The sequence below is a fragment of the Hydractinia symbiolongicarpus genome, chromosome 4 (genome assembly GCF_029227915.1).
Source record: "Hydractinia symbiolongicarpus strain clone_291-10 chromosome 4, HSymV2.1, whole genome shotgun sequence".
Taxonomy (NCBI): Eukaryota; Metazoa; Cnidaria; class Hydrozoa; order Anthoathecata; family Hydractiniidae; genus Hydractinia; species Hydractinia symbiolongicarpus.
In genome coordinates this window covers 22,227,759-22,476,409 of record NC_079878.1, presented here as the reverse complement: position 1 = coordinate 22,476,409, position 248,651 = coordinate 22,227,759, and the positions used below count along the sequence as shown (strand labels likewise).

The 248,651-nt window shown below is 34.0% G+C and overlaps 14 protein-coding genes and 1 long non-coding RNA gene across 22 annotated transcripts; 10 read left to right on the top strand and 5 right to left on the bottom strand.

Annotated features, from left to right (window-relative positions):
- Positions 1 to 17,509: 17,509 nt before the first annotated feature.
- Positions 17,510 to 18,269, bottom strand: LOC130642332 (uncharacterized). Its single transcript, XM_057449421.1, has 2 exons — positions 17,622 to 18,269; positions 17,510 to 17,539 (listed from the first exon to the last, which is right to left on the bottom strand). Exons 1-2 carry the CDS (start codon positions 18,267 to 18,269, stop codon positions 17,510 to 17,512), a joined length of 678 nt encoding a protein of 225 aa, XP_057305404.1.
- A 7,867-nt stretch (positions 18,270 to 26,136) lies between these two features.
- On the top strand, positions 26,137 to 38,881 carry LOC130641868 (uncharacterized). Of its 3 annotated transcripts, none has more exons than XM_057448870.1 (7): positions 26,137 to 26,369; positions 34,267 to 34,413; positions 36,733 to 36,841; positions 37,019 to 37,137; positions 37,547 to 37,667; positions 37,898 to 37,970; positions 38,582 to 38,881. In XM_057448870.1, exons 2-7 carry the CDS (start codon positions 34,271 to 34,273, stop codon positions 38,722 to 38,724), a joined length of 708 nt encoding a protein of 235 aa, XP_057304853.1. In that variant the 5' UTR covers positions 26,137 to 26,369; positions 34,267 to 34,270; the 3' UTR covers positions 38,725 to 38,881. The 3 variants fall into 3 exon arrangements, with proteins under 3 accessions (XP_057304853.1, XP_057304852.1, XP_057304851.1); XM_057448869.1 differs by having other exon boundaries at positions 26,137 to 26,373; XM_057448868.1 differs by lacking the exon at positions 26,137 to 26,369 and adding an exon at positions 33,075 to 33,212.
- A 146-nt stretch (positions 38,882 to 39,027) lies between these two features.
- LOC130641869 (uncharacterized) lies at positions 39,028 to 52,644 on the top strand. The gene is made up of 7 exons (XM_057448871.1): positions 39,028 to 39,393; positions 43,678 to 43,795; positions 44,865 to 44,992; positions 47,253 to 47,367; positions 48,852 to 48,945; positions 49,772 to 49,838; positions 51,757 to 52,644. Exons 1-6 carry the CDS (start codon positions 39,206 to 39,208, stop codon positions 49,819 to 49,821), a joined length of 693 nt encoding a protein of 230 aa, XP_057304854.1. The 5' UTR covers positions 39,028 to 39,205; the 3' UTR covers positions 49,822 to 49,838; positions 51,757 to 52,644.
- A 69-nt stretch (positions 52,645 to 52,713) lies between these two features.
- On the top strand, positions 52,714 to 56,034 carry LOC130641867 (BLOC-1-related complex subunit 8 homolog). The gene is made up of 3 exons (XM_057448867.1): positions 52,714 to 52,981; positions 54,535 to 54,726; positions 55,378 to 56,034. Exons 1-3 carry the CDS (start codon positions 52,855 to 52,857, stop codon positions 55,926 to 55,928), a joined length of 870 nt encoding a protein of 289 aa, XP_057304850.1. The 5' UTR covers positions 52,714 to 52,854; the 3' UTR covers positions 55,929 to 56,034.
- A 693-nt stretch (positions 56,035 to 56,727) lies between these two features.
- Positions 56,728 to 68,495, top strand: LOC130641862 (DNA ligase 4-like). 2 transcript variants are annotated; one of them, XM_057448861.1, is made up of 19 exons: positions 56,733 to 57,129; positions 58,125 to 58,202; positions 58,540 to 58,638; positions 58,910 to 58,974; positions 59,573 to 59,723; positions 60,566 to 60,658; positions 61,143 to 61,702; positions 62,102 to 62,202; positions 63,007 to 63,197; positions 64,002 to 64,121; positions 64,688 to 64,873; positions 65,115 to 65,258; positions 65,600 to 65,689; positions 65,769 to 65,857; positions 66,086 to 66,134; positions 66,800 to 67,050; positions 67,604 to 67,640; positions 67,950 to 68,056; positions 68,187 to 68,495. In XM_057448861.1, exons 1-19 carry the CDS (start codon positions 56,959 to 56,961, stop codon positions 68,323 to 68,325), a joined length of 2,721 nt encoding a protein of 906 aa, XP_057304844.1. In that variant the 5' UTR covers positions 56,733 to 56,958; the 3' UTR covers positions 68,326 to 68,495. The 2 variants fall into 2 exon arrangements, with proteins under 2 accessions (XP_057304845.1, XP_057304844.1); XM_057448862.1 differs by lacking the exon at positions 67,950 to 68,056 and having other exon boundaries at positions 56,728 to 57,129.
- A 799-nt stretch (positions 68,496 to 69,294) lies between these two features.
- Positions 69,295 to 70,506, bottom strand: LOC130641866 (SEC14-like protein 2). Its single transcript, XM_057448866.1, has one exon. It carries the CDS (start codon positions 70,427 to 70,429, stop codon positions 69,494 to 69,496), a length of 936 nt encoding a protein of 311 aa, XP_057304849.1. The 5' UTR covers positions 70,430 to 70,506; the 3' UTR covers positions 69,295 to 69,493.
- A 5,077-nt stretch (positions 70,507 to 75,583) lies between these two features.
- Positions 75,584 to 81,378, bottom strand: LOC130641863 (filamin-B-like). Its single transcript, XM_057448863.1, has 2 exons — positions 80,918 to 81,378; positions 75,584 to 77,618 (listed from the first exon to the last, which is right to left on the bottom strand). The coding sequence occupies exons 1-2, from the start codon at positions 81,246 to 81,248 to the stop codon at positions 75,811 to 75,813; spliced, it is 2,139 nt and encodes a 712-aa protein (XP_057304846.1). The 5' UTR covers positions 81,249 to 81,378; the 3' UTR covers positions 75,584 to 75,810.
- A 1,788-nt stretch (positions 81,379 to 83,166) lies between these two features.
- Positions 83,167 to 89,326, bottom strand: LOC130641865 (mitogen-activated protein kinase kinase kinase 12-like). The gene is made up of 10 exons (XM_057448865.1): positions 88,648 to 89,326; positions 87,251 to 87,442; positions 86,772 to 86,930; positions 86,412 to 86,463; positions 86,236 to 86,342; positions 85,604 to 85,712; positions 84,998 to 85,104; positions 84,470 to 84,586; positions 84,277 to 84,390; positions 83,167 to 84,123 (listed from the first exon to the last, which is right to left on the bottom strand). The coding sequence occupies exons 1-10, from the start codon at positions 89,076 to 89,078 to the stop codon at positions 83,667 to 83,669; spliced, it is 1,845 nt and encodes a 614-aa protein (XP_057304848.1). The 5' UTR covers positions 89,079 to 89,326; the 3' UTR covers positions 83,167 to 83,666.
- A 1,181-nt stretch (positions 89,327 to 90,507) lies between these two features.
- On the top strand, positions 90,508 to 100,843 carry LOC130641861 (DNA polymerase eta-like). The gene is made up of 9 exons (XM_057448860.1): positions 90,508 to 90,672; positions 94,160 to 94,405; positions 95,184 to 95,445; positions 95,786 to 95,889; positions 96,054 to 96,173; positions 96,484 to 96,607; positions 96,698 to 96,763; positions 97,691 to 97,851; positions 99,418 to 100,843. Exons 1-9 carry the CDS (start codon positions 90,527 to 90,529, stop codon positions 100,205 to 100,207), a joined length of 2,019 nt encoding a protein of 672 aa, XP_057304843.1. The 5' UTR covers positions 90,508 to 90,526; the 3' UTR covers positions 100,208 to 100,843.
- Positions 100,844 to 101,633: 790 nt separating this feature from the next.
- On the top strand, positions 101,634 to 105,078 carry LOC130641859 (uncharacterized). Its single transcript, XM_057448859.1, has 3 exons — positions 101,634 to 102,015; positions 102,369 to 103,658; positions 104,324 to 105,078. Exons 1-3 carry the CDS (start codon positions 101,932 to 101,934, stop codon positions 104,840 to 104,842), a joined length of 1,893 nt encoding a protein of 630 aa, XP_057304842.1. The 5' UTR covers positions 101,634 to 101,931; the 3' UTR covers positions 104,843 to 105,078.
- Positions 105,079 to 110,417: 5,339 nt separating this feature from the next.
- LOC130641858 (dynein axonemal heavy chain 7-like) lies at positions 110,418 to 163,026 on the top strand. The gene is made up of 78 exons (XM_057448858.1): positions 110,418 to 110,513; positions 112,737 to 112,800; positions 113,120 to 113,204; positions 113,654 to 113,801; positions 113,954 to 114,059; positions 116,046 to 116,150; positions 116,468 to 116,546; positions 116,826 to 116,898; positions 117,628 to 117,753; positions 118,669 to 118,788; positions 120,082 to 120,712; positions 121,972 to 122,550; positions 122,907 to 123,179; positions 124,796 to 125,059; positions 125,284 to 125,432; positions 126,531 to 126,662; positions 126,910 to 126,964; positions 127,597 to 127,683; positions 127,843 to 127,949; positions 128,474 to 128,672; positions 129,411 to 129,551; positions 129,923 to 130,079; positions 130,162 to 130,217; positions 130,296 to 130,405; positions 131,725 to 131,893; positions 133,395 to 133,625; positions 134,057 to 134,140; positions 134,233 to 134,361; positions 134,606 to 134,704; positions 135,009 to 135,143; positions 135,400 to 135,513; positions 135,818 to 135,967; positions 136,355 to 136,537; positions 137,023 to 137,202; positions 137,354 to 137,485; positions 137,565 to 137,660; positions 138,183 to 138,308; positions 138,561 to 138,620; positions 138,904 to 139,041; positions 139,948 to 140,100; positions 140,514 to 140,611; positions 140,736 to 140,933; positions 141,877 to 142,093; positions 143,047 to 143,363; positions 144,077 to 144,218; positions 144,785 to 145,017; positions 145,470 to 145,650; positions 145,945 to 146,174; positions 146,623 to 146,689; positions 146,978 to 147,100; positions 147,463 to 147,718; positions 148,421 to 148,506; positions 148,657 to 148,799; positions 148,878 to 148,950; positions 149,196 to 149,303; positions 149,942 to 150,127; positions 150,674 to 150,837; positions 150,963 to 151,113; positions 151,387 to 151,520; positions 151,626 to 151,683; positions 152,085 to 152,218; positions 152,470 to 152,602; positions 152,869 to 153,071; positions 153,460 to 153,535; positions 154,234 to 154,479; positions 154,769 to 154,861; positions 155,270 to 155,446; positions 155,757 to 155,918; positions 156,442 to 156,642; positions 156,810 to 156,971; positions 157,256 to 157,441; positions 159,231 to 159,368; positions 160,291 to 160,425; positions 160,733 to 160,828; positions 160,985 to 161,210; positions 161,629 to 161,733; positions 162,380 to 162,483; positions 162,730 to 163,026. Exons 1-78 carry the CDS (start codon positions 110,491 to 110,493, stop codon positions 162,934 to 162,936), a joined length of 11,997 nt encoding a protein of 3,998 aa, XP_057304841.1. The 5' UTR covers positions 110,418 to 110,490; the 3' UTR covers positions 162,937 to 163,026.
- An 8,039-nt stretch (positions 163,027 to 171,065) lies between these two features.
- Positions 171,066 to 188,972, top strand: LOC130641857 (condensin complex subunit 3-like). 3 transcript variants are annotated; one of them, XM_057448856.1, is made up of 20 exons: positions 171,067 to 171,355; positions 173,507 to 173,678; positions 174,153 to 174,389; positions 176,877 to 177,149; positions 177,646 to 177,868; positions 178,081 to 178,212; positions 178,355 to 178,568; positions 179,245 to 179,430; positions 179,503 to 179,610; positions 180,181 to 180,300; positions 180,603 to 180,723; positions 181,120 to 181,244; positions 181,599 to 181,780; positions 182,195 to 182,375; positions 182,824 to 182,994; positions 183,411 to 183,489; positions 183,566 to 183,634; positions 187,530 to 187,632; positions 187,944 to 187,979; positions 188,593 to 188,972. In XM_057448856.1, exons 1-20 carry the CDS (start codon positions 171,107 to 171,109, stop codon positions 188,621 to 188,623), a joined length of 3,012 nt encoding a protein of 1,003 aa, XP_057304839.1. In that variant the 5' UTR covers positions 171,067 to 171,106; the 3' UTR covers positions 188,624 to 188,972. The 3 variants fall into 3 exon arrangements, with proteins under 3 accessions (XP_057304840.1, XP_057304839.1, XP_057304838.1); XM_057448855.1 differs by having other exon boundaries at positions 181,114 to 181,244; XM_057448857.1 differs by lacking the exons at positions 187,530 to 187,632; positions 187,944 to 187,979; positions 188,593 to 188,972 and adding an exon at positions 185,244 to 185,411 and having other exon boundaries at positions 171,066 to 171,355; positions 181,114 to 181,244.
- A 1,317-nt stretch (positions 188,973 to 190,289) lies between these two features.
- Positions 190,290 to 216,868, top strand: LOC130641854 (uncharacterized). Its single transcript, XM_057448852.1, has 20 exons — positions 190,290 to 191,242; positions 196,913 to 197,179; positions 197,584 to 197,922; positions 198,350 to 202,237; positions 202,724 to 202,819; positions 203,424 to 203,572; positions 204,696 to 204,909; positions 205,061 to 205,155; positions 206,091 to 206,279; positions 207,038 to 207,118; positions 207,661 to 207,772; positions 212,381 to 212,515; positions 212,741 to 212,816; positions 213,109 to 213,226; positions 213,563 to 213,612; positions 213,746 to 213,872; positions 214,089 to 214,195; positions 214,326 to 214,354; positions 214,621 to 214,823; positions 215,054 to 216,868. The coding sequence occupies exons 1-20, from the start codon at positions 191,179 to 191,181 to the stop codon at positions 216,371 to 216,373; spliced, it is 7,659 nt and encodes a 2,552-aa protein (XP_057304835.1). The 5' UTR covers positions 190,290 to 191,178; the 3' UTR covers positions 216,374 to 216,868.
- LOC130641856 (uncharacterized) lies at positions 206,219 to 243,588 on the bottom strand. 3 transcript variants are annotated; one of them, XR_008982513.1, is made up of 5 exons: positions 243,509 to 243,588; positions 220,586 to 220,704; positions 217,831 to 217,949; positions 211,116 to 212,218; positions 206,237 to 206,336 (listed from the first exon to the last, which is right to left on the bottom strand). It is a non-coding gene; the product is annotated as an uncharacterized LOC130641856 (long non-coding RNA). The 3 variants fall into 3 exon arrangements; XR_008982511.1 differs by lacking the exon at positions 243,509 to 243,588 and adding an exon at positions 224,468 to 224,819; XR_008982512.1 differs by lacking the exons at positions 211,116 to 212,218; positions 243,509 to 243,588 and adding an exon at positions 224,468 to 224,834 and having other exon boundaries at positions 206,219 to 206,336.
- On the top strand, positions 238,031 to 242,176 carry LOC130641855 (uncharacterized). Its single transcript, XM_057448854.1, has 9 exons — positions 238,031 to 238,180; positions 238,410 to 238,485; positions 238,778 to 238,895; positions 239,230 to 239,279; positions 239,423 to 239,549; positions 239,768 to 239,874; positions 240,005 to 240,033; positions 240,298 to 240,500; positions 240,731 to 242,176. Exons 1-9 carry the CDS (start codon positions 238,120 to 238,122, stop codon positions 242,051 to 242,053), a joined length of 2,094 nt encoding a protein of 697 aa, XP_057304837.1. The 5' UTR covers positions 238,031 to 238,119; the 3' UTR covers positions 242,054 to 242,176.
- Positions 243,589 to 248,651: the final 5,063 nt, after the last annotated feature.

Below are 248,651 nucleotides of genomic sequence, written 5' to 3'. Positions count from 1 at the left end.
AATGCTGAGATCTTTGTGAGAAAATAGGAGACAGGTGTCATCAACAAATAGGAAAGTTTCTGAGTTAATTATTGCATCAGAGATGTCATTGATATGGAGTAAGAAAAGGAGGGGTCCTAGAACAGAACCTTGTTGTGGTACGCTTGTGCCCACCTTGAGTTTTGTTGAAATATATGTTGATTTCAAGCCCTCCTATATTATTTTTTTCCAATTACTGTGTTGTTCAGATAGATTGTCGATATAAGCATTGCCCTGGGGAAATTAGACTATCCAGAGGGCAATGAGGGCAAAATCTATTATAGCTGGCTAGCTAACATGAAAAACTTTTGCTACACCATGCATCATCTAAAAATTAGTGGCCTAAAAGATAATAACATGCATGTCCAAGAAATCTGAGCTATTATGCTAAGTTAAGACAATGATGATTAAGTCAAATTGTTGAACGATTTTTTGGCTGATAAAACCTAAAAAATGCATAATGCGATACGCGTGATTTGATTTGATTGGTATTTGTTATTTTTTGTTTCCAACTACATACATAGCTACGCTACCATTTTTCTCTACATTTTACCGTGTGCGCAATATACCGCCCTGGGCGTTTATAAAAAATTTTAAGGAAAGTGTTTGTTAGAGACGGGGGCGTTTAATAGAGTAAAAAGGCGTTTACTAGAGGGGGCGTTTAAAAGAGGGTTTATTAGAAAAAATACAGTACCGTAAATGTTCTGACGCCTGGGATGATATTTATTGTTAATGAGGAGGAGGAGGACGATGAAAAAGAGAAGGAGTATAGCGTAGAAGGGGTATGCAGAGGATGCAAATAAAAGAGGAAGAAAATGGGAGAAAAATGGACTTGAATGGAAGAACAGCAGAAGGAAATAATAAAAAAGGAGGAAGAAATTGCATAGCTAAAAAAGGAGATGGAAAAGTTACAAGAGTTATAGATAAGTTAACTGAATAAAATCAAGGAATGAGGGGTGAGGGAAAAAAGGAGAGCAAAGACAGGGATATTGAATTGGAAATAAAGATAGGGAAAAAGTAGATTAGAAAAAAAAGAAGAAGTGGACAAATTGAAAAACTATAACTAAATACATTGATAGGATAGGGGAGGGGCAGAGAGAGAATAGTAAGCTGGAAGAAAGATATTACAAATTGAAGAAAATTATAGTAACGCACTAGAAATAAACTAGTCGATAAGGCCCGTGGAAAAATCCACTAAGGCAGGATAAGAATTTTGATGACGTCAGCAACTCATCCACTAAAAAAATTTAGAATTTTGTTTTCACATTGCCTCTATTGTGGAGAGCTTAAAGCGCTGATCAGGAAAATGTATATGATCATGTGCTTTTGATGAGCGGTTATTGAGATAGGAGGGTTTAAAAATTTTGCTGACGTCAGGAATGACCCGTGAAGACAAAAAAATTTTTTGAGAGATTTGTATTCCTGCTGCCTTCATTGTATAGATCTGGGAACGCTGATCAAGAGAATGTATAGGATCATGTACTTGTGACAAACGGTTGCAGAGATATTAGGGTTTGAAGGATTTTATGTATGACGTCGTCAACCGTCCACTCCGAAACGGATTTGGGGCCCAGGTTTGGAAAAGTTACCCAAATTGGTCCTGGTGGTCCCTAGCTACCCACCCGGCAAAAAATCACTGACGTCATCACCTCGTTTCCAAGTTATTTGCCCTCAAAGTTTTAAGTGCACTGTAACGGCTTCATTAATTTAATATAGGATATTGACGTTAAAGTAGTGTTATTGACGTCGCGCCGTAATGTCATAAAATTTAACATTTGAGACATACTTTTTTCGGCAACTTCAAAGGAAATTTCGGCGACTTTAAAGGAAAATGACGATATTAACTATGACCGTCACATACACTACGTATTATTATAAGAGACAAAGAACTGGAATGTAAAAAAGCAGAATAGGAGCGAGACTGAAGTGACAAAAGTGAGTGAAGGAAAAGCTGAAAAGAAAGAGGAAAAAAGAATAGAGATAAAAATGCACATAAGAAAAAAAAATGAAGGAAGAAAATGATGAGCTGTTAGACAAAGGAAAGAAATCACAAAGGAAGCAAAAATATATAAATACAGACAAAATAATAAAGCCATCAGTGAATCTATAACAGAAGAAAAAGTACTGCTTTCTGCAAAAAATGGAGTGTGTAAATATGGCAAAGCGTTCAAAGGGAGATGTACAAAACATTATTATCATAACAGGCCCGACGGAGCAATTTTAAAAGTGGAGGGGGCTAAATTATTCAATGTCAAAATAAAATAAGATATATTTTTAAAATAAGCAATAGTAACATCGAAGCAAAATAAAGATCATGCAGAGAAAGGCTATAGTATATGACAACTACCAGTCCTCCTTTGTAAATTTTCCGATTACTCGCTTTCTGTTGTCGTCTGATGGAACAAATGTGTTGGCAGTTTTGATTAGGTTTAGTTTGTCAGTCCTATCTTTGTTGAAATTGGAACGAGCTGAAAGCATTGCATACGAAGCATATGTATATATTGATCAATTAATAATTGATTAAAACACATGACAACCTTGTAAAATAGATATCTCTTCTTGGCAAAAATAAGGGATAGATAAACACTTATCTTATTATTAATGTTGATAATGAAAACCCAACCTCGTCCCTAGGGTTCTTGTTTTTTTTGACATCCAGAGGCTGGCGGCGAAAAAACCTTTGATACAGACTGGTAAGTTCTGTAATGCGATTGTCTTACATCTAGGTTATCAGAAAAGATACAAGATGCCCTGGGGAAGATGTTGGTATACTCAATGAAAATTACACAACTTCCAATCTGCTCCGTTTGACAACACAATATTATCGAAAAATAACCTTCTTCGTAAAACACAAGGTCCTGTTCGTATGTCCTCAGAATAACACTATTATGATTTTTAAATAATACTTTCTTATAAATTGTTTCTTGCGTTTTACGGTGAAGACTAAAAGGAAAAAACTTATCTGGGACCACCGCGCTAGAAGCTGGCTGCCTTACAAAGGTATTTTCAAAAAAAAATGACCACCTGCCAATATGACTATTGTTTAAGTCTCCAGAGTGGCCGTCTTATCAAGGTTTGACTGTTTTACCAACCTTTTCCCTAGGTTTTTTTTGACTTTTTAAGGGTAAGACTGGTTGTTTGCCGCCAAGTAAGCACTAGCTGCATTGACATTAGACAACAGCCCTAGGGGTGAGGTTGTGTATTTTCAAATCCTTGTACCTTTAAAGTTGCATGAGCAGTGGTTGATTCCGTGATGACTTTCCTTTTTGTGTTTAATTTATTTTATTACTTTCTCTTTATTCTATTTTCTCAATGTTATATTAAACACCTTTTATATTTGAGTTTCATGCCTCTTTAAGATAATAATTAGATAACGCACGAAGCATGTCAAAAAAACTTTTTAGAATACTTTATAATACAGAATACTGCCCGTCCCCAACCTCGTGTCTTCTTAAATTGATGATATTACTCCCGGCGCTAAAAATGCTAATGAAATGGTCGGTATCCCGTGTCCACGGTGGATCGCCCAACAAGCGTATTATCATATTGTAGAAGAACTACTTTTTCATCACTAACATACTGCTTGGCAGTGAGCGGGATTTGATCCGCGGTCCCCAACCCGCTATACTATGTGCGGCAATATGTTAGTGATGAACTCAGATACTTTATCCGGATGATGTGTATACATAGGTGAATATTTATTATAGCACATCCGTATTTCATTTTCAACAGAGAATGCTTCACCCCGATCATGACGGGCGAGTATAATGCGTGTAAGTCATATTGTAGAAGAACTACTTTGTTCATCACTAACATACTGCCTGGCAGTGAGCGGGATTCGCGGATCAAATCCCGCTCACTGCCAGGCAGTAAAATATAATAACTTTTTTAAAGAATTTCCTCAGGACTTGAAACTTACAAGACAACTCTATTTCGTCGAGGGGGATCTTTTTGAGAATTTTAGAGACCAGGTTAATCCGATTACCCGTTTTTTCGGATTTTACGCATAATTCGGAAAAAAAATTGTTCAACTTTTGGCATTTTTTTATGCAAACTAAGTAGAAAACGAAAAATATGTTAAACAAATCTTATTTGGCCGTCAGAAACTTTCAACAGAAAGTAAAGATTCGCCGTAAATTGAATTTTAAGCAGTTAGTGGTATATTAGAGAAATTTTTAAGCTTCCGATGACATCACAGAAAAAATACTATATTATTAGTGTGCCAAGTTTGATTCAATTTGGACAGGCCTGTCGCACACGTTATCGCCCGGGGTCATGATATGTTCGACATATTCCGTACTGAATAGGGTTAAAAGAACGTAGAAGTATCAGCATAAATGTTAAATTCTAACAAAAACCATATCTTGGGACAGAAACATAAGAATATTAAAAAAAGTTTTGACTTAACAAAAAAAAAGAATTTAAAAAAAATATAAAAGAAAAATCATTTGTAATGTTTATGTTGTCTTTAAATACAAGTGAACTACTTTCAGCATATAGACGTACCAAAATAGATTCTACTTGCTCATTAAGGACACTGAAGACACAAAAAACTATTTCCTTAGAATGCGTAAAAATCAACTTTTTGCTTTACTCATTGCCGTTTTGCATAATTTCCAAATCAGGAATAACACGAAACCAACAACAGGTGTACTAAAGAATTCCATAATATCCAATACGATTGATGTTAACCTGATGTTGCCCTGATATTCATGGCTGTATACATATAAAAACGCGCGAAACTGATTCGCGCCAACGAGAAAGCAAAGGCTCACTAACGAAGTCGTTTCTATCCAGTTGATAAACTTCGATTTATATGGTTTCACACGTAAATAACTACCAGTAGTAACACCATGATTGGAAGTATGAAACACAATCGTTGAATTGGATCAATCAAAAATGTCGCAAACACTGCAATGACGAGTCGTTCGTAGAGTCTCCATGTATCCCAAAATAAACAACTTTTGCCATTCTTATACACACGAAATGGCTCTTGGAACATGTTGCAAATGTATTCATTTAATATGGTGTCGTTTGTTACGTTCTGGTGTCGAATGAGCTTCCTCATGACCAAATACGCAAAAGCCAATGGTGGGAAACACATGCAATAAAAAAATTGCCGGGCAGTGATTTTACAATTTTGAAGAAGTCGAACACTGATACATAAAGTTAGTGGAAATGGTAGTATCCATAAAAGCAGAAACGCAAAGTTGATCTTTTGTAACAGATTGTAACACGAGATTTCTCCATTTATGATGTAAAGGATATATTCTCCATTCACGTATCGACACTTAAGCAATTGCAGAGAAATTTTGGCCCAAATTGTGTACCCAAGAAGAAAAACCTACAAACCACAAACGGAGGCACGAAGCAAAAATCTGCGATATTGCTAGTAATACATTCTTTTCATCCGCATGACATAGAAAATTGCCGAAATACGCAATAATATAAACGCCGCCAAAAGCATACAATGAACGAACAAAAACTCTTTAATAATCATTAAGGGTTAAATTCTTTTTAGGGCAAAATTTGTTAATAAACTCTTTTGGTATATTAAGATTGAACATTCCAAGTAGCAATGTATTTAGAACATTAAACCTTTCTTCAGTTTTGATATCTACTTTGACATGTATTAATCCTTTGATTTTGTAGAAAGCTACTAGCACTTTCAATATGCTAGATATTTGGCTGTTTTTTTTTTTGTAGTAATTCTCAGTTGATGTCATTACTTCTTCTTTGGCGGGGGGGGGGGGGGGGGGGGGGGGGGGTAAGTCGTGAACGACAACAAAATCATCACCATCGACCATCGTATATTCGTAATGATTACTGCCATCTGTGCTAAGGTTTAAGACATCTAATGGCACTGTATCGTCTTGCTTTGTACAGTTTTTTAATTCTGAAGCTTTTTTTAAAAGTACCATAAAAAAGTATTTTGAAAATTTATCTCTTTTATGTACGCCAACAAAATTGCAAAGTCAATCCGAAAACGATATAATCCGTCCAAAACGTTCCTTGACGTGCGCATGCGTTTGTAGAAAGACAACGGTTGTCAAGATAACTTACTTCATAGCGACTTTCGCACAAACCACATATTTTTCCAGTTCTGTGTCTCGCACAGCTTTGGTTACTTGTACACTTACCTTCTGTACGAGAACAGTAATACTGCTTCAGACATGGAAAAATTGTTTGTTAAGATTAATAATTTTTTTTTACTTTATCAATTTTAATCCGCTGGGTCGAAGTGTCAAGTCGATATGTACCCCTAGAACAGGGTGCACAAGAAAAGGTATCAGGATATGGATTACCGTATTTTGAAGGTCTAAAGTTTGAAGATGCGTAGTAGTTTATCGGACAAGTATAATTTAACGATATGTTAACTGGACGTGAATCAAAATCAAAATAAATGAGTTGAAATTTGTCCTTGCTGCCTAATAACGTTATATTAACATTCTTAATGTATACATTCACTCTTGGAGGAAAGAATACGGATTCTTTCCTCCAAGATTCACTTTAGAAGAAAGCCCGAGTAAAATCGACAAAACATCGTATACCAAATGCTCTTCAGATTTTTTGCTATTGACATTGTTTATTTTAAAATTTCGTCGATATCCTGTAAAGGTTTGTATACCATCATAGTATAAATCTTGAGCTGAATTATCATAAAATTTCGCATTTTCTATTGTGACGCTGCTGGATTTACAATACAAACCCCCAACGGTATTTGCTCCATTACCTTGAATTATTGTTGAATATAGCTGAAGTTGTGATAGATGGGTTATAATAGCACCACCTTTTATGAACGCCCATTTGTGTTTACTAGTATCACCCTGCTCTCTTTATGCACGTAAATACCTCCTCCGTGTTCCGCAAGGTTGCCCATAACTTCGCAGTTATTAATACTTACGCTTGAATTGAGAATAATTATGGCATCCCCTGACACTAAAGATCGATGTTTAACAAAACTTGAATTGTTTATCAATATATCGCTGTGCTTTATGTACAATGCTCCCCCATAAAATGCCGCTTCGTTCTTTTTAAATTTTGACGACATGATTTTTCCATTTGTGTATTCATTATAAAGTGCTCCACCTTCTGATACCGTGTTTATCATGGTATGAAAATTACAGTTATTCACAAACATATTACTGTGTGAAATCACTATAGTAGGTTCGACTCTGTTTTTGATATTGAAAATATTAAAGATTCCACCTTCTTGAAAAAATGGAGTTGGTGTCATTTTAAAACCGGATGCAGAAGATCGAAGCCTCGTTTGAAAGTTTGTTTTCAGTAGAGTTATGTTGGTGTGAGAGGCAAAAATAGCACCAGATTCATTAAATTTACATTGCGTAAATTTTACAGAAGTAACATCGAAAAATAATAGTGCAAACTTTGATCTGTTGAAAGTTGCGTTTGTGAATATAACGTCTATCTTGCCTGTTATGGAAAGAAGAGAGAAATCTCCTCCAGCAAAAATAACGTTATGAAACTTCACCTGAGATATAATCTTCCTTGCCACATTCGCGAATGTAAAATAAAAATTAAAACACGTTTAAAGAAAAAAAACTTAGAATTTCTTAAAGCGATGTTCAGCGTAGATTTTGTGATGTGTACAACCTACAAAAAAGAAGTAACGTTTTTGAAAAACGCAGTCATTAATATCAATGTGTACTGATATATTCCTTTGACTTGCATAGATGCTTAAGAAACTGTAGTTTTGGGAAAACAACATGTTGGAGAAGGTCATCCCATGTAAGGACAAATAAGTGTTGTTAAATCTTGGGATGTGAAAGAAGTCAAAATCTGTAGCGTGATTTTTTTTATTATTGGTCTGAAGTTTTTGATTGAATCAAGACGATTTGTAGAGATATTGTGTTTATTTTAAGACATATGTCATTTGGGTACATTTTTCACCCATGAAGTATAATGGTGTCGCCTTGCTGTTGTATTTCTATTGCATATGAAAGCGTTTTCCAAGGGTGTGCTTCCTGTCCACAGGACTGAATATCCACACCATAATGAGAAATGTGAATGGCGGTACATAAAACAACTTAAAAAGGAACAAAAATATGAAAAATGTTGAGGATATTTTGAGGTATTTGTAATAAAATAGGTTTTCTTACCAATCAGACAAGAATTTAGTATTGAAAACAACAGTTTTATGGCAATGCTAAAATAAACAAAAAATGATTTGATCAATTTTATGTAACGTTGAAATTTTCTCCGTAATGGAGGACTATTGAAATGCGTGATCGAAAGAGCGAATAATGTTCGGGTCGTGATAAGCTGGTAAAACGGGGGTATTAATATTGTATAAATAAAAATCATTTTATGATTATCGTAGGTCATAAATGCGTTGCGGAAGCTACTGATTTGCAAGTGGTTGTTTTGACAAAATGTTTCTTAGAAACTGCATTATCAGCATTACATGCAGCCTTTAGCAGTAACAAAGATTGAAGAAAATGGGTATATTTACCCCCTGAAAATATTCAGCATGTCCTTTCATCAAAAAGCTTCTTTTTTAAAAAACAAAGAATAGAAACTTGAGCGCTACGAAAGATACATGCGTAACTAGAAAACTTTTTCAGGTGGTGATTGTATTGGCAATTGGTAAAATGTTCTTTTATTTAATATAAAAATGTTATTTGGTTGTGTTGTTATAAAATAAGAAGAAATGAGAAACCGTGATCGCGCTCAATAGCTAAAAATACAAAGTGGCAATGTTTTAATATGGAAGTTTATTTCCTGGAGATCTCTTTTAAAAGAATTATCTGTGAAGTGCGCCAACCAAATATAAAAACTTTGATCGCTTGGTAGATCACCTGCACGACGTATTTTGTTTAGCCATTTTTGTTTGAGTTCTTTCTTTTTCACAGACGGGATTCTGTGAATACTTACTTCTTTACACTTCTCTGGTCGTTTGGTACATCGAAACGCAAAACAACTAACCATTTTCTAAAGATTTAAACGTAAACTACATACAAAAAGCGATTTAATGTAAGCTATAGGTCTTAACATGAACGTTCTCTGCGCTCGCTTAAACTTTCTGCACGATGTGATGTCATTATTTATAACCGGGTCCAGTCCTAAATGAAATCACGCCTGTCTGTTTTTTTATGAGAAAAAATTGAATATGCGAAGGCTAGTACAACAATTTTAAATAAAGAAAACAAGTGAAGTAAGTTTTTTTGATTTCTTATGCTTTTCTGAGTACGTATAAAACAAAAAAGAAAAAAGTGATTTTTACTGAAGTTCCCCTTTAATATTACCTGTTCATATCTCTACTTTTTTTCTATTTCTTTCTATTTCTTTCTGTTTCAAACACTCCGTAATTTCCTTACTCCTTAAGTAGTAGTAGGGAGTAAATATAACCAGTTTTTATTCCTCCTATACCTTTCAATCACAAAACCCCGCTTTCACCATTTCCACCACCACCTCATCCAAGTAAAAAACGAAATCATATGACGTCATCAACGCATACGTGAAATGATAATAATACAGAATACAAATGCCAATAACCAACACAAAATAATATTAAATGTATATAATAGTGTATATACTCATATTATACAGAATATGAGTAAGGGAAATTCCCAAAATATTCAATCCTTGACCAAACAAAATTTTATGGTTGAAAAGAAAATCTGTATATAATAAAACAATGAGTTGGTTTAAAAATGCAATAAGTAAACTATATAATACCGTGTCGGCACCAGTAGCGGCAACTCGCGAAGCTCTCGCTAAGCAACTAAAAAGCGTTCGGGATACCGTTAGTTACTATTATAACAGAGTCAGGGATCAATTTTCAGGAACACCAACTCTCCACGATGAGATCCAACGGGTCACCATCGAAGATGAATATCAAGGAATTGAGGACCTCAAACACATGTTCGGGAAAGAATCGAAGCAGGCCACGAACTCAGAGGTAATCGAGGATATTCAAAACATTTTTGATGATGACGCGGAAATGTTTGAAGAGGGGAACCGCATCCAGACATGGCGGTTCAACAAAAACCTTAACCAGCCATTGACAGATACCATTATGCGAAAAATAACATCACACGTGGATATGCGCGTGAAGGTAATATACAGCTTAAGCTGTGAGATTTACAGAGGCGGTGGCGATGTGGGCAATAGACCTTTCCCGAAATTCTTAATTATGTCAAACCGAATTAAAGCGGTCGATACTAAATTGGTTCTTATCCCTAAGTTCCTTAGCAAAAGGTAGAACAAATTACCTAATTTTATAAATATTTCTGTTCGTTAAGTGCCTCACTTCCGGGCTGAAAGTTACGGTCAAACCCTTTATATAGCTGAGCTTTCTAAGAATAGCCTCATTCTTAAAATAATTATTTTCTTCAAATCTAAATAAAATGCAACCAGAATATTATATTGCTCTAAAACTACAGTTTTTGTCGTGATAATTTGATATTTTATCTGAATATCCTTATTTGAAGAGCATAGAACCATTATAAAATTTTAGATGACGTCATAATTATTATAATTTATGAAATTCGGGAAAGGTGTATTACCACAAGACAAAGAGCTCAAAGTAAATATCAAGAATGGCCGAAATCGAGGTTTTCATGGATGAATGTGAGATGAAACGCTTGGATCTGGAAGATGCGGAGTTTTGGACGAAAGCATACTTGCCACCCGATAGAACTATTGAAACACCAGGTGCATATGAAGGTAAAATAATATTCAAGCACGTTCAGATCAAAATAATTTCTACGAGGGAACCACTACTTGGATATGGACCCCTACCTGATTGGTTGCGCGGAAAAAGATGTATCTATTCCATGGACGGTGAAGATGCTAGAACGGACAATCTATGCTTTTGGAGATGCTTAGCTGTAGGGGAGAGAGCGGATGTAAAAAGAGGGACAGAGTTCCTCACAAAAACGGCCCTAAAATTAGCTCGTGAATACTATGACGAACCTAAATTAAAGAGGGAAGAGGTGCGTGCCACGAGGCTAGTGGATTTGGAGGGTATTGCCAAACGATTCAAGATTAACATAAGGGTATTTGAACCAAAAGAAAACAACAATAAGGCCTCATGGCGTCTCGTCTATGGCCCAAATTAATACAAAAAATACTTAGATACGATCAACATTGGTATGTTAGGTGGTCACTGTTTTTTATATCAAGAAAATGTAGGTCTAACGCAGCATTGGGAATGCGAGGTTTGTACACAAAGATTCAACAGATCGGAGAACCTCACACGACATAAACAGAATGAATGCGAAGGTATCAAGACCAAGATCATTTGCAAAGGTGATAGGGTTGAGCGCATGTAGAGTAACTCCGAAAAGATATTCTATCCCGATAAGGGTTTCAGTTAGGCGGCATGCCAATGGATTGAAGCCATGTCAAAGCAAACAGGTAGGCGTATACATCATGCTCTTTATGGGCATGGTGGAGAACGTGTGATACGCGACGGCAGTAAGGCTGTATACAAGATTGATGGGTATGATCCTCAGACAAAAACGGTATACGAATACCACGGCTGCAAATAAAAATAATTTTAATTTCACCAAATTTAAAGAGGATCATATTCGGAAACTCGGCTATAATCTTGTCACTGCATGGGAGTGTGAAAATCCTCCCAAGGTTAAGAGGGTATTCAAGAAAAAATTTCGACCATATCGCCACTTCATTGTCTTTGATTTCGAGGCTCTCCTGGCACCATTGAACCAGCAGCAAACGTCTTATCTAACATATATATCAGAGCATATACCCGTCAGCGTAGCCATCCACGATAGCCTACAAGAACATCTTACCTTCATCATGAATGAAGACCCAAAGGTGCTTCTGCAAAATTCGTCGAGCAATAGAGCAGAGACATATCCGGATTGTTAAAGAAGTTGAAAAAATATATCCCAAGCCGGATGATTTCGATATGCTCCCGGAACAAACTTAAAATGCTTGGTACGAATGGATAAATCAAGTGACAGTGATAGGCTTTAACAGTGGCAAGTACGATATCAACATGATAAAGAGGTATTTTGTAGAACGAATTGCGGATGATGATAATATTAAAGTAGCGAAAAAGGATAATGATTACATGTTTCTAACCACCTCGAGGTTCAAATTTATCGATATAAAAAACTTCCTCGCACCAGGTCTGAGTTATGAAAAATGGTGCAAATCGCTTGATTGCTATCTCGAGAAGCTCGTGTTCCCATACGAGTGGTTGTCCTGCTACGAAAAGTTGAATCATGTTGGCCCAGTCGATCATGATGCATTTTATAGCACACTCAGTGGTAAAAACACCCTCTCACCCGAAGATTACCAGACTTTCAGGAATGGTTTTTTTAAAAGAGAATGCGTCACGATGCTGGATTGGTTGGGTGAATACAATATGGCTGACGTTGTCACATTTATCGAGGCTGTAGACAAGACCCGTAACACGTACTACGAGGATGAGATTGACATTCTAAAAGATGCAGTGAGAATCCCGGGTGTGTCAATGCGCTACGTTCTGAATAAATCATTGCGGTTGAACCCGGATATAAAGCTTTATGCCCCGGGTGATCCCTGTAAGCATAAATGTGAGGCTCGTTGCACCAAAGCCCGATGCGAGGATTGTAAACAGGTTCAAAACGCTTGTACACTATGTACAAAGAACGAGGCGTATAAACTCCTCCAAACGGGCATGGTATGTGGCCCCGCGATCGTATTTTGCAGGTACCACGAAAGTGATCTAACAGGTATCAGATCGCATATTTATAACGAACCGAAAAAATGCAGAACCATCCTAGGATATGACGCCAATATGCTTCACCCAAGCACACTACTCCAAGATTTCCCTTGCCACAAGGAGAAGCTAATAAAATTGGCAGACCCTGCTGAAAAAATAGATGATCTGGTTCGAGACATTCTTGATGGATCGCTTTCGGGTTTGCTCAAGTTGATATTGAGGTGCCTACTGAGCTGTACGACAAATTTAGTGAGATGTCTCCGTTATTTGTGGTTAGAGAGATCGCTGAAAATCAAATTCCGCAGCATATGCACGATTATTTAAACAAGACCGGGCGAAAACATATCCCTGTTACCAGGAAGCTGTTGGGAGTGATGAAAGCTGAGAAGATCCTGCTTTGTACTGACCTGCTTAAATGGTACCTGAATCATGGTTTAAAAATTACGGCTTGCTATCAAATACTCAAATACAAACGCGATAAACCATTCGCCTGGTTCCCGGAAGAAATAGCAGATGCGTGGCGCCAAGTTGATAAGAACCCTGATAAAAGTATCGTGGGCGATACAGCCAAGCCAAAGGGTAATTCTTTTTATGGGAAAATGATAGAGGACTTGGCGAGACATAACAATACCACATTTACAAAGGATGAAAAGGTAGTAGATGCACATACCTGGAGGATCTTGAAGAAATTGGAGAAGCGTACGAAGTAAGACGGAGTAAACAAGGCGTTTCCATTAATAGAGCGTACCAATGCGGGATATATGTATATCAATTGGCCAAGCTGCGGATGCTCGAATTTTACTATGACTTCCTGGATAAGTACGTAGATCGAAAAAATTATGAGTAACTTTAAATACAGACTCCGCGTATTTTGCAACCTCCAGAGATAACTTACGTGATGTTGTTCGTCCTGAATTAGTCAAGCAGTACGATGAGGATGTTAAAAACTGGCTAGTCACCGATAAATATTCAAGCCGCACCGGAGGGCTGTTCAAAGAAGAATTCATCGGTTCGAGGATGATTGCATTGACCGCAAAGTGTTATTTCGTCGAAGGTAAAGATGCCACTAAATTTTTCTGCAGAGGAATGTCGAAAAGGCAAAATGAATTGACATGGTCGAGGTATATGGGAGCCCTGAAGGAGAGCTGGATAATGCAAAAAATGTGGGCTTCCGGTTTCATAACCAAGGCATGATAACGTATCAGCGTTCTACGATAAGAGGATAGTGCTCGAGGATGGTATTCATACAAAGCCATTAGAATTATAAGTGATGACTATTGTCCTAAAGTTTGTATATACTATCAATATATACAACAACAAATGGAGGATGCTAAATGCTGTACAAGCTGTAAAAACCTTCTTCTTTTGATAATTTTAAGATCCAACGGAATGGCGAATGGACAAAATGGTGCATCAAATGCCTCGACGGCATGAAGGCGACAAGGGAACGCAATAAATGCCACCATGGGAAACAGCATGGCCATTGTAAGGCATGCGATTTCCCTGGATATATGCATCACCTCATTCTAAATAGGATTCGCAATGCTCTAAACAGAGACACAGAGATAGCATCCACGGAGTACCTTGGGTGTGGGATCTGCACATTTATTGGCCATATTCAGGCTCAATTTCCAGATGGTATGTGCTGGGGAAACCGAGGGCAGTGGTAATTCGATCACAAAATCCCTATTTAATATCAAGAAAATGGTGTTCCTCCTAGTAGGGAGATACAGCACGCGCGGTTACATTATACCAACATGCAGCCATTGTGGAAAAATGAAAACCAATCGAAGGGCTATCGATTCATATCAATACTCCTCCCATACGTAGTAAACATTGCTTGTTTCTATCGGTACAAACGTATAATAAACATGGCTCACGATTTATCGGAGATAAATGTTGATAGGCTGTTGATCAAAAAATTGATCAAAAAATAGACAAACGTCAAATATTGAAAGATATACGAAAGACCAAGCCACATTTACTGCCTAAAAATGTAGCGAAGGTTTCCTGGACAAAGTATCGCCTGAAGTTATCGAGAAAATATATGATAAGTATATATTCAACGCGAACTGGTGGCTAAAGGAGAAGCAACAGCGAGAGCTATCAGCACTCACGCGCTTGGGTTGTATAGCAAAACCATAAGCAATTTTGTACCCATCTATGATGTCGATGCTCTCCGTAAGGATCTAGAAAATGATTTGATCATCCGTGAATCTATGACCGAGCTTGGAATCCTCGTCTCTACAGCATTCGGGAAATTTTTAGCGCCTCTTTTAGTTGCCGCGCACACGATAAATCATACTCAGCTCTCAAAGTCCACTGATGAGAATAGAGAGATTGAGGAGGAGCAATAAAACAATGGGAAATATTCTATCAAAGATATACATGCACAATCGCGAAGTGTTTAAAATTGGAAGCATCATGGCAGATTCATTAGGTAATAGCAGAATAAAATCGCGGTACACGGATTGGTGCGGTATCTACGGTGACTCCTACTCACGCGCTTTGGAAATCCTGACACCAGCAGCTGATCGATTTCCACCACAAGCATGTAATTTAGTGAGGGCCCCACATATGCATCAAATAGGATACGCTGGCAGAAACGGTTTAAAGCCCTCCATCTTTCTGTAAAAGGGAAATGATTTTATAACTCCAACGAGTTATAAAAAATGAGCACTGAACAATCGCAAGAACAGAGGGTCATTACAAAACCAGTGAAGCATTCTGGTGGAGTAGCCCAAGGGCACAAATTAGCCGCACTGATAAAGAAGAGGAAGGAAGATCTTAGACAACAAGAGGATGCTGTACAACCTCCAGTCAAAACCTCTTCTGGAGAAAGTTCTGTACAGTCAAGCAGTGGAATATACATTGGTGGAGGTATTATTGCAATAATCGCCTACTATTTTATTCGTAAAAAATCCGCTGTTACCCAGCAGCCTGCACCAGCGGTTCAGGAAAAACTTACCATGAACCACGATATTGATATTTTTAAGATGAAATAGGATATAATGAACATGTCTACAAACGTAACTCCTCAGCAAAAAAAAATCATTGATATGATATATGAGACTGTGGTTGATCTCGGTTTTACTTTCGCTAACGCAATGCTCGGTAAGCGATTTTTAGGAATCTCGAGTCCTAGTACCGCTGGTCGGGGGTCACGTGAAATAGCAGTGAGTAAGGGCTGGTTGCCCGCTTCCATCGTTCCAAAACCTAAGTAAGCACATACAAGGTTTGTGTATACCCTCGGGTTTACACAAGTTGAATAAATGACCTTGGATATTATACTACAGCCTCACACAGCTATATTCACAGGCTCTACTTCTTGTGGAAAAACTCAAAGAGTTCTCGATCTTTTAGAAAATGAGTACAAGGGTCATTTTCACAATATAGTGATACTCTGCCCCACCATCCGCTGGAACAAGACTTACTTGGAAAGATCTTCACTTTGGAGAGATCCATATGTATTCCTTATTGATCCACGAGATCAACTCTTGTACTGGATAGAACAACTATCGAGGGTTTTAGCAGGTGAAAAAAGCCTATTCATCGTCGACGATATGATCGCTGATAAATCGCTGGATAAGCGTCGACAACCGCTATTGGAATTAGCCATTAGCGGGAGGCACAGGAAGCATTCGTTATGGCTGTTGACGCAATCGTATACGGCAATCCCTAAAATCCTCAGAAGGCAGAAAAAAATGCTATTTACATGGTATCCCTGCGAGAGATCGGACCTCATACAGATCGGTAACGAGAGCAACCTTATCGAGGATCGGGAAGCTATTAAAGCTCAACTCAAAAAGTCAAAGCATGCGTGTTTGTATATTCGACTTGAGCACCCTAGAAATTGGAGTATATTGGAATAAATAAACATGTCATACATCAGAACCTTAGAAAATCAGCTGAAAGCCTGTCATGAGGAGATGGATAGTATCCCTTATCTGGAAAGTCAACTGGAATCCCTTGACGAAGAGCTAAGGGATGTTTTGGAGAGAGAAAGGATCCACAGGAACACCATGTATTTTTTCGGATTCATGTCTGTCCAAATGATCATCCTGGTTGGGCTAATGTAAATTAAATAAAATGTCACTTACCTTATTTAACACATTGCCTACCATTGAGATATTGGTAAACAATCAGGGCCAACCAATGTTTAAACGTGCTGATCTGGGAAGATTTCTGGGTATTGTTGATATAAAGGCGACATACAGAGATGTAAAAACCACACCTCGTCATGAGATAACAGATGGTGCGTTAGCCGCACTGTCCAAGGAAGTAACCGGAGACGAGGCTTTCGTGACATTAGATGGTGCATTAGAGATTGTACATAGATCTTGAAAACCAAGGGCTATTGAGGTCATGAAATGGCTAACTAAAAGAGGTGTGGAAAAATTACAAAATGAAATCGCAGAACATCGTCAAGCCCTGGCAATACTCAGCGATGATCTTCAAGAAAGGGACGTAACTATCGCAAACCTTGAGGAAGACCTCCATGAGAGAGAGAAGCAGCCTGATCTCCGAACATTGAAAATTGCAGGACTCCGTCGAAGATACGTGCCACATGCCAATGATGCGGGCAAGGATAATGTTATTATGATATTTCGCAAGCATACAACACCGGAAGATGATAAGTACAACCATCTTCCGTATTACTGTGAACGCGTTCAACGCCGTGGTATTGTAAAGAAAAGACGATGGATCAGGCTTCAATATCCTGAGTCTGAAGATTAGAGGCGCGTGGTTTTGTGTGTTAAGAAAAAAAAAATCGAGAAATTTACCATTCTTTCACATGCTCCGGAGGTACCTGAACATCCTCTGTTATTAGCATGAGCTCTTCCTCCACAAAAATTCTATCAGGACCTCCATCAAGATAATATAGGAGACGGGTACCAGGTACGATACGATTGAGTCTGTACGTTTTCTTGCTCCACAAGGCATCCGTTGCACGTCTTTTAGCATCACCGTGCTCTTCTCCGGGTTGCAGGAGGTATAAGTATAAGCCATCATCGGGTAGAGGCTTTTCCTCTGGATACTCCTTGCTTTTCGCGAGTGGGACTTCATCAAGCTTAATGGCTTTTGAAGATTTCATTCCGATCATAGCCGTCTTGGTATTATTCATGCTTTTTACGATATTATATAGATGTTTCACCCATGTACTGCTAGTTTCATCAGTGACCAGCTCCTGCGCGTCCTGAGGCTTGAAGAGTTTTTGTGAGAGTACCTTATTATAAGATTCCACGAAGGCTGTAAATGTATGATGGTATTTGGTAGTATCACGTTTTATTTCGACACCCTCGCTTTCAAGCAGCTTTGTCACGTCTGATTTGAATTCCGAACCGTTGTCACATTGGAAGGTCTTCGGGTATCGTAAAGGTCCTGCCTTGTAAATATCCTTCAACATCTCCGCAACTTCACTGGCTTCCTTGGTCCTCAATGGTCTAGCCACTTTGTAGCGCGAAGCTACATCGATGCCTGTGAGGATGTATTTGTAGGCATTTCCATATACTTTATCATGGGGCATGTACAAGAGATCAAATTGATGCATTTGATTCGGCTTTGTAATAGTGAAATGTGGGTAGTTGATACGCTTGGGGCCTTTGATATGCCTGAGCCATAGGAGTTGACGAGATAGTCAGTGAATAATTTTCTTCTTTGATAGACCACTATGCTCGCTGAGCAATTTGATAGCTTTTCTCCCGGTCCAGAGATGTTCGGGCTGGTAGTAGATTTGACTCAGCTTTTCAGCTTCTTCGGCTGTAACAATATGTGATTTTGACATGTTTATTACATATCGAAAAGTTATTACATCCATTTGTACGCTACGAAGCCGCGGAAGGCCAAGGACCATACGATGAACGTGAGTTCACCGTCTTTTTGGCCTTTGCTATGTGTGTAAAAATCTGAGAGCTTTGGGGTACGCTCAATTGTAACGATATAGTACTGTCGCATTCCTTCGTCCAATTCTTTGAGAGATTGCCCGGCCTCCCGCTGTTCCTCCCGCCGTCGGTTATACCAGTCTATTTTTTTCTGTCTATCCCGCACCCATTGGGCTTGAGCAGCTTGTAATTTCTCCGCCGCGATATCATGACGTCTCCTTTCCTCTTCGCCATGACCTGAGAGCTTACTGAAGAGATAATTTTAGCCTGAGAACGCGAGCGCGTTAATCAACGCCCCGCCAGCCATAATCGCGAGACTTGCCATCTTTATTCTATGGTAATACCATAGAATAACGCGTGATACTGAATATCTTAATATTCAACACTATGGAAACGCCCGTCTAGGATGTTAAGCTGCGCATCTTGGAGCAAGTACACATAGCAGCGTATATCCCTAGTTCCGTCTGCTTTTTTAGTTATATGCAAGGTTATGCCGTCCGATAATCTCTGGAGGTGGCGCCCAGAACCATGTAAGCTGTGATCTGGACTACTGCGGAAATCAATTAACAGCGCGTATCTTTCACTAAAGAACTGGCCAATGGTCATATCCGAATCGTGGCTACCAAAACGTTCAACGACGTTTTCCATGTGATCTTTCGGGAGCATGGCGTGTCTATACAGTTCATTAGGTGAACCTTCAATAGTTATCGAGATTTTCTCGATCTTGGGGTTATAGAAGACCTCGTTTTTACCAGCATACAGAACGTGTTGGCGTAGGCCTCGGCTATGGCTTTGTCCTTGTTGTTCCGTGATCACTGGCCTTGACCTGTAGAGCTCTTATGGTGCCATCATTGGGGTTGATCCCCTGCTAAATTAGATTATTGCCCCTATCAAATTTTGAAATCCAAAGATCACGGTACACTGCGAGTACGTTGTAATCTTGTATGTTTTGTATTTCATTTTCGTTCAGCGTAACCCGTAAGCTCTGTACCAGGGCCTTGCCGATATTGCTAATGATGGTACCTTTGGTGTTGGTACCAGTCAATTCCAAGTCGAACAGCAGCTTGATTGAGCTGGGAAATATCATATCATTTTGACCAAGGTTAGGAATGTCCACATACAAATCTTCATTTTGATTGATTGCGGATGGCACGTGAGATACCTTTACTCTCTGTCGTTTGCCTTTCATCCCATACTTGATTTTCAGTTCCTTATGCGGATCTAATTTTGTTCCAAAAACAGACATCTTTATTTATACAGGTACATGGGTTGAAATAAATGGCTGATAATCCAGGATTTGAGGATGACTTTACGCTAGAACGAGATATAGAAGAGGAGCCTGAGGAGTTCAGCATTGAGAGCGAGATTCTTCGACCCGAGGATATTCAAGAAACAAGCACTGAGCCCGCGACACCTTCACGAGGCAGCCTTACCGTGTCATTGAGGCGGGAAATACTGATATCGAAGGTTGATGGACTCTACGAAGCTCTTAGTGGGGAGATCGGTCAACCACTCGCTAGACATTATGATGATTTTGAAATGGATGGTACCGGGTTACCTACGATGGGATAGAGCTTACGAAACAAAATGGTGAGTTGAGAGCCATGGGAGTGATAAAAAAAGCCTTGGGCGCTGGTAGGTTGCGAGCCATGGGATTCGATCAACATTCAACACACAACAAAGGTAGTAGGAAGATGGCGCAGGAACTCCTGAATAATATTGATACCATCAATGACAACCCCGGTGAAATCGAGATGCTGCCGATACTCGAGAATGTTATAGATGAAACGAAAAGCCCGATGGAGGATACTTCCTTTACAGAGGCTTTAGACGAACGTGAAAGAAGGAGGTTTAACCACGAGCTTTAGACTTTAAGTGGCAACCTGAAGACGCTAGAAGCGAAAATAATATTATATGATTCTCAGATCAGAGATAAAAAAGCTAAAGTGAAAGAGCTCGAGAGCAAGAAGGCCACACCTGGAGTATCCAGGGAACAGCTAGCTATCTAGGATAATGATATAGCCAAGACTAAGGAGGACATTGAGCGGTTCAGGGGTGAAAATCAGGCCATTCAAGAAGCACATGGTATACTATCTTCCAACTGAAAAATATCAAAGATACTTTGATGAAGATTGCTGGTGATGATGTACCCTTACGGGAAAAACTGACCATTTTGTTCAAAGAGCGGAGCCGAACTATAGCGAGCATCGTGAATGCCATTGGATTGCTCGTGTCGACCTTGGTCCTTGCACTAACAGATGGTAGTGGTGCAGCAGGAACAGGAGGAAGTACAGGTGGTAAAGGTTTTTTTCAAAAGCAGCTGGAAATACTAGGACGGTTCCTTAAATATCTAGCAGGCAAGGCTGGGACCGCATTACCGGGCATTATTGGTACGATCGTTTCATTCTTCTTCCGGATGGCCATAGCAGGTGCTGTAGGTATAGTTGTGGCTTACGTGGGGAACAGAAGGAGTGGGAAGAGATCATAGATTATTCTGGTAAACCACCTAACTTACCAGACAACTATCTCTTCATCCATATATATGCAAGAATCCATCCTACTCCTGCAGTGATAATGGTAGCCTTAGTTTCCTCGTGAGCTATTGCTGACGATGGAGCTGGTGGAGGATGTTGTACCTTGGAGGGTTGACGTTGATGATTCTTCCTTGGTACAACAGCATGAGGAGCGTTGATATTTGGATTGATACCAATCTTGAAATGGTCCTGACTGATCAGGATCTTGTTGATAAATCCAGCCATATTTCCGATCCTCAGTGACATATCGCTTGGTATCATGTAGACGCCATGGGCAACACTATAGTCGACCTTGCTTCGTGCATATCGCGAGTAGCTTGCCAGGAGCTAAAAATTGTCTCATTTTACCAATCGTGTTCACTACCAGATACGCCAAATTCACGTGCCATTTGCCTGAATTTTTTCATATGGAACGGATTGTTCATGAAATTAAATCGGGAGGAGCCTGGCAACGATACCTCCAATTCTTCGAGGATCTTCCGAATTTAAAAATACACATGGAATCGATACACGGCACGTACAAGAGGGTAATGAAGACGTTAGGTTTTGCATGCTGATTCCACATGCTGATGTCGAGCAAAATACAGCGAAGTTCAATTGTGTTGACCAGAGGCTGAAATGGTGATTTTTCCATTCGTTGATAGGAGGGTTGGCATGGAAAACATAGTCAACGAAGATATCAGGAAATTTCACCTTGAATGATGACCCTTTCGCGTCTATTACTATATCCTGCACTATGAGATCCGAGCCCTTGAGTCTCTCGAGATAACGCCCATGATTGGAGGCATACGTTGCCCGTGAGTTGTATGAGTAAATATTCATTCTTTCTTTAAAGAAAGATGCGACAGCTGTATGTCACAGATATAGAGAAACCTACGAATTGAGAACTACCTAGGGCAGGACGCGAGGATAGCCCTGAAATCCATCAGCATTCGACCCACGTGGCTGAACCTTTACAGCAACAATGATTTACCATCCGTAAGGTAGGGCCCGATCAGACGGTTACTAGAATTGAAATAATGAATGGGTTGTACCAGATTGAAGATATCGCGGCCATCGTCAATACCCAGGCACAGGGCAAGGTACAACTTTTTGTTCTGAAAAATGGACTCTGCAGACTCCGTGTTAATGACGGGTACACGGTGGTGATTCATCGACAACTGCAAGAGCTCTTGGGTCTATCCTACGATTCCAGTAAAAAATACTATATGAAGGGTGACAACGATTCATTTTATATAACCGACCCATACCATAGGTTACGGCTTGTTTGCCCTCAATTAGATGAGAATGATTGCTTGCTGGATGGTAAAAAATCCAAGATAAGAAAGAGAGGAGCTAAACGCATGGGGAGACATACTTACGTGGACTTTTAATACACCGATATATCTTCCTTTGAAAGGATCCACCGATCGTCTCGAGTTCATTTTGACAGACGAATATCACGAGGATAAGAACGTTTCGTTCGTTGGAATTACCATGCACTTGCTCATAGAATAAATGACAGACATTGCTAATCTTTATACAAGCCTACCTTCTGCACCTCTGGAGGGTACGGAGACTGATGAAAGTCAAGTGTACAGACTGGGAACGAAGAAGTGAAACAATACTTGCGGGCCGAGATTAAAGAGCGTGACAAGCTCGCCAAAAAGTTCAAAATGCATGGTACGTGGGTTAGGTTCTCTGACAATGGCCTGCTAGCGGTAAGTGTGATAACTTCAGGCGTTGGTATTGGTAGCATGCTCTCAGGTATCGCTGTACCACTCGCCGTGGCTATGGGAGGAATCACTATCGCCATAGGGTTAGGGCAAGCCGGTCTACGGAACGCTGGGAAGAGGCTAGGTGTCAAGAGTAAGAAGCATGAGAGCATCAGACTACTAGCGAAAACCAAGCTCAACGCTATCGTTGACCTAATCTCTAAAGCTGTGGAGAATGGTGTTATTAGCGACCACGAGTTCAGCTTAATCATGCAGGAAAAGCAAAAGTACATGCCGCTAAAGGAGCAAGCCCGACAACGAACACGCAAAATCGTGGACTCTATCAATGAACGGGAGCGACAGCAGCTTGTCGCGAAAGGGCGTAAGGAGGCAAAAGATGAACTGCTTAAAAAACTTCAATCTGCACAGTATGTCAGCGGTATCTAGAGGAACCACCCGCGTATGCAACATACTCTAATGTATTGTTAATATACATTAGATGGTACCAAGTACTTCACCAGTATTGGCATCAATCATTAGGTCACCTTCATATATAATGGTTCACTTTTGTTTTGCTTCCAAACCTCTGATGTAATCCTCTAGGATCTTCATTGACGTAATTTCTAAGCATGATTTACAATGAGGACCATCGGTCTGCATTGCAATATCTATATTTTTTATCTTGTTAATTGCGGCTATAATTTCACCCTTTTTCATCGTAGAATAACCCTTTATACCAAATTCCCGAGCTTCTCTTTTCAAATCATTCACGTTTATTAGACCACAACAAATGGTTCCTCTTCATCTGAATCAATAAGATGTCGTGTCCTTAAGGGTTGTTGAACAGGCTTGTATTTACACTCCTCAAGCAAGACTTGCGGGTAATGCTTATTCCCTTGTTTATAAATACTAGATATTTTTAAAATGCAGATGCATTCACAAGGTTGCTTTAGTGGTACTGGTTTATCATAGAAATATGTGTTTATTTTACCATCCTATTCTGTGTTGTGTTCAGGTATCTACCATCTTCACTGATGAGGTCGTGAATTTACTACCATACAATTGCTGTATCCTATCCAGGATACAAGTGTATTTTTTCAACCATTCAGGATGCTGATGTATATCGAATGACATGGTAAGCGAAGATCCATCGTCATATCTGGATGAACCATTTGAATACAGCCCCTTTGGCGTTATGATTAGCAACGATGATATCTTATTGTTATGTTTAAAGCCAATGACAGAGCCTTCATCCTTGCCTTTTTTGTTTTGGATGGGATCGCTAATTATTATATTCTCAAGCTTAACATCGTCAATATCAAGTACTGTTGGTTCACTATAGAAATCCCTTGTCTCTACTGATTCATTGTAAAATTTAAACATCCTTTATTATAGTAACCAGGGCACAACTAAGGATTTTTACATTTGCAATATCCTCCGTTGTACGTTATATACATTATATAGTGCTGCCAACATAACATTTTCATACAGATAACTAGCCTTTTACCACAGGAGCATCTCTATCATATTTATCAAGTTCAATATGACATTTATCGCAATATTCCTTCATCGTTTATTTACTCCACAAGAGCTTGAGGTCCGCCTTTTCATCTTCCAAAAAGCACCAGCCTATAACTCTGTCGGGATGCCACGCAATAGGAAGTATCTCCTCCTTAATCCTTGCCTTCTCCGCTTTCTGCTGACGATAAGCCTCGAGCAATCGAGGATCAGTGCTACTACGCATGTCCCGGGTCACGAACCAGTCCGGAACAAACTCGAGTAGATGAGGTCTATCTCGAACCGCCATATTATACATGTCTCGTGTCTTGAACCTGTCAGGAACATGTCTGAGCATCCCTGGATACTCCTCAACTGTCTTTGTGCACATTTCCCGCGTCTTGAACCTGTCGGGGGTATACTTGAATAGCCAGGGGTTCTTTTGAACAACCTTGTTGCACATTTCCTGGGTCTTGAATTGCAATCTTACCAGCAGGGGATTCTCTTCAACTAATTTCTTCCATCTTTCTTGTCTCCAATTCATCTTTATTATTCCGACCTCGGCAAGGGATCCTTGAGTAAGGGACTTTCCTTACTCAATTCTATTTTTTTGTTGATGTCAGCATTATTCCCGTTAGTCGCTATTGCGCATGACGTCATATGATTTCATTAATATGATTGTGTGTTAGTATTTAATATATCTTACATTTAATATTATTTTGTGTTGGTGATTGGCAGATGACGCCATGTATCTTACATTAAATATTATTTTGTGTTGGTGATTGGCATTTAATATTATTTCATATTATTTTGTGTTGGTTACTAATGGGTGACTTAAGGAATTTCCCTTACTGATATTCTGTATAATATGAGTATATATTATATACATTTAATATTATATACATTTAATATTATTTTGTGTTGGTTATTGGCATTTATATTCTGTATTATTATGATTTCACGTATGCGTTGATGACGTCATATGATTTCGTTTTTTACTTGTTTTTGGATGAGGTGGTGGTGGAAATGGTGAAAGCAGGGTTTTGTTATTAAAAGGTGTAGGAGGAATAAAAACTGGTTATATTCACTCCCTACTACTACTCGTTATTTGGTGCAGCTTTGTTCTTGTTGTCATAAAATACAACCAAGATATGGTGAGACCATTTACTCGTTAAATTCGAATCTAAATATAACTATGGCAACCAGATTTCATGTCATTGTTGTTATTACGCATACACTAGACAACTCCTTCATTCCTTAATGATCAGCCTGGTCCCCAGGGCGTTTTGTCTCTCACCGGCCTTATATTTAAACAGCCGACCTTGTTCAGGCTAATAGCCTAACAAGCCTGGGGACGGGGTTTGCACTAGGGCGCAAATAGTAAGTGGGCGTGTTTTAGCTTAAAGGACTATGAACCGGTAAAATGCTCAGACTCCGTATATTCCGCGCACATAATAAAAATCCGGCAAACGCATTTTGCGCAATGAACAGACCAGCGCACTTTGCTCCCTGGTTCAATATTTTTTTTCGAAAAGTATATAACAAAGAAATACTTCAGCAATACTTATCCTAGATGAAGACATTACCAAGGCTGGAAAAGAAAAAAAATTCTAGATATATCTATATGTTTGAGTCTGTAAATTACATACAGGCCGGAAAAATAGCCATTTTTGTTCGCCGCCATCAGCTCGACTGTCGTGTAAGTCACTAAAGTCGAAATCCGACAGCCGTTCCGTAGCCCCTTGAAAGTAGTTTGAGGTAATGATTTTTCGCACCCTGTGTCACGGGATTGATTTTAATCAACATTGTCTTCTTTCGTTTTCGAGACAAAAACTGCACAAATGCCAGGTGTCGCAAGGTATCAACGAACTCCCAACTTCCCCTGTTACCCTTATTTTCTCTTTATAAACAGCCATTTTGACATAGGTGTCTTCTGATTTATCAGCAATTAATAAGACAGCTAGCTTTAGCTTACACCAACACAACTTTCACTTTCGTTGTGATGACAGGGAGCTAGCTAGCAGCTAGCATTATCAGCAGCAGTGTAAGTAAGTAAATAATATATTTTCTTATATAACTGCAAAGTTAGATATGGCAGGTACCTAGACTCTAAGGAAATAGATTCTATATTTACAGATTTACCCAAATCCACAGACAGTCAGGGTAAACACTTAATTAGCGATGGTAGGCTAATTAGGGCATACCACCTAGGCGACTTATTGTAGCCTAGTTAGGCCATATATAACCTAGTTAAGACATTACATTCTTTAATGGCATTCCTAAGAAAAAATCGCGAAAAATCTTTGTTCAGAATGGATAGTCTACACGACCATGATTCCAAAATTGTCACTCGTGCCCTTTCGATATGTTCGCGCGCAAGTAAGAATTATGTTAAAATAAATTATATAACCTAATTAGGTTAAGTGTCGCCTATTGAGGTAAACACTGCAACGCAATGATTTCGACGTATTTACAACAGAAAGTTTTTGTTCGCCTAGTTAGACTATGGGTAGCCTAATTAAACTACATCACGTCGCCTAACTAAACGACTCGCCTAAGTAGGTCATGCCACCTAATTAGGTGTTTACCCTGACTTAAAGAAGATTGTTCTTCAAGTTTTAAAAACTGGTCATCCTTAGAACTTTTTCAATGTCTTGTGGTGATATTTTACCAGTACTGACAAAATAAATGGGTACTTTCATTCAGCCAACAATAACTACTGACTATTGAACTATTGAATAATTTATTAGTCTAGTCGGTTAAATAAAGATCATTTAAACTATATACTAACCAAAATATACTCATCTAATTTCATCTAAAATCTCTAAAATAATAGCTGTATTTTGTCTGACTCTGTTCAAAATCTATCTATCTATCACCACCAGTATTATATATACATAATATAGTAATACAATAGAACGCCTTATTGCTAGTTCAGATATCTCTTCATCCCCCTTCAGTTCGATGTCATCAAATTTAGGTCCAAAGGCCAGTTTCTGGTTGTATGACAGTGGAGGACGCCTAGTTCAGTAAGGACGACCTGGAACCACGATGGAGCTAAAGCAATGTAATCAGCTTTTATTGAATGGACAGATGATGTGATGGTCAGCGGTTTGGTGCATGAGGTATTAACGACATGCTAGCAGGATAGTAATTGGTTAAAGGTTGTGCTGATTGTGCAGACAGTTCTATCATTTGTTAGGGCAGCTGAAGCACTGTTGGTGGCATTGACTGCAGCGTTTCAGTAGACTAAAGTAGTGGCATGGCCAGTGGTGGCATGGAAGTGGCTAGTGGCATTGCTTCAGGTTTTCTATTTAGAATGTTGCCTGTAGGATGAACAGCACAGCTGATGATGTCAGGAAAGACAGGCTGAAACTTCCGTAGAAATTGTCTGTTTTGCCTCAACCTTGGTGGTACCATCAACCTTCAGTGTGTAACTGTCATGGCTGTGTAGTTTAACCACGGTACCAGAACATCATTGCATTAAGGAACCAGCCTGTGTCAAGTGTTCCAGTTGGGTCAGTATTGAAGCAAAGAAGACAGTTGGCACATTTGACTCCTACCTCAGCATTGCTATTGAATTGTGTGTAAATGATACACAATGGAGGACAGACCAACAAGTGAGAAAGCCACTGGTATTTTGTGCTTCTCTCTTCAGCACACCAAGCGTGCGAAGTAGCACTGAAGCATGCTGCATCTATCAAAAGAATAATATGTAAAAACCAAAAAAAAAATTCTGCACACCATTTTGAAGCTGCATGATTTACAAAGTTTGTGCTGAAAAAAAAATTATTATATTAGAAACAAATGCTTTGAGAATTATTTATTTCGCTTTATTGTCACCGGGGCATTCTTATGCAGAAAATGTGTTGAATAACAATTTTACAAGTTCACTTTAAGTAACTAATTAATAATTAAATATCCTCTTTCAATTTCTTGTAAACAATCACATGTCTACAGAAAAAACTTCATTAACAAATCCTCTGAATAATTTTTTATAAACTTTTCGTTTGCCTACTTTACTTAAAAGGGATCTGTCTCAAAAATACCTTAGATGACATCACGAAATTTTCATTTCCGCCTTCACGAGTGTTTGATCTCTAATCGTGTATCTCATTTTAATTTTTTGTCATCGGATTTGGATGCAAAAGTGATCAAAAGAAAAAGAAAAAAAATTGAGTGTTATTTTCATGATCTTATAGATGTTTTACATCATATTTTCAAAACAAATAAAGTTGAGAAAAAAATGAGACACAAGATTTAAAATTCAGACTATGCTGAACATATGGACCTTTTTTTTCTGAAAACTTTTACACTTTTGAGACTAACCCCTTCACAGTTGGCCACACCTACTTTTTAAGACTTTTGACTATATTTTTAATGTGTTACAATATTTCAATTTTTTTGTCATATTGCAGAATAAACTTTTGTTAACAAGTACATCATATACTTTTGTAATGTTTTTTAAGGAAAGTTGAAAAAAATGCTCTATACAGAAGAGGTGTAATTTACCATACCGCTACTTTATAAATAAATCATCGCTTGATTTAAATAATTTTTACGAATCGATTTTTGTTATTGCATTTTAATTGTTTTCTATTTAAGCTTCAAAGAAAAACAAAATTCGTTTTGCAATTCGTTTTAGAATTCGTTTCAGAAGTTTTATTTCAAATTGTTTCCCAATCGTTTCCCATTTGTTTCCCATTCTTTTCCTTTTTTAACTCACAAATTTTATTTTATTTTAAATCGTTTCATAATCGTTTCGTAAATTAAAAATTTGTTTCTCGAAACGATCTGAAACAATTTTATATAATGACGAGGCGATTGCTATCATCATCATCATCATCATCGTCATCGTCATCGTCATCGTCATCGTCATCGTCATCGTCATCGTCATCGTCATCGTCATCGTCATCGTCATCGTCATCGTCATCGTCATCGTCATCGTCATCGTCATCGTCATCGTCATCGTCATCGTCATCGTCATCGTCATCGTCATCGTCATCGTCATCGTCATCGTCATCGTCATCGTCATCATCATCATCATCATCATCATCATCATCATCATCATCATCATCATCATCATCATCATCATTCTTGGCTTAACTTCCGTTTTCCATGCTAGCATGGGTTGGACGGGGTATATTAATGACCCTCTTCCAATCTGATCTAGACTGTGTTAGATCTAAACTCAACTTCCTCTGTATCAAGTCTGTCCTTATAACCTCCTTCCAAGTCTTTCTCGGTCTGCTTCTGGGCTTTGCCCCAGGAACTGTCAAGTCTCTACACTTTCTTACCCAATTATCCCCCTCCATTCTTTCCAAGTGCCCCAGCCAATTCAATCTTCTTATCTGGATAACATCTTTAATTCTACGGATACTTAGCCTGCTTCTTAGCTCATCTGAACTCTTTCTGTCTCTCAGACTGGCATTACACATCCACCTAACCATTCTCATATCATTCCATTCTAAACGGTCAAGTTCTTCCTGCTTCACTGCCCATGTCTCACTACCGTACAACATAACGCTTCTTACACAGGCCTCATACAACCTACCTTTTAACTCAATTGACAAGACTCTGCTGGTCAACAAAAGAAGTAACTCTCTGAACTTTTTCCAAGCAGAACCTATCCTGCAAGTAACACTTCTTCCAACACCCCTTCACTGCCCAACATATCACCTAAGTAACAGAAGTTCTCAACTATCTCTAACAAACCACTGTTGTACATCATTAAAGCTGGAATAACTTCAGTCTATATAATTTCACCTTTGCAACACTTGCATTACAAACTGAATGTCAGCTCTTAACCTTCCACCAATACTAGATAGATAGATAGATGTGCATATTTTACATGGCTAGCCTGACAAATATTGAGTTACTACCAACCCCTTTCCTGCAAACAATCATCACTAAGTGAATCATTAATCCTGACACGACTTCTAGCATTGCTGTACATAAACTGTACCATCGTAACTAGCCACTCATCCACACCTTATTTTCTCATAGCCCACCAAATAACTTTATGTGGCACTCTTTCAAAAGCTTTCTCTAAATCTGCAAAGGCAAAATATAATTCTTTCTCTTTCCTAAATACTTTTCCTGAAGCTGTCTGAGTAAAAATATTGCATCTGTAGTGGCACGCCCTGGATCAAAACCAAATTGCATCTTATCTATATCAATTCTTTCTCTAAGTAACTTATCAATCACTCTTTTAATAACTTTCATTACTTGATCAACCAACTTCAAACCTCTATAGTTATCTCTTTCTAATGCATCACCCTTGCCCTTGAAACAATTCACTATTACACTCGACTGCCACTCACTTGGAATAGCACCATCCTTTATATTCTGATTAGCAAGACTTAATTGATAAGCTCAACTCCAATATATTCAGATGCTTTTACCATCTCTGCAACAATACCTGATACTCCTGCAGCCTTGTCAATCTTCAATTTCCTAATAGCCTCCACTACCCATTCTGTCTTGATCTGCATAGCTGGCCCTTCTACAACATCGTCATCAGACAAATTATCCTCATCCCAATCAAACTCAGTGTTAAGCAACCTTTGATAATAATTCTTCCAAGGTACCCTTTTCGGCTCCTCTGTGCTAGCCAAAACACCTTCATCATTACGTATACACTTCTCACGTACAACATCTTGATTAGTCTTCTTCATTTGCTTTGCTATCTTGAATACCTCATTGCGCTGGTCTTCCCTTCTTAACACATCTGCAAATCTGTTTCTCTCTGCTTCTGATTTTGCCTTATGCACTGCTGTACGAGCACGATGCTTAGCTTCTAAGTAAATATTTTTACTACCACCTGACTTCCACTCTTTCCAAAGTTTCCTCTTTTCCTTTATACACTGATCAACCTCATTATTCCACCACCAGGTCTGTCTATGTCTAGCTGGTCCTTCCGTCCACCCACAGGTATTAATAATTTTAATTTTTTTTTTTCATTGTTATTTTCATTATAATTGAGCCAATAGGATATGGAATTGATGAAAGTAAAAAATTAAACTGTGGTGTGTATGAAAAATATTTCGTTGAAGATGGAGACAATAAATAAAAAAAGAAAGTTGATAGTTGGACGGCAATATGGTGGGAAAACTAATTGCAGAGTGGCAACTACACGAGTGCCTTTTTAACTGAAACCACGCAGAGTATCATAATGCGAGAAGAAGAAATATAGCACTGGAGTTGATTTCAAACGAATTAATACTGCCAGTCAAAGACAGAATAGAATTAAAGTCCATGTTTCAAAGAAAAGTGGAGCAGGCTTTTTATCTGATTATATTACACCTTGCACGGCAGAATCCAACATCAATGTGGACGAACATCCGAATGGTGATAATGAAACTTCCCGGCACTCAACCATAAACAAAAAAGTCATCTAGTGTCAAAAAGATCAAGATGTATCTGTTCCAGACAGAGTTATGTTAAAAGCGTTAGAGTGATTGGATGAGTCCTAATGAAAGCGAAACCCAACAACAATTGTTTGGTAGAATGATTTCAAAGAATTTGTCAAAAATGTAAAAAATATGTACACCGGAGAATAGTGATGATTACGAAAAATTTTCAGCGTCTTGTAATCTTAATTCACTAAGGATGCTATTGCAAGCCCCTTTCGCTTGTCTGTCTTATAACCATGGTCGCACCCAAGAACGTTTGCATTGCTTTCTTTTTTTACACTGACTTATCTTCACTTTTACTGTCAGTGATAGCGCCAGAATTAAAATAACATCTTCTTGTTTGCAAACCATTTTTAAAATGAGCGCACAAAAACTCACATTTGTTCGACAAAACTTTTGAAAGTATAAAAACTTGCACAATTGCTTGTACAAGTACTTGCAGAAGTATACTTGTATGTTATTTGCTATTGGAAACTTTGCTACGTGTAACGGACACTTATGATATATAGCAAATTATATTTGGTTAAATTGAAGACACTCTGTTTCTTAACATTTTTGGGTTTTCTTAATACCAAAGCCGCAGTTTCAAAATTAACCTTTGAACATGATGCAGAGCAATTTGAATTGGAAGTGGGATTCAACTTCACAGTTGTATGTTGATGTTGTTGCCGTTCACTGGCTTTGTTCTTAGTATTAGATGCACATTTCCTCAAAGCTTGACCTTCAGACTTGTGAATTGCAACTATTTTGCTTTTCTCAGCAGCAGATATAAAATCATCTTCTACTTTTACAAACTGGATTTCATACTGTATAGCTGGTGCTTTGTAATATAATTCAAAAATATAAGAAGCTAGTTGAAATGTATTGAAAAAATTCAAGATGATCGCAGTGCCTGTAGGACATGGCATGCCTGTCTCATCCAGGGCATGAGAGTCTATCAAGTAGTAGTGACGTTTACTAGGTATAATTAAAAATGAATATCCACTGATAATGAGCATTTAAACCACTATGAAGAAATCCAAAAAAATCAGCAGCAAAATAAAGTGGCACAATCAAATTCTGTATGATAATAGACCTAGGAATTTCTGTTGCAGACAAAAACATTCCTGTATTTTGAGATTTATACAAGGCATCACCTTTTTCCAATGTGCATTCCGAGTCATTTATTGTCCACCAACTGACTAGTTTAAATGAGAAAAGCATATTCCAAACAAAGTATACATGAGCATTAAATTCCTCGTGTGTTTCCAAATTTTTTGTCCCCTTCGTGAAAAGATGCTTGAATACATTTCTTAAACAAACCAACTTCATAAACTAATAAGAATCAATTGGTGGTGGGGTTTACTTGTGTTGAACCAATCTTGCTGGTGAAATCATTGTGTTTATAATAGTGGTATATATTGTGTTGTGTGTAAATCAATTGGGTCTATTTGGTGTTGTGTTATTAGGAGAACTGTGAAGATAACCTACAGGTTAGTCATACACATATTGCGAGTTTAACAAGTGTAACGTAAATATCCAGGACGTTAAAGAAGCAACTACTTTATTCCAGGAAATTGACGAGGCACAAAATTAACACAAAGGAAATTAACACAAATGCCTGTAATAACTTATAAAACAGAATTTAAATAACCCAACTTAGTTCAACCAACTTAAAAAAAGCATTAAAATAACGCGTATCATAAAATATGTTTATTTTTATTTTAAGAATGGGTTGTGTGATATTGCTTCCATTGCATTTTTTTCTTGCAAATTCCACTAGTAAAAGATGGTACTTTATCTAAATACTAAAACAGTTGCAATTTTTGAGCTGTATACTTTAAAAAACTCCACATTAATTAACAAAAAAAAAGTTATAAACCTCTATGTTTGTGCCAAACTTTGGTATATAATAGAAAATATTTTGTTGACACGCAGGGCTTCGCAAAATATGATTTTACGCATGTAAATTTTCAAGCACACTACATAAGTTAACTGTGCCTGACAGTTTTCGTGCATTTAAACTCGTCCATGTGCATGCAAATTTTACATGGCATTCTCTTGCACAATTTTTGCAGGTTATTCTTACTTACAACGAATCTCACATGATTCGCAAAATAAGCATGGAGAAAGAAATGTTCTTGTGGGCATGAGCTCAATGTAGGCGCTGTATATTTGACATTTTATAGTATGTCAAAATGTTACGATAAAATATTTTTATCATCAGTGGCAGGAATGTGCATTTTTTTTTTAATTTTTGAACTCACTTAATGTTGTTATGCTTGTTTATAATACAATATGATGGGTCTAGCATATTATTTCATTGATGGTGATAGATTGCTACGTGCATGCTGCATTTGACATTAAGAACTGTATCTTAAAGCACAATTGTACAAGTGTATTTTCACCTTAACATATTCACAGTTTACGTTGTGAAGAATAAGAAGCATATTGTTGCCACATTGTAATACATATTATCTGTTGTTACAATTGAGAGACTCAATGCTGGAATATATAGTAATTTTTATTTTCATACTTTCTATTCAGAAAAATGATTTCCATCATTATTTTAATTGTTGCAAATGCTATTTCTTCGACATGGGCATCAGGTGATGGATGCAATTACCAAATAAATGGAACTAATGCGTATATTAATCTCAAACCACTTGTGAAGAATGTAAATCTTAATCCAAGGTAAGTAACAAATTATTTTATACTTTCCTGATAAGTTTGCTTTTTAGACTTGTTAGACTATGAGGGAAATCCATGGTAGAGGTTATTTTAAATTAAAGCTAATTGCTGAAAAAAGAATTTTTTGGTTTTGATTTGGAATTCTGCAGGACTTTTTAAGAGAGACACACATGCAAAATATTTGGGTGTCCTGTTGATATTGTCCTAAAACAGCCCTAATAAGTTTCCACTTTTTTGTTCTCACACCTTTTAATCTTGGAACTTTTTTATACGATCTTGGCAAAATAATTGTGGGCAGAGCATTAAATAACAATGATATAGTTTTGCACCCACTTTTAAAATAAAATTGTCATTTAGAATTCACTTGTCCATGTTTCTGCTGGACTTAGTGTCTCAAACAATGTTAATTTTAGTTGAAGTCAGTACGATGAACCTAGTAGGTTGTTCTGTAATTCAACGGAAAAATGAATGACTATGAATTGGTGTTACTTTACTCTTTATGTTATCAACTGTGATCATTTTACTATTTCACTGCATATGGTCAGCTGTTATTCTCCATAGCTTAAGGCTATTTTGTTTTTTTTTACTATTTATACGTCTGTTTGGAAGGAAAGTCTCTAAAAAGTTATTTATGTAAACGAAATCTGCATCAAAAACATGGTTTTGAGAATGACCATTGACATTTTGCAGTCAATTCTTTGGAGAAGAAACAGGCCAGGCCAGACACTTCAATTTATATTTCCATCACGCAGCACTTTGCTGTTTTTCCTAACCACTTTGTTCTAATAGGAATGTTTTTAAACAGGAATTGGCAGGCCATAAGAGAAAGCACATAAATAAAATTCGAATTACGGCACATTTTCATATGATTTTTCTAAGATTAGCAATTTTTTTTCAGATTATATAAAATTTGCTGCTCTAGTGACAGCCATTCAATCAACCATTATCAGCAATTTTAAATACTTGTTTAAAAAATCCACAAATAATCATTTACACAAAGTAGCGATTCGATGTACTGTCAGACATAATACAGTTATAATTAGAGGTTAAGTACAGTCCTCTCCCTATAAATCATTCTTATTCTTTCCTTGTGTCTACAATTATTGGAAAAGGATTTACATTTACATTTTTGTTTACATAACAGACAAGCTATAGCTAGCTATCAAGTCACATAATGCTTTGCATTAGTTTTATTTAGTTTTATATATATATGTTTCTATGGGTTAAGATAAATATATTTTGTTTCGATTTCGGCTACAAACATAGATTTTTAGGTAGTATAGTAAAGCCAGCTATAGATAGCTTGCTTGTAGCCCATGTTCTTTATTTTTGTGTTATCTTCATCAATCTCATTTTTACTCAGCTGCGCATAGGGTTGTGACTGCTGTTAGCTACCTGTGCCTATAAAGTGAAAGTATATAGCTAAATACAGTTGGCTGCGACAAAATTTTCAAATAATTTTTTTATGCTAAATGCATGTTGGTACCTAAAGTTAATATTATGAAACTAACTTTAGAAAAAACATTTTACAAAGAAAAATAAAGTTTAGATAGCAGCGCTAATGAGAATTTACAAGAAAATGAGAAATCTTAAATTTTGACACTATAATTAAAATCATTTTGAATTAACCCTTGAAAGTAGACATTTTACACCTTACAAAAATTGTAGATGCAAATTTTTAATAAAGTATTCACTTATTATTGGTAAAATATGTGTGTTTTTTGGCGTGGAATTTCAGTTTTACACATTTTTGTCCTATAAGTTGTCACAAAGTTTAATTTAAGACTCCTGCTTTACTACACACAACACAAATCGATTTCACCATCCATTTTAAGTTTTCGGTGGTCACGGTGGTCACTGGGGATAAAATATTTATTTTGAACTCTGACCACTCTGTAATAAAGACTTCACTGGCGGCCAAGGATGCAGAAAATGCATAAAATATGTATGATAGGATCCCCTGTAACAACTAGTAATAAAGACACACTAAGAAGTATATAAATGTGCATAAAAGAGACTTTTTTATGGCAGCCTTTTAAAAGAGGATGTAACAGGAAACAAAAAAGAAGAGAAAACTTTTTCAGAAGAATGGGTTGATTTTTTTTTGCATTTTTTCATTTAATTATATGATACTGCCGTAAAAGTAAGGATGGTGAAGGAACTCACTAAGGGTACACTTAGTAAATTCAAAATGTTATATAAGTGTACAGTAGCCCCCATTTCAGTAGAAATTAAAAATTATTTTTGTCTTGATTATATGCAAAAAAAGAATAAATCCAAATTGACACATAGATTGCTACAATATTGTTATGTTTTTTCTAGATTCATTGCAAGAGATACTGAAAAATGGTACTATGCATTTCAGCCCTGTGGAAAGTTTAGCCTTTATTTGAATATGTCTCTTCCGAACAAGCCATGTAACCAAACATCGGTTAGCACTGTTAATTTTTATACCAACAGTTCATTTTCTTGTTTAAAAGTCTGTCCATCATCAATATCTTACAGTGTTGTTTTGTCCTCATAGTTACAATATTGTATGTGTTTCTTATATTTTACCATCTTGAAACCTTTCCAATGTGTTAATTTGCTGTGTTATACATTGATTTAGACAGCACGTTTCTTTAATGGATCTCTTCATGAATGTGTTGGGCTTGGTAGAACCTGTGACTTTAAAGTGGAAAAACATTATCATAAGCCTATTGTTTCAAATATGACATTAAATTACAGGTATAGGATTTTTTTGTAACCGTGTTACAGTTCTTAAGAATGACTTCATTTTTAAACTTGCCAATAATAATCTATATGCATGATAAAAAAAGTTAAGTCTTGTTTTTTAAATGACGAAATCTCTGAACTATATATTATTATTTTCTTAGTTAATTGTAACATGGAAACAATTAAGTGTATAACTAAATCTTCTAAAAAATTGCGATACTTGAAAATGGGTTATGACACCCAAAACGTTGTAACTTGTTGTTTTTATTTTTCAAAATTCATACTTGCAACCAACAGATTTATTAAGTTGCATTATATTGTTAAATTGTATTTGTTTTCAACATAATCCTTTAATTTCGTTAAGAAAAAAAAAGAAAGATAAAAAATAAATATTTTGACAATAAAGATAATTTTTCTATAGGGATGCTCTATCGTCTTCAAAGGAGGGTATGGTTATATCACTGATATGCAACCATGCTCTGCCATTAAACGAATCTGAATTTAAATATGTCAATGTTTCTCGTGGTACTCAGTTAACTTGGGTATGTATATGTTTTCTGTCGTGTGAATTTTTATTAGTAGATTAGGAACCTGATTTTATTCTTGAAAAAATTGTACCTAAATCAAGGACGCATTTTTAATTGTTTGCTGGCATATTTTGAAAAAATGAAATTAAAAAATGCTGTGTGATGCTATACTGATGTTAATCACTTTAATTTGTATATATTTTTTCTTTAAGAGCCAAAAACCATGTGTTTATTTTTTTTTTCAGTACTTTTCGCTTGAAAGTCGTTGCTGCTGTCCCAATGGATGTCCAAATGAATCTTCAGCAGCTCCAAAAAAAGGTAGGACATTTTAGGATTAAGGTTCTTTATGTAAACATCCAATTGATTTGTCAATTGGATGTTTACATAAAGTTTCAATTTTCATTTTTGAATTTATTAAAATTTTACAGCTTTAGTTGCATGTAAAAATGCTTGATTTATCCTATGCAGCACTTTCCTAACGAAATTACCAACAACTTTTTTGTTTATGTTTTTACGATGTAGTTTTAAGCACAATTTTATAAGGCGTTCTTTTAAATTAAAGTTTAGTGAGTTTATGCTGTTCTTCACTAGTCAGTTATAGATTCTTCAATCTACTTTTATTGTGAAAGCCGTTTCTTTATTTTGTGTTTACACAAAGCAAAGCATTTCCTGCATCTCTTAAGATACAAAAATACGGAAGATTTTTATGAGAGTTGAAAAAATTAAATTTGGCTTTGCAAGTTTTAAAAAAAATTTTAAACTTGTCTTGCATTTATCTTTTTAAGATATCAGATATTACTTCCAACGAATTTACGTTTCCCCACAGCTTCAAATTTGTGCTGATTCAATTTCACGTATTTCTCTATAATCTTATACTAGCATCATGTTTTTTGTTATAATTGTTGTAATTGTTATTTTTTTTTTGACAGGAAGCAATGCAGTCTGGTACATTGTTGGGATAACGGCTGCAGTGTTGTTTGTTATCATAGTTGTGTTTATTATCATATATGCAAAATTTTACCCTTGTAGTAATAAAGCTGAAAGGCAAAGGCTGTTGGAGGAACCTGCATAATATGTGTTTACGTAGTTAAAAATATTTTTTATTGTAATCGGTTTATACGTTTTAATTAGAAGAAGTATAATTTGATATTCATACTTATAAATAATTTTTGTATACTAACTACTGTGTATATAGTAAGAATGGTAATTTAGATTATTAGATGTTTATATGTTTATCCTTTTTTTTTTGGTTTCTTTGTTGGGTAAAAATTGCTCTCTGCTTCTCAGTAATGTAGTTTGTGATTCATGCTTTCACTCCTTTCTGTTATTTACTGCTGAATATAACTTCTCCTTTATAACCAGTAGTCAGAATTATAAACTGAACTTAAAGTTAACAAGTGTTCTTCTACATCTCCCTAACTGCAGGAAGTTTTCTAAACTGTTTATTTTTGAAAAGGGTAAAGAGCTTGTGTGATGTATTATTTGACTTGTGTTTTTAGAAAGAAAACTAATAAAGTTAATTAAAGTGCTTTTATCATCATTACGAAATCATTATGGGTGTCTGGATGTTTATTTGTTTCATCTTTGTTTTAAATCAATTACCACATAACTGTTATGGAGCTACAAAATCTTGTGATCCTATCCAAGGCTTAGCAGGCTGTGCATGCAGGATGAGTGACACACAAAAAATCATTGCATTGAGAGACCTAGTGAAAAATGATACGCAACGTCGAATTCCACGGTAAGTAAAAGCAAAACAAAACAGTGATATAATACTGCTGAATGATTTGTAAGTGCATTGCATATATCCCTGTGATATTTTCACACCAAGTAGTTAGCATAACATGAACGTGGTGAAAGTCCACTTCAATCTTTTAGCACGTCAGTTTTACAAGCGCCTTTTGCCTGGACTGTTAGTTTTAAAATTGGAGGTAAGAAAAGACAATGAGAAACAACTTTTTTTCCATATGCTTTAAATGTATTGAATTTTCTATTGTTTTTTAATTTCAAAAGAATTAGAGTGCGAGGTGTTCCACTGAGTCTTTTTGGTGTAGAATTTACAAGTTCTATTCTTTATTATGTACTTAATGTATCTTGTAAAAATCTAGCTCTAACACATTGCTGTCAAGTAAAATTTGTATGGGAAATATGCTGAATATATGTAGGTAAACATTGGATGAAAAAAGTTTAGAAAAGAGTTTAAAAAGCTGGGTTATTATTAAGCTATTATTACAAGCTCAAGTATACCTGACTGATTAACCAACTGGGACTGTTTAGTCAAAAACAATCACAATTGCAGATTTTAATTCACAAATAATTTATTCACAAAGCAGACAAAGTTTGAAATAAAGTTTTTCATTAGGCACATGCCAGAACCTCCCTGTTGGAGTTGTTTCTCCTTGTGTTTTTTTAATTCAAAATGTGAAAAGTCAAACCACTTTCAAATTTTCATGAGGGCTGCAAGCACTGCAGTGTATGATAAAGTATTTTCATGAGTATGGGCAATGAATTTGCTTAAACCACTGCCATTTTGACTTTCTGCACGCGTTACGGTGGACATTGTCCCGCTAAGATGCACGACTGGGCAGCACTGAGCACATCATGCAATTTCATTTTAAATGACCTTCAACAAAAAATTTAAAGGCTGTTCTTCCTATTTGAGAATTTTCCTGACTATGCTAATGTACCATAAGCACTTTTGATCTTGGCATGCGTTTAATAAGATGAACAGTCTCAATGTTATTTTATAACCAAGGAAATCTGTCCCTTTTTTATACCAACTACTGTGGAAAGTTTATCATTTCTTGAACATGATAGTAGGCGACGTTTTCGGGAGATCCTTCTCCCATCATCGGGCAAAGTAAAATGATGTTGCGCATGTATTTTGCTTTGTATTTAGCTTTTTCCAATTTTGTTATTTCACTCTCTTTTTCATTTTCCAACAGCCACCTGTAATTTCATAAGTTGTGCTTTAAATTTGAAATCATCTGTAAAATGCATCTGAAATTTCAAAGGTTTTCCTCCAGGATTTTATATATCTTAACTGTGTCATATTAAGCTGATGCCAATAATACTAAAGGTCAATATGTTCATTACGTTTTCATCTATAGAATGGCTATTTCAACCAATGAGATTTATTTTAACCTGTCTCTTGCATGAATATTTCTCACAGTGAGTCCCACAGTAGATAGTTTTAATGAAGATTGTTTATTTAATCCCAGCTGTCGTTGTCAATTTTTTTAAACACATTCCACACTTTTTTATAATTTTAGTTGACAATTTGTTATATGGAGTCATAGACGATAACATTACCACTCAGTACTGAACCTGCCAGTTTTAAGTTTAATTGCTATTTTTTTATGCTATTGCTCAAAAACAGAGATGTGATATTTTAGAGCTAAAATGCATACTGTACTTCAGCCTTTTTCATGTTTTTTATTAGAATCTTGTTTTTTCTACCAGTTTCAAGCCTATTTTATTTTATTTTTTTATGTTTTTTTATGCCAATGATAACTTTGCATTTAAAGTCAAGTCAAGTTAAAGGGAATCTCTGTGAAAGTTAAAAAGTAAAACAATTTTACAAAGTCCACCAACAACTGAAGCTAAGTTGAAGTATAAGTGTTCGTTAAAGTTAAATTGATAGCAGCACTTAGCCATGATGTCAGAAAATTAATGTTGCTATTAATAAGTCAAATTGTCTATAGCATTACTTGATCACTCACAGTTATTAAAAAAATATTTGGGTACAGTATAGTTTGTTTACATTCTGTACTTGATAAGAAATTTTAGGGTTGCATGCACGAATTGGAAAATGGTTAGAGAAATGCATGTGCTGTGTGTTAGCTGCGTCAAATGTTTTATTTTTGTTTTTATTAGTATTATTTTGTCTTCAGTATGCAATGTTTCTTATTATTCAATACATACGGCTTGATTGGAGCAGAGAGTAGGGAAAGTATGAACCTGAAGGCTTGCAGTAGCTAGCTAGCACACAAGGGGCTGTGGTAATGATTATATGTGTGGTAAGGAGCATGTGGTGTTTCCTTAATTTTCCTGCTGCTCTTAATTTTCCCGATATATTTTATGTAGCTAGAGTTGAGAAAATTATCTATGTTATTCAGGATATGCGAAGATGCGAAATTTTAAGCTTTCTTTTAACAATAACTATTTGCATCATTTTCAGTGGAATAATTACAACAGGATGTTAAGGCATCATAATAAACAGGGTTTCATTCCATGAAACTCCTCGAATCTCCTCCTTTTCAATTTTCCGCATCAAAACTCTTTCATTCTCCTTCATTAATTCTGAATTATTGATGGTTATTTTTTTATGTTAAAACTTTTATGTTATTAGTCAACCACAAAATTATCTGTTAAAGAATATTTTCCAAGTCCATGAATGCAAATCCATATGAGATAGGTAACAAAAATCCACAACAAAAGAGCACTTTTTATTGTCATGATGCACTTGTGGGGTATCGACATTCTACTATTCCTATACATTGTGAGTCATAAGATCAGGCGAGTCATAGAATTTGTGCTTAAATGCTGACCCAGTAAGATTTATTCATGGATTGTTGGTTGCTGGTACATTGGGTAGACAATAACTCTGAAGCTGTGAAATTCTCAATCCATATTCATGTTAAGCTTGATGTATTTCTGGGTTTAAGTATGGGGATTACGAATAAAAGAGATTGTGAATTATATTTTCAGCAATTATTCATTATATCAGGAGAAAAGCATGTGACCAATCTATATAACTCTGTGCACATGAGCAATAGTTTCAATTCAGTTAAATCTTCTTCATGTAAAGCCTGCCTTGCACTTTCAATTCATGTACTGATGTACCATATATATCCACAATACATGTGGAAGTTACATTGGGAAGAGGGTCAATTATATAGAACCAAAAATTTATTGGAACTGTTAGCCAGGTGATGGCCAAGAGTTTCACCAATCATTTTGATTGAACTCTTGATTTTTAAATTAATACATATCCTATATCATAACACATGTGTGGGTGACTATGTTAAAACTCACGGATTGCCGATTTCTTACATTTTGTGTGAAATTTTGGGAAGGTTATTGTCAACCTTGTTCCCAGTGTTTGATATGCTTTTTTTCCTGGTGTACTTTTGGCATGGGCAAAGCAAGGTTTTGCTTTAGCAGATTTGGCTTTTTACATGCTGTTAGACACCTACGATTTTGATGGAGATTTTGCTTTTTTTTTTTTTTGTGACCATTTTCAAAAATTCAAATTACTGTGATGTATGTTTTGCAAAGCTTTGGACCCCTTACACGAATTCAATAAGAGTTACAGTGGATTTTTCACGGGAATATGGCTAGTTAATGCATAATACACTTGACTTTTCATTCTCGCCTGACTTTGCCTCAATCATCACCTAGAATATTCTCATTGATCAAGTCATTTTTATTTAAAGCATTTTGAGCTGTTTAAAAAGACAAACACCTCAGGATTCGATTGGCTAAACACATTCATGTTCAGTGTCAAAATGATAAAAATTCGCTTGCGCTGTTTTTTAACTTTAATTTGATGTCTAAAAAAAAATGGAAATGATTTGTTTTAACCTAGTATTTGACAGTTCCAGTGTGTTGTTTTGTGTGTTGTAGAAAAAAATAAGTATTGACAATCTAAACTATCTCATAGTTTATCCCGTCTTCTCTATGTATGAAAACAACAACATTCTAATTTGAATTCATTTTATGAAGAAAATTTAGTCAAAACACGAATTTATGGTGTTTTAGTCTTTCTTTCTTTTTTTTCTATATAATCGTGTAATTAGGCTATTTATTAGCATATAACCTGAAAAGTTAAAAATTCCAAGTGCGTTTTCCAAGAGTAAGATTTCTTGTTATTCCATGAATGTGAGTTAGGATTGGCAAAAAAGATTATTTTTATAAAAAAGATGCTTATTTCATTTTTCTTTCAGTTTGCAGTCTTTCTGTAAAGCAGAAAATTCCACAAAGTTGCTGTATACCAGCAATATTATTGCATTTATATTCATAGGTTTAAAACTCAAGATGGAATAAGTTGGGATTTTGGATATCATCCATGTAACAATTTCAACATGTTTGATAACATCACAAAGCCAAGACCAGGCCACAAAAAGTGCGTTAAGGTCACAGTAAGTAGTCATATTTCATTATTTCACTTGTGTTCCTATTTATTCTTATTTTGATAGGTAGTTTTCAATGTTGGCTAGGAATGCAAAAATAGTGCCAAATTTCTTCATTCCTTAAGGGGAAATAATTCTTTAGCTGATAACAAATAATTAGTTTCTGTTTTACCTGAATCATATTAATGCCAGGTTATGGGCAACTACCTTCATAACTCCTATAGGTTAGATTGTAAGCTATAGCGCTTGATATATTACATGAAAATTACAAATCATGCTTAAGATGTAATAATTTTGGCTGGCATCAGCATTTTTTGTTAAAATTCCTGTTTTCAAAGATCTATTGTTTGACATATATTATTGGGGATATTAGCTTCAAATATATATATTCAAAAGTAGGTATTTAGAGCTCCATGAGACAAGTGTGATTGATGCAAATGTGCATGCACCCATGTACAACAGCAGTCCGGCATGCTATTTACCCTACTTTTTCTGTTTCATTTTCGGCTTTTTGCGTAAAAGACGAAAATGCAACAGAAAAACAAGTAAGAAATTAGAGTGTATAGTTAAGTTACCCTTTACAGCAATACGTTAAGAATTTTTTATATAGGGGAAAATTAAGCCTTTGAAAAGTTAGTTCACTTTTGTGATTTTTATTTTAAAATTAGGGTATAGCTAAATAACAAATTCCCACTTCTCAAAGAAAATAAAACATAAGCTCAACGAAGACATTTCTAAACAGTTTTTTAAAACTGTATTTATGTGTGCTATTTGAGGAAGTCGTGCATGTTGTTTTTCTCACTGAAATCTCTAGTATTATTTTGACTTGTTAAACAATTTTTTGAGCCTAAATAACAAATTCACATAATTAATTACCTGGGACTTTCTTTAAGCTGTTTTACAAAATAGTCAAAATCTTCAAACTTTTGATAATAAAACCTAAACTGCCGGGTAAGAATATGTATTTTGAGGCTATAGATCTTAGTTTATGGTTTTAAAAAAAGTGTGGTAGTTTTCAGATTGAAATTTAAATTAACATTTTGTTTGACCTAATGCAATATAATTTTTTATTTCACAGGCAGCACGATATACAAGTATATCAGCCCATATATGTGATAGCCTTGGCAACATGGAATCTGGTGTATTTAAATATGTTGTAAATCCAACGTTTTTGTCAAATTATTCTGGTGTTTCTGTAACTTACCGGTAAGATTGCATTTTATGTTTGAGTGCTTACTGTAAATATTTAGTAATCTCTTTAATAATAGCTGTATTCCGTCTGTTCGTGCGTCTGTGTGTTACAGAAACACGAAATGCGATATATAAAGGATGGGTGACCCCATGGATTTTTCCAGAGGTTAACATATAACCATATCTGTCACGCAAAATGGTACCGCAAGTAGCGACATGCACGTAATGTGGTTTAAAAAGGACAGGCGAACCCGTGGATTTTTCCACAGGCAACCAACTAGTTTCTAATAAAATAATCGGGTTCGAATAAAGCAGGGTCGCTATTAGCAATTTGCGAATTAAAATGCTGTCTTTGTGAATCATTCTACAAAAAAAAATGTTAAAATTGCGAATCCTATTTTTTTATCAATCGTTTGTATGTGACCTACGCAAAGTAACCATTAACAAAGGATTATTGGCAAGTGGCTTACATTCCTCCCTGAGAACAGCTGCAAGGTGGTTTTCTCTACAATCAGCACATTTTTGCAAATGGACTTTATATTTATATTTTGAAAAGTGAAATTATGTTAAAATCAGCTGGCACCTGTTTATATGAAATGTTTTTAGAAATTTGTTGTTAACCCGTTGCCTCCATTGTGTAGAGCCTAATAAGTCTGTGGAAAATTTACTTTAGGCAGAGGAGTAGAGTTGGAAATCTAAAAAAAATTAATTTTTAGAAATTGCTGTTCAGAACTTGATATGTGATGGCAAAACATTATTTGCAAAGACAAAAAACAATAGAATAAATTTTTTCATTATAAAAAATTTACAAGTCTAATATTTACGTTTCTTCACTAGGACAACTTGTAATATGCATGTACAGGATAAGTACAAGTTCTATTAACCTACCTTTAACATTGTGTACTTCGTTAAGTTGTGTCAACTTAGTTCAAAAGGCTGCCTGAGAACTTAGTTGTACAACCGTAATTTAAGAACTGATGGTCGCAGCACTCTTCTAATTGTATGTTCAAAGTAATGATAGTTTTTCATTAGAGTTGTGTATCACAGAAGTAGTCAAGCTTTAAAAAAGCCTGAACCATACAGGATACTCAATAAAAGAGTCCTCAACAGACCTCTCCTTGCAAACAGGAGGACAGGTCTTACAAGTTGCCTGCTGTGTTGTAGAAGAGAGGACTATCATCCTGAACTTTGATACGATATAAAATAGTAAAATTTATAGCATGTTGTTTTGTTGTTAGCTTTACTTAGTGGTAGGTGGCCTAAAATACCTAATATATCTTCTGGGTGGTAGATTTTTAGATAAACATAATACGTGTTGTTGTGTTGTTTCAATAAAATACATAGTGTTAACATAGGACAGCAATTACAACAGCATTGTTAAATGCCACCATTGATATTTGACGCTGGAAGAACATTAAAAAAGAACATTTGAATTTTGATGATATTTGCAATGACCTGTTAATACATGGGTTTTCTTTGTAAGTTTGTTTACCCATTGCCTCTATTGTCTAGACCATGAAATGAGGATCATGTGCTTTAGACCAACATAGGAGATATAGAGTTTGTCTTTTTCAAAAAGAGTTGGGTTTACTCAACTTGAGAAGATTAGTCTCCTTTTAGTCCCAGATGGTCCCTAGTTAAAGCATAGGAGATAAAATAAGTTATTCCTACCATTTCCAAGTTATTTGGTCTCAAAATTAAAAGCGCAATGTAGTAGCTTCAACAATCTTTTTTTAAAGGGAACCCAAGGTATAAAATGATGTTGGACTTATATTATAGAGCTTTCTAAATTTTTTAAAAAGCTCTTTTCGTTCTCAAAATATTCACATTTAAAGAATTTTAGATTTAATTATGCTGCATAAATTATGATGTCATATTTAAGTAATAGCAAATTTTATGTATATGTTTACTCACAAAATTTAATTGCAAACCGACATGCAGATCCTGAGTTATGGGGTCGTCGGAAAAAAATTAAGAGGTATGAGACGAGCAAACGAGTGTCACTTTGGCAAAAAATATTATGTCAAATAATTCACAATAAGAGATTCATTATTTCTTTACATCATAAATAGGAAAAAAGCAATAAAATTGTTGTATTAAATTCACTTCTTTAATTCATATAAAAAAATTATACGGATTTATTTATTTAGTTACTAACAATCTCCTACTAACAATGCTTAATTTACTCCCATTTGACAAGGTATGAAAGTTAATAATATAACAATGTTCTGGAACATAAATCTGTCGTTAGCTTGTTGCTATTTTTGCTTTTAAGGGACGCATCAACAAATGTGGGAGCCGTGATCTATTTGGTATGTAATAAAGGACTGTCTCTCAGTGAAAGCAGATTTAACTATCTGAATGTTACAGAAGGAGTTCAAGAAACCTATGTAAGTTGTGTGTTATATTGAGATTTGATAAAGACCTATATAAGTTGTGTGTTATAATGACATGTGATGAAGACCTATATAAGTTGTGTTTTATAATGAGATGTGATGAAGACCTATATAAGTTGTGTTTTATAATGAGGTGTGATGAAGACCTATATAAATTGTGTGTTATAATGACATGTGATGAAGACCTATATAAGTTGTGTTTCATAATGAGGTGTGATGAAGACCTATATAAGTTGTGTTTTATAATGAAGTGTGATGAAGACCTACATAAGTTGTGTTTCATAATGAGGTGTGATGAAGACCTATATAAGTTGTGTTTTATAATGAGATGTGATGAAGACCTATATAAGTTGTGTTTTATAATGAAGTGTGATGAAGACCTATATAAGTTGTGTTTTATGAGACGCGATTAAGACCTATATAAGTTGTGTGTTATAATGAGATGTGATGAAGACCTATATAAGTTGTGTTTTATAATGAAGTGTGACGAAGACCTATATAAGTTGTGTTTTATAATGAGACGCGATTAAGACCGATATAAGTTGTGTTTTATAATGAGGTGTGATGAAGACCTATATAAGTTGTGTTTTATAATGAGACGAGATTAAGACCTATATAAGTTGTGTTTTATAATGAGACGAGATTAAGACCTATTTAAGTTGTGTGTTATAATAAGATGTGATGAAGACCTATGTAAGTTGTGTTTTATAATGAGACGCGATTAAGACCTATTTAAGTTGTGTGTGATAATAAGATGTGATGAAGACCTATATAAGTTGTATTTTATAATGAGACGCGATTAAGACCTATGTAAGTTGTGTTTCATAATGAGGTGTGATGAAGACCTATATAAGTTGTGTTTTATAATGAGATGTGATAAAGACCTATATAAGTTGTGTTTTATAATGAGGTGTAATGAAGACCTATTTAAGTTGTGTTTTATAATGAGGTGTGATGAAGACCTATATATAAGTTGTGTTTTATAATGAGGTGTGATGAAGACCTATATAAGTTGTGTTTTATAATGACATGTGATGCAACCTATATAAGTTGTGTTTTATAATGAGACGCGATGAAGACCTATATAAGTTGTGTGTTATAATGAGACGCAATGAAGACCTATATAAGTTGTGTGTTATAATGAGATGTGATGAAGACCTATATAAGTTGTGTGTTTAACAAGCCTATGTCAATATTTATACATTGGAGAGCTGTATACCCAAATTTAAGTCAATTTTAACCTGTATGAATCATTTGGTTAAGAAAACTTTGGCTGTCATGTATTTTAAAATAGGCGTCTGCATAAAGACACCAAGGTATACCTTGTATTCAAGAAACCTGTATGCATAAAATATAGTTAACTTTGTATCACCTGATATTTTCTCTTTGAAGACATGTCATTTTTAGTGAATTTAAAATTGATGTGCTTATCAAGCAAAAACATTTGTGTTTTTAATTATTTGTCATTCTGCTTGTAGTACTTTTCATTGGAGAGTCGTTGTTCATGTCCAGGTGGTTGCTATGTCAAGATACCAAAACCAAGCGCAGCTTCGCGATTAAATTCCTGGACAGGTAATTTTTTTTTTACAAAAAACAAGAACTGTCACATACATAGATATAAGGGATTAAATCTGAAAAATTAAAATATTGCATTTTTAAGGATATTTAGCTCTAAAGTGTGTTTTTGTTTTAAATAATGTTAGAAATAGTTATTTATCAGCGAAAGGTTTTACAAATGTTTCTTTTAAAAACTATATATAGAGTGGATAGGTTGAAGAAAAGACATAATTTCTGTTGTTGATAAATTTCTCTTTTGCTCTTTATTCAGGCATCATCAGATTGTATATAAGTAAAAAAACTGTGAATTAAAAAATAATTAAAAATTGAATTGACAATATATTAAATAAAATAAACTGTGTTTGATTTGTTGCCAAGTCCAACCAAATATATATATTGGAAAGGCAGTCCTTTACGGATAAAAAGTTGCACCTCTGGTAGTTAGTATTGTCTTTAAAATTACTCTGTTTAGTCTAAAAAGAATTTGAGCAATTTGCCAGCTTGTGAACCTATATGCTAGCCATTGTATAACCAAAATCATTGTGTCTTCGAAATGCTGTCTATCAATCCCATGTAAAGATTTACAATTCATCGAAGTATATTCTACTGGCAACATTTTCCACTCACTCACATTTCATGTTCCTAGATATTTATGGAGTCACTAATGTGTGTTTCCTTTTGCATAATACCCATAAAAAGTAATTGAAAATTTTTAAGATTTTAAAAAAATAGTGCCAGTGTGTCTGAATTAACAAGAAAAAGTCTCCATTACCACTGCAACCTTCCCAGAATCAAAGAAATACCATAATGCTTTATCATTCTTCATGTCTTTGATATCTAGCTTATGCGTTTGCTTCTTTGGTTTTGGTCCTCTACGCAGTTGGTAAATAAAGTTGAAGGTGGTGATGGTAGGATAAATATATTCTATTTTTGTTTAAAAAATGTTTTCATGTTATTTTTGATTTTTTTTTTACCTAGAAATTTGAATGTTAGTATTTTTATTTCTCCATGGGAATGCCTATTTAAAAGGCGATAATAACCAAAGCACACAATCTTACTTGTGCTGATTTAAGTGTTGTAATTCTTTTTTGCCAGTAATGCCTAATGTATTGTCATCAGGATATGTCTAATTCTTAAATTTGAGGAGATGAAAAACAAATAGTAAGATAACAAAAGCATTCAAAAAAAGAAAATGTTTAAGCCATATTAAAAAATCTTCAGCTAGGTAAAAGTGTTAGGTATTCTAAAAGGTTTTGTAAGCTATCTTTTCTTTCTTTTTCGAAATTGTGTTCAGAATTTTCCATATCTTGTTTTACATTCTAATTTTTTTGGAGTAGCCTGAAATAATTTTTTCTGTTTGCTTTTTTTTTAAAAACCTTTCTAGCAAGGAAAACAATGCACAGTATAATACATATGAAATCCTGAGTGATAATCCTGATAGTGTGTCAATACTTCTGACATCAACTGACAATCACTTGAACGGGCTTAGTGTACTACGCCAGTCTGTTACCAGCCCCATTTTAGGTTAAATGTGTGGCCAGAGGTATAGGGTAAAGTTCGTGTACACAAAAATTTGCTTTGGTGTATGCATGAAGGCTAGAACAAGCCATTTTAACCAAATTCAAAGACAGAGATGGATTAAATTAATGAAGAGAACCACTGCAAAAATATTCTCTGTGTACCAAAACCAAGTCATGATGAAGTGTATTCACTTCATTTTTTTATGAGAAACCAACACTTCAGTGCCCTAATCCTTCCTTGTATTTTATGACACAGCTCCAGTGAATTTGTGACAAACACTATTCCATCACCCTTGTCTAAAAACGCAATTATCTTCATCAACTGATGATCCAAATTCTTTGTTTGATAAGCCCTGTAGTTCCACAGTACTTGGTAATGTCAGTTGCTTATCATATTTTAGGAAATTATTGTTTTTGCCTGTTGAAGATCAAACTTTTTTCACTAAAAAACATGTTTTGAAAAAGGAAGCCTGTATTTAATACAGCCAAAGCATCTATTATTACCCCGAGAAGGGTTACAAGAAATAAAACTATCTTGATGATATTGTTTGAACCTAGGCAGTACTTTTAAATCTTAAACCACCTCTTATCAGTGAAGAAAAAAATACAAATAATAAACACCAATTAAACGGCTATTTTATAACCACAAACTTTAAAAAACATTATCAAGACTATTGCTTTAATAATGATTGCAAAACTCACTGAATGTAAATGTTGAGTGACTCCAGTGCTGTTCATTAAAAGCCACTTGGTCAAAATGTATCCGTGAGGGGTCAAGATAAGAAAAATAACAGTGTTGACAACCTGTAACATCCATTAAAATTAAGTGAAGTACTTATCTGATTCTTTAAGCCTAAACTCTCCTATCAACATTGGTTAAGTAAGGCAAGCAGAATCTTAGATCTTTAGGTGATAAATAAAGTACAGAATAAGGACATTTTACTTCAAAACAAGTTTTTGGACAACAGGAGCAGGTGACTATTCAATCAGGACTAGCACCGATAAACGGTAGATCTTTTTCAAAATACAATCACATCCTACCATTTGAAGAATCAAAATTAACATCTACAAGCCATCCCCTATAAAATAACTAAGCTTCTGAGTTCAATTGATCATGCAAATCCGTATTACTAAGCTTGAGCTTTAGATCTACTGAAAGCACTCGAAGTTTGTGTACAATAACTTTCCCTCAGACCCTTTTTTCTGCACGGTCCGGAGAGACATCTTATTGATCTATTGACTGCACATGATGAAAAGTGTTTGTTCTTGTTTCTGTATTTTATATTAAATATTAATTTCCTGGTAGGTTACACTGAGTTGTGGAAGTGGGATGAGGTGGAGAAATACGGTGTACCCTGCTATTATGGTTTTCGTATTTAACATTTAGCATAAAGTATTATAATGGTTTATATCATCTAATGTAGGATTTTGTCCTTATATATTTTTTACGTCTTAATAGTTTTAACAGATAATAGATATTTTTTTGCATTGTGATTACTAGTATTTTAATGTTTCAGTAATTTTTAGTATTTTTGTAATTGAAACTGCTTTACTTCTTGAGCATTTTGGAAATTTAAACCACAGCATGCAGTACAATAAGCACTTTGATTTACAATATTTTAACTTGCTCATTATTCACTTTCAGTGTAATGTTAACCCAGCATATTAAGTGTTAAACTGCACGAGAATTGAAAATTGAGAATGTCCAAATATTTTCTTACAATCCATTCCAATCTGTTTGATTTTTTTTCACGTTTTAAAGTTTTGTATTGTATTAAAGTCTTTTTTATTATATACAGTAATGTTTGTAACAATCTTTTTGTCGTTAACTGTCTAAAGAAATGAGAATAGCCATATAAGAATGCAATATAGGCATTGTTATGAATCACTTAAGCCTCTTGTTACTGCATAGCAACAATAGCCACAAACGCCCATATAAATTCTCAGGTTTATATGATATATTTTGAATTTTGTGCGTTAATACAAGCAATTGAGAACAATTTACAGTATTTAAGAAGTGAGCTCTGAAGGTTTGTGCGGGTTTCTAATACTGTGCATATTTTTCATCTGTTACATGGTAATGGAACTTTGCACATTGATTTGTTTAATCTTTACATGTTTTTGCGGACAGGTTTGGTTATATAACTGCAACATGCTTTTTTTTAAGCAGAGTCAAGTAAATTTATTATTTTGATTATTTTTTATTTTGTTTCACCGGTTAGTAAATTTTGTGAGAACTAGTCAGTGGGCTGTGAATAAATCAACGAGTTTTCCCCCTTTTTTATTTCTCTGATTTTGTGTGTCTCGCTACTGTGGTTACCATTTTGCATGACAGACAGACATACGGGTATTATAATATAGATGGTATCTTCACAGATTCACTATTTAATAAAATGACTTGAACATGGATGCTGTTGTGTCGTCCAATGCAACAGAATATTATCTTGTAAAGAAGGCAATGGATACTCAAATTGGTGCTTTTAATGCAGCTCGAAGCAAATCTACTCGAGGTATAAACATGCAGGCTACAGGTTAGTAATGCAGGTGACTTTTTTAACTCTCTTCCTGTTGGACTATTTGCGGGCTACTTAATGCTGGGGTAGGTCCCATCAGACACTCCTCTGTGATCTCTAAAGTAATTTTTCATTAGACAAAACTTAAAAGAAGTGTTGCACAGGCCTTAAGTAATAACTTATTCAAACAAAATTCCTGATGTCAGCATTGTTGATAATAACGTCCTTAAATTTACAGAAGTGGGTAAAAATTAGTAAAATTTGAGATTTTTATAATGATATTTAGTCGCACTAAAGTGTCAAGCAAAAATAATGTAGCATTATTTACTAAGGAGTTTCCTAAAGCTTATGAAGATATTTTACATAATTTTTTCAAAAAGAATTCTGCAAGATTTCCTTTTTATGTTGAAAAAAAATCTAGAAAATTAAAGCTAATTAAAAGTTAAGAAATCAAAGTGCAACTTTAAGTTTTGGAAAATAGTTAAAAAAAAGTTGAATAGGGTTAAGATGCTCTGTAAAAAACAACAACACCAAGATTGATTGATTATAGAGGATGTTGAGGATAAAAAAAGCATATATATTTTATTATTTATTTTACACTATGGCCACACCTATAGTCTAAATAACCTATCAAATAAGTATCCTAAAATTTTCTAAATAACACAAAATTTAAAACAATCTATCAATCTAAAGATTGTTTACCTAGAATTTTTTTCCAAATGCCAATTTTAATGAAATTTTTTAAATTTAGTGAATTATTATGAATGTTGTGAAATTTATTTATTTCTAAAGTATGGAATGATTTTTTTAAACGTTTTTTTTCCCAAGCGAAAGACCTGAGAACTCTTAGGCAAAGTTATGTTGATCGTAGTAAACTAAAAGAAACTTTTGTTTAATTCAATTTATGTTGATGTCTAAGAGTGCTTCTTGTGAAGTATTGTTTTTCCTGTGATGTTTCTGATCTCATTATGTCACAAAAAGACATAACCACCTTTCTTTCTTTGATAGAAAGCACATGCAATACATTGAACTGGTTTCCACATACGCATTCTGAAAGTAGTTGATCTAGTCAATTCGAAACACCACTTACCACGCTTTATTTAATCGTTCAGCTCCAAAAGTCATGTGGAGCGCATATCATTCAATTTGCCATATTTTCATATCTCTTCACTCATTTATCACGGAATTCAGTGATATATTTTATTGTTTTCCACATTTTGATCACTATTCCTTCTAATATGTCCAAATTTTAACCCTTTTACTGTGTTACTGTGGAGTTTCTACGATTAAACAAAAAATCTTACAAAAATTGTTGGTGAACTTACAGAAGTGACTCGCCTGGCATTCTTTTTTTTTTCTTTTTTTATTCTCTTTTTTTTCTCTTTTTTATATTTTGCTAAAAAGTTTTCCATTTATAAATCTAAGGTGGTTATGAATAACAATATTCATTATTTTTATTTAAACGATTTCATTCTTTTGCCATTCTTTTTGAGCAGTATTTTTTTGGTTCTGTATTATGAATAAACACTTGTGCATATATTTAGTTGGTATAGTTTTGATGTCATTTTTAGGGTTACGTCATCTAGACCCGGAAACAGATTTTAAAGTACAACGCATAGCGTCGAAAGTGAACGAGTCGATTCATTTGGCTGCAAATGAACCGTCTTTAGGATTATTTCGAATTCAAGAGCATGTCTGTAGAACACTTCCACATTTGGTGCAAAGAAAATCTGAGTTAAAAGCAAATGCTGTACAAATTGAAGGTAATTGATTTTAAATGGACGTTTCATGACATACACAAATAATTTTGCTCTTGTTTTTACATAGAAGATTTTATTTATTGGTTTTCAACTGTTGTGAAATAAATATGTAACCCATTGTTGTATATGTTTAAAAATCATAAAATAGATTATATGTAAAAAGGGGGACTCATAATCTCGTAATATATAAACAATAAAAGAAGAAGAAGAAGAAAACGAAAGAGAAGAAATATATTGTTGAAATAAACCACCTCTAAAATACCTTTTCTAGAAATAACAAAAATCAAGACACTGATTTTTTTACAAATGACGAAGTTTAATGAGTGACTACTGTTTTTCGCTTTTTTTAAAAAACCTTTTCCTCATCTTGAGTTTAATAGCCAAGTTTAATTTTCTTATTAGCCTTGGAAAACTGACTGCTTTAAATAATTAAGGAAGAGTTAATTTTGTAATTTTTCGCAAGTGTCTAAATCTTTATTGACTATATTTTTGTTCTAATGTTCTTTAACTTTTTTTCTGAAAAGGATATGTAAGAAATTAAGCATGAAATCTTTAGAAAACGAGATCTCCGTGTGACATGACTTTTTTTTGCTAAGCTACTTTCAAAGCTCTTTTTCCAACCTCGTGTTTTATCATGGTATTTTATTCATTTAGAAGCTGTTTATGATCTAAATCTGTCGATGAATGTTATTGAGTCAATATCAAAAATCAAAAATTTCACTCGAATACAAGAAGCTCTAAAAACTGCAATAAAAATGAAAAGGGAGTTAAATCTTGTTGAAGAGCAAGAAGCCGCCCGGCTAGAACTAGATTTAAAAAACGCGCAACATGCTAACAGATCTATATCTCAAAATGAACCAGCTGAAGGTTATATCTGTCCTGTTTGTTATTTTGCCCTTACAAGCCAAGACGAATTGATCTTTCACTGGCAAAAGTCGCATAGTTTACAGAATTACGACAACGAAGTCTTTCAGGAAGTTGAATTACCATCAGAAGTGACTAGTGCAGAGAATGCATTCGTTGTGAATGATGACAATGATATGACTGTCATTGACATGCCAGGGAGAAGTCACATTAGTGAATGTGAAGATGTAGTTCGTAGTTTTCGCGAGTCCTCTGGAATGATAACGGAGCGGTCAGATGTTGATGCCAGTGATGGTAGTGGCGACATCGAAGAAGCTCATGTTGTTGCAAATAAATTATGATTTTTTATTTAAATGTTTGTAAAATTTCCTGTGTAGATTTTTTCTTCATAAAATATGAGGGCTTTCAATAGTTCGTAAAATAGAAAAGTATATAATACTTTGGAAACATTGATATATTCAATCATACCGTATATTTATTAGGACAAAACCCAAATTTAGTTTTAAAGCGTGGTCATCTTAACTATGTATCCATTTCTTACCATCATTTTTTAAATAATTTCTTACATCAGTTGGTAGTTTATGGTTTATAATTAAATTGTTCTCAGATAAATTTACTGTGTGTAGTAGTAGCTTAAAGAGTTAAGGTCGACTTTACACTATCCTTATTTTTAAAGGCCAGCTGTACACATTTTGTGTTTTTTAGCTTTAAGTGTCTGTGTCATAACGTTCGCTGTCTAGGAGTTAAAGATGGTAGCTGCGAAGTGACCGTTGAACTTCCGTGGATTTCTTATGGGTTTGTGACTAGTATGATAAAATAAGCATTATGCATTATTTCTTTTGATAATGGCTGCTGTCTAATAAACGTTTGAAATTGAGTTGTTTGTTTAGAACAATATTTTTAATCAAAAGCAGTCTAGTGATGTAAAAAAACAGTTTGGTTAACATGACTACACAATGGCACCATATCTTCGGTACATGATCTATACTATATCCACCTTATATGCTCTCATAGTTTGTAGTTACGTGTGTGTTTAACATGACATCATTGTAGACCACGCGATAATGGTGTAGTAGAAATTATTAAGAGAAAAAAAGTTTTAAAATTTAACATGTTTCATAGTGATTCCTTTTTGTTTCATTGAAGATTTACCTAAAGAACCCAAATAGTACTTAATAATTTCGCTACAAAGGCGTGGCCCATTCAGATATTTAAAACTGTTGTTTGTTTGTTTGTTTGTTGTTGTTGTTGTTGTTGTTGTTGTTTTTATTATTGTTGTTGTTGTTGTTGTTGTTGGGGCAGTGAACTGTGTTTTACTATTTTGGAGAGAAAAACTACTTCGCTCATTATTTTAAGCTTAACTAAATAAAGATGGCAAGTTCAACAACAACCATAGCATCACAAGTTCCGTTCCATGATTTTGCTGTATTTTGCGAGAGAGTTTGTAAAACTGCTGGAAAGGAAAAGAAAAAGGATGTGTTTCGAAAATTTCTTCAGCATTGGAAAACTGCTCACTCGAAAATGCATGGGAAAACAAAAACAGTAAGAATTGTAGGGTTTTTTTTGAGTCAGTTTCCAGCATTTTCAATAATTAATGCTTTACTTAACAATTTGGTAAGAAATAGAATGAGGATATGGCGATGGTAAGAAATCTAAGGTTAACTTTTTTTCTTCTTTTCTTAAGTAATAAGATTGATATGAAATTGAAAATAACTTGGAGTTTGTTCTGTATCTCTCTAACAGGTTAACTCCTGAAAAGTTGCAAAAATGGGAAAACTTCCAGAAGATAAATTTTCAGACTGTATTGATTTCTTTTTTGTTGTTTTTTAGGGGGTTGGGGTGGAGGAAGGGAGGCAAGTGTGGCTGGGTGGGTGGGTGGTTGGTTAGGTGTGTTCACCATTAGGTTAAAACAGCTGTTCACTGTTTTGTTATTAAAATTTATGTTGTTATTAAATTAGCTCAATCTTAGGAAAAAGATTGCACTAGAACACTCTTGAAGATTAGTTTTTGAATATATTAATGATATATTCTATTAACCACCCATTATGAGTTGTCTAATTTGTTGTACACAATTTTTTGCTAAAATTCAAAATGTAAATTTGCAGCAAGTTTTTAACATCTAATATCGTGAAATTTCGTTCGCAGCTTACTTGCCAATTTTTTCTGCTATGCTATGAATTTTCAGGTTAAACGTATATTTTTTTCCATCGTGGATAAATTTAACATACCCAACATAATAGTTCCATAAAGCTGTGTTAAAAGATAATAATATTTATTTTTGCAAAGCTGGCGCTTGTGCTTGCTTTACACTTTGCAAAGTTCTTCAAAAAAAGGTGCAATCGGCCGGTGCATGTTACAAAAACGTTTAGGAGTTAACAGACATTGGCAGACAAACTGAAGTATTTAAATCCGCTTGGAAATTTTCGTAAAATTTTTTCTGATGAAGCAAATTTAATTTCCGATGGCTACTTTTTCTAAGTTACCATTTACACTATGACGTTAGTTTTGATGTTCTGAAGTTTTTTTTTCTTGTTTAGACTGATTCGTTTTTTCCTTGCATGCGATTCATGTTGCCCCACCTCGACAGGGACAGGTTGTCATATGGTATGAAAGAGGTAGGTGGGCGTGGTCACATGGATGGGTGTAATATGTGTGTGTTGAAATGCTGTGTGCTTCCTTGTTTGTTTGGTTTAGTAACTAATTAATTTTTAAGCACATTCTTCTGGGAATTATAAAACAAAGCTATACAATACAGAATAGTGAATTTACATGGATAGGTCATTTATGTCCTACCTTCAGAGAAGCAATTTCAAAAGAAAAAAACAAAAATAGTTTAAATAAAAAACAAAAACTGTAACTTGATTAGTGTTTGCGAATCATTATTTGACGTGGATGAAGTTTCGTTAATCAACAAAAAAGGCAGATTCATTCATTCATCTTTTCTTTGATTAGATTGTGTTAGCAAAATATTATATCGATGCTCTTAACATTGCTAAAGAAAGTGAAGATGCAAAAAGATTGCTCAATTACAAAGCTCCAACAGGCAAACAAGTAAGCTTTGTATATATAACAAGTGACCTCCTCTCTATTTATTTAAAACATAGTAATTTTGACTTACTACCAGGCAAGAGTTTTGCAAATTTTTATTTTAAGCGAAGCAAAATTATAGGTTTTAAAATTATAGGAGTGCATGAAATAACTGCTCTATAAATGGGAATTCGTTTATAAGCTGCTCAAGTGATGTTGTTCTTAGAAACTTATTGTTTTAATCTCAAGCTCTGTTCATGATTATTGCGGTGATGTCAATATGATATTTTGTTAGGATGCAGGTGACTTCGCCAGTGTCGCATTCATGGTTTTGAAACATAGATGTCCTGAGAAAGGAAGGTAGGAGCATGTGTAGATCCATTGTTAGATTTTACTCTTCTCTTAGACATCTGAAGTTTCATTTTGGAATTAAATCATTGTCTTATTTCGGTTCTATTCTAGTGTAAAAATAATTACATGGTTTCGCACGAAATGAAATTCATTTTTATGTTGATTTAAGTTTGGTTAAAATGAGTGAAATAAAATCTTGTTTTGCCCTCGAAATGTTTATGATTTACGAAGCTATTGCGCATGTGTACAAAGCTATTGCGCATGCGCAGTTGCACAACCCCAATATAAAAGAAACTTTATGTAAACACGACATACTATCATTGCTTATTAAATTCTTATTTTGCGTAAATCTCATTTCGAATCCATATAAAGTCACCTCGATCTAAAAATATTCAAAAATATAAAATTAAACAACACATTTCTTCTTCTTGCCTTCCATGTATTTTCATTATGTGCCCACTTTATAGTAAGAATAACTAAATTCAAATGTTTTGAATTTGGTATCTAATTTTTAAGTAAGTTAGACACGTATTGTCTAAAATCTGTTAGTTGTGAATTTTGTTTTGTAGGATTTGTGTTCACATCTGAAATGGCATTTTTTTTTCAGTTTGACTATAGAGGATATCAATTCATCTCTAGATGAAATAGCACGTGCAAATATTGACAAAAGAAGAGATTTGTCGAAAAAAGAAATACAGCGAGTTATTCGTAACACCAGCGCTATCGAACAAAAATGGTTTATACGAATCGTCTTAAAGGTTAGAGGTTGTTGTTGTTGTTGATTTTGCTGCTTTTGTTGTTGTTGATTTGATGTTTTGTTGTTGTTGATGTTTTTTGTTGTTGTTGTTGATTTTATTGCTTTGTTATTTTTTATTTGTGTTGTGATTGTTGATAGACAACATCAAACAAAAGGTCAAAATAAATAAAGGTTATATGTAAAAAAATTTTTAAAAATATTACTGCAAGTATTAAAGAACACTGTAACATTAAAAGCGTTTGTTACCTGTGTGCACTCAAATTTTCTTTTTTAACCGTCAGTTGTTTAACGAGTCTATTTAATTTTTTTAAAGTTCTTTCTGTTCAAAGTTATTCGAATTTAAAGATTTAATTGTGTGATAGCAAATTTTAAAATTTTCTGTGACGAATCTATAACTTAGACGTTCCAATAAATATTCGTAAGGAAGGTTATATACAGATTTTTTGAAAAAGAAACAAGCTAACGGCCAGCTAGAATTAGTTTCTTTATTTTGAAGTCATATTACTGGAAGAAGATTCTTAACAAGGTTCAATCAAAAAACTTTCATCAATATGTATATAAGAAAAGTCCAAATAATCCCTTTTTTGACTTTTATTCATCTTCTTCCGATTGCTACTTGTAATTGTCAATAATAATACCTAAATGCCATTTGAATGCTATTAATTGACGGGAGGCATGCGTTTAAAAAGTTTCTTAACAATTTTCATTTTTACATTTTAGCGTTTCCCCCAAACTTTTACTGCAAGCTGACATTCAAAGTTATGCAGCATAATAAATAAGAGTAGTTATGATATGTTGTTCTCTGTTGCTGACGTATGCTGACGTTGCATTTTGTATCTTTAGGAGATGAAACTTGGTTTGAATGAAAATTCAGTTTTCCCTGTCTTCCATCCTGAAGCAAAGGAACTGTACAATGTGTGCAATAGTTTATCCAAGGTGGGATTTTCTATATTTGATCTATTAGAGGCGAAAGTCTATTTTAATCTTTTAGCACGTCGGTTCAAGGCGCGTACTAAAGGGTTCAATATTGCGGAATATATAGTATCGCTTTTGCACGCCTTGATTGTTTTGTCAAAATCATTTTGGCTTTTTAAAGAGTGTTGTGAGCGCGGCGGTGTATAATGACGTAATTTTTGATTTTGACCAATGAATTTGCTTAAATCGCAGACATTTTAAGTTTGAGCGCGTATTCTTGTTTCAAGTGGACATTGTACCGCTTCGACGCACGACCGCGCGATCGCAACATTAGCCTTAATTCTACACACATTGTCCTTGTTTGTTGAATAGAATATTTGAGCCTTTATAAAATCCGTCATAAATTTTACCATTTTTAACAGAAACAGGTTTAGGATAAGACATATGATTAAGACTTGCAGATATCATATTGCTATCAAATTGATGAGACGTGTTTCTTTCTTAGGTTTGTCTGGACCTGCATGACTTAAATACAAAACTAAACGAAACAGAAATAATGTTAGGCACGCCATTCCGCCCAATGCTTGGTCAGAGGGCGGCTATTGACGACGTGGAAAAACTAATGCAACATAAAGAGTTTATTATCGAGACGAAAATCGACGGCGAGCGAATGCAACTTCATAAAAATGGCGACGAATACCGATACTTTTCACGTGGCTCGATAGAGTACACGCAGTCGTTCGGAGCGACTAAATACAGAGGTACACTTACTCCTTTCATCGCGAACTGTTTTAAGACTGATATTAAGTCGTGTGTATTAGATGGAGAAATGGTCGGCTTTGACCCGCAATCAAATGATTACGTACTGAAAGGTTCTAACATAGACATTAAAGCTGAAAACCTTGGCCCCTTTCATCCTTGTTTCGTCGTGTTTGATATTCTCATGGTGAATGATGAAAGATTAGCGAATGTACCACTGAAAGAAAGAATTGAGAGAGCTGAACACGTCTTTGATGTTAGCAGTGGACGGCTGCATCACGTAGAAAGAAAGCTTGGACGAACAAAGTGAGTAAATATGTACCAGCTTTAAGACTGCAACAACTGTACAACTACGTTAACTAGAGATCTCAGACCCCTTTTATATCGCCCTGTGAGCATCGTTTAGCTAATGCATTCTTATTTATTCTCTTATGCTGCGTATTCCATAATAGCTTCTGTTGTTCTAAAACTGCGTAAAGAATCTCCTTATTTGTAAAACCCAATAAAGTTCAACCGAAATCCAACCTCTATTATTTTTGTAAAAATTAGATATACCATAAAAGCAAAATTGATGAGGTCACGTGTTTTTTAGAAAATTTGACCTTTGACAAAAAATAATGTTTTCTTTTTGAAGGTACATTAAAAACTGTTTTGACTGTTCAGCAAAAAAATGTCAATTTAGTCTCTTTATTTACAATCATTTAGAGAAGATGTTGTGGGTGCGATCAACAAAGCTATTGATCAACGTGAAGAAGGAATCGTAGTGAAGGATCCACTATCAACTTACAAACCAAGTAAAAGGAACGGTGAGTCGAAACTCAAGTACACGAAAGCATGTAAAGGGTAATGATTGAAAGGGCTGAAAAATATAGGTTAACAAAAATCCAAATCTAACAGTGTTAATCTCGAATTTTTGGTCTAGTTAATCATTTAGGATTGGAACTCAAAACAACTGAAAGATATCTTAAAATAATACAGGCCATTCCAGCTTTACAATTGAATTCTAGCTAAGAAAATTGACACAGTGGTCATCGTTATGGTAATCATGAAAAATTTAAAGGTGTCCTGAAAATTAAACAAATTGAGTTTAATTTTTGAAACTTCAAATATATATTCAAATAACAAAAGACTAGTTTTTCCTAAAAGTCCTGAAAATTTGGTATAATTAGCCCATTGATCCTTGAGTTGTCTCATTACCTCGAACAATTTTGTCTTGGAAAATAAAAAAAATTCTGTATGACCTGGAACTTATATCTCAATTTTCTGTAGCCAACATGTTAGATTGGACTCAAAAATAGGTCAGATCATCTGTAGTTTTAATAACTTTAAGCCACATAACAATAATTGTGATACGCTATGTTTTTAAACTGAATTCTTACGTCAGGTCAGATCATCTGTAGTTTTAATAACTTAAAGCCACAAAAAAATTAATTATGATACACTATGTTTTTAAACTGATCTTACGTTAGGTCAGATCATCCGTAGTTGATAACGCTTCTCTTCGATTACTTCAATTGAATATTATAATGTTACCAATCCTCAGTGTCATTCTTGTTGGTTGAAATGTGTTTGTTACTTTTATTTCTCATCGAGATATTGCTTTACTTTAGGTAGTGGATGGTTAAAGTTGAAACCTGAATACGTGGACAGTCTGAGCGATGACTTAGATTTGATTATTTTGGGAGGAAATTACGGTTCAGGCGCTCGTCATGGTGGACTGATATCTCACTTTTTGTTAGGTGTGGCAGCTACTCCAGCAAATCCCGGTGATCAGCCAGCGTCATTTCTCACTTTTGGAAAGGTTGTGTATTCTGTTATTTATCAACTTACTTTCCATTTTTTTCCTCAGTTTTAAAAAAAAGAGAATTCTGTTAAAATTTGTAAAACATTTGCTACTTGTTGCCATGACAACTGTATGCAGCCAATAAGGTTTAAATCTTTGTGTCGTTTAAAGTAGCGCAGCCAATTAACTTCCAATGTATTAGTGTCATAAAAGTTAGCGCAGCCAATTAGGTTGAAATTTTTGTGCCTTAAAAAAAGCACCGCCACTTAACTTTTAATATATTTGTGTCGTAAAAGGTAGGAGAATAGAAAGAGAGAAGGAAACGAAACTCGAATTTAAAGCCACGAACCTATTGAATTCTCTACTTTTTCTTAATACAATAAACACAGGCGAAGTGCTCGACCCTTTTTTTGCGCACAATTAATGAGATGTAACATTTTTGTAACAAAATTTCATGTTGTATCACAACATAACAGAATATTCAGCTTCTAATAAGTTTGAGAAAACCTCTTTCTATCTTCCTTCCCTTTGACTCGTGTCGGCTCTTATAAAACGGTGTGCTTAGCCGAACAGAATCTGGGCATGCTCAAATTGTTATGAATTTGGCTCGGCACGGCTTGATACCCGTATTTTATCTGTCTCTGCACGAAATAGAAAAGGCGAAAATGATGTCTGTTGCGTTACTAGATATGGTTGTTTTCTACTTCTTATTGTCTGTCAATATTTTATCGGGTTTGTCTTTTTAAACCCAATTTTTAATTGCATCAAGCTTGCATGCACTTTCCTTGCGTAATTGCACTCCTTACAAATATCTGTTTTCAGGTAGGATCTGGTTATTCGGACAAAGAATTGAAGTCGTTATTAGGGAAACTACATAAACATTGGCGAAAGTTTGATAGTAAAAATCCACCTAAATGCATCCAATTCAGCAGCGGATCAAAAGTAAGTGTCTCGTTTGCATTGAGGTTTGTCTCGTTTGCTCTCAGGTTGATTTTTCGTCAGTAAATATTCAGATGGCGCGCCAATCTTTTTTATATCAGTAGTATTTGCTCAAAGTGTTTCACCATACAATATGGCGTCTTGTGCTCAAAATAAACGCTCACTAAAATTTATCCGCTACTTGTGATTTGAGTTGGGTTTTTTTCAGAGAATAGTAGAGGTGGAAGATTGGTGTGTTACTGCTCCACTGCTACTTTTCGTGTTACCTGTGAAAACAAAATTTTGCTTCTCCCCAATGTTGCACGATTTTATAAATTATGAGCAAGTGATAGAAAACACGAGGATATAATTTTACAATTTAGGCATTAACCAAGCTATCCACCAACCTTATTATCCCAAAGGGTTTTTTATTACATAGACATCAGCATTAGGGAATTAATTAGCATTGCTATGACGTAAGCAATGAATAAGCCTGATTTTACTAAAAGGTTTTAACCATTAAAATGGAACAAAAAAGTTCTACTTGTCAAAAAATCGTAAAATGTTATATGAATGAATTTTTTGTTCAGGACAAACCGGAAGTTTGGATTGAGCCTAAGAATTCTGTGATAGTTCAAATAAAAGCTGCTGAGATCAGCAATTCTGACAAGTACAAATGTGGCTGTACCATGCGATTTCCCAGGCTGGAGAAGTTTCGAGACGATAAGATGTGGTACGATTGTATGACATATGATGAGTTGGTTGAACTCAAACAGGTAAAAGCATGAGTGGGTATGTATTTGGTGAGGTGAAATTCGCAGAATACATTCTGAGGACCAGTTTTGGCGAGTTTAATAGTAAACATTTTTGTTATGACAAAAAAAAATTCAATTTGAAAAAGTATTTACAAATCAGTCACTGAAATAAGCAAGACCAAACTTCAAAATCGAGATGGACGATACATAAGCGCGAGATTCGCATTGCTTCATCCATAATTATAACTGCATTTTTTTTAAGATAGCTGATGGTAAATTAACGTATAAATTAACGGACGCTTCAACAACAGAGCCGGCTACGAAAAAGAGAAAAGTAGTAGCTATTGAAAAACCAAGAACAGTAGCACAACATTTCAAAGCAGCTGATATTGGTGATGTGAAAGAGGTAAGAGTATTCATTCCTTTGTTTGTTCATTTGTTTGCTCGTTCCTTTGACGTTCGTTCGTCCGTTTAACGTTTGTTCGTTCGTTTAACGTTTGTTCGTTCGTTCGTTCTTTTGTCGTTCGTTCGTTTATTTGTTTGCTCGTTCCTTTGTCGTTCGTTCGTTCATTTGTTTGCTCGTTCTTTTTGACGTTTGTTCGTTCGTTCGTTCGTTCGTCGGTTTGACGTTCGTTGTTGTTTTTTATTTCCTTCCTTATTCACTTGCTGTTAGTTTTTAACATTTTAAGGTCATTGTTTATTTTCAAGTACGTATAAATATAACGTTACACGTTGTTTTTTTCTCAGATATCAACACTATTCTCCCACATGGAACTCTGTGTTGTCAACGGACCATCTGATCGACCAAAGCAAGAACTAGAAAGGAAAATTACTGAGGTAGATTTTTGTTCTATTTTCTTGTGGCTGAGTCAAGTGTTGTGATGTAAGTAAACGTGTTTTGTTTTTTCTGTTTTAGTTTGGTGGTACGTTTGTTCAAAATCCCGGGAGCACAACGTTGTGTGTTATTGCTGAGAAACCAAACTTTCGTGTTAAAAATATGATCGCGTGAGTTAAAGTTAATAGATCTTTTTGTGCATATTTTTCTCTTTATGTATGCATAATGAATCTTCTCCCTTTAGCTGTTTTTAAGAGTACAGGAACTTAGTCGATTACGTAATAAAATTTGTTATCTCGCGGAAAACTTAAATAATCTCGCGAAAGTCTTTACTGATCTTGGTTAAATTTACTGATCTTGGTTTAATTATGGTTAAATTATTTAGTTCCCTTTTTTAGTCGTGGAGATATCGACGTCGTGAAAGCCGATTGGCTGTTGCAATGTTTTGTAAGTACTTGTTATGCGAAGTTAAAACGGAAGAGAAATTACATGTCTTAAAAGGCTAATTTCCAACCTTTTTTCTTTCTCAAGATATTTGCGTTTAGATTTTACGTTCTTTATCCTCAAAATAATTTTTTGTTGTCATATTGATGTCAGCTCAGGGTTTATAGATTTTTACTTGTATACATATTTCTATACTTGGGTACACAGGTCTACACATGGACACATAGGTCTATACTTGCTTACATAGGTCTATACTTAGGTACATAGGTCTATATATGTTTACATAGTACTTGGGTACGTAGGTCTATAATTGTTCACATAGGTCTGTAATGGAGGAAATAGGTCTATACTTCGGTACATAGTTCTGTACTTGTTCACATAGGTCTATACTCGGGTACATAGGTCTATACTTGTTTACATGGGTCTATACTTGTTCACATAGGTCTATACTTCGGTACATAGGTCTGTACTTGTTTACATAGGTCTTTACTTGTTTACATATGTCTGTACATGGGTACATAGGTCTGTACTTGGGGAAATAGGGATACATAGGTTTGTACTTGTTTACACGAGTCTATACTTAGGTACACAGTTTGATGCTTATTTACATAGGGCTAAACTTAGGTACATTTTAAGTTTTGACGCCGTTTTTATTCTATTTAATGTAGAACGAGGAAAAAATACTGCCTTACAAGCCTGACGATATGTTATATACGACCCCAAAGACTTTGTTGAAATTTAAACAAGACTTTGATCGCTATGGTGATGGTTACACAGAAGACACGTCTACCGAAACTCTTGCGCGTGTTTTCTCTAGTATGAAGGAGACACGCGCGGGAATAAGTGTTAGTGAATTCGGAGAGTTAGAACAACGTTACTTTGAAGATGACACGAATGTTAATATATTTAGAACTTGCAGGTAGAGTTTTCTTGCTTTTTTATTTATTAGTTTTATTCTAAGTCAGGGCTCCCATGCTTCCTAAAAGTCTTAAAAAATCTTAAAAAAATTAAAATCCTAGAATTTCAGGGTTTTTTGTGAACACTTCTAAAAATCTCCTAATTTTTAAGGAACATCCATTTGTCGAACGTATTTTTTGTGATGGATTCTCCTTTGTGGAATATATGTCCAAGATATTTATATTCTGCATCAGCTAATGCAGAAGGAAATCTGATCAATCCAACTTGACATCCTTGATCTTGTGATTCTAAGTTACAATTTGACTCATTCAAATTGTCTTAAAATCTCCTAAATGTTTGTCTGTGTTTTCCCCACTTATCGAAAAAAGCTTCAAAAAACAACTAAATTGTAAATATCGTAAATATCGTAAATATCCTTAAGAAATTAATTTCAAAATTAGTGGGGACCCTGTAAGTCTACTTCGTGTTTTCAGCCTACAAGTTACCTAACAAGGAGAAGCTTACATGATAGCACATATGAATTTGTGTTTTCAGGGATTCTTATTTATCTTTAGGTTATATGTGGATGGCATATCTGAAGAAGCTGAAGCGGTATGCTAGATGTTATAGATAGTATAAAATAACGTAAAAGAAACCCTGTAAATTAAAAGTTTTGAAATTTTATTTTGATTTTTAGTTAGAAAGGTTTTTAATTGGGGATAGTAATTTTACTTCGGTGTGTCCTTGCGTAGTTTTGTGGCAAATGGAATGTAAAAATAATTTATTTGAGTCAAGTATCAGTTAGGAACATTTTGTTAAAATACACAGAAAGAAAAGGCTTCTCGGCTATACTGGGGTAGGGGATAGCCCTGATGAGGCTGTCAGTTGCAGTTGATAATCCCTGCTTCACCTGATATTTAGTTTCAAGATGACAATCGAAGCTTCGTCGCATTAGAGTTTCAGTTTTTTGGTGGTGAGATGTGTGTAGACTTAAACGAGAGAGCCAGTCATGTTTTAGTTGACTTGCGGTAAATTTCTTTGTATAAAATTTGATCACTAAAAACTGTTCAGAGGGTAGAAAAGTGAAAAACATTGACAAAATTATTTTTTTTTTTTGTGCTTTCCCTTCACAAACGTAATTAATTTTTTCTATTACAGGAACACAAACAGGTTGACGGAAATACGAGATGAGATACATGACCTTCCGTTGAAGCCACATATTGTGAGTTCCAATTGGATACGAGATTGCATCCTGAAAAAACGACTGTTAAATGCTGCTCCCTACGAACCGGCGTGATAGTCATTTCAACTAATGTAGCTGCAGATATAGGTTCGGACGATGAGCCACTACTACCTGTGAAAAACAAAGATTCGGCAAGTAACCATATAGAATTGTTGAAACATTTCCTGGGAAATAGCTTTCTGTATTTCACTTGTTTTCTGTAGAACACCAAGAAATAACAAGCAGTGCCGTGTTTATAATTTTTTTAAAAGGGACCGTTTTGGACCATTTTTGATATTGCCAAACAGATTACCGACGTATGAAAGCTAAATATTAACTACTAGTAAAATCTCCGAAATTTGACTCTTCTCCAATATTTTAAACAAGGTTGGAGTATGTTTTTCTCTTTGTGTACATTCATCCCTTATGTCAAGTTATTTTGAATGTGGTTCAGCACCCTTGGGTTAAAAGTTAAAATTTTCTGTGTTTCAAGGGTGAGTATTTACGAAAGATGACAGCTAGACAAAACAGCAAATTTTTTGAATTTTGATTGATTCCATCCTGTCATTGATCCACATATTGTTGGCACTGAAACGTACTTTGTGAGCATAAACGTTTACAAAGTTATGATCTTTTGTAAAGCACAAAGATAGCCAATGCTACTGTGGTACCATTTATGGCTGTTAATATGGAGGGAGATCGTCAGTCAATGGCAAATCCACTTGTTCGACTATTGTGCTTATTTCGGTCCTCCGATTTTCGCCCGTCACACCTATTCGGCTATTGCTATTTTATGCATTGTAACACAAAATTCGCGTCTCAACTAGGCGTAAACTCGTAAAAAACCGGACGGGTTTGCCGTCAACATAGTTTCACTCTTTAGGAGTTCCAGAATGAAGCTGTCACGTAACCATTTTAAACAGACTAATATTCCAAAAATCCTAAAATTTTGTAATGTTACTAGGGAATGATTACTTAGAAGTGTTTTGGTGTAGACAAATAAGCAGCTCGTTATTTACTGACATAGAAAAAGAGACTTGTGTGTAAAGCTTTTTGATGGCTTTGCAAAATTTATTCAAATCAACAAAAATTAATGTTTCAATGGTAATTACAGTACCATAAACATAATACTTTACTACAATAGTCTATTTTTATAGAATTAAAAATTAATCTTAATGCATTTTTTGCTGTCCATTTTTTGTCCATCATTCGGCAAATCTCTTATCAACGGCTCTTCTCCATTTCAGCTCTCCTCCACTTTTATCATGTAGAAGACTTCTTTTCCTCTAATCCAACTGTAAGAATTATCAAACGTAAACAAATAGTTCCCTGTTTGTTTACAAGTTATTTCACCCTCCTCCATTATAAGATGCGATGCTTTTTTAGTTTTGGGGTATATGTTGATATTTTCTCCGCCTTCTGTTTCCACGTCGACTGAGAACTCTATGTTATAATCAGACGTGATGAATTGGTATTTAATTTTACTGTTTGCTATCTTAACTTCGTGCGCTATTGTTGCTTTGGAGCCAGCCTTTACTGTGATCGTCTCAAAAGAATCAAAATTAACATTTTCCGTCACGTAATACGATTTGGGCACCTCTCCTCCGTAGCAGATATACTGTTCGCATTTCGGACTGCCGTTCTCGTCTTTGCAAGTGCCGCCATAATATTCTGGGAGGTTGTCCTTATCAATGTATTTTAAAAGAGACTCTTTCCAGTCACTTCCGAAAACTTTGACTTTGTCCTTAGTTGCTTGACTTAAAAAAGGTTTAATAAGTGCGAAGATGATTGGGAAAATCATGGGCGCATTTACCACGATAATTCGTTCGCGTAAGTTGGGAAACTCCTCTTCGTACATGCGAATTACAGCTTGATAAGAATTAAGGCCTGGTTTCCACAAATGCTTTCTTCCTCCACCTTCAGCATCTAACAATAGCGTTGTATATGTAACAAGAGCTTTACCAAGTTTTTCTTCTTGTTTGAAGCAGCGTTGCTTGCCTTCTTCACAGTGTCTTCGCTTAAATTCGACAATGTCCTCTACCTTAGCAGAATGCAAAATTCCAATGAAGTCCACTGTACCTAACGGCTCGATAAAAACAGGTCTTCCATCTTTATCGTTTCCAAAAAAGCCACCAGGGTAATATTTTTGTAAAACTTTGAAAGCAGCGTTGTCTGTCATATCTTGTTACTGTATTCTGACCTGTTCAAACAAACCATTTAGCAATTATGTTGTTCTTTTTAACAAAAACACTGTATATTTAAAATAATACATTCCTAGCTAAATAATCAATCGAATACTTAATTAACCTCGCACAAAAGAAAAATAATTATTTATTAATTGTATTTCAGTTGTCTTCTAATCTATTTACAAAGCAACATATTTTCTTGATCTCCTTAGGGTTTTTTTTTCTTACTAAACAAACCAACTCTTCGTAATCTTTACACAAAACAGAACTACAACTTATCCAGATGTTTTTTAGTGATTTTGATGAGATAAAAACAAAAACAATGTTAAACCCAGAGAATATTTCGCTCGCAAAATATTTCTTTCCCTTTTTTCATGCAAACGAGCGCATTATATTTTGCTTGCCACAATCTTTTTTTAAAAAAAGAGCATAATATAAGCATGGGCAACCTCGTTTCCAGGACTATTTAGGCTTTTTAGGTTCGAAAAGTATAACAAGTCCTGGGAAAAGGGTTGAAGGATATAAGCTAAAAAAAAGTTTATTATAATAAGGCTGGGATTTTTCCCTTACTTTTATTTCTTCCCCAAATTAGGTGCAAGAAGTACTTCAAAGTAAAACTTAAAAAACAATATTGGACAAGGTTAATGTTAAGAAAAAGCAGTATTTATAAAAAAGAGTAATTGGTTAACTACTTTCACATGTATCTTCTTTCAAACTCGTCCCTAGGACTTGTTAAGCTTTTTATATTTAGACGGGCTCTCCAAATACTTTAGGGACAGAAATTTTCGCGGGCATTAACTTTTGCGTTTTTTGGTCATTTTCGCGAAAGTTTATGCCTTTGGAAATTCTAAATCGTCAAAACGCGAAAGTTTTTTCACGCGAAATCATGGACCCTAACGAAATTGAACGGATTTCCAACCGCTATGTCTTTTGTTGGTTCCGTGTAAAAATCTTTAACTAGATCTAAATAACGTGATGGTTTCGCTTGAAGAAGGTAGCTCGTGTTTCGATCACAGCTTGACATTCTATTTCAAGTCCTCCTTGTACTAAGGGAGAACGGCGATAACGGGAGAAAGCGTGCAATACATAGACGCACCTCGATCTAAGAAATACTTTGTTATTCTTGAAATCTTTTTTGGCAAGTGTCCAACAGTTTCTCCATTTTCGCTCACTGTATAGCAAATCTATCGAAGGCGTTTCCATGCTCGTGAAGACAAATAAGTTTTTTGTTCTCTTTTGGTTGCCAAAATCTTCGATAGTAAGCGGCAGTAAATGTATGTTTTTCCATATTGATGAAGAAGATTTGTAGTAACAGTGATAAAAGATGTTATTTTCAAAACAATAAAAAACTTGTTTTTGTATAAGTTCGATTTTTTATAATTTTATTCATTTCTAAAGAAAATTCGATTGGATTCGAAAATAAAAATATTCGATTATTCGCGAAAAAAGAAAAAAACACAATAAATATTTTTGATTGCGTCAGACGGGAATGTATTGATTTTAATCTGCGATGGAGAAGGTATGAGTAGAGAGCTTTCAAAAACAAGTTCTGGGCTTATGTAAACAAACTTACAGGGTGTTTGATAGAGAGCCCTGCCAATATCCTGTCGTTTTATCATGTCGTTTTTAAGAAAGGTGCAGATTGAAGCTAAGAGGCAAAAACAGACAAACCGGCAGACCCTTATTATTAGGTGAGCTTGATAAGATGTTGAGAAAATATCTTCTATCAGTGAGCAAAAGAGGTGGAGTAGTCAATACAACAGTAGCAAATGCAACAGCCAAAGCTCTGATGAGTAAGTATCCTCATGCTTTCGGTCAAGTTGACATCGACTCATCGCGTTGGGCAATATATCTCCATAACGTTGTATCAAAAGTAGAGCAGTACAACATACCATCTGCCTTAATTTCAAATATCGATCAAACTCCGTTAAAGTACGTTCCAGTAGGTAATGAAACAATGGCAGCAAAGGGAGCTTACTCTGTAACGATTGAAGGAAGTGCGGATAAGCGTTCAATAACTGGAACATTTACCATTTCGTTTGATGGAAACTTTCTTCCTGTTCAACTTATTTATGGTGGCAAGACAACGAAAAGTTTACCGAGGTTTGAATTTCCAAAAGATTTCAGACTCAGCACAAATCCCAAACATTTTTCAAACACGGATGAATCGCTTTAGTTCTTGAAAGAAGTCATCAAGCCTTATGTAATCAAACAAAGGCAGATCCTGAAATGCTCTACGGATCAGAAAGCACTCGTCATCATGGATGTCTTTACTGGTCAAACGACGGCAGCTGTACTCGACGCCTTTAAAGAAGCAAACATATGTATCGTCAATGTCCCTGCTAATATGACAAAGTTCTACCAGCCACTTGATCTGACAGTCAATGGTTTCTGCAAACAATTCTTAAACGTAAATTTAACGAATGGTACTCAGACTAAGTGGAAGCGGAACTAGATAATGGTATTGAGATTGATGACGTCCAAGTAGGGTTACAGTTGTCCAAACTTAAACCTGTTCACGTCGGTTGAATTGTGGAATTCTACAACCACATGAGCACGCCGAAAGGGAAAGAAAATATTGATAGTGGATGGAAAAGTGCTGGTATTTTTGATGCTTTCCAAGATATATAGATCCGATGCTAGGTAATGATGTTAAGCAATCTGATGATAGCCATTCCTTAGCAATTTGTGATGTCACGGTGGAGGAATTTGAAGCGTTATGTGGAAGCAAGATTCAAAAAAGTGATGACGATACTGGCTCAGAATGGGAAAAGGCAGATAATTAAATTTACTTAGCCTAAACTTGTATATTTTATACATTTTTGATTTCGGTAAAGACCTTAGATGTGATTTAACGAATAAATTTTTGCCCATTGTGATGGTTTTGCCCATTCGCGAAAGTTTTTTCACGCGAATATGAATCTTATTTTGAATTCGCAAAAGTTTTTTTTGACACGCGAAAGTTAATGCCCGCGAAAGTTTCTGCCCTTAAAGTATAAAAAGCCAAACAAATTCTGGGCGGACGAGGTTAATTATGTGTAGATGACTAACGAATAAAAGTCCGTGTTCGAATAGCCCTAAAATAAAATAGGATAACAATTGTGCGGCTATGTATTTATACAGTGGGTAGGTTATATAAATTTCTTCTAAGAAGTATGTGTATAATGCTGATATTTTTTACATTTAGCGTTATTCGTTCTTAGCTCTTTTTACGGCCATAATATGACGCCACGGCAAGTTAAAAAGATCTGGAGTCGAGGTTGCGTGTAGTGGGAACCACGTAAGAAGAAAAAGGCAATGAATTTGCAATTTGTTTTGCTTAAAAAAAAACATTTTTATGATGTTTGTCCTATAAACATACTGAGATTCAAACTTTTCGGCTTTTTAAATGAAGGTAAGCGCGTACGTTAAGCAATTTTATCAATCTCGTTCCAAATGTCTGTTATTTCATATCGCGGTGGCGAGCCCTAATGTAAAAAAGGGGCGTTGGAATGGAGGTTATAACTTAACACTGATCACTAAGCAACGTTAGCTCCTGCTTTTTCGAATAATTCGTAAAAACCACTTTGTGGCGTGTGACATTGTGGTTATGAATTGCGTCGTGATCACAAGGTGTGTGGTTCGATCCACGTCGTGGGCATATTTAGCAAGTACCTTTACCACAGTTACGGGTCAACTCTTGCTATTTGAGGGAGTTAGAGTAGGCATTGTCGGTGTGTACCTGATGTACACTCAGGACAAATCGGACTCACGTATTTAAATAAATAATCATAAAATAATAATAATAACAATTTAAAAACATAACCTTGAAATTGATGAAGTGTTAGGCTATCATTGGATATTAAAAAAGAGGTTAGGAAAAGTCGGAGAAAGCTAACTAAAATTTTTAGACGTTGACATTTTCTGCATTAAAATATTTTGGACAGTCAATCATCATATAGAATCCAATAATTTGAACACAAAACATTCTGTTCTGAAAACTTCTTAAATCTGTGTAAAAATAAAATAGTGAATATATACAACCTCGTCCCTAGCTTGTTAGGTTTTTTTATTCAAAAAAACCCGATGTCAAAAAATCTATAAAGTGTTGGGAACGAGGTTGTGAAAACATTATGTAATATGCAATATGACCTAGACAACTTTCTTCCCAGGTTCTTCTGCACCTAATCTAAAATGATTTTTTGATATATATTTGATATATATTTATATATGAAAAGCTTAATATTTTTATCTATTTTAACCGAATATTTAGCACTTTTTACCTAGGAAAGAGTAAAATACCTGACATGACCTGTTTGTTTCCACACAATCTTGGGCGGAACTTCCAGAGAGTTGTAAAGAAGAAAAACGATTTGCAAAATGATTTTTCTGCGGCGTCCTGGCCGTGCTTAAGGTTGGCGACTTGCTATTATTTCAAAACCACGTGGTCGATACCTGGGAAATCCTTAGCATTCAAATATTTTGTACATGGCTTTAATCACGTAAGCAAGTATTAAGACGGAAAATTTTGGTTTCAATTATCATATGTGACCCTGACACGAATTATCTGAAACATGGCATTCCTTGTGTGTCCTTTTATTTTGGATTCACGCTTTAACAAAGAACAATCGTCTTTTAAGCTTTCGTCCGAGAAGAATAGTTCTTTCAGATATTTTCGTTTTATTCTTTTGGAACTTTTGGGTGTCAAATATTCTGCGGATTTGGAGGGAGGGGGTGGTTTTGACCTCCCAAAATAACTCTTTTATAAATTAATATTGGTAGAAATGGCTAAAATTAACATAATTAGCTGAAATAAGAAATTGTTCACATCAGCAATTTTGCTGTTTATGAGCCAGTGGGGTTTCCTATATAATTACCTTTAATTAATCGTCTCATGAACAATATAAATGGTGCTGATAAAAAGTTATAAACACAGTATTAAAACACACCAAGGTTTAGCCTCATTTGAACAGTATTTAGAGACTTATAATGAAGAAGGTCATTTAGTTGGGTTCACCCCTCCACACAACCTTACCTTACCCCCTTGGTATACATAGGGTTGAAATTATTTGAACGAAATCAACTTTTTTCTTAATAATAATATATAACGTTCATCATAATATTAGTGCAGTAATAATATCAATTCTATTAGATTTGAAGTCAAGATATTTTCCATTTCAATGTATCTGTGTTTCATCAGATGCGTTTTTAACAATTTTGTGTTGCTTCTCATGTATCTTCTCATGTCAGGTCGTAGAAAATGGCCTATAGTGAATTATCAGATACAGCAAGATTGTTTTGTAAATACTTTAAACGGAATATATACACCGCTCAGCGTTTCTCTGTTGCAACATTTGCGCCAACGCTTCGGCCCTGACGACATTCGTGTGTTTTTTTAATTGGAGTAAGAACTCAACTTCGAAAATGTATGTTTCATGTTTTCAACTTTTTGCATCATTGATGTTTTCAAGTTCCCCTTTCGGTATAGACGCATAAGGTCATTGAAGTTTCCAATATATTTATCGTTCACAAATACGATAGGTAAAATTCGGCTATCTGCTTTTTTAAAGAGCTCATTCCGTTGTACCGAAGAGAGTTCGATATCAACAGGTATGGTAAATAGCTTATCAAACGGATTCTCTTTTCGCAAAACTTTCTCAAGTTCCGATTTATTGTGATGATCGAGCAAACTTTTTGAACTGGCACTGTAATACAGGAAAATGCTTTGCTTGCTTACTAATCGATAAAGTTGAAGTTTGTTCCTATGCGAATAAGTGAATTCTTTCTCCTGCCCGTTATTTTCGACACTATCTCCAACAGCCAACCGAAACGGACTGCCCGGTATTTCCTTTTCTCCCCATCTCACGTCTATTTCGTAAACTCCCGGTTCGGTGGGTACGTATAAGACGTCGTGTACGAGTGAAGCAGGCTGGAGTTTAGTTTTCACACACGGAACAGGCAGCGACATAGCAGGACATGTAATACTAACACTCAACGGACCTTTGTCTGTATTTGGTGTTGTTACGTTAAATGAACCAACAAGCCCTACTTCGCCAACATGCAGACCTGTTCCATACGCTGTTACGCTAGAATTTTCCGGTTTGATAAACTTAGCGAGTTTTGTGTATAAATCGTGCGAATCTTTATCGAGCCAAAGAGGAGGCGAGTTGCGCTCCATGGAACTAAGAGAATCATCGTCTGCAAATGCGCTGTCGTGTTTGCTACTCACAGATCCTGCCGAGTCAAGACTTTTTGTAAGAACATTGACAGTAAGCGGCTCACTTAAAGGGTCAAGACTGATTATAATTTCGTCATCGCGATACTGTTTTGAGAGTAACACTGTTTCTTGGACATCGAGTCGAAACGGACTGTTTGGAATGTGATCTCCACCGCAAAATATACTCAATACATACTCTCCTGGCCGGGTTGGCGTGTAACGCACAATATAACTCGTTTCGCAAATTGGTTTAATTTGAAGCTCAGGTTTGTATAAGGCAGCTCTGTGATCATACGGCCGACATTCAATGGACACTGATAAATCAGAAGCTTCAGCGCCGTTTAAACGCACAATAAATTCAGCTGGTTTTCCAACTTGTCCCCATCGCAGCCCAGCACCAAAAGCGACACATCTTGCAGGCTGGTAAGGTATTCCTTCAGCTTTTATGTACTTCGTCTTTTTTGTCGGCTCGTTTGCGCTTTCGCTCTCGCTCTCCGACGTAATGCTTACATCACTTGTGTATGTTTTTGTTTTTATGCCTCTTTTAATCATTCTGTCAGCACTCCGAAAGAGAGCAACGTACGTCATTATGCTTTTCTCGTCGGCTTTCCCGTTCGCAATATCATAATGTGCAATAAGTTCTGGAATGCCTAATTCGTCCTCTGCGGTGGTGCACGCTAGCCTCACGTTCATTTCCGGATTGTTTGTGTGTCGAAACATACTTACCGGTATAGTATCCGGACGGATTGCATTGACCAAAAGACAAAACGCAACTCCATCAGTCCAGTCAGAAGTAAAGTTTGATATTGAGTAGTTTGGCATCTTGGATTGGACCCATCTCATCAAACTTTGCGACGCTCTTTTGTAATCTAACTCTTTGAGTTTCATTTCTCCTCCAGGGTTGTCGTAAAGTTGATAGCGCAAGATGATATGCCAAACAATGAACACTAGAAGCTGTATTTTTCGTCCCTCGTCTGTTACTGTATCTGGAAAACAAAACATAGGATATTTTAGTACTACATTATGTCACACACTCAACATCATTTTTACTCTTGTCATGTTGGCCTTTGGTCTGCCTGTTTCACATTTATTATTTTTACGCCCTTCTTTATTGATGTATTGTATAGTTTTTCAGTGGCACACCGTCACATCCAAAAAAAACCTGAAAATTAAGGTTTTGTGTTGTTTGATGAAAACGTGGAATGATGTTTTAAATTAAAGCCTTGATAAAAAGCTAAGGAAAGCATTAACCCACCCTAATTTCCAGTCTTAGGACTTTGGGACGGAATACAAAGCCCATGGATGTCCTGAGGAGGATGTTGCTAATTCTTCTTGAAACCTCCTGTTCTTTACGGGCCTGGAATAAATACTCCTGCAGTTGGTCAAAGAAGTAACCGATTAGGTAATAGCTAAAGGAAATTAGTTTTTTAGATTACGTCCAAACTTTTTACTGATTTTTTCTATTTGTATGCTAGACGTTTTTTAAAATTGATGTACATTATCTTCTATGAATGTTTATGCAGGACAGCCACTTGAACGTTTGAAACACCGTTATCAAGGTCCTGTGTTCTGGATGTATACTTTAGATGTACATCGGCATTGTCGATCAGTTTTACACATGGCACGGGTTGACCCTAGCTCTGGTATAGGGACATGCTAAAAACACTCGCGCGGTGGACTAAACATCTCTATTGCGATGAGAACCCAATAACCACTCAACCATTTGGTCGTCTTAAAATTATAGTTCAAGGCATCGTGGAGCTACCAATATTTACACCGTGGACTCACAATTCTCATAGTGCAGACTTAGTAAACCTTATGTTTGGAAAAAGGCTAAGGAGATGAACTTTTGATCTATTGTAACAAATTAGAATAATTTAGGAATGTCTTAGGCTTTACACATCTCTCATCCTAGAACTTTCGAAATAGAATCAAGAAAAGCATTCTCGAAAACTCGCCCCTCGCAGCAAGAGTTCGATTTGTCGAAAGTTCGCAATTCCCTTGTACTTTAAAATTTCTTGGAGAAAGTTTGTATCTCTTCTAAATAATCCTAGAAATAATTTTATTTAAATAATTTTAACGAAAAGTAGAAAAATGCAGACATTTAGTCTAAATATTTCCTTTTGACTTCGAGTTGCTGGAGGGCGGTGTGGTTGGGGATAAGGGAAGAAGGTGCGAAACATTGACATTTTAAAAAAGCGCCTTCAGTCTTCAAAATCCAAGAAAATAAAAATTCACAATTCAGTTTTGTCATAAAAGAACGCATAATACGTGAAATGACTTTATCGGAGACCTTTATAGTTTAGGTTTATACCAACCTTTTTCCCAGGGCATTTTGCCTGGATTTATACTTGTTTAGAAATACGAGAAAAACAAGTTAATATTCTTCTAAGACATTAACTTCTTAACTCTTGATTCCGAATTAAGCCAATTGGCGTCTTAGCAAAGCCAAAACAGCGACATGCCGTTTATTCATCATAACTCGACTATGTGATATCAAAATGAAGACCCATAGAAAAAAAATAAATTTCATCAGACAGTGCTCAGCTTTACCAGCCTTGAGGAAGGGGCTGGCAAGAAATCGGGTTCAAAGCCTAAAGTTTGGTATAAAAAGAAAGAAAATCCTATAGAAATGAGTGATAAATCATATTTTAAAAATTTGCGAAGAAAAACTACAAACCTGGCAGCACTCTAAAAGCTTGCTAAAAAAATGGAAATATTTTCTCTCTTTTGTTTTAAACACGTTAATTTAAAAATTTTATTTCACAAAAAAGAAGATTTTTTGACTTATCAATATTTTATATAAGACAAAAATAAAAAACGCAAAGATCGAAATACAATAAAAAAAAGTTATGCAAACCTCGGCCCCAGGACTCTTATAAGCAGGACAACCCCGTCAGGCTATCATAGGCTTATAAGAGTCCTGGGGCCGAGGTTGCTTATGTGATATAAAAATTTCTCACTATTGTCAACAATTTTATCATATTCAAAACATCAGAGTCTTTTAAACATACTTTTCCTGCCGCAGCAGAAAAGTGACAGATAGTTGATATGCGTAACTTACAAACAAATATTTATCAAAGCAAAACAAACAAATCAACGAACAACAACGAATCAAAATTTCACACACCTGAAGTTCAATTTTTATTCTACGACCCACGTATCAAAAACTAAACTGTACAGTTTTAAAAGTCCGTGATATTGCGATCTCTGGATTCGTGAAAAAAAAATTTAAAAAGTAAATTAACTATAAGTGTGTCTTGATTGTTTTCACACGTGATCTTCTAATTGTTTCCATAGCAACATTAATTACTGCATAAATGGTTTCTGGGTTGGTTTAACTCACAACAATGAAAGTCTTATCTTATTCACTTCATCAAAATCGTTCTTTAAAAAAAAACATTCTCAAAGTATGACTTAAAAAGTCGATAAGCTCTATCATTCAAGCCACTCAATACTGTGGAATTTATTACAATGATACTCTCTAAGATGTGAGAGAAAAAGTCAAAAAAATTCTAAATCTATCAAGGTTGCTTTATTGGCGCAACCTCGTTTACACGGGACGTTTTTTGCCCTCTTATCAAAAATAGTACAGTCTGCGATTTTCTTCTAACAAGAGTAAATGAGACGGAGACTTGGTTAAACTCCAAAAAAGCCAATAGGGAGAAGTGTGGGACTTTTTTACAGCCACGTTGGTTTTATAATATACACATATATTCAGTGTTTTTTCTCTCGCATTTACAAGAAAAATACTTTCAAAAGCAGCACCCCAGCTTAACAAATGTTCATTAATCTCCAGTTAAGTTGGAGAATGGAAAAAATCAAAAGAGAAATAATTTTTTGTAAGACGAAACAAAGAGACGCGTTTATTACCCATTTGTTAAGTGAATGTTGGCTCAGCATGCATTAATATGATAATGCGAGTGATTGATAACATTAAACTGATTATTGTACAATTGGCTAGCTTTGAATATCTAATGCCACTTACGGCAAAGATCATATCAAAAGTTTTTTTAATATTGTACGATTAATTAGAATTATTTTCATTTATGTAGAGAGATGCATTTTTATGTATTTAAAATCATTTTAAGACTCTAAGGCGTAAAATTTAATGCTCCAGCCTCGTTCTCAAGCGTAAATACCTCACTGTTTCAGTAACATAGTCATGAAAATAAACATACAAACGAGGCTTGATGAATTCTTTCTTCCTCCAATGAAATGAGGATGAGATTTTGTTTAATAATAATATTTATCTTAAGATAATAAATTTGTACAAAAAAAATACCTGGGCACTCAGGCACTTGTATATTCTCTTCTTCCAAATACTTTAGAATAATTCTCCAATTGCGTGAAGCCTCGTTATCGTCATAATCAACCTCGATATCATATAAGTTTCTCCCGCTCACGATTTCCAATAAAATAATAACACAAACGCCATCTTGAAGATCGAGTAAGCTATCAATCTCAAATCCTTTTGATTTCAAAAATAGGTTACACCACTGTGTAAACGCTCTTTCTTGTATGCTGACCGATGACATGTCCCAACCTTTCGGAGAATGGTCTTTATACGAAGAAACCAAGCCTGTGATTTGACGCGTCATGTTTGCAACTAACATCACTTTTGTAATCGTTTCTCACTACACTCAAACTTCACTGTTTATTTAAAAATGGTTGCTATTCCCTGCAAGATAAAAGCTTTGAAAAAACTTTTTGTTCAACAAAATTTCTCTTAATTACTTGCATGAATCCTTAAGGAATTTAAATTAATAGCAAGCTGGATAGCTTTGATAAAGAATTCCTTAACAACGCAATATTGATAAAGACATTATAAAATCTCCGGAATAATAACACGATTTTTTTTATCGCTTAAGGCGTGATGATTTTATCGTTAAGAAAAACAGGCCTGGGGTTATGGCTGTGACTATCCTGGAATTGTGTGTGTGGTTAGTCTGGACTTGTGGGTGAATCTAACAACAACCCACAGAAAATTGCTTTTGATTTGCGGAAAGATTTTTGTTTCGTTTTGACCTTAAACTCTCATTATTATAAATGTTGGTCTTGCTACTCAGGGTACACTTTTTATTTATTGAGTCACCTCTTAAAAGTGAATTTCTTTCTTTGTTATGAAATGTGGCAATAAAAGATTTTGATAAAATCTAGGGCTTGTTGTCTAGGTGAAATGGATTTGTTGCAACATTTAGAAAAATGGTCAATGATTATTATACAGAAGGCGTGGCCACTCGTCCTCATGGAGTTCGGCTTATCACTCAAATCAAAGAGAGATTCAAAGGAGTTTCTTTCACCAAATTATATATTTATAATTTATTGTGTACTTTAACTTCCCCCTTTATATCGAATGATCTATTTCTACTTTCCTTTAACCATTTCCTAAAAAACGTTAGGGAGATGTCAAAAATTAACGACAAAAACCTGTGGCGCGCGGCCTAGTGGTTTTGGAGTTCGCTTTGTAATCACAAGGTCCTAAGTTTGGTCCACAGCCCAGGCATGTTTTTCAAGTGTCTTTACCATAGCTACGGGTCAACCCATGCTATGTGAGGGAAATCGGGTAGGCATTGCTGGTGTATACCTAATGTATACACTCAGAACACATGACCCACATTAATATCAGTGTTTCCTACACTAAAGTGGCTATCTTGTATAAATATTCGGAATAATAATTACTGAAATATATAGTATGCACACATAAACCTTGAATCTTTTATCCACACAGATGACCTGTTGCAAAAGATACGTTGTTATGCAGGCGAGTGTCATTGGCTGCAAAATAAAACCCTTGATCCAATAGACACCTGGTATTCAGTTAAGTTTGACCTCGATACTTAGTTTCAACCTCGTCCTCAGGGCACTTTTTCTTTTCCTGACAATCTCGAGCGATGAGATCAGAAGGAGAAAAGAAGCTGTGGGGACGAGGTTGCAAAGTTTCACCTTCTAAAATGACAAAAACGAGCTTCTCCTTCTCTTCTTATGGAACTTTAAACGAGCCTAAGATATTTATTTTATATGCATTTACAGTTCCTATTATTATCATTTTTGATAAAAAGTTGACATGTAAAGTTAAACTTCTTTTTCGCAATATTTATAACAATATCGTTATATGTGCTTCACACCATTACTAACATGTATAAACTGCTTATTTTAGTGCGACTATCATAGCGTTGTCTGATTTCTAAAAGTGAACATGATAAACCAAGTGCCAGGCATGTCCCCGCCTTCCCCTTTTCCTTCTCAATGTCACTGTTACTGACTGTTACTGAAGCTACTTCTGGGTTTTATATTGAAAATGGTAATATACGTGTATTTAGTGAAGAAATGAGACTGTCTGTGTGTTTTCCACCTCTGTAACATAGTGAAATAATACGTCCTCGTTTCCAGGGTCTCTTCTTCTGAACAGCTACCACTGGCCTTAAAACTAAAAAAAGCAGGGAACAGGGTTAGGAACGAGGTTGAGATGAATAGCCTTTTTCTCCACGCCTAACTTGAAACACCAATTTATCCCTGGCTAAATAAAACTCGTTTTTAGCAATAAAAATATTTTTATAAAAACATAAATAAATAAATAAATACAACAGTACTTTCTTACAGCTACGTATGTACATAACCTTAAACACAGAGAAAAAAAATAGATATATTTGAACATATAACACAAAAAAAGGGAAAAAGAAAGAACATACAAAAATACTAATTTTAAATTATCGGGAGTTTTATATTCATCCTGGCTAGTGTAAATAGTACCTTACCACATATAACCCCACTTACATACTTCTCAAAGGGAAGGATGATCTAACTTTTTTTAACATTATCTTAAGAGATTTTATCATGGTACGTCCCACCCTGATAACAACTAAAGTTTATTCATAGTAGTAATCTAGTTGTTAATAAGAAACATAGAAATATGTTATTGTTGTTGTTGTTGTTGTTTGCAAAGTTATGAAAATTTTGCCTTGAACAAATTAAAGACCTAGAAACAAGTGTTTTTTTTATTCCTTCTTAACAGAGCAGACCATGAAAGGCGATTATTTTCCTCCAACATCCCTTACTCTATCTAAATTTTCCTCGTGTAGATCCCACTCTAGGTCATGTCCGTTTTCTGTTTGCTCAAAACTGCACTCTTCATCACATACACTACCATCTTTATCTCTAAAAATTAAAACACTATCCAGACTAGGACTTTTTCTTATGCTGTGTTGAGTTTGAAATGAATTGTCTGTATAATTTTCCCCACCCATTTCTTCTACGTATCTGTAAGATTCTTCCAATATTGCATCGGCGGACTGGGTACTAATTGTAGAATTTGAACGCTGTTTAGTTGACGGAAAAGAGGCTTTCTTGTATTTATGTTTGTATTTATTATACTCTCTCCCGCAGTGTTTATGGTGCTCTCTCCCGCAGTGTTTATGTACTTGTTTTCTTCTGTGGTGGTCTTTAGTTCGATTTTTTAACGAAAATGTTTCTTCATATGAATTAACACAACTAAAAAATAAAAGAATATATTTACATTCTGGGATTGGATACAAAGTTTCTTACTAAGGCAATCTCATTCCCAGTCTCCTGGTTTAAATCATGTAGGCAAGTTAAAAAGCCTGGGCTCATATTGGACATTGAAATTCTGTCTGTATAACTCACTTTTTTAGGTCTGAAATTTGTGGCAAAGTTTCAACTGATCTTCTGCAATATTCGAGTTCTCTCGACATCAGCAATTGGTCTGTTTTATCGTAAAATTTCATATTTAACTCTTTCCTAAAAATATAACAGTTTTACTCGTAAGGACTTATGAGGTCTCAGAACGAGGTTTGTTTACGCTGACATGGAAACCTACTTTTTTAGTTCGCGTTCCCTTTTGCGAACTTGTCTCATGCATTCGTTGAGTTCTTTGTAAAGTTCATTTGCCCGAAGGAGTCGTTCTTCATATTGTTCTCGAACAAGACGAACTTGTCTAATAAAAAGGACAAAATGAATAAAGCAAACAATAAATCAACCTCGTCCCCAGGAAATTCGCTGTCATCTCTCATATCAAGAAGGCAAAAGTCCCTGGTGATTAGGGTGAACAGTAATTAATATAAAATCAGCTATATTTTTAAATTTTTTACAACAGTTGTCCCTTCATAAAAGTTACCTTATCGAGAGAAAAACGTGGAAGAAAAACTTTTGTCGGAGGGTAAGCTTTCGTCACTAGCAAATAAATGTCCCCACTTTTTATTTGGAACTCAAATGTTTGTTTTCTTGTTGATCTGCATAGCTTTGCTATGAAAAATATAAATTGGAAATCGAATCGAAGAGCTTGGAATATTTTTTCCAATACAATTCGATTACGCTCACATTTGTCGCCTTAACACAAAGTTCTTACAATATTTCTTCCTGCCTCTTTTTAATCAAATCGCCATCTAGCGTCAATTGTGATCCTTGAGCTTTCAACCAATCAAAATAATCGTCGACTTCTTTCTTCCATCCAACCTACAAGTAGAGAGATAAAATCAATTAGTATCAAAAATTCAAGTTTTTTATAAATCCAACCTCGGTACCAGGGCTTTCTTAATGAAGTTGATGAATTTGATAGCGGCAAAAAAGTTGACCACTCCGTAATAACGGCTCAGGGGTCACAAGACCCTGGGGACGAGGTTGCATAAATCATGATTACTTCAAGGGAAGACAGTGTTTGCGGAAGCAACTTTTGTTTGTTGTTGCTCTTGCGTGTTTTAGAACTTGATTCCCGCAAATAATTAAGTCAATTTGTAGGCCGTGAAACATTTTCCTGCAAAGCGTTCTGGTTTTACAAAGCTGCAAAAGTTTATTCTTCCAAAATTTTCCATTTAGAAATGGTCTCTTAGAATTTCGCTTCTCTAAGACACAAAACATCAACAGCTTGTGGACACTAGATGAAAAATTTTGTAGAATATGTTTTTTCTGAAAGCACTTCCCTCCCTTTAAGTAATAAAAAAGTTTCCGAGCATACTTGTTGGCTAAGATACTTCTTCTTCGGAATGTTTAAGACATCTGAAGCAGCTATAGTGATATGCATTAATATTTGTCGAAATGTGGGGCGGTTTTTGGCTTTACTATTCCTAAAAATACACATACATCAAAAATACAATTGTGAAAGTATGTAGAACATTATGATATCCGATGTGGGTCCCTCGTGTCTCTGAAATTAGTAGGATAGTACAATTACAAAGTCACTACGCCGTAATGATCAAATATGCACCCGTTTATTAAACAGTCGATTTTTAAAAAGGGCACTTATTTCAGAGGGGCAGTTATTTGGTAGGGGACTCATATTCGATCATTTACTATATTCCGTTCAAAAGATATCTGGTCTTACCAAATAAAACAACAACGATACTATAAAAATTACACTTGGGTTAATTTTTGCGGCTTTCGCGAATTTTCCTTAATTTAGCAAAATTATGGGCTTTGCAAAAATTAACAATAAGCACCAAAAAAAATACGAAAAATTCCACCTTTCAAGAATATAGTTAGTATTTATATTTATGAAAATTAGTCGAAATTACGAAAAAACTTCATTGACAACAATAAGTTTTCGCGAAAATTAATCTCGTTAAGGTACAATAACGCCGTTCAACTCACCAACACAAGCTTAGCAGTAATTTGAATCCTTCAGGGCAACTGGCAGGTACCGGTAACTTCAAGCTATTGTTTCCAACGCCCCAAATTAAAGCAGAATAATCAACGCCCTATAAGATAAAATTAATATTAATGTCTATTTTTAAAAAATACAAGCGCAGAACAATAATCTGACTTACTTTGTAAGGGACTTCTTCAGTCAACAGTTCCCATATCAATACTCCATAAGACCTAAAAAGCACGGCTCGATATCAACAAACGACTTGCTAACTTTACAATTTTCTCAACATACCTCCATTCTCCAGCGTGCGATGATTACGCCCCTGCTTCTCTCCCTTATTCATTGATCTATTTACGACCCTCCATCGTTATTTTTCAACACACTTCCAACCCTTACATCACTCTTCCCCTCATTTATACTGACCCACATTTATTCGATACTCTTTACCGCGTTGGCGCTTCAAGGTATTTTTGGTCATATGAACAAGAAAAATAAAAAGAGCGCTGTAAACGAGGTTTGATTTATTTTGTCGACTTACCAAACATCCACTTTCTCTGAGCACGGTTCATTTCGGATAACTTCCGGTGCCATCCATGCCACTGTTCCAGTGAATGTCATTTTCGCGCTTTTTTCAGCCAGTGGTTTCCATGTACCGAAATCTGTTATTTTTAGCGTTTCGTTTTGAGAAATAAGTACACTATAAGTGAAGAGAAAAAATTCGAATCAAAGGAATAACTAACAATTTGTAATAAACTACAGCTCAGGAAGCATGGAAAACAAACGAACACGACATCGGCCCCAGGGCCTCTCGTACCTTTGACAAAAATACGGACATTCTGGCGCCTGTTTATATAACCACCCAGAATTTGGGTTGTAATAAGTATTAAGATTTTTATTAACTTTCCTTAAAGGTATGTCGTGATAAATCAAAGACAATACAAAATACCTTGGGGACGAGGTAGTATCGAACGAAGCGAAATCAACAGACGCTAAAGAAATAGATAGAAATGTACATACTTTGGTGATTTTAAGTCTCGATGTATTATTTTATGAATGTGCAAATACGACATTCCTTCAGCTATCTGTCGTGCCCAGTTCACCAGTAAGGTTGGTGTGATTTCTTTCCCGCTGCGAATCGCATCGTATAGTTGACCGTAAGGACAAAATTCCATAACCAAACAGTAAGATGGGGATATAGAACAAACACCCCTAAAATTGCATAGAAAGTATATATAGCAGTGTATATAATATGTATTCTTATACAAGAATGCTTTTATTAACAAAGCTTCGTTTAGTATCTCTTCTATTAGCGGCCCACTATTGGGGCACTATTCTGTCCGCTAATTAGAGGTGTCCATTTTCAGGCTTATTGTCAATATATTTATATATTTTAAGCCTTTTTCGGGGGTTGAGTTGTTTTCATAGGATTGCATGAAATAGACGGAGCTATGTTACTGTAAAAACACACACGTGTATAACAACCTCTTCCTCAGGCCGTCAAATAAAAAAACGTACAAGTTCTGGGGACGAGCTTGACGTGTGTAAGGAAAAAGGGATAAAAACAAAATGGAACGGAAATAATTGCTTCTTAGTAATCGTAGACCCACATTTTGCCTGTAGAAATTCAGTACGTGTACGTTCTTAATGGGCGCTTAATTTTTGACAAAAATCTAAGAATAAACGCTCTTATAAAAAAATCATGCAGTAGGGTTACACAGAGAAGAATTATTAAGTAATTTACAGTTAATAATGAAACTTTTCACTTTCCTGTAGACGGCGGCGAGAGAGCGCTCGTGAAAGACAAAAAGCCGTGGGGGTTGTATGGTGGAGTGCACGGTTGTTATTGCTCAGAATAAAAAGGGTGAACCAAAACGGACATTTGCTTGATGAATATATTTTTTCTGATTCAACTTTAACTCTTATATTTGTTCCATTATATTTTTATGTTCGATTAGGCATTCCACTGGATTGGGCATTCCACTGGATTGGGCATTCCATTGGATTGGGCATTCCACTGGATTGGGCATTCCACTGGATTGGGCATTCCACTGGATTGGGCATTCCACCGGATTAGACATTTCACTGGTTTTGTCTATTTTTTTAGAATTTATATACAAAGGTATGCACACTGTCATGCATGTAAGAAAAATTAGAAAACTAAGATTTGACATTCCAGCCAAATAACTCGCACATTGTAATTCTGAATACTTCTGAAAAGATCTTACATTTCATGAAAAGTTTTTTTTAAATATAATAAATCCTCCCAGGTTTTAATATTCCTAACCTCGTTTTAAGGGCATGTACCTTGTTGATGAAATTTAACGGCTCATAGGCCACAAGACCCTGGGGACGAGATTGTAATTTTTCTAAACGTAATCTGGGAAAGCAAAAAAAAGGTCCATCAAAATCTTTACCTAAACTTAACGATGTTACAATGATCCAACTCTTTCAAATGTTTGATATCTGTATCTCTTTGAGTTCGTACCTTCTTTATAGCAACATCTTCACCTCTCCATTTACCTAAAAACACAGCTCCCTGAGCACCAGATGCAATCCACTGCAGTTCACAAATTTCTTCAAATGGTATTTCCCATAGATCATTTGCAACTTTTGATTTTGGTTTAAATATGGAAATAATAGGCGCCAAACAGTTAAAGAAACTCCTGATGAAAGCTAAATGTTTTTTATCACCTTCAGAATTATTTTCTTCTTTTTTATTTGAGGCAGCAATGTCTTTTGAGATTTCTGGACTTCCGACTGCATTATTGGGTACGTCTTTGACTAAATCAGGTTCAAAGTTACATACACGAGCGTCATTGAGAAGTATGTTTGATGAGTTTCTCATAATCTTTGTATTCGTTTGTTTTTGGATGGTATGCGTTAGCCAGCTTTACACCAACGTGAATAATATCATCGAGCATTAAGCGAGTTTTTAAAAAGGCAAGAGGTAGATCTATACCTCCTGCACAGTCTTTATATTTTATTCCATTAAATTTGAAGATGTCTTTTGGAGAAATTCGAAATAATATTTTATGCTCAGTTAAGAATTTTTTTGCGGCAATGATATCGCCTTGGTCACGTGAGTTTATTATGCAGAAGATAGTAATATAAAATGCATATGTGCTCAAAGTAAGTCACACTTGAGCGAGCTGAGCATGAAAAAAAATTCAGTGGAGAGTTTACATGAAATCAAAATAAATCGCCATGCGTTTGCTGATGGCGCGGAAAAAAGGCGTCAAAGTGGAAAAATATTTAATTCTACACTTTCTTGTTTTGCATTCTTTGTTATTGTAAACATGTCAAAAACTAACATGAAATTGAACATATATGCGAAATAGAAAAAGGGAATGGTAATTGAAATAGTTAAGTTGAAAAAAAAGCGTACAATCTCAGAAAAAAATATCGAGAAAAAGGCTTTTTTCATTATTTTTCAAATATGGAGATAAGCGTTGAACGTTCAATGCTCTGCAGGCTGCAAAATCACTACTTTTGCACACACGTATAGATAGACATTACATTACATTTTTGACAAGTTCCAAATTTGTGAATATTTATTCTGCACATTTACTTTACTTGTTTATTACTATTGGCTAGCACAGGAAATTTTGAGTTAAAAGCAAAACAACAAGCTACTTTGACTGAAAATGAAAATAATATGAAATAAAAAAGCTCCTTTTAGAAAATTTGTCTGCATTTTGAAAAATTTATATAATTTAGTGGTTATAACCCTCACAATTTGTATGGGAGACCAGAGTTCAATTTCCTTTGGTGGTGATTCGATATGGGTAGCTAACTGAATGTTACCATAGTCCTGGGTTAACCACAGCTAGGTTAGGGAAATGGGGTAGATGACACACTGTGAGTCGTTGGATGTTGATGTCTAGCAGAGCGAGGACCCTAAATGAATCTACGTAGCTCAAAATGAGCATTAAATACTCTACTCTAGAGTCGCTTTTTAAGCCATGACCCCTCTTTGAAATAATAGACAGGGTATATCCCTCGATATTTGTGAGGCTAGCCATGTAAAATATTACAGCACTGATCTTATTGATTTTATACAAATTATGACAAAAAAAACATTTGGTCTAAAATCCTCAATTTCAGTCCATGCCAAATTTTTTTTGTCATCAATTTACACCAAATTTAATTTTTTTCTACATCATCAAGTTAAATAAACCCCAAAATAAATCACTTTGCCCCATCACCAAATTAAATCTATATATACCTTAAATGTGTACGAATAAGGTATAATGTATTAGCCTTTTGCATTTTAGTTTATATACCTCAGCAAATATGTTTAAAGCAAGCACAATTAAAAAAAGGATTGTTGCATTGGTGGATATGGATTGTTTTTATGTTCAAGTCGCGCAGAAGAAAAACCCTGCCTTGAAAGGGAAACCATGTGCTGTGGTTCAGTATAATGCTTGGAAAGGTGGTGGGTATGTCATATGATTCTATTTATAGCCTAACTTCTTGTTTGGACTTTTGTCTGTTTCATGTAGTGTAACATGTTCAATAGAAATATTAAACTTAATACACTACTATAGTACTGTATAACACTCATAGTCCAAATCTTGCATCATTGGCTGTCTTGAGAAGTGTATCATTCATTTGAGAATTGGTAGCTAAGTCGAGGAGAAGGGTTTGCTCCCTTAAGTTTGTTGTCTAGTTAGGCAGAAATTTAAAAACATTTTCTCAAACAGGAGCTTTAAACACTCAAATTAATGAGGTAAGCATATAAAATATAAGTCACCACTATTAGTCCATATTAAAATAAGGCAAATAGATCAATTGATTTCCAAGTGTGTATTAATATTGGAAGAGGATCACAAGTGTTCAACATTGACACCAAACGTGACACAGTGTGTACTACCTGAAGCTTTAAATGTTCTTGTAATTATAATCTAGCCTGAGTAAACTCCTTTCTGTTAGCTTACCTTTCTTTTGATAATTGAATATACTTCTTGACTTTCTCAAGACTAAGTTCATGATCTGATGTATTTGTTTCACCAAGCTTAACCAACAAAGTCAGTCAAAAATTCATTTATTGCGTATACTTATTTTTTATTTGTTGAGACATTAAGCGTATTTTTTTAAAAAAATTATGACTGGTGTAGGTATGATGATGGGATTTAATGGAGAGGTTCTTCTTGTATTAAAAAAAGCTTCTTGCAAGATATATATTAATAATAACTTTATCTTTATAGCTGTAGTATACATTTTAAAAGCAAGAAAATCCTGAAAAACTATACAATTTAAGTTTTGATTATTGTATGGTTTCATATCTTTAAGAGCAGCATTCAAACTATTTATATTATTTTATTGATTATTAATTCCATTTTCTGCACACTGTCCAAGTGTTACCCTAAGGATGTAAAGTACATGTAGAAGAAACCTTTGTTGTAATCATTTTTGCAGATAAAAGTGGGCCCAAAATGCGTAAATGAATGCACTAAAATTGGAGCATTTATTATCTGCTGATAATTTAGTAATTGTAGTAGAAATAAAGACGGTATTGTGCCTACTTAGCTTTCAGAAATGAAGGTATATCAAGCAGATTACAAGTAAGGTATTGGCTTAGGCCTTCATAAGATCAAAGTATACAAGAAAAAAATAAGGTATGTAGTTGTAACAGAGGAAATAGTAGATTTTGTGCAAGAAATTATTACAGATGATGGAATTTTAAAAGAAATTGTGGAACTTGATTCTTCTACAACTTATTTTTTTTAATTTTTAGTACAATACAGTACCGTTATCAGGAAGCCTAACATCGTGATCATGCGCTACACCCACGATCCATGATCCTATCGTGTCTGTCATGATTATAAAAATATTAGATAGTAGATCGCGAAACTATCTTGATGATCTTGTTCATTGCGATGGATCATGAAAACCATGATAGTTTTGCTATGGAAATCCAGATTCATTTATGCAAATTTCTGTTTTTCTTTAATCTGTAAAAGCTCTCCTAAATTATTAGAGTTGTGAAATACGAATGATTTAGAAGGCTTTGTAGTGCTTAGAGTTAACACAAATCTTTTTTAGAAGCCTATTTAATTGATTTGTTTTTACTTATGGCTGCACTAATTATTATAGATATTGTTAAAAGAATACGGCGAATTTATTATATCTTGCGCTCAGTAGCTTTTTAGTACCTTTAAAATTCAAAATTTAACAGTATTTTAAGCTTTTTATAGACGTCTTTTAAAAAATTAAACTTAAAAAAAATAACTGAAACAAAATAATTAAAACATAAGAAAAAATCATTAACAAAACAGAATATTATTTTAAGTAATGATTTTCATGATTCATCGCTAGCGTTGTTATCAGCCACCGTTCAACTTCGTAGCTTAATTTACATTATTTAATTTACATTACACACGATTTTTTTTATCACCTTTGAGCACAAAGATCGTGTATCGTGGGTGTCGCGCATGATACACGATACACAATGGTAGGCTTCCTGATAGCATTACTGTACTTTTTTACACATTAGTTTTTGTATCTTTATCACATTGTTTTTTCTTAGGGGGGGATTCGTGTGTGATGTCTAACTGAGTATACACCAATAACAAAATATAGGCCATTTTGTGTTGTTTTAAAAGCTCTTTACATTTTCATGTCCAAACATTTTCATGTCCAAAAAAAGGATAAAAATGTCACCCATGACACTTCGCAAACATCTTTGTAATTCTTCCAGATTGATTTTAAATGATTTACTTAAAGAAGTAATATTCTGTGGCTTAGTTCAATAGAAGAGAAGGAAATTCAGCAGACTTCATTGAAAGACAGGGATCTAGTAATACACATGAAAACATAAATTATAAATGTGGTTTACTAGATAGTGGAGGAGCCTTAAAAGCAAGTAAAGTTAAACGTCACTGATGTAAGTAGCTGAAAGTAAACCACACAATACAAGATTAATAAAAGCAGATTCGGTTCCCTTTTAAAGTCATATCTTTTAAGGAATCTGTTTACAGTTATTTTTAAAAAAATGGGATGTATGAGGTTAGACATTGGCCATTAAAGGGTAAATCACAAATTTTATCTTTTTAGCTGTTTCTTATTATAAACTCTTAAGGAATTGCCTTGCTTTTATTGACAGAGTTTACAAAAAGACCTCAGCAGACCGAATATTATGGATGTTCAAATTGTTGCATACAAAAATTTACGAAAAATTTACGTACATTTTTAATATTATTCCCATGATATATATAACATATAACCCACAGTAAAAGTGAACCATGTAATAAACTTGAAACTCATCAACAATTCTTTGTTTGGTTTTAAGTGTATATTTTATTGAAGAAGGTATCAAAAAATCTTTTTAGAATATTGTCAGTCGAACCAGCAACTTTTAGTGATACCGATAAACCACAATTTCTACCTTTTTATTGACTTTTGGTCAACTTTTTTTAAAATTTTTACTTGATCGTGGGTGGAGTCAATCCAACAAAAATGGCTTTTTCTGGCTTTAAATTAGGGAATGATAAATCAGGTAAAAAAAGTATTCAGACATCTTTACCTATGTAGTTGCATAGCATTGGTCTAATTAGTGATATGAGATGCTTAGGAGAAATTGTCATTACTTCTACATCACATTACTAACACATTTTCTCTGCCTGAATATTTAAAGGTTGCAAACATTTAAGTCTACTCTTCTGTTCAAAAAACAAGTTGATTTTATATGAAAGAGCTTGGAAAGTTTGTAGGGAGTTGTTTTGTATCTCTGTAAAAAATTTAAAGTGGATTTTATAAAGAATTTGTAATTTAAAATTCCACTAATTATACGAAATCATCATTTAGCTTTAAGTGAGCTTGAGAAATCAGTTTACTTGAAGCATACATTTCTTTGTTTACAGTTAGCTTTCCGGCACACAGTCCTGCGCAAAACATTTTAAATATAAATGATATATATGTTTTTAGGATTATCGCAGTAAGCTATGAAGCTAGAAAATGTGGAGTAACACGGCAAATGAGAGGAGATGATGCAAAAAAAGTTTGTCCAGACATTGCTCTGGTTCCTGTTCCCGAAAGCAGGGGAAAAGCTGACTTGACACAATTTAGAGATGCTGGGGCTGACGTAATTGAGATTCTTGCTGAATTTTGTCCAGTTATAGAACGAGCAAGTGTTGATGAAGCATACTTGGACTTGACAGAAAAAATAGATCAGTAAGCTTTATGTTTTTTTGTCACATCTACTCAATGTATTTGTTTGTGTGAAACAAATAAATTGAGTAGATTTAAAATGCATACTAATGCTACAGCATAATTTAAAGCAATAATTTGTTCTTAACTTATAGCTTCACCTCAAATATTTTAATTTTTTTTGGAAAAACATAAAAATGTACTAAAATCTCCTCAATTTTTTTATGAAAACACCATCTTCTTCTCTGAAATGGTTAAAAATTCTCATAAAAAGTCCCCAAATCTCCTTAATTTTAGCCCCATAAACTCTGAATCATTTAGAACATTTTACAAGGCACCCCAAAAGTTTTTTCCAGAATAATTTCATAACTAAACCTGTGTTTTCCTTTTTTTCATTTTTAGTTGAATTAGAGAATCATTTTAGTCAAAGTTTGTGATGACTATTATATTCCTTGAAAAACAACTAAAGAGTTGCAAATTGAGAAAAAAAACTGGAAAAGATATTTCTTCATGTATATTATTTGCTTATAGATTCTGTTTTTTTTAGCCAACAGGTTATGGGAACTGTTTACGTTTTGTTTTTTTATTGGAATGTTTGTTTTTCTCGAACTGGATAACTCCTTAAAAGAGGGCACAAAATTCTTGGGATTCTGACTGGAAAACCCGAAAATATAGCTTTTGAAAACGAGCTAAGCCTAAAACAGAGAATTCCTCACTCTTCTAGCGTCTGAGATTATAAAACTGACAGTAACGCACACATACAACACGTTCTTTTTTTAATTTTTAACGTTTTTGAATGTAGGACCCTTCAGAATTATAATGTTGAGGAAGTGGCTATGCAAATTTTCCAGGACACGCATATCATTGGTGTTGACAATATTGATCCGAAGTTACAGAGTAAAGATGTTATCTTAAATTCTGATCTCTTCAAACAATGGTTGATCACATTGAAAAGGAACGACAATTTTCGACTTGCTATTGGTGCTGTTATTGCTTCCAAAATGAGACAAGCTGTCCGACAAAAACTGGGGTTTTCGTGTTCTGCTGGTATTGGACCAAACAAGGTTTTTAAAATTTAAGTTCTATATTTTCGGATAAATGGCTATAAAAGCTTAATGTGAATTTGCATTCGGAAATTAGAAGAAAGGGATCGGATCGAATAATTGTGATTTTAGGACCCTGACCGGCTGTTAAAATGTGATATAACAATCCAACAGAAAGTTGAAATCACTTTTATTGCGGACAGAAATGGAAAAAAAAGTTGTAAAAACGAAAAAGTCATTAGCTAAACAGACATTTAACTTTAAGTGTTATCCTTGTTTCATTCTAATTTTTCATGTTCTTGAGTGGAAACTCAGCTTATAGAAACAATAAATTTCTTACATAATGTGAATTTGTCTTTAGGTCCTTGCGAAAGTTGTTGCCGGCTTTTATAAACCTAATCAGCAGAGCTTAATATTGGAAGAAAACATTGTTGGGATGTTTGAAAGCACTAAAATAAGAAAAGTGTAAGTTACGTGTGTATTTTGCAGAACTGACTCTTTGTTATGAGCATGCATATGAAGCTAAGTTCTATGTGTATTTTGCAGAACTGATTCTTTACTTACATAGTTCTTGTGTTAAAAAACGTTACCTTACACGTGGAAATAGTTTTTGTGGTTTGTTCTTATAGGCGACACTTAGGTGGAAAGGTGGGAGCGCTGTTGGAAGAAAAATTTAAAGTGGAATACATGTCTGAATTGCTACCAATATCTCTACAGGAGTTACAAGCAAATGTGGGAACGAAAGCTGGGTGAGGATTATATTATTCAAATACTGAATATATGATGTTTGTGTAGTAGGTTCGAATATTCATTAGAGAGTAGTTAATAAGATTGTGTGTTGCACACAATATTTCACAGAATCAAGTCCTTCTATTTTTTCTTTGTATAATCTTTGTCTCATATGTAATTTTGCAATGTATAACATAAAAACGGTTTTCTTTTCTAACAATTTTAACTCCCTATTTTCGTTAACCCGACATTTTTCATAACTCGACATTTTCGGTAACTCGACATTGCCTAAGTTATGTTTCTTTCTACCACCTCTTCGTTTTCTTTTAGGGAACAAGTGTATTGGTTGTGTAGAGGGATTGATCACGAACCTGTTCGAGTCAGACAATTAACTCAATCTGTCGGGTGTGGCAAAAACTTTCGTGGTGCACAAAAATTAAAAACAAAAGCAGACGTAAGTGTGTCAAGCCTTTTATGGTGTGTGGTTTGTCCTATATTTTTCCTCTGTATTAGAAATTCCGTAAGAGTGCGAATTTATTTACAGGTTTATAAATGGTTGGGAAATTTTGCCGATGAGATTGTCGAAAGACTCGAAAAAGATAAACAGCAGGTATAAACATAGATAGCATGTTTTTAGTAAGTTTGTTCACATCTTCATAGATCTGTTGTTGGTGATATTCTTTTCAAATCTGTTTGAAAAATAAAGAAATTTAAAAAATGTTGACCGAAATCATTTTTTTTTAATTAACGCTATTTAATTTTCACTGCATTTTTGTTTTGAACGATACATTACAGTCGGTGCTCGAACATCTCAAATACCCATTATCTCGAACTTGCGCTTTGTCGAACTATTTTTTTTGTCTCTTCACGTTATCTTGAAATTTCGAACAAAAACATTCGATTTTATAAAAAGTTCGAAATTAGTATTTTAAGCTTCTTTGGAGAGAAGTAATTTAGTAACAAGCGCGCACTATTATCCATATATTCTGTCTTTTTTTGTTCCTTATTTCAACAATCTAATCAAGAACGTAAACTTTCATAAACAAGTACGGGTATCCGACCTTTAGAGGTCCTCGACGTTAGATATCTCGACTATCCTTTATCTCGAGATATCGAGCATCGACTGTATGTTAATTTGAAAGCCTAAAACAAACCCAACAAGGTAAGAAGTGAAAATTACAAAGAGTCTACATACAATCCACAAAATTTTGGCTAGTCCTTCAAAGTTTGACTTATCTGTTGCTTGCTTGTTGATTATCTACTTCCTTAGCTAGTCTATCGTACTAATTGAAAACAAACTTTAGTTTGAATCATCATTTTCATATAAAATATGTGTAACTTTTAGAACAAGATATGACAAAATTTTGTTCTAAAGTTACATAGTTAGGGTTAGGGTTTTAATCTCTGTTTCTTACCTTTTTTTGTTTGTTTTTCGTTTCATTAATTCTTCAGGCTGAAAAAAAACGTCTCCTGTATCCTTGCCCAACGTTAATTCAACTTTACATTTGAATTGTAGGAATGTTATTGTTATTCTTAGAACAATCGTGTTGCCACACAAATAACTGCAGGATGTGTTAATGATCAAAATCAAAGTCAGTCAAGAAGATGTTCTGTGCTGAGAATAACATCAGCTGACATTCAAGATGAAGCATTTCGGGTTTTATCTGAATTTAATAAAAGTTCTTCTACAAACGAATGGTGAGTATATTTTTAATTTTTACAGTCAAACGCAGACGTTTTTTAGAATCTGTAGGCCTAGCTAACAGGGACCTTACTGCTCCTAGCTAAACCCCACTTACTAGGGGTAGAGGGGTATGAGAGGGGGAGGAGCAGGTGTTATTTACAGTTTTCATTAAGCTATACCGTATTTATATATCTTGGTTTCAAACATAACACAATATTCCTTTTGTTTTTATTTCAGCAAATAAGAATTTCGAGAATAAGAAAATTAAATAAATGGGGGAAACATTTATTTTTTAGAAATGAGAGTTCAAAGGGGGTCACCTAAAAGAGGAAAAAATAAATCTTACTCATGGTGTTTCCGCATACTCTATTTACGTATGAAAAAAAATTCTGTTTTGAGGAAATGTTTAGGGCCCCATTTAAATAAGACGACGTCTTATCTCCAAATAGGGGGAACTTCAATAGACTTATTCCAATATCCATTTCCATTCTGCAAAATTCACAGCCGGAATAGACATACTAACATGAAAACGAGGTTAGTTTATAGACAATTATAATTTTCCAGCGAAGTGATGTACATATAGTTTGTTTACCTTTATTATTTCTCAAGTTAACTTGTCAAATGGGCAAATTATGAACTTTTGGTAAAAAGTAGAACATGACACTTATTTTATACCTATTGGGCTTATTAAAATTACTGGTTTATAGTTTTTTTCTGGTGTTTAGCTAGCTAGCTATTGTTTTTCTTATGACTATAGTTTGGATTTTATATTTTTTGAAACATCTGTAAATAACATTATGACTTGGCTATCCCTTTCCTCTAAGGCTATCCTAAGCATGTTGTGTTGGTGGTATTAGACTAAATATTGGTCTTCATCAAGTTATATATTCAAGAAAATGTAATAAGAGCAATGCAATCACCCAAAGTAATACTCATAAGTATCCTTGTGCCTTGATTATTTAAAAATATGGCCTCTAAGAATGTTATGGTTGCAGCTACAGATAATTGTTGTTGTTTTTTAAATTCACAGAATGTTCTGTCAATAGGTAGTTTTTCTATAAGTATTGTCAGTAATATTATATAAGTTTTACCAGATTGTTATTCCACGTCAGATATAACTATGGGTATTGTAATTTATTTGTACGTAAAAGCAAAGATCAAAAACTTATGTATATAAAAATAATTTTCTTAAGGGGTGCTCTTCTTAGACAAATCTGATAGAATTAACATAAAAACGTTTCTGTATTGTACTTGTTGTCAATTTCCTTTAGTAGTTCAAATTTTAAACCTGGTTTGTATTTCGGGGTTTTCGGGGCGTTATGTCTGTGTTATGGTCTTTGTAAATAGTTTGTTCTTGTGGGATTTTAAATTGTAAAACTTTATTTTAATTTGTTTTTGCATTTCTTTTTTTATATAATAAGTTATATTTTTTAATGCTATTAAAAAAAGAATAAAAAACTTCTTCCATAAATGAGCCACCTTCCTTGAGATGGATTCAAATGGAAAATTTATTTGTATACGGTAAAAAGCTGAATAATCGAGTAGAAACCCGTTAATTATCGTTTCTTCGTTTTATTTAGGAGTCCTGGACTTATTAATTTGAATTTATGCGCAAGTAAATTTCAAGATATTGCTACACCAGGGGTGAAATCGATAAATTCATATATGACGGCGGAAACAGCAGCTACAGCCCTTGCAAATCATGATAGAAAAAACGTGCCTGTACTAGAGAGAAAAAGCTCCCCAAAGAAAAAAAGTTCTGTTGCAATATCCAATTACTTTGCTGCCACCACTCGGAAGTTCAATTCTGAATCTGGGTGCAACAAAATTGATGCACCTACATTGGGTACCAAGATGAAAAACAGATTGCTTTCCCATAGTGAACCAAATGAAGAAAGTTCTGGTAAAAATAACGCTATTGATACGCATGACAAGACTAGAGAGAAATCTTCTCCAGCAAACTTTGGTCAAAATTTGTTTTCAAGATTTTGCAGTACTACAGAGACTTCTACGGCTACGAAGCGATCTAGAGGCGGCAGTATTCGAGTGAATGATAGAATATCAAATATATGCGAAGATGTTGAAGGAAATATTGTTTCCCCTAATTGTTCCGGTTCGATTCAAGATTTGTCGATTTGTGAGAAATGCGGGAAGAGAGTGTTGGTTTGGGACTTGCCAGAACACATGGATTTCCATTTCGCAAAAGACTTGCAAGATTCGATGAGAAAGGACTTCTTAAACCTTTATAGTAACAAGCGAAATGAAAATTCGAACGGAATTCGAAATCAAGCGTCGAATTACACGAACTCTCCATTAAAGAAAAAAACGAAAACTGACGATTCGTTTCGAAAATATTTTTCAGCTAGTTAATCTGGTCTCAAACATATTTCTGTAATGTATATCTTATACAAATTTTAGCGCGGAGAAAATTATCAAAATTGGCGATTTTGATCTAAAGTTACCAAATTCTGGTATTAATCTGGTTTCAAACGATGTCAATGTTGGATAATTTATTCATACAAATTTTAGGGCGTTGAAAGTTTGAAAAATTGGCGATCTGTATCATATAATAATTTTCTACCAATGTTTAACTTTTAATTGGCTGATTTTCTTCATCGCCAAATTTTACCCTCGCCAAAATATAATTTTTCCTCCATCGCCAAATTAAAACACGCCAAATTATAATTTCCCGTCATCGCCAAATTAACCCTCGCCAATATATAATTTTTCCTTCATCGCCAAATTTAACCTTGCAAAAATATAATTTTTCCTTCGTCGCCAAATTAAACCTCCCAAGATGTAATTTTTCCCGTTATTAAAATCAACTCTCCGTCAAAATTATTTTACGCACGGGGTAAATTGTAATGTTAAAGAACCAGTAAATTCTTGTAGAAAGTTAAAACGCTGAATAGCAAAAATTGAATTGTTGACACTATTTTTATTTTACAAAGAATAAATTGTATATGGTTTAAATAAGAAAGTGTAGTTGAAACATCCATTCCTTATTTCAAGATATCAAGGCCTAAATTTCGCATTTAGTTTAGATTTAAAACTCTGAATTGATAACTGAAATCACTGATTGATAAGAAAAACTTGAAATTTTGGTTGTCTATCAACAAACACTGTAGACTTGCATAATTTACAAGATGTTTTTTTAATTTGAGGCTGAGATTATAAGTATCTTCAACTGTTAACACCTATTAAGAATATTGAAAAAGTAAATTGATACAGGGATCTTACTAAAGAGAATTCAAGTGTGTAAAACAGGAGTCTGACTCCTAAATCTTTAGAAAATATCCTTGAAATTTAAGAAACATCTCAGGCTGAACCTAAAAAGTATGTTTTCTTATAAAAAAACAGAATTTTGAGTGATTTTTGCGAATTTTTCTCACATAATATAGAAAATAAGGCTGTTCGCGAAAGTTTATTTTTGAAAAAAATGTTAATTCTCGCCGGATTATTTTAAACCTTGCTTCGTTTTCATATTCCGATTAAACTTAATTGGCTAATTTGAGCAATTCTCAAATTTTTGTGAAGTCTTTTAAAAATTTCTTTTCAGTACATATAACATCAGTTATCAACGATCATGTCAATTGTAGCTTTTAACGCTTTATACAAAATTTAATATATTTTTTATATAATTTTTTCTGTTATCCATACGTTAGTTTTACCATTGCACTGTTGAATCTTGTTTTGCTAAAACTTTTCCACATCTTAGTTTATACTTCATCGTAAAAGTCCTTAAAAGCGTTAATATATTTCGACTCGAATGATATACAAATATTTTACTGCAGTTGATTTTAAATTCATAGTTTCAAAATTAATGCTTGGATGCATTCAGTGAAACTTCCCTCTCACAAGGCGCTACAGATCTCTCACATTGTTCGTGCATTCGACCGTGTACACATTTCTGCATAATGGGGAGAGAAACAGAAAGAAAAATCCAACCATGTGAAGATGTAGAGAGAGAAAAAAAGAATTGAATGGTACTGAAGAGAGTTTTAACGAACACAAACAAACAGCATAAATATGATTGTCAAACGAACGAGATGTTTCTGGTACTTGAGATGAAGTAGTTTCAACCGCTTTGAACAATGCGTCCACATATACAATGTTTTTACACACACTATTTAATGTTATTTATATTATGTGCAACTTTTAAAGAATATATATTTGAGGTATGATTTTTATCAGTATTATTAGAATTCGGTTCTTATTTTGGGTGGTGGTGATTTATAAAACCCAAAAACATTTAACAATTTTATCAGGAAAAAAGACTTCTTTAAGTTATGGGGGTAGATGGGGTGGGGAGTAGAGGGGAGGTTATTAGGGGGGCTTAGCGAAATATTTTTTTGCATGTGAACATGTCATTATGTCACGTGATTCCCATTCTCTCATGGCAAAAATAATTTTATTTTGTACGAGACACCGAGAAGGATAAAGAAATTTAAAAAACGAGTCTAACTCCAAAAATTTTTTATAAGATGTCTCCTTATTCTAACAACAAATTAAGCTCTTTCTAACATTTTAGGACACATTCAGACATGACGAACAAGTTTCGTTATTTGGTGATCTTGGTGACGAAGTACATACGAATTACCCAATCCGAAAGTCCAATATCCCCAACATTGTTGATGACTCGAAGAAACAGAATTTAAAAGACCATACCAATAGTAATTCTGCTCTTCAAGTGCAAATGGAACGTCTAATCAACCCGTTGTTCTATCGTGATTTTATACATACAAAAAACTACATGTCAACACATGAATTATCCAAGAAATCAGACATAAATAAACGTAATGACGTCACTCCACTAAGCGTGAACGAGATTATAGCTTTGAATAAAATTAAGCAGATGATCGATCCCAACAGCGCTCATATCATAGAAGCCGCCAACGATAAGCCGATAATCGAGCCAAACAGTGCTTATATCGAAGCCACCAACGGAAAGCAGATAATCGAGCCCAACAGTGCTCATATCATAGAAGGCGCCAACGGGAAGCGAAATCAATTATCACGCGATCAAGCTGTGAGGTTAGCTAAATCTTTACGCTCAGGAAAAACGCCTCAAAGTAATATGGAAATGAGAATTGAGGCTATGTCCCGCGGCGTTTCTGTGAATCTTAACAAATATAACGCCCCTGTTGCAAGCAGGTTTGCTATAGCCGATTCTACTTCTCGGCAAATAACCAGTGTGCCGTTTAATAACAAACCGGCCGTTAAATCGTTCAATTCTTTTATAAAAATCCCATTGAAAATTGCAACAGCTGTGAATAACGTTCTAGGTAGAAAAAAACAAGACGTACAAGACAGTGTATTTTACAGATCAAAGCAAGTTCCATATAATTCTAATTTCCGTGAAAGCAAAAGAGCGTGGAAAGGGTTTGCCAGTAGTGCCAAAAATGGCGGGAAAAATGATTATAATTTACTGTCTTCCAAATATAGAAACAATTCTCTGTTGAATGATCTATCGAAGGTGACAATGAAATGGACAGGTTACAAAGCTATAGATGCTATCAAACAGGGCAGCTCAGCTCCGACTTGGATGACATTTCTCAAAGGAGCTATGCAACCGAAAGTTGTTATCAAAGATGAGCATCATTCAAAGCAACTAAAAAGCGTCAAAAAACTGCAGGACCCGAAAAAGTCTAAAAGTTTGTCTTTAAAGAAAGAGAGCAATATAATTCCAGATGTTAGTCGTAAAATTTTAGGCATATCTGCTGAGAAGAGGAAAATTAAGGCAGCTCAAATGAAGAAGAAAAAGGACGAGGAGGAAGATGAAAATAAAGAAAATGAAGAGGACATAGATTCTCCACAAGAGGTTAGGAATAAATAAATTACTCTATAAGTTACAGTATTAATGGAATATTCAAAATTGCAACTTGGTACGCTGGGCAATGAAGAGTTCTGTATTTACAGAAATTTTCGTGGGATGAGAATTTTGCTTTTCGAAAAAAACACAAAAATTTTTGCATTTTCGCTATTGGCCAAATTCAATAGATTTCACAGGAATTAATTTTCGCAGTTAACTAAAAATTAATTTTAGTCTAAAAATTATTGCACTAATTAAGGGTTGGAATTTCTCATTGAATATCAAAACATTTTTCGCTACTTTGAAATACTACTTTATGCATTTTTTTGTAATACTTCGCGCACGATCAGTTCAAAAAAACTAAAGCATATCACAAAATTTATGTCGCGGTTGAATTTTTTATATTTTTGCGATTTAAAATTTTGCGGTTGAAACCATAGCACAATATAGCGGTTATTTTTGAATTCCATATAAAATGTAAAAGTTCTTTCGTGTTTACTTCATAAAAAGACATGTTATTTGCTTTTTTTGATGCATTAACGACTAATACGATGAATTTTTGGTCCCTTATGTGAATAAAAGGTAGTAAGGCAAGCCACGATTAATTCTCACACATGCTTGACTGATGTCTTTATTCTTTATCTTTTAACTACTCACATATTTTCATTTTACAGGTAATAAACGTTACCGTTTCTCGTCCTCCACCACAGCCATATCAGTACCCGCCGTATCAGCCCTATCAGTATCAGTATTTTCAGCCGCAACAGCCACAACCACCGCCACTTCAACAACCACAATCACCACCAATGCAACAACCACAATCACCGCCACTTCAACAACCACAACAGGTATTTATCCCACAGCCAGGAGTCATCCCATGGAACTACAACCATGCTGAAAAACTTCCAGATGGACGCATCAGACCAGCCTTGTATCCAATTGCCAAACATATTCCAACTGGGAAATGTCTACCCGAATCATCTTTATGTGATAAAGGTCATGATGAACAGTGTTGTGGGGCGGCAACCTTTTGTGTTGATTTCTGGGGTATCAGTAAATGTTTAGCATTTCGAAGGCAATCGCTTGATGATTTGCATAATCTTTACCAAATTCGAAACAACATTAACTATAAGAATTACCACCGATACTTGACTTCGAGTATTTTCGATAACATCAAAGACGCATCAGATTGAATCGTCGGATAAAATTTTAGCTTGCATTTTGTATATAAACTATTTTTCTATACTTTCTTCACAGCCTTCAACTTTTTCTTTATCACCGTATTTTGCAACTTTGTAAAAATGTAAAAAAGTAAACTGACTTACAAAGTCATTTGATATATTAATATGTAAAGGATATTATATCCTCGTTGCTGCATCTCACTAGAGAACAAAAATCACGAGGATAAAATGATAAATAAATCTGCAAATTTTCTTTCACATTCTCTGACCTGACATTTGCCGTACGGGAGCCTCTATTTCACAATAGGCACAATCTCAGCAGTGAAAAACTCAGTTTCGTCCGGATCCACGATATCACATTGCCCAGGTTTTTTTCGCTGCGATGTCTTCAGCTAATCGATGGTAGAATGTTTGACACTCTTGACCCATTCCGCCATAAATCGAGAATACCAACGGTGTGAAGCATCCGTTCTCAACTTCCAATACTCTTTCGTTGTATTGATTCTTCTTCTCAGCCTCGTTCCTAACATAACATGAGAGCCCGCATTATTGTAGTTAAAGCCAGCCGTTAGCCTCGATAAAAAAGTCAAAAAACCCTGGGAACAAGGCTGAATGAGCCTGCGAAGATAGATAGATAGATGTGCATATTTTACATGGCTAGCCTCACAAATATCGAGAGATATACCCTGTCTATTATTTCAAGGAGGGGCCATGGCGTAGATGGAGAGTCCTAGAGTATTTAATGCTCATTTTGAGCTACGCAGACCCAATTAGAGCCCGCGCTCTACTAGACAACTCCCGGCAACATCCAACGGCCCACACAGTGTGCCATCTTCCCAATTTCCCTCACATGGCTTGGGTTAACCCGGGGCTATGGTAACATTCACTCGCCCATGTTGAATCGCCGTCAAGAGGAATCGAACCCCGGTCTCCCGCACAGAGTACGAGAGCTATAACCACTAATCTACGGCGCCACGAACGTTTATTGCTCCCCTCTCCACTCTCACACGTTAATGTTATCTTTTTGCTGTCACGTCTAATTCTCTTGTTTAATTTAAATTACTTTCCTGTTTTTGTCAATCTCGTCCTAAACGTTTTTTAGGCTTTGCGTACTGCAGAATGATTTTGTGTGATCGCTATCGCATTAACCGCCCTCCCCTGTGGCGTACGTTAAGGCGCGCGCCAACGCGGTACAAGCACAAACGAGCAATCAAGTCAAACGGCGCCAAGGCAACCTCAAATGAACTGTAAACATACGCTCGTGCAGAAATCTTTATTTAAAAAATTGATTATCATTATCTTTTATTTAAATTGAAACGCGATCTTTGTATTTTGCTTATTCTTTAACAGTTTTATTATTATCTTAATCGACTAAAAACTGCTCTCAAACTCTTATCCAATATAATATCCAAAATTTCATGCTAATCCCACCAACAACCCACACGTGTTTTCATGTATTCTGTTTTACAATAGACCTTAGTTAGAAGCAAAGAAGCACATGCTTTTTCCTGCAGCCTAGCTTGTAGGCCCTATTTGATAAAGAGATATGTAAGGTTTTGCTAGCTCACAATGATCATTCAGAAAACAGTGCTGTTTGGTTTGTGGATGAAGATGATAAAAAAGTAGCCCCCTTTACAAGAATACAGAGGTTTGAAGTCAGTAAGCAACTTTATAAGCAACATAAGGATCGTTCTTATAAAAACAGCAACTGGTCATTGACAACAGTTAAACTTTAGGGAACAACTTTAGGATGTTTCAGAATTTAGACCAAAGTAACTTTTCAACATCTCAGTCAGTACCAGTGGCTTCATAACTTCATGGATTACAGATCTTCACAACTGTGTGTCTTCACAGATTTGTGGCTTTATGTTTTTGTGGCTTTACTGTTACGTGGCTTTACTCTTTGTGGCTTTGTTGCAATGTAATGTTTTCATTTAAGGGGCGAAAAATGAGTAACCAAGTATATATATAAAGTCATTGAATTGATTCACAAAGGCAATGAGCCAGAATTTTATTTAGTAGAAAGATTAAAGTTTAGTCTAAAGTCTAGTCAACTTAGAAACGTATATAAAAATTGAAACTTATGGAATATCATCCAAAAAAATAATAATAAACTGCCAACTTTTAAAATTTCTGTAATTAATTATTTAAAACTAGTCTGTGAAAAGCCCGTGAAAAAAATCCACTTAGACAGGATAAAAGTGAAAAAGAACCATTATTTAAGATTTAATGAGGTCAGCAAGGACCCGTCATGACACAAAATATTCTTTTTTAGAAATTTGTTTACTTGTTGCCTCTATTGTGTAGAGCTTGAATAGCTGATTAAAATAATGTATAGGATTATATGTTTTGGACGAACTATACGAGATATATATAAGAGTTTAAAGACAACAAATATGTATACGAAAAAATTTGTCTTCATCGTCTAGATCTTGAAACGCTGATCAAGAAAATGTATAGGAGCAGATCATGTACTTTTGACAAATGATTGCAGTGATATTGGGGTTTAAAATTTTTTCATGATCAACCCGTCCATTTTGAAATAGATTCAGGAAGCCAGGTTTGGAAAACTTACCCAGGTTGGTCCCAGGTGGTCCCTGGTAACCCACGCAGTAAAAGATGACTGACGTCACCACCTTGTTCCCAAGTTATTTGGCCTTAAAGTGTTAAATGCACTGTAATGGCTTCTTTAATTAATTTAGATATTGACATTAAAGTAGATATTGATGTTGCGCTGTAACGTCAGAAGATTTAACATTCAAGGTAATCTGTAGAGGTTGAACTCTGGTCAAAATAATATACAGGATCATATGTTCTCGACAAACACCTAAGGATATCAGGGATTAAAAATTTTGCTCACGTCAGCAAAGACCTGTCACAACATTAAAAAATTTTTTTTAAAAATTTGTATACCTGTTGCCTTTATCGTATAGATCTTTAAACGCTGATCAAAAAAATGTATATGTAGGATGTACTTTTGACAAACGGTTGCAGAGATATAAGGGTTTGAAGGTTTCTTGAGGACGTCATTAATCCGTCCATTCCGAAACTGATTTAGGGGCACAAGTTTAGGAAATTTACCAAAATTGGTCCTAGGTGGTCCCTAGTGTTAAACTCACAATATATGTATGACTAACCTGTAGGTTATCTTCACAGTTCTCCTAATAACACAACACCGAATAAACCCAATTGATTTATACACAACACAATATACACCACTATTCTAAACACAATGATTTTACCAGCAAGATTGGTTCAACACAAGTAAACCTCACCACTAATTGATTCTTATTAGTAATCGCCTAGAATGAAAGATTAACACCTAGTTACCCATGGGGTGAAAAATCATTGATGTCACCACCTTGTTTCCAAGTTATTTGTCCTCAAAGTTTTAGGTGCACAGTAATGGCTTCATTAATATATAAGATATTGACGTAGTATTATTGATGTCACGCCGTAACATCAGAAATTTGAACACATTAGGCATGCATTTTTCGTCAACATCAAAGAAAAATAGACACATCCACTTTGCCTATCACAGACAGACAGACACTCTTAGCGTATTATTATAATAGATGAAATATGCATCCACTCCATGTATCTTCTTTGCAGCTTTTATATGTTGCTCAAGAAATTCTTATTCTTTAAATTGCATCTGCATTGCAGTCTTCATATATTCATATGATTTTTTGATAAGATTTTTTTTAAAGGAAGTATCTGCATTGCAGTTTTTATGCTTACTCAGAGTGTTTGTTCTTTAAAAGTATGTATCTGTGTTAAGATTTTATGTAATGCTTGAAAATTCTTGTTTTTTCCCCCTATCGGTGTTGCATATTCACGACAGCAGCTCAATAAAAAAGACAAATTTCAAAGACAGATAAGCTATATATAGATAAAATAATAGTTTCTCAGAAATGAAAGTATTGTAGAAAAAACTGCCAAATTTGTTTGCTGTCATTTTTTAATATTTCAATATGTGAGATAAATATTAAGATGGGTTTGCATTGTAACAAATACATCCTCAATTTATATTTTGTTTTGCAGTCAGTTGTTTTTATTTAAAAACAACGTTGGAATATCACGCTATGAATTTTTCTCCTTTTACCAACTGCTACTAATTTTAAGCCCCTGTGTGCAAACATACCCAATCTTTGTAATCTTATTTTTAATGCATATATAATGTTGTATTGTTGCATGCTTTGATGAATAAAAAAATACTCCCTAAAATCAAGGAGGCTTTTGTGACATTTTTTTGTTTTTGACTTTGTAACAGGCTAGAAATGACAATTTTCACTTACCAAACTTTGGTCAGGCTTAAACTTAGGCCATGCCTTTTCGCTAAAGGCTGTAAAGAACTCAAGCTTAACCAAAAATTACAAAGAACATCAAGTCTGAAAAGATAACTATGTATAATATAATGGATAATACAAGGAATAACTCTTTTTTGTAATTTAAAGTTTAGTCATAAACTAAAGGTTAGCCATATGTCCTAAATAAAATAGGTTTATTTCCGACCCAAGTTGTTGTAGATCAGAAATTTCAATATTGTATACTAAGTAATTCAAATTAGAATTTATGCAGTCCACACTGTCTTTGATGATATTGGACAGGATATTATATTTTGATAAGTTAGGCTAGCCACATATATGTGTAAATTATGAATTAATGCTCTTGAAATGTTGTTAATTTTGGATGATGAGTTGTGATCGATGTGCTGTTGTACGATTCTGTAATCATGTCTGGAATATTAATTTTCCTAATTTGTACATTATATGGTAATGGGTACAGCATAAGCAATGTTGCATTTGTTGACCAGTTTTGACGCAAGGTTTCCTGTTTTTAAAACCAATATTGGGAAATACTTTAATGGTCATTATTAGCTTTTATTTTTACGTCTGCCGTTTGCAACATTTTCTATATGTACAGCAAGCCATTAAAGAGCACCCCCCCATAGTTTATTCCAGCACAAAGCTTGAAAGTCAGATTCATCAATTGACTGAGAAGCCTCCTTGTTCAATTGCTTTTAGGTAGCTGCTATAGGGTTTATTCAAATCTTATCCATGTTCTTTACTGAGCTTCCATTCTTGTCCAGGGAGTTTATTATTTAATTATTTTTATTTTCTGTTTTTTTTTTTTTTATCTATTTATTATGAGCTGACCCTAGAGGTTGTTGTAACCTGAAATTATTGTCAAAATACACTATACTATACTATACTAAGAATGATGAATTAAGAATATAGTAAAAAATGATTAATCAAGAATATGGATTAGTACTTCTTGACTTTTAAAGAAAACCCACATAGGCCAAACAGAGTTTTTTTAAAGCAAGTGAAGAAGGACATTTTTTATTGTATCTATCCATTAAAACAATGTTTCTTTTGTTTTGATAGTCATTATCTTGATTACTTATCCCAAAAACAGAATGTTGCGTGGCAATTCACTTCACATACATAAATTAAAGTATGTTACATGTAGCATCAAAATTAGACAGTTAATTTATACTGTCTAAGAAATATCATACAAAATCTTGTTTATTTAAAGACTGAAGTGTTTTGTGACATATAACTTGTTATTATTATTTACTATATTTTTAGAAAAGATAATTTATGCAATGTAATTGATAACAAAATGAAACTTGGTTGACCACCTTGCTGAAATAAATGATGGCAAGCACATCAGACAGGTAAAAGTATTTGTGATTGTACGTACACAGACTTGTAGATGATAGATAGATGTGCTTATTTTACATGGCTAGCCTCACTAATATTGAGGGATACACCCTGTCTATTATTTCCAGTATTGTATTGTTAGTTTAGTCTTTACTCCACATTGATATTTTTAAAAATTTTTTTGTGTCTGAAGTGTACCCTAAAAGTGTTCTCTTTTTTCACTGGTGTCTTTATATTAGCAGATTTTTGATATCTTAAAGCTTTGTGAGTAAGTAAATTTATGGTATGTTGCAAGTATTGATTTTTGCGCAAATCAGCAAATGAAAAGAAATTAAGACAAATAATAAAATTTGTAGGTTTTTAAAAAAGAAATATACAATATTATAGTACCAAATGTCTAAGTCGATACAGAAAATAAATTACGTGATAATTATTGACTGATACTTCTGTGCACTCATGTATTTTAAAAACGTGAACTGCAACTCCAAGTGACACCTTTTTTGAGTATTAATTTCCTGGAAGGGGTGATTTTCTAATATTTCATTCGAGTATAAATTTTTGTCTATGAGAGGTTTAAATTTTTTTTGCAGGTATTTGCAAAAATAAGTACCCTTAATGTAATCTTTGAGAGAAGTGAAATTTTCAAAGTGATTAGATGATATGGAAATTATACTATACATTCATCCAGAGTCATGTCAAATTGAAAGGAAATGCAGAAAGTTAAATACTCTGACGAGTTGATCTACACAGCAAACCTGTAGCCACATCTAGAATGTTTAACATGTGCTTTTTTGCTACACATGTACTAACATTAACGGCTTTCTTACATACTGTTTTGTCTGTATATGCTTGTTTTGTCTGTATATGCTTGTTTTGTCTGTATATGCTTGTTTTGTCTGTATATGCTTGTTTTGTCTGTATATGCTTGTTTTGTCTGTATATGCTTGTTTTGTCTGTATATGCTTGTTTTGTCTGTATATGCTTGTTTTGTCTGTATATGATTGTTTTGTCTGTATATGCTTCTGTTTAACTTTGCTTTCTCTGAACTTCTTGTAATCAGGCTACTTTGTGAGAGATATAAATATTGTGGGAAAGCCATTATTGAAAAAAGACATTACATCTAAAAATTTGCACTGCTGTAGTTACCTTCTCCCAGGTGCAACATGACAGAATAGACATATAGCAAATTGATTTCAGACCAAAAGATGTAGTCCTAACCAGAGGTTTCTTGAGGAGGCTAGACTCCCTTGTTGCATGAGCTGATCTTTGATATTTTAGACTGAAACATTTTAAATGCTTAAAGGAAAGGTACTATATATTTAAAGTTCGGTATATGAGTATTATGTTAAAAAAATTTAGAGCAGTAGGTGCATAAAAAAGAGGCTGGAACAGAAGTCAAAAAATAAGAAAAAGTAATGATACCAATAGCTGATTTTTTAAGCAGGCAATCTTATTACATTTTGTAGACATTATTTGCATAACCCATACTTGAGAACCATACGTCATGTGAGAGTAAAATAATATGATGTGTGAAGAGAGTTAACATGACTTATATAAAATAGTGTTTTTTTCTTCCACTTAGCTTAAGTTTTAACAATGTTAAAGAAAATTATGGTTGCATTCAACTTTTTTTATAAGAAATTTGAAATCAATATTTATTATTTTTTAATTTTTTAAGACTGTGATTTGAACATATAACACACTCCTGTCGTCAGCAAAATTAAAAGCAGAGTATTTAATTATATTACCAAGATCATTTATGTAAAGCGAAAGTAAGAAAGGTTCAAGGCCTGAGCCTCAAGAAACACCATGTTTAGTGTTTAAAAGTCCAGATTTATGCTCAACGATTATAATTCGTTATAAGAGTCAAGTTGGAATAATTTAAGAAATTTTTGCACCTGTTATTATTGACTTCTGTGAAATTTATATTTTTAAAGATTGCACCCGTAATGCGTGCACAATGTTATTAAGGCATGTGTTTCAATGCACACCTATACCTAAAATATTGCTGTGCGATTATAATTACTTCTTTGTATGAGTCCATCATCAAGGAAATCACATATTTACCGAAATGGATGTTGAGTTAAAAAAAATAAAATACAATGATTTAATGCTATTTTGCTTTTTTGTTTTTTATGTGAATTTGTTAGAATAATTTTGCCATGCCAGAATGAACAATATGGGAGCTTCAGTTTTTATGCTAATTTTGTAATGCACTGTTCATGTTCAATTTTTAGTTTAATTAAGACAAAATCCAAAGCTGTCGACTCACCCATACGATTCTTACCAAGTTTACCAAAGGTAGGGAACCATAAAAATTGTACTTTTTTTATTTATATGTATATTTATGTGACTGTGCCACCAAATTAGTTTGAAACTTTCTTTAAATAATTAACACATAAAACAAACATTCTAAGGTAAAAAATGACGCCTTAGCACTGGAATGCTGCAAAACGCTTGGGTAAAATTCATATGCATGTCTTTGCGTAAATGTTTTGGTGATGTTTCAAAAATTATAATTGTTTTCGCAACGCCTTTGCTATCATTGAATCGTTATGTAAATGTTTATAATCAAACTAGTTTTGAGAGAAATATATTTAAATGTTATAAAAATTTATAGACACGTCAAAAACCAGAATGGCAGCAGACGTTATTTAAAGGTAAATCAAGATCTGGCCTTAACAGTGGCTTAGATGAGTTGCCAGGTAAAGTATTAAGGATTTTTGCCATTTTAAGGTCACAAATTTTGAATTTCAAATGTACATGTTTTATGGTACAAGAAATAAAAGCTTGCATTACAATATATTTCCACTATTGGAGACTCTTTCACATTTTATATGACTCTTTGCACTGCATTTGTTTGTTGTATGGCATGGGTAGCCGTAATACTAGTGACGCCGGTTTCCACTGTGACGTGACAAGGTATTGCAGTGTTGTTAATTAGGGTGGTATTTATGAAACATAGTGTTTATATGTTTACATCAAAAATTATAATCAAAAGGGTTTAAAGTAACCTATGTGGAAAACCTAGAAAATATTTTGCAGGCTACAATTGTTTAAGCAAATATTTCTGTATTTAATTTACATTAGGGGTCTTTTGGCAATGCTTAAAGCTGGTGTGTTTTGTAAAATGATATTTCTGTCTGCGTTTAAGCTGTGCTTGATGGTAGAAATGCTGTCAGCCAAATGTCTAGTATTTCCCGATCCAAAAAGCAGGGTGGTAGAATTCAAGATAAAAGTTCAATGTCATACCCAAAGAAGGACCGAGAAGCATTTCGCCAGGCTTTGGTTGGAATTATAATGTGAGTATATGACGTGTATTTGCCACATACCAGAAACTTGAATTGGAGAAATGTTAATGTTGCTTCATTTTACGGCAAATCTAAAAAAATAACTGTAAAATTAAAATCTAAACTAAGAGCTATGATAGCATGTACTTTCTTTTGCATTTAAGGCAAAATGAAGATGCAACACAGCCACCCACAATGCCATCTGTAACAGACAAAGATTATATTGCTGAACGCTCAGGATCACCATCTGTAGCTGAAAAAGATATATTGGTAAAACATCTGAGTGAAACCTGTTTTTATATTATTATGATCTAAATCTGTTCAAAAACATTGTTGGAAACTTGATAAAGTTATCATTATACGGTTATCTCCCTAAGAGCGCTTTCTTTCCTGTATGCAAGCAGGCATCTTTCCTGTCTGCGAGTAGGCAACTGTCAAATTCTTTTTGCTTACTATCTAAAAATACTATACTTCAAATATATACAATTGCTTTTTATTCATTCTTCTGATAAAAATATAATATAAACTGTTTTGCAAACATTCCCTCAGACAACCTTCGGGGCTTTTCGGCTTTGCTGTGAAATTATTGTTTGCTTTTTAAGTTTGTAAAAAATATTCCCCGCAATAAAAAAAATATTTTTAATTAAAAAGTTTACCTATTGACGTGAGTTCATCAATTTTTCGTAGCAACTGTCTATAAAATCATAATGTCTTGTTTCCAAAATCCTGCATCGACTAGGTTTTGATTTTGGCGCAATGCAACCTGTGTTTTTAAATTTCTCATAAACGTTAGATATTGCTTGTTGTGATACCAAAGCGCTATCTTCCTTCAATATTGATGAATATTGATGAAATTTCAGTAAATTTAACTTCTAAATTAGTGAGATCTACAACACGTTGTCTCAAGTATAAATTTAGTCCAGGTGCATTTTTGACGTTTAAGATATTAAAAGCTGATAACAACTTCTTATTTGTGGCACAGGAAATAATAGAGACGTTCTTTTCAGTTATAAAAAAACATTCACTTGTGGAAACTATATTTAATCAAAACAAAACTTATTAAATATGTTACTTATAGCCATATTAAAGAGGAAAAAATTTAAGCGGGAATTTAAAACTTTCCGCAGACAATAAATCAAAATTTCCATGCATGCGATCTTATATCTTTAAAATCTTAAAACTTCAAAAAATTTTCAAGAAGGTGAAGTAAAAACACAATTCCTTTATTCCTGTACACCGCACAGAAATTATTGATTTTAGCATAGCAAGCACTTGTAAGGTATGTTCTATCAATGTTCATGTTAACGAAAAATCATGAGTATTTAAGTTATTAATTAAACTTTGTTACTACTTGTGCAACTAAAAATATTTAATGTAAATTAAATTATGAAAAGTTGAAAAGCGGCTGATAACAACGCTAGCGATGCATCATAAAATCATTGCTTAAAATAATATTGTGTTATCGTTAATTATTTTTTTTATGTTTTAATTATTTTGTTTTAGTTATTTTTTTAAGGTTAATTTTTAAAAGACGACTATAAAAAGCTTAAAATACAGTTAAAGCTTGAATTTTAAAGGTACTAAAAAGCTACTGAGCACAAGATAAAATAAATTTGCCGTATTCCTTTAACAATATCTATAATAATTAGTGCAGCCATAAGTAATAACAAATCAATTAAATAAAAAAGATTTGTGTTAACTCTAAGCGCTGCAAAGCCTTCTTAAATCATTCGTGTTTCGCAACTCTATTAATTTAGGAAAGCTTTTGGAGATCAAAAAAGATCGTGGTTTTCATGATCCATCACGAAGAGCATGATCATCACGATAGTTTTGCAATCTGCTATCTAATATTTTTATAATCATGACAGACACGATAGGATTGTCGCGCATGATACACGACCACGATGTTAGGCTTCCTGATACTGATACTGTATGAAATGACATAAACTATATAAAACTGTCACAAAGCTTTTGCAGAAAGCCTAAACAATACTTACGAACCATATTATATATTTATCTTTAAAATGCAATGATACAAAGCAGAAACAGCATATATTGCCTTATAAAACTGTGTGTTTTGTACCAAAGCTACTGGAAAGATGTTTTAAGCTGTCTAAATATTTCCATGTTCTGTTAAAAACTGTCACCAATACAGTAGTGTAAAAATTTTAATGGTGTACGCAGCTTTTTACAAACCATCTGGCGGCGGTTAAAAGTTAAAATTCTAAATTTTTATATGCAGTGTTTTCCATTTAGAGATATTACTACTATATACATCATGGAATTGACACGAAGAATGTAGCACCAATGGAAGACATGTGGATTGATAATGTACTATCTCTTGTTCCAGAGTCCTGCAAGGTTTGTTTGCTTAATGATAATAAACAGATGTTGACAACATGCAGCTGAGCCAACATTAGAGGCCTAAATTTTGCGAATGGTGTTTTTTCAGATCCATATTAATATTTTTTATTTTATCAATATGGTATATAGCCTATTGGATAAATGCATAAACATTTCTATTAGTAAATAGTTCTAGTGTTACCAAGTTTATCTGAAATCTGGGCACAGTGTAGTGAAAGAGGTACTATGTTTCATGAAACATGCTTCCACATTTTGTATTTATGCATCAAAAACAAAATGATGTAAAGGATCATTTGTATTTATGATTTTTATAGATAAATCTTGAGGAGTACATCAGTACGCTGTCTGACGAAGTTCGTGAAGACTATTTGCTCAGTGTGAAAAAAGCTATTGGTATAGTTTTCAGCTTTTTATTTTCAAAGTTTAATTATTATTTAATGATTGTGCCCAGATTGTTTTGTTTGTGTGAGGAATTATGTGCTATGGACAACAAGGTACTAAACTACATTTTTGTTCTTCTGTGAGGTATATTTTTCATTACAACAATTTTTTCGTGAGCCGCAATGTCCTAAGCTTAAACCAACCTGGTCCAAACATGGTCATTTTTATTATAATTGCAGCATAAAAATTGTCTATGATAATTACGATGTACTAAACCTTGTTCTGTTTTAGTTGATTTTGTTCTTCGTGATCCACGAGAAAAAGAAGAAAATATCACAAAAGAGGTTCTGCCCCATTGTATTGAGTAGGTTTTTATTCTAAACATAATATGATGCTGTTTTCTTGTAGATGATAAAATAATTACTATATATAATTTAACTTAGAGCCTGAATATACAAGGCGAGTTGGCTTGGTGTTGGCCCGGTTGGCGGGTCAACCCGCTTGAAAAAATTACGCATTATACGGGAAAAGTCAACCCGGTCAAGACCTACACTGGTGCCGGGTTGAAAAAAAGTGTGTATAATTTTTTAAAAATGGCGGATGTAAGATGTGAACAAACAAGCGAAATTAAATCAAAATTATTATTAAGTATTTTGGTTGCCAATAATTTGTTATTTCAAATCCAAGGTGTTCTGTATTTGTCATTGCTTCGAAGAAATCACCTAATACAGAACATATTGACATATTTTTTAACAAAACGAAGGAAACTCTTAAAACACCAACAGGGAAATCTACGTAATTTGCTCCACAAGTTCTAAAGTCCATTTAAACTTCATGTCTGCTGCTTCGCTTGCCATTATTGTTTTTCCTCTGTTTTGGATCACAATGCGCATGCTCTTCTTTTTCAACCCCGCGCTGGCTCGGCAAAGTGAAATTATATGAACCGAGTCAACCCACCTAACCAACCTGTCCTGGGTTGAAAAAACGAGCCAGCTCGCCTATGTGAGTTGACTCACCTCATATAATGTCAAATATTTTTTTGTAGTGATCTGCCATTATGCCGAGCTGTCTTAATAATTTGTATTGTTTTCAGAATGATGCAAGTACCAAAACCTTGGAAGAAGTCATTTCTAACTGCATGTGCACGTATAGAGCAAAATCTTTACATTACCAACCCCACTATGGCTGCTGTTTTAAACCTATGGCATAGAAACTACGGGTGTGTAAAATTTGGTGAATTACCAAAAGCAAATGCTTAAATCTTTTGTCTATACATCAGCTTCTAATGTTGACATAACTTTTGTCTGTTTTTACATTGCAAAACGTGTAGGTGTTTATAATTAAAATTTTGAATGTGATTTGCTAAAGAGGATTAAGACATACATCAAATTTTCAGATTTAGAGTACAATTCTTAATATTTGGAGTACAAATTCTCACTATCTTCAGTACAAAATATTAAAAAACTTTTCATAGTGGTAGAATCTGACGGAATCTGCAAAATATTATATGAAATAAGTGGCTTACAATGACAGTCAAAATTTGATGAAGTAGGTAAAAACAAAGGCATAAAACACTCAATAAAAAGTCCTTATTTACCTAAACAACCTATATTTATCCTATATTTATCCTTCCCTAGAATTATCGAACAATGCTTTCAAATGTTATATGTATATATGTTTTAGGGATATACTTTGTGGTAACAATAGTTATCCCATTAATTTGTGTAATATATCAGTTTCTTTTTCTTTTTCGGCTTTTGCTGTTATTTTACTTGCCTTAAGGTGTGTAAAATAGTTTTCCAAAATTTAAACTCAAGAACTTATGTAAATAAAATCAACGCTTAGGATGAAAATACCTTGAAAGGCAGTGGTTCTATTAAGCAAATTTGTCTTGTCGAAATCATATTGAGATCTACAAGTTATGGCAGTTATTGCAAATTAAAAAAAACCTGAAAAATGTTGCGTAATGCCAAAATGTTCAAATTTTAAATTGGCTAAAAATGTTCAGATGTTAAACCAGTTCAACTTCTTAAAAAAGTCTGATTATGCTACATATGTATGATTTTTGTATGTTACACAATCTAATTTGATGAGTTCGACAATCACTGCCTTAAAACAACAACTATTCCTTTAGGGAATTAACGTTAATAGATCCTGAGGATGTCAAAACAAGAGAAGAATCAATGGAGCTTGCATTTTTTCAAAATCTCATGGTGAGACATATTGAAGGTGGAAAGGACCAGCTGTTGAAAAGGTAAAAATATTCAACGCTTTCATCCCAATTTAAAAAATTTTATATGCCATCTTAAATTGAAATTTTGTTTGGCAAGAGATTTGCTTTCGAAAACATAATATTTGTTTCAGAAATCCTGTTAGAGAGCTGGTGATTTATATAAAACATTTATATCAGTCCATCAAACAACAACAAACATCAAAATAAAAATAAAATAAAAACTCAAGAATAAATTGAAGCCATCAACTTAGTACAATAATAACCCAGGCTGTAGCACAAATATCACCCAAGGTCCTAAGTCCTAACCTGGCACAAAAGAAAGAAAAGTGTAGTTTAGTGTTTTTACAATAATTACTTCAGGTAAAAATATTCAAAACAGAAACATTCTATGCAGAATTCGAATAGAAAGCCCCTATAGAATTACCCATGTAAACAAAACATTGTGGCGGTATTAAAAAAGAGAAATGTCAAATTGAATGTACATCTTTAAATTTAGTTACAGCTAAAAGTGAATTAAATTTTTCGACTATCCTTAACCAAGAATGGCATTGATTTTGGCGATTTTCATTTTAGCTGAGTAACCAAAAAGTTATTGAATAAATCTAAAGTTAGGAAGAAATGAAGCACTCATAAGTTTGAGGCTAAATAGCTTAGGTGGTAAAATCAGTTATTTCTCATTGTTCTTGTAACTAAGGACAACCTTAAACCAAGATGGAGCCAATTTCCTAAGCTGGGTCAACCCACTCGTTGTGGAATCAACAGGTTTATGATGTCATCAAAAAAAACTTTGAGTCCCAATGTCTTTGCAACCGTTCGTCAAAACGTCTATACATTTTCTTGATCAAAATTGTCATTAAAATTAAAAGAAGCCAGATTTTTTCCATTATTCTTCTGCTTAACTGGATTTTCTACTGGCTTTAACAACAATGTCACATATAATAATATATTGTAGGAATTAGATATAAAATCATTTCTAATTTTTCTTGAAACTTACCAATACCAGTCTATATCGACCCATTGTTAAGAGAGCCAGGTCAATCGGTATATCTGAAAAATCCAGTCCAAAATCCGGATGGTTAACAATGTTTTTTAATAATTGATGTGAATATCATATATTGTTGTTGTTTATTTAAAAATATAATTTGGTTGAGTTTACATTAAATTTTATACATAAGTTTAGAAATTAATTGAGGACACATTTTTTAATGGTCACGCTTAACTGACTTAAATGTCTGTTTAAGTAGATTCTTGAGAATAAAAAATTTTTTTAATGACTTTTAAAATATGAATTTGTTTATTTTTTTTTTATAACAGATGGTTTCCGGAAGTACAAAACATCTTTTATCATGGAAACAAGAAAAGGCTAATCCCAGGAAGTCAACAAACAAGGAAGTTAAATGCATTTTTTAATGCTGCTGCAGTACTTATGAGTAACCAACTGCAGTGTCTCGCATTTTTATCCCTGAATAAATATGAGTCTTTGTTAGATCATGTTCCACATTTTAAAAATATGTTTAATCACCCAGGGTTTATTGTCAGACTTGTGTTAGATGGCGAAGAAGTAAAATTTGAACCAGATTTCCATGATTTTGAAGTCATCTTGTTAAATGTTTTTGATGTTATTGTTAAAGCAGTGATGATTGTGCCATGTATCGAGACGAAATTATATTCTGAATGGTCTGGTCAAAAAAAGTTTTTGAAACCAAATATTGCTGATGAAATAGTTGATACTTTAAAAGACAAAATAAAGGAGTTGATCGAGAATCAAAGTATGGGACCAATAAATCATGCAAAGCTGTTTGATAAATTTGAACAGCTAATCACATTACAAGGTGATGCGGATATTGAGCAGTTTTTAAGAGAAGACCATAGCTTTGATGAATATATCGAAAAAGTGAAAGAATATAATGACTTGGTTGAAGAGATAACATATGGTTGTCAAAAGGTTTGGGGTTACTTTTTTTTATCAGCTCATATAGCTTTTTTGTTGTCAGCTGATAACTCTACAGCACTGTTAGAAAGTTTTTAAAAATTCTGTTGTTCTTTTTTAACCTATTTTCCCTGCCTTGACTTACTAGATCTCAAGTTTGTTTAGCTAATATTTTTTAATTTGATAATACTGCTCATGTGGTTTTAGTACCAGCCGTTAAAACTTCTAACGTAAGTGTAGTCTCTAGAATATTTGGCTCTTCTTTTCTGTTGTTGGTCATCTTAGCAACCCACATGGAGGAGCCAGCTTGAATTTGAATGATTCTAATTGCCAGTTTTAGGTCCCAAAATGCAGTCATGTGTGTTCACTTATCTTTTGGGTGAACTGGCTTGTCCTGTGGTATTTTGTGGCCCAGAATATAGTAAAACTAACTTCTGTACTACTCCCAACTTTTATAATTGGATAGAGCTAGAAAAAAAAAATGAAAAAAATAGTTGTATCAAATTTCGTGGTTGCATTACCACAGGGTTTGAATTAAATATTAAAAGTGAAAAAAATTTGAAAAACATTAGGATAATTTTTCTCCTTTTTTTCCCTCTGATGTTTACGTTAAACAAGATATGGTGTTGTTAAGTTTTGATTGCGTTTTAATAATTTTAGAACAAAATACATTGTTGTTTAAGCTCATTATAATTGCTTTTTGATAATTTTAGAACAACATACATCTTTGTTTAAGCTTAGCATAGCAAATTTTGTTTTGATTATCTTTAAGTAAAGATTGTGTAATAATCGGCGTATTTCATTCTAAAATGCTTAAAATCTCTGTAGTTTGCTTTTAAATGATGAGAAAAGAAACTTAGAGTGCTTTAAAAATTATGAGAACACCTCCTTTCAAAGCATAAACAACGCCATATATCCTTCTGTAACCTCCATTTAAAGCTTTAAAATTGGAGTATCAGAATCATTTTGTGTGAAGAAAAGAATGTCTATTAATTTAAAAATGTATATAAAATTGCAATAGCTGTAGATTTGATATTTCAAAAAATGCTGGTTTAAATGCTGGTTCATATGCTTAAAAACGACAATAATATGGCTGGTTTATACTGATGTCAGCATTCCTGCTTGAATTTTAGAAATACCTATTGCAATTATTGTCATTATTCAAGTGGTTTATGGAAGTTATGCGTTGCAAAAGTTTGAAATGCCGTTAATGTTGGAAACTGCATTTTTGCTTTAGAATTTTTGACAGCATTTTATATCATCCTTTTTTCCAGGTTGCAAAAATAGGCATGTTTGAACTTCATTGTGATGAGCTGATTAGAGCACTTTCAAAGCGAGCAGAAAGTCAAAGGATGAAACTGTTAACAAAGATGTTACAAGATCATCAAACATACAATAAAACTTTATGCGATGCTTACGAGGAGATTGCAGAAAAAGCTTTAACTTCTCCATCTAGCACGGAACATTTAATGGAACTTAAATCTTATATTGAGCAAGTTGAAAATGAAACAATATTTGAATTAGAAACTAAATTGATAAACACAAGAGACCGGTTGGGCTTTCTTCTTGATTTTGTTGCTTTCTCCCCTGCAGATATTCGTATGAATAACAGTGTCTTTCAATGGCATCAAAGAATGCCAGAAGTATTCCAAGAGCATCGCAAGATCGTTAATGCAAATCGTATGCAATATGAGAATGCCTTAAAGATGAGACGTGAACGTTTTATAGAGGATTTGGATGGCTATTCTAGGCAAATTGAGGAATTCCATTCGTTTGGAGAATTGCATGAGATTTCCAGATATCTAAAGAAAGCAAAGGCATTACATTCCAGACTTGAAGTAGCATCGGATAAGGTAATGATTGTTAAAGATAAAGAAAAAATTCATTAAAATATCCCTGTCATTACTTGCAGCTACCATTTTGACTCACAGACATATAACTTATACAATTTTTTTTTACAATTTTATACTTCAGGGTTTTTTAATTTTTATGCCCTTATTGTTATTACATAACATTTCTCAAGCAAGTTTTTTTTTTATCTGTCTCTAATTTGAAAAGTTACAAGTAGACCCTAATCAGAAACTTTACCTTTAAGTTGTGGCACTCTATCCACTAAGTGGTCACGAAAAACTAACTTACCAAACCATTAGTTACATTTCCTTGTATTTTTTCTTACTTCTTTAAGCATGATGACCATATTTCTGTCTAGATTAATGCAATCAATGAAGAGGAAGAAGCATTCGGATGGGACACCACAACATATCCGTTACGACAACAAGTGGTAAATCAGTTGAATCCATTCTTGAAATTATACCAAACAACTGTGGAATTTGAAAATCAGTATAAAACATGGATGGAAGGTCCTCTGGGCTCGGCAGATCCAGATTTTATAGAACAAGAAACAGGAAATATATGGAGAGCTTTTTACAAACTTGAAAAACAGTTTAAAGATACACCACCTGCCCAAAATATTGCTGCAAAGGTAAGTGTCTTTTGATGAAAACCATTGTCAGGGTAAATGGAGTTTAGTAAGTTGTTATAAACATTCAATGCATTTGATACAGAAAATAGGTTTCACAAATACAATCTATATAATAATACGGAGCTTCTGTCTGTGACTTTTGCGAAGTGGATAAAATTTCTTTGACAAAGTCTATAAAACATCGCCTATAAATTTGTTCTGTAAATTAGCAAACTTTGACGTTAAAGCAATATTGACGTCAAAGGAAAGTATATTAAGATTAGTGAGTCCAATGCATTGCACTTTTAAAATTAAGGCTTAATAACTTGGAAACGGGTGGAAATAACTGACATCATCTCCTGCGTGGGTAACTAGGGACTACCTGGGACCGAGTTGGGTAAGTTTTCCAAACCTGGGTCACCAAATCCGTTTCGGAATGGACGGGTAAATGACGTCATAAAAAAACCTTTAAACCCTAATATCTCTGCATCCGTTTGTCTCAAGTACACGATCCTATACATTTTCTTGATCAGCGTTTCAAGATCTATACGATGAAGGCAATAGGTACACAAATTTCTTGAAAATAAATTTTTGGGTTTGACAGGCCATTGCTGACGTCAACAAAATTTTTAACACCTTATATCTCCTTAGGCTTTTGTCGAATACATATGATCCTATACATTATTGTGATCAGCGTTTTAACCTTTACACGTTATAGGCAACAAATAAACTAAACTTGGCCAATTTTTTTTGTACCTGCACTGTTGACATCAGCAAAAAATTTAAAATAACCTATTTTTCCATTGCCTTCTGCCTAAGTGGATTTCTCCACGGGCTTTATCGACTAGTTGGTATTAATGCTGTTTATCCTACAGACTTGATACAAAGGAAGTTTAGAACTAACACAGTCTAAATCAAATTCGAAAAAGGTCATAAATGTACCCTTCCAACGTTGAGTCAAGAATGATTATAATGATGATGATAATTTGTCCTAGAAAAAACTTTCTTTGTCTTGTTAAAAGATCTTTTATTTACTGAACCCAAAACACTTTTTTTGTATTGATTTGTTTTTATAAAAATTAGTGTCCCTAGACTTTCTTTTTGTGATCTTGTTAAAAGAAGACTATTTAAATACTGTTTGTGTCAATTCTGTGTGACTCACATCTTATGTTTAGTGACTTAATTGTTATGCTCAGTGTTCCAGTTATTATTAAAGACTTAGCTTCAATAATTTCCAACAAAGCAATTATTTTGCAGTTTTTCTTAAATGTTATGTTTTCTCTTTTGCAATTTGTTTTTAAAACATTTGTACAAAATCTAAATGTTGAGCTGTACTTGGTCTTAAACTCTAAATGTTCTATTTTGTTGTTCCTATTAACTTGTAAGAAAACAAAAAATACAACAATGATATACTAAAAATATTGAGAATAAATAGAATTTTTAAATTGAATCTGAGGTGATAGCTGTGTTTTATTCGCTTTAAACACAATTCTCTTATTACATCAAAAGTTTTCAACCTACCCTATGCAGTGATATTGCCATAAAAGTCAAAAATTCTATGAAAAAGAAATTGCTATGAATTGCTATGTACTTTATTAAAATCTTTTAGTAATTGGCAGGGTAATTCCACTATTTAGATGAAAGAGAAAGTTGATTCATTCAAAGACCATTTGCCACTGGTTGCGCTTTTGTTCAATCCTGGGCTTCGTGACCGTCATTGGGATGCTATGTCAGAGATTGTCGGCTACCCACTTCGTCCAGATGAAGGATCAAATTTGCAGAAGTTTGTTGATATGAATTTGGAGCCCTTCCTTCAAAAGTTTGACAATATAAGTGAAGCTGCTAGCAAAGAATATTCTTTAGAAAAAGCACTGGAAAAGATGGCTACAGAATGGAAAGATGTAATTGCTGATTTTTTTTGTTTGTTTGTATTGTATTAAACTTTTGAATTTGAAAATAATAATCTGCTGAGAATTTTGAATGGCAAGCAGATGAAGGGGTAAAACCCTCAATAGCTTTTTCTTCTTTCCATTTGAAATCTAGTCCAATTGAAATCAATGTTGGTGACATTATATTTTTTTTTATTGTCAACACACTGCTATTCCTTAACAATTTTTTTCTTTAGATGTCATTTGTCATCATTCCATATCGGGAAACTGGTACATATATTCTTTCATCTGTTGATGACATTCAAAATCTTCTTGATGATCAAATTGTGAAAACACAGACAATGCGGGGATCACCGTTTATAAAACCTTTTGAGGAAGAGATTAAGTATGTATATTTTTTTAGCTAATAAACTTAACTAAGAAATGTGTAATTAAGTCATATTTAAATGGCTGTTTGTTTGCCATAACCCAGCAGAGTCTAGGAAAATCTCGCTAACCCTCAAAAAGTAAAGAGAATCTTTTCTTTTTTTTTAACATTTTTTTATACAAGGTACCATTTCGTAATAAAAAGAGTATATGCTTCAGTAAAATTTCATTAGCATACTTGAAAATACTTACGTTTTTTTCCTGAAAGACTGACCTTAATTTTTCTTTGTACTCTTGGGTTACTGCAAACAAATAATGATAAAGAAAGCTCTAATCTTATATTGAAGGGCAAAATAAGCAGCATGAGTGTATCTCCATATAGTCAAAAAGAGGTTTTCCACGGTGGCTGCTACAAAATCTCTTATGTTTTCTTGCTACAGTAGGCTCTAAAGCATCAGGGCTTCATTAATTAAGATTCTATGCACAGTTTTTTATGCAGAGTTTTGTGGACGCTACACGAGTTAACATGCCTGCAAACTTGTTGTTTTGTTAGCTATCGCAGGGTAATCATGCTTACTATGATTGACTTTAACCCTAATTCTATTTTATTTTAACTTTGACTGATTATCTATCCCAATATTCAGAAAATAAGCAAAATATACACGTTCTTTAGGCACATGCTCAATATCAGCGCCATATTTTTAACATTTAATGACGCTTTGTCAAAATTGTAGCTATAAATGTAATCAGTTAAGAATTTCCTTGGTTTTTAAATTAATTCAAAATTGTTATGCTTGTCCAAAATTCAATATTGGAAAACATGCATGTTATGTTATGTATTCTATTAGGTTGCCATATGCACTTTGTGTGGAATGAGGTCCGTGTAAATAACGATGGTTGACATTTTTCTACCAAGCAACTGGAAAGCGTTTATAAGCTAATTTAGTATACCTGGCTGATAAAAACATATAGCAAATTAAGTAATCTATAGCCAAAAATGCCACATAATAAAGATTAACCTACCAACTACTAAAATTGATTAAAATTCTCACACATTTCTAAATATCAAAACGGTTGTTGACTACTTGGTTTTTAAAAAAATTGTTTTGCACTCTAGAAACTGGGAAGGAAAGTTACTTTTAATACAAGAAATTTTGGATGAATGGTTAAAAGTGCAGGCAACATGGTTGTACTTGGAACCTATATTTAGTTCTCCAGATATTATGGCACAAATGCCTGAAGAAGGGAGGTAAGAGATTAGAATATAGTGTAGAACATTGTGCTTCTGTAGCCAGCTGTTTTAAAAGTCAAGAGGCTAAGCAGAAAGTTGTTAATATGTTGTATGTTGTCCTGCTATAATGTCAATATCAAAAAAAAAAGTTTATCAAGAAGTAGTTCTGAATATATATTCTGTTTCAAGTTATAACTACACTTATTTTCTTTTGTTTGTTTCTTTCTCTTTACTTCGATGTTATTCCGTTAACATTTTATCATAGACGTTTCAGTACAGTGGATAAAAACTGGAAGGATACCATGAAACAAGTCTTGCTTGTAAGTATTGAGAACGTAAAATACGCTGTCACAATATGCTGTTACTTTTATTTCTTGCTCAATCAAAAATAGAATTTCCTTTTTAAACCCAAATTGATAGCAACTAGTAGATGATTAAGAATATGATGCTCTCAGTTGCATAAAAAAGAGCGAGGTCCTTTTTTTATCAAGATGTATTTCAACACATCTGGTATGTTCTTCTCACAAGCCTGGTAAAAATGAGTTTCATTCCAGCCGGGACCATGTAAATATTTATAAAGACTAAAGTACAGACTCAATTCAGTTTCCATTTTGCCCTCAAAACAGAACTATATGTATTCACTGTGGGGTAATTTCTATCCTGCATGTTTATGTTAAAAAAATTATTTCACACAATGTTTTTTTCTTTTTATGTTATTTCCTTTGTTGTGTGTTGTGCTGTATCACATTACTGGTTGTGGTGCATCACATTAACTGGTTGTGGTGCAGCAACATGATTAAGCACCTCAAGGAACTGTTTTATTTTCTGTAGTATGTGTTTATATTAGAAAATATATTTCATCTGAAGTAAAACATTTTATTGTTAATTAGTGACTTTGTTATCACTATTTTATACCTGCAAATATAATATGTTTGACATCTGTTATACCCAGGACGAACATGTGATGGTTGTATCTGAAATAGACGAACTGCTGGAAAAGTTAAAAAAATCCAACGAACTGCTTGAACTTATTTTGAAGGTGTGTAGAATATTGTAAAGACTCATATTTAACATTAAATAGCTTGGACATGCGAACGTTTCAATAATTCAGGTGCTTATTTGAAATGACATAGTGTAGTATTTTAAGATGTGCGTCCATTGAAAGTTTTTATTTCTTTTTTCATTATTTTTATTTTAGGGTTTGAATGAATACTTGGAAAAAAAAAGGTTATATTTCCCCAGGTTTTTTTTCTTGTCAAATGATGAGCTGCTGGAGATCTTATCAGAGACAAAAGATCCTACTAGGTACTAACATGTTTATGGAGAAGCATTCCATGAGTGGCATTGCATTAAAGTGGTGCTATAGCTTTCTGTAATAACTCACTGTAACATTGGTGACAAATATTTTGCCCTACAGACGTTAAACATCTTTGTATGGCTCTTAATATATTGTTGGTTGCTTTTTGAAACTACGAGCTGTCAAAAAATTGAATTTTCCACATAAAGTTCTGTAGACTTATCTCAGGACACCTCTCCCTTGTCCTCTGTAATGCTTTTCTTGGTAAATTACCTAAAAAATAAAAAATCTTTGTAAACAAAACCTTATATGGGGACAACATTAAAGAATAAGAAGTGTCTAATCTTCCTTGATTGTTTCCATAATACAAAAAAAATTTGTTAGAGCTTTTGCATCAGATATGGTGTTTTTTTGAAAGGTCCTTTTATAGGAGTCCTAACATCTTAAACATTTGGATGTTAACACGAACATTTTAGAAAATATTTGTTCTTATGTGTATATGAAAAAAATAATAATTCCCTTCAACTTATAGAGTCCAACCTCACCTGAAAAAGTGCTTTGAAGGCATTGCAAAGTTGGAATTTACAGAGGAACTGGATATAACGCATATGAAAAGTTCTGAGGGTGAAGTTGTACCATTAAATAAAAGTATTTCAACTGCAGAAGCTCGAGGCCAAGTGGAGAAATGGCTGTTAGAATTGCAAAGTCTAATGTTGGAAAGCTTAAGAGAAGTAAGGATTTTTTTTACACTTTAAAACCTGCTTACCTTTTTTCACATGACTGGTGATGTCTTAAAATATCATTAAATCCTTGGGGACTGTCAAACAATAAAGGTTCTTCTTTATCTCATCTGTATTTTGTCTGTTCAAAATAGTTGCGCTAAAGCTGTATTTGAATCAACTGCAGAGTAAAATACATTACTTAAAACAGGTAAACAAAGATGCACAAAATACCGATTCGGGAAACATGTAAACAATGGGCGAATGACTAGTTATAGAATTAGACCGAATAATTTTGACTTTGTTTTCTATAAGCTTTTCTGTGTGATAATTTTGTTTCTACATTTTTATCTTAGTGTGCTATCCTTAAATGAATAACACCAGGTTTTTCTTTTCTGAATTTCTGTTATTAATTGACAAAATATTTGATTTTTTTTTGCAGCGTTTATTTTTTTGAACTGAGTTCTCAGAAATAAAATTGCAGGATTTATACTTGCAAACCTGGTATCTTACGCACATGTCATGTTCATTTGTTTTACTAAATAAGCCGTTTCCAGGAGAACTTAAGTAAAGAATATAAAAAGTGAAAGATTTTTCTTGTTTTGTTAGATTAATTTATGTGAATTTAATTTTGAAAGACTATTTTTACAAAGATTCACAAAATTAATTAAAAGTTAATCAGTATTAGTCAGTTCTCTTAAGGTAAATGTATCACTGTTTTAGTACGTTATGTTTATATTGCTTGTTAAGGTTATCATAGTATCTATGAAGAATTACCCAGAAACCCTAAGAACTGAATGGGTTAGAGCATGGCCTGGGCAAGCTGTGCTTGCAGTTACACAGTTTTATTGGACAGCTTATGTACAAGAAGCAATTAAAAGTGGACCAAAGGTGGGTTTGTATTATGTCTTTAAATTTACTTTATATATTTGGCCATAATTACAAGAGGTTAAAATACTTGTGCAAATATAGGAAAGTGAACATAGAATTTTTTTTTTGACATGCATGACATGCATACTTGTTTTCCATCTTCTGCTTAGAAATTATTATGTGCATTCTACATGATAATTATTTATGCACTATGTATGACAGGTCTACTTTTAATTATTGAAGCTCAAGCTAAGATTAAAAATATAATTTTCAAACCCAAATAAGAAAGACAGCATATTTGTTAAAGTTATCCATGGTAGTATTTTACCTAAGTATTTTCAACACAACCTCTGTAGTCAATTTGTTAAAAAATACTATTCTGTATATTTTAGCAACTCGAAGATTATTTGCAGTTGAATAACACACAAATTGACGAGATTGTTGCTCTCGTTAGAGGAAAACTATCAAAGCAAAATCGTGCCACACTGGGTGCACTCGTTGTGTTAGATGTTCATGCTCGAGATGTGTTGGTTGACCTTGTCAAAAATGGTAAGATAAGTATTGTTTAATTTATAACATCATTTCTCTCAGGAAATACACTGTTGTTAATGTAAACTATCTTACTTTTTAGGAGTCAAGGGAGAAAATGACTTTCAATGGCTAGCTCAGCTAAGGTATTATTGGGAGGTAAGAATTTATTGTTATTACTTTTCAAAAAATTCTAGTTAACTTCGTAGCTTAATAATCTTTACATTTTGTATGCAGGAAGAAAATATGATGACAAGAATGATTAGTGCACAACTAGCGTATGGTTACGAGTATCTTGGAAATTCTGGAAGATTGGTTATCACTCCACTGACAGATCGCTGTTACAGGTAAGTAAGTTAGGCACATTGCCACACAGCTATCGTTTTGACGAATAAAAAAAACTATTGCAAGTGGAAACTTTCCTGAAAGCAAAATGTAAAATTGAAATTACAACTAGTCAATAGTTTAAGGATAAATCCATGGGTTCATCTATATTTTACATATCACACCCCTTGTTTTCATAACACAACTTTTTTTTTGCACATAGACAGGCAGACAGAATACGGCTATAATTAAAGAGAAGTTGGTTGAAATAACGTTTTTTGCAAACAAAATATTTCACAAAATGGATAAAAAAAATAAAATGGAAAGAGGCAGCAATATTCAACTTATAATTCTTAACTAACATTTTATCCTTGTCATATTTAATACCCTTCTTTTTAAAAACAAAACAAAAAAAGGAATGTTATTTGACCATAAACTTCTGCAAATAGGTCAAAATCAAATTTTCCGCACAATAACTTAAGGCAAGCAATATTGCTACACATACTTTTGTGCACCCCACTAAAAAAGGAGAAGAAAATTTGATAACCATTGAAGAATAAATGACTACTTCCTTACGCAACTGTCAAAGTGTACAATGTGTAGTGGAGATCTGTAGACCCTTTAACTCATTATTTTTAACAGAATAATATATCTGTTGTGTGTTGATAATTTATCACTGGCATGTGTTTTTACAAAAAAGTGAGACCTTGATTGAAAAGCACTTTTGTTTTATTAAGATAAGAGTGTAGCAAAATCTACTGACCATAATTTGCAGTAATGTTGCGATTGTTGATTTTGATTGATAAAAATTCAACACAAAAGTTTTTTCAACATATTGTGGGTAAACTTAACGTTTTAGGCATACACAATATAAATGTTACTGTATTAAATCCATTTTGGGTCTTGATCGCTCCAAATTTTCATAGTTGGAACCTCCCTTAAGAAATGATATTTACTTGCACATTCAAGGAAGGTACATTTCTCTTACTGCATTGCTGTATTTGTATGTAAGCCTAAAACATCCGTAATAAAAATAAGATCAATATACCACTTTGTAGATTTTATTGGTTAGACATAACTTTTACGTTAATTTTAGGAGATTTTCTCTACTGTAATTTTTCAGTGTAAAATTTCTGTGTGAATTTTAAGTAGTCGATAGAGGAAGGGAATTTTTTAGCTGTACAGAAATAATCCAAGTAAAAAAATTATATAGAAATGTCAAGGTTGATCGCTACCCTCTGTACACTCAAACTCTCGAGTAAAATTTAAATGGTAAAAAGATCTTAAGCAATATATTTAGTCTGTGTGTGCTGCATTGTAATTTTCTGATGTTACTTTCCAGAACATTATTTGGAGCATTGCAATTACATCTTGGTGGTGCACCAGAAGGTCCAGCTGGTACTGGGAAAACAGAAACAACCAAAGATCTTGCTAAAGCTGTGGCCAAACAATGTGTTGTCTTCAATTGTTCAGATGGTCTTGACTATATTGCTTTAGGCAAATTTTTCAAGGTATATATTTTTTTAATTTTTTGTGTAATACCACACTTTATCAAATGTTTATTAGCTAAACATGTAGTAAATTCTCCTAAAAATATATTTTGCATATAAAGCTATATACAGAAAAAGGTTGACAGAGGATTTTTCTCTCGTACATCCCTAAACATATTTTTTTATTCATTTTGCATCTGTTGATGATGACATATGCAAATAAAGAACTGTGCTTTAGGCAAATTTTTCAAGGTATATATTTTTTTAATTTTTTGTGTAATACCACACTTTATCAAATGTTTATTAGCTAAACATGTAGTAAATTCTCCTAAAAATATATTTTGCATATAAAGCTATATACAGAAAAAGGTTGACAAAGGATTTTTCTCTCGTACATCCCTAAACATATTTTTTTATTCATTTTGCATCTGTTGATGATGACATATGCAAATAAAGAACTGTGCTTTAGGCAAATTTTTCAAGGTATATATTTTTTTAATTTTTTGTGTAATACCACACTTTATCAAATGTTTATTAGCTAAACATGTAGTAAATTCTCCTAAAAATATATTTTGCATATAAAGCTATATACAGAAAAAGGTTGACAAAGGTTTTTTCTCTTGTACATCCCTAAACATATTTTTTTATTCATTTTGCATCTGTTGATGATGACATATGCAAATAAAGAACTGTGTGCACATTTCCAATTGTATTTTGTAGATTATCTGATAGTGTAAGTAGTGCCTTATTTCAAGAGGATTGAAAATAACATATAAACACTGTGACAACAAGGTTTAAATCATGAAATGTGTGGAGTAAATTTGAAAACATGGGCGAGCAGATGAGGTTTTTGTCATTTTTTTTAGTTTTAATTTTTGCAATTTGAAAAATTTAAATGAAGAAAAATGTAAAGAAAAAAAAGATGCAGGATCAATGTGATGTAATTTCTGTTTGTCTGTTTAAGTTGACTTAAGATAGTTTGGCTTTTCCAGCAGTTGTGCTTGCAATATATAGCAATGCTTAATAATAATTTTGCATAAAAAGGGTTGTTTGTGCTTCATGCAACAGCATTTGAGCTGTTTTTGCGGCAAAATGCAGCAAACCATCTTTTAATTTAATTCACATTATTGATAAAAGGACATGATGGCATTAAATATTTTCTAATAACTATGGCAAATAACTGTAGCCTTGTGAAGGTTTTTACGAAGACTTTACTTTCATTTTTGTTCTATGTCTATAATGCTATTTTCTTATAAGATGATCATGCTAAATTAATTGTTTTAATGCTTAATTCATGCTTTTAATTTATGGTGTCAGAGTGTCCTATGTGTGTTGTGTCCTTATGCCAAAATGTGGAGTTGTTTTTGTTTTCTCAGCTGGCTACAATAAATTACATGTATTGCAGATTTGACAAAACTTGAGATACCTCAAATGTCTTAGTGTGAAGATGTCAAGCATGTGAATTTAGCAAAGAAAGTTGTTTCCCTACTACAATAAATTCTCTTTTTGCTTATTTACTCAGGGACTTGCGTCATGTGGAGCTTGGTCATGTTTTGATGAGTTCAATCGAATTGATCTTGAGGTGTTGTCTGTGGTTGCACAACAAATTCTAACCATTCAAATGGGAATCAATTCTGAGTGTGACACCATGATGTTTGAAGGCACGGAGATTAAGTTAGATCCATCGTGTGCTGTTTTTATAACAATGAATCCTGGTTACGCTGGAAGATCTGAGTTACCAGATAACTTAAAGGTAATATATTTTTATCTGTACATTTTCTTTTTTATAATACAACATTTATGGGTGCTCCTGGACAGTCCAATTAACATCGAGTTTAGTTGGCCACTAATAAACCACTATTCTAATTGATCCACTCAGAATTAATACCTCTTTGGATGGAGCATGGGCATACATATTTTAATATAAATCCACCGTATTTAGACAAGCGATAATTGAATTTTCTTTATTTTAGCCATTCGAATATCTAATTGCAAGAATATTTAAACGCAGATCTAACTGTTGATAAGGAGTAACAGTTTCATATCAAATTGAGTAAATCTTGAACATCAAAGCGTGTCAAAAATACTGCTAAAAGTTTACGATCACCTCAAGTTTTAATAAAACAGTTTCAAATTTTTTAAATAAATAGTGTTGGCTTATATATCACTTTTTTTTTTTTTTAGTCACTTTTCCGAAGTGTTGCTATGATGGTCCCTGATTATGCATTAATTTCTGAAATATCACTGTACTCTTTTGGTTTTGTTAACGTGAGTAAATAATGATTTTTCTTCTGTTATTTGCACTTGTTTTCAGTCAGCTCATTTGCTAATCATAACTAAACTGACGAAAATGCTTTTAGGCGCGTCCACTAGCTGTCAAGATTGTGACTACGTACACATTATGTTCAGAACAGTTATCATCGCAATGTCATTATGATTATGGTATGAGAGCTGTGAAATCTGTTTTGACAGCAGCTGGCAACCTAAAGGTTTGTACGTTTCTTTAAAAATTCTGAAATTGAGTTTCTTTATACGAAAGATTACACACAAATAACTCTCTCAGAGCAAACCACGAAGTCATATCAACAAAGTACACTAAAAATCAAAATTATAGTATGGATTAATACTGTAATTTAATTTACGGTTATTAAAGGGAAAAAAGGCCTGCTGGTGCATTTGTACAGAGATACAACTTATTGCTTCTTACCTGTATAAAATTTCTGTACTTCATAGTTAAAATATCCTGATGAAAATGAAGATATTTTGATTCTTCGATCTATCATTGATGTGAACTTACCAAAGTTTCTTGCCCATGATCTTCCATTATTTAAGGTAAATTTACTTTTTGTACTTATAGGTAATAAGTACCTCTGTTTTGTATGTTATATGTAGGAAACATATACCTTTATGAATGTTATTTGCACTAAACTACTAGTACTTCTTTAATTTTCACTTTTTGGGTGTGTTTATTGAGGTATCTTTTATTAAACTTATTATCACATAGACTGTCCTTATTATTTTTAGTAGCTACCTAGAAAAAAAAGCATAAATTTAAAAAAAAAATATCCCACAATTAATTTTAGCAAATAATTTTCTATCAATTCAGCGATGATTTGTATACTCTTTCTAATTTTAGGGTATCACATCTGACCTCTTCCCAGGCATTGTCCTACCAGAGCCAGATTACATGATATTAACACAAGCAATAAAGGAAAATGCCCAAAAATTGAATTTACAGTTGACTGAGTTTGCCCTTACAAAGATATTGCAGGTAGATTGTCTTACAACAAAATTTGGTGTATCTATAATGTGTTTTTTTATTTGGAACCAATTTCTTTGTTAATTCATGTCCAGTCTTTAACCTAGTCCACTTGTTGCCCATTTAATTATTATAGAAATTTGTTCCTGATTTGATTTGATAGGTAAATTACAACGAAAATATGCGACCTCTAATTTTACTACTTTTTTAAACAGGAGTTAAAGTTACTTAGGAAAGCTCGTTTGAACTAGCTGAATCTGTTTCTTAGGTATATGAGATGATGATTGTAAGGCATGGTTTTATGTTGGTTGGGGAACCCTTTGGTGGTAAAACAATGGCATATAAGGTGTTAGCTGGAGCTCTATCTGACATCAAAGAAAAGGTATCTAATTTTTACCATAACACATGGCTAACATAAAATCCTTTAAAAAAGGATTTTTTCAGAAGTTTTTTTCTATTATGGTCGTGGAGATTGCCTTTTTTAATGACAGACCTTTATGAGACATAGTGTTCTCGCTCTTGTAAGTAAGGCCAATCTTGCACCCTTAATTATTATTTTCCTCATGAATGCTTTTTTTCATAATTAATTTGGTTAAAAATTTGTCATTATTTTAACACTGTGTTTATTAATTCGATATTATTTTTACTGTGTATATGTAGTAAGGACATTGTGATTATTTTTGTAGGAATTGATGGGTGAGAACAAGGTGCAGATATGCGTAATCAACCCAAAAGCTATCACCATGGGTCAGTTGTATGGTCAGTTTGACCAAGTTTCACATGAATGGTCAGATGGTATTCTAGCAGTCAATTACAGAAATTTTGCTTCATCACAGGTTAGTTAATAAATCTGCAAAATAAATCTGCAGTTCTAGAGGTTAAAATATGCGTGTAATTTCAGGAGAAACTGCTCTAAAGCAGTTAATATTGACTGGCAGCAGTCGCATACGTTTGTCTTGTTTCTCATATTCCTATCCAAACCAAATCAGTTTTTTGGCCACTTTTCTCATGTCACAATAAGGTTATTGAAAATTAGGTTCTGAAAGTGTTGTTTTGCTCGAAACGTAAAATATAAATACAAAGTCATGCATACGTATTTTGAAATATTATCATTTGGTATATTTCAATGAACAAAAGGCAACCAAATAAATTTCAATTTCTTGATTTTATCTATATGTATCAATGCTTGTTACAAAGAAGCCTGATGTAATATTTATGATTAGACTCCAGATCGTAAATGGTTGATATTTGATGGTCCAGTTGATGCTGTATGGATTGAAAACATGAATACTGTGCTCGATGATAACCGAAAGTTGTGTTTGAACAGCGGTGAGATTATCCAGCTTGCACCAACAACAAACTTAATATTTGAACCTATGGATTTGGAAGTAGCTTCTCCTGCAACAGTAAGTTGCTGTTACTCGCTGTTGTGTTGGTGCTTAATAAAATACGATTCTTATTGAAAGCAACAGATATTGGTTGTTTCTTTGTTTGTTTGTTGCTCCTCTGATCTGTAATGATTAAGTTTCTTCTGCTTTTTATTATAATTATAATTTATCATTTTATGTGCTCCTTTTGTATTTTTTTATTGTTATCTGATCATAATCTATGATAACATTTCTTTCTCTTAATGTTATATATGCTTTAATTGCACTTGAGAGGTAGTACAGATCATAGTCTAATGCAGAAAGATAAGGCGTTAACGTTTTATGCTCAATTCAGGGAAAATGATTTATTTAACTTTTCCTGTAGAAAAATTTAAATGTTGCAAAAAATGAAAAACATGTGAAAGTTTTCTATTCTGTTGTTTTTTATTGCAAAGGAAGTATTTCTTAGACGTGTTTGGTAATCAATTTTTTTTGTTCTATGAAAATTTATTTACATTACGTAGGTAAGTCGATGTGGAATGATTTATATGGAACCTCACATGTTGGGTTGGCGACCTCTACTTTTGTCATGGTTAAACACCTTACCAACAACCATTAATGATGACATGAAAGATTTGATCACTGAAAATTTCGACAGGCTTGTTCCACCAATGCTTAATTTTATTAGAAAGGGTGGAGTAAAGGTAAGAATGAGCATTGCTGTTCATTATTGTATGTTATGCGAGTCCAGGTGCAAGTCAAGTTTTAAAATCTGTTTATAATATATCATTATCTCCTACATCTGTCATACTGTTGCAGCTACTTATTTCTTTTGTTTGTTGCCTTACCTTACAGGAACTTTCTCCCACAACCAACACAAACATTGTCAAATCGTGCATGAATTTGATGGATTGCATGTTGGATGAATTCCAAGACGAAGAATCATTTAAAAAGTTAAACGAAAGAGAAGTAGCATCATGGCTAGAAGTATGTGTCATAAAAATATATATGCTGTTTGTAACTTTAAGATGGATTAAGAAGTTATTATTTTTATTTTATATTTTAGTGCATCCTTTTGTTTTCTTGTGTGTGGTCATTTGGTGCAACTATAGACACTGATGGAAGAACACTGTTTGATAGTTTGTTCCGGGAACTAATTGATGTAAGTATTTCCACTTGTGTATTTAAGCTAGAGAGGTGCGGACGTGCATTTGTAGATTCCTCCCTTTAAGCAGCAGTAAAATGAACTTCAACAACATAAAATTTAAATAGATGCGAATTGTTAGAAAGGGAAATAAATTAAAAAGGAAACATGTAAATAGGTTTTACTTCACACTCACCTGCTTTAACAAATCTGCTTCAATAATGGGGATTTGTCTGGCAAAGAAAAGTAAATTGATATTTCTTTTATAAGAGCAAACATATGAAAACATGAGGCTGTAATACGTCAGAACATTCTAAACTGTTTTTTTATGAAAGAATTGAGCAAAATTAAATAACATATTATGCTTATTAAGTAGTTTTTCCCACGAGCATCTTAAGGCATTTCAGGCTAGGTATTGTTATATAAACACAACGTGTCAAAGAATTTCCTCATAGTTTCATTAACGAAGCTCTCAACTGAACACTGCATTCCATGGCTTATGTATCATATTGGCGTTATCATTATTAACTGTATTTTTAGGGTCCATTGTCATTGGATACTAAAGATAAGTTTCATATTCTTGACATGGTTGATGGTCCTTCGAGACCGTATCTCTGTCCATTTCCAAGCAGGGGTACTGTTTTTGATTACAGATTCATTAAAGAGGTATAACATTTTGTGCATTTATTAAAGTTAAATAGTTGTTCTTTATCGTTAAAAAAATTATGTGTGTCTTGCACCTCCTGGTCTCCCTAAGGCAAGTGTTAACATTTCTCCCTTTAATCAAAGATTTAAATCTTTCTCTTGGCTATAAATTTAAAACTCACAATAATTTTAATTGTGCAATCTACTGTACTTCATGCTTTCATTCTGGATAATTATCGGAAACATAGATTAAATTTTTTTTTACTATTTTAGGGCATGGGAAAATGGGAGTTATGGACAGATGAAATTAAAGATGCTCCACCAATTCCTAAGGTAGTGTTGTGTTAATTTGTGCTCTGTTGTGAGAAGAGAGAAAAAGTGTGATAAAAAATCAATATAGAATAGAAATTGAATGTACCGTAGTGAAGCCTGAATAATATTTTTGATAAGTTTTTGACAATAAATCAAAGAGCACTGGTGAAATAAACATATTTTATCACTAGCATAAAGATAACCCATCTTTGAAATGTGTTCAAGGGCTTGGTAAATTTTTATAAATTAAACAAACCAATTTTTTAGTTATGGTTTTGATTGATAATATTTTTATTTGTTCCAGGATATGGCATTTAACGAAATCATTGTTCCCACCATCGATACTGTTCGATATACATACCTTATTAAACAGTTGGTGACACATGGAAAAAGCATACTGGTGGTTGGAAAGACTGGAACTGGAAAGAGTGTTTACATTTCTGTGAGTTTTAATACCGTATGTTAGTTGTCGATAGTAATCAATGGTTGACAAAACAAAGTATGTTAAAAACACATGCAAAAATTACATTTTTCTTCTCTGTCCTGCCTTTTTTCTCTGAGATATTGTTCTATTTTGTACATATACAAATATGCTATAATATATTTAATTAATATACTTATATTATTATTTACAACACCAGCCTTTTGTCGCTGAAACGTTGGTAAACATGTTTGAATGAGTGTTGATGGTTTTATTTGTGGAAATCTGATCATACATACCATTTCACAGACTGAATGAAAAAATATTGAAAATAAATCATGTTTTTGAACATAAAGTCCAAATAGAAGAATAACTTAGTTTATCGTTTCTTTTCTAATGGCGTTCATTCAACTTCTAATATTGTTTTTTCTTGTGTAACAAAATAGAAACCGTGAAAAATTAACTTCTTTTTAATTTTTTCAAGCCTAGCCTAGGTACACAAAGTTCTAGATTTGTGCCAGTCATTACCAACGAACATAATAAAATTTGTAAAAAGACTGGCAATATAAAATATTATTTGTCAACACCTGAGAATGGATTCGTATGATACTATTTACTAGTAATAGAGACTATAACAACACTGGTTTATAAAATCAAAATTATATAGGGATTTAAAATTAGCATAAGTAATTTTTGTCTGCTCTGTGTATTGTTAAAACAAAAAAACTCCTGTGATGTTTCACACATCTGCAAAGCAGACATCAGTGAATCATTTTCTATGAATCAATTTTTGATCTATGTACTATGTGCTCTTATGTTTTTTATGTTTCACTACAACACTCCCAAAGCTAAAACTACATGATTCATGATATAATCCGATACATTTTGGAGTAAAGTAAGGGTTTAATATTTTTGTATTCTTATTAGGATTTTCTGTTGCAACGTATTGATGAGAAATACAAACCATTGATGATAAACTTCTCTGCACAAACTACCGCTAAACAAACTCAAGATATAATTATGTCAAAACTTGATAAACGAAGAAAAGGCGTGTTTGGTCCTCCGCTTGGCAAGAAAACTGTAAGTTGATAATACAAAAACATGTAATGTTGTAACTTACTGCAACCATTGGGTATCTGATATTTTGAAAATGTCTTGGAAATCAAATCAAATCAAGAAATGGCTGGTAACTGTTTGTTTAAAACAGATAAATTTTTGATAAAAAATAGTCAATGATTAATCATATAGTAGTAATACTTGAAATTTGAACACCAATCTCATTTGAAGTCTTCCAGTGGAATATTTTTGATTGTGCAGCTTTTTTATCATCTCTGACTAATGTGAAAAATTATTTAAAAAAAAAAACGCTCCTTAAAAAGTGAAAAAAAGTCTAGGTACAAATAAACATCCAGGGTGATATCTTTAAATTATTAGGGTTTTAATTATTCCAATCATGATGGGATCGACAATACACTCAGTAATTTTGTTACTAGATTGTGTTTGTGGATGATTTGAACATGCCTGCCAGAGAAACATATGGTGCACAACCACCAATCGAATTGTTGAGGCAGTGGATGGATCACTGGCAATGGTAAGAACGCTCAAATCGACAATCTCCTAATTTCTCTTATCGTTCTAGTGAAAACTTAAATCCATGATTGTTTATTCATTTTGCCGCTATTGTGTGAGTAAACAGACAAGTTTCTAATGTTTAGGTATGATCTGAAAGACACTTCTCCTATCCACCTCACAGATGTGCAGTTGATGGCAGCTATGGGTCCACCAGGCGGTGGTAGAAATCCTGTCACTCCAAGATTTTTACGTCACTTTAATACAGTGACCATCAATGAATTTGGTCCTACTCAAATGACTAGAATATTTGGTCGCATTATGAACTGGCATTTGACAACAACGTAAGTAATTACATACAAACATAAAGGTTGTTTTGGTTTACTGTATGAGTAGCATACCTTTATTACAAGCTTTTTTTGCATGCCCAATGCCTTTTAGCATTAAAAACTGGTAAATGGAGGCATAAACAAGGCATATTTTAACATTTAAATGATACAGCAGTGCAGAGAGAACTAACTTTTTAACAATTATTTATATGAAGTTAAACTAACATGATCGAGGAACTGGTAAAGCAGACAGTAAAAGCCACTTAATTTCACATTGCAGCCCCAGTTTTTTTCAGCTCTTTCTGGAAATTGACAAACAGCATCATTCGGCATATGATACTTTGGCAGGGGTGAGAGTTGAGTAACCAACGTCAAAAATGCGCAAACTGCACTTTCTGCAATGTCTGCGTTATGAAACTATCAGCTCCACCCTAGTGAGCTGTTCGAAATATCGTAAAATTGGGGCGTCGTGACGTCAACAGAACATAGCATCCTTTATATTTTAAATCTAATTAAATGACGTAAGATGCTAAGTATGCTGTGAAGTTCGGAGTTCATGTCACTTAGATAGAAACTGCGTTCTTAATTGCTTGTGGTTGCGACCTTTAAAGTTCCGCCCTCTTTCCCAATATAAAATCGGCTAGGTTGTACCCCAGCCACGGCGTGGAAAGAAATATTTAAAAAGATGCGCTTTTCTTGTACCTAGTTAACTGCATATTAAGTGGATTTTGGCGATATTCTATGAAATACAGAACCCAATGTAAAAGTACAGACAGAGCTTGCGACACAACACTTGCAGGGCCTAAGTACGAGTAAAGGAACTGTCAATGTCAATCTATAGGTGACGATTTGAAATTGCAACAAATGAATCTTGTAGAAAGTTCTTAGTTCCAAAACCTAATCTATGGTTTGTTGTGTTTTGTATGAATCTAACTGTATTTCCATTTTATATTTCTAGTGGTTTTGATCCAAGCTACAATGCTCTTGGTGAACAGCTCATCAAGGCCACAATTTCTATATACAGTTCCGCAATGGACAACCTGCTACCAACACCAGCTAAATCACATTATCTTTTTAATCTAAGAGATTTTGGACGAATAATTCAAGGAATTTTACTATCAAGACCAAGCACTGTGTCTGATGAGGATTCTCTTAAACGTCTATGGACCCACGAGGTATTTACCTTTATATGGTCAATGCAAGTAATATTTTTTGCAAGATGAAAAATAATAAATGATATTGGGGAAAATCTACAAAAGTCTTCTTACTATAATGCTCGAAGAAAAACGATGGTAATTTGAATCTATTAAGTTAAGTAGGGTATTACAGGGTAGCCATGGTACTTAGAAATTCGTAAAATTTGTAGATCTGTAGATTCCCCAGAAACCCAAGGTTTTTAATTATACTTTTTTTTTGGTTTGTTGTTTTTTGTGTTATCCATACTGCCCTTTCCCTTTTTTAAAAGGGGGAGAGGGGGTTACATTTTTAAAAACTTTGGGAAAAAAGGTTGAAAATTGTCAAAAATGGGCAAAGAGTATAAAAAGTGTAAACTTGGTTTACATAGCCTAAAAAGGTACATTTCATAACTGCACCCTGTAATAAATTTTTTTGGCGTTAAGAATTGTGTAAAATGCAGAACAAAAAATGCTAATGTGCACTTTTTTATTGAAATTACAGAATTAAAAATTGTGAATTAGTAACGTCAAACGTCTGAATTGAATTTTATGTTGAATTTATTCGAGAATCTGCAAACAAGCCAGAAATAAGGTAAAAGGTGATATCAAAGATCTTGAATGTTCATTCTTGTTTAATAAATACGAAATTAAGTTTGGGAATACTAGGTAAATACGCAAATATCAAGTTTCCGTATTCTTTTCTTCTGCGTTTATTTCTTCGGTTTACTTTCTGCGATCATTATCAACAAGATTAACTTTAGATTACACAAATACAGTGTGATGAAATATTTGCCTTTTACTGTGTAGTTTTTCTTGAAATTAATAACTTCCTTGAAATTCTCTTAGAATCTGCTCAACAACCTATTATCTCCTTGGTTTAACTTACAACTATGTCTCTGTTTCTACTAGACAAAACTTTCAATCTTTAACTTTGGTTAAAAATTTTTGTTTAGGTCTTTCGTGTGTACTATGATCGTCTCGTTGATTCAGAAGATCAACACTGGTTGACTAATCAAGTCAAAGAAGTTATAAAAACAGAGTTAAAATCAGATTTTAACCAGCTATTCCTGCACCTGGATAGAAACGAAGATGGAGTTATTGATAATAACGAGTTGCACGCCTTGATGTTCTGTGATTTTGTTGATGTGAAGACTGATCCAAGACCGTACCTAGAAGTTCAGGAACCAGACAAAGTTAGAAAAACTGTAGAATCTTTTCTTGATGAGTATAACAACATGAGCAAAAAGCCAATGAATCTTGTTTTGTTCAGGTATAGTTTCTTATAAATTGTTTTATGCTAGCTAACTTACAATCAATTTTGTGTAGTCCAATAAATTTTTTTATATGTCTACAAGGATATTTTAAACGGTCCTTAAATATTTTTGTAAATTATCAGTTGATCATTCTGATAGCAAAATGTTATTGTTATGCCTTAGTATTATTAAATTTTGCGAGTACAAAATTTGTTGATTTTACTGTTTTGACTAAAATTTTTATAAAACATCTCCCACGGAATATTTTTACGAGAAACACCGCTATCCTGAGCTCCGCTAAATATGAAAAAAATGTACTGATTCGATTTAGTAGCTTTGCGGTCCTGGTGTTATAACAGATAAGCTCCTAATTCCCTTGATTTGCTTTTTTATTATTTACGAACGAATTTTATAATATCATCGCTAATTCTAACACTAGATATAATAACCTACATAATTTGCAGGGTGAGGTTGGAATACCATTGGTTGAAATATAAACAAGTCATAAATATCTTAAGATACAAGACCAATATTAAGCTTTTATGTTAGCTTTATATGTTATTATTGCGTGTCAGGAAAATGGTGTGGAAAGCAAATTTTCGGAAATATTATCAGGGAATTGAACTGTTTACAAAAAAGAAAATGTCACTTGATATCTTTTTGAGAGTATTTATCACTAAGTAATACATTCCTTTTTCTTGCACAAATTTAATTATTATGATCTTCATAGATTTGCAATTGAGCATGTGGCACGTATTGCAAGAGTCCTTAAGCAACCGCGTGGTCATTGTTTGCTGGTGGGTGTAGGTGGAAGTGGTAGACAAAGTTTAACAAGACTGGCGTCATTTATGTCAGACTATGATCTACATCAGGTGAATACTTTGACTTCTCCCTTTCTTTTCTGTTTTATTGTTTTCATGAAAGTGTACAAAATTGTGAGTATCGGGGTAACCGAAACAAACCATTATTACCCAAAATATTTTTCTTTTTTTTTATCTATCTTCTTGAATAGCATAACTATATCAAAAACATTTATTAAAGGAAACTAGTGTTGTGAAAAATTAACGTCTTTTAAAATAGCACTCAATGAGATTAACCTGGTAAATTACCAAATAGAAACTCTCATGACAATTAAATTAAGGGTAGTATAATGAAATCAAACGTTATAAAAAGATAAAGAACCAGTAAGAGAATTCTTTTTAGCAATATAAAAAATAAAAAAACTTATGCACTTTTTTCAACCAGTAGAGTTTAGTTCATTTCGCTCCAGCACTAACTTCTGGTGGCTTTTGTAACTGTAGTCTAAATCAACACCACTTAATTAACGCACTTTATTCAAATCGGCGTTAATTGAGTGCAACGTTAATCTCCTATAAATAAGGTATTTGCCAATATGATTGCAATTAAATATGATATCTCACTCGATTCTTTTCACAAGGTTGAAATTTCACGTGGTTACACCAGTGTTGAATGGAGGGAAGATCTGAAGTTGATTTTAAGAAAAACAGTCGAAGGAGAAGTTCCTGGTGTGTTTTTATTTACCGACACTCAAATCAAGCAGGAGTCCTTTCTAGAGGATTTGAATAATTTGCTAAATGCTGGAGAAGTACCTAATTTATTTGCGTTGGATGAGCGACAAGAAATATGTGAGAAGATGAGACAAATTGATAAGTAAGCTTCTTCTTGAGTGTGTTGTGTTCAGTTGTTGTAGTCAAGACAGATTTTCAATCAATAGCAAACTCATTGGATCAAAAACTTGAACTCTGAAATCTAATTGGTTGATAAAGTTCTCTGTCTCGATCTGTTTTAGGTCAAACTGATAGTTGAAATCTTTTCCATAGTTTTAGAAATAAGATTTAAAAAAAAAAATAATTGGCACCATAACCAGCCAAATTAAAAGATTGTTCCGTTCTGTTCTGTTTTGCGGAAATTCAGCTTGACCATTGTTGCAATTTTTTAAAATTTATAATTATATCTTTGTGATCGGCACTAAATTGATCCAGACTGTTGCTGTATTTTGTCATTTTTGCTCCATTTTTGATTTCTTTGCATTTATTTCTTTTCTATTTTTTGTTCTTGTTTTTTTTTATTTATGTGTATTTGAAATGAGGCACTTTTTTTAGGCAAAAGGAGAAAGCTCGTCAAACAGATGGTTCACCTCTGGCATTGTTTAATATGTTCATTGAGCGAACGAAAGAAATGTTGCACATTGTTCTAGCAATGAGTCCTATAGGAGAAGCATTTAGAAATCGATTGAGGAAGTTCCCATCGTTGATTAATTGCTGTACAATAGATTGGTTTCAGGTATGGACTTTGATAAAGGATAAAAAATCTGTTGGGTAGCCTGAAGCATCTCTCATGAATCACTGTTGACCTTTGCAGAGAGATTTGTCACAAGTATGATAAATTTGGTCATTTGTCAGCTAAATTTAATTCATTACCATGTTTTGTTTTGGAGATGTAATGATGATTTTGTTTTTTAAATTAATGAAGAAAACCGAATGAAGCAATCTGTGTTGCTGTTCGCGATATTAGATGATTAATGTTAGCTGCAGATTCATTGACCCCTTTATTTTTAAACTAGTTTCCTCTCTACAGGAGTGGCCAGAAGATGCACTAACAGTCGTTGCACAGAGATTTCTCGCTGATGTGAATCTTTCCTCTCAAGTTATAAAAGGGTGCGTGGAAATGTGCAAAAACTTTCATATCACCACTCGTGATTTGTCTCTCCGTTTCTTCGTGGAATTGAAACGACACAACTACGTCACTCCAACATCCTACTTAGAGTTGATTAGCACCTACAAGACCTTACTCAACCAACGACAGGAGTAAGTTGGGTTTTCTTTGTGAAGCTGGAATTATTCTAATTGATTTGAAAGTTGGTTATCGTGCTGTTTTATTGTACTTTAAAGAAAACAGTTTGAGAAGTGTTGTTATAATGCTGATGTATTGTTTTTTAATTAAACGCATTTTTTATGTTTCCCAACGTAATAAAGCTGACTTCTGGCTTTGATGACTCTACCTTCTTTACATATTCTTCATAAATTTGATTAACTCAAATTTGCAGCGTAAAGTGTGTTTGTGAGAAAAATGAAACTAACTCAGTCTATGCCAGTATTGCTATATAAGCCAAAAAAAGAGAAATGGTATAATTAGAAGGTAGCGTTTTTCTTAGCAGACTAGGTTACAAAGAGTGGCTATATTTAAATTTTATTTATTTTTGGTTCTTTTTGTATTCTACGCGTGTTCTCTTCATAATCTTAATTTAAACTTTAGAACTGTGATGAAACAGAAGACAAGATATGAAGTTGGTCTAGAAAAATTAGCATCTGCAGCATCACAGGTAGACTTTCTCGCTTCGTTTTTTTTTCAAAACATTGATTTATTGTGTTATTTTACTATACCTTAAAGAAAACAGTGAAAAGATTTGTTTTATTTTTCACAATATAAAAACAGAAGAACGTATTACACTTGTGATCAAATCAAGTTATAACCTTTTTAAGCTATCATAAGTCATGCCTATTCGTGGCCTAATTTTTTAAACTAGTATTTCTTTAGCTGTGTATTTTTAATGTATTAAGTGATTGATTTTTATGTTAGTGTACTCACAAACGCATTCTTTTCTTTTAAGGTATCAACCATGCAGGTAGAGCTGCGAGATCTGCAGCCGAAGCTAGTTGTTGCACAGAAAGAAGTTGACGAAGTGATGAAAGTCATTGAAGTGGATTCTGTGGAAGTTGCTAAAACAGAGAAGGTATGCCCTTTATTATCATTGTTCCTGATTTTGAAAAATGAATCAATTGTTTTCGTTCATAAAGAGGCTATTATGTTAGCACTCAGACTGGATATTATAACTCCACCACTTCGTAAACTCGGCTTTGCATAAGGAAAATTAAAATTCCTTTTTAAATAGTATTGTTCTTGTTCTGATTAATTGCAGCGAGTGATTAGAAATTGTGATTGAATGCTACAAATTCGTGCTTTCAGGAACGTTATCTTGAAGTCTTTTGAAAACAATTATAGCGTCTTGTGGATTAACTGATGGGTTTATTGTAAAAGATTGGACTGTTGAGTCTATTCCACATAATTAACTTTTTGTGACCACTTTTTTTAAAGATTGTTAAAGCAGATGAAGCTGTTGCAAACGAACAAGCCAATGCAGCCAAAGCCATAAAAGATGAATGTGATAAAGAGTTAGGAGAAGCAATTCCCATTCTTGAATCAGCTTTAGCAGCATTAAACACCCTGACACCACAGGACATCACTGTGGTGAAAACCATGAAAAATCCACCTGGTGGTGTTAAAATGGTCATGGAAGCAATTTGTCATTTGAAAGGCATAAAACCGGAGAGAGTTCCTGACCCTGCAACTGGTGCGTTGTTAGATTTCCATTGCCATCTTGTTGATTTCTTGCATTTCATATTTGCTTTATAGAACTCACCAGTCGTCATCACTGTTCTGTGTGTGTGTCCTACACGATGACTTTTGCAGCCCTAATATATGTTTTACCCGGAGTTTGATTTAAAAATGACGTTGCTAGTTTGCAAGATACCAGATAGTAGCTCGTGTAATTGAATATTATTTAATATCATGTCAACATACCGTTTGATTTCTCAATCCTAAACGGTTGGATCACTCTCAAGTTTAATAGGTTCCATTTGTCCAAATGGAACCTATTAAAATTCGGTTCTTTTTTACCCATAGAAAGTTTCAATTAAATGTATAGCATGGTTGCCAAGCTTCCTTACAACTCCTCCCTTCTGCCATTTTTTAAATTTTTCTTCTTAAGTCTATTTTTGTCAGTAACTTTTCTAAATATAACTTTCATTTTTTCTAGAGATGGAATTCATTTTAACGATTCTATGGACTTCAGTAATACTATAGTACAATTGACTTAACAAAAATTCTCAAGTCTTAAAATTTTTATAGATATTTTAATAAATTTCTTCAAAAAACAAAAACAAAATTTCTCCGATCTTTTTAATTTTGAAATGTGTGGCACCCTATTCAGTTTATTTACCAACCATATAATATAAAATAAAAATGTTTGGTTAAAAATATTGTATTCTTGCAGGTAAACGCATTGAGGATTTTTGGGGACCGTCTCGAAAACTGCTAGGTGACATGAAGTTTTTGGAATCACTGAAAACTTTTGATAAGGTCAGTAATGTTGGTTAAATGTCATTTTGGTATTGCACCTGCAATACCAAAATGACATTTAATGCCTGCCTGCCTGTTAGTAATTTTTAACGGGCCAACAAAACCTCCAATCAATTACGTTTTAATTATAAACATAATTTAATTTTACAGGACAACATACCAGCTGCATACATCAAAGTCATAAGAGATAAATATGTCAGTGATCCTGAATTTGTTCCTGAGAAAATTCGAACCGCATCCACTGCAGCCGAAGGTCTATGTAAATGGGTGGTTGCTATTGAGGCTTATGATAGGTCGGTTAATAATTATTGTTTTTGTAGTGCAAATATAGTACGGTTGGCTATTATTATTTGTGTAATTCCTTATTGTAGGGTAGCAAAAGTTGTTGCTCCAAAAAAGGCTGCGTTAAAAGTTGCTGAAGGAGAACTTGCAGTTGCTATGGAGGTCGGATATTTTTTTATGAAAACTGATGAGAGCGATAGAGTAACTTTTCAAAATTAGTTGTGGCTTTCCAATTAAAATTGTGTAACTACACCAGGCTAAGGTTTTTTCTGTCTTACCTATGCGTAACGCATTGCAAGTTGTGTACACTCTAAGATTTCTCCCCTGGTTTTTGTTGTGAGCTACGTTATTATAGAAAATGTTAAGCTCCTCACAAATGCTAAGCAGTCTTTGTATTTTACCTGCAGAGCTTGGAAAAGAAACGAAGCAACTTGAGAGAAGTACAAGACAAGCTTGCTAAGTTGCAAGAAACCTTTGAGATCAACACAAGAAAGAAAGAAGACTTGGAAAACCAGGTAGGTACCAACTGTAACTACCACCCTGGAAATATTATTTGAAAAATTATACATTATTTAGCTCCTTCTCGACAAAGGCAAACAGTATCACTTGGTCAGTGCTTTGCAGTAGGCTGCAAAAGTTCTAATTTGTCATGGGTATCGGCCAAATACCCATGCCAAATTAGAATTTTGAAAATGCGCTATCTGCACTTTCCACAATGTCCGCATTTTGGAACGATTCACTTCATCACGGAGAAAGCTCCAAAATAAGGTGGTAGCTGACGTCAGCAAAAATTAGCACTCATTAAAAGTTTTGGCTTAACCAAATAACCTAAGTCCTAAGCCCGCTGTATTGACAAGTTCGCAGTGTGTGTTACTTAGATAGAAACGGCGTTCTTAATTGCTTGTGGCTGCGATCTTTGAAATTTCACCCTTTTCCGGAGTATATAATGCCCAGGGTTGTAGGCTGTGGAATATAAAAAATCTACAAATAATTGTGTTTTTTCAATTTACTTTGATTTAAGTATAAATAATAATTATAACTAATAATTCCTTAATTTTTGTTATTTTAAGGAGCTTTTATGACTTAGTTTTAAGTGTGGGCACCTCCAAGGAAACTTGGTGCATTATTTTACGTACCTCTATTTTCTATTCAGGTTGACCAATGTAGCAAGAAACTTGATCGAGCTGAGAAACTGATTGGAGGGCTAGGTGGTGAAAAAGATAGATGGAGCAAGAGTGCTTCAGAGTTGGCTGTTATGTATGAGAATCTATCTGGCGATGTGTTGATATCTTCTGGTGTGGTGGCTTATCTCGGTGCATTCACGTCGAACTACAGACAGGTAATTTTTGGACCGTCCGTCCGTCCCTCAGAACTGGATTTTTTTACAAAGATAAAGAACAATGGCCCCTCGAATGTGACGAAGTCAGTTTTTAGAAAAAATTTTACCGGCCTAAAAATGACGGGTTTATGCGCAAAATGAGCCAAAACGGGTCCAAAAATACATTTTAAGGCTGATTTACTCTTCGAAATTACAAGCAAAATAAATATGTAAAAAAAGGTTTAGGACAAAAAAAAGTTAACGAGATTCACTTGCTTTTAAAAGTGTGCAAAGTTGTTGTAGCGAAAAAGAACACCCACTGAATTATTTTTTGTAGCGACTTGATTGGTCAATATTTTGTAAGTCCATACAAAAAGCAATACAAGTTGGGAAAGGTCTTCTCGCAAAGACAATTTTTCCTAAAAAAAGCCACAACCTTCAATGTATTTCGCTCGATTTTTCTCTAAACACTTCAAAATGAAAAATATATCCTTTACAGAACAGAAATTTCTAATTCTTTTTTAAATTTTTCTCACTTAGATATCTATCTATATTTCTTTCATATAGGAACAAGCTGACGAATGGACAAAAACATGTAAAGACACAGGCGTGCCATGTTCTGATGTTATCTCCCCCACAGTTACTCTTGGTGACCCAGTGAAGATTCGTGACTGGAATATATTTGGCCTTCCAACGGACAACTTCTCTATTGAAAATGGCATAATTATCAGGTAAAAACAGTGAATTGATGAAAAAAGATTATTTTTGTATATGATCAATTGGTTAGTAGTATCACATGAAGGGCTAGTTTTGCTTTTTTTAATTCCGATAAAGTCAATTTTATTTTGTTCATTAGTAACTCGAACCGATGGCCACTGATGATCGATCCTCAAGGTCAAGCAAATCGATGGATCAAGAACATGGAGAAGGGAGCAGTGCAAGTGATCAAATTATCTGACGCTGACTATATACGGACACTTGAAAATAGCATCCAGTTCGGAAATCCAGTGAGTATGTTTTTCTTCCTGATATTGAAGTAAATTACAAATATTTCATTGCTGCCTTGCTGAAAATATAATACGTCATCGCACCTACATCTGCACCCTCATAGGCCATGGCCATAGTTTTTATCTGTGAGTGAGTTAATTTTCCATCTAACTGGTAAACCCCGGAAGTCTTTTAAATGTTATGCATTATACTCACAATTTTATTTATTTTAGTTCCATCAAGTTTTCATACAAACCTATATAATGTCTTCTAATAAGTCTTGTTTTGTTTAGGTGCTTCTAGAGAATGTTGGTGAGGAATTGGATCCTGTACTGGAACCGTTACTTCTCAAGCAGGTCTTCAAACAGGGTGGTTCAATGTGCATTAGACTGGGTGACAGCACCATCGAGTACTCGAAAGACTTTAGGTAAAAAAACATTTTGTGATTAGCATGTGATTATCAGATATAACATATAAACTTAACATTTCATTGTCCTGTAAATCTTCACTGGCGATTTTAATTTTTTTTTAGGTTTTATATCACAACCAAGCTAAGGAATCCTCATTATCCGCCAGAAACAGCCGTTAAGGTAACAACGCCATTTAACGGCCTTTTTAAATTAAAGCGCCTTTACCCCTATTTTTATTTAAATGGGTATATTGAAAGAGGAAAGAAACTATTCCAGTCTACACGTGTTTTCTTAATAAGAAGCACAATACTTCTCAACTTGAGGCTGAGATTATAGGTACTTTCAACTGCTAACCCGCCCAATATTTAGAAAAAAGTAGATTGATAAAATGAGAGGGATCCTGCTAAAAAGAAATTATACAACAGGGATCTGACCCTATAAATTAAAGAAAGGAAATCTTTAAAGTACAGGATGAACCCCAAAAAGTATGTTATAAAAAACCGTTTTTTAGGTGAAAGCACACTTTTTTGAAGAATGCACTTCTCTGCTCACCTTTAACAGTTACGGTCTGTGTTCTTTAGGTAACTCTGCTAAACTTTATGATAACACCAGAAGGTTTAGAAGATCAATTGCTCGGTATTGTTGTTGCCAGAGAAAGGCCGGAATTAGAAGAAGAAAAGAATGCGTTGATTCTACAAGGTGCAGAGAATAAAAGGTAAACAAACTATTCGATCTTTGACCAGTGGTCAGTTTTTTAGACTGGAAGATGAAATTATGTAGTTGTTTGTAAACAAGTTTGTCCGTGAGATGATATAATTTGTTTAATATGTAGAATTGCATCTCGAAATTACCAATAAAATGAATTATGATGCATTTTGCGTTTTATAGACATCTTTTTTATTTTGATAGGTTGCAGCTCTAATTGTAGTAGAAGCAGTAGCACACGGTTTTGTTTTCGTATTTTAGGCAGCTAAAAGAGATCGAAGATAAAATTCTAGAAGTGTTGTCATCGTCAGAAGGAAATATTCTCGAAGATGAAACTGCCATCCAAGTTTTGTCTTCTTCCAAAGTATTATCCAATGAGATTGCTGAGAAACAGGTGTCTTTATTCATTTCTAAACTTCGTTGTTTTCACTGGTGCTGTTGTCGTTGTTACACTTTTGTTGTTGTTGTTGATTTTGTTGTTGTTGTTGTTGTTTTTGTTGTTGTTGCTGTTGTTGTTGCTGTTGTTGTTTTTGTTGTTGTTCGTGGTTGTTGTTATTGTTTTTGTTGTTGTTATTTTAGTTGTTGATGCACTTTTGTTATTGTTGTTGTTGTTGTTGTTATTTTTGTAATTTAAAATTGATTTTGTTGTGGATTTGTTAGGCTGTTGCAGAAGAAACAGAGAAAAAAATTGATCTTGCTCGACTTGGCTATAAACCAATTGCAATTCATTCTACAGTTTTGTTTTTCACTATTGCTGACATGGCGAATATCGATCCTATGTATCAGTACTCGTTGTCATGGTTTATTAACTTGTTTATCAGCTCTATAGATAACTCAGAACAAGCAGAGGATCTGAACAAGAGGTTTGATTTCTTTTATCATATTTATGTAGTTTTATATGTGGCTTTTTTCTGTGAAGACATGACCGAAATTGGTTTGGTCATTGCTTTGAAACTAGTTTGCGGAATAGGGATGCCTTAATTGTACCTAAAATGTCCTTTGCGTTTGTGTTATTTTTATCTAAAACCTTTGTCACTTTTTATCACTTTTTGTATTTTTTAAAACAAAACTCTCTGTAAGTGTGTAGTTTTCACATCCATTTTCATCATTCTGTAACACTATTTGTGCTCGCTATATTGAGAGCAAAAAAAATTTTTTCGTTGCAGTTTTAAAGATGTATATACAACATTAGACAAGTCTTCTAAGATTTTTTTACACGTTTGGTTAGTTGATTGATTTTTTTACTTTCAGGTTGCAAAATCTCGAGAATCATTTCACATATTCGCTGTACTGTAATATATGTCGATCTCTGTTTGAGAAAGATAAGGTAATGCTGCCTTTCATTCTCTTTTTGTTGTTGTTGTTGGATTCACAAGACATATTTTATGCGGCGTATGACAACGTTATGCTTTTGATTCAGACATTTATGACCACAGTTTGATGGTGTGATTTGCTGCTCTTGTGAAAACTTTAGAATTACGTAATTATTTTATGTAACCGACAAAAGGAATCCACACGAAGTCCTAGCGAAATAAAATGCTACGTGATTGCTTTGTTTCATTTAACATTAAGGCTTTATAAACTTCTGGAAGTACCAGTAATGCTACTATATTAAAGGGGCTACGGAACGGCTGTTGGTTTTCGACTTTAGTGACTTACACGAAAGTAGAGCTGATGGCGGTGAAAAACAAAAATGGCTATTTTTCCGGCATGTATGTAATTTACAGACTCAAACATATAGATATATCTAGAATTTTTAGTCTTGATCATGTTTTCATCTAGAAGAGTCTTGCTCAAATATTTCTTTTTAATATACGTTTCGAAAAAAAATATTGAAGCAGCAAACAAAGTGCGCTGGTCTGTTCATTGCGCACAATGCGTTTGCCGGATTTTTAATATGTGGGCGGTATATACGGAATGTGAGCTTTATAACCGGTTCGTAGCCCCTTTAATTACCAGTAACAAAATCAAAGAGTCGCCTTTTCTCCTTCATCTTAACGACTATTTTCTTTTCTTTTTTCATAGCTTTTGTTCTCCTTGATCCTATGCATCAACCTTCTGAAACACAAAGGCGAAGTAAATGAGTCCGAGTGGAGGTTTCTTTTGACTGGAGGTGTTGGTCTCGATAATCCAAACGAGAATCCAAGTCATTGGCTTCCGAAACAATCATGGGATGAATTTTGCAGGCTTTCTGAAATTCCAGTTTTTGACAAGATCCACAAATCGATAAAGGAAACGGATGCTGGGTGGAAGAAGATTTACGACAGTAACGTATGTGTGACATTTTTTTCTTGTTTTGGTTTTCTTGTTACAACACTTTTGTTACGACGTTTCTTTTTTGTTACGACTTTGTTTCCTTATAACGACCCTGTTTTTTTATTAAAACATTGTTTTCTTGTTACGACATTGTTTTGCTGTTACGACACTGTTTTTTACGACATTTTATCCACAAATACCTACCAATTTTAGATTATAAAAATTAATATATATCCTTGAGCATTTTATAGTGACTTCGATTTTTAAAGTTGTGAAGTAACAAGATGTCTTTTATTATCTTAAGGAACCTCAATTGGTCGAGTTACCACAAGAATGGCATGCAAAGTTGAACGACTTTCAGAAGATCGTTGTCTTGAGATGCATTCGCTCTGACAAGGTAAAAAATGTCGCACTATATTTTTGGTGTCACACTATTTTCTGTGTCTTTTCGGCATGCATGCTCTTTCTTTTACAAATAATAAATGTCTGCATGAGCACCACAAACAGACAGCTGGAGGTTGGTCTCACACAACTCGGTATTATGCTTTATCCTTACAAAAAAATACAACTTTCTGTCGTAGTCATTACATTAGTAAAGCGTTCCAATATTTATCTTGAAAACATAAAAGCATTGATTTCTGTCAGTGCTTCGCTCTGAGTTGACCAATCTCGTTTAAAGTCAAAACAACGGATCACTGTTAAAAATGGTTTAAGCAGAATAAGACTCTGTTTGTGTTAGTTCTTCTGCATACAGGAACTGTGGCAACACAATTTCGCTGTTCAACGTTGTCCTTTCTTATTTCAGATCGTACCCGCCGTTCAGAATTTTGTTACAAACAAATATGGCAAGAAGTACATAGAGCCTCCTCCTTTCGACCTGGCAAAATCTTTTGAAGACTCAAGTTGCTGCACTCCAGTTATCTTTGTACTCTCTCCTGGTTCAGATCCAATGGTTTCACTGTTAAAATTCGCAGATGATCAGGTAAATTTAATTGGTTGAGTTAAAGAGGATTAGTACGTACCAATTAGTTGGGATAGTTATCAAAAGACTCTATATTCATGTAAATGGCTTGAGTTTGGTTTTAACAAAGCACAACAGAAATTTCTTTCACTTTACGGCGCCTTGATTCGACAGGCCAAAATATTACGGTGGCTCACAAACATTGCATAATTAAAATAAGCAAGTCCGTCACTTTATCAAAGTATACCATACTGTCTCAACTAAGGTTTTCTGTAGTTATTTCTAACCTCAAATAACTTGCACTAACGAAGCTTCATGGCATGTTTTTTAGGGATTCAGTGGCGCCAAACTCAGCTCACTTTCACTTGGGCAAGGTCAAGGACCGATAGCAATGAAAATGATCGAGAAAGGTGTTAAAGAAGGAACATGGGTTGTATTGCAAAATTGCCATCTCGCAGTTTCTTGGATGCCGACGCTTGAGAAAGTGTGTGAGGTAGGAATGCATATGATTAGCTTTTTTATGTTTTCAGGCTTTTTTTTTTTTTTTTTTTTTTTTGACTAAGCCATCATGCAGATAAAAGATTTTAAACATCAACAAATATTGATAGTATTTGATATTAAGGAACTATTACGCAGTATGGGAAATAAAAAAAAATTGTCTTTAGCCCCATGTTGAATAAAGATTTGGATTTAGAAATGTTAAAAATTTGTAAAGATTTGATGAAGGCTAAAGCCTTCACAAGGCGAAGGCTTGTTAGGTGGCGCCAGCCATGAGTCTTCGTTTATTTTAAGACTCTGTTGTTGTTCACGTGGAAAAAAGATAAGTTAGCGACCGCACATGAGCTCCAGCTTTGTATTTAAAACGTGTATGTAGGACGTCGGACCGTTTGCTCCCTGCGCCATGTTGGTTTCTTGTTCTGGATTTTTTTAACTGTTCCCTACCCCATGTTGGTTTTTTTGTTCTATATTGTTTCAACTGCTGGACAACTAATCTGTGATTCGTTTTTATTTTTTAGGATTTGGATCCAGAAAACACACATCCTGATTTCCGCTTGTTCCTAACTAGCTACCCATCACCGTCATTTCCGGTGACCATTTTACAAAACGGGGTTAAACTTACCAACGAACCGCCCAAAGGACTTCGTGCTAACATTAACCGATCGTACCTTAGCGATCCTATATGCGATTCAGAATTTTTTACTGGCTGCAAAAAACAGGTAACAATTTTATTGCGTATTGAATCAACATGGCTTTTCTTAATGGATTTGAAGCAAAGATTTAACATCTTTTGCTACGCGCAAGAGGGCTCTTTTTAAACGAAAGGGTTCACAATTGGGGATTGATAAAAAAGCAGACTTTATTAATTAATTGTTGCTTGTTTTAGTTTGAATTCAAGAAGCTGTTGTTTGGCTTGTGCTTCTTTCATGGTCTGGTTCAAGAAAGAAGGAAATTTGGTCCTCTCGGTTGGAATATACCTTACGAGTTCAACGAAACAGATCTTCGAATCAGCGTTCGCCAGCTCAGCATGTTTCTTAATAATTACGACGTAAGTGGTTTTCGTGCATGACTTTTATAACACCCAAGAGATATGATATGTTATATCGCTAAGTAGTTGAATTACTGAGGACGCTTTAATTCTACGGCTGTAAATTGGGTTGTAGTTGCAGCCAACTTTTAATAGATACTTCGGCTGCACCTTAATTCTCGATCATTCATCATTCCAGTCCTTCCTTGCCGGGGGTAAAAAACTGCTTTATATCTCTTTTTGAGGAGGTGTTTAGTTGCCTATTTGACTCCCTGTTACTGACGACTACGCACTTGTAAATTTAGGATGTTCAATACGATGCGTTGAAGTATTTAACTGGTGAATGTAATTACGGCGGCCGAGTGACAGACGATCGTGATAGACGCACTTTAATGACTATCCTGAACACGTGTTATGTTGATAGCATTATTACCAGTGAGAAATATCCCTTTTCTGAAAGTGGATTGTATTATGCTCCACCTGATGGCGAGGTAACATTCGTTTGTTTTGGGTTTTGTTTATTTGTAGATTTATTTTATTTTAACGCCGATGCTATTAAATGAGGGGGAAGGTAGCGATATAATGTCTTCACGAGGGGTAGATTTTAAAAATTAGCGCCTCCAGATAAGACTTATAAAATCGATAAAATCAATGCAATGGATTGGTTTTGGACTACGAAGAAATATAATTATTTTTTATGTTCTTTTTTTTTAAAAAAAATATTTTAAAGTTTCGGAAGGATAGGGTTAATTCGCTCCCACCCCGGCTTTCATAGAGCGTTGTAAGAACTGTGAGTTTTATAAGACATGACATTCAAATTAACTCACCTAGTTAACACATCCGCTGTTTAACCAGTAATTTTTTGTAGCTGCTTTTTTTATAAGCAAGTGAAAGTTCTAAATCACGCTGGGATATATTTATGCTTATTGCGGAAATAAACTGAAGAATTGAATGTTTATGAGCTATAAGGATAGATGAAATAGTCCTGTTTTTACCTTTAAACCAGTTGATAAGACCCGTGGAAAAATTCACTTCGCTAAAAAAGAAACAAAGAAGATCCATCATTTGAATTTTGATGACGTTAGCAATGACCTGTCAAAGCACAAATGATTTTACTTGTGTAGAGTTTAAAACACCGATTAAATTAATGTTAGGGTCACGCGGTTTTAATCAGCGGTTAAAGAGATATACCTTATGGGGGAAAATTTGGTCGGGTTAAAATTTAGTCGCGGAAAAAATTAAGCCACTTTTGAAAAATAAGTCACTTTTCCCCGACTAATTTTTAATTGTACTGTAGATAACCTCACAAGGGGATTTGAATCAATTTTTTTATTTGTTATGTATGTTTTTCGTACAAAAATTACGAGAATAAGTAAAATGTTGTTTATTATTCTCTCCCTTATGTTTTTTATGTCCCCGATCCTTTTTTGTAATCTTCCTTGCAATTTATTAAGGTGGTTTTAATGAGAAAAAAAGTTTAGGATAAAGAAAAAAGATCGGGGAAAATTCTTAGTCGGGTATAAAAAAATCGGGTAAAAGTACTAGTCGGGGAAAAATAATCGAGGGAAATTTTGGTCAGGGAAAAATTAAGTCAGTTGCAAAAAATTTAGTCACTTTTCCCCGACTTTTTTTACCCGATAAGGTAACAGTTTAAAAAATTTGTTGACGTCAGCAATGACCTCTTGTGTAAATTTTGAAACCTTGATCAGGAAAATGTATAGGATCGTGTTGTTTTGACGTACGCTTGAACTGACATTAGAGTTTTAGGGGTTTTCGATGACGTCAGCTATTCGTCTGTTCCGAAACGGACGTGTTAACCCTACTTCAGGAAATTGGTCCCATTTTGATCCCAGATAGTCTCTAGTAACCACGCGGGAGATGACCTTGTGTCTACCTTGTTGCTTCTAAGTTTTTTGCTATTAACGTCAGTCTCAGCCAAGGCGTTCACGTCGTGACGTAACGCAAATAAAATTAACAAATTAGACATAAGTGTGAAGTAGCCTAATAATATAGGCGAAAAAGCATAGCCACAAAACTAAAGGTATAGCTACGCAAGGCCAAGCTCAGACAGTCTAGTTGTGTTAATTATTTTTTATTGAGTATAAGGCAAAAGAACCTCAGAAGTATTCTCCCAAGACTAGAAAATACACTTAGCATATGCTTTCAAAATTACCATATCTGAACTGGGATTTGCTTATAGACGTTGCGCTTACAAAAAAAAAATACAATCCTTGTTTGTATTTCACTGGAACGTGCTCATTTCTTATGATTGTGTTTTAGTATGAGTCATACATTGAATATGTGAAAACTCTTCCGTTGAATCCACATCCAGAGGTATTTGGTATGCATGCGAACGCAGATATTACGAAAGACCAACAAGAAACGAAGCTCTTATTCGATAGCATTTTGCTTACACAGGTATAAAATGTTCTTTTAAAGTTTTTTTATATACTTGGTCACGTGTCAAAATAAACACGTGTTAAAAAAGGGTTTAAATTTCGGTATTACAATTCACTTTTAAGTTGGACAGAAGACGAAATCAAAGAGGATATTGAATCAGCTTTCCCTAACGCTATGTGTAAATTTCTGAGAAAAGTCGTTTGAAATATTTAAAGGACCTCACCTGTATGTGAAACAGTCAGCAATAAGAAACCTGCATTTAGCCTGATTGTCACTTCACAGCGTAACGTAACTACACGTATTTTGTTATAAGCAACGTGACTTGTGACCTAGTACTTGAGTTGCGAAAAAATTAAGTTTAAAGAAAATTTGCTTAATGATTGCTTAGGAAAAAATAGAAAATTTTCCCCCATTATCACAACCCCGACTTAAAATTACCAGTGTTCACACATAATTGTTCGATTTAATGTCAAATTTTACTTAATACTCAAACGAATGAAAATGAATATGTAACACGAAAAGAAGCCAGACATTGCCAAAATTAATGTAAGGCTGGTAAAATAATTTCAAAACCGCGGCCAAAACAAAGTGTTGCTTGTATTCAATACTGTTAATACCAAAGGTGTTAGAAATCTTTCAGATTTTAGTACAATGTTTTTAGCTTATAAAAAAATACGTGTAATTAGATGTGATTGTCAATTCAGCTTCATTCTAAGTTCCCCTGTACGCAAAAAGGTTTGGATAATTCAACTTTTACAGGACGTCAGAACAGATTAGGTTCCAATCGTGTTGCAAAAAACACAGTTTTCCATTACGTGTTGGAATGAATTTTTTAGGATTTAACTTTATGGTGCCTTACAGCAAAAGAAGCTTTACCATGCCTGTTTTCGTTAAATAGGAAGCGACCAGTCTGATACATCTGCATTTTTTTTTCCTTCAGGCTCGTGCAACATCTGGTGGTGGCAAATCTGATGATGACGTCATTGGAGAGGTTGCTGAAGATATTCTCAGTAAACTACCGAAGAACTTCGACACAGAAGCTACATTACGTAAATTTCCTACCACCTATTCACAGGTGAAGCTCTTGGATTTGTGTTGGTGTAAATTTGTTGGTGTAAATTCACTTGGAGGGGTTAACATAAACAGGGGTTTTGCTCTCTAGGAATTAAAACCCTTTTAACAATGATACAGGGTACTTTACTTGCAACTATGTGACCAAGGGCGAAATTTTGTTTCTCCCAATTTTTAGTAAATTTTAATATGATTGCCGTATAGGAAATTTGTTTGGTGCTGTGTGGCGATTTAATTAAATCTCTGGCCATCTTAAAATGACGGAAACAATTCAATCCATCTATTTGTCTTCATGTTTTTTTTCTTCGCAGAGTATGAACACGGTATTGGTGCAAGAGATGAACCGTTTTAATAACCTTACTGAAGTCGTTCGTTCCAGTCTCATTAATCTCAAAAAAGCTATCAAGGTGAGTTTGCACCGGATTGCCATTTAATCTGGAAAACACTAAGAAAATTTAAACGTAAAATTAGCCTATTAATATAAAGTAATTGAACTGCTTCGCCCTAGTTCCAGTGCGATAACCTATTATTTAAAAATGTCACATCCTGCTTTCTTTCTCTAGGGGTTGGTTGTTATGTCCTCCGAATTAGAAGAAGTTTATTCCAGTATCTTAAATGGCAAGATTCCAGGCTTGTGGCGATCAAAATCTTACCCCTCCTTAAAGCCTCTTGGAAGCTACGTCAACGATTTGCTTGCCAGGTTAAAGTTTCTCACAGACTGGTATGATAACGGCGCGCCAAATGTGTTTTGGGTTTCCGGGTTCTTTTTTACCCAGGCTTTCCTTACAGGTAAAGCATATCTTCTTGACTGGGTTTATTTAACCTTTAGTGGTACCTGTATCTTCCCATGCGAAATTCCTATCTATTCTATAAGCACGCCTTTTTCTTTGTCGCCTGATAAGAATAATAAAAAGTTTTTAATTTTTTGTTTTTTGTACCGGAATTGCATTTATACGGAGCTAGATTAACTGTCGATAATTCATTGAAATCTTCCATATTTTGATTTGAACTGCATCAATGTTCTCTTTTAAAAGTCTGTTGGTTTCTGCTGTTTATACTTGACAAAATTGGCGCCAAAAACATGTAAAACCAACTCGTTCCCAACTTTTTTACTTCGATTTTTATCATATTATATTATCAATGCTATCTATTTTTCTATGCGTATGTAAATCTCGCTATTGTTAGACAAAATATTCGTTCTCTTTAGGATCTCAGCAGAACTATGCACGAAAATACAAGATTCCCATTGATTTGTTGGCGTTTGATTATGAAGTGATGAAAAAATCAGATTTTCCAGAACCACCAGAAGATGGTAAGATGTGTTTTTTTAGTGCCGTATAAAGATGTCGTTATCGTTACGACAACCTTGTCAAAATTACGCGTGCTTTAATGATATTAGCCAGTCACTCTGGTCAAGATACATAGGGCCTCCATTAGTTTGGATGGTTTTTTTTTCCATACGAAACTTGACAGTTAAAAATTTCCCAGCAGAAAATGGAATGCCTAGTGGATGGAATCACATGAATTTTGACGCAGTGTGCATGGTTATTGCACAAACAACTCATATAACATAAAATATAACATAAAAAAGGTTTTAGTCCTACTTAATGGCATTTAAGATTAGCATATGATCACGAGATATATTGCAGTAAGCGCCTTGCCAAGCCAGCAGGAAAACCGGCTCACTATATGAACAGTCTGTAATCCTGTTAAAATAACTATTTCGATATTTTTTAAGTTGATTTGGTTTACAGAAGTGTAAGGAAAAAGTTTTTAGCTCAAAAACAATGTTGAAAAAGAACTAGATATTACAAAACGGAAAATCTTTTTGCAATTGTACACATTTTTCTTCCCCATTTAAGATTATATTTCCTTCCGTCTACCTATCGGGAGTTTTTATATTTGTTTGGTGCACATGCCATCACAGCGTGACTTTGTGAACATTTCTAATCTTCCAGGTGTTTACGTGAATGGACTTTTTATGGAAGGTGCGAAGTGGGATAAAGACAATATGGTACTGGGAGAATCTGTTCCGAAGAAACTTTATGACGAAATGCCCGTGGTAGGTAGCTTGAACTATTAGTACTGTGTTCAATTATTGTTTTTAAAATTTCACGTGGGGTTAAAATGGTCACGGTCAAAATCAATTAACTTTTTTCGCTAAAACAAGGAAAAAAAGGCTGTGATGTTTTACTTACTGCAAAAATTTAGTTAATTTCACCAAAAAAAATTTTTTTTTACCATTAAGCTTTTTCGACAACATATATTTTTTATCCAGAAAAATCTCCTTAATTTTTGTTTCTTTTAGATGTGGCTTAAACCTTGCAAGAAGGGTGCGCAAGCGAGTCGCGTTCATTACAACTGTCCTGTGTACAAAACTAGCGAAAGAAGAGGTACTCTCTCCACGACTGGTCATTCAACAAACTTTGTAATGGAGATGAGAATCCCGTCAGCTGTCGAGCCTGCTCATTGGATAAAAAGAGGGGTCGCATTGTTGTGTCAGCTAGACACGTGAAAGAAACTTTAGTTAACTTTGTATTGTTTAAGAATTGTTTTGCATTTTTCTGTAAATATGAATGAAAATAATATATATGTTTTATGAAAATATTTCTTGCACTATGTATACACAACACTCAGTTTCTTACCGCACGCGGCTCGTGAAAACAATTAATCTCTCTTTTTAAAATTCTATAACTTGATTGCACCCTCGTCCCCAGGGTTTTTTTTCTTTTTGATATGAGAGACTAGGGTGACTTGATTGTCCTAATTTAGATTCTCGTTTGCAGCAATTCATTTCTGCTTCACTTTGTCATAGTCCATATTTTTTATCATGATTTTATCAGACAACACCATGGGACAAGGCTGTACATTCAGCGCCCTGCTCTGTCTTTCAGCATTTAATTTCCGCTGATAATAACCGCCCTCCAATCAACAAAGCCAGCTTTTTTAAACCACGTCTGATTGTTTTGAAGTATTTCTGTTATCTAAAAAACATTCTTCCTTGTTTACTTCCTCTTATCAGAATACACACCGCCCACAAACACTACACCGACAATAATTCAGGGTGTTGACGCTATCAGGAATATCCGGAGTTGCCAGCGATTTTAAAAATATTGGCAAAGAGTCAGGAATATGAGCATTTCATTTAATAATCAGGAAAATGTCGGATATGTTTGGTTTTCATTTTTTCTAAATATTGAAAGTTAAATTTCAGGACCGTTTTTAAAAAAATGCTTTTATAGTCTGTTTAATTAATTGCTGTAAAACCAAACAGAAAATCTAATAAAAATGACGTAAATGTCAGAGATCTTGGTCAAATAAAGTCAGAATGTCAAGAAAATAAGGAGTTACTACTGTCCTTTTATTTTAAATGTTCATTCATAGTTCGAATTTTTGCATCAAGTTTGTCATTCTGAGAGTTAATTCTCGGATTGTATAAGGTACATGCCAACCCATTTGGAGCTTGCTTGTTCTTGAACAGAAATATCCACATTTTGAACGGTACTTTCCAATCTTCTTTATAGTAAATATAGGTATAATAGTAAGGTCTTTTTCCCCAGTTGTCCTCAATATCTTTTTATTACAGGAAAATGTTCATATTTTCGTTGATGTTTTTAATACATTTCAGTTGAGTGTTCACTAGTTATTTTAAAAATTTAAACATATGATACATCGGATTTATTTCCATGTTTTCAGAAAAAATCTCGGTGAAGGTGTATTGGCGTGTCGGATCACTTTTACGGCAGATATTTCTTGTCCCACTCTTTTGGTCGAATATTTTTAAAGTAGAAAATCGATCGATGTTGCTTTTTAAGGGGTGCATTTGTTTTTCAAACTCGTCCATTATTTTATTATTACAGTGTAAAGTATTCCCTAATCTGTTTATCTTTGCCTGTACATGCCTGTATGCATGATGGAACTCAATTGACGAGATCCATCGACAACAGAAACTACGATGAAGGTGTCACTCTGCGCTTCTGATATTCAAAGAAGCACTTCTTAATTTTGACTCAGACATTTTCAAGTTTTTTATTCCTTACGTCAAGACCTTATTTTTACTAAGACTTTCCAGGTTTTTTGGCTTGGTGTGTTACTCGGTCCTTTTGGTTTGATATTCGGGCATTCTCGTATAGTCTTCTAAATATTTTATCGTGCTTCAAGTTTCCTAATCCAATCCTCAGTTTCCTAATCCTAAGTTTCCAGTATCAAATGTGTTGAAAATAACTTTTTGCATAATAAGGTGTTTTTCTTTTTCTTTTCTTTTTTTGTTCGTTAGACAATACGTTGTATTTTTAGACCAGCGAGGAATTTGACAAAAAAAGACATGTAGAATTTTACTTCTGGTTTTTAAAGAAATACTATCCGCCGTCTATCCGCCAGTAAAGAAGTCTTTTCCCTAAAATCTCTATCAACTTTTCCTGATCTGACAATCATAGTATAAAATTCATTACTGCAACTGGGTGAAAACACATGTACACAACTTTTTAGCCAACTTAGTCCCTAGGTTTTGCCTTTTTGATATCGAGGCGGTCAAGTAAGCGCTAGCGTCTTTGACATTAAGCAACACACCCTAAGGACGAGAATGCTTTTTTAGGCTAGTACAAACAATAAACCCTTCTTTAAAAGGTTTGGTCTTATCATTTTTAGACACAGGTCTGTGCGAAAATTGAAAAAGCCAGCGTCGATCCCAGAGCCTGTAGCGTTTTTAGATATAAAAAAACGCTGCAGGCCCTGGATTCAAGGATAGCGAAAGAACTGGCAAGGTCCAAATCAAAATTGAGAAGGTCCTTATTGTAATATCGGAAAGACTGAATGACACAACAGGGCCAACGTAAAAGGACACTATATTAAAACAAGTTGGTTTTATCATATGATAGAGCTTGAAAAGTTGTCTATAAATCTTTAATTTTTTTGAAAAATCTTTATTGTTTTCCGAAATATGATAATGTGGGATGGCGCTCAAAAAAAAGACCGCCATCCCCGCCCCATTTATTATTAAAAGTGAAAAAAGAGCCTTGGGGACGAAGCTGAGCTTCCACTTTTGGTTTCAATTTTTGTGATCTTGTTACTTGAATTCGTATTCGCGCCAAAATGAAAATAAAAATATTTACAACTTTGTTGTTGAGGACTAGACACAGAGAAAATGATTTGAAAGTCTGCCAAAAGTCAAACAGAATTTTCTTTAGCAAAGACAGCTAGACTGATTGTTTAATTGTTCCTGAAGCTGGATTATTTTCTTCTTACCTTCTTAAAATTAATTTTTATTTTAGTGAAGCTGACTGAACCTAGCTAGGCTTATATGGCTTACTTCACAAATTTAAAGAGACATACCCTAAGTCTATCCAACTACAAACTAGGGTCAATGGATCAAACAACATTACTTCAGACAACGTGAGTTTAGGAGTGAAGCTAGCACGTAAGAACTGAGCTGCCGACAGCTGACCTACTTATCTTTTAGGTCCTTACCTACACCTAGCTTGGGATTGTTTTTGTTAACATTTTTCATAACTTTTTGTGTTGTGTTAGCTAGAGCTGAGTTAAGAGGTTATTTCTTTAGAAAAAAACCCATATATATATATACTCATATTCCCCCAGTCGGCAAATGTCACATTAAACTTTCAAACTAACCCCAGATTAGTATTTTTTTTAGAATATATATATATAGTCATCATGGTTTAACTCACCCAGAGGGCTCCTGAGCTTTTTTACTGTTTTATGGCAAGTCAGCACCCTCATCTCTTCATACTGTCGGTTAGTCAGAGCTAAATTTTTCGGTCAATCTCACTTTAATTGAATTTATTTTCATATGTAGCTATGGCCAAGGCTAATCAAGTGGTTTTGAGTTTTTTCCAGCTTGCAAGGCATGAAAGCGCTTAAGCGTAAACCATATATAAAAAGTTGAAACTGTTTATTTAAGATTAGTGTATTTTAAGGAATTTCTAATTTTGTTTCCCTTAACCTTGGAGGGTTAGTAGCTGCAGCATTGGGTATGTTGGATATGTTTACACCTACACTAGGGGTTTTCGTATATGACGTAATATATATAGATGTAATGTGTTCTGTTACAGCTACGGATAGCACCTGGTTCTTAACTAAGGTGACACAACTAAGATTACACACTTCTTGAGTCTTTGCTGTCTCAAAATTTTAAAAATAAATAAGGTAATTTATTACTGAAAACGCTGGATTACACCCTGGTAGTGAATTAGAAAACAATTTTAATATTGCTTATCTTTGAGTTGTCACTAATTTAGTTGTTTTTATTTAGTTCTTGTTAAATTAAAATTTCTTCTGTGAAGATTTCTTCATTTTGCTACTCTGTTTTTTTCATACAGAAACCAAGCGAACAACTTAAAATTGTGATTCTTTTTAGGTGGGGTTTACACCAGTGATGTTTTAAATCTAGCTGCTATTTTTTGAATAGGTTAGTCATCATCATTCATCATCATGCTTGGCTTAACATCCGTTTTCCATGCTAGCATGGGTTATACGGGGTATATTAATGACCCTCTTCCAATCTGATCTAGACTGTGTTAGATCTAAACTCAACTTCCTCTGTATCAAGTCCTTATAACCTCCTGCCAAGTCTTTCTTGTTCTGCCTCTGGGCTTTGCCCCAGGAACTATCAAGTCTCCCCACTTTCTTACCCAATTATCCCCCTCCATTCTTTCCAAATGCCCCAGCCAATTCAATCTTCTTATTTGGATAAAATCTAGTTCTACGGATACTGAGCCTCCTTTTTAGCTCATCTGAACTCTTTCTGTCTCTCAGACTGGCGTTACACATCCACCTAACCATTCTCATATCATTCCTTTCTAAACGGTCAAGATTTTCCTGCTTCACTGCCCATGTCTCACTACCGTTCAACATGACACTTCTTACACAGGCCTCATCCTACCTTTTAACTCAATTGACAAGACTCTGCTAGTCAACAAAGGAAGTAACTCTCTGAACTTTTTCCAAGCAGAACCTATCCTGCAAGTAACACTTCTTCCAACAGCCCCTTCACTGCCCAACATATCACCTAAGTAACTGAAGTTCTCAACTATCTCTAACGAGCCACTGTTGTACATCATTGAAGCTGGAAATACTTCATTCTCTATAATCTCACCTTTGCACTGCTTGCATACAAACTGGATGTCAGCTCTTAACCTTCCTCCAATACTACTGCACTTCTTATGTACCCAATGCTTGCAAGTCTGACAAAAAATTGAGTTACAACCAACCCCTTTTCTGCAAACTCCACAACTACAAGGTCACACTTGGCTGCAATGCTACTTATCATGACTTTTGATTTTGCTGTGTTCACCCTTAGCCCTTTCCCTTCTAGTCCTTTCTTCCACTTCTCAAACTTTTCAACTAATTCTTCCATCGACTCTGCTATAAGACCAAATCATCTGCATACAATAACTCCCATGGACAACCTCTCCTGAACTCCATCGACAGCACTTCTAAGATTAGAACAAAGGACTAAGAAAAGAACCCTGATGTACACCAACATTTACACTAAATTCATCACTAAGTGAATCGTTAATCCTGACACGATTTCTATCATTGCTGTACATAGACTGTACCATCGTAACTAGCCACTCATCCACACCTAATTTTCTCATAGCCCACCAAATAACTTTACGTGGCACTCTATCAAAAGCTTTCTCTAAATCTACAAAGGCAAAATAGAGATTCTTTCTCTTTCCTAAATACTTTTCCTGAAGCTGTCTGAGTAAAAATATTGCATCTGTAGTGCCACGCCCTGGAACAAAACCAAATTGCATCTTATCTATGTCAATTCTTTTGTCTAAGTAACTTATCAATAACTTTCATTACTTGATCAACCAACTTCAAACATCTATAGTTACCTCTTTCTAATGCATCACCCTTGCCCTTGAAACAATTCACTATTAAACTCGACTCCCACTCACTCAGAATAGCACCATCCTTTATAATCTGATTAGCAAGACTTGTAATAAGCTCAACTCCAATATATCCAGATGCTTTTACCATCTCTGCAACAATACCTGATACTCATGCAGCCTGTCTTGATCTGCATAGCTGGCCCTTCTACAACATCATCATCAGACAAATTGTCCTCATCCCAATCAAACTCAGTGTTAAGCAACCTCTGATAATAATTCTTCCAAGCTACCCTTTTCTCTTCCTCTGTGCTAGCCAAAACAACTTTATTATTACGTATACACTTCTCACCTACAACATCTTGATTAGTCTTTTTCATTTGCTTTGCTATCTTGAATACCTCATTGCGCTGGTCTATCCTTCTTAACACATCTGCAAATCTGTTTCTCTCTGCCTGTGATTTCGCCTTATACACTGCTGTACGAGCATGACGCTTAGCTTCTAAGTAAATATTTTTACTACTACCTGACTTCCACTTTTTCCAAAGTTTCCTCTTTTCCTTTATACACTGGTCAACTCCATTATTCCACCACCAGCTTTGTCTATGTCTAGCTGGTCCTTTTGTCCACCCACAGGTATCATCAGAAGCTTCTAGAAGACAATTATTCCAAGTAGTGAAAGTACTTTCAACATTGTCACTATCACACTGACCATTGTGGGCTAACTGCTGAACTTTTACACTAAATTGTCTTGCTGCAATCTCTTCCTTCAGTTTCCAGACTTTACGACTAACACTCTTCAAGATAATATCACAAACAAGCAACCTATGCTGGGAAACACACTCTTCCCCCCATATAACTTTCACGTCCTTCACCACTTTCTTGTCTGACTTTCTAACCAGGAAGTAATCTATCTGTGTCTTACAGCCACCTGACTCATATGTTATCAGCCTACTCTGTCTCTTACTGAATGATGTGTTGCAAACCACCATGTCCGTTGCCATTCCAAACTCAAGCAATCTCTCCCCTTCCTTATTTCTGCTCCCAAATTCATAGCCTTCATGCACACCCCTATAACCTTCAGATGACTTCCCAACATGACCATTAAAGCGCACCATGACAAATTCAGTGTCTCCGAACTTTGATGTGACTGCTATTAACTCATCATAAAACTTATCTTTATCTTCCTCACTGAGTCCACACTGTGGAGCATAAACTGACAAAAAGTGACAATCGTATTACCTATCAAAAACTTTATCACTATAATACGACTATTAACACACATAACATCTATTACTTTTTCTACCCACTTCTCTGCAACGAATATGCCAACTCTGCCATATACATCACTATTACTAATCCAAAAAAGCTTATATCTTGCCCTCCTACCTTCCACAAATCTCACTGAAGCTCCTCTCCTGACTTCCTTAACACAACACATATCAACAGATCTAAGTTCTAACATTTCAACTACTTCACCTGCTCTACCTCTCAGAGTACCAACATTTACACTAGCCATCCTCAACCTAGTGTTACCTACCTTGTGATGTGATAGCTGGGTAACAGTCTGACGATGCTCACACCTGACATCTGTCCTACCGTGCACGACACCTTCACTCCTTGGAGTTCCAGCCCCATTTACGCAGTTTGTCTGATCAACTGTTCTTACGGCCATTAATAAAGAGTTTTGGCATTGTTTTACAACTGGATGCCCTTCCTAGCGCCAACCGTTCACAGACCGGACTGGGTGTTTTTTTAAAGTGACACAATCACTGTGGCATTTCATGGGACTTCCACAATCGCCCCTTTTAAACTAAGGTATGGTGGAGGACGTTCAACTCCTCTACAAATTTCCCCTTAGAAAAACATCCAGAGTATTTAGGGTTACGGCTGAGTTTCGGTGTCATTACTGGTAAAGTTAAACTTTTCTTGTTTTATGAAAAGTCAACTACAAAAATCTACTGCAGTGTGTGAAAATGTGTTTTTCAAAGCTTTTTTACAACCAGTAAACTACTGTAAAACAATCTTTAAACTAAGCTTTCCAACTGTAACAAAGATAAACTAGTGTTTTTTTTGTCGTTATTCTTTTTTGATAAAAATATCTGTCTTATAGTACACTAACTGTGTGTGTTTTTCTGTAACAGGAAAAAAGGTGATTTTATATTCCAAAATTTTCTTTAAAAAGTGGCTTCCATAAAAACTATAATTCTATGTATAAAAATTTTAAATGTGTATATGCATTTTTAATTGCTAGAACAAATCATGTGATATAATAAAACGATTTAAGTAGCTAGAAATTGTATTGTATGATGTATAATTTAAATTCACTGTGACTGATTTTCAAAAGCATGTATGGGCAATGTAACAGGCTATTAGACATGTTGTTGTCAATTTTGTTTAAGACAGACAGAAGGGTGAAATGGTCAATACTTTACACCTCTGCTTTTGCACTTAGTAGACCAGGTAGAGAGAATATGAGTAGATTTTTTTAATGTACCCTCATAACAAAATAATCCACATTGCAGCCCACAAAGGTCGCAAAATTCAGAAAACATGGTCGTGCTTACATCAGCAACAACAAAAAAAAAAAGCGTGTTTCAGGAGTATGAATTTAACTAATAACCTATTATCTGATGTCCTAAGTCTGCTGTTTGTCTGCTAAGTTTGCCCTTTAGCAATAGTGGTAGCTGCACAAATACAATGGTAAAATAAATACAGTTATATAGCTGTAAATCTTGAAATATTTTCTGGTCGTGAATATATTCCCTAGTGATGTCATTTATAAATGTATAAAATTATTTTTTGTAACAAAGGACAAATAATATACTGACAATGGCTTCAACTATGCTTGATGTTCGTAAAATATTCAACATGGCACAAGATGGTGTTGTTGCTTCCCGTTTGTGTGACATGATGACCGCCATACAAAAAACTTGCTCGGTTGAAGATTTCTGGTCTGCCTTTTTAAATCACTTGCAGAAGACAATGATTTATTACAAAGCAGACATAGTTGTTGAAAGAGTGATTGACTTCATAGCCACCTTTACAACTCATTCATCAATTCTGAAAAATAAAGAAAAGGTATGTACATATTGTTTTTAAGCTTTTTGTTGTTGTCTTTCATAAATGCTTTATTCTTTAAATAGAAGTAAACAGTTTGCATGTCAACTTTTTTCTCCGGTTGGCTCACTTAAATTTAGTAAATAAAATAAGTCTCACTGGTTTGTTTTTTTGTTTGTTTTTAAAAGGATATTAAAATTCACTTATAAAAATTTCAGTTAAAGTCATTGCAACGTTTTATTAGAGCATATGCATTTCAAAGTTTATATTAACACTTTAGTGCACGTTTCATCTAATTTTTGCTAGCGCACAAGTGAAAACACTCATATTCTAGTGCACTCTTGAGACCTCTGAACAATGAAACTAGCATTGTGGCGCCGTAGATTAGTGGTTATAGCTCTCGTACTCTGTGTGGGAGACCAGGGTTCGATTCCTCTTGACGGCGATTCAACATGGGCGAGTGAATGTTACCATAGCCCCGGGTTAACCCAAGCCATGTGAGGGAAATTGGGAAGATGGCACACTGTGTGGGCCGTTGGATGTTGCCGGGAGTTGTCTAGTAGAGTGCGGGCTCTAATTGGGTCTGCGTAGCTCAAAATGAGCATTAAATACTCTAGGACTCTCCATCTACGCCATGGCCCCTCCTGGAAATAATAGACAGGGTATATCCCTCGATATTTGTGAGGCTAGCCATGTAAAATATGCACATCTATCTATCTATCTATTATGATTAATCATCTCTCAATTCTAAATTATAACTCCCCGCAGCAGAGGGTCTCAGATTTTCATAGAAAAACCTGTGTTGGTTCTATGAAGTTTTTTTTGACACTCATAATAAAAGAGCAGATCAAAATTAGCTGGGACCGTGGAAAAAAAAAGGACAGGAGATTTACAATAACACAAAACTTAGAAGAAGTAAAGTGCATGTATGTATTTTTTATCTATAAAAAACCTAGTACATCTGCAATTTTTTACCAATTAAATGATGCCAGATATACTTTTGCGACCTGACATGCTAAGCAGAAGATCAACTAATTTCCTTATTTGAAGGCTTTTTTCAATAAAAAAACTAATCCTTATTGTTAATTATCGTTATTAATAATTATCGTTTTTATATTTTTTGGTACAAACCATTGATATATATTTCTAATTTTTTTTGAAAAATAGGAAGTAGTGAAAATGTCCAAAATGGATAAAAAAAGTTTGGGAATGAAAGAAATAGTAGGCATACTAGGGGCAACATGAATACATGTTACTATTGCGAAGAAAAAAATAACATTTTAAATTCTGTCTTTGAAAATTAAAAAAAAATCATTTAGCTCTATTTGGTATGGGGACCATTCAAACTTCATTATGTTTTAAAATAGCAGCTGAAGTTTTATAAAATATTTTTCTATCTTTACCTGTTGATGTCATCATAGCTTCTTAGACATTGCTCGTAATCAATATAGGAAACCCTCTAAAATGAAAAATGCTGTGAATCCCGATGTAGCAATCATGACAAAAAGAAATTACTTACAGAAAATCAAAATGAAATATCAAATATTGTCCAGAAAGTTCTCTGACAACAATTCGGATAGATATGATATTACCTATTACAAATGCAGTCACACAAAAAATGCTGGCATCAGCTAATTTATTCACCACATACTTGTGTTAAGTTTTCGTCAGAATTTATAAACAGTAGGCACTTAATACCACCTCCCTCTTACGTACAAGACTCGAAAAAGCCTATAACAAATCAGGTTAGGGATTGGTCGTTTGCAATAAATAATCTGCACAAAATTTTACAATTCAGCATTTTTCAAGATATGGTCGACATATAAATTAATCCAAATGTAATTAATAACTATATAACCATACACAATATCATCATATATAAAATAGTTTGTATCATTTGTGTCCTGCAAAATTTTAAATGCACTTTTCATACAACAAAAAACTTTTAAATGCTGAAGGTTTAACCTTAATTTAAATTACCGTTGTATTTTTTGAAGACACTACAAAAATTATTAATGATTTTTCCTTTGCTTAGTCTAAAAAAAATTGTTATCACTACGCTTTGTTTGTATATCACATGTGTTATCATACAAAGTATAAATCGTGTATGCTTTGCTTTAATAAAATAATTCCTACATTTTTCTTCAACTTGTGTCTTTGTTTTTGTTTTAGGAAAACGAATCAGATAATTTAGAAATGGATGAGTCTTCTATGGATCCCTTTTTAGTTGAAGTGTTAAACTTCCTAATCAAAAACCACAACGCACGTGACAAAGCTGTGCGATACAGATGTTGTCAACTCATCAACAAACTACTTGGTCGCCTTGGAGATGATGACACTATCGGTAGGGTAGATTTATACAAAGATATGCAGGTGCAAACCAATCCAACATCAATAAATTTAACATTCATTGTGTCATGAGGTTAAATTTAAGTCAATTTATTTATCATGAATGTTACATAACTCAATGTGGTTTAGTAAAATCTAATTCTTGTTTTTTTTCTTCATCGTTTAACATGTGTTAGGTTGGAATTTTAAAGCGAAAAAGTGTTTATAATGGCTACTTAATTGAACTTTTAATTTTATTCTCAGCAAATATGCATGCCCATAACGACTAAGCAGCTTTAATTTTTAAACATGATATACTTGACTATGTGAATATATTTAACATGATAGCAACTTAATTTGTTATGGCATATCAGAGCCAAATAACTGCATGTCTGCATTAAATTTTGTTCTCAGCAGTTAAAATAACCATTTAGATTTTTTTTACCCCTTAAATATAAATCTATTGTGAAGGTACATTCCATTTATTTAGATGAAGATATATGTGATGCAATTTATGAGTGTATGATGATTCGGATAAAGGACAAATTTCCATCAATTCGAATTCAAGCAGTTTTAGCACTTGTACGTCTTCAGGATCCTGAGGATGAGGAATGTCCTGTTATTGATGCATTTATTCACTCAATGGAAACCGACACTAATGCTGATGTACGCAAAACCATTCTATCAAACATTGCACTGTCTAGAAAGACTCTACGACATGTGTTGGGTAGGTGTACAAAACATACAGAATCCGAAGTACCTTACCTTATGGCAGAGTGCTACCCGCCAACTCTATAAAAGTTCATAATATCTAAGTAAAAATAGATGATCTAAAATTTCAGAAATATGATGCCAATTAAAACAGTTCAAATACTAGAGAATTTAACATCCATAGATTCTGCATTCCTTAAGATGTACCTATAATCAACGGTTCCAATGGTCTTTACTAACTACAAAGGAAACTCCATGAAAGTTTGTGCTATCGTAATTTTGAGAATAAAATTTCACAGATTTCACTAAAAAAAAATATTATAAACTACTTTTACTGGATGTGCTAAAAACAAAAGAGTTATTTGTCTTTTTTTCTAATTTTTGATGGTTTCATAATAAGCAGTAGGACTCATTAGAAAACCTTTTGGAAATTCACCATCAAATTTAAAGAAAGAGTGTTGTCGTAGCTTCTGTTTGACAATATGACAGAAGAATTTTAGTATAATGACAAATTTAGAAGATCCAACATAACACCACAAGTAAAAATATTTATTAAATTGATAAGTTTTAAAATAAGTTGCAATGTTGTGATGTGTCTAATGCTGCAGATGCTGCAACTTTCTGTGATACCTTTCTGCTGGTCTCTACAAGCTAAAATCGTTTTTCAATTATTATTTTCACACTCAAATAATAAACAAATACATAGTAGAATAATATTGTAAGATTGCATATTTACAGAAAAAAAAAAAATTAAATGGAACAACAGGACACTACATTATAAAGGGTTTTCCTGATAGAATAAATGTTGTATGAATGTTAAATAGTAATAGAAATTTGACCTTCCTTGGTCATTTATATTTCCTTCGCAAATATAACGAGCGAGCATGGCGCTGTAACACCCCCCCCCCCCTAGAAATGCGCTAAATTCATCTCTTTTGACGTTAACCCAACTAATTTATAAATTTTGTGTTTTTCGATTCAATTACACAAATCAAATTATCTATTGTTTCTCTTTATAATATAACTTAATCCTTTTAACTTTTGAAAGGCAGGTGTGTAATCGATAGTATAAGGGAGCTTAACATGATTTCCGTATAATTCAGTTCACTGGTGTTATTAACACGTGGGGAAAAACAATTGTGTCCTGCGGACAGGGAAAACAAACTAATAAACTAATATATATAAAAGTCATATATTGAAAGTAACAATTCGCATGATTTATAATCATGGAAAATATTTTAATATTAACAATAAATTTCAAAAAAAGGTAGGGAATGGCAAAATTAACCTGACAAATTTGACCAAAATTTAGTTCAATAAAAGCAAATCGCAAAAAAACAAATTACATGATACGTTAAAATAACATAAATTTCTACTGAGGATGAGAGGTTTCGTGGTTGAAGAAATTGTTTTCTCAGAAAATTAATAAAATAGGGTAGCCTCATTTAACTGGTCCGAATTGTCATAAAAATATTTTCCTCAAAAAGTTATTTTTTACAAATTTAAAGTCTGGTTATCATCATGATGCATTAGGGAAAAAAATGTTTTATTCAAATCAACAAAATTTGTTTTCTCAAAAAAAATTTTTTCAGAATAATAGGTTCTATTCAGCTGCTTAAAATAAGTTAACTAATATTTTCCTCAGAAAATTAGTTTTTAGTGTAAACTATCATATAAATCAGAATGTCTTAAAATACTGTTGAGACTTGGTGAGATGTGTTTTTAGTTAAGAATTGGGTTGGGAGAGTTAAAAAATAAGTTTGGTTCAGGATTTAATATCACATTAATGATCATTGTGGTTTTTTAAGTTACAAAATGCAGTAAAAAACTATTCTCTCACAATGAATAAAAAGGAAACATAAGCATGGAATGTATGTTAAGTAAGCCGACTGGTACACTTGTGGTAAAACGATTGCCTCTAATGCGGAATATCTTGAGTTCAAACTCTCACCAAGTCATGCCAGAGACTATAAAACTGTAAGTCGTTTAGTCCTTGTCTAGTCAAGCTGCTGTTGTGCTTGCATGACTTTTGTGGCTCCAACTTGCAGTACCCTCATTAAAAACAGTTCTATTATGAACTGAAGAGGCTATCCTAGACCCTGTTAGTGTTAAAAAAGGATTTGAGTTAATTAATAATTTCAATTTTTCTCACTTTAGTTATGGCAGGTGAAAAATATTTCCATTAATAGATTTGACATATATGTAAGTTTTGTGAATTAACTAACGTTTTTAAGCCTATAAAAGCCACAAACAGATTGTTTCACAAAACATCAAATTACAAACATTCACGTTACCGCAGCCATTATAAAATGCCAACATCAGGCAATCCTCTCAGATCCACATCATATTTTTTTGTACCTAATATCCCCGTTGTTTAATTGGGAGGTCCCTATTGCATTTATGTGACATTTCCTACAATTTTGACAAATGAGTCCAATATTTGATTTAGCTCCCTATAACTCGATAAGCTATTTTTAACTATTAATTCTTTTACTTTCTTAAGGTCGTATTCGAGATGTAAAAGAGAGTAACCGCAAAGTTGCGTATATAACGTTGTCAGAAAAGGTTTCTATCAGAGCATTGACCATTGCTCAAAGAATTGACATCCTCAGTGTTGGCTTGAAAGATCGTTCTGTGATTATTAAACAAGCATGTTTGCAGTTATTGAAGTCTTGGTTGCGTTCGTATGATCATAATGTTGTAAAGTTACTAGAGGCACTGGACACTGAAGGATCAAAAGATTGCTCTGAAGCAGTTCTAGATGCATTGTTTGAAGGTTGTTGTTTTCATTCTTTTAATGTTTCCTTCCAAGCTATTCCTTTGTAATCAGCTAAATTTTTATGCGATTTTTTTGTGTTACCAGAGAAAACATTTTTATAATTGTCAGGAATTGTCAGGAATTGCAGGTTAAAGGGGCTACGAAACGGCTGTCGGTTTTCGACTTTCGTGACTTACACGAAAGTTGAGCTGATGGTGGCATAAAACAGTAATGCCTTTTTTTCTGGCGTGTATATAATTTACAGACTTGAACATGTAGATATATCTAGAATTTTTCTTCTCCAGGTAATTTTTTTAATGCAATGATAAATCAATTCCTCATTCATTAAAAGTCTAGTTTCTATTTTATTTTTGATTACATACAGGCCCAACAAAATGATTTTGATAATCTGAGATGGTTTCAAAAATTATGATGATTGAGGTCCAGTTCAAACTTCCTTGCTCTTAAATAACTGATTATGTCATTTACAGCAAATACGTTTCTTTTGTTACAGGTGCTTCTGTTGAAAAATTAAAACAGCATGTTGATGCATTGATAGCATTGTCACAAGCATCTGGTGAAGGAGTAAAAATGATACCTTCAGAATCTCTTTCGCCAGAAAATGTGTTCTACTGGTATATGGTTTGTAAACATTTAAAGAAAGTGGGAGACGATGGTGAAGTCTTACTTCAAACCATATTGCCAGAACTTACAAATTTTTGCAACTATATTCAAAGGTATTCAAAACATTTTTTTGGCCTATCCTTTTTAACAGATCAATAAAATTTAATTTTTTAAATTACAGAAATGTAACATTCCAATTTCCAAATCCTTATTTGTAATTTTTATTTTATTTTATAAAGGTTCCTAAAGGTTCTAAATTTAAACCACGCACATTACATTATGGTTTTCTCTTTTCAGGACTAAACATTTGTCTCTCTTGTTCTAGTTATGCTGAAAAATACTTCATTGATTCTGCGATTTTGACAGCTTTTGAAGGAAGGGAATTACAACCAGAATTTATTTTAGAGCATTTGCTGAAAATAGCTCGCCTGTTGGATTTGTCTGATGAAGTTGGAAGGTATAGTTTTATGTCTAACTATATTCGAGCGTGAATCGTTGCCGTAACTTGCCTTAAAGCTTTTCAAAGTAAATCATTTAAAGAAACTATTGTAAGAAAATAATTTTTATTTATTATAAGCAAACTGGTTATTTTTTTAAAGGAAAAACTTACAGTCCCTGGTTTATAATCTCCTTGTCACTGAAACCATACCTGTTTCACTTGCCTCTGTGTTGGTGTCACTATATGTTGATGTTGAAAAGTCAGAGCAGGTCTTCGTTCAAGCTGTTGTTGAGATCATTGCAGATGTGAAACAACCCATGGTTCAAGTGGTGACTACAGCTATGAAGGAAAGCAATCGTAGAATAGAATTGCAGGTATACGAATATGTTTCTCATCCTGTTTGCTCTATTTTGGATAAAGGAATAAATTCAAATTTTAGAAGCTCCCAGAAATACTCCTTCAATTATTATGAAAATTTTAATTGACATCTTGCCAAAACTCCAAACTTTGCATCACAACTTATTAGATATAAATCACCATAGTAAACTCTCGGAAATCTTAATTGCTACCATTACTGATTGACTAATGATGTGGGTATAAAAGTTGACAATTTTATGTTTATGTTTGAACCTTTACACCTTTTGCAAAGTTTTTCCACCTGTTTAATCTTTTTTCAGAATTTTTATGATTAAATTTAATGTCAAGATATTGTAATGCATTTACATAACTAACAGAATATTAAAACAAAACCATAAAATATTGAACTGTTCCCCAATGCGATTTAAATAGGTAATGGTGTTTCATACTACATTAGTTTTATCAGATAAGTATTATTAGTGAACTGCAATTATTGAAGGATAGGCACTTTGATGTGGTGATCTTTTATAAAGAGGTTAGAAAAAATATTTTCCTTTTAACATATCTCATTTTATGCCTTTTTAGCAAGTGAGATATTTGTGTTCTGTATCAGTTCTTGTAGACGTTCTAAAGTACTATGACGATCCGTAACTTTTTATAAAACTAAGAATTCATCAAAATAACCCCTTTTAGCTTGCTCGGATTGCAATGAACTTAAACGAGTGTAAAGAAGATTTGGAAACAGCTATTACTAAGCAAAACTTTCAAGATGCAGCTCTTTTGAAAGATCAGATAGCTGAATTGCAGGAGCAGCGGGACAGTTTACTGCTGGACAAAAACACTAATGAAGAACGACACCTCCCTCAACGAGTCGAAAAGGTATTAGCCTGTGCCTAGTGAATGAACTCATTTTACATTACTGTTATAAAATAATGTACTATCTGTCCATAGGATGATCCAGAGACTATGTTAAAATGTCTCACTATTGCTTCGTCATTACTTACTCACATAAAAGGGAAAGGCATAAGTCCAACATTGATGACACTCAAAGATGAACTCGTATGTATATAATGTACATTATCTCAATCATTTATTTTTTAATTATTTGCTTTAAAATGTCCCCCCACCCCTATTTGGACATTTAAATTAACTTAAACTCTCAAAACCTTATTTTGCAAATTCAAGGGACCAATCTTCGAAACGAATTAGAAGGAATTGTGGCAAAAATTTAGTTTGCTGTTCCTCAATTCAGTTATCGTCAGAAATGATAGCTTAAAAAGATATGAAAGAATATTAATATTTTAATATTTCTTTCGTGCTCTGTACACTCTTTATTTGAGCACATTGTTGAAACACACTAAAAAGACACTGCTCTATGGTTTGTTTTAAATTGCATAGATTTGTGTATATTATACAAGATTGCCACAAATTAACATTTTTTATATTTTTGCGGAGGTAGGGGGACAAGAGACATAAGGTGTGATCAAGGCCTTGTCCATATAGATTTGGCCGGAATTGTACATAGTAGACGTTACAGTATATCCCAAAAATGCACCAACTGCAGTTGCTTTTTTGAGTTTCAAATATTGTTTTTCTTCTCCTGTCAATTCTATTCTGGTTTATTTTTAGATATTTGAAGGTGTAAAGAATGAGGACCCTTTCATTCGAAATGAAGCAGTTAAATGTCTTGGTCACCTGTCACTTTTGCAGAAAGATTTTGCTTGTCAACATTTGGTGCTATTTCTACAGGTGTGATTCAATTTGTTGATTGCTGTACAGTACGTGTAATTTTTAATTACATGTTACTTAACGTATAATTGTAAACGTCACATGCTGATACAGGGCCTCTTGGCAGAACAATAACGTATATTTTACGACTCAATAATTAACAGAGTGACCATGAAGAAAAAATATACCTTTTTCAAACTACCAATTCATCTGTTTTTTAAGTCCCACACTCTACTCTCCAATTTAATGATTTTTTCATGTGTTTATAGTTGATCACCATACTCAATTCTTAATGCTATCGTTAAAAAATATTTTCTTCTCAGGTTGCTCAAGTTGATCAAGAATTGCTTCAAATAACAGCAGTCCAAATCATTTTTGATTTGTTTATGATATATGGGCTGGAAGCTTTTGATATTGAACCTGACAAACCTAGTGACCAAAATGGTATGTATAACAACAGCATGTGTATATCTTATTAGTCTCAACGTTATCGAAATGGTTAAAAAGAGACTGGATTTAGAGCATGGATGCCAGAAGTGATGATTAGTTCTTTTTTATAATTAAAAAAGTGCATTTACTCCCTGCTTTATACATTTGCTTGAAATAACCTTTGATATTGTATTTATTAATAGTTCATCCCATAAAAAGTCGATATGTGTTAAACAAAAATACGATATACTTAAATAGGATGGTTGTAGACGTTGTTGTAACGAATTAAAAAAAGTTGTGTCCCCCTTTGAATGTAAATTCGATCTCTAAATTCACTAAAAAGGATGTTGATATTTTGGTCTTTGCTATGCAAATTAAGGGTATAGTCTGAACTGTTATGTTTAGAAAAAGAGGAAGATGAGGTGAAATCAGACGTTGTTGAGGAAACACCACCTGAAGAACTCGAAGTGAAACAGAAACATAGTAACGCTGCAGAAAGTGTGTTGGGAATCCTGTTGATGTTTCTTGAGAGTGAAGTAAGTAAACTGGAGGATATTTTTACATTGATAAAAGATTTTTATTAATAAATGTTTTGCTGTTCAGATTGAATGTCACTTTTTTCACAAATGCTATGATCATAACACTAGTTTTCTTATTTTACCCTTGCTTCGTACTAATCCCTTCAGTTGAAGTAAGTTCTCCTAAAACTCCACCTAAAAATCATTAGACTACTTTAAATCTTTTAGATCCCTATCTCTCTTTAAGCAATGGTGTCGGCTTTTTTAGTTTTGCCGTCGTCTACGTTTATTGCGAGCAGCTTGTATTTATAGCATTGTGTGCCAGATTGAGTGTTCAGTTGGATTTATAATTTTCCTTTATTTCTTAATTAGAGTCCAGACCTGCGCACAGTTGTAGCAGAAGGCTTAGTAAAACTGTTGATGTCTGGCAGGATCGTCAGTTCAAAGATTTTGACAAGATTGATTCTGCTCTGGTATAATCCAATCACAGAAGACGATACCAAACTTCGCCATTGTTTGGGTGTATTTCTACCTGTGTTTGCTTTTGAGAACAGGTATAAAAGTCTTAATTTCCTTTGTTAGGTTTCCCCATGTTACAGACTCATGATTTATTTATTCGATCTCCTATTGACCTTTTTACCAAACATGTTATCCAGTGTTGCTAACTAATATATAAGAATAGCTTCGCCTTTTTACAAAGTTCTTTATACGCGCGCACCTAGACAGGCAGAAAAAGAAGGACCACGTAAAGAAAATTTGCACTAATTTGTAGATTTATCAGGATAAAAGATCTAATAGGCACTCTGAATTGATTATGACTGACAAAAGAGCAAAAAAATATATGATATTTTTCCAGTGTTTGTCCTGATAGAAAAAACAACTGTATCAAAATGTGTGTTTGCACTTAAGGACAATATTTAAAGTGTTGTGGTTATTGAATACTAACGCGTTGATGGATTGATTTCTAGAAACAACCAAGAGTTAATTGAAGAGTCGTTCATTCCAGTGTTGAAAACTTTGTTCAACGCACCCTCCTCCTCACCTTTAAGTCAAGTCAACGTTTCCAATGTGGTAGACCTCATGGTGCAACTTACAGACGTTAGGAATTTAGTGGAGATGCAAATGAAGGACAAAACCATCCCGGTTTTTGTAAGAGTCATCCTTAGTTTTTGGTTGTTACTACTACTTCTTAATAGAATTATTGCAATGGTATTTACCATGATGTAGTAATAGTATTCAAGGTTGATGGTTTAAAACAGCATATATAAAAGTTAGTAGAAAATTTGAGATTAAATTACATATATATTGACCGAAAATTCGTGATAATTTGAAAAATTGCAAATTTGAAGTCTGCAGGGAAATCAACAAGGAAGAAGTAGGAAAATCAGTTTTGGGTTTCACACTGGAATATACTTTAAACAATAGAACTTAGCTGTACAATGAGCTAGGAAAAGTTAAAAGCTGAGTTTTTTTGACCCTAGAAAGTAAGCTTATTATGGGTTATGTAAACAAAAATGAGGCATGAATTTTAATTTTCAATGTCTAAGGCACTTTGACTAGCCTTTTGCACTTAAACTAGCCTTTACTTTACTTTTAGGAATCACACGTTCACGATGGTGTAGCAATTAAACTGGCGAATGAAATCTTGTCCGATCCCGAAGACGCTGACATTAAGTTATTATGTAAAACGTTGAATCAACTCCACATCTGTGTCAGAAACACTACAGTTATTCAAGATTTGATGGAGTTAAATATGCAGATGTTGGAAGTACGTTGTTTCTTGTTTTTTCGTTCGTTCTCTCAGTCGCTCCCTCGTTCGTTCGTTATGTATGTAATTTACAGACTCGAACATATAGATATATCTAGAATTTTTATCTTCTCCAGCCTTGCTCATGTTTTCATCCAGAATGAGTCTTGCTGAAATATTTCTTTGTAATATACTTTTCAAAAAAAAAATGTTGAACCAGCGAGTAATATGCGCGCGGGATATGCTAAATGTGAACATTTTAACCGGTTCGTAGCCCCTTAACATTAACTTTTGTCAAACTTCGTAATAAGTATCGTTTTATTTTTTAGAAAAGATTTTTATTGTTTTCATTAACTTTTTTATTCCTCTGTCTTTTTCTGTACTCTAGTAAAATTGAAAAAGGCAACTTAATAATCAACTCTGGTATTATGTTCTAGGCGCTATCACAGAACAAATTGGCGAAGAAAATGATCGAAAAGTTTCAATTACACGTGCAAGATTTGTTTGGTAGTCAAGGTAGAATCACGTGTCATCTGATTTATTAATTTAACTTCTGCGTATTGAGTTAGTATATATATTTTTTTATGTTTAGATAAGTCAGATTCAGTATCACAGTCTGAAGCAGATGCAACTATGACTGAAGAAAACAAGGATACCCACGGTAATCTATTTTTGTCCGTGATACCCACAGTTATATACATTTTTCGTAATACCCACTTAATTTTTTTTTTTGTGTTTCTGTCATGATTGTGTTTGGTTTTAAAATAAGTCCTGACTGCAGGCCTGTAAAAATGACTGGTAAAAATGTAACTTCGTAGCTACACAAGATTGCAAAGAATTTTCATAAAAATTACGACTTTGGTAAAGTCGAAACATGTTAGTAAAAATATAACGTGTCGTAATTTTTATGAAAAAACTTCATGGGAACAATGAATATGAACGAGATTATAAACAAAATAATTCCAAGGATTGATCACGGTCGGAAACCTTGAAACGTTTGCCGAAGCAACTGATCGTGAACGTAAAAATGTCGAAACGATCCGTTAACGACGATAACAGCAACCTTTCTGTACCCGGGGTACTTGACGGCGGTGTCTTGTTAAAAGACGTTCTTAAACATAAAACTTAAGTCGCTTTCGTATATGTTCTGCCTAATCTTGGAACGCCTCCCGTCTTAAGACTGGCCAGGCCAATCTTCCGACAGTGACAAATGGGTGGCCAGTCTAAAGACTGGACTGCCCAATCTATGGACGTACATGCCCCATCTGAGAACAATTGTGGAAGACAAACAGAACAATAAAATTTTTAGAATTTACCTCTTAATTGGAACTTTAAATTGAAACTTTTCTTTGAAAATCAAAAAGCCAAAAATTTATATATACCATGTATTTTATGTATAAAAAATTGAAACTACTCAACCATATTAGCATAGTCTATAAGGTTGTTCTTCTATAGACTATGATATTAGCTACCTGGCTACAGCTCGCTAGCTGGCTAAAGATCTCACCCGATGAAATTAACAGCTAGCTAACTAATAATATGGTTGAATACGATTTTTCTGATTCTTCATGAATATAAACATTTTATTTTTAAAATTTAGCCATTACTCTACAAGCTGTATATAAATGCTAAATGTATAACACGTGCTCTACCAGCTACCTAGCTAGCTAGCTACGATTTTTACTCCACTGTGTCCAAAAACTGGCCGAGTCAATTCAACAGTACCCAAAATATGATGTTTTAATGTGCCTGAGAATTTTGTTGGGACTTGCAAAAAACAGAGCTGATGTGGTACATCCCTTCTTTACAATCTAAAAGGCGCCAAAGATGGGCCTAACATGATCGTTTGCCCAATCTTGTGACGCCCTGCCCAGTCTTAAGACTAGCCGGCCAGTCTTAAGACTGGGCAATTTTATGTCCAAAGATTGGGCAGCGTCCTAAGATTGGGCAGAACATATATATTAAATAATTTCTGCATTTAAATATTGGAGACTTTGGCGACTGTGACAGACTGTTTCCTTATTATGGAAAATAAATAAATTATATTCAGATTATTTTAGAGATTCATTCAAATTTATAATTACTTTAAATATTAGCGTGTTTTATTTGCGTTACAAAAACGTTAAAATTTCTAATGAAAAACATATTCTCCCAACCTGTGCATATACAGAAGTTCGAGTGCGTTGAAAGAAATAGAGAATATGCATTTTCATTTAGTTAAGATTGTGGTTGCACGTCGAGTGAGTCGATGTGTTTTTTTTGTCTTTCAGAAAAGAAAAAAAGGTAGCATCAAAACTCAAGAACGTTCGACATGCGAAAAACAATTCGACTCGTTAAAAAGAGTTTTTTTACAAGCCACCAACAGTTTTTGTACCAGCTTCCATAACTTGTAATAAATTGACGCATTCGGTTTTTTGCATATCCTTTCTCCTAACAGACATTTTAGACTTTTGCTTCATTTTTATTTTTTATAAAGGAAAATTTTCAATCAACCTCCGTGATTAACATTAGCTAAGCTCTGAGTCGATCTAGAAATCTTTGTCATAATGTTTTGAGATTTTGTTTGTTTGAGTATATTTTTGTTTTCATTAAAATTTCGCATTGTTGTGGTTTCCAATCTGTTTTGAAAAGAGTTTTCTCTCCCTTTACGAATGTTGAAGAAGTTTCCTTTGATCATTTTGGTACGTCGGTTCATGTCGCGCGATGCGAAGCGCGAAATAGTACCCGATTATAGTTCGTCATAGTGTCGCTTCATCAACTTGCTACACACCAATAGAAGTCTACTGTATAGTAAACTCCGTCTTTAAATGTATAACTTTTATACACATCAAGGCTGGAAAGTCTATAAATCTTAGCTAACCATAGCAAAAGCCTGAATGGCTTGCTGTGCAAATAGAAACATTTTAACTGTAAAGTAGAATGGCATTTCAAATTCCATATACACAGTGATACATAACGTTAATGATCAACATTGATTTGTTTTGCTATAGTGTTCGTAAATTTGAATGTTGGCAAAATATGCCACAACAATACAAACAGGAACTAGTTCGATATTAAACACCTTTCTTGGGGCTAGGTAAGAATTTATCTAATCTGGGTTTTTTTTCCTTTTTAATTTAAAACATTTTTTATAGCATTTCAGTAAATAAAATACGGATTTCCAAATTCGCCATGTTAAAACTTACCACTCACTTCCATATCTTAAAATGTTCATAACTTTAGTATTAAACAAAAAAAGTATTCGTTTCGCACACACGGATTGCAAAAACGGAAATTTAGCCCGTATTGCAATGGTTTTTCGTGCGACCTAACTTCGGATTTAATTTAATTTTGACGTCATTACGTTGCTCGTGGATGCGATAGATATATGAAAGGTACGAGCAATAAGGAGTTTTTAACTGCTATGCCCCTGTTATGTTTTCAGCGACTTAATGTCCGTTGAAGCAACAAATTCAAGGTCAAAACTTTCGCCTTTGTTGTTATACACAAAAAAATTCCCTATAAGTCCCTTATTGAAAATTCGATCATTTGCTGAACAGCAACGTAATTGCGTCACAATACACCTTTCCCGAGACTTATTCTTTTGATGTGCTGCAACTTTTTTTGTTGAGTTTTATTAAAAACGGACAACAGATTTGAATTCCTTATCAAAAATTTCGAAACAATGAAAATTTCGAAACAATGCAGCAAGTAATGTCCAACCTCTTTTTGAAAACGAGGCGGGACATAGTAACTTGAGCATCAAGAAGACTTTAACTGTGATATATCTCCTCAAAATAGCACTTTCTGTTGGCGTATCAAGTTAAACTTTTACACTTAAATTAAACAAACTATGCTGAATTTAAATATGGTATTCATATTTTAGGAGTTTAAAAAAGTATGACTCGTGGTCTCGGGAAAGGTGTATTACTTTGGTTTACCGCTTTACGCGGGAGCTCTTATTCAAGATGGCGATCAGATTAGCATATAAGTACCTGTTTAACCTTGTTTGTTTTATCTTAGTACTCTATTACAACTTTCAAACCAGGCAAAAAGACATTCTTAAATACTAATGTTATATGCGTGTTTTTAATTTTAAGTTTCGAGGCTTTAATATAACTTACATATAAAATCTGTAGCTAATATTTTAAGTAATCAAAAAATAGGTTGATGTTACTGCTGCTTACAGGATGGTATAACTGTTAAAGGCGTTGTTTTAAAAAAATGCAATGGAATTTATCAAAGTAAAAGCAGTCCATATTGGAATATAGATTGCTTGCGACTTAGTTTATGGTGTAAAAACCTAAAAATAAACTTGAACAGTATTTATCAGGGCCAGATCCATTGTACGTCACTGCCCTCAGCTAACTGACACAACGGAAAGTAAGAAAAAGATTAGGGTACCGTCGTTCCTCGCCCCGCAAACATGGACCTGTGATTTAGCTTTCAAAAATCAACACCGCGTAATTCATATTTAGGATGCAATCAGTAGGACCTTTCCCAGTCTGATATGAACACAGAATATTATTCCAATCAGTTTTTTATTTAATAAGTTGTCATCTTTTGTATTTTTTAAGAGTCGACGACAGATACCTTGGATCAAAAAAAGCATAAGTTAAACTCAACTAGTGATGACACGATTTTGTCGAAAAAATCGAAATTAGATTCAGACTCCACAGGGTGAGTTTTAATGTTTTCACAGTGATTTAATAATCTCACAAGAAATCAGTTAGTTATTAGTCGATTCAAAACTGTTTAAGACGGCTAATTTGATGTTAGAACATTAATCCTGCAGCGGAAAAAATAGGGTAAACGCGGTACACGAATAATCTAGCCAGTTTAGTTATTATTTTTATCTCTCTATTGTTCTAAACAGTAGACCTATAGTTTTTAACTTGAAATCACAGCCTGATATTCTTATAAAGTATATTTTTATAAAGGAGAAAGCGTGTATGCAGGACTGCAGTAATAAATGTGTTTTTATTTTGCAGCATGGATGTGGATTTTAACGTACACAATTCGACAAGGTATGTCTTTTTATATGGGTGAGGACAGTTTACAACGTTCGAAATTAAATCTTGCAAAGGAATCTTTCTAAGAGATCTTGTATTCTATGTACTTTTAAGGTAAAAAACAATCGTGAAATTTGTGAATTTCGCAAATTAAGCGATTTTGGATTTTTTGCGAAAATTAATTCTTGCCAATTTACGGATATAACAAATAAACTTCACACGTTTTTTCAATCAAGTCGAAAATGTTTTAAGTACATCGAATGCGTTTCTGTTATCGCCGCCTCCAGGTAGATCCGTTACTTTGATTGTCTTATTGCAAGAATAAACTTTCGCGATTAATATAAATCAAATTTTTCGTGAAACTAAGTTTGTTTTATTTTGAAATTTTTTACCTTAAAGTATTCGACTGTAATAATATTACCAACTTCAAAGACATCCAAAACTAGTAGTCTGTTAACCGGCACAAGTATATAAAGAAATATACTGGATTGTATATATTGGACCGGTCATTGAACCTACTGGTCCTGCAAGCACGCTGTGCTTTTTTAGGGAAATAGGGCACATTTGCTCTGCTTAAGTGATGGGTGAATGGGGTTGTTGAAAATTATGTTTTCGTCTTTTTTTACAGACCTGATGAACAAGAAAATGAAGAAAGTTGAACACTTGTAGTAGCAAAACACAAATAATGGATGTATAATAGTGAAACGTGGAAAGACACTGATGGATAGAATTGAGTTAATTATCAACCCATGATAGCGAGTACTTACAAAAATTGGAGTTTTCACTCAGCTTTGACAACGTATAGTGCACACCACTGTGGTTAGAACAACCTAAATGTTTTCTTCTTTCATCAAACTTACTTTGATTTGTATTTTAATCGTTGAAAAAATAGTGTGGAAGGACTTCTCCCCTATATGAGCTTTTTCTACCGTGATTTTTCAAACTTCAATTAATTGTGGAATATTTAATGTAAATATTGTCTGAATATATGAATAACCTGTTCTAGCTTTTTTTCTCTCTTTTTCTTACTTTTTACTTCCTTTATCCACAGTAACACTACCGTCCCTTTACTATCCCATGACCCTTTACTATCCCATAAGCGTAAAAACAAAAAAACTGGGAAATAGTGTTGGGGATAGTCAACTAGCCATCAACCTATGATAATAAATACGGAAATTTTCCCGTCTTACAAATTTTCCGCGCCGCTATTTCGTGCATCTTTATATTTCGTGCTTTTGATACCAGCAGTTGATTTTGACACATCGACGCAGCAATAAATTATAGCTTGGGTGAAAGCGAAGACTTGTATTAGATAGAAAATATTCACAGATCTGCCACATTTCGATTTTGTATAATTGTCGCCTCGTCCATGGAGGACGACTGCGTAGTCAAATGAGCGCATAATAAGAATTGGCTTTAGAGAACAAGAATTGCAGCTATGGAAAATGTCGCAGTGAGAATAAAAATGGCTACCAATTTCATGCTAATGTAAGCGCAAGAACAATACAATTGGATACAATTAGCATAAACATGAAAGCGAAATTGGTTTTAAAAGAAAGATTCAGGCACGCTGAGAAATAAATTTCGCGAAAAAAAGAATTGGTTTCATAATTTACTGCTTTTTCAGTGTTTTTTTTTGTTTTTTTCTGTGGGTGACATAAGACTGCTATAGTTAAAATTTACGTATCCATAATATAAGTGCTGAAAAAATCAGAAGATAATTGGTGTAGATCTTTGCGATAATTAATTTTCGCGAAAAGCGAGTTTGTTAATAAATCGCGGAAGTGAAAAACATTCGCGAAATCAAATTAGAATTTCCCGAAGGTAAGTTGAACGTTTGTTTTAATTTGTCGTTCTGTCCGTTCCTAAATGAGTGAAGCTTTAAAGTTCCTCTTTAGAAAAAAACGTTGATATATATTTTGAAACCTTAACTTAAGGGTATAAAAAAGTCACTTTAGTCCGTTCTTTTTTACTTTTTTCTTAAGGTAACGAATAGCTCGTTTTTTAACACTCCAGCTACAGGGTACTATAAATCCTTAAACTTCAACAAGCTGGACGGCCACTAATTCTGGAAATGGAATATACCACTTAAATAAAAGCTGTAAGTATGGTTGAAAATCTCCAAGAAATAATTTTTCTGGATCAATATTTTTCTTTTCGTTTAGGTCTGTTTTTATTTTAGTCATTAGACCATGGAAGCAGGTTGCATGAAAAAGGCTATCCTTTGGTCTGAATCCAGCTTTCTGTTAACAATAGGTTAACAATAGGTGTTCAGCAATAGGTTTTAAACCAGGAACTTTTGTTTTATAATTGGATGGTGTCTCCCCGTGGTATTTCTATCCACAGATCCAATAAAAATTATTAATACGAATAATAAGTTAAGTAGTTTAAAGGAATTAATTTTCGCGGGTTTTTATCATTTACAGCAATTTTTTTTTTTTTGATTTGCGTAGAACTAAATATAATTTGTATGTGAATTTCACCTACATAAACGCTCTTGGAAAAAGATACAAATTGAGAAACAAAATGTCAACAAATCCTTTTCTCACAAAATTCGTTAAAATTGTTTCTCGCGAAAATTAAATTTTGTTTTCAAACAATTTCTCGCGAAAATTATTTTCCTTTAGGTAGGTCGTCGATCATATTTGTGTTTTGTTTCGTTTGTTTTTAAGCCAAAGAGGCTTCCTTTCTCTTTCAGCCAATTCAAAATAAACACTGGAAACGAGGTTGATTTAGAAAATAACATTTAAACTTTGGAATGTAGGTTTTAAAAAAGGTTTTAGGTCAGGAATATTTAGGCCAGGAATATTTAGGCCGGTTATTTAAGCATTTTAGACTGATATAAACTGAAAATTTTTTTTGGAATATTATATGCAGAAAAACAGTCAATACTGTTCAGAAAAAAGTATCAAGTTTTAATTTCGATAATTATTTTTCTGATTTTTCGCGCGCCATGCTAAACATGTTAAAATCATACGCCCTGCTAAGCCATTATAAGCGCAACTAATGTTTCGTCCTGCTTGGTTGATTTTCACAGAAAATATTATGCCGAATCTGAGCTCGTGCAGCTGCAGAGGCCTGCACAAAAACTCATGGAGACTCTCCCTATAATGTTTATACTCGATTTACAATTCTTACTACAGGGAAATAGATAGGGTTGACTCTATGGCAACATCAAATCAAATGTGAACTATTCAACAGCTTAATTATTATTATGGTTGGAATTAGAATATTTATAATACCATGGTTTGTTTTATCTGTTGCGAACTTTCTATACGGTAAGTTTGATTGTTGTTGTTTATAAATTCAATTTATTGAACGCTCCTAGTTGTTACGTTTTTTTTCACCATGTCGCGTGATTTCCGATTCTCCCAACTAATTGCACGTTTAGCTGCACGTTAAGTCGCACGCGTGCCCCGTGTCAGTATACTCAGGTGGGCTATGCATGTGTACAAAGATTGAAATGCTTCTTGATGCATCTAAATATACATGGAATAAACCTCCTTTAAAAAGCAACATAACAACTTCCCATGCCTTCTTTATTGGGTTTTTTTCTGAAACTGTTTTCATACGCCTTGCTTATCTAAACTATTCAATGCATAACTTAAAGAATACCATTGCGTCAATACAGAGAAAAAAGTGTTTACCCTAGATTTTAATTCTCTGACTAAAATAGCGGAGGAAGAGCCTGAGAAACCCTTTAATGTGTGCCTGTAGTTTTATTCCCTTCAGGCAATTTTCGTGATGCAGCTTTGCAATTTTTTTGTTTGGTTTTCTATTCAATGCTTCATTTTTTAAAAAAAATTTCGGTCTCGCAGTGCTTAATAAAAAGCATATACGGTTGACTTTCAGTCAACACAAACAGTGAACTTGAACTTTTCTTATCTCGAATTATTTACTTTGGCACTTCTTTATTATAAAACTCAGTCGAGAACCTGAACTTCGATTTGTTGGATTATGTATCAGTTATTTCATAGTCACAAGAAAAAAAGATAGTCTAGTTGCGTGGACCGTCGGCATTGTTTACGCGAACTATCCTCAATCAGCCTGGGACGGCCCGCTCATCCTGCACAGAAGTTCAAAATGGCGGCGCATGCAGGAGGAGACTACCTTGCAGGCGAAGATCTTGATGATTTATTTGAGTTACTTGAAGGCGGTTTTCTTGATGAAGATGTGGATTTTACTTGGAATTAGATGCTGTGATAACGGAAGTGGAAGCTTACGAAGAAGTTGGGTATCCTTGTCAGGATTGTGATAAAATTTGTAAATCACAACGTGGCCTGACTAGACATCGCAATGTCAAACACACTACTGAAGTTACTCCTGAAATATCGACGAATGCTGGTCCTTCATTACCAAAACTTACTAAAGAAGAACAAATTTTGAAAAAGCTACACCCTTTGAAGTTGAAAGTACTTATCACGAAGAGTGCTGAGATATGCCTTGGTGATCAATGTTTACCCAAATCAACCAGGGAAGTGTTTCGTGATTTCAAAGTTTCTAATGATGATGCGGTCAAACTTTGGGAAAAACTGAAGCCAATCATTGGAAAGTATAACGGTGATGCAGAAGATTTTTATGCAAACTTTTATGGTCTATTGAAAGATAACTTGCTTCCATCAAAATTTGAGGACACTACTTTGAGCAATATTATTCTAACAGAACTTGCAAATCATGTTTTAATTCATCTTTCGGGTAATGATAAAGTTGTCGATTCTGTAACTGAAGCTGTAACACCTATCTCGGAGAATGAACAAAAAAGCCTGCAATATGTGGCTGGATTTATTGTTCACAAGCTTTATACAAAATTCCGTTTTTCGAAAAAGTCTTAACAAAGTGAATTCAACAAACAGGCTGTATCAATCCTACAAGCATGCAAAGTTGACTGTGATGATTCACAGACATTGATCAATATACGCGACCGTGGTGGCTTGTGGAGAGTGAACAAACAAATACAAGAACTTTTTCGAGAATGTGAAAAAATGTTTCGGTTGAAAACTTCAAATTTCAGCACAACACTAAATTGTCAAGACCTTGTTAAAAATATGCTCAAAAACTGTTCTGTACTTTCCAATTTCAAAAGTGTCTGTTAAACCATTGATCCACAAGTCAGTAAAGAAGTCAGTATGAATCTTCTGGAACACATGCTTACTATGTTTACAAGAGTTTGCAGCTTTTCCTATGCTAGAGACATACGTGAAAAACATAAGGCTGCTAAAAAACTTGCAAAGAAAAGATCATTGAGAACTGAAATTAAAAAAGCCAGTAGCAGCAGACATGGGTCACTGATTCATCTAGTTCCAGGCATGAACTATAAAATCTGCCACAATGGCTATTTTTATAGCCACACATGTGATAAAAAAACATTACACATGGCTAAAAATCACAATAAAAATTCATTCCTTTTTTTTTTTTCTTCTGGTTGAACTTCAGACAAAAATCAGGATCCCTCACAGTACGATTTAGAGGTGCCGTGTGAGAAATCCTGTTACTTCATTTACGGTCAATTTAAGATATCAGGATTCCTCTGATTTTCCTGTAAATATATGCGTGAGTAATTCTGACGCGTTTTGAAAAAGTGACAACATTGCAATTTTTCCATAGCTAATAGCTTTCACAAAATAATAGATAGATGGGACATAGAAAAAATAAACATACATACTCATCCAATAACCATCTCCTAAAATGATCCAATGATAGAACAAAGCATCTCCAGTCCCACAATATAAAGAGAACTAGATAAAATTGCCAATTATTAACATTTTTTCAAATGTGTGGCTATAAAAATAGCCGTTTTGTTGTGTGCTTCATTCAAAGTGTAGACTTTTTTTTTTTGGTAATGGGGTGTCATCTATCATGTTGAATTTGCTACCACATCCTTGTACATTCCCAGCAATTGGTCTTACAGAAAATTGTGCTTTTATGGTATTGTCATTATATCCAACGTCTCTCACCGATGGGTTGTCACGTCGCTATCCAATGGCACGCTGCCTACCAAAATAATTTTCCAGATCGTCTTGACAAAACCGTTCAGAAAGAATGTACGGTACACCATGTTGTAAAAGGAATTTCACTACTTTTTTGAGAGAGTTAACTGTAATCTTAAGCCCTTCATGTGTTTGCCAGGAAATAAACATATTTGATTTGGCATTTTTTGTAAAATTATCACCACGCTCTTCAATTGACTCTTTCCATAAGGTGAAATAGGAGAGAAAACCGTCCAACCATGCAAAGCGTTCATCATCAACTGACTGATAAGGTTTTAGAAATGGTTTTCTCTTCAACTCATGTTCGACAGTGTTTTTCACATTCAAGCAGTCAAAAAAACTATCCATCATTAGACAAAATTGTGCAGTACCAGCTGCTTCAGGTGGACCAAACTGATTGAGAACTTTGCCAACAGTTTCACTGAGAACTTGACGTGGAAATGCGACGTCTCAGCTCGTCATCTACCTCCCTATATTTCGTGATGATATTGATGAGCTCCTTTCCCCATTTTTTGTTTACTTCATTATTTGGCAACGGAACTTTGAAAATACTGATGTCTTTATTTTTCCTCGATACAGAGCATCCATATATAGTACAATTTTCACCAGGCATAGTAAAATCTTGTACGAAAAACACCCAAAGTCGAAATAAAAACACCAAACTAAGCACACACAACACCCAAAAAATGCGCCATTTTGAACTTCTGTGCAGGATCGGAGGTTTGGGAGCCACTATAGTTCAGCCGTAAAAACATAGAACAATGGCCTATTGTTTGTTGCTAGACTATCTTTTTTTCTTGTGACTATGGTTATTTTAAGTCAATGTTTAGTCCCTTACAAAATATCTTTTCAAGTAACCCAAAAGACAGAAGCGAATTAAAGAACTTAATAAACAAACAATTTTTTTTTTTCATTTTGCCCAATTCCTTACTGAAAGCATTTATAAATTTACTCCTTCTGGATGGCATACTGGTTCATGGACACATGACCTTAAAGGATGACCCATAACCCAGGATCCTAAAGAAGGAGCCAGGACTCTCTAGAAGAATCAAGGTCCTGGGTCCTGTTTTATTCAGTATGCCCTTCTGGCTACGTTTAGCCCCAAAGGGCATTGTACATCCTCTCCATCACCAAGATTGTACCTTTATCCAGCACTCTTGCGCAACTGTGTTCAAGGCTTCACTGCGAAATCGTTTTAACTTGTACTGACATCTCATTTTCGTTGAAATTCGACGTAAAAAGGGCTCTACACCTAAATGTTAGTTAACTTGGCCTATTTCTTTAACTGGTTTAAAAGTTCGAATTGGCAGAAGTTGGATGTAGATATCTAATAATGATTGGTCGAACATTAGGCTGGTCCCTTAACTTGATATCTATGATTACGAATTTTATATTCGGATTTCCTTCGTAGCTGTTTTTCACGAAGAAATGGATAGAAAGATTAAAATTGAAACAAGTTATTTTGTTGATTACACATATGACATAATTTGAAATATTATGCTGATGTCACCATTGAAGTTCAAAAAAAAAAGAAATCCAACTATTTAAGGGACGATAAAAAATCAGTTTTTAATAATTATATGGTTTTAGATCTTTTCAAGGAGATATTCTTTGTTGAAATTTAAATAGATATACCAAAAATTTATCTTCGGTAATTTTCCTCAATATCCTTGAATACAAACCTACAATCAAATTAAAAATGTCGAACACTAAGTCTTTCATTATTAGGTGACCCTTTAACATGTTATGTTAGAACAAGATTCAGTTTGTTCCTCTCAGCATCCTGACTACGTTTAATATGTCCCCAGCCTCGATCCCAGGATCAGCTGTTTCTTTCAGCATTATTGTGCTGTATTTTGTATATCCGTATATATAAGCACAACGCTGGTTAGAGACAAAAAGCCCTAAGGACGAGGTTCATATCGTCCCTAGTCAATTTTTTAAGGAAGTTAGGCCTTATCTTTTCAATGAATTGTATTTGCGATTGCAATATACCTTACTTGAGAAAATATTGTAGAGGCGTAAACTTTGCAAATTTTTATAACCCACGGCCAAATCAACCCCCTCAAAAACTACAATAAGGGTCGTTACCCAAACCCGTCATTCTTTGTTTGTTTGTTTGTTTGTTTGTTTGTTTGTTTGTTTGTTTGTTTGTTTGCAGCGAGAAATAATTATATAAAAATAAACATTACATTTAAATAAGTACGAAATGGGAATATTTAAAATATTTTTGTCATATTGTTGATTTCCATATCGTTAAAAAGTTGGTTTAAAGGTAAAAAAGTACAACGAAGAAGCATAAAAAAAAAATAATCTGGACATTTGAAAGCGAAACAGAAACACTGTACTCAAGTGGTGTATATTTTATGGTGTGAATTTTATGTCATCAGCTTCAAATTTCTGTATTTTTGTCATATTTTTTATTTTCATATCGTTAAAAAGTTGGTTTAAAGGTAAAAAAAATACATTTTAGGCTCGAGAGTCTGCAACTCGAAAAAGGTGTTCTATAATATCTTAACTCTTCCCAGTTAATTACTTTATGACAAAGAAAACACTATTCGATAGGAAGTTTATCTGGCTTTTAAAAAATATGTATTTTTATATACTTTTATTTTCTTAAATGTATGCAGTATTCTCAACATGGGTAATAGGTGTTTCATGTATCCTTAATTTCAGTATCTGCATTCCATTTCAATAACTGCATTCCATTTCAGTAACTGCAATCCATTTCAGTATCTGCAATCCATTTCAGTATCTGCAATCCATTTCAGTATCTGCAATCCATTTCAGTATCTGCAATCTATTTCAGTAACTGCAATCCATTTAAGTAATTGCATTCCATTTTAGTAATTGCATTCCATTTTAGTAATTGCATTCCATTTTAGTAATTGCATTCCATTTTAGTAATTGCATTCCATTTTAGTAATTGCATTCCATTTTAGTAATTGCATTTCATTTTAGTAACTGCAAATCTCGATGGATTGTGTGAACAGCAAGCTAAAAGTGCTTTCAGTTTGATCATGTTTGGGCATTCTCACGACAAGGATCATTGTCATCGTCTTTGCTGTGGTAAACGCAACTGTCACGTGTCTATTTTCTCGAAGAAACAATGTTTTGGTGTACATTGTAAACATCCCAAACTTTGTGCAACCATCACTAAACAACTGGGTGACTTCGAAGGACATAGAGTGGACAGAAGATCGACATTTTCACATGCAATTCCTATAGGTAGCCTTTCTTACAATTTTGTTTGCAATTGATATTTCTTTTACCCCTAAACAGCTTTCGTTGGCAACTATTGCGGTCATTAGAGATCTTCTTTAAGACAACAATTCTATCCTAATGCTAAGTGCCCATTTTTGTTGTTGTCACCGGAAGAACTCAGCATAAGTTTAAAACAGCGTCCCTGTTAACCCGGCTTGGATTGAGCCCATCGACCAGTACTTTAAATTACGAAAATAAAACAACTACAGTGTCGCGCAACTTCTATTCCAAATGACCTAGTAACGCAATAAATAGCTATGAACTAAATCAAAGTAATATTTACATCAAGGTTTTCTTAAAGCAATTCAAAGATAAGCCTTAAAAATAACATCGAGTATTGGAAATGGTGAATATGTTTCTCTGTGTAGGCAGTACCACATCATCACTTTTATCCCAGCACAATAAAAGGTCTCTAGAAGAAGATGACAGCGATGCCTCTGAAGATGATGAAGAAAATCCTACATGTGCAGCTGATTTTAAAAAATCGTTTATCCCCAGTCGAAAAAAAGGTTTTAAATTTATTAAACTTCCTCACAAAAGCAACCTGCTGGCGTGCAGTGATCAATGCTGTGGGACTGATGAATGTGTTTTAGCATTCACGATTAAAAATTCATGTTATGGTGTGATGTGCTCGCTCGGTGAAAATTGTCATTCGGTACGAGATAAGCTACCGCATTCAAGTATTGCTGTTGCACTGAAGTTGAAAGGTAATGTTTGTTTTGTTTAAGTTAGTAAGCAAGTGCACAAAGTTTATCTGGCTCAACGCTGATTTCCAATGAACTCTTATAAACCAAAAACCTTTAGATGTGGATAAGACAGATGTTTCTATTCTCTTCTTTGCTTGTTTACTCGCAAACAAGAGGAAAGAAAGAGAAAAACTGATGAGAAAGCTCGTTGTCTGAAGACTTGATTCGCACAGAAATTCCATGAAAATTTTTTCAGAAAACAACACTTGGTTTATTTAATTTTCGTACGACGCATCTAAGAAACCTCTAGTGGTGTAATACTTTATTAAAGGGTTAGGGTTAAGCGAGGCAACAAATCTCTTTTATTCCTGTCGTTTTTTGGATCTATCGTTTCTGGTGATTCCTTTCCATTAGATACCCTTTTTTCTTCAACTCTGTTTTATTTTAGAGTCCCTACACAAGAAAACCAAGCACAGAAAACATCAAAAACACAAGAATCTCGAACAATCCCACGATTATGAGACAAAAGAAAATGGTGATAATGATGATGATCATGATGATGCTGATGACGAAAAAGAAGAGGAAAAGCAAAATGAGCAAAGACTAAAAAAGCCCAAAAATCATGAATTTTTTCCAAATTATCAGTTACTGCATCAGATAAATTCTGGCATTTCTCAGTTAGATGATGAAAAAATGGGAAAAGTTAAGGAATCCGTTCCCTTGCATCCGACCAATGTAATGTCGTATAATACACCTGTAGGTAAGCATTTAAGGAAGCACCATAAGCATAAACACAAGTTTGACAGCAACAACCTGGATGAGGAGAGTATGACCCTCTTCTCGGATCAAGCTACAAAAAGAACAAAAGTATACCTTGATACGGAAGGCGAAGATACATCTCGGGAAGAACAAGAAAAGTTGTCTCCTGAAGCAATAGGTTTTGATAAACCTATGGTTACATCTCCTTATCAGCCAACTACAACCACCACCTCAAGAGCTAGTTCTAGTTCTACAACTATGCCTAGTACAACAACGTCTACCTCCACTGTTGCTCCTACCACCACAACAACTTCGACTACTACTACGACGGTGACCAGTTCTTCAACAACAACAACAACCTCATCTGTTGCCATGACAACTAATCAGCATTCGCCAAACGCATCGACAACTGCTCATTCGTCGTCAAAAACCACAAAAAAGCCTACGGAAGACATTTTGCTGAAACGAATTGAGAGCTTGGAACAAAAATTAGAATCCAAAGTTGGACAATCAAAAGGCAAAAAATCTCATCATAAAAATAAAAAAAAATTAAAGAAGAAAGGGAAAAAGAAGAATAAAAAAGAGGAGATGAAGAAGAAGAAGAAGAAAAAGAAAAAGAAGAGAAAGATTGGAAAAAAAGTTGAGGAATTTGAAAGTTCTGGTTCTGGTAGTGGGTACATTGAAACTGAGACTCAATTGAATAAAACTAAAACGAATACGTTTGAAAGTTCTGGTTCAGGAAGTGCGGAAAATATAGATGACACCGAATCAGGCGAAGGAATGTATGAAAAAATAAAAAAGGTTCCCCAAACACCTGTTAAAGTGATAAAAACTTCTAAATCCCACAAAAGATTGCAGAAAAATGAAAAACGGAATAAAATAACAAAGCAAATTAATGGTAATTCAAGTCGAGATTCCAAATCTAAAATGAAGAAAATTGGACGAACTCAAAAGAATCAAATAATTCCTGATAAAGAGGATGATAGTTTTCCTGTAAAGCATCTTCCATCATCTACTCCATTAGACAAGAAAAACTTTACAAGCATTGCTACAAATTATCTTGAACATTCAAAACTTTCTAACAAGGATAGAAATGAGGAAAACTTACTGGAAGAATTCAAAAAATTTAAAAAGCTTTTTGAATCAAATTCAGCACTGCCAGATACTGCAGGTAACGCTTCCTCTGAAAAGGTAAGTATATCTAACACAACGACAAAAGGAAAACAGAATGTTGTTTTGCAAAACAAAAATTCTACTATGAGCAATAACTTAAATCAAACAAAATCAAAATATACTGAAGAGAAATCAAAAAACAAACACACAGTTCGCGTAAATGCATCCGTCAAGAACAAGAACATCACAACACTAAAACATGTGAACAGAACTGCTCACAAGGAAAGAGTTGTTCCAATTGTACAGCAACGTTCTAATACAAAAGGACATAGTGTGAAAAATATCTCCAGGTATATCGAGCCAACAAGAAATCAAATAAAGATAGAAATTGATACAAAACGAACTAATAATAAGAAACTGAAAACAAACGTATCTGAGATAAAATCACACGTACTTAATACTACTGTGCTAACGAAAAAACACCCAGAAAAACTAAATCATTCTGTCAACCATAAACCTACCAATAAACCTACTAATCATAAAGTTCAGAACCATCCATCGACAAAGTCTACTAAAACAACGTCGAAATCAAGTTCTACTATATCCTCTCATGACCTTCATCATAAAGCAACTTTAAATATGCTAAATGTGAACAAACATGTTAATAAAACAAATAAAATGCAGAATAAGATAAACAACAACAACAACAACAAAAAGAACATTAACAATGGCAACAGTAACACCAACAACAATCTCAACAACAAGAGTAACAACATTAACAAAAACAAGGTTGACAATAAAAAGAAAATTCCCACATTAAATATTGCAATTGGTGATGAAGATACAAACATTGCTGCTAATAATAAGAAACATAAAATAGCTGCAGTCCACAAACCTACTGCAAAAGTTATTTCAAATTCCAAAAAACAGGCGAGCATTCAACAAATTAATAATCGGGCAGTTAACAAAAAACCAATGGGGATAGCAACAGGTAAAAATAGGTTAAATGAAATAACGCCAACACCAAATGGAAGGAAGAAGAAAGTTCTGCCACAAAAGACTACTACATTGGCTCCTCCAACACAGAAAAAACCGGCGAAAGCGATAAAGAATACACAGGTTATGCAAAAACCTAATGTAAATATTGCAAAACCAACTGCAAATGTGCAGAAACCTTCAGTAAAGTCTGTTGTGATACTAAAGGTACCGCCAAAGATACCACAGAATAAAACTGCATCAGAAAGTTTGAAAAAAAAAACAGTAGTCAACAAACCTTTAAAAGATTTAAACAATGGAGCGAAACCAAATATTGAGAATCTATCTCCAATAGAAATACATCAACCAAAGAAAGATACTATCATTAGAATACCAGAAACTGCAAATAAAAATGGTGTATTGAAAATAAATGAAAAACCTCAGGCAAGTATGTTGATTAAAAAAGAACCGCATGACTTGAGCAAGCATTTGAATGCATTAACTGGATCTAGTTTACTCTTGCATGGCAATCACACAATTCATAATCAGATTCCTGTCAAAACAACAAATACGTTAAGCCCAATTATAATTCCTGGTGCAAGAATGAATCACATTGCGCAGCAAAATATTCATCCAAAATTAGTTGCACATCAACTGAATATCAACACTCCTGTGTCTCCTGCAAATATAAAAAATATAAAAAATATAAATGATAAAACGAACATAAGGAAAGTAGATGTTGATGCTGTTGCACAAAAGAAGAATCATGCTCAATTTGAAAATCAATTGTTAAACGAGAAAAAAAATCAACATGAAATTAATACAGGTGGAATTCTCCCAAATCGTCTCCCTATGGTTGCACACAATATAGAGAGGTTGACAAGCGTACCTGAGGGTGTCCAGAATGTCGATATTCACAAATTAAATATTGGCGACGCGTTGCTAAAGGAACAGCCTGTGATTCATCAACAGAAAGCAATAAACAAACCAGAAAACAACCTACATGAACTTAAAAACAACATTGGCGAACGCGTTGGAGAAGTTAAAAATAACCTTCCAACTACACCACAGAGGATCAAACAAACCACAAACAAACTTTTGGACGATCTTGACAATTCAATGAAGAAAATCGCACCTATTGAAAAAACAAAGAATTTCATGGATACAAAGAAACTTCAAAAACAAAGCACTATGAATCCACCGATAAACAGAACAAATACATCGCAACGTCACAATCTTCCAAAAGTAGCTATTAACGTAAAACCTAACAAAATAATGCCGAAAGAAACAGAACCAATACATGGGCTAAAACCTACAAAACTGCACAAGAAAGTTTTTGATGATTTCTTCCATGAAAATGACAATAACACTGCTGGCTCTTCTAACACAATTGAACAGTTTCATCAGAAGTCAACAACGCCTGTTCCAAAAAGAGAACAAGACGACTTAAAAAAATTCTTTGACAATGTTGACATAAATGATGAACCAGGTAAGTTTTAGCTTTATTTTTTGCTATGCTTCTTAATGTTGTGTATGATGTTGTACTAGGTGGGGGGCATTGTGTCACCCTCAGTCCTTTAATTAATTAAATCAATTTGTTTTTTTCCTTTCCTAATTTTTGTTTTTCATATGGGATTATTTTTGGTCCTGGGACTAAACCCATGACAGGTGGTAGTGGGATTAAAGTATGTGTATTAATTATACATGGCTAGATTGAGATTACTGAAATGACATTTACTGTGGTCAAAAATTAAGCCGTGATTATTTAATGAGATTACTGTATGTCAAATTGTAGGTATATAAAAGAACTATAGACAAGCAAAGTTTCACATATCTGGATCGGAAACTACAATCTGGGGACACAATCTGCACCTCCCCCTTTCCTTCCTGGTTAAAGGCGCCCAAAAAGCCTAGTAGGAACAGTAAGGCTTTATATTTCCTGATCAGACGCAAGTATCATCTTATTATTTTTCAGTTGAGAATAAAACTCTTAAAACAATCGTCCCTCATGAGATTCACAAACACGAAAAAGAAGATAAAGAAAAACAAAGTGCACTTGAATTACCTAAAGGTAAAAACATACGCTAATACCCTACACATCTTGTCTAACCGAGTTCCTGGTAGAATCAAGGCGATCATGCCAAGACTGACTTACCTTCGCAATAGAGAGATCTTGGGAAAGCGAGTCAAACGTGTTAAATCATATTTTACAAAAAGAATGCTGATATTTTTTTATAGATGACTTTCCAATGTTTACAAAAGTTTGCAGGTTTTTAAATGCGCGTGCATTTCGGTCGGTAAAAAAGCAGGGGTATTTGTGGTAAAATGACTATTAATAATGAAATTCAAAAACTTTTGAGAAACGCAAGATCCAAAACACACTTGAGTTTTTTAAAAAAAATTGTTCTTCTTTTTGAAAAAACGTTTCATTGATTTTAAAAAAATATTTTTTTTGTGTCGCAAACACAATCGTCTTTATGGTAACAAAAGCGCAGATTGTTATATATCTGGACTGGTATAAATGATCACACTGTAAAATAATTAGACTGTGTCGATATGCTAACACTGATCTTACTGGAAAAGGGGCGAATAATATTTTTCCTATCACTTCACCAATTTTCTTTCTAAAACCATTTCGTTTAAATAAAGTGAATATTATTTTTTATTTTTTTCAGATTGTGTATTAACAGCCGATGTCCATAACAAGATTTTCAAATACGATAAAATCGACACGCTTTCTAAAATACCCAAGGTAGACTTTCACGAGTGTGCCAAGGAATGTTGTCATATCAAGAATTGCGCCGTTGCTGCGTTGGAGGATGGGGTATGTGTTATTGACTAATGACATGGTGTAACAAATATATTAAAACGATAATTAGTCCCACCAGAAACTTTACTGTAAGTATAATGTAAAAATACAAGCGTTGATCAGTCCGTTCTGGCCAGCTATAAAAACGATTAAATTCTGGAGAGGCTTTAGTCATGTGGGTCTGTCAATGTGCTGAAGGCGATTTTGAAAGTACAAGGTCTTCTGTCAGGAGAAAAGTGAACATTTAGGTAGATTTAAAAGTGTAGGCATATAGTGGCTTGTTCGAAATGAATCAAGAAAACCTGTTTAGCTTTAGTCAGCAGACTTCTTTAGTGCTACAGCAGCCTGTCAAAATGTCTCGAAAGACAATATGCACTGTTATATCTTTTTATGCACAAAAACATTTAAAGCTTCTTACCTTTTTTATTTTCTTCTTATATTAATTCATTTGTCTTTTCATACAATTTTGGAAAGGAATATGCATTTACACCTTTATGCCCATGTGAATTCACCTTTAGCATAGCTAAAAAATTAACTTCACGATTTCTTAGTCAAAAGGAAAGTTTGTAGTAGTTATCCAAAACTCTTCTATCAAAGCAAAAAGATTGATAAGATTAGAGGTAGAGTTACATAGGAATGGGCTAGCTACAATCTTAAATAAAATATGCGCATGATTCCACTTTTTCTTCTTCCAATTGTCAAATGATGTCAGCTGGTCATTTAAAGGTTTTTCCTGTTTCCGGAACAGGCATTGTTTTTGGCTTTAAAAAAAGAATCCACGGGAAATCGTCCGGGGCAGGCAGACAGACGCGAGCATTAAAATATAGATATTTTATTTTAAACTTATGCTGTATGCATATAGAAAGGTAAAACATTTTCGGAATTGCGTCCACATAAGCAAAGATAATCCAACGAAACAAACCTAACTAACCTAATCAGTCAAATCTTTGAGAGAATCAGAGCTGGATCTGTGTTATAAAATACATAAATTGAGATGCCTTTTTGGTTGATGACAAAAATATATCTCGTAGGTTGTATGAAGGAAGTCATAATAATTATTACATCTTAACAACACCAAATTTTCTGTAAATGTTTCTGTAAAATCGATGCTTTAAAGTTTTCCCCTTATTTCTTTTAGGTCTGCCATTTAGTGCAATGTCAAAACAAAACAATTTGCGAAACATTGGTTGCCAGTAAGAAGAGTACAAGACTGATGTTTTTTAAATCAAGATATGGTAGATCTAATGTCACTCAAGAGTTGTATTGCAAGAAACAACTTGCCACTGGCATTCCGTGGCAGAAAACACTTGCTGGTACTGTTGCTCTGAGAGATTGTCCGCGGGCTGCTTTAGGTGAGAGATTATAAAGACAACTTGACAAAGTAAAGTTTAACTTTCCACCACAGTGTATATCAACAATCTGAACCTGGTTGTGCACGCCTGGTTAGATTAAAATTTTGCCCTCTGCATTAACTTTTACAAAATTATTTACTTTTAAATTTAGGTAAAGCAAAGAGACTTTGTAACCAACAAGGAGACTGGGAACAACCTGATTTCAGTGGATGCATATCTCATGATTATTCGAGAATGTTTGACAAGGTAACTAGACTGTCAATTGTGTCATATCGTTTTTTGCTTCAACTTCACGGCTTGTCACTTCACCCATTACTGACGTGTTTATTTTTTAAACCGTCATCATCGCTGGGGCATGAAAGTAAGAGCCTACATGAAAGCGACCGCAAAGGCTGCATGGACTTTCTGGTGAATGGCTATTAAAGGGGCGCTGGTATAACACTTTATTGTGTTACTAATACCTTGGAAAGTCACTAGCACGGAATATATAATATTATTCTACTCTCTAAATGATCTATTACATTAGGCATTTTTGCAAAAGATTATGCCTTTAGAAATTATAAATCAGCAAAACGCAAAGGTGTGTTTACACCGAGTCATGGATACTTTTCAGGATGCAAAAGTTTTTTCAACGCTAAAAAATAGAAAATAAGGAAATCTCAAGTTTGTTTTAAAAGGTTAGTAATAATAAGAGTCACCTCATTGACTTATTTGATAAACACTTATCAAACTTTTAAAATATGAGGTATATACAAAGAATATGATTACAAAATCTCTTTTTTATATTATAAATTTAACTAAAAATTAAACTGAAAATATCCAATGTTTGTGTGGGGTTATCCATAAAAGAAGTCCACACAATTTTGTCAAATTTTTACCCTTCTCACCCCTTGTCCATATTTTTCCGCATTTTTTTTTATCTTACCACTAATCTCTCTATGTCCTTGCGGATACAAATGTGATATTTGCTTCAATTCAAAGTCAATAAAAATGGATTTTAATTTTAACCAACCTTTCTGCTCGTGAGAAATGCTAATACCAAGACTCTCCATGATTCTCTTCAACGTGATGCTGATAAGTAAGGAACATATTTGATTAAACATTTTCCCCTTCATGGGAATTGCTTAGAACAGATTTGAAACACCTTACACGTCAAAAAACAACGCAAATTTTCTTTCTAGGTAAAACAGCTCGGCCGTGGCATTAACGTAAGATCACTGCTGCAGGAATTGGATGACGTCACAACTCAAACCATTGACAATTCGTTGATATTTGGTGGAGATTTATTAAAGGCTGTGCAAGCTATTTATTCAATCAGTAAATACGTCAATCAAACAACCAGCGAAAAGTTAAACCATGATGACATGCGAGTACGTCTCCTCTCCATAGCATGCAGTATTTTCTCCAAACCCTGTTTTTTGAGTAATCTGAAGTAAAAACATTTAGATGCAGAGTTAAAAACCTACTTGATTTGCATTGTTGTTTTAACCTGTTCCTCTCGTTACAACCCTATATTTTGTGTATAACGTACAGTTAACTCCCTATAACTCGAACCTCCATGGGATCAAGGGAAATAGTTCGACTTAACGAATGTTCGAGTTAAACGAGATTATAGTTCGAGTTGAAGCGATTTTTTTAAAATGAGGTGGGGCAACAGTTACCGGGAAAAGTTGCAATCTTGTCGATGAAAAGGCATGCAAGTCCCACGTAAATTAATTTTTTTTTTATGACAGACAACAATATCTATCTATATTACATCAGTAGTTAATAGCTAAACAAAAATTTCATTTCCTTTTCTCGAGTGAAAAGTTCGAGTTATCCGCAGAAATTAGCCACAGGTGGGACGAAAAATGGGTCGGGTTAACGAATGTTCTAGTGTTTTGAGGTTTGAGTTAACCGGAGTTTTTTATAAGAAAGTATTAAGGAAAGTTCAAGGGACCCAAGAAAATGGTTCGAGATAATGAAAGCTCGAGATATGTGGTGTTGAAGTTACCGGGAGTTAACTGTGTATTGAAACACTTTTATATACGGTTTATGGTTTTTTATACAACGTACAAACATTAACGCCTGATTTTAATTCGTTCTCAAGGATACTAATTCAAAACTTATGATTATTATTGTTTTTTAGAGTATCACACGGTCTGTAAGCAATCTTCTGGACGAAACAAATAAAGATGAATGGAAGAATCTGGGGGCCACGTCAAAAGCGGTAAATACATTTAGATGTCTAATGTTTTTTCTTGATAAATCCAGTTTCATTTTTTTCTTGAAAAAAAATAGAAATTCTATCTAACTGATAACATGACATAGCAATTAATCCCTGCTTCATGTTGAATTTGAACAATAACATATATTCGTAGCTTTTAGCGTTCAACAATTTAATACCACGATTTATAAATTTTAAAAAAAAAGAGATTTTCTTAATTTTAAGAAGTTAATAACCCAATGAAGTTTACAATATTGTGCAATTAAAAATGATTTGGCTTAATTTTCGACATTACCTAACCTATTACCGAGCTAACATCTGAAACCCTAAAAATTCGCAAAAACAACTTTAATCTTTGCCTTAAAACAAATAGGCCAAATGTATTTTTATTTAAAGTGTATAGTTGAAAGATATTACGACTCTGGAATAGACAAGAGATAATTCATTTCCAATAAACCTAATACTTTTGTTTGTAAAGACTTTTGATATGAGTATCTTATTGTAGCTGATAACTAAATTATAACAGCTTGAGAATCCTCTTTCAGAACCCAATAGATCCAACAAAGCTGATGATTTCTCTTGACACGATTGGTTTGCGCGCTGCAGGTCAGCTACCCAGGCCAATGAACATGAAACCTGTCATCACGAGAAGTATTTGTAAGTATATTTTTGTATTATATATTGTCTTGTATTAACATGTTTGTTTTACATCGTGTTTCCCTCTATGTCGTGTTGCCTAAATTATTGTTGAAAAGAGGTGGAATAAAATGGGTGGGGTGGGTATTTGAAAGGAGTGAGGGGGAGAAGGGGGCGAAGCAACATTTACAATGTAGAAAAGTCGGTTTCGGTAGCAAAACAGGCAAAGGAGAACTACTTAAAATCGACGGGAAGTTTACTTATTCAGAGAAACGTACAAGACCAAATATATTTATATTTATAACTCAAAATAATTCTTGTTGTCATATATCTGCAGTAATCAGAGATTTTAACGTAGGAATAGAAAGGAATTTTTTTTAAAAAAAAATTCTTTGATTCTGTCATCACCAATGTGTTAGTATTGCTTTTTCCCTGACGAAAGTTTTCTTCAGCATTATGGAACATTGCAATTTTTTAATTTATTTCTAGATAATTTAGTTTTTGTCTAAATTTGGTGCTTCTTAGTCAATAGATAAAGTTTTTTACCAGACAAAAAAAATTAAGAAAAAGAAAATAGCTTCTTTTCTTAAGAAATATTTGTCAAAGGTATTTGCACGGCATGTTTAATTGCTAATTGCTTGGTCTTATCAATGGTAAGTTGTAGAAATTTCCTACGTCAACAGTGTGGTGTGCCACGAATTACCTCGTCTGTTAAATGACAAATGATGGCACAGAAAGTGCGGAACATATCACTGCGGATTTAAGTGAAAAATCACACTAAATTTTTTCACACAAATACAAAAAAGGCAATTCGCTTTAATAATTCGCTTTAATTCGCTTCAAAAATTAGTTAGCTTTAAGCCAGTGATACACGATCCGATTAATCGAATTCGATTAATCGGATCGTGTATCATGTAAAAATCGTATGCTTTCGGCATGCTCAGACTTGTCAAATTCGATTTTTAAAAACTCGGACCGGTTCAACTTTTTCGATTAATCCAAAGATTTTTAGCCAACCAAAATGCTTAAAATCTGTACATCAAATGTGCGCTCAGAAAAATGTGAGTTTCTATGTCAAAAATAAACATTACTAGAGGACGTTTAAAAACAAAACAAGAAGCCCTGGGGGCTCTAAGAATTTCCGCGCGCTACCAAAATATTTGATGAAAACCTGCTAATTCGTTGTGTTATTGTGCCAAACATTCGAAGGGGTTTGGTGCATGAACCTCTGAAGATAAAGCACACCAGTGACATTATATCTTACAACAAACACAAACAAAACGAAACATGTCATAGTAAACTCACATTTTAAAAGAAATTGCTAACAAAAAATACAGCCTATCATTCATGGTTGAAAGTCTTACGATTGAAACGTTTATGGTCTTAAACGGCATTAGTTGACAAAAAATCAAAATTTTGATGTGACCATCATTTTCAGCATACTTTTTTTATTAACTGTGTCAATTTTTGTCGAAAATAAAGCAGTTTTAATTTTTGGATAAATTTTGACCTGAAATGTTCATTTAGGTGACAAAAAATCAAACTTTTGTACCATCATCATTTTCAGCATACTTTATTTGTTAACTGTGCCAGACTTAGCCGAAAATGAAGTGGTTTTAATTTTTGGACCAATTTTGGCCTTAAATGGCATTTAGGTGACAAAAATCAAAATTTTGATGTCACCATTATGTTCAGCATACTTTTTTTGTTAATTGTGCCAAAATTTGTCAAAAATAAAGTAGTTTTAATTTCTGGACCAATTTTGGCCTAAAATGACATTTAGGTAACAAAAAAATCAAAATTTTGATGTCACGATCATGTTCAGCATACTTTATTTGTTTACTGTGCCAAATTTTGTTAAAAATAAAGTAGTTTTAACTTTTGGACCAATTTTGGCCTGAAATGACATTTAGGTAAGAAGAAATCAAAATTTTGATGTCACCATCATGTTCAGCATACTTTATTTGTTAACTGTTCCAAATTTTGTTGAAAATAAAGTAGTTCTAATTTTTGGACCAATTTTGGCCTAAAATGACATTTAGGTGACAAAAATCAAAATTATTATGTCACCATTATGTTCAGCATACTTTGTTTGTTAACTGTGCCAAATTTTGTCGAAAAAAAATACCAATTTTGGCCTGAAGCGTCAATACTAGACTCAGTAGTTAAGGAGCTTGGGTACGAAGTTTACATCTGTGACGGACCAACGTGAAATCCCAGGGTCGATTTTTTTCTCAAAAAATGCTCCGGAAGAAAAAAACGACGGTTTTAAAGAATTTCCTACGCCCTCGGGCGCGGAAAATTCAAAAATGTACAAAAAAGAATTTAACGAGATTTTTATCGAAAAAAATTAAAAAAATCTTCTTGCTCTAACCGAAATTCGTTTAGCAACAAATAACACACTCTGTTTCTAACGTTTTCTTAATATTTTAGTTATTGTAATAATAACTGTAACAACAGCGAGTTCAACTCGGTCTTCACTCTCTAAAGACATTTTATCGAAAGTAAATTATCAAAAATCTGTTCAATTTATATTAATGCTCAATATAATTTCGATGAATTGAATTGATTAATTGGATCGTGTATCACCGCCTTTAGGCTTATAACAAGAACGTAAAATTGGGCTAAATTCTTGTGTATGGTGGCCAAGAACTAACACATAAGAAACGCTTTATAAAATTGTGTTTTTAATTGATTTGTAATTTTCAAATTCTATTTTTACTTTCAATTTAATTTACTTTTAATTTGCCTTTTTTATTTTGGTTTTATTTTAAATATAATTTTAAATTGAATTTGAAAAATGAAATTCAAAATCTCGCATGACGAAGAGCTACCACAGTATACCGTAATGCATTTCGAATACCTGGTTTCTGTATTGTCATAAATACATGTATTGTTAGACACTGTTACAACCTCGCGCTAAGGCCCCTATCTCACCTCGAAGTTATTTTAAGAGTGGTGTGGTTTATATTTAAAGGTTTATATCAAAGAATAGAGTCATGGAAGTATGGAGGTGTATTTTAAAATAAATAACACATAACAAGAATTTCGCCATCCAAATTTTTTATAACATACCTTAATACAGGAAGTTAACAGAGCATGAAATTAACGGATTTTGGCCTTTTTCGGGTTAATTTTATGCCGTGTTCATTTTTAGGGCCCGTAAATTTGGTGATACACTGATTAAAATGGTAAAAAATACGGGACATGTGGTAAAGGGTTTAAATTACAAGTTTTCTTTTTCTTTAAAACTTATTAACTTTTATTCATTTCCTTCACTGTAACTCTCACTCTCTTTATTTTCACTATCTTCCGGCGGATTGGCCATAATTTTTTTAAGATCGTGCTAAATTCATGTACTTACAAAACACGTGTTGTTAATAAACTGCTCCGTTAATATCATGTACAAAGGTATTTGTAGGCTTCGAGGAATTCTTTAGCATCAAGTTCGGGAGGATTTTTTGAACAAATTTGTAATGATCTTCTGTCTTCGGTGCTTAGAAAATCGTCTTTAACGACATCAAGACCTGATTGAGTCATCGCCACTACGATTTGAGTAATTAAAGTGTGTGTCCTACAAAATAGAACACACCATTTTAATAAAATATTCGAGCAGGTAAGTATATAATCTGGTCATTTAGGACACTTGCCACATTGGGTAAGACCAAAATTTTCAGGAAACTCGTATATATATTCCGGAACTCCAGATGGTAGGAATATGTCTGTCTGATGTCTTATTCGTTGTGTGTTTCATACTGTGGCTCGAAATAAATCTAACTCTCTTTTTATGAGCGGAATCATAATATACCAGTCGGTGGTTCGTGCGTCCTTTATATACCGCATTTCGTGTGTTTCGCTACTTGAGGTACCATTTTGCGCAGAGACAAATAGAATATGGCGATTATTATAGCCAAGATGTAAAAGCAGCCCTGGAAAAAAAACGAAAAATATAGCAGATTTTTGTTCACAGGACTACCTACATCTTTTGTGTTCGCGAAAAGAAATGTTTTACCGGTTTTTTTCACATGTAGAGTCGTAATGTATCAAAGTATTTCAATGCATTTAAGCCAGTTTTACAAAAAACTTTCCAGCCTATCGGGAAGCTCCCTCCACCAACATTCAATCTATAAATACCGCTGTTTAAACAGAGACGCATTTGTGAGGATTTTTTTTGGTTTTTACATAACAAGCTACACAAGCATAAAGGAGCGTTGATACCTGATTAGAAGTAGACGGTCCGTAAGCCACTGTATCGCAGGGATCATCACAGCTAGTTTTAATTTGTAATGGATAGCTGCTAAATTGCCAGTTTCAGTACCACGACGCATCCTTATGTTGGAAGCTATTTTCTCGTTTCGTATAATTAATGGAGGTACCAGTTTACAATGATGCGTGGGTCGCTGTTTGATGTTCAGGCTTTTAACCATAGTATCTTTCAACTAGCACTATCCAGGCATCCATACATAGCTACGGGGAATGTGTGATTTTTGTCAACCTATTGTTTTGCCTCGTGATAAAAAAACTTGTGGCCATAATGGATTGGAAATTTTATTTGATGAAATCTGATCGTAAATTTAAACAGTAAATTTAAGAAATGTTGTGCCACATATACATTTGTTTTCATTTTAGTACTCGCTGTCTCAAAAATCAAACCAGAACTGAATGGAAGAAACTATACCTTTCCTACCAATATGGTACCTCTTATGAATGAATGGACTGCAAGAAAAGATTCAATTACTTTGCCTCGCAATGTTTTTAAGCCCGGTAGGTACAGAACACATAGACAAGAATATAATAAAAATAATTTATAATCTACCATTTCAAAATAGGGATTTAAGGTGGCAGATGAAGGAGTGTATATGTGCAGCCTGACTAAACCTTTTTGAGGTGTTCAAGCATTTGACGATTTACAGATTAGGTTCTAATTGTGCGAAATGGTCCACATTGTACAAGAGATCTTCTTTAATTCAAATTACTAAAAATTTTTAGGTGAAGTTACACTGGTCGCGAGTATGTCTTTTAAAACGTTGGGTCATTTTTTGCCTCACAGATGGAATAGAAAAAGGTAACATGCAGTAATAGTTTTAAATTTTAATTAAGAAATTCGGATTTTAATCTAATTTGATCTATCAAAATGTTTTCCATTAAAATTCTCCTGATTCATCCTTCCTGGGCATGTCAGACACAATTATTGTTGTGCGTGTGTTTTTAAGGTGTACAAAAATTGTTAGCTTAAAAATTTATTGCGCCATTTTTTGTCCGTGACTCATAGCTCACGATAAAGGTATAAGACATTTTCTTAACGTGTATAATCTATCGAGTCATGTTGTAACAGATCCTAACAATTATCATTATAGACACGTCATTTTTACAGATGGTTATGTGGTCAACAGCAATGTCATATCATGTGCAGTGCATCCAAAACTTTCTTTCCAACACAATGCAACTGTTACGATCGTCTTACAGCATTTAAAGGTTATCGTTAAATGGACTAGTCTGTTATACTAATAATATGGCATAAGCCAAATTTATAATAGATTTTTTGCTTTTTTAGTCATTTATAAGCCATATTTTATTAACTGCCTCAATTTATCTTACGTGCTGAAAATTTTTTTGCAGTCTATTTCAGTTAAACAAAAACTTTCCAATTTCTTTCTTTTCTTTAGTTTATTTTTTTCATATCCAGTACTAACCATTTAGCTTTTTTTATTCTTAAATTTGGATGTTTTGATAGACCAAGCAACTAGTATACCTTCAATCGCCAAAAAACATTTTAAACATCAACATGACAGAATGTCTTTTTTGATATAGGAATCAAATCCTGCTGAATCAAAGTGTGTTTTTTGGGATGTCAATGACAGGTAATATTTAATAGGTTGTGTCAAAAAGCCTAAGGTACAAGGCAAAGGACCTTAGCCTGCATTAAGCATTTTTTAAAGCGTTTTTTTTGCTTAAAATATGAACACACTTTAATTTACTTCTTTTTGTCACTAGGGATAATACCGGAGGAAGCTGGTCTACTGAAGGGTGTTGGGTAGATTTCACCAACAAAACGACAACAGTGTGCAAATGCTCACATCTAACTCACTTTGCAGTTCTTAGTAACATTAACGATCAAAAGGTAGATAAAAATCTTCGCTAATACGAGATTTTTTTCACATACCAGCATCATTTTATTATCCAGGGCAGTCTAGAATCAGGTCACCACATGTAAACACTTAGAAAAAGAGATAGGATTGGTTAACTATATACGCACAATTCCAGTCTTGTTTATTATGATCTATGATTTCTCTGTACTCCTTTCTCAGTGTGTAACGCAACGTAAACTATTTTATAGATATCTGAAAAGGAACAGAAAAGGGAAAATGTAGTCGTTGCAGCATGGCTTGGTATACCAGTGGCTGTCATTCTTCTACTTGGATCTTTATATGTCTGCTTCGCTTGGTTAGTGTTAATAACTTTAAAATTCTTCGAATAAATATATAAATTTCAACGTAACTTTTTCTCTTCGTTGATTTCTTCAAAACCAAATTAGTGTATCTATTACTTTAATATTTATATTCGTTGTTCATAGGACAAAAAATCCTCGAAGAAGACATGTAGGTGCGTAAAACGTTATTTTACACATCGGATGATTTCCACGCGCAATTGATGCTCTGTTTTAAAGAATTTTTTTGAAATACTTGTGCGCACGATTGTTTTAAGAAAGAAAAAACGCCATACGCCATACATATCACAATGTAATATTCGTCTTTCCACTTAAAAAATATTGGTCGTACGCGAAACTCCTTTCTTTTGAAGTATACAGAATTGTTTTCACCTGTCCATGCTATTGCAAACTTTTGAGGAATATGTATAATTCAATTTAGTAATAATGGACAAAAGACCAACGTTTCCTGATAAAGAAGTGGTTGTCACGCAAACAATATCGGAAAAATATCCTGGTTCGCCAAACAGATACTTGTATGCGGCGAATTGCACTCCAAGCCCTTCTGAGCTCGAGTGGGAGCATGCTTGGGATGTTCTTACTGACTGTGAGAGTCATGATTGCAAAGACAAGAGAAGGCCAAAAGTAAGGATTTACGAAAAAAAGTATAAGTTCACATATTGGAAATTATAATTATGACAGTTCTGACCGTTCAAGTTTATATAAAGATATTAGATAAATTATTTGCTACCATTGTGTTTCTTCTCTGTTCTATCGCTTGCCACCACTGCTCATTGTTTCAAATAAGCATCTTTCGTTTTACTCTTTCATTGCGGTCATATTAAGAAGCTGTACGTGCATATAACTGTTTTTAGGAAACAATGAATAAGAATGAAAGTACGGAGCCAGCGTTGAATGTTGGCAGTAAACTCTTGGATACCTCTTTTTGTGTTGCAATAGATGATATGCCGTATACGAGTATTTTTACCTTGCACGAAGTCACCAAGTATTTTCAAATCTCATTTGAACCAAATGCAACGTTGACCGAATCGAAAAGTCTAAATGATGAAACTGAATCGACATGCAGTGAGGATACTCTAAAGAATGGTGAATACATGGAAAATAAAAAAAAGGTAAAAGAAGAAGAAGAAGAGATAACAACAGAAAACGTAGAAGAATTAAGGAGAGAGGGAGAGAACATAGAATTGGAGGCATGTGAAATGGGTAGTATTGCAGTAAATGTATACGAAGATGGTTGCAAGACAACATTATTTGATTTAGTGAAAACAAAGGATGTTTTACCAAACAGCGCTTGCCAAGACATTTCATTAGAGCACGAGAATGTAAATGAAAAGCATATAACATTTTCTAGCGTACAAACGTTTATTGGCGTTGACTTGAGTACTTTCTCAAGAATTCACTACTGTTTTATTTCAAAATTATATATTCTATTAAAGGAAAACTTTCTTGTACGTAAATACGTCCGATTTTCTCGAATGGTTGTGCTGACTGAACAAAATAATTCAAGGCGAAAAGACCTTCAGAAAGAACAGACTGTGTTATTAACGCCGTTTGTAAAACCGACAATAAAATCGATTACAACCTTGAAATCCACACTGCATACGACGTCGATATCTCCACCGTCTACACTAACAGTTATAACGTCAACAACAGCACCAATTCCAACGTTTAGAAATGATTGGTCACTGTGGAAAGATATTGACTATACGCAACCAATCAAAAACGTTGTCGAATCGACGGTCCATAAATATATGACTATGGAAAAACAATTGCATAAAATTAACCGTGCCTCGAAGGAGCTGTCGTTTGAAGGTTTAAATAAAACCACGTCAAATAGTCAAACAATCCGACAAAAGGACGTCAAAGCGACAACGAACGTCGGACACAACTTTCGTACACAAACAGCCCATATGAGAAGTTACATAGCCCTGCGTCAGCAATCAAGACGAAATGATATCCAACTGACTTATAGAAGCACCACCAGAAAGCCTAAAATTTATAAAAGCGTGACGTTTAAACGAAAAATGGGCAGTCGAGAGGGTAGTGAGAGCAAATTGAAAAACCCATCTATACCATCGCCACAGAAAATAGCTAACAGGCCAAATACGAAAGAAGAATTCTTAAACGTCTTAAAATTAAACAAGGCTATTGTAGGGACAAAAAGCTCTCGGTGACACGATTTTTAAAGATTTTATGTACTTGACGATTGTATCATATTGCTTTTTAAAAAATTTTATATATATATAATTTATAAAACAAAAATAATTATTTCTCTCGGTAAGCTTATTAAATAAACACAAATCAGCTGACTTTTTAACTTCAAATTAAGCTCTTTGAGCCAAAATTAGATACTCTCATATCTCGATAACGAAGCCGTCATCTGTAACCGTAGTAGAGAGACATACGAAATACGATATATAAAGAACGGGCTACCAAATAGTCTATTATAATACTCAACTTTCTGTTTGTGAATCAAAGATGGTGGCTGCGAGTGTCGACTGGTGAATTCCCGTGGGTTTTGTCGACATGTTACGACTAGTTCCTAACCAGTTGCGACGGTTAGTATAATTAGGCTAGTGGTAAGTCAGTTGAAAAATTTTACAGGAATTCACCAGTCGATACTTGCACTTACTACGGGCTTTTTTATAAGAATATCAAAATTCTAACAAGGTTTGTCATTATTCTCATTTCTCTATTGTCCTTAATAACAGGCCTATTGCTTTTAGCCTACATAGCTACTTAACTTTTGCTTACAGCTGAGATATGGTATGAAAATTCGCCGTAACGAGAACGCAACCAAAGCAACATATTTAAATTGAAAAAAAAAAAAATTTAACATCGTGAATAATGTCTTTTTATCACATCATTCCAAATACTTTTTTCCAGGATTGTAACGGCATGTACGTCCCCGCTGCATAAGTTATGAACCAACCTTTTTTCACTCAATTTCTTTTTTAAAAAAAAACGTAACTTGTCTTATACACTTCTTATTCTTGAAAAAACATCTGAATTGTCGCCGTAAGTGTGCTTAATTTTTGGCAAAATCGCCGTCGCAATATTCTTATAGACTAAGTTTATATGGATATATTTTGTTTTCTCCTCATAGAATCATGAAATTAATCTTGCAGGATTGTGGAAATTGTTTGTTTACAGAAAATATTATTTATGCGTTCCTCCATAAGGTCGATTCTGGAAAATAAAAACCAAAATATTCATTTTGACCTCACAAAATTTTCACATTATTTTGTCTGACTAAAGTTAAAGTTTGTGGCGACTGTCTTTCAGAGTTCGAGTAACAACTATGTGCTTTTTTTTCAAGCAACAAGTTTTAGATTGAATGGATAAGCCTCTCAAGGAAAATTTTGTTTTGAGTAAATAAGATATAACCCTGAATAATTTTTTAATTGTCATGGGGCAAGTTGTGATCAGAGTTTCCTGTTGTTAGCCTTAATGTCACGTTATTAATTAACAAATTATTTATCTTTTTCTGAAAAAAGGTTTTTTAAAGACTCAACCATCCTAATTAAACCTGTCAATCCCTTAGAAAAACCCTTATATTTTAGCACTTTAATACCCAGAAAAATTGTCAGAAAGTTTACCTAGTTAATTACATTTGAGAACAAATGCTTACCGGCTGATTGACTCCTCAGCTGCGCATGATTAAGATCGTGGTAATTTATTTTCCCATATAAACAGAATTTTTCTCCATAGAAGAAAAACAGTAATGTCGATTCAGTATAATTTTTAAATCTAAACACAAAAGATATAGTCAGAAATTAGATTTTCATCACATTTTCGCACTCAATTTGTATAAACAGTAACTGAAAATGATGCAATTCTAGCTAACTAATAAAACACTCTCCACATGATTAGTTCCTAAATTTTTCCCTGTCCTCATTTACATGAGTGCCATAGCTATTAGACCAACAGGGCAAAAATACATATATAAACTTTTCACAGCTTTACCAGTATGAACAAGATACAATACACATTATGCTCACAAATTTACAGCACATTAAAATTAAAAAAATTCACACATCTTGCACTTTTAAAAACTGTAATCATCTATTATTTTTTTAACAATTCGTGATCATCATTCCTGAATTAGTTTTCTTACACACTGTTTTGTACATAGCAACCGTACTTACTAAAACAGGAACGACCAAAATTGAGCAGAAACGATCAAAAACCACCAGGAAACGAACAGAAACGAGCAGGAAACAAACAAAAAAGACCAGAAACCAGCAGTTAACAAATAATAAAGCCTCTACTCTCTCTCTCTCTCTGTGACCCCTGGAGGACTCCGTACTTACTAAAACAGGAAACGAACAGAAACGAGCAGGAAACAAACAGAAACGACCAGAAACCAGCAGTTAACAAATAATAAAACCTCTACTCTCTCTCTGTGACCCCTGGAGGAGTCACCAGGGTACATTAGCACTTTCCTCTGCAATATTTATTATCACAGATAATATCTTCAAAACCTCAGTTCGTTATAAATTTGGCCGAAAGCTTCATTTTCATGTAACTAACTGCACAATTTTCTCGTGACTTTGTGAAAAAATTTTCGTGTGGAAGAAAAAAGAAAGAAAAACATGTCTGGACATTTAAAAATCAATCATAAAAAACTTTAAAATTTGTTTAGTTTTTGTTCAGTATGAAATAGTTGTTGTCATACAAGCTCATCTCCAGGGCGCTCGTACGCTATGTGTCGCCATATCATAGGCGTGGAAGAGCCCTGGAGACAAGATGTATCATACCCAGACATAGAAAAACCAAAAGAAAAAGTTTATAAATTTCCAGACATGCGTGAAACAAAAATAGCGCCCCCTTCGTGCGGGAAAAATTCTAATACTCGAGTTAAGTGGTACCCCGGATAACTGGAACTTTCACTAATACGGGAGTAAATTACCTCGGTCCATTAAACTTCCTTACTAAATCCAAACAAAAATACTTCAAGAAAAGACCCCGTATAAGCAGGACCTTTTTTACACTCCATTGAGCAAAAAAACTTCCTAGAAAAAAACAAAAAATGAATGAAACTTAGGGGCATAATCAAGCATTTTGGTTATTTTTTCGCCTGTCACATAGCCATTTTCTCTTTAATTTTTTTGTATTTTGGGCTTTTTGATGGTTTTCTGGTCGTTTACTGCTCGTTTCTGCTTGTTTCCTGGTCGTTTTGGCTCGTTTTTGGTCGTTTCCTGTTTTAGTAAGTACGCATAATAACATATATAATAATAATTCTCAAAATTAAAACAAACATGATTGACGTAAGGCAAATATGCCTCAAAACAGGGTGTTGAGTTTGCAAATTTTGATTGCACCACAGAAAGCCGATCCATAACCTACGCACACAAATTTGTTTTATAGGAAACACAATCTTTAAAAAAAATATGGTTACTTTCAACTGCTAACTTGCTATGCACCTAAAATTAACTTAGTTTAGTTCTTTCATTTGTCTTGATGAAATAAAGTTGAGTTTTCAGGATAATTCTAACAAAAGTATTAATAAATATTTTCCTGACAATTAGGATTTCATAGACACGCAGTAGATTCAAGTAATGATAAATAGTAATAATTTTAAGCAATCTGGTTCTGCAAGCTATCGAACCTAAAAACCTAGCATGAAAATATGAAAACTTAGTAAGTATTACAGCCCTGCATCATAGGGAAAAGAAGTTATCAAAAACAACTCTCTGTAAGACGTAACTTGTCTTATACACTACTTATTCTTGAAAAAACATACACTTCTTATTCTTGAAAAAACATCTGAATTGTCGCTGTAAGTGTGATTAATTTTTGGCAAAATCGCCGTCGCAATATTCTTATAGACTAAGTTTATATGTATTTTGTTTTCTACTCATAAAATCATGAAATTAATCTTGCAGGATTGTGGAAATTGTTTGTTTGCAGAAAATATTATTTATGCGTTCCTCCATAAGGTCGATTCTGGAAAATAAAAACCAAAATATTCATTTTGACCTCACAAAATTTTCACATTATTTTGTCTGACTAAAGTTAAAGTTTGTGGCGACTGTCTTTCAGAGTTCGAGTAACAACTATGTGCTTTTTTTTTCAAGCAACAAGCTTTAGATTGAATGGATAAGTCTCTCAAGGAAAATTTTGTTTTGAGTGAAAAAGATATAACCCTGAATAATTTTTTAATTGTCATGGGGCAAGTTGTGATCAGAGTTTCCTGTTGCCTTAATGTCACGTTATTAATTAACAAATTATTTATCTTTTTCTGAAAAAAGGTTTTTTAAAGACTCAACCATCCTAATTAAACCTGTCAATCCCTTAGAAAAACCCTTATATTTTAGCACTTTAATATACCAAGAAAAATTGTCAGATTACTTAGTTAATTACATATGAGTACAAATGCTTACCGGCTGATTGACTCCTCAGCTGCGCATGATTAAGATCTTGGTAATTTATTTTCCCATATAAACAGAATTTTTCTCCATAGAAGAAAAACAGTAATGTCGATTCAGTATAATTTTTAAATCTAAACACAAAAGATATAGTCAGAAATTAGATTTTTATCACATTTTCGCACTCAATTTGTATAAACAGTAACTGAAAATGATGCAATTCTAGCTAACCAAGAAAACACTCTCCACATGATTAGTTCCTAAGTTTTTCCCTGTCCAGGATTCGAACCCAGATCTCTCATTTACATGAGTGCCATAGCTATTAGACCAACAGGGCAAAAATACATACATAAACTTCTCACAGCTTTACCAGTAAGTAAGCATATGAACAAGATACAATGCACATTATACACACAAATTTACAGCACATTAAAATTAAATAAAAATTCACACATCTTGCACTTTTAAAAACTGCAATCATTTATTATTTTAACAATTCGTGATACATCATTCCTGAATTAGTTTTCTTTACTCACTGTTTTGTACATAATAACGGTACTTACTAAACAGGAAACGACCAAAAATGAGCAGAAACGACCAAAATTGAGCAGAAACGATCAAAAACCACTAGGAAACGAACAGAAACGAGCAGGAAACAAACAGAAACAACCAGAAACCAGCAGTTAATAATAAAACCTCTACTCTCTCTCTCTCTCTCTGTGACCTCCAGAGGAGTCACCAGAGTACATTAGCGCTTTACTCTGCAATATCTATTATCACAGATAATATCTTCAAAACCCCAGGTCGTTTTAAATGTGGCCGAAAGCTTCGTTTTCATGTAACTAACTGCACAATTTTCTCGTGACTTTGTGAAAAAATTTTCGTGTGAAAGAAAAAAGAAAGAAAAACATGTCTAGACATTTAAAAATCATTCATAAAAAAAACTTCTAAATTTGTTTAGTTTTTGTTCAATATAAAATAGTTGTTGTCATACAAGCTCGTCTCCAGGGCTCTTGTACGCTTATGTGTTGGCATATCATTGGCGTTGAAGAGCCCTGGAGACAAGATGTATCATACCCAGACATAGAAAAACCAAAAGAAAAAGTTTATAAATTTCAAGACATGGGTGAAACAAAAATAGCGCCCCCTTCGTGCGGGAAAAATTTTAATACTCGAGTTAAGTGGTACCCTGGATAATTGGAACTTTCAATAATACGGGAGTAAATTACCTCGGTCCATTAAACCTCCTTACTAAATCCAAACAAAAATACTTCAAGAAAAGACCCCGTATAAGCAGGACCTTTTTACACTCCATTGAGCGAAAAAACTTCCTAGAAAAAAACAAAAAATGAATGAAACTTAGGGGCATAATCAAGGTTTTTTTTTTCGCCTGTCACATAGCCATTTGCTCTTTAATCTTTTTGTATTTTGGGCTTTTTGATGGTTTTCTGGTCGTTTACTACTCATTTCTGCTTGTTTCCTGGTCGTTTCTGCTCGTTTTTGGTCGTTTCCTGTTTTAGTAAGTACGCATAATAACATAATAATAATTCTCAAAATTAAAACAAGGGCGTTGAGTCTGCAACTTTTGATTGCACTACAGAAAGCCAATCCATAACCTATGCACACAAATTTGTTTTATAGGAAACACAATCTTTAAAAAAATATGGTTACTTTTAACTGCTAAATTGCTATCCACCTAAAATTAACTTAGTTTAGTTCTTTGATTTGTCTTGATGAAATAAAGTTGAGTTTTCAGGATAATTCTAACAAAAGTATTAATAAATATTTTAGGATTTCATAGACACTTATGCAGTAGATTCAAGTAATGATAAATAGTAATAATTTTAAGCAATCTGGTTCTGCAAGCTATCGAACCTAAAAACCTAGCATGCAAATATGAAAACTTAGTAAGTATTACAGCCCTGCATCATAGGGAAAAGAAGTTATCAAAAACAACTCTCTTCCCCCTCTGGACCCAATAGGGTCATATATCATAATATATCATTAAATTCCTTAAAGGTTAAATTTAATCCATGTTAATATTTTGCAAAACTAATTGGAATCCAGTGTTTTACACAAGGTGTAACCAACAGGATAACAGTATTTTGACCCTTTTGGTCACTGCCAACTTTATATGAAATACCATTTGTCAAATATTGGTCAATGGGGAAAAGTATAATACAAAACAGACACCAATTCTATCAGTTAAATTGTGGTAAAATAGAAGTCATTTAAATCGTAGTTGTCATACAGTCAGGAATAATCCCAATTTAATGTAAAAATTTAGTGATCCAAAAGTGCACAACCAATCTCTGTGGACAGGGTACTGCCTTAATATTAAAATTACAGAGACAAAATAATATAGTGGTAAGCTACTTATCTGCTGGCATTTCACTGGGCACTTCAGTAAAACAGGTAATGTGACCCCTGGGCCTATCTTGTGACCTGGACCTATTTATTCTTTAATTGGAAATGCCATTATGTTATCCCAGGGTAGCAACGAAATTCTTTTTGAATAACATAAATACTATATATATGGCTGGAAAGAGGACCCTGAGTGGGTTCAAAATGTATCACAAAACACCTTTAAGTTTGTGTAAAATGCATACCAGAGAATTTACCAACAAACAACCAAAATTCACAATATCCTTTCCTTGATTCAAAACGAATGTTTTCATAACATCACAGAATAAAATGCAGAAATTGAATTTAAAAGCTAAAATTACTTTCTGTGATGCTAAACAATATATTATTTCTTATTTTGGAGAAGATTATGGTACTGTTATATTTACCGTGTATTAAGGTATGTCACAAAAAATGTCATCAACTAGACTGCTCTTTCTTTTAAAGAATCTCTTACATCTAGGCTGAACAGCTATTGTATATTTGTATCTTGCAATAAATCAGAAAAATAATTTTTTGAGGAAACTTGGTGGTACTTAAGTTACATTCTTTAAATTTATATCAATTATACAATAAACAAGAGAGCAAAATATGTATATATCATAGCAACAAGACATTTGCCTTAGCAGGCTTACAACATCAACAGCAAGAAAAGTAAAAAACCCATAAATAGTATAGATAGAAATACTCGTATCAAAAGTATTTCCTATCAACTTTCAGAAATAAGGTTACCCGCACTTTGGAAAATGCATATTTAGAAAAAAAGTTTAGAATGGTTCAGGACAGATGTAAAAAAAGTGAACTTTTAGAAAAAAGAAAGTAAGATAAAGCGAACTTTTGGAAAAAGGAAAGATTTTAATCAATCTATATTATGAAAGAAGAGTAAATAAAAATACAACAGCCTCCTCATCCTGAGTTACAAAAAAGCATATTAGACACTACTCAACCAGGCAAGCTGACACATTTGAAGAAAAGTCAAAATACTTAGTTTCATTCATAATTTATTACATTTAACAATATTCAACAAACAAACCATATCCCGACTAAGAAATCATCGTAAGTAAGATGGCAAATGTCAAAGTTATAATAGCCAACATGAGTAACAACATCTACAACTCACTTCCACTCAAGTAAGACCTTCTCAGTATAGACAACATAATTGAGGAAGAAAATCAATCCTCCTAAAGTGTGCTGCATAGTTGGAACAATTTCATATGACAAAGGAGAGAACTTTAGCATACCATGCATGAACTTCTTAAAAAATATTTGTACAATCTGTTATCAAGAAATTGAACAATATTATTATTTTTTTACATGTTATCCTAAATCATTTTCCAGATAAATAACTATAACTTATTTACCTGGAAAAAATATTTTTTGATTCTAAATAGAAACTAAATAAAAATTAAAAAATAATTATTAGAGGAAACAAATTGACACGCTTGGCTTAAAAAAATAATTCTACACAATATCATTTATTTAAAAAATACTTACTCAAATCCATGGATATGATCTGATTTTCCTTAGAGACTTTTTTTCTTTTTCTACCCAAAGACTCGGAATTTAAATATCTTTTAGAAATTATTTTTGTTGCCTCTTCCAAATTGTTATCTGCAACATTTCTCTTAAAAAACTAGTAGCAAACAAAGTGTTCTTTGTCAGAAAATTTCCTATCTTGAAAGGGATTAAATAAAAGAATCTAATTCTTTTGGAGCATTTGTGTCACATTTACAGAGTAAAACGTCAAGTAGGTTAAGAAATAGAGGACTTTTTAAAAAGTTTGAGATTATACGCAGCCTTAGTATTGTACTTCCTACATGATTTAGAAGACAACTGTAACTTTACTATAATTTTAAGCTGATTTATTACTTGTTTGCTATAAATATATGTAGAAAATTCAACTAAACAAACAAACAAGCTCAAACAGGCTCATTATTAATTTTTAAGAAGTCATAAAGAAGCTTTGGTACTATATCATAAAATACATAATAAACCTTGGTTGCTTGTTGACTTATCAAAATGGTGATACAAAATAAACCTTCACATTTTACCATAATCAGTTAAGTCAGAAATAACATTAATAATCAAAGCAGATATAACACAAACTTTTATATAATTTATATGCATGTTGTTTGTGTGTAAGGTTTGTAAATATGATATTACAGACAACAAGGTATCTCTGACTGTAATGATGTACTATAGTGACTTTGGAGATAATTAACAACTTCTATAGCTTATATATAATAAGTAGGGATAGAAGTTCAGGAGAAGTGTTCCTTGCAGGATAGCTTCTGCTTGAAAAAAAGTTCACAGAGTAACTTCCTTGTCGCTTGAGGTAAAAGGTATAGGTGGTACGAGGCCTGTGTAAAAAATGTTATATATATATTATATATAAAGAATTGAGACATAAACAGTGAATTAAAAAGATCCTTACCATTGTATAACATCAGATTGAGAGATAAAAAGTGTTCAAAAAAGCTAAAAGCACGAAAAGAATTTGTATAGCATTACCCATACTAGCTAGCTACCTACACAAGAATATTAAGGTCATTTAACCTTCTATAAAATTGGAGGAGAATAATTGGAAAAACCCCGTCAGTATGCCAACCCTGTGTAAATTGAAGTGTTATTCTGTCCTAAAATCTAGCTAGCTATATATGTATGGCTTTACATAGATAGCTATTAAAAATATCTTGAATGTATTATTTTCTATTACTACCTCGTACCTTGTTGTACCTTGTTGTAGGCTTTCGAAGAAAGTCTTCAGGATTATCAGTTGTGTGCCAGTCCTCAATTGGATTGAACATCCAGTTTACACCAATGTGTGCATATGTATAATAGAGTTTGAATCAGTCCGTCTTAACGTGATGTATCCTACATGTTGTGGTTCATCTGGTATCTGGAATAGATATTTATCAAGGCTGTTTTTAAAAAGGTCCAGTGTGCAACCAGACATATTACGGATGGATTTGGGGAGGATGTTAAAGAGCTTTATTCCATGGATAGGTAAACTGAACTCTGCCACCCTACTGCATGGACCACAAGGAAGTTTTGCTTTCCGCCCATGCCGAGGATGATGATAGCTTTGGATTTTCAGATTGACATTTGGTACCAACTGTTCCATGATTTTCCAAATATAAATTATTCGATACCTTTCCCTTCTACGCTTCAATGAATACAGTTTCAGTTCCTTCAACGATTTCCAATAGTTGTGATTGGTCAAGTTTCAGATTTTTCGTATATAGGACCATTGCAATGCCTCTATCATCTCTATCTCTCCAACTTTATGTAGAGTCCATAGGACTGAGCAATACTCTTACTTAGCACCAGGAAATCGAAATAGTTAAGGTGGGAGAAAAAATTAATTTGATATCTGAAAGAAAGGTTAGTTAACTAGACCACTAGATTTTTATTATTGGATAAGGAATAAAGCAGCATAGGTATCTGGTAATACTGGGGAAAAAAATAATAATATATATAGTAAAGCTACTGACCTAGATCATAATATAATCATTGATATTATTTAGTGTCTCATACAAAGTCACTATAAAGGGTTACAAATAGGGAAAACAAAGCCAGAACACTTCTCGACTCTGTTAACACAAAAACCCAGTAGTAACACATTCCCTTTAACTATAGTGGGCAGATGACCCAATAAGATCGTCCACCCGTCTAGATAAATATAAAAAACATTATTTTTGGCATAGAACAACCGAGCGCGCAATAAGGCAGTACGGTTAAGTTTACTACTGCTTGTGGCGACACCCAAACAAGTGACGTTGATAAAAAAAAACCATACGGGAAAATACGTTTTTCATATCAACACCACAAACGGAAACAAGTGAACTTAAAGTGGAAATATCCTTGAAATACATTTATAAATACCTTATTTATAAATATCTCTCGTAGTAAATCTGCTCACGGTGTTCAAAATAAATGACATCAAAGATCAGTTTAAAACACAAGATGTTTACGATCCAATTAAATGTGATTTACAAAAAATAAAATAAAAAGTATACCCAGTACGTTAAACTTGAGGCTTATTATCATCTCCAAAAGGAATAAACTTGCCAAAACAATGACAAGAGATCAAGCTTTCTTATGTGGCAATGAGCCACAAGCAAAGACAAAGTAAATTGTATATCTAAGTCCCGTCGTAAAGGTCCGGGCATACGTTTCTAGCTAAAATCTTAAAATAAGTTTATTTAGTTTATCCAGACGGGTGAACTTTCTCTCTCTCTCTCTGAGAGTAAGTCTGCCCACTTACACACAACCGAAACTGTGGAAAAGCAGGCTTAGGCAAGGTTTTTTTTTTCACGTATATGGAGAAGTGAGATAACAGACGCTTGCTGTGCAAGAGAAGATCTTACATTTGGTCAAAGTTTGATCAAATTTTGATTCTCGGGCATAAATTGTTAAAATAAAAGAAGTTTGACAAACCTTTTCATAGGGAGGTAAATTCTCCGGTTACACTCTGACAGTTCACAGAAATAATTATAAAGTAAAACAAGGCTTAAATCCTGACTCTTTGTTTTGTAACATTCAGTTGGAATTTTTTATCACAAGCGTTTAGGAATTTGGAGAAGTTATAGTCATAAGGCTATGGAGAAGTAAAACTAGTATAAAGATTTCTTTGTGGGAACGTGTAAGACTAACTCAGAATGTAGACTTTGTCCGCCCGTCTGACAGTATTAGAAATGCACTATGATTTGCTTATGCTTCTGGTTTTTACATAGCAGTTTTTTGGTTAAAAAATAAGATAGGCTACTCTTTTATGATTTCAAATATGTTGACTTTTTATTTGCAGCAACGCCGCCACAAGCAGAAATAAACCTCACCGTAGAGCCTTGGCAAAAGTCGACTTACTCAATGCCAAAAATAATGTTTTTTATATTTATCTAGTCGGGTGTACGATCCTTTCGGGTTGTCTACCCACCGTAATTATAAGCGAATAAATGATATTTACCAACCGACTCTTTACAAATTTATCTTCTTCAAAAATTGTTTCTGATAAAAAAAGTATAACAAGTTAATCTTAGGAGTAATAAAAGCATAGTAGAGAGGGTTATCGTCGTAATTCGAGTATATCATTATTTCCGCGACAATGGTTTTCCACAAGTTTTTTGGTATATAAAATAAAAAAATTATTTTCTCTATATTTTGAGACCGAACTTGCTATATTAAATTAGCACAACACAGCAGGGTGCATTAAAGACCTGGGTGCGAGGTATATTTTTTCGTTTGGATGAGTCTACCTTGCAGATAAAAATTCTAAGTGTCCTATGCAGAGAAAAAACTTTATTCAAGGTCATCGTCATATGCATTGGCCTTATTTCTTATACTCATTTCTGTTCCCATATTGAGATATATCCGGGTAGAATCGAAGCTACTAGCGGTCATAGTCGCAGGCCAGTTAATGATGAATAGGGAATCACCCTATAATTTCTTCTGCTTTTAATTGTTGGCCATTCTTAAGAGACGTGTTAAACGGAATAAACAGAATACGTGCTGTGATTGGCGAAGCTTTGAAGGAAAGAGACAAAACGTGCTTCTTCATTCCTGAATGAGACCAATTCACGTGTTTATTGGGTACTTATAATTGGTAGGTGAATTGCATCTGTAATAGCTAAATATAGATTGGTAAGGAAAACCACTTCACGCCTCAGTTAATTGTTGTATTGTATTGGACAGTTTGTGAGTACCGAAGATCAACTAAAGCGGAAGGACTGTGCTAAAGATGTCAAACACGCTCGGCTAGAAAAAATCTAAATCAGTCTAAAAACAGTTATAGCGTGTAGAAATATCGCAAACCATCGCAAACTGAACCGTGATTTGCTCTCTATAGAACACTGTGGACAGACTTACCCCTAGAAATAGATTGTCCGCCCGTTTGGAGAAAGTTTAAAACACATCTAAAAGAAATTAAATTAAGCTTTGACGCATATGATTTTATTTCCTTCTGCTTGTGGTGTGGAGATGAAAAATGTTGATTATCTGGTGTGTGGTGTTTTCTATAAGTATTATATTTTTATGGGGCACCGCGAGCCGAAATAAGCAGAGACGCGATTTAGAAAAAGATAAATTTCTGAGAAGTCGATTGTGAAATTTTGGATACCTCTCAAAAACTTTAAAAGACATTTACTCTCTTTGAATTTAGTTATCCTTCTCTATAAGTTTGTCAAACCTCCTGTACTTTAACATTTTATACCTGAGAAGTCAATATTTAATCCAATTTTCACCAAAAATAAGCCATTCTTGCGCACGAAACGTCTGTCATCTCACTTCTAAATATGTATACTTTTAGAACATCGAACACCTGAAGTAGACCTTGACTTTTTCACGGTTTCGGTTATGTGTAAGTGGGTAGACTTCTCCCAGAGAGACAGGGAGAAGGTCCGCCCGTCTGGATAAACTAAATAAACTTATTTTAAGATTTTAGCTACGAACGTACGTCGAAAACTTTACGACAGGACTTAATATGGCATTTTAGTTTGTCTTTGCTTCTGGCTCATTGCCATATAAGAAAGCCGTCGTCATCCTTTTAGAAAGTTTATTCTTTTTGGAGTTAACAATAAGCCTCAAATGTGACGTACTGCGTATACTTTTTGTTTCCTATCTTGTAAATCACATTTAATTGGATCGTATAACATCTTGTGTTTTAAAGTGATCTTTAATGTCATTATTACGAATACCGGCGAGCAGACTTACTCGAAGAGATAGAGAGAGTTGTCCAACCGTCTGGAGGTATTATTAGAGGCATCCGGTTCGTTTTGCTTCTTCACCTATTTTCGCGTATGGTTTTTTTATTAGCGTAAAATATTGGTTTGAGCGTCGCCACGAGCAGAAGTGAACCTTACCGTACTGCCTTATCGCGCGCTCAATTGTTCATTGCCAAAAATAAAGTTTTTCATAAATTTAAGGAAACGGGTGGACGATCTTATTGGGTCATGTGCCTACAATATTTAAAGGAAATGCGTTTGCTCTTAGAAACTGTGTTTTTGTTTTTCCATTGTTGTTGCGTCAACCGGCACGCCTGAAACTTTTTACAACCTTATCTTAGTTTTTGTGTTAATAAAGGCAGGAAATGTTTCTTGCCTTGTTTTCCATAATTTTAACTCTTTAGAATTACTTCGTATGAGGCGTGAAAGGATTTCAATGATTATTATGATCTAGGTCAGTAACTTTGCTATATTATTATTTATTTTCTCAGTTTTACGAGATAACTACGCTGCTTTGTCCTTTACTACGCAATAAAAATTTAGTGTTTTACTTCTTCTATACAAAGTAAGTAATAGAAATTAACATATATTTTTCATAGCTACCTGTGCGATGTAGAGCCATACATAAATATACATGGCTAGCAAGTTTTAGGACGGAATAACACTTTAGCTAACATATAAACAATTTACGCAGGGTTGCTATTCTACGATGGCCCCTATGGCTCACTTCTCTTCTCAATCAAAACACTTCTCTTCTTAGTCAAAACACTTCTCTTCTATATAACAACACTTCTCTTCTGTATAAAAACTCTTCTCTTCTGTATAAAAAACTTCTCTACTTTGATACCCAAAGTTCTCTTCCGTTCGAAACACTTCTCTTCTAAGTGCGAAACACTTCTCTTCCAAGTGCGAAACACTTCTCTTCCATAAGCTCGAAAATTTCCCAGACTGAATCTGGTCCTTAATATATGAATTTATCCAGATCTTGTTTATGAATAAATGGCACACCCCGGGCCCTGCGCATAGGAAATTTTGGACCCAGTAAAGTTTGCATAAATTCTTACGGGGCATATTAACGTTTCTGCAAAATTAGATTTTTCGCGGGAAAAACTTTGCGAAATTTCAAGCTATATTCTTGTACGGTCCCAGAAGCGTAATACGAGATTGCTTTATTTTTATCTAGTTTCCACTAACTTTGAACTTTTATAATTGCGGTTCGGCGAAACTAGAATGTTTTGCGGCTTACAATTGACCCTACTTTATCCGGGAATAAACATTGATTGTGATGTCTGTTAGGAACAGAACTCGTGGTTTACAAAAACCAAGATATTTTTTTTGCAGCAATGTTGGGAAAAGAACTCGTGGTTTTGAAAAAACAAGATATATATTTCTAAAATCCAAGTATTTTACATTGTTACAGGTGTTGTATTACATATATCTTTTGACTGCATAACTCAAGGCAATATAATAATCAATAGCTTCATGAGCTGTATCTGGCTTAAAGGTTCCCTACCGCTAAAAATCAAATTGAGCTCATATTAAAGATCTTTGAAAGTTGTCTATAAATCTTTTTATTTTTTTGAAAAATCTTTATCCGTTCTCGAGATATTTGTCTTAAAAGTAGCACTAATTATGCGAAATTATGACATCATGAGTATGCATTGAGCATAACTATGGTAACTAAATAAAAAAATTATGTAAAATGTTCAAAACCCTTCAAAGTGAATGGCCAGAAAATCTTTTTAACTCTATATGGCTTTTCAAAAATGTTAAATTAACTCCCTTGCAGACATCATGCATAATTATTGAATCTTCTTAGTCCAAATTCTAAAGAACCAATCAAGAATTTTTAAAAAAATGTTTAAATTCCTAGGCAACCTTTCAAGCTCTTTCATATGAGCTCAACTTGATTTTTCACGGGAGGTAACCTTAAAGTTTGGAGAAACCCTCCATTGGAAGAACTGTTTCTGCATAATTCGGGGTCATTATCGTGATCTGGTACAGATAGTTCGCTAAATTCTTCTAGCTCATTAAGATCTAAAGTTTTTTTTAAAAGACTCGCAACAATATAATTCTGGAACAAAGTACAATCTATCAGGCCTTCCACGGGAGCAGTAGCACCTTTGCTTGGTGCTAACAGATGTTGATTCCAATAGATCGCAAGTTCATTAAGGTTCTTTCTGATCAAATCCATAAAGCAGTAGCGTACACATTCAGCAATGAGTGCTTCACCAGCATCTAAAAATCCTAAGTGCAAGTTCCCTAAAAATAACCTCCACCAACTTTGTCTGTCTTTTGAAAGTTGTGACCAAAAAGATTCAACTCTTTGTTTAGCTGTTGGTGTACCAACAATAAAACTGCCAGTGCCAGCATATTCGTCATTATGCTGAGATCTTAATGCAATCTCAACAGCTTCCAAAATACAGTTTTCAGTACCATCATCAGACCTTATTCTTGTTGAAAAAATATGTCACATAGCGAGGGGACTGGTCCCGTATAATATACCTCACAAAAGGTTAAAATTACGGACCAATGATGTAAAATTGCAGACCAGATTTTAGAATTCAAGTTGTAAAGAGCCACATGCAGAGAAGTGTTAAGTGTAGAAGAGAAGTGTCAAAACACTGAAGAGAAGTGTCAAAATACAGAAGAGAAGTGTTTCGTTATATAGAAGAGAAGTGTTTTTGATTTGAAAGAGAAGTGAGCCATAGGGGCCATCGTACTATTCTGACCGGTGATGCTAGACAGGGTATATTAATCACTTTTTAATTAATATCTAATCTAGACTGTATCTAGACTGTAAATAAAAATTAAAAAATAATTGTTTGAGGAAACAAATTGACACGCTTGGCTTAAAAAAATAATTCTACACAATATCATTTATTTAAAAAATACTTACTCAAATCCATGGATATGATCTGATTTTCCTTAGAGACTTTTTTTCTTTTTCTACCCAAAGACTCGGAATTTAAATATCTGTTGGAAATTATCTTTGTTGCCTCTTCCAAATTGTTATCTGCAACATTTCTCTTAAAAAACTAGTAGCAAACAAAGTGTTCTTTGTCAGAAAATTTCCTATCTTGAAGGGGATTAAATAAAAGAATCTAATTCTTTCGGAGCATTTATGTCACATTTTCGGAGTAAAACGTTAAGTAGGTTAAGAAATAGAGGACTTTTTAAAAAGTTTGAGATTATACGCAGCCTTAGTATTGTACTTCCTACATGATTTAGAAGACAACTGTAACTTTACTATAATTTTAAGCTGATTTATTACTTGTTTGCTATAAATATATGTAGAAAATTCAACTAAACAAACAAACACGCTCAAACAGGCTCATTATTAATTTTTAAGAAGTCATAAAGAAGCTTTGGTACTATATCATAAAGTCAGAAATAACATTAATAATCAAAGCAGATATAACACAAACTTTTATATAATTTATATGCATGTTGTTTGTGTGTAAGGTTTGTAAATATGAGATTACAGACGACGAGGTATCTCTGACTGTAATGATGTACTATAGTGACTTTGGAGATAATTAACAACTTCTATAGCTTATATATAATAAGTAGGGATAGAAGTTCAGGAGAAGTGTTCCTTGCAGGATAGCTTCTGCTTGAAAAAAGTTCACAGAGTAACTTCCTTGTCGCTTGAGGTAAAAGGTATAGGTGGTACGAGGCCTGTGTAAAAAATGTTATATATATATATATATATATATATATATATATATATATATATATATATATATATATATATATATATATATATATATATATATATATATATATATATATATATATATATATATATATATATATATATATTATATATAAAGAACTGAGACATAAACAGTGAATTAAAAAGATCCTTACCATTGTATAACATCAGATTGAGATATAAAAAGTGTTCAAAAAAGCTACGAAGCACGAAAAGTATTTGTATAGCATTACCCATACTAGCTAGCTACCTACATAAGAAGATTAAGTTCGTTTAACCTTCTATAAAATTGGAGGAGAATAATTGGAAACCCCCGTCAGTATGCCAACCCTGTGTAAATTGAAGTGTTATTCTGTCCTAAAATCTAGTTAGCTATATATGTATGGCTTTACATAGATAGCTATTAAAAATATCTTGAATGTATTATTTTCTATTATTACCTTGTACCTTGTTGTACCTTGTTGTAGGCTTTCGAAGAAAGTCTTCAGGATTATCAGTTGTGTGCCAGTCCTCAATTGGATTGAACATCCAGTTTACACCAATGTGTGCATATATATAATAGAGTTTGAATCAGTCCGTCTTAACGTGATGTATCCTACCAGTTGTGGTTCATCTGGGATATGGAATAGATATTTATCAAGGCTGTTTTTAGAAAGGTCCAGTGTGCAACCAGACATATTACGGATGGATTTGGGGAGGATGTTAAAGAGCTTTATTCCATGGATAGGTAAACTGAACTCTGCCACCCTACTGCATGGACCACACGGAAGTTTTGCTTTCCGCCCATGCCGAGGATGATGATAGCTTTGGATTTTCAGATTGACATTGGTTTTCCACAAGTTTTTTGGTATACAAAATAAAAAAATTCTTTTCTCTCTATTTTGAGACCGAACTTGCTATATTACATTAGCACAACACAGCAGGGTGCGGTAAAGACCTGGGTACGAGGTATATTTTTTCGATTGGATGCGTCTACTTTGTAGATAAAAATTCTAAGTGTCCTATGCAGAGAAATAACTTTAATTAAGGTCATCGTCATATGCATTGGCCTTATTTCTTATACCCATTTCTGTTCCCATATTGAGATATATCCAGGTAGAATCAAAGCTACTTTATCAGGCGACAGCGGTCATAGTCGCAGGCCAGTTAATGACGAATAGGGAACCACCCTATAATTTCTTCTGCTTTTAATTGTTGGCCATTCTTAAGAGACGTGTTAAACGGAATTAACAGAATACGTGCTGTGATTGGCGAAGCTTTGAAGGAAAGAGACAAAACGTGCTTCTTCATTCCTGAATGAGACCAGTTCACGTGTTTATTGGGTACTTATAATTGGTAGGTGAATTGCATCTGTAATAGCTAAATATAGATTGGTTAGGAGAACCACTTCACGCCTCAGTTAATTGTTGTATTGTATTGGACAGTTTGTGAGTACCGAATATCAACTAAAGCGGAAGGACTGTGCTAAAGATGTCAAACACGCTCGGCTGGAAAAAATCTAAATCAATTTAAAAACAGGGATAGCGTGTAGAAATAGCGCAAACCATTGATAAAAAGTATCCACCTCCATAAAGGCTGCGCTAAGGAAAGGTAAAAGGTTAAGTAAAGTTAATGAGACACCTTTCCCTCCCAGTTTATATGGAGTCAAGAGACACAGACCCACTGAGGGCTATCTTGCAGAATTTAAAGTTATATCGAAAACAGTGTGCAAGCTGAAAGACCTGTGGCAATAGGTTGCTGTGTTTGTTGGAGGAGCGAACGCCTACTACGTAATAAATGACGCAAAAGCGCAGAGGTTACGTAGAACTTAGTTAAAATAGCATTATAAACGCTAAAAAATAAGAACAAAATAAAAACAAGGCAATAATCAAATATGGCTAACTGAAGGTACTTCGTACGCTCTTTGTCAAAAACTGAACCGTGATTTGCTCTATATAGAACACCGTGGACAGACTTACCCATAGAAATAGATTGTCCGCCCGTTTGGAGAAAGTTTAAAACATATTTAAAAGAAATTAAATTAAGCTTTGACGAGATGATTTTATTTCCTTCTGCTCGTGGTGTGGAGATGAAAAATGTTGATTATCTGGTGTGTGGTGCTTTCTATAAGTATTATATTTTTAAGGGGTGCCGCAAGCGGAAATAAGCAGAGACGCGATTTAGAAAAAGATAAATTTCTGAGAAGTCGATTGTGAAATTTTGGATACCTCTCAAAAACTTTAAAAGACATTTACTCTCTTTGAATTTAGTTATCCTTCTCTATAAGTTTGTCAAACCTCCTGTACTTTTTATACCTGAGAAGTCAATATTTGATCCATTTTTCACCAAAAATAAGCCATTCTTGCGCACGAAACATCTGTCATCTCACTTCTAAATATGTATACTCTTAGAACATCGAACACCTGAAGTAGACCTTGACTTTTTCACGGTTTCGGTTATGTGTAAGTGGGTAGACTTCTCCCAGAGAGACAGGGAGAAGGTCCGCCCGTCTGGATAAACTAAATAAACTTATTTTAAGATTTTAGCTACGAACGTACGTCGAAAACTTTACGACAGGACTTAATATAGCATTTTAGTTTGTCTTTGCTTGTGGCTCATTGCCATATAAGAAAGGTGTTGTCATCCTTTTAGAAAGTTTATTCTTTTTGGAGTTAATAATAAGCCTCAAATGTGACGTACTGGGTATACTTTTTGTTTCCTATCTTGTAAATCACATTTAATTGGATCGTATAACATCTTGTGTTTTAAAGTGATCTTTGATGTCATTATTACGAATACCGGCGAGCAGACTTACTTGAAGAGATAGAGAGAGAGTTGTCCAACCGTCTGGAGGTATTATTAGAGGATGTTTTTTACTTTAAGTTCTCATGCATCCGGATTAACGGATTTCGGCCTTTTTCGGGTTAATTTTATGCCGTGTTCATTTTTGGGGCCCGCAAATTTAGTGATATACTGATTTTTTGCATCTAGTAAGTTCATGGCCGTTCATTTTGTGAAAAAAAGCCATAAAATGGTAAAAAATACGGGACATGTGGTAAATGGTTTAGATTACAAGTTTTCTTTTTCTTTAAAACTTATTAACTTTTATTCATTTCCTTCACTGTAACTCTCACTCTCTTTATTTTCACTATCTTCCGGCGGACCATAATTTTTTTGAGGATTTCCAAAGAGTCGTCAGAATACTCTCCATATTCTGGAAACGAGACTTTTTCTACATGTCGCTTGAGTACATTCATTACTCTTGAGTTTAGCCATTTTGTCTTCTTTGTTATAATGATTTCCAATCCGCCTTGAAAAGAAGATAATTTTCATTTTATTCCCTATCCCTGAACCCGTTAATTTTATAACTTTGAAAACGATTTCCCTAAAAACCGCGTTAATTTTATGCATAAAAAATTGCGATTTTGCTAAGATCGTGCTAAATCCATGTACTTGCAAAACACGTGTTGTTAATATCATGTAATAAGGCTTCGAGGAATTCTTTAGCATCAAGTTCGGGAGGGTTTTTTAAACGAATTTGTAATGATCTTCTGTCTTCGGTGCTTAGAAAATCGTCTTTAACGACATCAAGACCTGATTGAGTCATCGCCACTACGATTTGAGTAATTAAAGTGTGTGTCCTACCAAAATAGAACACACCATTTTAATAAAATATTCGAGCAGGTATGTATATAATCTGGTCATTTAGGACACTTGCCACATTGGGTAAGACCAAAATTTTCAGGAAACTCGTATATATATTCCGGAACTCCAGATGGTAGGAATGTGTCTGTCTGATATCTTATTCGTTGTTTGTTTCATACTGTGGCTCGAAATAAATCTAACTCTCTTTTTATGAGCGGAACCGCATTTTGTGTGTTTCGCTACTTAAGGTACCATTTTGCGCAGAGACAAATAGAATATGGCGATTATTACAGCCAAGATGTAAAAGCAGCCCTGGAGAAAAACGAAAAATATAGCAGATTTTTGTTCACAGGACTACCTACATCTTTTGTGTTTGCGAAAGGAAATGTTTTACCTGTTTTTTTCACATGTAGAGTCGTAATGTATCAAAGTATTTCAATGCATTTAAGCCAGTTTTACAAAAAACTTTCCAGCCTTTCGGGAAGCTCCCTCCACCAACATTCAATCTATAAATACCGCTGTTTAAACAGAGATGCATTTGTGAGGATTTTTTTTGGTTTTTACATAACAAGCTACACAAGCATAAAGGAGCGTTGATACCTGATTAGAAGTAGACGGTCCGTAAACCACTGTATCGCAGGGATCATCACAGCTAGTTTTAATTTGTAATGGATAGCTGCTAAATTGCCAGTTTCAGTACCACGACGCATCCTTATGTTGGAAGCTATTTTTTCGTTTCGTATAATTAATGGAGGTACCAGTTTACAATGATACGTGGGTCGCTGTTTGATGTTCAGGCCTTTAACCATATTATCATTCGACTAGCAGTATCCAGGCATCCATACATAGCTAAGGGGATTGTGTGATTTTTGTCAACCTATTGTTTTGCCTCGTGAAAAAAAAACTTGAGGCTATAGTGGATTGGAAATTTTATTTGATGAAATCTGATCGTAAATTTAAACAGTAAATTTAAGAAATGTTGTGCCACATATACATTTGTTTTCATTTTAGTACTCGCTGTCTCAAAAATCAAACCAGAACTGAATGGAAGAAACTATACCTTTCCTACCAATACGGTACCTCTTATGAATGAATGGACTGCAAGAAAAGATTCAATTACTTTGCCTCGCAATGTTTTTAAGCCCGGTAAGTACAGAACACATAGACAAGAATATAATAAAAATAATTTATAATCTACCATTTCAAAATAGGGATTTAAGGTGGCAGATGAAGGAGTGTATATGTGCAGCCTGACTAAACCTATTTGAGGTGTTCAAGCATTTGACGATTTACAGATTAGGTTCTAATTGTGCGAAATGGTCCACATTGTACAAGAGATGTTACTTCTTTAATTCAAATTACTAAAAATTTTTAGGTGAAGTTACACTGGTCGCGAGAATGTCTTTTAAAACGTTGGGTCATTTTTTGCCTCACAGATGGAATAGAAAAAGGTAACATGCAGTAATATTTTTAAATTTTAATTAAGAAATTCGGATTTTAATCTAATTTGATCTATCAAAATGTTTTCCATTAAAATTCTCCTGATTCATCCTTCCTGGGCATGTCAGACACAATTATTGTTGTGCGTGTGTTTTTAAGGTGTACAAAGATTGTTAGCTTAAAAATTTATTGTGCCATTTTTTGTCCGTGACTCATAGCTCACGATAAAGGTATAAGACATTTTCTTAACGTGTATAATCTATCGAGTCATGTTGTAACAGATCCTAACAATTATCATTATAGACACGTCATTTTCACAGATGGTTATGTGGTCAACAGCAATGTCATATCATGTGCAGTGCATCCAAAACTTTCTTTCCAACACAATGCAACTGTTACGATCGTCTTACAGCATTTAAAGGTTATCGTTAAATGGACTAGTCTGTTATACTAATAATATGGCATAATCCAAATTTATAATCGATTTTTTGCTTTTTTAGTCATTTATAAGCCATATTTTATTAACTGCCTCAATTTATCTTACGTGCTGAAAATTTTTTTGCAGTCTATTTCAGTTAAACAAAAACTTTCCAATTTCTTTCTTTTCTTTAGTTTATTTTTTTCATATCCAGTACTAACCATTTAGCTTTTTTTATTCTTAAATTTGGATGTTTTGATAGACCAAGCAGCTAGTATACCTTTAATCGCCAAAAAACATTTTAAATCAACATGACAGAATGTCTTTTTTGATATAGGAATCAAATCCTGCTGAATCAAAGTGTGTTTTTTGGGATGTCAATGACAGGTAATAGTTAATAGGTTGTGTCAAAAAGCCTAAGGTACAAGGCAAAGGACCTTAGCCTGTATTAAGCATTTTTTAAAGCAGTTTTTTTGCTTAAAATTTGAACACACTTTAATTTACTTCTTGCTTCTTTCTTTTGTCCCTAGGGATAATACCGGAGGAAGCTGGTCTACTGAAGGGTGTTGGGTAGATTTCACCAACAAAACGACAACAGTATGCAAATGCTCACATCTAACACACTTTGCAGTTCTTAGTAACATTAACGATCAAAAGGTAGATAAAAACCTTCGATAATACGAGATTTTTTCCACATACCAGCATTATTTTATTATCCAGGGCAGGGTCTAGAATCAGGTCTCCACATGTAAACACTTAGAAAAAGAGATAGGATTGGTTAACTATATACGCACAATTCCAGTCTTGTTTATTATGATCTATGATTTCTCTGTACTCCTTTCTCAGTGTGTAACGCAACGTAAACTATTTTATAGATATCTGAAAAGGAACAGAAAAGGGAAAATGTAGTCGTTGCAGCATGGCTTGGTATACCAGTGGCTGTCATTCTTCTACTTGGATCTTTATATGTCTGCTTCGCTTGGTTAGTGTTAATAACTTTAAAATTCTTCGAATAAATATATAAATTTCAACGTAACTTTTTCTCTTCGTTGATTTCTTCAAAACCAAATTAGTGTATCTATTACTTTAATATTTATATTCGTTGTTCATAGGACAAAAAATCCTCGAAGAAGACATGTAGGTGCGTAAAACGTTATTTTACACATCGGATAATTTCCACGCGCAATTGATGCTCTGTTTTAGAGAATTTTTTTGAAATACTTGTGCGCACGATTGTTTTAAGAAAGAAAAACGCCATACGCCATACATGTCACAATGTAATATTCGTCTTTCCACTTAAAAATATTGGTCGTACGCGAAACTCCTTTCTTTTGAAGTATACAGAATTGTTTTCACCTGTCCATGCTATTGCAAACTTTTGAGGAATATGTATAATTCAATTTAGTAATAATGGACAAAAGACCAACGTTTCCTGATAAAGAAGTGGTTGTCACGCAAACAATATCGGAAAAATATCCTGGTTCGCCAAACAGATATTTGTATGCGGCGAATTGCACTCCAAGCCCTTCTGAGCTCGAGTGGGAGCATGCTTGGGATGTTCTTACTGACTGTGAGAGTCATGATTGCAAAGACAAGAGAAGGCCAAAAGTAAGGATTTACGAAAAAAAGTATAAGTTCACATATTGGAAATTATAATTATGACCGTTCTGACCGTTCAAGTTTATATAAAGATATTAGATAAATTATTTGCTACCATTGTGTTTCTTCTCTGTTCTATCGCTTGCCACCACTGCTCATTGTTTCAAATAAGCATCTTTCGTTTTACTCTTTCATTGCGGTCATATTAAGAAGCTGTACGTGCATATAACTGTTTTTAGGAAACAATGAATAAGAATGAAAGTACGGAGCCAGCGTTGAATGTTGGCAGTAAACTCTTGGATACCTCTTTTTGTGTTGCAATAGATGATATGCCGTATACGAGTATTTTTACCTTGCACGAAGTCACCAAGTATTTTCAAATCTCATTTGAACCAAATGCAACGTTGACCGAATCGAAAAGTCTAAATGATGAAACTGAATCGACATGCAGTGAGGATACTCTAAAGAATGGTGAATACATGGAAAATAGAAAAAAGGTAAAAGAAGAAGAAGAAAAAGAGATAACAACAGAAAACGTAGAAGAATTAAGGATAGAGGGAGAGAACATAGAATTGGAGGCATGTGAAATGGGTAGTATTGCAGTAAATGTATACGAAGATGGTTGCAAGACAACATTATTTGATTTAGTGAAAACAAAGGATGTTTTACCAAACAGCGCTTGCCAAGACATTTCATTAGAGCACGAGAATGTAACTGAAAAGCATATAACATTTTCTAGCGTACAAACGTTTATTGGCGTTGACTTGAGTACTTTCTCAAGAATTCACTACTGTTTTATTTCAAAATTATATATTCTATTAAAGGAAAACTTTCTTGTACGTAAATACGTCCGATTTTCTCGAATGGTTGTGCTGACTGAACAAAATAATTCAAGGCGAAAAGACCTTCAGAAAGAACAGACTGTGTTATTAACGCCGTTTGTAAAACCGACAATAAAATCGATTTCAACCTTGAAATCCACACTGCATACGACGTCGATATCTCCACCGTCTACACTAACAGTTATAACGTCAACAACAGCATTAATTCCAACGTTTAGAAATGATTGGTCACTGTGGAAAGATATTGACTATACGCAACCAATCAAAAACGTTGTCGAATCGACGGTCCATAAATATATGACTATGGAAAAACAATTGCATAAAATTAACCGTGCCTCGAAGGAGCTGTCGTTTGAAGGTTCAAATAAAACCACGTCAAATAGTCAAACAATCCGACAAAAGGACGTCAAAGCGACAACGAACGTCGGACACAACTTTCGTACACAAACAGCCCATATGAGAAGTTACATAGCCCTGCGTCAGCAATCAAGACGAAATGATATCCAACTGACTTATAGAAGCACCACCAGAAAGCCTAAAATTTATAAAAGCGTGACGTTTAAACGAAAAATGGGCAGTCGAGAGGGTAGTGAGAGCAAATTGAAAAACCCATCTATACCATCGCCACAGCAAATAGCTAACAGACCAAATACGAAAGAAGAATTCTTAAACGTCTTAAAATTAAACAAGGCTATTGTAGGGACAAAAAGCTCTCGGTGACACGATTTTTAAAGATTTTATGTACTTGACGATTGTATCATATTGCTTTTTAAAAAATTTTATATATATATAATTTATAAAACAAAAATAATTATTTCTCTCGGTAAGCTAATTAAATAAACACAAATCAGCTGACTTTTTAACTTCAAATTAAGTTCTTTGAGCAAAAATTAGATACTCTCATATCTCGATAACGAAGCCGTCATCTGTAACCGTAGTAGAGAGACATACGAAATACGATATATAAAGAACGGGCTACCAAATAGTCTATTATACTAAACTTTCTGTTTGTGAATCAAAGATGGTGGCTGCGAGTGTCGACTGGTGAATTCCCGTGGGTTTTGTCGACACGTTACGACTAGTTCCTAACCAGTTGCGACGGTTAGTATAATTAGGCTAGTGGTAAGTCAGTTGAAAAATTTTACAGGAATTCACCAGTCGATACTTGCACTTACTACGGGCTTTTTTATAAGAATATCAAAATTCTAACAAGGTTTGTCATTATTCTCATTTCTCTATTGTCCTTAATAACAGGCCTATTGCTTTTAGCCTACATAGCTACTTAACTTTTGCTTACAGCTGAGTTATGGTATGAAAATTCGCCGTAACGAGAACGCAACCAAAGCAACATATTTAAATTGAAAAAAAAAAAAAAATTAACATCGTGAATAATGTCTTTTTATCACATCATTCCAAATACTTTTTTCCAGGATTGTAACGGCATGTACGTCCCCGCTGCATAAGTTATGAACAAACCTTTTTTCACTCAATTTCTTTTTTAAAAAAAAACGTAACTTGTCTTATACACTTCTTATTCTTGAAAAAACATCTGAATTGTCGCCGTAAGTGTGCTTAATTTTTGGCAAAATCGCCGTCGCAATATTCTTATAGACTAAGTTTATATGGATATATTTTGTTTTCTCCTCATAGAATCATGAAATTAATCTTGCAGGATTGTGGAAATTGTTTGTTTACAGAAAATATTATTTATGCGTTCCTCCATAAGGTCGATTCTGGAAAATAAAAACCAAAATATTCATTTTGACCTCACAAAATTTTCACATTATTTTGTCTGACTAAAGTTAAAGTTTGTGGCGACTGTCTTTCAGAGTTCGAGTAACAACTATGTGCTTTTTTTCAAGCAACAAGTTTTAGATTGAATGGATAAGCCTCTCAAAGAAAATTTTGTTTTGAGTAAATAAGATATAACAACCCTGAATAATTTTTTAATTGTCATGGGGCAAGTTGTGATCAGAGTTTCCTGTTGTTAGCCTTAATGTCACGTTATTAATTAACAAATTATTTATCTTTTTCTGAAAAAAGGTTTTTTAAAGACTCAAGCATCCTAATTAAACCTGTCAATCCCTTAGAAAAACCCTTACATTTTAGCACTTTAATATACCAAGAAAAATTGTCAGATTACCTAGTTAATTACATATGAGTACAAATGCTTACCGGCTGATTGACTCCTCAGCTGCGCATGATTAAGATCTTGGTAATTTATTTATCCAAATAAACAGAATTTTTCTCCATTGAAGAAAAACAGTAATGTCGATTCAGTATAATTTTTAAATCTAAACACAAAAGATATAGTCAGAAATTAGATTTTCATCACATTTTTGCACTCAATTTGTATAAACAGTAACTTAAAATGATGCAATTCTAGCTAACCAAGAAAACACTCTCCACATGATTAGTTCCTAAGTTTTTCCCTGTCCAGGACTCGAACCCAGATCTCTCATTTACATGAGTGCCATAGCTATTAGACCAACAGGGCAAAAATACATATATAAACTTTTCACAGTTTCACCAGTAAGTGAGCATATGAACAAGATACAATGCACATTATGCTCACAAATTTACAGCACATTAAAATTAAATAAAAATTCACACATCTTGCACTTTTAAAAACTGCAATCATCTATTATTTTAACAATTCGTGATACATCATTCCTGAATTAGTTTTCTTTACTCACTGTTTTGTACATAATAAACGTACTTACTAAACAGGAAACGACCAAAAATGAGCAGAAACGACCAAAATTGAGCAGAAACGATCAAAAACCACCAGGAAACGAACAGAAACGAGCAGGAAACAAACAGAAACGACCAGAAACCAGAAGTTAACAAATAATAAAACCTCTACTCTCTCTCTCTGTGACCCCCAGAGGAGTCACCAGAGTACATTAGCGCTTTACTCTGCAATATCTATTATCACAGATAATATCTTCAAACCCCCAGGTCGTTTTAAATTTGGCCGAAAGCTTCGTTTTCATGTAACTAACTGCACAATTTTCTCGTGACTTTGTGAAAAAATTTTCGTGTGAAAGAAAAAAGAAAGAAAAACATGTCTAGACATTTAAAAATCATTTATAAAAAAAACTTCTAAATTTGTTTAGTGTTTGTTTAATATGAAATAGTTGTTGTCATACAAGCTCGTCTCCAGGGCTCTTGTACGCTTATGTGTTGCCATATCATTGGCGTGGAAGAGCCCTGGAGACAAGATGTATCATACCCAGCCATAGAAAAACCAAAAGAAAAAGTTTATAAATTTCCAGACATGGGTGAAACAAAAATAGCGCCCCCTTTGTGCTGGAAAAATTCTAATACTCGAGTTAAGTGGTACCCTGGATAATTGGAACTTTCAATAATACGGGAGTAAATTACCTCGGTCCATTAAACCTCCTTACTAAATCCAAACAAAAATACTTCAAGAAAAGACCCCATATAAGCAGGACCTTTTTACACTCCATTGAGCAAAAAAACTTAATAGAAAAAAACAAAAAATGAATGAAACTTAGGGGCATAAACAAGCATTTTGGTTATTTTTTCGCCTGTCACATAGCCATTTTCTCTTTAATTTTTTTGTATTTTGGGCTTTTTGATGGTTTTCTGGTCGTTTATTGCTCGTTTCTGCTTGTTTCCTGGTCGTTTTAGCTCGTTTTTGGTCGTTTCCTGTTTTAGTAAGTACGCATAATAACATATATAATAATAATTCTCAAAATTAAAACACACATGATTGACGTAAGGCAAATATGCCTCAAAACAGGGTGTTGAGTTTGCAACTTTTGATTGCACCACAGAAAGCCGATCCATAACCTATGCACACAAATTTGTTTTATAGGAAACACAATCTTTAAAAAAATATGGTTACTTTTAACTGCTAAATTGCTATCCACCTAAAATTAACTTAGTTTAGTTCTTTGATTTGTCTTGATGAAATAAAGTTGAGTTTTCAGGATAATTCTAACAAAAGTATTAATAAATATTTTCCTGACAATTAGGATTTCATAGACACTTACGCAGTAGATTCAAGTAATGATAAATAGTAATAATTTTAAGCAATCTGGTTCTACAAGCTATCGAACCTAAAAACCTAGCATGCAAATATGAAAACTTAGTAAGTATTACAGCCCTGCATCATAGGGAAAAGAAGTTATCAAAAACAACTCTCTTCCCCCTCTGAACCCAGTAGGGTTAATATATCATAATATATCATTAAATTCCTTAAAGGTTAAATTTAATCCATGTTAATATTTTGCAAAACTAATTGGAATCCAGTGTTTTACACAAGGTGTAACCAACAGGATAACAGTATTTTCACCCTTTTGGTCACTGCCAACTTTATATGAAATACCATTTGTCAAATATTGGTCAATGGGGAAAAGTATAATACAAAACAGACACCAATTCTATCAGTTAAATTGTGGTAAAATAGAAGTCATTTAAATTGTAGTTGTCATACAGTCATGAATAATCCCAATTTAATGTAAAAATTTAGTGACTCCAAAAGTGCACAACCAACCTTAATATAAAAATTAGAGACAAAATAATATAGTGGTAAGCTACTTATCTGCTGGCATTTAATTTCACTGGGCACTTCAGTAAAACAGGTAATGTGACCCCTGGGCCTATCTTGTGACCTGGACCTATTTATTCTTTAATTGGAAATGCCATTATGTTATCCCAGGGTAGCAACAAAATTCTTTTTGAATAACATAAATACTATATATATGGCTGGAAAGAGGACCCTGAGTGGGTTCAAAGTGTATCACAAAACACCTTTAAGTTTGTGTAAAATGCATACCAGAGAATTTACCAATAAACAACCAAAATTCACAATACCCTTTCCTTGATTCAAAACGAATGTTTTCATAACATCACAGAATAAAATGCAGAAATTGAAATTAAAAGCTAAAATTACTTTCTGTGATGCTAAACAATATATTATTTCTTATTTTGGAGAAGATTATGGTACTGTTATATTTACCGTCTATTAAGGTATGTCACAAAAAATGTCATCAACTAGACTGCTCTTTCTTTTAAAGAATCTCTTACATCTAGGCTGAACAGCTGTTGTATATTTGTATCTTGCAATAAATCAGAAAAATAATTTTTTGAGGAAACTTGGTGGTACTTAAGTTACATTCTTTAAATTTATATCAATTATACAATAAACAAGAGAGCAAAATATGTATATACCATAGCAACAAGACATTTGCCTTAGCAGGCTTACAACATCAACAGCAAGAAAAGTAAAAAACCCATAAATAGTATAGATAGAAATACTCGTATCAAAAGTATTTCCTATCAACTTTCAGAAATATGGTTACCCGCACTTCGGAAAGTGCATATTTAAAAAAAGTTTAGAATGGTTCAGGACAGATGTAAAAAAGTGAACTTTTAGAAAAAAGAAAGTAAGATAAAGCGAACTTTTGGAAAAAGGAAAGATTTTAATCAATCTATATAATGAAAGAAGAGTAAATAAAAATACAACAGCCTCCTCATCCTGAGTTACAAAAAAGCATATTAGACACTACTCAACCAGGCAAGCTGACACATTTGTAGAAAAGTCAAAATACTTCATAATTTATTACATTTGAAAATATTCAACAAACAAACCATATCCCGACTAAGAAATCACCGTAAGTAAGATGGCAAATGTCAAAGTTATAATAGCCAACATGAGTAACAACATCTACAACTCACTTCCACTCAAGTAAGACCTTCTTAGTATAGACAACATAATTGAGGAAGAAAATCAATCCTCCTAAAGTGTGCTGCATAGTTAGAACAATTTCATATGACAAAGGAGAGAACTTTAGCATACCATGCACGAACTGCTTAAAAAATATTTGTACAATCTGTTATCAAGAAATTGAACAATACCATTATTTTTTTACATGTTATCCTAAATCATTTTCCAGATAAATAACTATAACTTATTTACCTGGAAAAAATATTTATTGATTCTAAATAGAAACTAAATAAAAATTAAAAAATAATTATTTGAGGAAACAAATTGACACGCTTGGCTTAAAAAAATAATTCTACACAATATCATTTATTTAAAAAATACTTACTCAAATCCATGGATATGATCTGATTTTCCTTAGAGACTTTTTTTCTTTTTCTACCCAAAGACTCGGAATTTAAATATCTTTTGGAAATTATCTTTGTTGCCTCTTCCAAATTGTTATCTGCAACATTTCTCTTAAAAAACTAGTAGCAAACAAAGTGTTCTTTGTCAGAAAATTTCCTATCTTAAAGGGGATTAAATAAAAGAATCTAATTCTTTTGGAGCATTTATGTCACATTTTCGGAGTAAAACGTTAAGTGGGTTAAGAAATAGAGGACTTTTTAAAAAGTTTGAGATTATACGCAGCCTTAGTATTGTACTTCCTACATGATTTAGAAGACAACTGTAACTTTACTATAATTTTAAGCTGATTTATTACTTGTTTGCTATAAATATATGTAGAAAATTCAACTAAACAAACAAACAAGCTCAAACAGGCTCATTATTAATTTTTAAGAAGTCATAAAGAAGCTTTGGTACTATATCATAAAATACATAATAAACCTTGGTGGCTTGTTGACTTATCAAAATGGTGATACAAAATAAACCTTCACATTTTACCATAATCAGTTAAGTCAGAAATAACATTAATAATCAAAGCAGATATAACACAAACTTTTATATAATTTATATGCATGTTGTTTGTGTGTAAGGTTTGTAAATATGATATTACAGACAACGAGGTATCTCTAACTGTAATGATGTACTATAGTGACTTTGGAGATAATTAACAACTTCTATAGCTTATATATAATAAGTAGGGATAGAAGTTCAGGAGAAGTGTTCCTTGCAGGATAGCTTCTGCTTGAAAAAAGTTCACAGAGTAACTTCCTTGTCGCTTGAGGTAAAAGGTATAGGTGGTACGAGGCCTGTGTAAAAAATGTTATATATATATTATATATAAAGAATTGAGACATAAACAGTGAATTAAAAAGATCCTTACCATTGTATAACATCAGATTGAGAGATAAAAAGTGTTCAAAAAAGCTAAAAGCACGAAAAGTATTTGTATAGCATTACCCATACTAGCTAGCTACCTACATAAGAAGATTAAGTTCGTTTAACCTTCTATAAAATTGGAGGAGAATAATTGGAAACCCCCGTCAGTATGCCAACCCTGTGTAAATTGAAGTGTTATTCTGTCCTAAAATCTAGCTAGCTATATATGTATGGCTTTACATAGATAGCTATTAAAAATATCTTGAATGTATTATTTTCTATTACTACCTTGTACCTTGT

Coding starts and splice junctions, on each gene's coding strand:
- LOC130641868 (XM_057448870.1), top strand. CDS start 34,271: ATGATTTCCATCATTATTTTAATTGTTGCAAATGCTATTTCTTCGACA. Junction 34,414..36,732: donor AATGTAAATCTTAATCCAAG/GTAAGTAACAAA, acceptor TGTTTTTTCTAG/ATTCATTGCAAGAGATACTG. Junction 37,971..38,581: donor TTCAGCAGCTCCAAAAAAAG/GTAGGACATTTT, acceptor TTTTTTTGACAG/GAAGCAATGCAGTCTGGTAC.
- LOC130641861 (XM_057448860.1), top strand. CDS start 90,527: ATGTTTAAAGCAAGCACAATTAAAAAAAGGATTGTTGCATTGGTGGAT. Junction 90,673..94,159: donor AATGCTTGGAAAGGTGGTGG/GTATGTCATATG, acceptor ATATGTTTTTAG/GATTATCGCAGTAAGCTATG. Junction 96,174..96,483: donor AATGTGGGAACGAAAGCTGG/GTGAGGATTATA, acceptor GTTTTCTTTTAG/GGAACAAGTGTATTGGTTGT.
- LOC130641859 (XM_057448859.1), top strand. CDS start 101,932: ATGCGTCCACATATACAATGTTTTTACACACACTATTTAATGTTATTT. Junction 102,016..102,368: donor TTAAAGAATATATATTTGAG/GTATGATTTTTA, acceptor CTAACATTTTAG/GACACATTCAGACATGACGA. Junction 103,659..104,323: donor ACATAGATTCTCCACAAGAG/GTTAGGAATAAA, acceptor TTCATTTTACAG/GTAATAAACGTTACCGTTTC.
- LOC130641855 (XM_057448854.1), top strand. CDS start 238,120: ATGAATGAATGGACTGCAAGAAAAGATTCAATTACTTTGCCTCGCAAT. Junction 239,280..239,422: donor TTTTGGGATGTCAATGACAG/GTAATAGTTAAT, acceptor TTTTGTCCCTAG/GGATAATACCGGAGGAAGCT. Junction 240,501..240,730: donor AAGACAAGAGAAGGCCAAAA/GTAAGGATTTAC, acceptor AACTGTTTTTAG/GAAACAATGAATAAGAATGA.
- LOC130641857 (XM_057448855.1), top strand. CDS start 171,107: ATGGCTTCAACTATGCTTGATGTTCGTAAAATATTCAACATGGCACAA. Junction 178,213..178,354: donor TTGTCTGATGAAGTTGGAAG/GTATAGTTTTAT, acceptor ATTTTTTTAAAG/GAAAAACTTACAGTCCCTGG. Junction 180,301..180,602: donor ATTTGGTGCTATTTCTACAG/GTGTGATTCAAT, acceptor TTTTCTTCTCAG/GTTGCTCAAGTTGATCAAGA.
- LOC130641866 (XM_057448866.1), bottom strand. CDS start 70,429: ATGACAGACAACGCTGCTTTCAAAGTTTTACAAAAATATTACCCTGGT.
- LOC130642332 (XM_057449421.1), bottom strand. CDS start 18,269: ATGCATCAATTTGATCTCTTGTACATGCCCCATGATAAAGTATATGGA. Junction 17,540..17,621: donor CGTACAGACTCAATCGTATC/GTACCTGGTACC, acceptor TGCTAATAACAG/AGGATGTTCAGGTACCTCCG.
- LOC130641865 (XM_057448865.1), bottom strand. CDS start 89,078: ATGAGAAACTCATCAAACATACTTCTCAATGACGCTCGTGTATGTAAC. Junction 86,343..86,411: donor CTGAAGAAGTCCCTTACAAA/GTAAGTCAGATT, acceptor TTTATCTTATAG/GGCGTTGATTATTCTGCTTT. Junction 85,105..85,603: donor AGAAGTATCTTAGCCAACAA/GTATGCTCGGAA, acceptor CTCTACTTGTAG/GTTGGATGGAAGAAAGAAGT.
- LOC130641858 (XM_057448858.1), top strand. CDS start 110,491: ATGATGGCAAGCACATCAGACAG. Junction 130,218..130,295: donor AGCTAAGGTATTATTGGGAG/GTAAGAATTTAT, acceptor TTTTGTATGCAG/GAAGAAAATATGATGACAAG. Junction 138,309..138,560: donor ATTACAGATTCATTAAAGAG/GTATAACATTTT, acceptor TTACTATTTTAG/GGCATGGGAAAATGGGAGTT.
- LOC130641862 (XM_057448861.1), top strand. CDS start 56,959: ATGGCAAGTTCAACAACAACCATAGCATCACAAGTTCCGTTCCATGAT. Junction 65,690..65,768: donor TAGAAAGGAAAATTACTGAG/GTAGATTTTTGT, acceptor TTTCTGTTTTAG/TTTGGTGGTACGTTTGTTCA. Junction 67,051..67,603: donor AATATATTTAGAACTTGCAG/GTAGAGTTTTCT, acceptor ATTTATCTTTAG/GTTATATGTGGATGGCATAT.
- LOC130641869 (XM_057448871.1), top strand. CDS start 39,206: ATGGGTGTCTGGATGTTTATTTGTTTCATCTTTGTTTTAAATCAATTA. Junction 39,394..43,677: donor ACGCAACGTCGAATTCCACG/GTAAGTAAAAGC, acceptor TTATATTCATAG/GTTTAAAACTCAAGATGGAA. Junction 43,796..44,864: donor AAAAGTGCGTTAAGGTCACA/GTAAGTAGTCAT, acceptor TTTATTTCACAG/GCAGCACGATATACAAGTAT.
- LOC130641867 (XM_057448867.1), top strand. CDS start 52,855: ATGGATGCTGTTGTGTCGTCCAATGCAACAGAATATTATCTTGTAAAG. Junction 52,982..54,534: donor TATAAACATGCAGGCTACAG/GTTAGTAATGCA, acceptor TGTCATTTTTAG/GGTTACGTCATCTAGACCCG. Junction 54,727..55,377: donor AAATGCTGTACAAATTGAAG/GTAATTGATTTT, acceptor TTATTCATTTAG/AAGCTGTTTATGATCTAAAT.
- LOC130641863 (XM_057448863.1), bottom strand. CDS start 81,248: ATGTTAGTTGCAAACATGACGCGTCAAATCACAGGCTTGGTTTCTTCG. Junction 77,619..80,917: donor ACAAGTGCCTGAGTGCCCAG/GTATTTTTTTTG, acceptor TTTGTTTTCCAG/ATACAGTAACAGACGAGGGA.
- LOC130641854 (XM_057448852.1), top strand. CDS start 191,179: ATGGTTGGAATTAGAATATTTATAATACCATGGTTTGTTTTATCTGTT. Junction 191,243..196,912: donor TGTTGCGAACTTTCTATACG/GTAAGTTTGATT, acceptor ATTTCATTTTAG/TAACTGCAAATCTCGATGGA. Junction 207,119..207,660: donor TGGGGGCCACGTCAAAAGCG/GTAAATACATTT, acceptor ATCCTCTTTCAG/AACCCAATAGATCCAACAAA.